General features: G+C 38.5%; 38 protein-coding genes, 1 long non-coding RNA gene, 3 other non-coding genes and 1 pseudogene across 68 annotated transcripts in view; 18 read left to right on the forward strand and 25 right to left on the reverse strand.

Moving 5' to 3' along the window:
* Nucleotides 1-4,404: 4,404 nt before the first annotated feature.
* On the reverse strand, nt 4,405-9,752 carry LOC135610663 (GTPase activating protein 1-like). The gene is made up of 3 exons (XM_065105452.1): nt 9,534-9,752; nt 7,297-7,392; nt 4,405-4,868 (listed from the first exon to the last, which is right to left on the reverse strand). Exons 1-3 carry the CDS (start codon nt 9,672-9,674, stop codon nt 4,554-4,556), a joined length of 552 nt encoding a protein of 183 aa, XP_064961524.1. The 5' UTR covers nt 9,675-9,752; the 3' UTR covers nt 4,405-4,553.
* A 565-nt stretch (nt 9,753-10,317) lies between these two features.
* On the reverse strand, nt 10,318-34,831 carry LOC135585759 (transmembrane E3 ubiquitin-protein ligase FLY1-like). Of its 2 annotated transcripts, none has more exons than XM_065105448.1 (14): nt 34,414-34,831; nt 33,812-33,884; nt 31,208-31,335; nt 28,995-29,110; nt 24,765-24,825; nt 22,600-22,663; nt 22,440-22,517; nt 19,753-19,910; nt 19,603-19,662; nt 19,380-19,473; nt 16,887-17,054; nt 15,212-15,540; nt 11,076-11,189; nt 10,318-10,977 (listed from the first exon to the last, which is right to left on the reverse strand). In XM_065105448.1, exons 1-14 carry the CDS (start codon nt 34,552-34,554, stop codon nt 10,876-10,878), a joined length of 1,686 nt encoding a protein of 561 aa, XP_064961520.1. In that variant the 5' UTR covers nt 34,555-34,831; the 3' UTR covers nt 10,318-10,875. The 2 variants fall into 2 exon arrangements, with proteins under 2 accessions (XP_064961520.1, XP_064961522.1); XM_065105450.1 differs by having other exon boundaries at nt 33,812-33,881; nt 34,414-34,793.
* Nucleotides 34,832-34,984: 153 nt separating this feature from the next.
* Nucleotides 34,985-38,995, forward strand: LOC135610662 (probable sodium/metabolite cotransporter BASS1, chloroplastic). Its single transcript, XM_065105451.1, has 8 exons — nt 34,985-35,589; nt 35,665-35,753; nt 37,576-37,669; nt 37,755-37,788; nt 37,871-37,925; nt 38,015-38,098; nt 38,175-38,462; nt 38,542-38,995. The coding sequence occupies exons 1-8, from the start codon at nt 35,133-35,135 to the stop codon at nt 38,695-38,697; spliced, it is 1,257 nt and encodes a 418-aa protein (XP_064961523.1). The 5' UTR covers nt 34,985-35,132; the 3' UTR covers nt 38,698-38,995.
* Nucleotides 38,996-39,857: 862 nt separating this feature from the next.
* On the reverse strand, nt 39,858-40,933 carry LOC135610664 (squamosa promoter-binding-like protein 3). Its single transcript, XM_065105453.1, has 2 exons — nt 40,476-40,933; nt 39,858-40,274 (listed from the first exon to the last, which is right to left on the reverse strand). The coding sequence occupies exons 1-2, from the start codon at nt 40,832-40,834 to the stop codon at nt 40,073-40,075; spliced, it is 561 nt and encodes a 186-aa protein (XP_064961525.1). The 5' UTR covers nt 40,835-40,933; the 3' UTR covers nt 39,858-40,072.
* A 7,957-nt stretch (nt 40,934-48,890) lies between these two features.
* On the reverse strand, nt 48,891-52,987 carry LOC103978660 (pentatricopeptide repeat-containing protein At3g53360, mitochondrial-like). Of its 2 annotated transcripts, XM_065105454.1 has the most exons (3): nt 50,346-52,987; nt 50,136-50,218; nt 48,893-49,518 (listed from the first exon to the last, which is right to left on the reverse strand). In XM_065105454.1, exon 1 carries the CDS (start codon nt 52,956-52,958, stop codon nt 50,640-50,642), a length of 2,319 nt encoding a protein of 772 aa, XP_064961526.1. In that variant the 5' UTR covers nt 52,959-52,987; the 3' UTR covers nt 48,893-49,518; nt 50,136-50,218; nt 50,346-50,639. The 2 variants fall into 2 exon arrangements, with proteins under 2 accessions (XP_064961527.1, XP_064961526.1); XM_065105455.1 differs by lacking the exon at nt 50,136-50,218 and having other exon boundaries at nt 48,891-49,518.
* Nucleotides 52,988-53,225: 238 nt separating this feature from the next.
* Nucleotides 53,226-53,960, reverse strand: LOC103978655 (uncharacterized). Its single transcript, XR_010485697.1, has 2 exons — nt 53,638-53,960; nt 53,226-53,548 (listed from the first exon to the last, which is right to left on the reverse strand). It is a non-coding gene; the product is annotated as an uncharacterized LOC103978655 (long non-coding RNA).
* A 4,002-nt stretch (nt 53,961-57,962) lies between these two features.
* On the forward strand, nt 57,963-67,376 carry LOC135608780 (uncharacterized). The gene is made up of 7 exons (XM_065101820.1): nt 57,963-59,151; nt 63,270-63,354; nt 65,058-65,455; nt 66,156-66,286; nt 66,378-66,614; nt 66,705-66,954; nt 67,041-67,376. Exons 1-7 carry the CDS (start codon nt 58,047-58,049, stop codon nt 67,259-67,261), a joined length of 2,427 nt encoding a protein of 808 aa, XP_064957892.1. The 5' UTR covers nt 57,963-58,046; the 3' UTR covers nt 67,262-67,376.
* On the reverse strand, nt 62,135-64,287 carry LOC103978648 (GDSL esterase/lipase At5g55050). Its single transcript, XM_065105456.1, has 5 exons — nt 63,898-64,287; nt 63,259-63,389; nt 62,950-63,186; nt 62,621-62,870; nt 62,135-62,534 (listed from the first exon to the last, which is right to left on the reverse strand). The coding sequence occupies exons 1-5, from the start codon at nt 64,145-64,147 to the stop codon at nt 62,314-62,316; spliced, it is 1,089 nt and encodes a 362-aa protein (XP_064961528.1). The 5' UTR covers nt 64,148-64,287; the 3' UTR covers nt 62,135-62,313.
* Nucleotides 67,377-67,696: 320 nt separating the features above from the next.
* LOC135608781 (protein S40-6-like) lies at nt 67,697-68,194 on the reverse strand. Its single transcript, XM_065101821.1, has one exon. It carries the CDS (start codon nt 68,192-68,194, stop codon nt 67,697-67,699), a length of 498 nt encoding a protein of 165 aa, XP_064957893.1.
* A 5,036-nt stretch (nt 68,195-73,230) lies between these two features.
* Nucleotides 73,231-74,843, forward strand: LOC103978619 (probable xyloglucan endotransglucosylase/hydrolase protein 8). Its single transcript, XM_009394470.3, has 4 exons — nt 73,231-73,753; nt 73,836-73,936; nt 74,010-74,212; nt 74,291-74,843. The coding sequence occupies exons 1-4, from the start codon at nt 73,561-73,563 to the stop codon at nt 74,679-74,681; spliced, it is 888 nt and encodes a 295-aa protein (XP_009392745.2). The 5' UTR covers nt 73,231-73,560; the 3' UTR covers nt 74,682-74,843.
* A 2,838-nt stretch (nt 74,844-77,681) lies between these two features.
* LOC135585626 (peroxidase 56-like) lies at nt 77,682-82,762 on the forward strand. Of its 4 annotated transcripts, XM_065105457.1 has the most exons (6): nt 77,701-79,829; nt 80,225-80,393; nt 80,844-81,642; nt 81,722-81,910; nt 81,976-82,171; nt 82,261-82,762. In XM_065105457.1, exons 3-6 carry the CDS (start codon nt 81,355-81,357, stop codon nt 82,665-82,667), a joined length of 1,080 nt encoding a protein of 359 aa, XP_064961529.1. In that variant the 5' UTR covers nt 77,701-79,829; nt 80,225-80,393; nt 80,844-81,354; the 3' UTR covers nt 82,668-82,762. The 4 variants fall into 4 exon arrangements, 1 of the variants encoding a protein (XP_064961529.1); XR_010486278.1 differs by lacking the exons at nt 81,722-81,910; nt 81,976-82,171; nt 82,261-82,762 and having other exon boundaries at nt 77,682-79,829; nt 80,844-80,910; nt 81,160-81,331; XR_001977029.2 differs by lacking the exons at nt 81,722-81,910; nt 81,976-82,171; nt 82,261-82,762 and having other exon boundaries at nt 77,682-79,829; nt 80,844-81,331.
* A 551-nt stretch (nt 82,763-83,313) lies between these two features.
* On the reverse strand, nt 83,314-85,236 carry LOC135610666 (peroxidase 57-like). Its single transcript, XM_065105458.1, has 3 exons — nt 84,542-85,236; nt 84,107-84,455; nt 83,314-83,923 (listed from the first exon to the last, which is right to left on the reverse strand). The coding sequence occupies exons 1-3, from the start codon at nt 84,737-84,739 to the stop codon at nt 83,481-83,483; spliced, it is 990 nt and encodes a 329-aa protein (XP_064961530.1). The 5' UTR covers nt 84,740-85,236; the 3' UTR covers nt 83,314-83,480.
* A 719-nt stretch (nt 85,237-85,955) lies between these two features.
* LOC103978592 (uncharacterized) lies at nt 85,956-93,183 on the reverse strand. Its single transcript, XM_009394437.3, has 9 exons — nt 92,607-93,183; nt 92,151-92,198; nt 91,931-91,990; nt 89,209-89,295; nt 89,025-89,129; nt 88,612-88,725; nt 87,373-87,473; nt 86,527-86,638; nt 85,956-86,247 (listed from the first exon to the last, which is right to left on the reverse strand). The coding sequence occupies exons 1-9, from the start codon at nt 93,162-93,164 to the stop codon at nt 86,125-86,127; spliced, it is 1,308 nt and encodes a 435-aa protein (XP_009392712.2). The 5' UTR covers nt 93,165-93,183; the 3' UTR covers nt 85,956-86,124.
* Nucleotides 93,184-93,970: 787 nt separating this feature from the next.
* LOC103978584 (uncharacterized) lies at nt 93,971-95,921 on the reverse strand. The gene is made up of 2 exons (XM_009394428.3): nt 95,548-95,921; nt 93,971-94,194 (listed from the first exon to the last, which is right to left on the reverse strand). Exon 1 carries the CDS (start codon nt 95,852-95,854, stop codon nt 95,555-95,557), a length of 300 nt encoding a protein of 99 aa, XP_009392703.2. The 5' UTR covers nt 95,855-95,921; the 3' UTR covers nt 93,971-94,194; nt 95,548-95,554.
* Nucleotides 95,922-96,260: 339 nt separating this feature from the next.
* On the reverse strand, nt 96,261-100,549 carry LOC135582527 (uncharacterized). Its single transcript, XM_065105462.1, has 2 exons — nt 100,296-100,549; nt 96,261-96,945 (listed from the first exon to the last, which is right to left on the reverse strand). The coding sequence occupies exons 1-2, from the start codon at nt 100,487-100,489 to the stop codon at nt 96,579-96,581; spliced, it is 561 nt and encodes a 186-aa protein (XP_064961534.1). The 5' UTR covers nt 100,490-100,549; the 3' UTR covers nt 96,261-96,578.
* A 1,702-nt stretch (nt 100,550-102,251) lies between these two features.
* Nucleotides 102,252-104,710, forward strand: LOC135610667 (uncharacterized). 2 transcript variants are annotated; one of them, XM_065105461.1, is made up of 3 exons: nt 102,252-102,446; nt 102,627-103,343; nt 103,855-104,710. In XM_065105461.1, exons 2-3 carry the CDS (start codon nt 102,647-102,649, stop codon nt 104,496-104,498), a joined length of 1,341 nt encoding a protein of 446 aa, XP_064961533.1. In that variant the 5' UTR covers nt 102,252-102,446; nt 102,627-102,646; the 3' UTR covers nt 104,499-104,710. The 2 variants fall into 2 exon arrangements, with proteins under 2 accessions (XP_064961533.1, XP_064961532.1); XM_065105460.1 differs by having other exon boundaries at nt 102,253-102,549.
* A 1,932-nt stretch (nt 104,711-106,642) lies between these two features.
* Nucleotides 106,643-109,758, forward strand: LOC103978539 (BTB/POZ domain-containing protein At3g22104-like). Of its 2 annotated transcripts, XM_018824573.2 has the most exons (4): nt 106,643-106,889; nt 107,147-107,234; nt 107,845-108,936; nt 109,024-109,592. In XM_018824573.2, the coding sequence occupies exons 2-4, from the start codon at nt 107,178-107,180 to the stop codon at nt 109,447-109,449; spliced, it is 1,575 nt and encodes a 524-aa protein (XP_018680118.2). In that variant the 5' UTR covers nt 106,643-106,889; nt 107,147-107,177; the 3' UTR covers nt 109,450-109,592. The 2 variants fall into 2 exon arrangements, with proteins under 2 accessions (XP_018680118.2, XP_064958343.1); XM_065102271.1 differs by having other exon boundaries at nt 106,643-107,234; nt 109,024-109,758.
* A 4,312-nt stretch (nt 109,759-114,070) lies between these two features.
* On the reverse strand, nt 114,071-114,816 carry LOC103978530 (uncharacterized). The gene has a single exon (XM_009394359.3). It carries the CDS (start codon nt 114,741-114,743, stop codon nt 114,225-114,227), a length of 519 nt encoding a protein of 172 aa, XP_009392634.2. The 5' UTR covers nt 114,744-114,816; the 3' UTR covers nt 114,071-114,224.
* A 2,368-nt stretch (nt 114,817-117,184) lies between these two features.
* LOC135608782 (uncharacterized) lies at nt 117,185-130,997 on the reverse strand. Its single transcript, XM_065101822.1, has 16 exons — nt 129,168-130,997; nt 128,549-128,656; nt 128,254-128,471; nt 127,967-128,177; nt 127,654-127,891; nt 127,427-127,577; nt 127,035-127,339; nt 122,828-122,972; nt 121,500-121,530; nt 119,767-120,942; nt 119,373-119,501; nt 119,033-119,178; nt 118,700-118,910; nt 118,016-118,253; nt 117,784-117,934; nt 117,185-117,721 (listed from the first exon to the last, which is right to left on the reverse strand). The coding sequence occupies exons 1-16, from the start codon at nt 130,468-130,470 to the stop codon at nt 117,434-117,436; spliced, it is 5,049 nt and encodes a 1,682-aa protein (XP_064957894.1). The 5' UTR covers nt 130,471-130,997; the 3' UTR covers nt 117,185-117,433.
* A 200-nt stretch (nt 130,998-131,197) lies between these two features.
* Nucleotides 131,198-135,948, reverse strand: LOC135610669 (frataxin, mitochondrial-like). Its single transcript, XM_065105467.1, has 6 exons — nt 135,810-135,948; nt 135,095-135,454; nt 134,467-134,539; nt 134,313-134,360; nt 134,127-134,221; nt 131,198-131,574 (listed from the first exon to the last, which is right to left on the reverse strand). The coding sequence occupies exons 2-6, from the start codon at nt 135,334-135,336 to the stop codon at nt 131,445-131,447; spliced, it is 588 nt and encodes a 195-aa protein (XP_064961539.1). The 5' UTR covers nt 135,337-135,454; nt 135,810-135,948; the 3' UTR covers nt 131,198-131,444.
* Nucleotides 135,853-141,095, forward strand: LOC135610668 (uncharacterized). 4 transcript variants are annotated; one of them, XM_065105465.1, is made up of 5 exons: nt 135,853-135,991; nt 137,002-137,437; nt 137,536-138,927; nt 139,111-139,257; nt 140,141-141,095. In XM_065105465.1, exons 3-5 carry the CDS (start codon nt 137,547-137,549, stop codon nt 140,809-140,811), a joined length of 2,199 nt encoding a protein of 732 aa, XP_064961537.1. In that variant the 5' UTR covers nt 135,853-135,991; nt 137,002-137,437; nt 137,536-137,546; the 3' UTR covers nt 140,812-141,095. The 4 variants fall into 4 exon arrangements, with proteins under 4 accessions (XP_064961537.1, XP_064961538.1, XP_064961536.1 ...); XM_065105466.1 differs by having other exon boundaries at nt 135,871-136,007; XM_065105464.1 differs by having other exon boundaries at nt 135,917-136,056; nt 137,523-138,927.
* A 4,037-nt stretch (nt 141,096-145,132) lies between these two features.
* Nucleotides 145,133-145,969, reverse strand: LOC135610672 (universal stress protein PHOS32-like; annotated as a pseudogene).
* A 331-nt stretch (nt 145,970-146,300) lies between these two features.
* LOC135610671 (E3 ubiquitin-protein ligase CSU1-like) lies at nt 146,301-149,513 on the forward strand. The gene is made up of 2 exons (XM_065105468.1): nt 146,301-146,645; nt 148,675-149,513. The coding sequence occupies exons 1-2, from the start codon at nt 146,407-146,409 to the stop codon at nt 149,351-149,353; spliced, it is 918 nt and encodes a 305-aa protein (XP_064961540.1). The 5' UTR covers nt 146,301-146,406; the 3' UTR covers nt 149,354-149,513.
* Nucleotides 149,514-150,597: 1,084 nt separating this feature from the next.
* On the reverse strand, nt 150,598-150,670 carry TRNAF-GAA (transfer RNA phenylalanine (anticodon GAA)). The gene has a single exon. It is a non-coding gene; the product is annotated as a tRNA-Phe (tRNA).
* Nucleotides 150,671-153,898: 3,228 nt separating this feature from the next.
* Nucleotides 153,899-153,971, reverse strand: TRNAF-GAA (transfer RNA phenylalanine (anticodon GAA)). The gene has a single exon. It is a non-coding gene; the product is annotated as a tRNA-Phe (tRNA).
* A 1,845-nt stretch (nt 153,972-155,816) lies between these two features.
* LOC135610673 (uncharacterized) lies at nt 155,817-158,275 on the forward strand. Its single transcript, XM_065105469.1, has one exon. The coding sequence runs from the start codon at nt 156,088-156,090 to the stop codon at nt 158,125-158,127; it is 2,040 nt and encodes a 679-aa protein (XP_064961541.1). The 5' UTR covers nt 155,817-156,087; the 3' UTR covers nt 158,128-158,275.
* LOC135610674 (probable disease resistance protein At4g19060) lies at nt 158,230-159,719 on the reverse strand. The gene has a single exon (XM_065105471.1). The coding sequence runs from the start codon at nt 159,607-159,609 to the stop codon at nt 158,398-158,400; it is 1,212 nt and encodes a 403-aa protein (XP_064961543.1). The 5' UTR covers nt 159,610-159,719; the 3' UTR covers nt 158,230-158,397.
* Nucleotides 159,720-160,000: 281 nt separating this feature from the next.
* Nucleotides 160,001-161,588, forward strand: LOC103980628 (uncharacterized). The gene is made up of 2 exons (XM_018826134.2): nt 160,001-160,911; nt 161,058-161,588. Exons 1-2 carry the CDS (start codon nt 160,048-160,050, stop codon nt 161,427-161,429), a joined length of 1,236 nt encoding a protein of 411 aa, XP_018681679.2. The 5' UTR covers nt 160,001-160,047; the 3' UTR covers nt 161,430-161,588.
* Nucleotides 161,588-161,660, forward strand: TRNAF-GAA (transfer RNA phenylalanine (anticodon GAA)). The gene has a single exon. It is a non-coding gene; the product is annotated as a tRNA-Phe (tRNA).
* Nucleotides 161,661-165,257: 3,597 nt separating this feature from the next.
* On the reverse strand, nt 165,258-168,387 carry LOC135610675 (cyclic nucleotide-gated ion channel 4-like). The gene is made up of 7 exons (XM_065105472.1): nt 167,642-168,387; nt 167,065-167,280; nt 166,637-166,950; nt 166,464-166,572; nt 166,153-166,389; nt 166,000-166,086; nt 165,258-165,905 (listed from the first exon to the last, which is right to left on the reverse strand). Exons 1-7 carry the CDS (start codon nt 168,116-168,118, stop codon nt 165,393-165,395), a joined length of 1,953 nt encoding a protein of 650 aa, XP_064961544.1. The 5' UTR covers nt 168,119-168,387; the 3' UTR covers nt 165,258-165,392.
* Nucleotides 168,388-170,333: 1,946 nt separating this feature from the next.
* Nucleotides 170,334-177,252, forward strand: LOC135610676 (probable 1-acyl-sn-glycerol-3-phosphate acyltransferase 5). Of its 2 annotated transcripts, XM_065105474.1 has the most exons (5): nt 170,341-170,507; nt 174,554-174,603; nt 174,705-175,283; nt 175,551-175,681; nt 176,735-177,252. In XM_065105474.1, exons 3-5 carry the CDS (start codon nt 174,712-174,714, stop codon nt 177,172-177,174), a joined length of 1,143 nt encoding a protein of 380 aa, XP_064961546.1. In that variant the 5' UTR covers nt 170,341-170,507; nt 174,554-174,603; nt 174,705-174,711; the 3' UTR covers nt 177,175-177,252. The 2 variants fall into 2 exon arrangements, with proteins under 2 accessions (XP_064961545.1, XP_064961546.1); XM_065105473.1 differs by having other exon boundaries at nt 170,334-170,507; nt 174,554-175,283.
* A 6,872-nt stretch (nt 177,253-184,124) lies between these two features.
* LOC135610677 (chlorophyll a-b binding protein 13, chloroplastic-like) lies at nt 184,125-185,314 on the forward strand. Its single transcript, XM_065105475.1, has 3 exons — nt 184,125-184,355; nt 184,435-184,596; nt 184,678-185,314. The coding sequence occupies exons 1-3, from the start codon at nt 184,218-184,220 to the stop codon at nt 185,185-185,187; spliced, it is 810 nt and encodes a 269-aa protein (XP_064961547.1). The 5' UTR covers nt 184,125-184,217; the 3' UTR covers nt 185,188-185,314.
* A 473-nt stretch (nt 185,315-185,787) lies between these two features.
* Nucleotides 185,788-194,157, forward strand: LOC135610678 (sphingosine kinase 1-like). Its single transcript, XM_065105476.1, has 10 exons — nt 185,788-186,255; nt 186,585-186,707; nt 186,804-186,904; nt 187,711-187,783; nt 189,993-190,079; nt 190,208-190,285; nt 190,413-190,483; nt 191,641-191,937; nt 192,332-192,454; nt 193,662-194,157. The coding sequence occupies exons 1-10, from the start codon at nt 185,916-185,918 to the stop codon at nt 193,860-193,862; spliced, it is 1,494 nt and encodes a 497-aa protein (XP_064961548.1). The 5' UTR covers nt 185,788-185,915; the 3' UTR covers nt 193,863-194,157.
* A 1,208-nt stretch (nt 194,158-195,365) lies between these two features.
* On the reverse strand, nt 195,366-196,402 carry LOC135608783 (uncharacterized). The gene is made up of 2 exons (XM_065101823.1): nt 195,793-196,402; nt 195,366-195,706 (listed from the first exon to the last, which is right to left on the reverse strand). Exons 1-2 carry the CDS (start codon nt 196,325-196,327, stop codon nt 195,366-195,368), a joined length of 876 nt encoding a protein of 291 aa, XP_064957895.1. The 5' UTR covers nt 196,328-196,402.
* A 999-nt stretch (nt 196,403-197,401) lies between these two features.
* On the reverse strand, nt 197,402-206,944 carry LOC135582570 (ADP-ribosylation factor GTPase-activating protein AGD5-like). Of its 3 annotated transcripts, none has more exons than XM_065105478.1 (12): nt 206,589-206,944; nt 206,150-206,206; nt 205,622-205,680; nt 203,371-203,461; nt 202,042-202,096; nt 201,822-201,912; nt 201,509-201,707; nt 200,498-200,729; nt 200,172-200,350; nt 198,806-199,063; nt 198,648-198,706; nt 197,402-197,916 (listed from the first exon to the last, which is right to left on the reverse strand). In XM_065105478.1, the coding sequence occupies exons 1-12, from the start codon at nt 206,637-206,639 to the stop codon at nt 197,757-197,759; spliced, it is 1,491 nt and encodes a 496-aa protein (XP_064961550.1). In that variant the 5' UTR covers nt 206,640-206,944; the 3' UTR covers nt 197,402-197,756. The 3 variants fall into 3 exon arrangements, with proteins under 3 accessions (XP_064961550.1, XP_064961549.1, XP_064961551.1); XM_065105477.1 differs by having other exon boundaries at nt 198,648-198,709; nt 206,589-206,943; XM_065105479.1 differs by lacking the exon at nt 206,150-206,206 and having other exon boundaries at nt 198,648-198,709; nt 206,589-206,939.
* Nucleotides 206,945-208,727: 1,783 nt separating this feature from the next.
* On the forward strand, nt 208,728-209,312 carry LOC103980618 (RING-H2 finger protein ATL8-like). Its single transcript, XM_009397069.2, has one exon. The coding sequence runs from the start codon at nt 208,728-208,730 to the stop codon at nt 209,310-209,312; it is 585 nt and encodes a 194-aa protein (XP_009395344.2).
* Nucleotides 209,313-228,722: 19,410 nt separating this feature from the next.
* On the forward strand, nt 228,723-229,124 carry LOC135608784 (RING-H2 finger protein ATL56-like). Its single transcript, XM_065101824.1, has one exon. It carries the CDS (start codon nt 228,723-228,725, stop codon nt 229,122-229,124), a length of 402 nt encoding a protein of 133 aa, XP_064957896.1.
* A 506-nt stretch (nt 229,125-229,630) lies between these two features.
* On the reverse strand, nt 229,631-230,158 carry LOC135608785 (RING-H2 finger protein ATL56-like). Its single transcript, XM_065101825.1, has one exon. The coding sequence runs from the start codon at nt 230,156-230,158 to the stop codon at nt 229,631-229,633; it is 528 nt and encodes a 175-aa protein (XP_064957897.1).
* A 3,819-nt stretch (nt 230,159-233,977) lies between these two features.
* On the reverse strand, nt 233,978-234,505 carry LOC135608786 (RING-H2 finger protein ATL56-like). Its single transcript, XM_065101827.1, has one exon. The coding sequence runs from the start codon at nt 234,503-234,505 to the stop codon at nt 233,978-233,980; it is 528 nt and encodes a 175-aa protein (XP_064957899.1).
* An 8,210-nt stretch (nt 234,506-242,715) lies between these two features.
* LOC135608787 (probable E3 ubiquitin-protein ligase ATL44) lies at nt 242,716-243,246 on the reverse strand. The gene has a single exon (XM_065101828.1). It carries the CDS (start codon nt 243,244-243,246, stop codon nt 242,716-242,718), a length of 531 nt encoding a protein of 176 aa, XP_064957900.1.
* A 2,822-nt stretch (nt 243,247-246,068) lies between these two features.
* Nucleotides 246,069-252,379, forward strand: LOC103978389 (uncharacterized). Of its 2 annotated transcripts, none has more exons than XM_009394171.3 (4): nt 246,069-246,202; nt 247,647-247,881; nt 248,504-248,562; nt 252,062-252,379. In XM_009394171.3, exons 2-3 carry the CDS (start codon nt 247,666-247,668, stop codon nt 248,558-248,560), a joined length of 273 nt encoding a protein of 90 aa, XP_009392446.1. In that variant the 5' UTR covers nt 246,069-246,202; nt 247,647-247,665; the 3' UTR covers nt 248,561-248,562; nt 252,062-252,379. The 2 variants fall into 2 exon arrangements, with proteins under 2 accessions (XP_009392446.1, XP_009392454.1); XM_009394179.3 differs by having other exon boundaries at nt 246,110-246,235.
* A 2,637-nt stretch (nt 252,380-255,016) lies between these two features.
* Nucleotides 255,017-262,429, forward strand: LOC135610679 (protein ULTRAPETALA 1-like). The gene is made up of 3 exons (XM_065105480.1): nt 255,017-255,940; nt 257,703-258,027; nt 261,915-262,429. The coding sequence occupies exons 1-3, from the start codon at nt 255,733-255,735 to the stop codon at nt 262,087-262,089; spliced, it is 708 nt and encodes a 235-aa protein (XP_064961552.1). The 5' UTR covers nt 255,017-255,732; the 3' UTR covers nt 262,090-262,429.
* Nucleotides 262,430-265,769: 3,340 nt separating this feature from the next.
* LOC135610680 (katanin p80 WD40 repeat-containing subunit B1 homolog KTN80.2-like) overlaps nt 265,770-280,392 on the reverse strand; it is a 16,325-nt gene continuing 1,702 nt past the window's right edge. For 3 of the 13 annotated variants that reach the window (XM_065105484.1, XM_065105482.1, XM_065105492.1), the window contains 15 exons: nt 279,138-279,364; nt 278,936-279,038; nt 277,948-278,018; nt 275,978-276,052; nt 275,751-275,894; nt 275,482-275,668; nt 274,664-275,362; nt 272,657-272,713; nt 272,481-272,560; nt 270,849-270,974; nt 269,011-269,085; nt 268,767-268,879; nt 268,548-268,664; nt 268,389-268,457; nt 265,770-266,161 (listed from right to left, as the gene is read on the reverse strand). In XM_065105484.1, the coding sequence (XP_064961556.1) occupies nt 266,101-266,161; nt 268,389-268,457; nt 268,548-268,664; nt 268,767-268,879; nt 269,011-269,085; nt 270,849-270,974; nt 272,481-272,560; nt 272,657-272,713; nt 274,664-275,362; nt 275,482-275,668; nt 275,751-275,894; nt 275,978-276,052; nt 277,948-278,018; nt 278,936-279,038; nt 279,138-279,364 (2,204 nt within the window). In that variant the 3' untranslated portion in view covers nt 265,770-266,100. Of the gene's footprint in view, nt 266,162-268,388; nt 268,458-268,546; nt 268,665-268,766; nt 269,086-269,961; nt 269,992-270,848; nt 270,975-271,340; nt 271,483-272,480; nt 272,561-272,656; nt 272,714-274,663; nt 275,363-275,481; nt 275,669-275,750; nt 275,895-275,977; nt 276,053-277,947; nt 278,019-278,935; nt 279,039-279,137; nt 279,370-280,392 lie in introns of those variants that run through there. The other 10 variants (XM_065105486.1, XM_065105485.1, XM_065105489.1 and 7 more) reach the window with 8 other exon arrangements.

Here is a 280,392-nt window from a genome sequence, read left to right on the forward strand (position 1 = left end):
TCATGGCCACAACGTGTTTAGTGAGCTCATGTTCTATTTGTCGAAAATTCTATATGATCATTACATCAAAACCAAAGATGTAAGACTTGTGATGTCGCCAATGAGCTTGCTTTCTGTTCAATGAGAAATGCAGGGTGATAAGTGAGCATGTGCCTGTCTTGGGGATCCGTGCTGGTGAGACCACGTTGTGCGCAGTAAAATCTAATATCCTGTTTATAGATTCTCATTAGATTGCACATGGTTACGGTGTGGCTGTGTTACCACTTAGATGTCACGGGATTTGGATTTTGGACATAAGTGAGAGATCCGACGCGGCAACCTGCGGGCTCACTCTGTATTGGCACGTGGAAAGCGAGATAGGATAAGAATGATGGGAGGACAGCTTGGCGTTGATGGCTTTCACTGGGCCATCATCATGTCGTGAACTGCACCAGTTGTGCCCAAAGACAAATTGTACTTGCTGACAAGGATACGATTGACAAGTCGATAGAGTGAGTAAACATGCCAAGTCATCATGTCCGATAAAACATTGTGGTGATGGAGGCATCCGGGAAGAAGGTTCCCGAATTATGCTGACTATTCCTGCACAGAATCCAGCTAGTTCTGAACCACATTAACTAAACAAGCATTGTGTATCCAAAGGATATCTATCCATTGCCACATGGCACAAGTCTAGTCGTGTCAAACGTGAGGTCAAGATGACGTGTCTCTCCATGATCCAAGGCAGGACATGGATAAGCGTTCCTTAAGAGTCGTCATCAGCTGGCTTAACTTTAAATTGCATAGTTTCCATGGCAGAAAAGAAAGGTGGGAGATGGCAATCGATTCAACGCATTATATTTTTGAAGATTAAAAGAAGATCACAAAATTAGTTTCATATTACTGAGGTGTTCTCCAATTTGCTTCTACTTTAAACTAAAATATATTTTACTGATATCTCATCTTCAATATTGTCAATATCTAATAGCGATGAGCTTTAGTCAAATCGATTAGAATTAACAACTTTCTAGCTTTATGGATCAAATTTAGTATATATAATTTAATTATTTTATTTTTTAGCGATATGAGATTATCCTCTTTGAGTCTTTATCTCTATTTATCTCACACACATGAATATTGATGAGGGTAATAATGACGATAAGACTCGGGTGACGTCAGCTGCTCCGGATGATGACTCGCGCCCCTGTTGACCTGAAAGCACCTGGTCAACACGGACCGGAACGCCGACCGATGCACATTAATATCCTGCTCAGGCGCACTAACTTGATCGTCGGAGGGGTTGGGCCGAGCTCCCCCGACCCGACCTGTGTGCAAGCGCGAAGACGAAGGCCTCCCACTAAACGTCGAGACGAGGAGCTCCCTCCCGGAGGGAACAGCAACCCTGTCGCGATCGGACCACCGCAGTTGGCCACCTCAGCAATCTCAAGGGTCGTCCCAGGGAGATCCCCAATCATTCGGACCCGAACCCAACCACGTCGATTCCGAGACCACGACTTAAGGTTGTTTACACGAATAAATATGAACATCTAAAATAAATTATCTTAGGGTGTGTTTGAGAGCACAATTGAAATATGCATTTAGGACTAAATACATATCTGAAATATGATAAATTGATGTTTAATATTTTTTTTTAATCGTCGAAATTTAGATGTAGCATTAACATTTTGCATTCAACATTTGTGGGATACTAATGAATTTTTTTTCCAAAAATACTCAATAACATTATATAAAATTATAAAGTTATCACTATATATATATATATATATATATTCTGATTTCTGTCTTCATGCCTCCTTTTCTCACAAGTCTTTTTATAAGATGAAATTTTTATTTATTTATTTTTTAAAAAAATTATATTTATTATATATCTTTTAATATTATTTATTTATTATTATATCTTGGCTATACAAATTTTTTTTTGTAAGATTACATATTTCTATTTATTTACTTACCAATTTAAATAAAAATATTTAATTTTGAATAAATATTTAAAATATATAATTTGTCTATTACTTATCAAACATTCAAAATATTTCATAGCTAAGCATCCATTCAAATCCCTTTCTGCAAGAGGTGGAAGCAATTGCTACTTTGGTTGCACCCAAAGACATGCAGTGAGAATGTGTCAGTATCCCATGAAGAAGAAGCAGCAGCAGAAATCCTACACCATCTCGTAGAGAATTTATTATGCATTGCGTGCTTCCAAGAACGCATGGAATTCCTCTCTGGCCTTCTGCATTCGCGGACTGATGGTGCAATAAGAGGATGGCGACGCCGGATACGAAGCCGGCGACGTAGAGAACTTGACATGGCGATTCGACAGCTCGTGCGACTTCCGCGGGGCCAACTTCGACGTGCTCCTCTTCAGCGACCCCTTCCGGTCGCTCTCGAACACGAAGGCCGCCTTGACCGGCGAATTCGCCCCGTTCCGGCTGCTCCTGATCAGCTCCAATGGTAGGTCGAAGTAGGACTGCACGTCGTCGCCGTCGCCGTCGCCATCCAGTATGGCGGATGAAGACCACGACTCGCACTCGAACTTCTCGAGAGAGGCTGCTCTCGAGGCAGTGCCTGTCGATTCTTGTCCGTCTTGGTTGGCCTCCGTTGCAACTTGTGATCCGCTGACATGCGGCAATGCATGCTTCTTCTTGTGGGATAAAGCGAGCAAGAACAAGCACCCACACCGGAACCTCTCGCCGTGGCCGACATCGTCGACAACGAGATCTCCATCGTCACGCTGCCGCTGGATCGCGCAAGGTCGCCCCACGCAGTTGCTCAGGGAGACTGTGTGCGAGGGTGAGGCGTGTGTGTTTGGGCGAGTCTTGCAGCTCGTGGTCGAACATGGAAGGCTGCAGCTGAGACACTCGGGAGATTTGGGCATCGAGAGAGACTCCTGTGGCTCGTTCGTCTTTGCAAGCTGGCACGGTGGGTTTCACGGACAAAATGGGTGAGAAGAAGATGGGGTGGTTGAATGCATTTGAAGGTGTAGAATATGATTATTATGGAGAGAGCGTTGCAAGCACGAAGCACAGGTAGTGTTCTACATGTTCTTCCTCGCTCCTCCGCCAACGTAATGATGTATCACGAGCACTACAAAACACCATGACTGGCCTGCAACGATGAACGAACACAAAAAGAGAAGCAATAAAGAAACATGCGAATGCTGCTCGAGCGAGATAAGATAGATACACTTTTCCTATGACAAGTATTTTAGGTCATTGGATCATCTGCTGTCAAAATAATATCCAGAAAACTAGCAGCAAATCTAGTAGTGAGTGGGAGACACCAAATAATTATTGGTGAATATGTTACGTTTTATATAACATTTGTCTGAAATTGATGAGGATAGTAATTATGATAAGACTCGGCTAACGTCAGCTGACGCCTCACGCCTCGATCGGCGCGACTGTACTCGGTCAACTGAACCAGAACACCAGCCTAGCGCATTAACGCCTACTCAGGCTCGGTTCTTCACGCCACGTCAACGCCCATGTCAGACGCTACCAGCCTGCCTCCTGCAGGCGAGCACATCAAACAACAGTAAGCTTCCCTATAAATACCCTCGCATTCTGAACGGAGAGGAGGGAGGGGACAAAACACTTCTTCATCTGAAACCCCCTCCACATCATCTAACTTGATCGTCGGAGGGGTCGGGCCGAGCACCCCGACCCGACCTTTGTGCAGGTGCGAAGCCGAGGATCCCCGCCGGACGCGCAGACGATGAGTTCCTGCCCGGAGGAAACGACGACCCCGTCCCGATCGGACCATCGCACCGGACCGACCCCGCGGGCTCGAGGGATGCCCCGGAGAGATCCCCGTCGTCCGGACCCGAACCGAGCCACGTCGGCCCCGAGGCCACGGCTCCCAAGTTGGTTACACCAACAGAAATATTTTCTTATTCTTCGTTAAGAATAAGCCAGCAATATTACTCCTTTAACACGCAGAAAAATAAAGACAAAAGATACCCCAAATAATTTCCCAAAATTTAAGGGTAAGACTATACTGATGTTTCAATAATGTCCAACCCTAGCATTAGATCCATAAAAAGAGAAAAGCCAACTTATAAATGTCTCACAGGTAGATGATGAAAGAATTAAATCACATCAAACACATAGGATGATGAAAGAACTAAATCACATCAAACATACAGGATGAAAAGATATCTCAGAACCAAATCCCATCAAATCAAATATGCCATATTTTCTTTTTCATCGAAGAAAGTAACATTTTTAAGTTGATCTGAAAAATAATCTTTCCCTGATATTCCTTTTTCTCACTGTTGAATAGATGCTGATACAATAACTTATTACACATATAAAAATATCTCAAATTTATTTTATTAATGAATCAACTAAATTGCTCTTACAGGAAGAAACAAGTAAAAGATTAGATCAGTGGTGTTAAAAGTGAGAAGAAAGCCTGAAGCATATTTATTGGGGATGCAACTCATATACATACATCATGAAGCATGCTACATAATATATATTGTGTACTACATAAAGGAAGCAAGCGTGAGGGCAGACATGGTGATGATGCTTCATGCAACAAGTATGCAATTATTGGTGCATAAAAGATTTATTCCCATAGCTTGAACCACCCGAATTTTTCACCCATGTCAGCTGCAGTTCGACTTCGCCGCACTCCACATTTCTGAGCCTGAGAATAATATCCTGCACCAGCTTGCCACCCATCCATTTGATATGGCTCTCACCCACCAAGCAATTTTGCCTGCCTGGCTTCACACTCGTTATAATGCTGCTGTCTGGAACACCTGACAAATCCATCTTGGCAGCCTCCAGAAGTGGCAGGATGTCAAGCTCAGCCTCGCCCATTTGATCATCTCGACTGAATGTGTCCTTGTCATAAACTTCCTGCGCAATGCATCACGTAAGTAATATGGAAATTTAAGCAATGGTATCGATTTGTGCATTACTGGATAAGTTAACTATGGTTTTTCGCTACTGGCAAAATAGCATTCTGGAGTGCTAACCAGGTAAAAATTCAGCACCATGCATAAGCAAAAAGAGAAACATCAGGATACTTCTAAAAGGTAATATATAGTAGTACTAGGCTGATTGGTTTTAATTTCAGACTTGTTGGAGTTCATTCGATGGCAGTTGTAGTTTGAGGGGCATAAGGTCCTTTCCCACGGTGTCCGTAAACAAGATGAACCAATAATCACATGATATGACGCATGTAAATTTTGGTTAGGGCTGTACAAGTTCAAATTGATCTAGAATTAAGAAAATAAATGCCAGTTATTGGATCTGATGTCAAGATTTGGTTCGTGGGTATGAGTTCCCTATTCCGGTCAGTGATTTCTGCGGGAGTTCTTTGAGTGTTTTTTTTCTCTACTATCTAATATGCAACAACAACAATAAAACTGCAAGTCCCCGCTATTTGGGGTCTCTACCATCTAATATGACTATTTAACGTATAGAATCCTATGGATTAACTAAGGCATGAAAGAATGTTTCAGTGAAATATTAGTGGCTTCATATGGATGCACTTTTTACATTTCTTCTTTACCTGTGTACTTTCAATCTGTCTCTCGATGAATTATTATTATGATACCAGAGAAATAAATAAATAACATAAACAACATTTCAGAACCAGATGACTTTTGTCTGAACAGTCATACATGCTGATAGTGACAAGTTACTGCAACATAAAGAGTGAACCAAAAATCTTAACGCATCTAACCAATATTTTGAAACGCAATCTCTCTGCTTTGAGAAAAAGAATACTAATGTTGAGACTCAAATGAACTCGTTTACCAAACATCAAGAATGTGAAGAGGTTCTTGGAGTAAAAAGATGCAAAAAAATGCAGGATTTAGAAACTATTATCTTTTCTTTTTTATGTTAGAAGCAACATAAGATCCTGCATCATAGGCCACAAGCCTCAAGACCAAGAGTATAGTACAAGACTCGTTAGAGCTAACTGAAGCCCCAAAGTTGATAGGACATCAGCCACCATAATGGTTGGAGAATGTCCATGGCAGGCAAGATGGACACCTAGGATCCAACCTCTAACCTCTCATTAAAGAGAGAGATACTCTACCAATCTAGAAAAGGGAAAACAACAATTTAGAAGATTTTTTAATACTTAATAAAAAACATAGCACACTAATATAATGATTGGAGATTCATTTCACCAAACTAAAGCTGTTTCAAAAAGTTTAGCAAAAAAAGATCGCAGAAAAAACACCATCTAACATAAAATATACTAATTCAGTTGGTTATAAATGCAACATTCAAAAAGCAAAGGATCCGTTCTCCATGATGTTGCAATCATAAGCATGACGATTAAACAATGCTATCTAACGTTTATTGTCACACAACCATGATGACTCAAGTTAATTTGGAATGATCATAAACACATGTACAGATGCAACATAATTGATTACTGAAAACCTGAAACTAAAAGTTCAGACTTGGGTCAGGTTCAAGTCAGTGATTGAAAAATATTAATCTGCTGCAAATTTTTTTACATCTAATTTGATTTCTCTATCTTTTCTCAGTTATTTATTTCAGATTCACAAGTCCAAGAGTTGGATCTTTGATTAGTTTATGAGATCCATATGCCCTGAATAAAGACATATGCCAATAGACAGTGTGAAATAGGCAACAACATAGATGCACCTACATATGCCAATAGATGGCATTAAGTGCCAGAAACTTGTTCTAATTAGATTAACCACATGCGAGGCAACAAAATATATATGTGATAAGAGGCCAAGAATTAGTAAGAATCACTAAAGAAACATAATTGAAGTGCACAAACTATTGACTTGTACATTTGCGAGGCTTTCAAAACACTTATCATAGAATACAGAATTGCAGATATTACAAATTCAAGTAAAACTTAAAGAAGATAAAACAAATGCAGCTAATTAAGCAACAATCCTTAAAAAAAGTAGCCTTGACTCGTTATTTGTAAATACTGAAAATCCTACTGACAGTAGGAACCAAGTCTCATGAATCTCACTGGCATTTGGGGTCTTACAGTACAAACCAGTTACAGGACTCATAGCAGACACTAGACTCACCTTTGGTGTCATTCATAGACATGCTCTATCTGTATTGTTACCTCTCTATGTTGACTTCAGCTTAGATTATCAGACACTAATATAAGAATCAATTACATGTTGCGTACAAGTCTAACTTGTATGTCTAGAAAAAAAAGAGATTATTCTACATTCATTCCTTGTTTAAGACAAGAAAAATATCTAAATACTATGAGATCTTATTGGGTGTGGATACTTACATTATTAAAATAAGGAAGGATAAAACTTACAAGCTTAATTGGTTGAATATGATCTGAAACAGAAAGAGTCAACTCCTCATTCCACTCTGGATTGACATTCTTCTTCTTCACACCAGTCTTCACTTTCTGACATGAAAGAATTACAAAACATAACACTTAAATACTAAATTTTTGTCACTAATGTGAGATCAGAATATGAAGGGTTTAATAAAAGATCTAAAATAGAAACCTCAACAAAGATGTGATGAGATGCTAGATGAATTTCTGTTTCTAAGGAACTTCATATAGATACTCGTGAAAATGTATACATTACTGTCTCTATTGTGAACTGGATGAACTTCAAAAAAAAATTATTTTGACCTCTGTTTTGCCTCAAAAGAGACTTGATCCTGCCAATTTTGCCACTTGAAAATTTTGAAATTGTAAGAAGATTACACAACAACAACAACAAAGCTGTAACTCCTAACTATTTGGGGTCAGCTAAAATTGTAAGAAGATTCATTGCACCAAATGAATCAGTCCAATAATTGAAACTAAATAACTTCAAATTGGTTGGAGAGAAGCTGTCTAATTTTCCTTCATAATAAATGAGTCTCTAGAAAGGTACCCATCTGTCTAATTAATCCCATCTGCTTTCTTTAGTAACCCCTTTATTTTCTTATTCTCTGAATTTGCCTTGATATTATACCACTCTAATGGCCTGCCCTGAAACAGAATTTTGCACCTAGCTCATTAGGAAATGACGTGTCATCTTGTTAAAGAAGAAACAATTAGTTTTGCTCATTCAATCCAGTTAGTGTGCCAGACAACCATGACCATGCAAGTATCAGATGCAATTTTGCACTACGACAAGTTGGTCAATCATTCTGTTTGAGTGTACAATAACATGATATTTATAGTATCTTAAATTTGGCAACATAATTTTAATTCACATAAACGTACAAAACAAAGACATAATGTAATCTGAAGAACTGTACAGAAATCATGATATCATATTATGTAGAAATGATGGTAAAGGACCTGTTATATTATCAAAGGACTTTATTGTTTTTCCTGATTGAGCACATAATAAGCTTAACTAATAAACATAGCACTCAATAGGGCCTATATCTGATTCTAATAAATCACAAATATGGCTCATTAAGTCCACGTTCAGTTAAGATAATTAAAAAACTGAAATTATAAAGCCAAAGTTGGTAACATAAAACAGAACTTCATGAGTCTTCAGCAACTGAAAGACACTGGGACACAGAAACGAAAGCCTAATTCACTTAACATCAGGTATGTTAGGTCAATCCAAATGTTAAACAAATTACTATGTGAAGATTTAGGATATATAAAAAATCACAAAGTTTTTGCTCAGAAGCGCTCCTATGTTTACTTGACAAAAATGCTTTCGGAGATGTCACATCAATAGTGGTGATTATATAAACTAGAAATAGAACAGAAAAATTCCAGGTCAGGAACAGGAAGAATGCTACAGAGAGAAGCCTCTCATCCACCAAAATGATGTGTAATTCAATATTAAAAAAGATGATGATCCGAAAAGAAAAAAGTGAACAACAAAATTGAAACTCTCTCATGAACATTACAGTTCCTTTCAAAGCGTTGCTGTGTGCCATGAAGGATATTCTAGCTAATTAGTGGTCATGCAGCAGAAAGGGCAATAATTTTTGGACACTAAGGTGAATACACAAGGGAAGAGGAACAGTAGAAGGTAAGAGAAAAGAAGACAAAGGAAGAAAAGGGAAAAGAAGTCAAGATTAGGTGAAAAGAAATAACATGTTATTTTCCCTTCAATTTTTTTAATCAATAGGATAGAAGAGAAAGGATCCTCTGTTCTCCCCTATTATCTTCACTTCTCTCTCAAGATAAAATTACTCTCTCCCACTTCTGTCGTTTAATTATCGTATCCAAACAAGAGAATTCGGGTCCCTCATCTCCGATTCGGTTCTCTTCTCTCCGCTTCTCTACATCCAAACAGCCCACAAGTAAATCAAAATCATAACTAAAAAGGTCTATCTTTCTTCACCTCTAGATACTAATAAACAAATTTGACACGTTGAATTAATCGGATTTCATGAGTACACGTTGACAACCAATCCATTTCTTCCTTTGATCCCCAACAGATGCTCGATCTTTTCGTCTCTTTTTCTTTCCATGATCGATCTCCAACTCCCACATATGCCATATTCTATTGATCCTCAAGAAACACGAACAACCGATCGCGATGTTATCAAAGGAGGAGGAAAAAGGAAGACGACGACCTGGGAGCCCATGCGAAGGACGACGTAAGGATCGCTGCCCCTGGCGTCGCGATAGGCGAGGTTGACCCCTCGTAGCACGCGCACCTTGAGAAGCCCCAGTAGATGCTCCACTCTTTCGGCTTTCCTCCTCCTCGGATCCATCTCTCCAACCACGGAGGGATGGAGCGATCGGAGAGACGGAGCGACCTCTTACCGCGTCCACCCAACAGTGCCACATCAATCGTATATATACACGAAGACGGATCGAGTAACTCCATCGCCAATTTATATACGTCTCTTTTATTGAAAATTTCAAAAATACCCTTATGAGAACAAGTCATGGATCGATCGACCCAAGGGTTGGTTTGATCCGATCTAGATCTTGGTCCAGTTCAATTTGATTTGGATCGGATCCTTCGAAGCGGGTCAGGTTGGATTTCAATCAATATCCTTCCCTGTCCCACCATGATGGTGACTTGTCTAACCTGTGCTCCTTTTATGGAACGACATCCTTTAATCTATTCGGTCCACTTAAATCGGGTTCGGATCCTTCGTAACTAGAACCAATATTAATTTAATTAAAATACTCAAATCGGATCCTATTCGGCTAACCGATTTGATATGAGAGAAAAGCGACTTGTGTCTCGACCCCAACACCAAACAATGAGAAAAGTCGAGTGACATAAGACATAGTGTTAAGAACTATCAACCTCACTCGACAAGAAAGACTATTTCCCTGAATTGATACTTAAAAGAGGAAATAATGCTTATGCATTTGAACCAGAATTTTGGACTTTGATGTAAATGGCCTTCGAAAAGTTGTAAATTTACTGAATTTTAAAAGGGAGTCAGAGCAATGTTGTATATAATTGAACAATATCATGATGACAAGGGAAAAAAGATGTCATACAATTATCTTTGACACCATGGTGAAAGATCTGTACATTTCAGGGGGCTAACCATAATCTTGATCTTCCAAGTCTTCAACAGTAAACTTTAGAAAATAAATGCACATATAATTTAGCTCTCTCTCTGTCTCTCTGTCTGTCTCTCTCTGCTCTATAGTTGGACTACACACTGCTACATTTCTTAATTTTTTTTTCCTTTTTCCAATGGAAATAATGGCTCTGTTTTCCACATTCTTATTGTTACATACAGGAGGAAGGCCTCATTTGCCAACTGGTCCACAGGATGATGTCATGCAAGATCTGAGAGTTACTCATGGAACCTGAAATAAAAACTTGGTCAGGTAAGAAAACCATTTACAGTGGAGCTTTTGCCACATCTACAACCATAAATCATAAGTTCCTTGCAACTTGAGCAATGTATTTGGTCCTGACTATGACACGGAACAGCGCGAGTTCTATGCTGGGGGCAGAGAGCGCCTGCAAGTTGGGCATTCCATCTTTATATCCATCCATCTCTGTAAGCATCCAGAGTGGAAGCAATGATCACAAGGTGTCACCTGCAGGACCATGTCATAATTAGTTTTTATAAAAAAACAAATCCATAGATTTTATATCTTGTACAAAAGTAAAACTCAGGCTAGAAATTCATTATTACCATATAGCCATTCGAATGCTGTGTGAAGTCAATGGCAGTCATGCAAATGACACAATCTGTCTCTTGAGACGCATTCTCAAATTTTCTATAATAGCAATATTTTTCAGGGAGGATCTGTCAATAACCAAACAACCGTAAGAACTTAAAATGATTAACTAGTAGTAATAACCTGTCAGCCAAAAGCAAACTGTTCGCATAAAAGGTAATAAGTGCACAAATCTGTGCTACCAGTGCTGCATGAATATTAAACAAAGTAATTTCTAACATTCCTAAGCTAAATAGACTAATTATACTTAAGTATGATGCATCTGATGATTTATTCCTAATATAAAAGGCCAACATCTGCAAGAAAAATACCAGAAAACTAGGACATGTTTTTTAGTACTGGGATCAAGCATGCCATATATACACTTGTCTTTATCTTAAATAAAAAGGTCTTCGGACACTCATCTAAGGTCTTAAACCTTTAAATGTGGTTTTCTCCAGAATTTTTTGTTTTCTTGAAGAAGATAATAGCCCTTCTATCTGATTGACAAAACTCCTTTCAAGAAAAGGTCTTAAAACCTTTAGACCATATGCAGAGGGTAAACAAAAGAAAATTTACTACTTAGCTGATATCAAAATGATTAAAGGGAATAAAAAATTACAGAACATATCTATATAAAAAGACAGTGATTAAATCAATCCAGAAAAGATATAATCTTTAGGAAGAGGTGAAAAATGAGAAAATATGCTACTTTAATTGTGTTCAAGTCCACCTGCTAAACATCAAGAAGATATTCATAATTGTATTAGATTATCAAAAGCCAATACAGAATCACAGATTGCCATTAACCAAAGTGTTACACAGCAATAACATTAATATGAAAAAGGGAAGACTTTGTAGACAGGTGTAAATGATATATTGCACAATGGTGCATACCACAATGCCGGGAGCAAATACAAGTGACAGACATGTCCGCTCGTCTACAAAGTCTGGTGTGATCATTACACCCATCTCAGGTGTAAAGTAACTTCTCTTACAACTATTGGACATCTTGTGGGCATTAAAATTTAAACATGTGAATTTATCCAATTCAAAGTTCCAAAATTAAACATCGTCATGTATAACACAATCTCTTTGTTTTTCATCTTTTGCATTTCTCATTTGTAACACAAACTTTCTTAAAGTTACGGTTTTCAAGATTAATGAACACACGGTGTCTATTTGCAGTGTAAATGATATGATAGGTACGTCCGGATTTGCTGGATAATATTTGTTTATCAATGGTTATGCATGAGGTTCAAAAACTATGCCCTTGAAGATCCTAAATTATTGTTTATGCTAATTCACTGGCTACCACATTTTTTAACTATTCAAACATTTCTTGAAACCTTCAGCAAAAAGAATGCATTATTGCTACTTTCTAGCACGATAACTGTCATCACCATGTGCCCATTCTGCTGCAGTGACAGCACAAGCATGCAGTGGCGCATAGAGGATAAATTGTGGTGGTGAGTAGAGCAGTTGGTAGGGAGAAATTAAAAAGACAAAAGAGCTTTCACCATGATTTATCCTGGCAGTAGCTAAATGGGGAAAAATGAGTGCTGCATCTCATTGCCAACTTAGACAATGAAACAAAAAACTGTATTGAACAATTATGAACTGGTGAGTGGAGTCATGGCACAGGTTCATGTTAGCTTAAGACACTGTAGTCAACAAGGAGTAGAATGGTGCAATCTGTAGACCTAATCATTCACAAACTCTAAAGGGTTATTAGCCATTAACACCTTGGACATACTTAAGTACCCATTTACTTTCTGAAATTGTACAAAGAAAACTGTTATACATATATCTTTGAATGTTTGAAACAATTTTAATCTCAGGTAAAAGTTTTTGTCCAAATAGTTTTTTGTCTATGGTTACATGAATGCTTTTCTTAGATGTCTTAGATGCTATTATCTAACAAGTGACTTACTCTCTGCAAGTTGAAGGTAGGTCATGCTGGATCTCCTCCAGTATACTACACGATGGAAGGCTTTTTGTTTATTAATCCCTTCAATCTTCTTTCTGTTGTATATATATCTATTCTTGTCATACATAAGATTGCCCTTGATTCTTTTTTCATCTTGCATGCTAGTCCAACACATTTTTATAACTTGAATCAGTTAATTTTAAGGAACGAAAGTCTGGAATTAGTCCAACTGAAGTCCAAGTGTCCACCAGTTCCCGGCTAATCCTAGAATTTTGGAGCTAGGTTTTTGCTTCTTCCCTTAATTTCCTCTGCTGCAAATCTCCTGATATTTCATCAGAAAGGTACAGTTGCTAGCTTGCAACTCCCTCTCCACCTCATCAGCAAGCACCCAAAGCCATTCAAATTTTCCTTGATTCTTGTCCAAGTTGTCCTTTGACTGATATGACAGATGGGAGGAAGTGTATAGTCACTAAACTAATGGGAATATTTCCACTACAGGTACAAAATTAGAGATTTAAAAAAGGGACCTACACTTCCCCACTTGTCATTTATGTTATTCCATTTAGTAACATTCTACAGCTATGAGTTCCTCCATTTCATAGCTTTGAATGATCATAAAGTGGCATCTTAAAATCAGAGAAAAAAGCTTATTGGTATCACAATCATAGAAATATTCTACCTTCAAGATTCTACTTTGGAATAAATCATGATCAACTTTTTATAAACACTTCAAGAACAAGTTTTCAAAGATACAAAACGAGAATTGATCATCTGACCTAGCATCTAACCATAAGGCATTATATTAATTGTCATGCTGAATTCATTTAAATTTCAATCTTTTATCTTGTTGCTCTGCATGGATTGTTTCACATGGTCAAACTTACTCTCTTTAGAAGCATTAGTTATCCAACAAACAAATTTTAAAGCAACAATTTCAGTGAGGCCTCTCTATGATTGCCCGAAAGAAAGGTTGCGTTTCCAAAAAAAATAAGGAAATGGAACAAAGACATCACTAAGAAAATGATCTACTGATTTCTTTAGTATTGTGTCGTTTAATTCAATCCTTCTGCTCTTGTTACAAGCATGTCTTCTTTATTTTTGCTTCATTGTTCTTGTTGTGGAACGGATTGCAATTTGCTTGTCTTTGATCATATCAAATATTGACCAAGTTCTGAACTTCAATTTTTATGCTATACTGCATAGCCATAATTTCTTCTAGTGCTAAAAATACAAAGGACTTTTCTTCAACAAATTTGCATGTATTTAGTGTACAATCAAATTGTACCCTACATTATTCACAAGTGCACCACTGACAATAGAATAATTCTTGAGCAGGAAAAAAGAAAGGAAAAACTAAAGAGACTACGAAAGTTTTAGAGAATAAGCCATGACGACACAAAGCATCATGATGGTGCCTATTCTCTTTTTTAAACATTGACCTTTGGAAAGAGGGATGCGCTAGAAGAAAAATGGTAACACTTAGTAACTAGAATTGAGCAAAAAGGTTGGAAAGGGTCATAACAAGAAGAGTGTCCCAATATTTTCTGCTAGCAGTGAACTAATGCTGTTTCTAGCAAATTTGCAAAATAATTTACTGATATTAACCAAAAGGACAGATGTGCACAAGTTAACAAGAACTTAGGGATTGAAGTAAATAACAAGAATATATGTACTTATGCAAAAAGGAATATTTGAGAAACCGATACAGAAACTACACAACTACAGGCAGCGTGGTCCAACACTCGACAAAACACGAGATAAAAGTTAATCATGTTAACTTTCCATCAACTGTGATGAATAGGAGAATTTCTTGTACTTACAGAAATAGAAAACTGAAACTAAGAAGAATTCAACATAAAAAGCAGATTAAATGTTAATGTAATATCTTCATTTACATCTATCTGTGAGGTGTAAGAGACACAAGTCATCTATCCTCTTGACATTTTGATGTTTCAAACCCTTTTTCATGTACTTAACTGCTTACTATATCCAAAAGTTAATAACATAGTTCCTGTCTCAAAACCTAATTATTTTCCTTTAGATGAAGTATTTGCCAATAGTGATGAAGTTTACTGAGCATTCATATTAACAATTATTTGAAAAAACTATCATGCAAGAACAAAAAGAATCATGTTTTGTCTTGTCTTCTTGTGACTATAATGAAAGATAGAGAACTCAAACCTGTCGAGGAATGAAGCATCGGGATCCAAGATAATGCTGCAGTAGTAGAACTGATGCTTGCAAACCCATAAATACTCCCAAATATATGCACCAATATTCATCAACCTCAATACGCAGAAAGTTGCTTGGGCAACCAAACATGTACAATGGTATAGCAAGGCGAGTGAGAGTCATCCCGACTATATAATGTGGGTGCAGGGGTTTTCTTGTATCCCGAATAACATTAGTTACTATTTGTGGTATCCAAAATGAATACATAATGAGGAGAATAGGACGCAAGAAATTGTGCATTTGGTACAGTACCAGAATGCCTCCTAAAAGAATGCCATCTGCCAAGTAGCAAAATTTGGTTAGGCAAGTACGAGAATAAAATACACCTGAATATTAAGTTCATAGTAAATATCTGCAAGAGTAGAACTTCTATGAGAAAATTCAGTAATACACATCAGATAAATCCACATCAATAAATTTAGTACCGAGACTAAAATTGAAATATTAGAAGAAAGAAGGCCCTTAATCTCTTAAGTTTATGTATCCACATAACTGTCATTATTTTGTGCAAAAGAAAAAAAACTGGGAAAAGCTGCTTACTTAAGTAATATCACAAATTTAACTAAGGCACTAATAGAAAAAAAAACTTGAATATCTTATATGAGATAGTCATCAGACACATTATAATCAATACATCAAATTATTATGACCATACATCAGCCTGATAAATTTATCAAATTATTCAGTACCACATTGAATCCAAGATAAGGGGCGAGCCTTGGTACAATGGTAGGTTTGCCTTTTTATGGCCTGGGTAATCAGGATTTAAGTCATGAGAATAGTCTCTTTAATTGTAAGGGTGAGGCTACATGTGTTGACCCTCCACAGACCCCACATTGGTAAGACTGTAAGAGTCTGGTGCACTAGGCTCATCCCCTTATTTTTACACAAGATCCAAGAGTAAAATGCTTTACGTCACCATGGGCCATTCAGGAGGGGCAATGTGACACTTGCATATCATGGTATATAGGGAATTCCAGATTGCAAGCACAAAACTGACAAACCTGAATATGTTCTTTTAATAATTCTTTGTCAGATAGGTTTTCAAAATTTACAAAATTATGTATATTGGTTATCAGTTTTTTCCAGACAATATTAACATCAATCTTGGTTGTCTTGTGTGATATTCAACATATGTGTTTGCTTATCGCCGCATCAATGGAAGAAATCCATAGAAAATGGAAAATAGGATAACTTTTACCTAGGAGAAGAGAAGGAAAGTCTTCTCCATGGAATACAAAATTTTCAATTTTCTGAGACATTTCGAAAGGAAAAAAATCCAGTCCCACAGATAATTATTAGAACCGAAAGTAGAAGAATGATAGTTTTACTTGGTTTCAATGTGGTACTGGGTCAATAACACAGGAAAGTCTCCAGAGAGCACAGCAGACTACAAACAAGTTACTTTTCTTCTTCAGCTCTTTGAAAGGGAAAAAGAAATACCTAAAACGTCTCAATATTAAACAGCATAATGTTATGATTCAATCATAGTGAATATGAGAGAAGAAATGAATAGAGGCACATTGTTATGCAAGCATCTGCATGAGCACAATCAAGGAAAATCTGAATGTATATTTCAATTGCTAATAACCATCGACAAAAAAAGTGCATACTGAGAACTTACAGAAACGGCTATAAAGAACAGATAGCTCACGCCTCATAGTTTCCCAGTTTTCACCATTATGCATAGGTCTACTTGCCTTCCATATAGCAAGAAGATATCTCATCTCGAAAATCGAAAAAACAACAAACTTGAAGAAAGCTGCTGTCGCAAAAGCATTGAATAGGGACTCTGCAACAAAAAAGCATCCCAAATTCCAAATAAGACTACGACATTCAGTGGTTCGATAATGTAGTCATAGATTCACAAAGATCCTTCAGTTTATTTTATTTGTTCAAAAAATAAATGAAAACGGTAACAACAGAAATTATCAACATATAAATGTCAAAATAATTAACAATGTTTGATTGCGCCATCGAGTGACAACTCAAGATATAGAGAGTATTGACTAGTTAATATCAGTCCTAAAGAAACAGAAATGCAACATAAATTCATGGAGGGATCGTGAAAACTTCATCCGTGAGTCATGTATTTCCTAATGCTAGATGTATGACAGATTGCTGCCTGGCATTATACCATACAACAGAGCTCAAGTAGAGAGAGGGCATGAAAACATAAGTAGAACTATTGTGCTCAAGCAAATAAGCAAATTATCAAAATAATACAATCATCCTTGTTTGGTTGCCATCTTTCCATCTACTTGACCCTTATAATCTCTTTTGTAGTCTAGGCCTTTGAGAACTTCTTGTGTGTCTCAATTCAGTTCTAACTAATACTTGATTCTTGTATGAACAATAGTTATAACCAAGGTATCAAACACCACCAGTACCAGTTGGTATGGTCTGGAGTTTATCAGTCCAACAGTCAATTAGGACATGAGCAAAGCAATTTCGTCCGGTTCAGTCTGATATGGCCTGTACTGCTCAGTAAGGTTTACCGAGCGTAAATAGCTTCGTGTAGGCCAATACCGAGTGGCAAGCCTCCCACCAGTACATTTAATTTTTTCTAAATTTTTACTAGTTGTATTGACAGGCCAGCTGTATCTTTTTTCCTTTTTCCCAGATCCCCCCATCATGCTATCTCGTTCTCTTTTTCTCATGCATTCTCTCCATCCCCCTCCTCCAATTGCCACCTCTTCCTCTTTCTCACCATGTCGCCACAAACATCTCCACCCTGCCGCATCACCACTGTCTCCTCTTCCTCTTCCACCCCTTGTTCCACCAATTCTCCTCTTTTCCTCTTTTGCCTTCTCCTCCACTGATTATCCGCTTCCTTCTCCTCCTGAATGTTGGTACATCAGGCTGTATCGAAACCATCTCCTCTTCCTCTTCCATCCCTTGTTCCACCAATTCTCCTCTTTTCCTCTTTTGCCTTCTCCTCCACTGATTATCAGCTTCCTTCTCCTCCTCTCTCCTCCTGAATGTTGGTACATCAGGCTGTATCGAAACCATACCAGTCAGGCCACCAACTGGTATGGACACCCAAATGAGACTTTAAGCCTTTGGACGTGACAAAGCAAACCATCTAAAATTTTCACTATGATTTATACTCCATACCTGTAATAAGTATAAACTTTAATACAAAAATGTCCTGTAAAACATACTAAAGAATCTTATTATTAATGTTGCAGAACAAATTTTATATCTGACAGGCCCCTCTGAATGACACACAGGTTGCTGTAAAGTTGATTCTTCTACTACTTTCATTGAATACAGTCCCTTGAGGTTTAAAGCATGGACAAAATCTACCAGACAGCACATCATTATAACCATCATAACTGATACATTTCAAGCAGTAACAGGAGTTAGTTATTTGCAAGTGGTCTTACATAAAATAAGAAGAAACTAACATAAAGACTTTAGAGTAAGCATTTATAATGCACAAACTAAGGTCATAAGCTGGCTGTTATCTACTTCAAGAAAACAACAAGGCCATAAACAAAATTTGATTGCAAATGATTCCAGATGATAACCACATTGCAAAGGATCTGTTGAGCAATGAGAAGCATAAAAAAAGGAAATGGTAGAGATGATATTTTAAGGCAACATCTGGAAAAATTAGGAAAGCAAAGGTGGATGTGTAACAACATAATCACCAGATACATGAATCAAACAAAGAAGATATACAATTGACAAAGATCAATCAGCAGGTACAAATTGCAAACAATACCGTAGGAGGTTAAGAATCAGGCAGAGCTGCATAAGTTACATGTTTAGAGGTAATAGGATTGAGTCTGCTAACAAAAATGATGCCATACCCTTTAGGGAAATAATGAAGATTAACATAGTTTACCATAAAATTTCAAATAATTTGATGACGAAAATGATATTGCATCATATGATACAGCTTTGCATCAAGGATACATAATAAATATTATGACAAATTGTGCTCATGAAACACTAACTTAAGAAAATTTGCCTTTAAACTTCACATCATGGCATTCCTAAAAGTTGCTCCAAGCACAGGGCAAGAGAATTTTCCAACAGCAGAATATTCCCTTGTTCATCCAGAAATACAAAGCTGAAGGCAAGAATAGAAACTACATATAAGACATACCTACTAATATTCCAGCAGTTAAATTCAGAAGGCACAGATATGCATCCATAACAGCTTGTTGTCCAATCATTATAATAGAAACTTTAGCAGCACCCTTTGGGAAAAAAAACATCTACTCAGAAGAAATATTAAAAGAAATACAAGCATATTTTGATTTACTTCCTAAATCTAGAGATGATATAAGACTTCTCTGTAAATAGAACAAAACAAAACAAAAACTCACAGATTGAGTATTGCTATGCTCCATTTGTCTAATCAGCAGAAGAACTTGGAGAAATGATATCTGGTGTATTAATACATTAAGGATTCCAAGAAAAGTATAATGAAATAAAAGATGGATAAGAATATGAGTTATTATTTAATAATAGGATACAAAAGTAACCATCAATGTATAGTTAACTGCTTTGTTGTAGTAGACCTCAATATTCACAGAAGTTGCATTTAACAAAATGGAGGAGAAGCACTCTCCATCACCATCTGTAGCTGGACCCTCCATTAACCCCTCTAGATGGTAAAGATCATGATTCCCATCTAATAGCAAAAAGTTTGCTTATAAGTGATAGCTGGTATGCCTCTTTAGCAAATTATTCGAAAACAAGAAGATAGACCAAGATCATATACAGGTAAAGTACTGGTAACTTTCATAAAAAGAAATAAAAAAGCATATCCATATGCTTCAGAAAGACAAATGAAATATAGTTTTTAACTATTATAAATTTGTTAAGATAAGAACTCCTTGTTCGCAAAATTTAATACTCCAAACAAGCTTTTCAAACAGTACATGGAAGCAAACCAATCAGCTAGTCTGGTGGCATGTGAATTGTGATCAGGTCCCTTTCCCACAGATTGAGGGTTCAAACTAATCCTTGATATGGTATCTTATGGGCATGTTGCTCCTTCATCCTGAGTGACAATCAACCACCCACAGGTGGGATCTGATTTGCCCAAGCAAACACTTACGTGCCACCTACATCAACTATGAAGCCTTCTTGTGTCACCAACATAATCTGAATATGCAAAAAACCTATTTCTGTTAGTCGAACCAGTCATCCAAGTCATGGGGGAGCAACCTTACAATGGACACATGGTTCGTCGTGCCGACCTACATCGAGCAGTACGTATCGGTCTGATAGGAGATCGGCATGTGGACCACCTTGTACTAAGCGGTCCATAACAAGGGACCCTATATCGTCCAATACGGGGTCTATATAGGTCGGAATGGTTGAAATCCGATCATTACTGACCTATACCAATCGATAACGATCGGATTTCGACCGATACCGATCAATGGCTGGGATTTGTTGAATTCAAACGGTCCATTTAGCCATTTGAACCAGATCTAAGGGTTTTTAAAACCCTTTTTACCCCTTCATTCTCTTCCCTTTCACTCTCTCTAACTCATTTACTCTCTCAATCTCGTAGTTATCTCATTCTCTCATTTGCACTCTCGTGAACTCCACAAGGCTACAATTTGTAGATTGGATCAAGCTAGGGAGGCTACTTAGAGAGGATTAATACCTAAGTTAGAGGAAGAGCTCTCTATTCAAAGGTATGTAGACAATTTCGCAATCGCATTTAGCAACCCACTCGGTTCAGAGACATGGCAACGATGTGAACAATAGTGCCTCGACCGATGATGGCGACGACGTCGGAGAGTCGATGGCCTTGTCTACACAATTTGAGGGTGGTGCATGGACTGATAAGTAGTGTTTTACGCATGCCACCCAAGATTCAGATCATGAAACTCGACGTGATAGTTGGTCATTATTCTCCAAGCAACAGTACGGTGATCGATCTTATGATATAGAGCAGCAGATCAATGACGAAAATAGAAGTTCCAACATTCTCCCACTAATATACGCTACAATCATACTTGTCTCAGGAGCCACCTTAGATGTATGTGGTTCACAACGATCAAACTATGACCATCACCATATTAATGCACCAATAGCATAAGATGTATCAGTATATTATGTCGTGGGATCAATTTCGAGATTGGGTCCGACAAACATATCAAATTGATATATGAATACATAGGATCGAGAACCTCGATCCATCGCTCGTGGAGTCCCGTTGTTCTTTTTTGTGATAGAACTAAGTATATCCATTGATCAATTACTTGATTCATTTGGATCTTAAAGTTTAAGTTATTTAACAAATAATCTAACAACTTAAATCATTTCTTTGTACATAATTCAATATCAACGAAAGGACGATTTGAAACATACCACAAAGTATCTCCTCAAAGTTAGGAAAAGACATGTGCCTCTTCCTAATTCAGATTGTTTTTGATAAAATTATACTAAATTTATATTTATTTTCAAGTTAAAAATCCTAATCTAACTTTTTCCTTAAAAAAAAAAATTTAGAGCTATTTTCGATCAATTTTTCATGTCGTTAGTATGCCTTGTCATACTGACACATGGTACATCGATATGGAGCGGTACGTACCATATCGCTAGCCAGTCGGTACACCGGTATGGACCGATAAGGCGATCCTTGCAAGTATAAGAGTCACTAAATGATTATTAGAAAACATAGAGACCAAAACAAGAGTGTATAAAGAAATGTTAGTTTATTGAGGTAAATGTTGGGAAGACAATTGTGTTCTTAACCCATCCTAGAGCTTTTCAAATGTTCTTCGATAGGCATCCTTTGTCTTGAAATTGGAGAGCTAACAATTTAAGGGCATGTTTAGTCTCAAGAGAACAGAATGACCTGTCCTTGAGATACAGTAAAATAATTCACTAGCTGGTGGATCACCACCAACATTATTGTTTTAAAAAATAGGTAGCAGAGATATGAAAACGATTATTTCCTGCAATAGATACATATTTTCACTCATCAAACATGATATACTGGAAAATTTAAGCGATACAGCATATCAAACATAGCTGAAGAGGAACAAGCAACCAATAACAACATTTGTCCGTAGACTCCATACTATCAATAATTCAAGCATGATAGTTTTTCATTTGCACAAAAACCTCACACCTTAGAAGTAACAAACTTGAAACAATATCATGAATAGTAATAGAAGATATCATTGAATTAAGATACCATTTTGGTTAGACGAGATACGTGAAACCTGGGCAGCTATCTCTACGTGACAGTGCTTCTCCATGTCATAAGTGAGAGCTGATAAGATAAGATAACAGTGTGACAAAGATTTTTCAATCCAAAAACTGAAGCAGATTAGAAAAACTAAAAGTAATCTTACATTTATTTCTTCGGATTTTATCTAGAGTAGATTCTTGAAAAACTTGTGAAGAGAAGACTCCAAGCTGTCAGGGAAAGCCACAATATAAAACTAAGCTAATCACCATGAACTGAAGAGTAACTATGCTTATATCTATATTGGAGAATGAGAATTTGAGTATACAATTTTATGTTGACCAAGTGACAATCAAATATGGTGACACAATTCCATTTTCCAGATTTCTAGCTAAAAAGTGGGTTTCATTCAAATTGTAGAGTCTTTATGCAAATGTGTATCAGGAGTAGAGTGTCATTTTGTAAACAGAAACTGATGATGCAAAAAACCATTTCTCAGATGAGAAAAAGGAGAATGATTAATGAAAACAAAATTCATGCAACACAGAGTTCAGTAAAAGCAATAACTCATAACACTAACGCTCAAGTGCACAATTTCCTTCTATTAACTGTCACTGTATCAGATAAGAAAGGGATCACATAACCAAAATATATAAAAGAAAACCCAATTTCTCAGTTCCGGTATATTAAGCTCCTTTGAAAAATATAGCAAGATGAACCCTATGATTTAACTTAAAAATATAGCGAGTTTGTCTTGACAAAAGTTCTCCAGAACATCAGCAACAGCTTAGCAAGGGACATTAATGGAGCTAGTTTCACAAAGCATCATGGTTCTTGATATCCAAAAGGTTTTTACATTTTTAACCTCTGTTCTAAAAATATCTCGTCTTGGCTTATGAAGCTAAATTGTGCCTACAGTAATGTAAATATAAAAATTCCAGAATCTGTATCAGTGTACCACCTCGGATTTCCTTCAAAAGTCACAAAAGATCAATAATTTACTTGCAGCCTTGAGCTTGCTTGCTGACTGACTTTATTTTATTCATCACTTCATTTGAGTTTCAAAACGTGAGCCTGCTGAAACTTTAAAATTTAAATATCAACCAAGACTACCCAATTAAGATGGTTCAGTTATGTTATATGATAGTGGTGGAAGCCAGGCAATCCACAACATAGTCCTCAGTCAAGCGATATGTAGCACCTGATACAGATGTTAAATAATGTATTCTAATGGAGTTTTAGGATGTTGATGTGATTAAGGCTGTGATTGTTTGTCAATATAAATGCTTCCATCAGATGCTACAAATCCTAGAAAAGTCCCAACAAATATTGTTCAGTAGTCCACTGAGCTCATTCTCTTTTTAGACAATCACATTTGGGGACCTTCAACCAGTTCTCTGTCAAACAAGGGCATGGGACAGAAATTAGAGTTTTACGGAATTAATCATACATCAAGATTGTACGCTACAGGCTGGTAATTGAGTATCCATAAGAATCCAATTTGGAAAAATCAAGTGGTCGTTATCATTGAAGTATTTTACTCAAACAGTCAGACAATTGTCCGCCACTAAAGAGCCAATAGAAGGGTGTAACTGATGTCTAACTATTGAAATAAAAGGGAAATTGCCTGGAAGTATAGAAGTCTCGTCAGAAGACTGAAACAACTCCTGATTATTCTAAATTGGTTTAGTGATAAGTAGCTGTATATCTATTTCTTCTCCTCCTTTTTCCCTTATAGTTGTCATCCTAAGTAACATGCATATGTATGACTGATAAAAAGGATGATATTCAAGGCAGTTATATTTGAGAAATACCCAGCTTCTGTTCTTATTCTACTCCAACATTTAAATTTCTCTTTAAATCTCAGTCTCATAGGTTCCAGTCCATTCAGCCCTAAAATATATGAAATGAATAATGGTCAGCAAGTGTAACCATCAAATCAACGAGGTTATGCCAAGTTGATAATGTAATTATTTAAGTACATAACAGGAAATTTTCACTATATATGTGAACCACAAATGTCAATGAAGCAAAGCCGTTAAGAAGCATTAGGCAATTGCATCTCACATGTCATGATCATTGAACTGAATATGGATTGTTCAGTTGAACATCATACACTATATCTAGCTCAACATAATGTAGATAGCACCAGATTAGTGCTTCCATGTAAGTTAAAATTTAGTGATTGATCATAAACCTATTACCCAAAACACAGTTTGACAGTAGATAAGATTCGAGCCACATAAAGTCCCTCAAAGCATACAATACAGAACTCAATAGACTCTAAAAGAAGCAGAATAAGGTCAACTATATACGTTGCTAATTGCTTACCAGATTATATGGATTGGAGAAGAAGTAATCTTCCTCTTGAATTGATTCATCATTTGCAACACTACAGGACACGAAGTTAAACTGTATTAGTTTTTGTACAAGAGTGACTGAAAAACCCTCTACGGCATAATACAGATATATGTTAGCTTTTTTCCAGTTTACACACAACAATGGGAATACAAGGTAAAACATAATCAGAGTATGGCAATATTTAGATAGTATTGCCAACTTATTCTGGTAAGGATTATAATTTAAAAAGGATGAAGAAAATTCAAAATAAGATACCACACAACAGATCAGGCAGCAAATATGGTGAGTTGGTGACAAAATCTAAATCAAATAAGATGTTGTATTCAGTATTAGAAGCAAAACTAAAAATTATTCACATATTTCTGAAGCCCAAGGGAGAAAATTTTCAACATTTATCTGCTCAATAGAATCCAATTGTGTGTACTGAAAGAAGAGAAGGGGAATGTATTTGCTGCTTTGGACATGAATAAAATAAATAGGCAACAACCAAAAGGCACACACCAGCTGTTTGGTTGGTGTCACCATCCACATTTGACAATCAAACACAAGGATTGAAATATCATATCGTACCGTACCAGAGTTTCGACGCTCGCTCAGTATAGTACGATACTGTACACCGAGCGGTATACCGCTCGGTATATATATATATATATATATATATATATATATAAGATTATATATTTATATATAAATATTTATATATAAATATTCTTATAAAAAGAGACGTTGACGTTGCGTCGCCTTATATATATATATATATATATATATATATATATATATATATATATATATATATATATATATATATATATATATATATATATATATATTCTGTTCCGTCCGGTAACGGACGGTCCGTGTACCGGTTAGCTGACCGACCAGTACGTACTACCCATATCGGGTGGTATTATTCGAAATTGCATACCTTGATCAAACATCCTTCATGTACTCTATTAATGTTCCCAAAAGGTAAAGTGATTTATATGGGTCAACATAGAGCTAAAGGGAAAAAAAGTGTACCTTGATACTCAATTATACTCTCCTGAACTCCCCTATGCAGAGTATCTCAGTCTCCCTCTTAGACTTACCCACCTCGCACATTTTAATTTGCTTCCTACCATATAATCCAGAGATTTTGACTTGAATTAAGAACAAATCCCTTTCTTTTACAAAAAGGAATGCTGATCAATGCAGTTTTAACTGGTCTCCCATTGCACGTCCTATTGATGTCTCATTGACCAAAATGGCTAATTAAATAATGAAGAATATGATGTCAGCATTACCATGTATGATGAAGGGGGATGGAGCTTGCTTGGTTAGCTCGTTTAGTGTCAAACACCGTGTGGATGGTGGAGTCATTAATTTGAAGGATTTTAATCAAGCCATGCTCAACAAGGTCATTGGAGAGTTATTTCAGCAGATATACCTTTTACATGATGCTTACCTTTCTTCAAGTATTTATGAAGAATTCCCCATGAAACAGAAAAAAGAAAAAAAGAAAAAAGAAACGACCACCTATCTGCAGAGAAATTTTGTTAAGTGGGGGAGTGTTGATAGTCATCAGAATACATGACTGATGAGATGAAAATGTCAGATTCAGGAAAGATTCATTGCTTACCAATGTCCACTAGATGCTACTTCGCCTCACCTGTTTAACAATGTAAAAAACCTCAAGAGTCTCTATCTTTCTTCTGGGTAGTGGAGTTAATAACCTATTGAAATCTGCTAGCAAAGATTGGCCCCATGTACTATTCAGCACCTCGATTTGTCGATTATTTTTAATAAAGATAGACTTGTTAACCTCCAAGCAATGAAAAACTCATAATCAAGAAGATGGGCTTCAAGTAAATCTTTCTACTTTCTATGTTTTTAAAATTTGACAATCTTGAATGTGTTATCTGCAGGTACTTTAATTTGACACAACATCCAGGCATTCCTAAAGCAAAGTTGTTCATGTGGCTAGCTTCAGAAAAAAGACAATAGAGAAATTCTTTAAAGGGTGGATTTCAGATGATTCTTAAAAATCTCTGCAGCAGTCAGATCATAACAATTGAATTCTTTCTAGTTTCTACTACGAAGAATTTTGCTAGGCACGCCTGGTGCCATGTTTCCTCTAATTGAAAGGTTCTCCGAACTTAATCCCAAAGGTATGGTTAATTGGAGAAATCTTTTACTGAAGATAAAGGTAATCTAGTATTGAGATGGATTATTCATTTTAACATGGAGCTTATGGAAAGAAAGAAACAGATGTTCATTTGGTGTCTCCGATATGCTGATAAGCACTATTAGAAGATTTTTTCCTCTTGAAATCAGGATTAATTAGCCCATCATTAAGGACTTCATAAACCCTTTTCTTTTTCCCCTTCCTAGTTAGAGAGATTAAGTGTTGTTTCCCTTTTTCTTCCATTCTTCCCTTTTCTTTTCTTCCTTATTGTTTCTTTTTCTCTACTCCACCCTTTATTTGTGTTTCACTCTCTTGATAAAATAAGACCACAGATTTATGTCTTTTCCTCAGTAAACATTCTAATATACTTTACTTTCAACAATGATTTTATATTTTCTTGCCAACCCCAAAAGTAGATTAGCTCCTAACTCATTACAATGCCTACTATTAAAGAATAATATAAGATACTTAGATACTATTTACAACTCAGTAGTGATAGATCCTAATTCTCCCATAGCATGCACATGATAAGCACAGTGGTAACAGCAGAATTACCATCTTTTACTGTCATGAGTTATCTAGGACAAAACAATCAAGAAACAAGTGCTGGACAGAATGACAAAACAAAAAAAATCAACTCAAGTCAGTGTCTGACAGAAGGTATGTGGTTTATATAAAACATCTTTTTAACGAAGATTATAAAAGTATTGCAACAACAATTCCAATAAAAATAAGAGATGCACTATCATCTTCAGATTAAAAATCAGAAACATATATTTGACAATTCCAGCAGCAATGACCTTGCAGCAAATAAAAGTTCCCATAAAAATAAGAGATGCACTATCATCTTCAGATTAAAAATCAGAAACATATATTTGGCAATTCCAGCAGCAATTGATGCAGATTTCAACTCTTCAGCAATGAACAGATGGAAAACTTGTGAATTAACAAAATTATACATGAATAAGCAATGGTTTAAAACTTTAGATAGGTGCCCGGGCGCTCGCCTAGGTGCTCGGCTGAGGCGAGGCCCGAGCGCCTCAAGGCTTGCTCAGGCAAGCGCCGGGTTAGAGCAAAGCATCTGAACCAAACTTGATAATCTGGTTCCGTTGAACAGCAGCTTAGTTGGTTCAATTGAACCAATTAAGCTAAATAGTTTTACTAAAGCTGCGCAACCCCCCGCCCCTCCCCCTCCCCCTCCCTACGCGACCTCAACCCATAAACCAACCCTACTTCATGCGCAGTCGTTGCCTCCATCGCCGAGCACAGGATCAATGCTTCCTCTGCCGTCGACGAACACGTCCGAAGGTCTAGCTTTCGTAGCAGTTCCCTCCGCCGCCGTCGATGCTTCCGTGTTCAGCTCCTTCCACCGTCAAGAGAGAGGACTGCAGCTTCCTCCGCTACCATTATTGTCCGAAAGTTCCTCCATCACCGCCGTCCTCTCCTTCCCCACTTTCCACCATCGGTGACTCTTTCTCCCATCTAACTACTGTTAACAGTGGATTAAATAAGTTAACAGTAGATTGTTAATCCTTAACTGATATTAAAATTAATGTTAAAGTGTTAACTATTGTTACCATGTAATAGTCCCTATTTAGCATTACTAATCACTATTTATTTAGAACTATTAATCACTATTTATTTTGAGTCTTTTGACTTTTTTGTTATTAGAAGATGGATAATATAACTTGGTAGATCTTTTCAATTTATCATATTTTTATTTGTATAATCATATTTATTAATTGTGTTATATATTTTTTATATTTTAATATTTCATAGTGTCTCGCTTCGCTCAAGTGAGCACCTGGCGCCTTGGGCATTTTTGGACCTTGGCGCCTTTTGACGCCTAGTATTTTTTAAAACATTGTGAACAAGAGAAACAAAAAATTAAATAGAAACAACCATAATCAATATCCATAATCCTATATAGCATGTACCAATCATAAATAAACCAAACGATTTTATAGCAATATAAATATGTAAAGCAAATAACATGGCCAGATAAAAAATAAAAGACAGAAGTTAGGGACTTTTACCTGTTTGCTACCATCCGAAGCTTTTGAAAAGGCCAAATATATACACCTTCAAGTCTCATCTGAGCAACTCCATGATCATGCTCATTGTCAAATACATCATGGAATGTAACTGCTCCCTGTCAAGAGGTAAGATGTCAATATTTTTTGAGAAGATAAGATGTCAAATTAGAACATTAAGATAGCAAATAGGAAAAAAATTCAATAGGAAGAACTATCATATAGACAAAAATAGTACTAAATGATACAATTTGCTCTTGTTTCATGGACATTTGCTACTAAGAATTATAAAAAGCTATTGCACATTTAAATCAAAAACTGACATTTTACACTAAGAATATTAAGGTTATCTCAAAATAGAACATTTTACTTTATTTCATAATGTAAATATAAGCTTCTACAAAATGAAGCCATAAAAATTTCTAAGAGAATAATTTCTCCCAATTTCAGAAATGTGAGTATATCAATGAATGATACAACTATTGCAAAGTTTGGGATTAAACAATAGCTTACTAGTTCCGTCCCCCTTTTCATAAACTATTGGAGCCGACATAAAATTAAAGACTACCATTACTACGATGTGTATTACAAAGATAATGATATCCTGAAATGACCATACAAAAAGGCAACAGTGGTCATCAGCTTCTCTAATGTGCAGCAAACAAGATTTGATTCTTCAGCCAAAAAGTGATGGTTTTTGCTAAAGATGAAATATTACTAGAGTTTCAAGTTTCAACAGTCTTTTCTTTTCTTTTTCCCCTTTCTTCAAACTATCTAATTAGTTTCAACTAATTCAGTGTCTTCCAGTGGAAGAAGTCATCCCAGCCTAAACTTGTAAATTGAATGTTGACAAGCACTACTCTAAAATTTCGATAAATTTTGAACCAGAATTAACAACTTTTGCAAATATATATAAAAATTAGAAACAGTCAAGCCTGTTTGAATGGACAAATGTTTAACTATAAAGGTTTTTACGCGTAAAACCTAAATAGTTAAGCTATTTAGTGCATTATTTTCTAAACTCAAAAATTAAGCAAGACATTATAAAAATTAAGTTGTCAGGAGCAGGGGTTGCTGTACCGCCTGAAATGGTACAGTTTCTATTCAAAAAGCCAATAGGTAAAACATGAAAGCCTATCAACATGGCTTATGTCATGATTACGATAGGTTTATATTAAAAGCATATCATTTGCTAGATCATATAGGAAAGGAAGCTCAATGATTAAATCTAAAAGTAAATGTGGCTGAGGAATGCATAATATATTTATTTCCAAAGAGCAGTGGAAGTCATCAAGCGCCCAGGCGAGGTAAGGCCCAAGTGCCTGCCTATTGGGCTGGGTGGGCGAGTTCACTTAGGCACGACCAAGGCGCTCGCTTGGGCCCAAGTGCTGGGCAGGCCGGGAGCCCGCCTGGTTCAACTTAGGCAGGTCGAGCCTGAGCCAGATCAAAACAATAATATCTAGTTTGATTGAACCAGTTATCTGACCAAGAAATCCCTCTTTTCCATGCGCGAGTCGTGCTCTAACGCAGGAATCCCTCTTTCACACTGAGTTTCTGCATGGCGACTAGAGTTCTTCCCATCGACGAATGATGGCAACGATGACATCATCTTCCCCTCCCTCCTAACCTTTGCCCCGTTCACCACAATCCCCCATCTCCCCCCCCACCCCCCAGGCCTCGTAGACCCCCCTTCCTCAGTCGCTCTTCCCCATTCCCCGTTCACCACTGCCTTCTTTGCTGTTTGTCTTTCTTTTACAGCTATGTTTCAATTTTTAGATAAATCAAAATTGATTATTTTTGTCTAAGTTTGTAAGACAAGTTGCCTGCTTTGCCGTTTGTCTAAGTTTGTGAGAACAACAACTACCTTCAGATTAAGTTACCTGGGAGCTCTCTAGTGGGGCTTGAGCAACCCTATTTATAATAATTAACAGCAACTGTTTATTTTTATTAATCATGATATATAATTTTTAAATTATAATATTCGAGAGGGCCTCACTATACTCAGGCTAGCACCTAGGCAACCAACTCGGGCATTTTGTACCGTGGTGTCTTTTGGTGTCTAGCGCTTTTTACTACACTGCCAAATAACAGAGCAGAGTAGGATGTTAATATTATACATCAATGATCAAACAACAAAATAATTTCATAAAATTTCTAAAACTTGATACTGAACATTTATATAATGACGAATAAATTAGAAGGATCTTCACCCATACCTGAATGTAATGGACACCATGTATTCTTGTTGGACTACTCACCAACTCCACAACTGATACACCACTAGACTTACCAAAATCTAGAAACCTAGTGGAACCATTTGTAGCATCTAAAAAGCTCCACCTTCCTACAAACCAAAAATCAGCACATAACTTCAGGTACCTTTCTCATCAGAAAAACATATTTAGTAAATGAATTTCTTCCTTCATTGGTTTAATTAGAAACAACACATGCTAAAAGGGTATCTTCAATTTAACTTCATACAAAATGGTCACTTTTGTGCACTTTCTACTCATCTAAGATTCAAGAAATAAGCTTTAGCATATGATGGGGGTTTAGGAAATACTGACATAATATTGCAACAATACCATCTGAAATAGAATACATGTAAATTACACAACTATATATAGCTTCAAGTTCTTCTTCCATGAAACAAACATGGAAAGATTAGGTCAACAATCAGAGTATATACGTTCACATTGCTGTATATCTAAACTTCTTGAATAATAGGAGGAAATGATTATTTTTAACTTTTGGTGTAAACATTCAAATTCAAATGTAGAAAATACTGCAAGTTTGATTCTAGAACTTAAAAAATCTCACCTAATCCCATGATGTTGAACCCACTCCAATCCTCATTTCTCCCTCTTTATTTCTTCTCCTTTGCAAGATTCATTGAAGGACAACAATGGTCACAGGAGAGTCCATTATAGAATGTCATGGAAAGGGAATGAGTCATTGATAAGTGCTGGAGATAGCCAACGACGATCAAAGAGTGCCATCTTGACTGTATCTCTTGGACTTGGAAAGCAAGCGAGGTAGGATTCCTCAAAGAAACCAGCCAATTATTCACATTCTTCTTCCCTTTAACATGATTGTACAATTCTCCTAATTGGAAATAGTTCATGTTTGACATTGATGTGTCTCAGTTATAAGAGTTGGGGTCATATTGGGTATAGTTCATTTTCCACCACTTTCTTCTTCTCGATCTACAATTAATTCATGACACCACCATCCAATTTTGTGCCCACCCAGAGGATCTACAGGTTAAGTTATATGCAGGAAACAAAGGATACAATTGACTGTCTTATAATTAGGAGGTACCACATCTCCACTAGATTTCCAAATCTGAGAGATGACAATCTAGATGATGCCCACCAGTCATTGTCAGCAGTCCCCAGAGCTTATTAACAATCTCACTCTCAATCATCGGCATACATCAACAACCTTCTCAATTCTCATGATCTCTATTGTCCATCAACAACTACCACATGCAACAACATCTCACAATATACTTGTAGGAAGATTTACAGGTTTCGATCCTAGATTAACTCAATTACGAACTTCCTATATAATAATAACTCCACTACTAATCAAGCATGGTCAGCTAAGAAATAAACCATTGAGCATATTAACCTATTTGGTCAATTAAATAGAGTAATAGCAGGCGTATGACAATGGGTCTTCAACTCAAAGTTCAAACCTTGAACAAATAGACAGAATTCAATTATTACTAAAACAAATGTTCAACAACATATTCTAAAGCTCAAGATTGGTTGATATTGGTAATTTATTGGTTCAATCTACCAAATGGTAGATTTAAAAGAAAATTGAAACAATACAGAAGACATCATCTAAGTCACTTCTACAAATAAATGTCAAACTTCACAACATATTATGCTAATAATTTCACTAAGTTCCTTGACTAAACCATATAGTAGCTTAAGGGCATTTAACCAACTCCACGAATGTGTCGGTTTTTCAATGGAACTAAGATTTGAGATTCATGGGTTTCCCATGTAGTTCACGAAAAGAATTTTGTAACCTGGTTAAACATCATACTAAATGATAAAGCATGAAAAGTATTTGCCTTTTAGTACAAAAAAGCAAGGATGATTGTTAAACTTCAAAGGAACATTATAAAAGCAAGGTTTAGTTTCATTATCTTTCTTTTTCTTTTATATTTTATTCATGGGAGAGGAGAAGTGAAAATGTTGCCGGTGGTGTCCTCTTGCTGCATAAGGACATCTTCCAGCACCCTTTCCAAATATTTATAAAAAAAATTAAGTTTACATAAATTATTTAAACCATATTCTTTCTAGCAGGAATGCTGACCTTCGATGTATAAGTCAGTAACTTTTTTATCAACTCATATCTTCAAGCTAATTACATTTGTATAGAATGCATAAACCTTCTCACAGGAACTATTATAGTGTCCTAATTAAAGATATTGTGACGTCGAGTTAAAATAGTAGTTCTGGTATTTAACAGGATCCACAATTATTGGGCATTTGATCATGCCACACCACAGTGACTCAGAATAAAATGGTATTAACAAAAAATAAAAGAAAGAATGAAATGGAGAGATCAAATATCTAGATAATAACATATTTTTGCTATTAAAATAATCCCAAGAAGTCAACTAAACAGATAAATTTACAAGAAACAAAAACAAAAAGGAACACAAGAAAATGTATGCTAACTTGAAATAATCCCAAGAAGTCAACTAAACTGAGAAGGAAAAAACTTGAAATGACAAATAATTTCCTGCTTGATTTTACGAATTACTAATTTAACTGGGAAAAAAAATGGTAGGAACAAACCTCTATAAGTCCCAGTAATATTCCAGGCAGAATACGAAATCAAATCATTTTCATCTCTCCTAAGGAAAAGCTGCTGTATGGAGAAACCATTAATGTCAAAAAAAAAAAAAACACCAAACAACTGATAATTGTATTAAGAAAGGTAACAACGACACCAAGTTGTAGCACCTAAAAGCAATTATGAAGTATAACTCCAGAAATAATGCACAATTTTGAAAAAGGAAAAATCAGCATGGACATAGAAGTAATCTCACTCCTCTAGTACAACCAAATAAAAGAAATAGAACAGGTTTCTGGCACAGTAATCCCATTCCTCTAAAGGACCAACATCATTGAGTAATCCATCTAGGGTTGGATATTCCAAAAAAAGTTCTACATCACGAAAAAACCTAAACCAAGAACCAGTTTTTCAACCAAGTCCCAAGAAACAACTTAAGATAATTAGGTAGAACCAGCGGTCGCTAAAGATTGACAACATTGCCACGTAGCTACAAGTGTCCTGTGATCTGAAAGATCATCACCTAGGGTTCTCCCACAGATACAATCCAACTATAATTTCAAGTTCAAGAAATAAAAAGTCAGGAGAGAGCAAAAACACAAACCTCTTCACCCCAAGAATCGGCGGCAGACGAAACCCTCTCCTTGAGAGGCCTCAGAGCCACGAAGGGTCTCACAAACCCAAGAAGCAGCAAGAACACCGCAGTACCCCAGAGAAGCCCCTTTCGCCCTCCCCTCCTCACCATGGCAGCCGCCGCACCAGACTAGCCAAAATAACTTGATCCCCAAGGTAGTCAAGATCAAAAAACACAGATGATACCTCCTAGATTACACCTCAAAACAGTCCGATCGAAGACGAAGTGGCGTCAAACCGGGTTCCAGAAGAGCACAAGTCATCGTCGTCAAAGCGTTATAGCTGAAACCACACGAGATGGCAATCTACCTGTGGCGAAAAGGATGGCCACCATGCGGGGCTCGTGGTTGCGGGGGTCAAAAGAGAGAAGCAGCGTGGAAAAGTATACTAAGACGACTATATATTGGGAATTAAGTGCGGAAACGTTTATGCATTCGCATGTTAGAGAATCTACGGTCCAAATGAGTTGTAAGCTCGAACTTATAGTATGAGTTGTTGGTCATTCACATGGATGAGTTGTTTGTTCCATGAAGCCCAAGTCTCGGCCCAAAACTGATCACCACCGACCCAATCCATGAATAGCCGCCCGGTGATGAACTCTTGCCCGGGCTGTATCAGTCCCCAACCTCCTCCGCCTCGATACCAAGACCACCCGGAAAACTGCATCCTAGGGCGGGAGGGGAGACGACAATGACGATCCTCCGCTCGCCGCCGTGTTCGCCGTCTGCCGCCCTCTCTCCTCCCCAATGCCGAACGGTCCGGCCCTTCTATACCAATCCAACCGTCCTACTCTCCCGCCGCCGCATCGCCCTCTTCACACGCCCATGCGGCAGTGGCCCGCGGAGACCCGACGATGTCGACGAACGCGGCTTCGAGAGATGCAGGAGAAGGTCAACGATGGCGGCGGCGGCGGCGAAGCGGCTGTTGGCTCCCGCCCGTGCCGCGAGCAATCCTCTCGCGGACAGCGGCGCCGATGGAGAAAGCGAGCGTAGCCTGCGAGAGGTCATCGTACGAGCTGGAGAAGTGCTGTCGTTGGCTTTCCCTTTGTGGGTGGGGTCTGCGTGCGTCCTTGCCCTCTGGAAGCCGTCATCGTTCCTCTGGGCGCACAAGAACTGGCAGATCCTCGGCCTCACCCTCACCATGCTCGGTCTCTCTCTGTTCATCATTTTGTAGTTCGAGGGAGATGGTGGATTAATTTTTTTTGTTGGTTGGGTTCGTGCAGGTATGGGCATGACGCTGACGCTCCAAGATCTGAGAGGTGCGCTACTGATGCCCAAGGAGTTGGCTGCGGGTTTCGTCCTCCAATACACGGTCTCCATTGCTACCCCTCTCTTCTTAGCTATCCTTAGCTAGTTTATTTCGCTTTGTTGGTCTTTGGTAGTACGATCGAATTTAGATCAGTTCCTTTCTTCTAATTTCTGCAGCTCCTCCTTTCTACTGCTGTATGTTAATTTGTTGGTCTTTGACAATATTTTTCTGCTAGTTTTGCCCCCAGAAGCTACCACTTTCTAGCTAAGTGCAGTTTGGATTCGTTGCCTGCCACAAACAGACTCCCCTTCGATGCAATTGCGCTTAATTTATGCATTAATTACACATTACAATTTTGTTTGTTGGATGAACTTTGAGATAATTAATAAACCTATATTAGATCTCGTGTGGATATATTTCTGTTAGGCTTTTCAGATATTTCCTTGTTTCACAAAGGATGTCACAATCGATCTTGTTACCTTACTTTTAGTTGTAAGCATGGAATTCATTGGACCAAATAACTAACTTGAGGATGAAATTAGCTATACCACTTAACAGACCTTCTAAATCAGTTCTTTATTTTTCATCTAAAACTTTGTTATTCTCTGTTATTAAATCTGAACAGAAATTATTATGGCAGCGAAGAACAGCTTCCTAATTAGTGAAGCTCCTTTCTACATAATATATGGAGCAGCAACATAGAGTTATAAATTATTTTTCAAATTCGACAATCTTTAGAAAACTTGTTTCCAAATTCCAAGTATTAATTATGGGCGATTTGACCATAGAGGTGCATAGCATATGCAGAGAGATTCTAGATTAGTAGCTGTCAAAAAGCCTGGTAAAAGCATTAGCCTCTGGCTCTTGCCTTGTTTCTGTGGAGTTATGATCTATCTAAGGACGGTAACAAAAAGGTCCTGCTTTGTGAAGTAAACAAGTAACTTGAAGAGTGAAATGTAGTCTGTCCAACATTAAATGTGTTGTATTCCTCTGATAAGTAATTGAAGATTTAGTCAGGCCTGACCATTTGTAACCTAAACCTTTGTTCTCTGTTGTCAACTTATATATAAAAGTTACAAATAGAAGACTGTCCAGATCTGGCTGGGTTGTGAAAAATGTCTTTTTTCGTTTATATTGCATGCTATATTTGGTGGATCTTTGCTATCAATAAAGAAACATTTGTATGATTTTCTCAAATATTTACTCTGTGGTATTTAAGCCTAAATTCAGATACTTGTAAGTTGAATTTATACACAAAGGCTGGATAATTCCAATCACAGAATTATGTTTTGAATGTCAAATGACATTCTACTGAAATAGTTGATGATGATATCTAGCTGACATCCTTGTTTTTCACATAGTATGTAAAATTTTCTTCTGATCAATGCTAGATTCAACCATAAGATACTGAGACTACATATAGACAGGTTCTGCACAGTCATAATTCATGTATAATGTCCCACAATACATAACCATCTCTGTCATGCAAGTCACATGATCCTGTGTCCCTTGTTTGTTCCAATTTTTTCTAGTTGTACTTGTTTCACAAATACTATTAAGTATTAAGATTATTCTATAATGCATGTGGTCAACATTCTTTTGCTAGTGCATTTTTTTTGTCCTGGATGTAGCACTTCTGGATGGTCATTTATATATGCATGATAACACCCTCTGTAATACTCTCTATAATGGAATATGGCTTTCGATACATGTAAATTATGATTGTCAAGTCTTATGTGGATAGATTCTTCTATCTTTCAGGTTTTTTATAACTCAGAAGTCCATGATTCAGTTCTATTCTCCTATGCCCAAACTTAATACTTTGCTTTCGTTTATTTAGAAGTTATCAGAAACAAACCTAGTTATCTTGTGTGATTTGCTGTAGGTGATGCCTTTGTCAGGGTTTTTTGTCAGCAAGCTGTTAGATTTGCCTTCTCATTATGCTGCTGGTTTGATATTGGTTGCTTGCTGCCCTGGAGGTGTGCCTACACGTTCTCCACTTCCTTATCTGTAATCTGTTTCTGTTCAATTGTTAAAGCTAAGTATGGACCACTGTTTCTGCAGGCACAGCAAGTAACATCGTTACTTATCTTGCAAGGTAGATAACTAGGGAATGGAACCCCATCGCGCATCTTCATTAGTGTAAAGAAAGTTGCTTAAATGATTTTGTTGTGCTCCAGGGGAAACGTTGCCCTCTCAGTGTTGATGACGGCGGCAAGCACCTTTACTGCCATGGTAATGAAACCTTCTCCATTTCACCCTTGTTTTTTAATGCTTAATGGCTTCCATCTCGTAGTTGACCTCCTAAGGTTTGTTGATTGCAGATAATGACACCTTTTCTTACGTCCAAACTTGCTGGACAATTTGTTGCAGTTGATCCAGTTGGGCTCTTCTTGTCTACTGTCCAGGTACATCTGCAGTCATTTCTTTAACTTGCTCGACACGTTCCGACCGTTTGAATCACTTTACACCTTGTCGTTACAGGTTGTTCTTGCCCCTGTACTACTGGGTGCTCTTCTGAACCAGTATTGCAACAGTCTGGTCGAGTTTGTTTCCCCCTTGATGCCATTAGTTGCTGTTGGAAGTGTTGCACTGCTTTGTGGTAGTGCAATCGCCCACAATGCCTCTGCTATCCTTTCATCTGGATTGCAAGTGGTGATATCCGTTTGTTGTCTTCATGGCTCGGGCTTTTTCTTCGGTTATGTATTATCAAGGATGCTGGGAATCGATGTGTCTTCTTCCCGCACCATCTCCATCGAGGTTGGGATGCAGGTAATCTGGTTAACGCTTATGATTAGCCTCAGCATCCTTTTCACAGCAACAAGTTTGACATCCCTTTTTCAACATGTAGAATTCAGTGCTTGGAGTAGTGCTTGCTGGTCAGCATTTTGCCAATCCCTTGACTTCAGTTCCTTGTGCCGTTTCTAGCATCTGCCAGTCAGTCTATGGCAGTATATTAGCTGGAATCTGGCGTCGGATGACTCCCACGACCCAAGCGAAGGATTAACTTTTCTATGCCCAAAAAAACATTAGGAAGTCATGCATGTTGTACCAACTTATGTTGTCGCCCTAGAAGTCAAGCATGCCCAAAGGAAAATTCTTTTCCGTGATGTCTATTTAGTCATAGTGAAAAAACATTAAGAACTTTTGCATGTTGTCTGAACTGGAATCATTTTTCTCTTAGCAGCTTTTTGATGTGGTCTTGTACCAAAAGAAACTTCTTTTTTGTGAAAGACCATTAAGTCTTAGTAACGTTGATGTAATGTGCTCCTCTAATTTCCCTGAGCAAAGTTGACTTTAATGCCCGCTTTGACTTTTTTTTCTTTTTGCAGCTTTCCTAATTGCTGTTTGAGGTTCTAAAACACTTATCGGTTTAAATCTGGTTTTTATTATTTTTTTATAGAAAAAATAAATTAAATGGGTTTTGACATTTTAGTGGTCGTTAGGCTTCTTGCATTTCTAGGGCTGCATGTGTTCTATGTGATCCCAGGGGAAGTGTAAAAGAGGACCAACCATCCCAAGAGTTACTATGGGCATAGTATTGAAGAAGAAAATAAGTTTAATTTACTTCATTTAAAGCTATTAAATGCTTGCTGTTTGCCTTTTGCTCCACTTGCAAAAAAATTGTGTCAGAAAATTTAAGACCATTTAACATCATTTGTCCATTTATTAACTTTAATGTGTAATTTATACAATTATTTTGCTGTTTGAATTAATATAAAAACCATTGGTAAATAGTTAAATATATTTTTTATTTTTTATTTAATAAAAAAAGAAATAATTTATTTGTTGAGGGAGAAGAATTAATTGTACCGTGAAAATTCAAATCAAATTAAATATTGTACTCATCCAAACAATAATAATAATAATAATAAATAATCAACGAAAAGGGTAACTGCTTATCCTGAATTCTCTGATAGAACAGTAGCGTGAATGACTACTACTAACAAATCATATCTATTATTCAATGGCAGACAAACCCTATATATATATATTAAGGCAGAAGAATAAAGTACAAATTTGATTTTTTTTTACTGATTAAATTGAAATATAATTCCAGTATCTGCAAATAAACTGCACAATGGTCACATGACATGGAAGCTTAAGATCGCAGTACAAATAAGCAGTAATAATAAATACCCTTCACAGAGCTCCAAGAACAAGTGCTAAGAAAAAGAGTATCGAAGCAAGCCATATGTGGCAATCTGCATTTACATTTACCCCTCAAACCATAACACTAACAACGCACGGCTTGAATACACGTCTTTGACATAATACATGGTAGAGAAAGTTTGACATTACTCGGTGCGGAAGGAAGGAAGGAAGGAAGGCATGGCGTGACAGAAGAGAGAGAGCATGTTTCGATGGGGATGGCAACCATCTCATCTGATCTGGAAGTGCTTGTACGTGGGCTTCCCGGGGAGGCTTATCTGCATCCTCCCGTCTTGATCTGCCTGCCTGCACCGGTTCGAGCCTTCGCCGGCCTGCGCGTCGGAGGAGCTCTTCCGGCGCCGCTCGTTGTGGCCGGCCAGGCGGCGGCGGCAGCTCCGCTTGGAGTCGTCGAACTCGGCTAGCTCGTGGAACCTGCACGGAGCATGTCAGCGGACGAGGAGCAAGAAACTGAGAGGCAGAACAAAGCCTTCCGCGAAGACTCGAGAGTCGTTAACTCGTCGATCCGAACAAGCACAAGCGGATTCCACTCGTTGCTCGTCTGAAGTGAGTCTCCTTCCCCCTTCGAATCGTCGACTAGGAGTACTGTGCGTCTGATGTCGTGTATTCTTTTACCTGCTGCATTGCTGGCAGAACCTCTGGCGGAAGCCGGCGACCATGACGACGGCGGCCTTGGAGTGGGCCTCGCAGACCTTGTGCCGGCGGTGGTAGCGCTTCGCCTCGGTGAGGTCAGCGGTGCAATTCTCGGCCTGACAGCAGGGTTGCGGTGCTCCTCCTCCGCCGCCGCCGCTCACTCCTCTGCGAGCAGCTGAGGAGGAGGAGGAGGGCGGCCTTCGCTTCTTGTCCGCCTCCGCCGCGGCTTCCTCCTGCTCCTCCTCGTCCTCGTCGTTGCCCGTGGCGACCGCCGTGTCCTTCCTCGTCTTCTCCTTCGTGCTCTTCCTTGAGGGCTCGGTCGACGGCCTCCGGTGCTCCATGAGAGCAAGAGGTAGAGGGAGGAGGAGGAGGGAGAATTAGTGGGATTGTTGAGAGGGGAAGAAGAGATGGAGAGGAAGAAAAAGGCAAAAAAGGAGAGAAGAAAAGGTAGTCGGAGGGTTGTGAGGACCACAAAAACCCAACCTTTATTTTGTGGGATATTTACATACTCAATTTTCACATTTTAGAATAATTATTGGTGGGTCCTATCTAATATATGTTAATATATATATATATATATATAATATTTTACGTTCATAAAATAATTGAAGGTGAAACAAACATAAATATTCAATAATAATAATATTATTTTTTTTAAATGTTTGAAGGAAAAAATTAATCCTATCTTCATCACTTATTTTAATAAAAATTAGATTTTAGTATATGGTAATATATCAACAAAACTATCCTCTAAATTTTTCATAAAATAGAAAAAAAGAATTACTTTATCTTCTAAATCAAAAACAAATGCTATTTGATATTTTAATTAGAATTAAATAGGTAATATGTGTGTAAAGTATAATATAAATAAAGAAAAAGTAATTATTATATAAAATAGAAACATAAAAAAGGAAAATCCATATCTTTGCAAAATTATTTACCATATTTTACACCACACCATCTAACCTATTGGTAATATAATTGATTAATCTACCCTTTTTCGAGGATTAAATTTCCACCTTTAGCACAACAATTTGCAATACAACGAAGGAAAAATATACTTCTTGCTTGGGTATTTTTTGGTCCATAGAAACCGATGGATGGAGTGAATGTGAATAGGGTGAGAGTTAGGAAGACGTGAGAAAGGATATCAAGAGAGAGAGAGAGAGAGAGAGAGAAGAGTGATGGAGAGGTGAAGAATAAGTGATAAAGATAGCGAGAGGGGTTGGCCCATTTGCAAGAGGCAACACAAAAGCATCTTTCCTTGGGGAGGGATTGTCACTTTAATGAAGAGAATATAAGTCTATATAAGTTGGGAATTTTCTTTCCTATTGGGCTTGTCAATTGAGGACTTTTGATTCTTCCTCAATGGCTAAGTATCAAATTTGATGAGTAATATTGATGATAATATTATAAACTCAATTATGTTTATGTTGCCCATTTACTTTAGAGTTAAGTATCAAATGTGACTCATTATATTATGATTTGATTGTTTATATTGAGATAAGGCTAATTAAACTTATTTGATATTTTATAATGAAGATAAGACTAAAAGGTACAATTGTTCTTCAAATGGGTTGTGCAATGTACCCATCTTCTTTTTCTTTCTTTTTTGTTGTCTTACCTCAATTGTACATATGTCTCTTTTTTTTATTAGTAATATTTTTAATTATAACTATATAATTGTTTCATCTAATAACTTTTATTTGCATCTACTGCAAAAATTATATATTTATAATTCTGATCTTGATTCGGTTCATATCGAAATCGAACGAGTTTAAAATCAAAATCGAATTTGATCATTGATCGATCGACTATTTTAAATCGAAATGAAATACAATCAATAAATCGGGGTGTGATGATTCGATAAAAAAATTAATATATAAATAAATTTCATGATGTAGTGGTTAACAAATCAAATGAATGGGTTTGAATCTTGGTATAGTAATTTAATTTTTGTATCAATCAAAATATATAATTCGAATACAAATTTAGTAGTATCAAAACCATTAATTCTAGAATTGAAGGTATGATTTGGAGGCTACTCAAATATCTACGAGATGTGCTTTATGATAAAATTATGTTGAAAATCTAAGATATATATATAAGTTAGTGAGAAATATATCAAATTGGATATGCATAATATAAGGATAAGGCTATTCATTTATGTCTTCAAGTGGAACATGAACTCGTCATGTGCGTCTACAAGACATTATCGATTCGATCGTGTTTATTTTAATAAATTTTTTTATTTTATTTTCTTTAATTTGAACCTTTGGTTTTTTAGATGCTCTTCGATCGGTTAGTGATCTCGTAATTTCACTGTCATACATTTGTCACATCCAACAATTTAGCAATGGAAGATTAGAATATATGATGCCTAATGAAGTCAAATTGGACCACTCTCCTTCCTACCCTAAACTTTTGATGCTTGTTTGCTATCTCAGGATAAAAAAAAAATTGATGATGATGATGACGATGATGATTATTATTATTATTATTATTTATTTTATGAGATTAATAAAAATAATTATTAACGTTATTATTAGATCATCGCGTCTCTCTCAAGTTAAGTTTTTATGATCATAAGTATCATCTATAAAACTAGCATCCAAAGTATATTTGATATTGTCGATGAGTTTTTTCTATTTAGAATCGTAAAATATAATAAAAAAATTATTTTTCTCTTTAGTTTAGGCTACATGGATGAGTTTGGCTGACTAATAATGATCCAAAATATTATTCATATTAATTATTATTATTATTATTAGTATTAGGATGAGAAGGAGAAGGTATGGGTGGGGCTGAGGAAAAGGGTGGAAATAATGGGGGGGGGGGGGGGGGGGGGGGGCGGTGAGTGGCACCGCCGGGGACCACCGGGTCGGACGCGACCGTGATGAATCGTTAACTCCACCGCCGAGCGCACGCGTCGCGGGGCCCGTCGTCCCCTCGAAACGTCTCTTTACCCTGTCTCCGCCGCTCTCCTCCTCCTCTAAGCCACCCACGACAGCAGGACCGCGACAGCTGCACCGCACGCGATCCGATCATGTGCGGAGGGCGTCGATGGCGTACGAGGACCGACTCCGCGCCGCTTCTCTCTCTCTCTCTGTCTCTCTCTCTCTCGCGCGCACACACAGAGTCCGTTGTTGAAGCTGAGCTGCACGCTCTTCAGGATTTGTCCCACTTCCTTGTCCCTGGTCAGTGAATGGAGTTTGGCAGCTTATCCGGCGTGACGGGTTGGCGTCGGGCACACAGGAACCGTGTGGGCCTCGACGACGTACCGCCCATGAGAAGCGGACGAGGGCGATGCGTATTACTCTGCGGGGACGACGGCTACGTCTCATGCAGGACGACGATATCATCTTTTCGTTACCGACTCGTGTCATTCATTCATTCATTCATAGTGTTGCCAATGGTTTATGTGATGATGAAGTGAAGTCGGGTCGGTCTTCTCCAAAAAAAGCTTTTTAGCTGCAATCTATTTCCAGTAATGTGCTCTCCATTTATTTTCCTTCGATTATACCATACATAATTTGATGATTTTGTTATCACTAATGCTTAAAATCTCATCTCATAATTTTTTTTATATAAATATTTCCTTTTTATTTTATGTAAATCCTTAATCTCACTTATCAAATAAGAAATTGGATCATAAAATATTTAATCCATACATGATATCATAATAAAAATAGATACAAATTTGTGACTGTTATTTAGTATTTTTGGTATCATAACTGTTGGTGAACAGATGTGTCGTGACCGATGAGTCAGCACGACTTGATCCACGGGTCGATGTCGGTTGAGTTAGATGTCGAGATAGACCGGACCCTCGCGGTCGGGTGTTGATCGATAACTATCGGTTGTGATATGTCTTTGACCCAAAATATACTTTATCAATAATTATCGATAATAAAATTTTGGAATCAAATCTCATCTTCAATAACTCGCATAATTAGCCAACATGGAGTTACTGAAGAGTTCATCGAGTGCATCCAACTCTGTGGGTCCATGGAGTTGGCCAACATGTCCTGAGAGATGTAGTACCTTCGTTTCATGAACCCATATAGTGAGTGCCGTGTAGAGAGGGAATTGCTTTCGAGTGATGTGTTCGATTGTGAACCTTAAACTTTGCTTTCAACTTTATTAGTAAGTAGATTGAGATTTATCCTCGTATTATGTAGAGTTTGAGATTTTTAAGTGCTCTTATTACTTACTACAAATGAGAGAGGTCATTCCATATGTTCCTTGGGAAGAAGAAGAAGAAGTATCCTGTCGCATGATGCTCCGATTACAAGCTGCAAACCCAATCCAGTCCTCCATCTTGGAATTTTTTTAATGTATTTTATTATTATTATTATTATAACTTTTGATGCTTATATAGTCAATAATATACCATATTTCTCTTTTGGAAAAAATGAATAAAAAATAAAATAAAATAAATAATATTGATTAATCACTCGGTGTTAATTAATCCATACGATTTAGCGCTTAATTATGTTCTCAATGGATGATGGAAGGATAATATTGTATTGTTCTTAACCATTTCTCCGACAAAGACACATGTAGAGAATTGAAGAGGATGAATTGGAAGATCATACGACGTATACGAATAAGATCGTTGGATGGAGTCCAAATGAATAGTTGCTAGTACGAGGGCAGACAACGTAACATGAAGATGAAGGCCGATGCTTTTGTGATCAGTCGGCGAGGGACCGAGGAATTGATGGATCAACCCAATGTGTTGGTGAAGATGATCTTAGGACCACTCTCCTCGTATCTCTCTCTCTCTCTCTCTTTCTTTAAAAGTACCACAATCCTCCTCCAGAACCATCTCCTACGAATTGTAATGATTCATCTATCTATCGGAAGCTGATAGATCCAACAACTACATTATTATAAGTGACACCATCCTTCTTAATCTATCGTCTCTTCGACATGTATTGTAATATTGAAAGTTGAAGACTTACATAAGTCGATTATGGGTACCGATAAGTGATACCAAAGTTGACTTAATATTAAATATTAGAATTCAGATAATTTTTTTGTCGAGTAGAACATGAACTTATCATTGCTAGAATTTGATTCTGAGTCACGTTAATAGTTGTTTGTAAGCATGAGAAAGGCGATCGAGACTCGATAATTCAATTCGAGCGGAGTTTAAGATGGATTACCTTTTTTTTTCATGCACCAAAAAAAAGAATAAAATTTTCTCTATTTTAACCAAAGTGAATTTTATTTTGAAGAGAAAATAGTGTATGCAACCGATCATTCTCACATTTGGTTTTTCTTTGGACAGAAGAGTCTTCAACTTCTTTCGCTTTCAGGAGAGCAAGTAGAATTCATTCTCTACTTGGACTGTGAGCGCCATTATGATGGATTACCTAATTACTTTGATCACATGAATCATTAGTCGTTCGGCTACTGTGGTTTGCGATGAAGACATTACATTTTAGTCATTTGTAGTGTGCTTCATCCTATTTGGGATCAAAAGCATGTTGTTTTAAGTGTCATATGTCATTGTGAGATCACAATCTCTCTCTCTAAGAGCTAAGAGAAGGGAAGAAGGCACTGTCGAGTGGTCCATGAAACGTACAAAAGTGAGAGGGATTGGTGTTTGTGTGTGTGTGTGTGTGAGAGAGAGAGAGAGAGAGAGAGAGAGAGAGTAATGGTGGCATTTGATACATTTATCAAATCGATTAATGTGACCATAAATTTAGTAGATCATGAAGTTCTTCCGATTTGATTTTTAGTTTTGTTCTGTTATCATTGATTGGATCCATTCATTGTGATATCTTCCCGAATTACAAAGCCAAATATTTGAACATCATGAATATAATGATATTTGACTGAATTTATTAATTCTGTAGTTGGTGGTGAAAAGTTAGGTATAGACACTTAATTTTGGTTTAATGATTTAGGATCAATTAATTATTTAGTTAATCATTCTATCGAATCGAGTCGTAACAAATTATATTAAAGTCAACTTAGTATCTATCGATCGAGATTTGAACAAAAAATCCATTCATTAACGAGACTAGCGACAATATTAAGCTACTTTGTATTTGAGGTTTGATTATAGGCCTTATCGGTATTTGACGAAAATATCTAGAAAAATTATAATCTCGTATAAAAAGCGAGAAAAATTAATAATTTTATCAGTAGTTTAAATTTAAATATTTTTAATTAATGATTTGAGCTTAATAAATTGACGAACCAATCATATGATTGAGTTGGGTTTGATCATGATATATAATTAATGATTTTCTTAGAATGATGAGACATTTAAGAATTATTTCAATATTTTATCATATGAAGGTGTCATTTCTTATTAGCAGTAGATATTAAAAGGCTGTTTGATTGATTGATTGAGAAGTAGGGGAATGAAAGGGTTTATAAGCTTTTAGCATCATCCATTCTTGCCCTCGGAGGTACATTTTGGGGTTCACCGGAAAGAGCAAGACCATGCGAACTCAATCAAAATAGATAATTCTACGATAGCCTTAGTGCTTTCGCACTAATGATAATAAAATATTGACTTATTAATATCAAAATCATCAAATTTGAAGATAGATGACTAATCAAACTTACTTTGTCTTTTTTAAGATATCAAGAACAATGTTGATAAATGATAAAGAAAGATGAAAAATCCAATAGATATACTATAATTATATTCATCTTAAGTGTTTTGAATTAATGGTTCAAGATTTATCGAGAAAATGATGAGTGGGTAAAGAACTAAAAGACACCAAATTCACATCACGCACACAAAGATCCACCAATAGATACCATTAACAAAAGACAACTTCCATAGATCTTTGGCTGCTGCGAAGAACTAATCCCTAATCCAAACTTATTTAAAGTTGAAGACGAAGTACATATATATATCATTGGCATTATTGGCACTGGCATCACTGGCAGCAATGCCTCCTTAGCAAATTTTGAAGCACAAGCACACGAGGAGGGGGACGCACTTCCCCAGCTGCCATCCTTCACTTAAGCACGCTTCATTGCACTTGCTGTTCTTCACGCAGAATCCACGAAATGACCTGCTGAAACGGACGCACGTCTTAGCTTCAACTTGTGCCACCTCTTCTGCCAAAGCCACAAACACAAGGAGGATGGAAGTCAGTTCATGTGCATCCTCGATTCACTTTGGGATCGATTCAAGCGGAGTCATTATTTCGATATTCCATCTTGTTGATCTTTGTCATGCATTGGTTTTCTTCAACAAAGTTCTTGGCCTATATATATGCCTATATACATGAATTGATGCTGCAAATTAAACTAAGAGTTGGTGTCAAAGGGATGGATATATATCTATATATATATATATTGGTACGATCATCACAGAACAAAACAAATAATTACTAGGCTTACGAACCTCAACATCTTTGAATCTATGAACATAAGCAAATATTATAGCCGTACAAATGTTAAGTTTGAGTCAATCAATGTTATGTGCATCGATTTGTGCTTGTGTTTGTGTTTGTGACGGAATCAGAGAGAGAGAGAGAGAGAGAGAGAGAGAGAGAGAGAGACCAGAGGCCATAATGAGTAACACTAGCAAGAAAGAGCATATGATTGCCTTCTTACACTCCATCTTTGACCAGAAAAATTCTTTGCTAAATCTTATGGTAGAGACCATGAGAAGAATATGTTTTTATAGTGATGGAAGAGAGAGAGAGAGAGAGAGGTAATATGTGGGGGTGTCTAAGGTAACATTGGATTGGATGAGAGAACTGAATGTGTGTAAATGAAGGTTAATTGAATGTTGTTCAAATGTGAGAATAATACCAAAAAGAAAGGCTTAAACCCCTCAAATGCTGAGGTCTCATTAATTGCACATTGTAGGAAGAGAAAAATGTGTGTACATTCATGTGGTATCTCTATAGGAGGTGCTATATTTTCATTTTGTCTTCATATATAAAAGAAAGAATAGAAGAAATTATTCTTACTGAGTCCAGGTTCCCCTGGACTCTCAATCATGTAATGCAGTCATTTAATGATATTGGGATTTTTTTTTTGACATTTGTCTATTTGATCCAATTTTTTAGATACAGTAGTAGGTTGAGATTTGATTTTGGGTACCAAAAGATTTGGGTTTAAATGACTAGAAAATTGGATCTAGGTTTCGATTTGATGATATTATAATTGTTTTTTTCTTAAGGTACCCACATCTATTCAATTTGCATATATTATGTTCTTATATCTTCTATGTGAGTTTGATACATGCTAGTAGACTAAAATCCATGACTATTTTACCCATTATAAAGTTTATATTCACCATTTTTTTATCTTCAGAAAAATTTATCACCAAGGCCGAAAGGATATCAGACACAACGACACCAGAGATTCACACAATGAGGCTTTGAATCTTAACCTATTAAAAAAATTTTCAAATGTATATCGTCAGGTAAACGAACATTACATGACTCCTGTATAAAGGGGAGGGTTGAGATAAAGAAGTCCAAGTCCAAGATATTGCATAACCTGGCTATAATCTTGAAAAGGTGTGATATATACATTCATTTTAACTCTACAATGTAAATAACCAGACCACATTAAGAACCCACACATCATTCTTAAAATATACTTGTATATCACACCCGGAATTAGCAAAATAGAAGAGTCAGATGAACAGGTGCCACCAACACGGTCGCTCCCCCCCTCTTGATGCGCTTGTTCTTCCTACATCTTCTGCCGACCGGAATGTTCCAGGGAAACACCGTGAGTTTAATGGCATTTGCTTCCTTGTGGAAGGGCGCAGCTGCCAGAGGCTGCAGTCCTTGTACTAGCAGAACATAGTACCCAATGAGTCGCACTGAGGGTATCTGAGAGCTTCTTGATCTTGTGTTAATGGCCTTTCCATAATTCTAACAGCAGTGGAAGTTCTGGTGCTCTTGGATCATATTTTGCATGTTGGTGCTGGTACTGTAAGTTTTGCTGTGCTTCTGTTGATGACGCAGCTGCTCGAGGTAGTGATGGTGGTATTGTCTTCAGGAATCAGAATGCTCTTGTGCATTCGCTACAAGAAAGAGAATGAAACAAAAGTCTTAGGATTTGAGGGCTAGATATGTGTATAATAGGCCCTCAAGAAAGGTTTTCTGACATGAGCTAGCAAACAGAATAAGCAAGTATTTATTGGTGTTGATAGCTAGAAATTAAGATGAAGATACAGGCAGAGACTAGTGAGTTACAGATGCAACATGTGCTTGTGTGGAAGAAATGGCACCAATCTAAGGCCATTGATTGATTTATTTTTACCGAGTAAAATTAAGCCCCTCTGTAAGCTTGCTTCTTTCCATGACATCATGAGTCTAAGAAACAGGCAACAAATGATGGATGGCATAAGGTTTACCATACAAGATATCAGCATGGCAGCATTATCTTCATGAGTCTTGAAATTGAACTACTTCATGGTACACTACAGCGGACACTTCCATCTCAATATGTCAGTGCCAATAGCAGCAAAGTCTAGTATTTCTCTATTATTCTGAATATAAGAGTAAGATATTGACAGTTCCGAAGCAATAGCACATGGATGATTAGGTTAAACTCCTTGTGCTTCTCTACTATAATATATCATGTAGATCACATTGTCTATATGATCGGTCAATAAGGAAGCTGGAAGATTAATCATACCAGATGCAAATGGATCTGTTGCAAGAACCATATAAGCCTCCAGGTGGTTAGATAATAGATTAATCTTTCATTCTGAACAGATCCTACAAGAAAATGAACATAAATTAAAATGAGGAATATTTGCCAGTGCGTGTAATTGGGAGCTATCACTTTCCATTTGACCAATTACTAGAATTAAATAAAAGAGTGCTCACAGATTTAGAAAATTACCATGGAGTGGTTCGGCACTGAAACTTCCTGGCCTTCATGACAAATCAGGGAGAATGCTATTACTGTATCTGGAATGAAAATTTGCAGCATCATTCATCAAGTTCAAGAGATTCTAAGACCCAACCGAGGAACTTGAGATTGTACTGGTTGCTAAATCTGGTTTCAGCTTCATAAAATACCATGTTCTCAAGTACACCAGTTATCTCAACAAATATGATTCCACATCATGATGTGGTTATCACCACATTTATATGTTTTGGCGGCAGGTTCTGTCTTTTGGATGCTTAAATTTATTTATGCAAGCGACAGTTTGGGATCATAGCTAGCATCCAGCATCTCTAATTCCAAAAGTTCTAGCATTTCATATATACCTCTAGATTCATGGTGTGACCTATCTTCCACTGTGAAGACATGCACATTTCCCTTTACCTTGATCCAGCTCTTTCCAGGTGACTTTTTCACACTGTTACTTTTCATCATCTTTCTTAGTCTTGCAAAATCATCCCAATGGCCAGAGGAAGCATAGATGTTGCATAATAAAACATAAGCTGCAGAATTTTGAGGATCAATATCTAGTATATTTTCTGCTGCTCTCCTTCCAATTTCCACATTATTGTGCATCCTGCATGCGGCTAGGATAGACTTCCACATCACAATATCAGGTTCAAAAGGCATTTGATCGATAAAATTTTCAGCCTCATTTAATCTACCAGCACGAGCTAGTAAATCAATCACACATGAACAGTGCTCTCTTGTAGGGACAACTCCGTGTTCAGCTTCCATCATTTGGTAGTAATATAGCCCTTTATCTACCAATCCAACATGACCACAAGCTGTAAGAACCCCAACATATGTAACATGATTTGGCTTAATGCCCGAACTTTGCATGCACATGAACAGCTCAAGAGATTCTTTTGCATACCCCAGTTGAGCATATCCAAGAATCAAGCTGCTCCATGGGAATACATCATATTTATCATCCATCAACTCAAATAACTTTCTTGCATCCCCTAGGTTACCACATTTTGCATAAGTGTCAATTACACCATTGCGGACCATTATGTCAACCTCCAGTCCAACTTTCATGGCATAGGCATGAACCTGATTCCCCATCTCCAAGTAGGCCAAGTCACCACAAGCACTGAGTATAGCATTTAAAGTGATCTGATCAAACCTGTAGTCCAGATTCTGCATGAGTTTTATGAACGTAAAGACTTCTTCAGGTTGGTGGTGCTGCAAGCATGCAGAAAGAACTGTGTTCCAAGAAACAATATCTCGATCCCTCGTGTCTTCGAAGAAATCGAGTGCAACGGACAGATCTGAGCATTTAGTGTACATCATAAGAAGAGCGTTAGAAACAGCAATATTTGTCTTCCAACCCATTTTCACTGAATAAGAATGGACCAGTTGCCCCTTTTGAAAAGAATCACAGCCAGTACAAGCACAAAGCAAGCAGCGGATGGTGATGTCATCAGGCTGCACACCTGAATCTCTCATCTCAGAGAACAATAACGTCACTTCATTAGATAGACCAAGAGAAGAGAAACCACACAATATTGAATTCCACGAAACTAGATCAGGCATTTCTATTTCACTGAAGGCCTTCTTCGCACAATCTAGCATTCCACACCTAGCATACATGTCACTTAGTGAACACCCAGCAAATTCATTACTTTGGAGCCCAAACTTGGCACAAAGACCATGCATTTGCTCTCCATACTCTATTATACCTATATCGCCACAAGCACTGAATCCACTACCGAAATGGAACTCGTTGGGGCAGTGAACACCTGAACTGATCATCTCCTTGAAAAGGTGCAGAGCTTCCAGTTCATGACCCTGCTTAGAAAAGCCGGCAATCATTGAGCCCCATGAAATCACATCTTTCTCTGCAATCCTCTCAAACACAATAGCAGCATCGTCAATCCTATCCAACCTTGCATACATCGTGACGAGTGCGTTCTGTACAATACGATCTGCCCCGCTCTCCGACTTCAACGCATGGCAATGCAGTTGCTTTCCCAGTTCGACGTCGCCCAAGCCGGAGCCTGCCCTGACGACGCTGCCCAGCGCGAACTGATCTGGGTGCAACCCCGAGCGGAGCACCCCAAGATACAACTCGACGGCTTCAAGGTCCCTGCCGTTCTGCGAGCAGCCGGAGATCATCGAAGTCCAAGAGACGAGGTTCCTGTCGGGCATTGCGTCGAACAGGCGGCGGGCGTCATCAGGCGAGCCGCATTTGCCATAAGCGTTGAGAATGTGGTTGTGGAGGACGACGTCGGGAGGGGCGGGGGAGGCGGCGAGGTGAACGTGGAGGAGACGGGCGTCGGGAAGGGATCGAAGGTGGGAGCAGGCGAGGAAGAGGTGGGCGTAGGTGGAGGGGTATAGGTGGAGGTGGGGAGAGGGGGGTGGGAGAGAGTGGAAGGTGCGGAGTGCTTCTCGGTAGCGCTTCTGCTTGCAGAGGCTGCTGATGAGGTCGTTGATCTGCTGCTGCTGCTGCTGGGATTTGAGGGTTGGGATGGAGAGAGACGGTGGCAGAGAACGGAGAGAAGAAGACGCCGTGGAGGAAGTTGAGAACAGCAGCCGTTGGCAGTGTTTGAATCCGGCCGTCATTGTTTACAGCTCTTTTTGCGATGTGCATATGTTTGTTATAATGATACCAAAAATGGGGGGGTCAAATTAGCCTCCTTTTGCCCTCTCTCGAAATATCCGAATTTATTAATATATTATTATTATATAAATAATATATCTCAAATTTAAATTAACATCTAAGCATCATATATATATACATATATATATATATATATAATTATTTATTTATTTAATGTTATTTCTTTTTTCTAAGAAAAGATTTCTTATCAGACTGCATTGCTGCAAACATTGGCAATATATACATATATTTATGCATTGTTCAAAGGAAAAGGAATAAATTCATGAAACAAAGTTCAATACAAACTTGATGCTGGTTTCATATATGTATGTATGTATGGATATATTTGCGACTGCAAGTGTTTCAGAGTAGAGTAGTTGTCTTCCTCATGCCTCGGCTTTTCTTTATCTTCAGGTTTGGTGGTTCGACCATGCCTTCTTCCTTCTCTTCCTCGGTGCCCGCTTCTTGTTCTGAGGTCGCAGATTGAAGCTCCTTAGTTATCATCCCCGGAACGATGAAATTAGTAACCCAGTAGATGAACAACAGCAGGGCACTGCAAAAGTGTGCAGATCGAGATCTGCTAAGGTCACGCATGGCCGAAGGTGTTGGCAATCGCTGTGATGTGGAACAAACACTGGTTACCTGATCGGAACGAGGACCGACAAGTCACCTGCTGCTGCTGGGGAGGTGGCAGCTGCATTGAGACTGTTGCTGAGAGCTTGCTGAGTGGGAGATACCGCAAGGAAGAGAAGGTTATGTCTGTGTTTTGGTGACTTTGTTAGAAGGAGAAGCTGTGCACTTCTTCTTCTTGGTTTGGCGGAGTGGTGACTGAGGAAAGAATGGGGTGGAAGAGAAGGGGATGATGGGCAACCAATTGACTCCATGGCTTTGGAACTGCAGGGGGTTTGCTCTGTTTTTGGTGCAACCAGTTACAGTACTGTGGATAACGTTTGCTAGCTTTGAGTGGCTGGCAGAGTGTCCTATCAGCAGAGTAAGGATTTGGGTTGCGCTGCCACTGTGCCGCCATTACAATTGACTGTGACTAACTTGAGATTATAAATAAATATTGTTATTAATCTGAAAGCAAATTTAGGAGTTTTACTATCAGGCATTAATGGCTTAGAGGTGATAAAGTTGCTCATTTCTTACCTAAAAGATAAAAGATTCCAATCATGGAAATAATCAATCTATATTTAAAGATAAGATTGCGTAAGATTTTGCTTTGATGTCACAGTTTAAACCAGAGAAGAAGGGAAGGCATGATGTGATTTATATCGAGAACAATTAATACAGCAGAAGAATAAATTGCAGGTTGTGACCCAAAACGCTTGCAGCTCGAGATCATCATGAGGTGCAGTCTCGAAAGTCTTTTTCCTCTATCCGTCACCACCGTGGCGGCAGATGCAATTGGCAAGAAGAGACCGGTCGCAGTTGAGCTCGAATTAATGCCCCGGCCACCCTCCACCACATGCAACGCCTATTTAAACCCAGCCCGTGCTGCAGGTTCCGCATCACTACCAATCCCACGTCGACTGTGCTGAAGATGGCCAAGCTCTTCCTCCTCCTCCTCTTCGGCGCCCTCGTCTGCTCCGCCGGTGCCAGGAAACTCGCTAGCAAAGCGCCTTTGGAGGAGAAGAGCTGGTTCCACAAAGGTCGTGGCCATGGGGGTGGCTCCGGCGGAGGAGGTGGATACGGTGGCGGAGGTGGTTATGGTGGTGGAGCTGGGTATGGTGGCGGCGCCGGGCACGGAGGTGGATATGGTGGTGGAGCTGGGTATGGTGGCGGCGGTGGGTATGGTGGGGGTGGAGGAGGAGGCTATGGAGGTGGAGGTGGTGGTGGACAAGGCGGAGGCTACGGAGGAGGAGCTGGCGCTGGCGGTGGGTATGGAGGCGGTTCGGGTTTTGGCGGAGGATATGGAGGTGGCGCTGGAGGCGGTTACGGTGGCGGTGGTGGGTCAGGAGGCGGCTACGGTGGAGGAGCTGGTGGCGGTGGACACCCATGAAGGATTCCGACGATGAACTGCGTTGTGTGTCACTTTCATTGTATCGTAGTACGTATGCTTGTCGAGAATAAGTTGCGCAGCATCAGCATGCATAACTTCAACCGATGATGGCTTGCCCTAATTATATTTTGTGCACGATGTAATATTTGGTTTGACATATACCAATATTGTTGCTAGATCAAATCATAAGTTATGCGACAGATTATCTCAAATATATATTATATTTGAACGAGGAACAATCATACTTTATTACTCATTACATATAATAATTTTTATTAATAAAATCATATAAATTCATTAAAAAAATTAAAAATATGTATGTCTGATAAAATTCTTATTATTTTCTCCGATAATAAATCATTAGTTTAACTGAATATATATATATATATATATATATATAAAGATTTTTTGGGCGAGAATAATCAAAATGAGATTTATTTTTTCTAAAGATAAAATTATATTAACTAAACTACAGAAATACAAAAATAGCTCTATAGATCAAAGTGCACAAAACTGATAAGTTATGTGACAGATTATCTCAAATATATATATTATATTTGAACGGGGAACAATCAGAATCTATTAATCATTACATTAATAAAATTATATAAATTCATATAAAAAAAATTAAAATATTCATGTCTAATAAAATACTTGTTGTTATTTTCTCCAATAACAAATCACTAGTTTAACGGAATATATTGTTAAGATCAAGAACGACACGGGGGTGAATTAGTATAGTAGAAAAAAAAACAAGAAAATTAATCGATTTAAAAAAAAACTTCATACTAAAACCTTAGTTCCATTAAAATGGTATTAAAAAATTATTTTGAATCAAATAAGTTTATAAGAGACTAAGCTCTGGTAGTACTATTACTTGACAGTAATAACTACCGACGATACCACCACTCAGTCTAGGCGATACCACCGCCTAGACCACCTGGGAGGCTAAGCCTCAAGCGATTCCATCGCCCACCTTGGACGGTGCCACCACTTGATAAGGTTCAACAATCTATTTTGGCCCTGAATTCGACCCAAACCAATCCAATTATGGGCCTAGTTGACTCTTAACAAGGTTAATAAGATTATCTCATAATCATAATTTTAAATATGTATTAACTATTATTTTTAAGGTATCCACTAAACAAAATAAGTCCAGTAAATCTAGGTTTCTTCCAACGAGTTTTTGGCGATCTTTTGACAGACTTTCGATGATCTCTCGGCAATCTCCTAATGGACTCCTAGCAAGCTTTTGGACTTCACAACAATCTTCTTAGCGAGTTCTGACAAGCTTCTTCTCGGTCAATTCCGACAACATTTTTGACGAACCTCTGGACTCCCGATGAACTCTCGAACTTCCAACGAAATCTCGACTTCGGCACTTCGTTTTGCTTTATACCTTGATCACTATCGTAGTTAATGCTATATACTTTTCCTCAACATCCCCCCCCCCCCCCCCCCCCCCCGACACACAGAGACACACACACACACACACATATATATATATATATATATATATATATATAGTATTTTTGGGTGAGAATAGTCAAAATGAGATTTATTTACCCTCCTATCCAAAAAACTAGATTTTTCTAATCATTCTAATATATGTTGTTAGCTAATTAGTAGTCTCATTTCATTCTTTAGTCAATTAGCAGTCTCATTTTCTTCTCTTTTCAAAAATGAGATTTTATCTTTTTTTATATAATTAGGTTTTTATTTTTAATAATCTCTCTCTCTCTCTCTCTCTCTCTCTATCTATCTATCTATCTATCTATCTATCTATCTATCTATCTTTCCTTTTAGCATTTACTTTGTTAATTGTTCTTAATAGATATTTATTTTTTTGTTCTAACAGTCTCACTATGATAGAGAAACACAAAAACTTTATTATTCCAGCATAAAGTAAATATTTGGATCCTTGTCCAAAAGTTTCAGCTTTTGAGATTTTTTATCACCTAATTCAATCTTTAAGATGATATTAGAACATGCCATGAATCTGAATATGACTTTATCTATTTCAAAAAAATTAATTAAAATTATTTATATAATACTGATTGTTCATTTGGGTTGGCTTCATACACTCGCATTTTGTCCACATGTGAAATCTAAATTAGCTTTGTAAAAGAGAAAATGTCAAAAGTAGAATCCCTTTAAACTTTTGATATCTTTTTGTCACTCAATTCCATCTTTAAGAGGACCCATTGATGCACAATGCATTAACTGCAAGTCCTCTTTTGTGTAGCATGGCATGTGAATATACATTATGGAAATATTCCTAATACATTAGTGAATTAAAATTAATGTGAGAGTTGGAAGTTGTTCCATGATATTTATATTGTTTGAAGTTCACCTTATAGTCTTTACTTTCCTTCTTATATCAATAGTGGGGGGTTCATGGTAGATAATTTTCTTTAAGATTAGTTTTTTGATTTGTGATGATTGATCATTCAATCAAAACTTCACCATGGCCTAAATATACTTTAGGCCATTCCTCAGGAAACAAATCTACCTCATCACATATTTGAGCCACTTGCAATTGCTAATAAACATGCATCACTTCTGTTGACTATTGTTGGTCATAGATGGATAGCATTTCAGCACACATTATTCTTCAAGTGATCATTTGATCTCCAGTCACTTGCAAATTTTTCGTGCTCAAAGTAGTACAATGTTCATCTCAATGAAATCAAATATGCATGAGGATTACTACATATTTGATGCGTCAACGTGGAAGTAATACCCGTAAAAGCTTGAATTTAATGCGAGTGATCGTCTCTGAGCTGTCGGGGGGACTCCAAGTTTGACTCTCAGCCACCGGAGAAGGGTTTAAGCATCAATGCTTCGACTACCTTCTCAACTGTTCAAACGCGGCTACGATATGGCACCATTAAATGCCTCCATTAACACTAACTGCAAGTGGTGCAATGGGGGCGATGGACTCTCTATCTTATCTTGTCGTGCTTGGTTTGCCTATATAAGGAAGACGATGGCCTTGACATTGAGACATCGAGCTTTGGTTTGCGTCTCTTGTGGAAGGGAGTGAGCCATGGCTGCCTCCAACAAACGTAGTTTGCATGTTGTGCTTCTTCTTCTGCTTCTTGGCGTTGTCGGTGAGCTGAGTTCGACTGTTGTTGCTGATTTCGTTGGTCCTGCGGGGTTCGGACGTGGCTGCCGCTTCGGTGGGTGTCGTGGTGGTGGACTAGGCGGCGGCGGTGGGTTCGGCGGAGGAGGAGGTGGCGGCGAGGGTCATGGTGGAGGATTTGGAGCCGGAGGTGGTGCTGGTGGCGGCGCTGGTGGTGGTGTTGGAGGTGGTGGAGGATTCGGGGGTGGAGGTGGCGGGGGTGTAGGCGGTGGAAGTGGATCCGGGGGAGGGTTTGGAGCCGGCGGAGGCGTAGGAGGTGGTTCTGCAGGAGGTGTCGGAGGTGGTGGAGGATTTGGCGGAGGTGGAGGCGGCGGTGGCGGTCTTGGAGGTGGAAGTGGTCATGGTGGAGGGTTCGGGGCTGGTGGTGGTGTAGGCGGCGGTTCCGCTGGTGGAGTTGGAGGCGGTGGAGGTTTCGGTGGTGGCGGCGGAGGCGGAGGCGGCATTGGTGGTGGAAGCGGTCACGGAGGAGGGTTCGGCGCAGGAGGCGGAGTCGGCAGCGGTGGTGCAGGTGGCGTGGGAGGAGGCGGAGGCTTCGGCGGTGGAGGTGGAGAAGGCGGTGGCGGTCTTGGAGGTGGAAGCGGTCATGGTGGCGGGTTCGGGGCTGGTGGTGGTGTAGGCGGCGGTTCCGCTGGTGGAGTTGGAGGCGGTGGAGGTTTCGGTGGTGGCGGCGGGGGCGGCACTGGTGGTGGAAGCGGTCATGGCGGTGGGTTCGGCGCAGGAGGCGGAGTCGGCAGCGGTGGTGCAGGTGGCGTGGGAGGAGGCGGAGGCTTCGGCGGTGGAGGTGGAGGTGGTGGTGGACTCGGCGGTGGGTCTGGCCATGGAGGAGGGTTCGGAGCCGGTGGTGGCGTAGGCGGCGGCGCAGCTGGTGGAGGAGGCCTTGGAGGTGGCGGAGGCGGTGGTGGAGGCCTTGGGGGAGGGCACGGGGCTGGTGGCGGTTTTGGGATAGGTGTGGGAGTGGGAGTTGGCATTGGAGTCGGCGGCGGAGCTGGAAGTGGCACTGGCGGCGGCGGTCGACATTAAGTTATGTGCCCCATATATATGTGTGTTGCATGACCATGTGTATCATTCGTTCACAGTTTACGTTCCCCTATGTCACGAGTCAGTGTTTGCGACGTTGAATGGTTAAGCTATTTCACGTCGCTAAGCACTTTGTGTTGTGTCTTCCACTATTTATCTAAAATGTAATCTTTTTCTTAATAAGGAAATGTAGGAGTTGTGTCACAGCCAATGAAATCTATTAAATAAAACAACAAGAGATACTTATTTCTCCTCATCTAAACCCGAAATAATATAGGATTATATCATGTGCTGGAGTTGAGATGGACTATGTTTGACTTCAACATCAATACATGAGCAAGATCTGATCTTTATATCGATCTGTGACTGATACACAATAGTTAAGACCCTGGAGTCTTGTAAACGGTCATATCTAGCAAAGATTCATCTTACGATATCATACATACTATATCACTGTCGTGGCACGATCTTGCTTCGTTAATGCTTGAACTTGGCTGCATCATGGAAGACGCGCGGGCTTCCATCAACCTCGACCGCCGCCGCCGCCGCTACCACCTCCCTCAGCCCCACCTGATGACCCATCTCCGCCTCCTCCACCCCCTCCGCTGCTACCGCCGGCACTTGCGTACCCTCCACCGCGTGCCACCACCCCTCCGGCGGTCCCGACTCCGCTGCCACCTCCCGATGCTCCACCGCCGCTCCCCCCACCGCCTCCGAGTCCACCTCCGCCGCTCACGCTGACGTGGCCATGTTCAACGCTGATACCAACCCCGGCTCCTCCACCACCACCGGCATGGACACTACCATTGCGAGCACTCACCGCACCAGCTCCGCCGACCCCTATCGCGACGTCCACCCCACCTTTTCCGACGTGGATCCCGGCTCCGACGCCGGCACCACCCCCGGCGCTAGCTCCACCACCATGAGTGGTACCGACGCCGCCGCCCACTCCGGCGCCAATCGCCACGTCTGTTCCCGACCCGTTATGGCTTATGCCGATCCCGAACCCTCTACCGCCGCCGCCGCCGCTGCCGGCCTTCAGGGAAAAGAGCTGACTTTCTGCATGGGCTTCGTCCTTATCATTCAGTCGTCGTGCATCTGGTGTTGAATGGAGGTGTAAGATGCACAGGAGGACCAGGACGAGAGACCACGGCAAAGCCATGGAATCCGTACGCAGTCTGATGCTGTGGTGGTCTATTTCCGTTCGAGTGGCCTCCCTTTATAGAAAGGGGAACGGGATCGATCGCTTTACGTCTTCATGGCCATGAAGGCGCTTGTGGGAACGACTCCAAAGTAAAGGATGGAAAGAAAGGTGCTTCCACACCCAAAAAAGAGCCATGGCGATGACGTAAGAGTTGTAGTGGGTTTGGAAGCAGGGCTTTAAGGATTCGGAGCCCGCCTTTGGCACACTGGAAGTCAATTCCTATCTAACCTCGAAGGGACTTTAGTGGCTGAAAGGATTGGCATGAGAAGGAAACGTCTCCGGGGAGGTGCAAAGCGAACCGCGTTGATGGAGACACCGGCATATTCGTCCGTGGATTTGTGGCCACCGCAAACGAAGAGAAGCAATTATTTGGCTAAAATCGGTTCCAATATGAGTCCGAATTAGGTGAGAGTCAAACATGTATTGCGGATTGGGATAAACGCAACTGTACAGAGTGAGAAGGGGGGAATGAAAAGGTGAAACTTATAACAGAGTTTAGAGGATTTCCTTCAACAACAGAGTACATAGATCAATTATACGAGGAAATCTTTTTACTTGAGATAAATTCTCAGTTATCAAAACTAATCATTGCACCGAAATCTTCAAGCATAAAACGGGCAGCGTATTATGTTAAACACGCCAATGGGGTAAGTTTCAAATATATAGAGTTAAAATTTAGAAGGACAATTTATAAAATAACGTCTCTGTTATTATTATTATTTTATTGGATGGCACTCTCACTATTTATTTTTATTACGGCTTTTTTATTTAAATACCAATTGTATCCCAATTTTTTAAAAAAATTAAATCGATTTAAACCTAAATGACTAATAAATCAATTGGATCAACCGTCCTTCCCTTTCTGCTCCATCTTCGCTTCCACCTTTTCGTCTTCCTTTTTTCTATTGATTTTCTCCTCTTTTCTCTCTGGTGGCTTCCTATTCTCATTATAACTTCATCGTCCCTTCCTCATATTAAGCACATGGCCCATGTATTTAGTCCATAGTGGGTTTTAATAACCTACAGCCTATTTTAGTCATAACTCTTCTCTTTTAACCTAGACAAGGTAAAAAGAGTGCAACGATGACTGTGGGTGTGGTTGAAAAAAAGAAATCACTATAGCGACAGTTAAGAGTAGAGGAACAAAAGGAAAAGAAAAAAAAAAGGATACGATGGTAATGTAGAGACTGTTCTCAATTATCTAGGTGTTCGATCAGATTTATAGCGAATTCTTACTGTGATCATGGAAGGAGAGTTTGGATATTATGCATTGTGATATAATCCTTATTATTCTTTTGTGATTGTCACTCAAGTTTTGGGCAAGAGATTTGAAGATTTGTGCGTTCATTAATTTTATAATTGATTTATTTTTTTGGTTTGCCTGTGATTTTTTTCCTTTTGAGTTGGATGAGTTTTTCATGTAAATCTTGATGTTTTGTGTGATTGTAAAGATAAAATGGGAGAAGGAGGAGGCCAAGATGGAGTGTAAGATGAAGTAAGAATAGATAGAGGGGAGGAGGAGATGATGAAAAGGGGCAAGAGAGTTAGTTTGAGAAAAATCAAGGGTGTAATCTATGACTTAATTAAATCAAATCAGATAGTCAAGATTTAGTTGACTTCTTAAAAAACTGAGTCAAATTTAATCAAAAAATAATCCCTTAGTGAAAACCAAATTTGCATTTGAAGTATTTGTGTTCTTACCAAATAATCCAAATCTCTCAGTCACTTTGGAATAAAGACACCAAATAATGAGACCAGTGGAGACTCATACTCTGCAAAGTTGGAAGAATCTCTATAAAAGTTGCGAGATGCCTCAACATGTGTCCTCCATCCAACTTCACAACTCTCTTGCCCTCTCTCTGTAACTTATACGGCACCATATCTTACTCAGATTACAATTGGATTTCTTCATCATATATCTCTCCATGACCATACAAGTGTATGTTTAGCTCACATGGCAACAAGCTGTCTTATGTTCATAGGATACACATACGGCACAGATCCATCAAAAGCGGTGCTTGTTAGTCTCTCAGCAGTGGCCTCTGTTGGGTGAAAGAGATCCCAGAAGATGTGATCCTTCCTGTTGGAGCAGTAGCTTGAGATTGGCAGGCAAGCGATCTTAGCATTCAGATCACCCAGCCCACAGCAGGCGGCCTTCACTTCGACAAATCCTTCAACACAAGCAGCACAAAGGGTCAGTCCTACTTCGAAGTCGCATCCATGCAACACGAACAGATCGGTTTATGCGAGTTCATACCGTAAGCATCTGGATTGTTGATGTACTCGAGCAGTGCGGTGTAGGTGTCGAAGTAGGAGTAGCTCATATCGCTGAGTTCTTCTGACATTTCCTGCAGCAGGGAAGAAGCACCCTTGTTGTACTGAACCGAGAGGTAATTGGCTTCGACACTGCACTCCCTGGTCTTGTTCTGATGCCTTTGCGCTGGGCAGCAACCGATCGGTCCCGTTCCGATGAACACAAACTTGCGTGCACCGAGATTGTATATCCTCTGATGTGAAGAAAGGAGGAACATGAGTGACTCGTAATAGGAAAAATCATATGCAAGAAGCTTTGTGAACGCTGCTTACCTTTAATTGTCCTCGCAGCGATGAGATTAGCGAGTCAACGAACTGCTGTGGAGGGTTCTTGAGCTTGTTGGCGGAGCTGGACTTGACGTAGTTGAGTATGTCGTTGCTTCCGATGACCAAGGCAAAGACGGAGTTGGACAGATGAGCTTGTGTTTGAGCACTGCCTAGCTGCTGAACTAAGGCTGCGTATACTGAAGAATAGTAGTCTATTTGCTTGTTGAATGAGATGCATTGGTCCTGTCACACACACACAGTTCATGTTGGCCATTGGAAGCAAAACCATTTCATGTTCATGGATTCATCTCTTACTTTGTTGGTAGAATCCAGGACTCCACCACCACCCGAGGCGAAGTTGACACCGCCGAGGAACTCATCGGTGCTGTTAGAGCTCGAGGGTATAGAAAGGTAAGCAGGAGAGGTCGGTCGTCCCAGTTTCTCAGCTGCCGCATTACAAGTACAGATTAGAATCGTAGCATTGCTATGCACTAAGATAAGCTTCAAACTTGGAAGCTAAATCGAAACTTAATTCCTACGGTGAACAGGAAAGCCTCCCTAATTAGCGTAAGTGCAATAAAAGTCCATATCATTCCTTGTCTATAGGACAGATGGAGAACACCTGGACGCATTATTTCCTCTTCTTTGGTATACTATCAATCATAACTCATTCCTCATTTACTTGACGTTGACCTTTCAAACATCAACTTGACTCACTAAGTTGCAATATTCATCTTATTATTGTCTTCAAGGAATTCAATTCGGTTTAGAGTGTCAGCATGGATCAGTTTCCCATCCCTTCTGTATGCAGCTTGGATTTCCAGTGTAGGATGGAACTCAAAACTCATGCCTTGGTCACCTTACACACGATCCTAATTCGAGAGTAAATACGTCGAACAGCTGAAGAAGCAACATAAACCACCGAAACAGTGGAGTGGAAGTGGGGTGTGGTACCGAGGAAGTCGGCGGAGTTCTTGCCGTTGCTGAACCGCCCGGTGGCCTTGTGGCCGGGGAAGTCGACGCCGTTGTGCGGGAAGTCGGCCTTCAGAAGGGACAGCCCCAAGTGGTTGTTGTTGCCGACGTCGGCGAGGGAGTCGCCGAAGACATACACCGCCGAGACCTCGGTCTGCGCTTGACAGCCACCGTACCAGCAGCACAGAATCACAACGAGGGTCACCAGCGTAGAGGAAGACGAAGAAGCCATGGTATGTGGGAGGATCCTGATCAATTGAATGATCCCTGCAGGAGGTGGCTGTGGCGTGGCTTTAAAGACCTGGCAGAGCAGAGGGTGCGTACGTACATCCCTTTGGAGCGGGGAGGAAGTGGTATTGAACGCGGAAAGGACCGGTCCCTTCCATGTTCTTGCCCAGCCATCATGGTGTCACTTCCTTTCACACTGAAACGGTGGAAGGATGACGAAGGTGATAGGAGAACCAAGTCGCTTTCTGCACGGAATGAGAGACAGCAAGATTAGTTTACGGTGATGAGACTTTTTGGCATGTGGAAAAGATACCACTGGACTCAGTTTCACTGTATACAACCTGTTGGACAAAGTAATATAATTGTCTTCGGTACTGTGATGATCTATTGGAAATCGTGTCAGATATCCGGAAATAAATGATTGCACTTCACGTCATACATAGTAAATTAAACCTGTGGGGACTAATTTGCCTGAGAGGAGCTCCACGAAGAGAGCAGAGCGAGAAATGTGAAAGGGAAGAGGGATTTGATGGTCGGGAAGATTAGAGGGAGACTTATGAGAGGGAAAGGAAAGGGATGCCATTAATTAATACATCCCTTTCATGGCAGCTCACCTGCATGAGAGGTTTGGAAATGGCTTCCACACCTGACCAAGAATAGATTCTGAATGGGTATCACTTTCACAGTTGTGCTCTGCACAACTGTTAAGGAGTTGTTCTTCTACGAGCATTGATTGCATATACACACATGGTGGGCTATCATCACACATTTCTATACGATTGGTATGTGTTAGCACAATCTATACAAAATCTCACCACTCTGCATCATTCTCTTTCTCTCTCTTTGGTTGTCCATCACCTTCTTCCCTCTTCCATTTCTCATTCAAAGTATGAAAGGAAGTGAAGTCATGGCAGCCGGAGAGCAAGACTTGGAAGAGTGACACCCCTTGTCGCGTTTAATGCCACTTTCCCCACTGCAAAGACGTACGTACACCTCTCCCGAGTCCTTAAAGCCACACCACCGCCCCCTCCACGACTCATTCAATCCCCCCAACAGAGTATGGTTCCCACTTGTTCCTCTGCACTGGCGTCCATCGCCGTGCTTCTTTGCTACTGGTACGGCCGCTGCTGTCAAGGAGAGGCCGCGGTCTCGGCGGTGTATGTCTTCGGCGACTCCCTCGCCGACGTCGGCAACAACAACCACTTGGAGCTGTCCCTTCTGAAGGCCGACTTCCCGCACAACGGCGTCGACTTCCCCGGCCACAAGGCCACCGGGCGGTTCAGCAACGGCAAGAACTCCGCCGATTTCCTCGGTACTACACCTCACTTCCTCTCCACTGTTTGAGCTGTTTGTGCTGTTTCTTCAGGTGTTCGACAAATTCCCTCTTAAATCAGGATCAGTTGTATCAGGTGACTAAGCTGTATATTTATGCGTCCAATTGATTGGGGTGGGGTAGAGGGAACCTACTAATATCTAGTTTTGCCGGCCTGCAAATAACATGCCTCCTTCGACCAAAGCATGAGCTTGAGTTCTTTCCTGCAATGGACGTCGAAGCTGCATGCAGGCCATGCAGAAAGCAGAAAGGATGGGAAGCTGATCCATTCAAGACACTCCAAATAGAAGAAGAGCTTCTCAGAATGGCTTAACATAAAACCTGGAAGGCAACAATATGCTAAGACGAATAGTGCAATCTGGTGAAACATGTTTATGTTTCAGAGGTCAACATCAAGTAAGATGAAGTGAGCTGTAAATGATTGATAGTATGTTCGATACATGTCGGTCGAAGAATAGAAAATAATGCATCAAAAGTCAAAGTCTAGAGAGGCAGGTTTTCTCTGTGGAGGTTCCGATGACAAGGGTTGATGTGGCCAAAGATTCAGGTCATTTATGGATTGTTGTGATCGAGTTCAGAGTATCAACAGAGAGGATTTGGTACTCTGTTTTTACGAGAGTTAGCTGTTGTTATAATCCAAAGTAATAGCATGAATCTGATTTGTGTTCCAATGTGGCAGCTGAGAGTCTGGGATTGCCGACCTCTCCTCCGTACCTTGATATCACTTCAAGCTCTAACAACACCGATGTGTTCCTCGGCGGTGTCAACTTCGCCTCGGGTGGTGGTGGAGTCCTGGATTCTACCAACAAAGTAAGAGATGAATCGACTCGAGGAAGGTTGAATCCATGAACATGAAATGGTTTGCTTCTAATGGCCAACATGAACTGTGTGTGTGTGACAGGACCAATGCATCTCATTCAACAAGCAAATCGACTACTATTCCTCAGTATACACGGCCTTAGTTCAGCAGCTAGGCAGTGCCCAAGCACATGCTCATCTCTCCACCTCCATCTTTGCCTTTGTCATCGGAAGCAACGACATACTCAACTACGTCAAGTCCGGCTCCGCCAACAAGCTCAAGAACCCTCCACAGCAGTTCGTTGATTCGCTGATCTCATCGCTGCGAGGACAACTAAAGGTAAGCAGCGTTCGCAAAGCATCCAGTTAGCTTCTTGCATATGATTTTTCCTATTACGAGTCACTCGTATTCCTCCTTTCTAAACATCAGAGGATGTACAATCTCGGTGCACGCAAGTTTGTGTTCATCGGCACGGGACCGATCGGTTGCTGCCCAGCACAAAGGCATCAGAACAAGACCAAGGAGTGCAGTGTGGAAGCCAATTACCTCTCGGTTCAGTACAACAAGGGTGCTTCTTCCCTGCTGCAGGAAATGTCAGCAGAACTCAGCGATATGAGCTACTCCTTTTTCGACACCAACACCGCACTGCTCGAGTCCATCAACAATCCAGATGCTCATGGTATGAACTCACACAAACCGATCTGTTCGTGCTCCACGGATGCGACTTCGAAGTAGGACTGACCCTTTCTGCTACCTGTGTTGAAGGATTTGTCGAAGTGAAGGCTGCCTGCTGTGGGCTGGGTGATCTGAATGCTAAGATCGCTTGCCTTCCAATCTCAAGCTACTGCTCCAACAGGAACGACCATATCTTCTGGGATTTTTACCACCCAACAGAGGCCACTGCTGAGATGCTAACAAGCACTGCTTTTGATGGATCGGTGCCCTATGTGTATCCTATGAACATAAGACAGCTTGTCGCCATCTGAGCTTAAGGGTTTGTTTCCTAGCGTTTAGACTGTGGAGCCTCAAGTACATGGAGGCAATGTACGAAGAGCAAACTTACAGTATACTTCCTTCTTTGAATACCTCCTCCTATATGTATCGTTGAAATATATTAATATACATGATCTGTTTATGTCACGATCATCAATAACTAATGATAGCACTGATGCTAGTATGAAGTATATATTATTTCGAACAAGGATGACATGACCACTATTTGACTTCACCAACAATGGCTAAGGATTATTGATTGAGCAACGAGCTCAGTGCCAAGCAAGTGATGTTGTTGAACTCCACACAGACCAAATCATTAGGACAGAATGCTACAGAATCAAATGATGTGTTTTTAGTTTGCCGTGAGAATAACACTGCGCACGAGAAGAAGCGATGCAGATTGCCGGGGGGAGGTGGTTCCGATTTCAACCGAAGAATCCGGTCCGACTCCAGACCGCGTCCCGAACCCTGCTCATGTCCCGTCCCTTGAGCGTCCGGCCCACACCTTCGAGCACCGACGTCGCCACGCTCCTCCCCTTCTCCCTCGCCAAGTACTCGTGCGGCGGCACCCACCCACCCTCTTCCTCCTCCTCCTCCCGGCCGAGCCACCCCACGGGTCCCTCCGGCTCGACCCGGAGGAAGCTGGGCCAGACCGGCACCTCCATCGGCGCCGAGGCCGCCACGGTCCGCCGGGGAGCGCACCCGTCCTCGAGGGCGAGAGAGAGCCCACCCCCGGGCCGATCGACCCAGGGGCGAGCCGCCCGTGGGGCCATCTCGGTTCGTCGCCAGCCGGTGTCGTCATGGCCGCCGCCGTCGGTCGAGGACCAGAAGACATCATACTCGGCGAGGTCCGGAAGGTCCGTGCCGGCCCCGTGGACCGGCGGCGCCTCCACGCTGCCGAGGAGGCGTTCCGCCCTCTCCATCGCGTGTGATTCCTCCCGCACCGCTGGCCGGAAGAGCCAGCCTCTCTTTATACTGCGAGTGGGGCGTCCACGTAGGACCCTGCTCCCCGGGGCTTGTGGGGCCCCGCCCCACGTGGGTACGCACTGGACCTCATACGGTAGGCGGTGTGGGATCGACAACTGGACGTTGGTACGGGTCCCACATGGAAGATCTCAATCATGCAAGGCATCCTTAATTATCATCGCCATCATTATTATCATGTGGTCGGCTTAATTACAAGCTGGATTCAGATTAAACGCCATGCAGAGGGCGACTGTGGTGTCGATCGATGAGAGACCACATCGCTTGGTAGGGCGGCAGAGTAGGCGCTGTCCTCTTTGAACTCAACAAAAGAAGCTTTGCCACCATCCAAATCTCCGACGCTGCGTCCTTCAATAATGGACCACCATCGGCAGGGCTGGACGCAGCTTTCACTGCGTTACTTACCACCGAGACGAGGGACCCACGACGGCCGACCGACCCGTGACGAGGGAGATGCGAGGGGGGTTAGGTTGGTTCTGGAATCGGAATCTTAGCTGCCGCCGGACAGGGAGTGTGGATAGTTTAAGGGGATGGTAGCAAAGAGGGGGGCTTTAGTTAAATGGGTTGAGTGCAGGAGAGTATGGGTACGATGGAATCATGGTGATATGGGTGTCAGTATTATATGTAGAAGCTGCATGTGTATGTGTGCTGGTGTGCTCCATTTGGTGGCCACATTTTATTTTATGAGTGTTGCACACCTCATGCGCATGAGAGACGGCAGCCGATTACGGTGCAGTTTGTGATGATGTTTCTGAACTCCGCAAGTGGTTCTGTTTTGCTTCTTTATTTATTTATTTATAGTGGAAAATATGGATCATAGTAAAGCGAGATCCGTTAATTATACAAATACTTCATGTAATTAGTTATTATTAGTATTTCGATTCTTATATTTTTAAAAATATATAGAGATTCTTATATTTTTGAAGAGTGAAATATTTAATTTCGTTTCTCTTGAAATATCACATGATTCTGTCTCATTTCGATTTATCATTGAGTTTGTATGATATTTTCGTCAGTAAAATAGATAACGTGAGGAGAAACTAAGTTAAATATTTTACCTTTGTAAGAATAAGAATCTCAATATAAATTTTAAAAGTACAAATACTAAAGATAGCTAATTATAAAAAATAATCTATGATTAGTCTCGTGAGAGATAGAGTTTAATCATCTATTTTGTAATAATTATTAGATAATATAAAAAATCACTAGATTATACATGTTTTACATTGTTAGAGGGTTTATTTTTTCTACTTACGAGTATAGATTGGGGGTAAATCTTATGTCATCATTTTTTATTTATGTTTAGTCTCTAGATTTTGTTTTTGGGATTAAGGTCTCTCCCAACAAGGTGGTACCAAGCCTAAAATAGTATGAGGCGGATAGAGTATCAATAAGGTATCTTATGTTGTTATTGTTTATTTTCTCAAATCTTTGTGGAAAAGGATGGATGCAAGATACAATTTTATTCTATGCAAAGGAAGATGCATGATTTTTTTATTTCTTAAAATTTAGAAAAAATATTAAAAGGATGAGCAAACAAATCAAAAATGAAAAATGACGAAGATCAACATAAAGCACATAAAAAACTGACAATGAGATTATTAGAGTTGACAAGTATTTTATTTCTAGAAGATAAGGAATCAATTTCTTAATGAAGAAAAAAAAATCTTATACATTATGATTTTGTTATTCACACACATGAATCTTTATACATTGGTGGGAAATAACGCAAGACAAGACTTTTAGTATTTTTAAAAATTCTCTATAAAAGATCTAAAGGGGTCGAAAGAATACGTGAAATAAGATTTATGTAAGATGATATATAAGACGATTTATGATTGAGACGAGGCTAATTCAAAGGGATATAATTTGATTACATATGATGAAGAATTTGATTTTCTTTGTAATCATACGCAAAGAACGTAAAATCACATAAATATTGAATCAACTTTTCTAGCTTAAATTTTATTGTTGATATTTAGATTTTTCTTTTCGCATCGAGATAGATATTCTCTCTCTATATTTTTTTTTTAATTTTAATTCAAATTAATATGAAAACTATAACTTTTATTTTTTTTACGAATGATAAATGACGAAGATAGGATTAAGCTGAAAACCATGCCATAAAATCAAAATATTAAGCTCATTAAACTATAGTTCAATAACTATGTATATAGTCTGACTCTCTTAAATGTTTTTATAATATAAAATTAATCCCTAATTGATTTTTATCTCCCATTGATGAAACCTCTTTTTTTCCAAGACAACCTTTTTAAAATGCTTGCATCAAAAGCATTGGTACCATCATCTAATGTAATTTTCAATTGTTACAATTTACAGTAGGGCACAAAGTCCTAAAATGTTTAGGATCGGGCTAATACCCACATCTTAAGGAAGCCCAACCCAATGCTCGTTTTAGGTTTTCAACATGTCATGGATAGGTAGCAAATAGTGGGATACACAACATCACCAAATTATTTTGTCTAAGCTTGTTTTTGGTTTGCAATATCAACATTTATCATTGTTGATATTTTGCTTGGAGAATCTTTCATATTTGTTTCTTTAACGCTATCAGACATGATAAATGCAACTCTTTGATAAGCATGTTAATAATATTTTTGGGATTAGCGGTAGAAAACTCATCCACAATTATTAGAAAAAATAATAATTTGATTTGATAAGTTTGATATTAAGAGAAAAAGAAGAATGAAGTTGAGTTCACAAAGTTGATGGTTAGGCTTTGTGCCATTAACCTATTTAAAGTTTTTTTTATAAAATATTTAGATTAGTTAATGTGATATTACATGAGCAATAGGTGCCGAGTACATGTAAGAGAGTCATATATATAATCTAATATAATTTTTTTTAGAAAAAAATATTCACATGATTAAGTCTCAGAGAGATATATCACCATTGAAATATTTGATGTCATGGATAGTAGCATGATTGGATCGTCGAAACAATTCATTGTTGGTGATTAATGAGATGATATTAATTTTTATATTTGAGAAAATATCTTTAGCGATTTGGCAACTCTAATGATATTAATTTTCGTAAGATAATAATTAAGGACCTTAACATTTTTTTCTCTCGGTCGATGAACGAGCACTATAGTAGTCCTAAGAAAACCAAGACAATTCAATTAACATGAAGTGGTAGTTGGACAATGCATACATTGTTAACCTAAGTTGACTCTACACATGTCATGGTGGGGAATCCTCTCTCCCTTAGTGGGAGGAGTCCTTTATGGTTCATCACTCTCCCTCCCATGTAATGTACGGACATCATTATTATACTCCACAATGTCTCTTATTCAAATCAATTTTTTGATTTGTAAATTAGTTGACTTGCAAACACATTGTAATAATAGATGAGTAATATAATGGGTTTTAATCAAACCTTCTGATAGGGTGAATATTATCTTAGGATAATCATCACATCTACATCGGATCTCAATTTAATATATCTAATATTTCTATATTATATTATGGACTACACACTACAAATAGGAGCCTCTCCCAATTGAATTGAATATTTATTACATATTACATTTGATCCGATTCAAACATTGAAGGAGGTATCATTAGGTATGCCTCTTATATAGGTTAAAAAATAAATAAATAAAGAAAAAAATCTCTTGATCAAGATGGAATATCTAAGACAAAAAAAAAAATCCAATTTAGGAGGAAGCCACCTCCGATCAAGTCACATTTGATTAGGTCAAGTCAACTTTGATACATCGGGCTAATAAGAATTTGATGATAAACCTTATATACACACACATAAATGACATTGTCAACATGCTGACTCTCTAAGGCTTGACGACCGCACATAGTCATTATGTGTCAAATGGTTCGAGTAGTACACTAACACTATATGGTTACATGTGATTGACATCGTGTATTTCTAGTCTAAATTGAGCAAATCAAAAAGTATCTCGAATTCGATACATATAATCGACATTATCTCAATCGACCCTAAAAAGATATATGATTACATCATGATTGTTAATAATCTTCAAAGTAATGATGTCACATATAAAAAGAGGTTTTTAAGTGTATTCCACACATAAACTTTTTCCAAAAGAATTGTTCGACTGGTCCGAATCCCAAATCGACTTGACCATCATAATGATAGTTGATGAGAATATCCTCAACTTAGTTTTGTAATTTCGTCGTTCCAACAGGGTTTTCCCTCTCTTCTTCCCCACATGGCCTATCGTGTTATAGCGTCGATCGCACCTTTCTCAAGTTATTCTTATCTACTTATCAAGATGTGACAAAGGGGCATAATCGATCGATCGAGCAAAAGCAAAGAAGAGCGAGAGACAAGAGGCCTTCGTTAATGATTGCGATGTATGAGGAGAACTCGATGACCAATGTGGTGGAGGCAACCATGCAAAGCGATGAATGACGATGAGAGATATTTACCATAGTATAAAAATATAAGCACAATACAGGTAAAATGAAAGCTCGGACATCTTCTGAAAAAATAAAAAAATAGTGTTTTTTAAGGCAAATCATCCTTATTTTTGTTACTTTTCTAAGGTCATTAAAAAAGTACGATCAAGCTATTATGCCTTTGTACCGAAAGCTGAAACTTCCCCGTTGATGCGCTCATAAAGCGAGCAGAAAGTACAGTCGGAGAAGACGATGCACAATGACTCTTCTCTTTTTTTCCTTTTACCGGAATCAGATCTACGTTTCTCGTGTCCTCCTCTAACGCCGACAAGTAAAAGCACCCCATAAGGTGAGCTCCAAATCCATGGCACCAAACAACATGCAATAGTTCGCTACACTCCATACCATGGGGCCATTTGAGATGCCTTCACTTTTACCTCTCTCTCTCACTCTCTCTCTCTCTCTCTCTCTCTGAACAACAGCAAACCTGTGCCGCTGTGAGACCCAATGGAAGCTCCCCATTGTTTAACAGCCAATCATTTCCACACCTCTCTCTTGTCTGCATCATTTCACATGGGACATGCAGTCCCTCCACTGGCAGCTGTCTGCATTCGCCCCTCGTCTCATGAATCCAGCATGAGGCAGCCTGGATTTCCCCAACCTGTCTCTCCTCCACCACAGGGAAATAAAGCAGCTCTTCTTCTCATGTTGCTTGTCCATGTTCTTGTTGGGGTAATAGGAATGCAAGTGGCTTTTTCTTCACTTTCTGTGGTGGATGATAACATAATAGTTTCGAGTCCAGATCTGGCGTCTGACGACGCATTATAGATTTGTGCTCTCTTTGGACCAGTGAGCTCTGAGACCTACTGCTTCACCTCTCTTTCTCTTCTTGCTGGTGAGCGGGGATGGGTCTATGGCTTCCCTCGGTGGTCCTTCTTCTCTGCTCCGCCGGCTTCTTGGCTCTTTCCTCTGCAGCTCCGGCGAACACCTCGGCCTCTTTCTCGTTCAAGGAGAACTTCGACATAATGTTCGCGGAGGATCACTTCAGGACATCCCCTGATGGCCAAATCTGGTACCTCTATCTGGACAAGAAGACAGGTAAAACGTGTTCTTCTCCTCGAGTATTCTCCGATCTGAGACAGCCATGTCTTAGCTATCCGCATTGTGAAACCTGGTACAGGTTGCGGGTTCCAGACGCGGCAGAGGTACCGATTTGGGTGGTTCAGCATGAAGCTGAAGCTCGTCGGGGGCGACTCCGCCGGGGTCGTGACAGCATACTACGTGAGTGACGGTAGGGAGAACAGCTCGGGATTGTCGGGAGAAGGGGACTAACTCGGGTGTTTCGTGAGTGCAGATGTGCTCCGACCTGGACGCAGCGCCGGATAGGGACGAGCTGGACTTCGAGTTCTTGGGGAACAGAACAGGGCAGCCATACACCATACAGACCAACGTCTACAAGAGCGGAATCGGCGGACGGGAGATGCGGCACACGCTGTGGTTCGATCCCACACAGGACTTCCACACCTACTCCATCCTCTGGAACACCCACCGCATCGTGTAAGCTTCCGACACCGCGTCTGAAAGCAGAGGAAGTATCGGATGGAGTTCATGTTGCTGTGTTTGATCCGATGACAGGTTCTACGTGGATAGGGTGGCGATCAGAGTGTACAAGAACAATGGGAAGCCCAACAACTTCTTCCCGAGTGGGAAGCCGATGTACATGTTCTCGAGCATATGGAACGCCGACGACTGGGCGACGAGGGGAGGCCTGGAGAAGACGGACTGGAAGAAGGCGCCGTTCGTGTCGTCGTACAAGGACTTCCACGCCGACGGGTGCCAGTGGAAGGACCCATTCCCGGCCTGCGTCTCCACCACCACCGAGCACTGGTGGGACCAGTACGAGGCGTGGAGCCTCACCGACAGCCAGCAGGAGGACTTCAGCTGGGTGGGGAGGAACCTGGTGATCTACGACTACTGCAAGGACACCGAGAGGTACCCCAAATTGCCGGCGGAGTGCCTCCTGTAGAGGAAGGAAGACCGGCTGTCCGTAGCATATATGCTTTGGGTGCACCAAAGGAAGTCTGCAAAGTGAAATTTTTTGGTCAGAATTATTATTTTGGTTGCTGGAATGTGACTACATTATTATGAATATTTAGAGCATAAATGGATTTATCATGTCTCTTTTATTGATCTGAATTGAATTATTAGATGGATATGTCATCACTATGATCAATCAATTATGGTTAGTAATAGGTGCCGAATAATTGTGACAAAAGAGAAAATTATCATTCAACCAATTACCTTCACCCATTTGACCTCTATTATTTAGTCACGATGGTCTTCCTTCGATACTCAAGTTAGTTAGTAAAAAATTTTAAAAGATAATCCTAAAAAAGTTTTGTATAGTAAAATAAAAAAAAAACTCAAATAAGCTTTGAAAATATTATGATATGTATCATAAACACATGATAGATTTAGATCCAATATGATTTTCATGTCCCACCAATCATAAGTTTAGTATTAGGAATACGAAGGATTCGATAAATGATTCTATATAAACTACTTCTCGACATATCCGACAAAGATTTTTTTACTAATAGAGATTCAAAGAATTTGAGAGTAGGAATGAGATAGTCTTCTCGGATAGATCATATCGAATCTTACAATTATAATATGATAGCTCATATTGGCATCAAAATGCAGATGAATAAACATTGCTATAGATGATGTGTCATCCGAGTTGCTCCTATGTCACTCTCCCTTATCGTCTTTCTAATCAACTATCAATAAAAAAAATTATGTTTAAAATTTTGAATTGGCGAGGTAATTTAATTTTTCTCTCCATTTAATACGAAATTGTAATCCAAATTTTTCTCTTGAGCTCGAGGTAGATGGATTCACGCCAAGTTGACGGTCCGCACGTGAGAGCACATGAGCTCGATTCACATGTAACGAATAATGTATACTCTTACTTCCCTTTTAATTAATTTATTCCATGTGATCTGATCCTTCTGAACTAATGTTTGTCTCATTTAATTTATAATTGCATGTCGTGCACTTTATCTCTTCTTCTCATGTAACTTAGGGCTAATTATTATATTGATATTTCTATATTTACTAAAGTGAAAATTTCAGATTAATTTATGATAACACCATTGATTTTACCAGCAAAAATATGAAAACAAATAGTAAATAGATAATTTTAACGTTAGTTGATAATGACAGATGACGTCGGTGGTGGTGGATGGTGATGGATCACGGATGTTGTTGTGGATAAGGAGAGCGATAGTGAGAGATGAGAGCTATTGGGAAACTTAGGGTAGTATCATATATATGGCAAAAGAACAAAAAATAAAAATCTTAGATTTATCATAAAAAAATAGTTTCTTGTCGTCGTGCGAAGATTGATGCGTAAAAACTTGTAAAATCGAAAACTGTACTTATATGAAAAATGTGTTACCTAGGGAGATCGTATATCCAATAATTCAAGGATTCACTGGATATCCAATAAGATAGGGGCTTCAACGAATATCTCATATCCGAACCTTGACTCGTCGCAACACCTACCATATATGTGTTGCCCTCTAGGCTCAATATCAAGCTAGCCATGAGTTATACTTGTCAGAACTCCTTCTGACTTAGTGAATTATTATCTCTATAATAATTCACTCGACTCATCAACTACGAACATATTAAGCCACTATGTCGTAGTCCCCAAACGATACAAGAGAATCCATTTGACATATCTATCCTCAGTTACTGTGTATTTATAGTACATCATCCATCTAATATCCCAAAGGCCGTATACCAAGTATGGTGTTGTCAGGCCTATACAAAATCTACTTAAATCTCGCTTTAATCGAATTCTTTCGGAGAACTCTTTCTCTCTCAATCCGAATAACCTTGGCCTGGGATTTGCTTGAGCAAGAACACATAGAATATTTTTTTAAAGATATTGAGAGTGGATTATCCTCTATCGACACTCAATTGCCCTTGTAAGGTTAGCTGTCACTTCCGACGGCCGGTTATACTAGATTTAAAACTTCCAGACCTATAAGTTTGGTATCAAAGAGATGAGTACTTATACAGGACATCCTTGGTGTCTCAAGTCTAAGGACCATATACACCATTAGGATGACATAATCGTTGTCTGACAATGAGGTACCATCAACCATCCAGTATTCCGTGAGTGGATCAATCAGTGAACCCATTCTCCAATAAGCACCTGCACTGTATCTCTAGTGTCCCTTACACAAGCAACTATGAGACCAACCGCTTTCATCATATGGATAGGCCTACAGCATACTAGTCTATCCGGGTATCTCGACGTTCCTCTCGAGTAACATACGACTGAAATTATTTAGGGTCTATGTTTAAAGACGAATCAATTTCATTATCATGATCTCATCACGATTTGATTCATTTTGCATAAATCCATATACATCACAATATACAACATACAATATAAAGTGAGAAAATATCAATAATAATAATAAGCAAAAAGATTACGTAGCATGTCACGTATATTATTCACTCACGTAATTGGCTTACAGGGTACCTATGACTGGTGAGAGCCACTTTGCATCTACGTTGGCTCGACTAGTTACCAAACGACATTCATCTCTTGTCGTCGTTCTCCATATCCACAGTAGTCACCTGTGACCCCAGCGACACCGTCCTCCGCCACCATTGATGTCGTCCACTACCGCCACTAATTAAAACATTAAAATTATTTTTTTATCTTTTATTTCATACTTTCGTTGATAAAATCGATGACGTTAAGATAAATAAATCTAAATATTTTATTTTTATAATTATATAAATATTAATATAATTTTTTAAAATATACGGACCGAAACGTCAAAGATAACTAACTATATAATTAGCTTTTAATTTAACTTATCAGTCTTCAATCAGCCAACTTACAATTTTACTATTTATCATAATTATCACTTACGACTTTATTATTATTATAATATATACAACCTATCGAGATTTCATAATATAACGGATCGAAGTAATTCAACAATAATACCAACAAAGAGGCAAGAAAAACAGTTCGAAAAAAAAAAATCTTCAAAAAGGAGGGGTGAGTTCTAAAGAAATCTGAAGCTAAGGGAAGACAAATGGTTTCGATTTGTTCGCCTTTGTCTCCCAATCTTGTGGCAAATTCCATCTCGGTCGAAGCTCCTCGGAGTAGAGGCCGATTGCTTACGTCCAGAGAATATGGTGTTCTTCTCCAATTTTGCATCGACTCCAAGTCACTGGAACGCGGGAAGATGCTGCATTCTCGTATTCGGAAAGACGGGTTCGAGAGAAACCGAGATTTGCTACCGAGGCTCATTAAGCTTTACTCCGTCTGCGGCCGGATTGACGACGCGAAGAAGCTGTTCGATAGAATGTCGAAGAGAAATTCCGACGTGTTCTTGTGGACCTCGATGATTTGTGCGTATGCCAAGAATGGAAGTATGATGAGATGTTTTGAGCTTTTCGTGCAAATGCTCGAGCGTAGGGTGCGACCTGATTCGTACACATTTTCGGGATTGATGAAGGCTTCTGCTGAATTTGGCTTCCTCGAATTGACTCTGCAATTGCATTCGATGGTAGTTAGGTGTGGCTGTGGTGGGTGTTTGTCCGTAGCGAATTCACTCATTCATGCTTACGGGTCCTTTGGAGTTGTTCACGAAGCACGCAAGTTGTTTGATAGAATGGTTGTTCGAGATGTTGCTTCTTGGTCTGCCATGATCCAGGCATGTTCTTCCATGGGAAGCTATGCTGACTCGATGGCATTGTTCTCGAGAATGCAGCTTGGGGACAGCCTCAAACCGAATGAGCTTACTGTTGTTGCACTGTTGCCTGCGTGTGGTTTCTTTTCTTCCTTGAGAAAAGGGAAAGCTGTTCATGCTTATGTCATTAGGAATGGATATGAATCTAATCTGATCGTTGGCTCTGCTCTGGTAACAATGTACTCCCGGTGTGGGGATCCTGATGTTGCTTATTCGATCTTTACTAGCTTTTACCAAAAGAATCTTGTCTTATGGACTTCAATGATTGAAGGTTTTGCATTAAATGGAAAGTATGATATTGCTCTGAATTTGTTCAAGAAAATGCAAGACCAAGGGTTTCACCCAAATTATGTAACTTTAGTTGTGATCCTGTCTGCATGCAGCCATGCTGGCTTCGTTGATGAAGGTTTGCAAATATTTGAGACCATGCAGGAGAAGTTTGGTGTGAAGGCTGGGGTTGAACATTATGCATGTGTGGTGGATATGTTGGGGAGGGGAGGAAGACTAGATGATGCTGAAAAGTTCATAGAGAATATGGGCACGAGATCAAGTGGGAGTATGCTTGGATCATTGCTTGGAGCATGTCAGGTTCATCGTAATGTGGAGATTGGTGAGAGAATGGCCTACAGGCTTTTTGAACTTGAGCCTCATAATGCTGCTAACTATGTAATCCTTTCCAATGTATATGCTGCGGTTGGACAATGGCACAATGTTGGAAGAGTGAGACAAATGATGATCACCAAAGGGTTATTGAAAGATTCTGGATGTAGTTGGATTGAGCTTAAAGACACAGTTTATGTGTTTGGGGCGCATGATAGATCACATTGGGAGTCTGACAAGATCTACAAAGTGCTGGAGGAATTAAGTGAGGAGATAGGCAGGGTAGGATACATGCCAGCCACAGAACATGTGTTGCTTGATGTGGAAGAGAATGAAAAGAATAAGTTGCTCTGTAGCCATAGCGAGAGACTTGCAATTGCTTTTGGGTTGCTGAAAGTGCCTCCGGAAATGCCAATAAGGATTGCCAAGAACCTTCGAGTATGTGACGATTGCCATGAAGCAATCAAGCTTATTTCGAGGGTCACTTCAAGGAAATTTGTTGTCAGGGACACAAATCGTTTTCATCACTTTTATAGGGGATCTTGTTCTTGTGGAGATTACTGGTAACACGTTGACAAGGGAAAGATCAAGAACTACAATAGGTGCTTTTGTTCTCTTCAATAATCAGTTATAAGACTCTGTTGAGGTCTATATGTATCATAGAGAAGACCACGGAGCAGCAATAGCAGTTTAATCTTTGTCTAACTGCAAGCAACTGGGAGCATGAGTTCGAGACGATGATAAATTTGAACTGTTCAGCATAAGTCTTTCTGTGACGCGATGATTTGGTGAGTTGATCTTGAGTTTTGACATCCACCCCAAGTGTGGTAATAACCACAACTAGCCTTTATTGCACTTCAACATCAACAGATAACAAGATACATTCTACTGTCCTTGTTATCTGACACTGTGGCTGTATCAATCCATCTGATCACATCTGTTCATGCAAAAAAGAGCAGTTAAGGATTTCATGAGCATCTGATTTCCTCTTGTTCAACTTTTTCTCAGAATACTGACTGAGGGCGAAGTCCAACAGCTAATGTATTTGATTAATATTGCAAAAATAGTTGAAAGTTTGACTATAATATGAATAATCATTTTTCATACTCGTACAATTTTGATATGCCTGTAAATAACCCTATGCCTTCACAGAACCTGAATCAGTTTCTATGTTTTTATGTAGCAGGTGGGCCGAACGATACTTGTTCATCGTTGGATGCTGTCTAGATTGCCATCATTTAAATCAGCACTAAATTCTTTCGCCAGTAGTATCAGCTCCAGTATAAATTTTTCTAGAGGTGGAATGGGAGCTTTAAAGATCAGACATGGTTTAGAAGTGAAAATGGAGAAAAGTATGCTTCTATTTCCCTCTTTTGTTCTTAGTTTTGCATTTCAAGAGCTGAGCAGCTGCATCACCTCTGAAACTGCTGCCACAAATATTAATTTTTGTGACATAGAATTGCATTTACCATTATTTTAGACAGGGAAAAGATTATACCAAAACAAGTTACATGCATCCATTGATTTTACATTGGAGCACAACCTGAGCAGAATAAACAAAACTTTGTCTCAGATGACAGTCAAACTTGCCACAGATTGTGGCAGGCAATCAGCAAGGCAAACCTACCTGCCATGAAAACAACAGATGAACATGACAAACACAACAAATATTATTAATAAGCTTGTATGTTGAAAAATGTGGTATCCATGCTTCATCATCAAGCATTCAAATTCAAATTCTACTATACCAAGTAGCCATTATTTTAGCCTCATCTCCACTGTTCCTTTTGTTGTGAATGCAGGCCTCCTTGCAACATTAGATTTGGGTCAGAATCCAAAGACTCCGCCAGCACATAGGCACCATGTCCAGTACGTGCCCTCCACTTGCAACATTAGATTTGGTGTATTTATGATTATATTTAATATTTTTAATTAAGTATGTTGCTCAATTGAGGGTCCCACCTGTCCAGATTATGCCAAATCTGGAAATGTTAGGAAGCTTAAAATAGCCAACTTCAATACATTATCACTTGACCTTTTATCCTTGTCTATATGTGACTAATGTTTACTTTATCTGTATTACATCTTATATATATTTATATTTATGAATTAAAATAGCCAAAGGTGGATTTCTTTGCTATCTCGACTGCTATCTAAATCTCCAAAAGACATGCCGCATATGCAGCAGTGAGTTGCTGCAGCAAGTCATGTCATGTCGGTGGCCGTTAGACCTTTGGCAAGAAGTAGTGAGAGAGTGAGAGACAGAGAGAGAGAGAGAGAGAGAGAAGAAATCAGTAGATCACCAGCCTTGCCATGACCACCTCAGTCGAGCATCAGTATAAAGAGATGACTGTTGATACAGCTTCTTCTGCACCACCCAAGATGGCTGGGAATCCTGTTGCAGGCTTCTTATTTCAAGTAGCAATGTTGAGCTCCCTTCTATGCTCAAGCAATGGCCATGGCCTCAAGATGGGGTTCTACAAGCAGTCCTGCCCTCAAGCCGAGACGATCGTTCGCACAACAGTGGACAGCTTCTTCTCCCTCGACCCGACTGTGTCCGCTCCACTCCTCAGGCTGCACTTCCATGATTGTTTCGTGAGGGTAACACTCTAGTCACTGCCATCCTCCCTCTGTTATCATCGTTCGTACACAGATGAACAGATCGATCCATGTGAAACAGGGATGCGATGGATCGGTGCTGCTGAACTCCACCAGGAAGAACTTGGCGGAGAAGGACGCGAAGCCAAACCTAACACTCGATGGCTTCTACGTGATCGATGCGGCCAAAGCAGCATTAGAGGAATCATGCCCTGCCACGGTCTCCTGTGCAGATATCCTCGCCCTTGCAGCCAGAGATGCAGTGTCCTTGGTAGCTTCTTCGCCTTCCTGCCTTGCGATCGAACGCCAAGCACACTGAACCGCTGTTGCGCTCAGGCTGCAGGTCTCGGGAAGGGGATCGCCATGACGAATCAAAGCCTTTATCAGGTCGAGACCGGACGAAGAGACGGGTTTGTATCGAGAGCCTCCGAGGCAGAAGCTCATCTGCCATCTTCTTATGCCAATATCTCTGCGCTCAAGGCAAATTTTGGTTCCAAGAGACTCACCGCCCGAGACCTGGCAGTCTTATCAGGCATCGTATTGCAATCTGATCCGTTACACGCAAGAACAAGAACTGAGATCTTGGTTTTGATCGTTGAACAGCTTAATCTCTTCGTGCAGGAGCTCATGCCATAGGGAACTCGCATTGCTTCTCGTTCGACAAGAGGCTGAAGCGCTACCATGGAAAAGGAGGGATCGACCCGAGCTTGGATCCACACTATGCCATCAAGCTGATAAGCAAATGCAGGCCGGGCAACGGCACGACCACCGAGATGGTGCCTGGAAGCTCGACGACGTTCGACACCAAGTACTACGAGCTGGTGGCCAAGAGAAGGGGGCTGTTCCACTCCGACGCTTCTCTGCTCCATGACAAGGTGACCAGAGACTACGTCTTCTCCAGGCTCAAGTCACCTGAGTCCAGTTTCTTTGCTGATTTCGGATCAGCCATGGTGAAGATGGGGAAGGTTGGAGTGCTCACAGACAAAGCAGGGGAGATCAGGAAGAACTGTGCTCTGGTCAACCGCTAGTAGGAGCTTTGAAATTGTTGCGGTTGTGTTGCGTCTTTCTTGCATTCAGGATTTTGTTGCTCTGTGGAGGTTAATATATGCTATTTGGTGTCAAAGTTCAGATTGAAGGAAGTAACATTTGATAGATAGGTGACAAGAAATTTAATGGTTTCTTGATCTCATAGACATTATTGCTCAGTACAGCTAAACAAATGACTCTCTCTCTCTCTCTCTCGTTGATCATCTTCACCCCCACCTTCTATTCTCTTCTTTCTCGCGGGCGCGAGTGCAAAACAAGCATTGGAACCATAAGGTAGAGGGAGGGGCGAGGAATTTTGAGGGGATACTCCACGACGATGCCACGAGGATAAACGTGACGATGAGAATGATGATGACGAGATGATGAGGCCTTCACGGACAAGGCAAAGGTGATGAGCACAATGATAAATGGTCATGTGGAGACAACGAGGACACCTTTTTGAGTGGTGTGAGAGCAATAGGATCTTGTGATGAGGTGAAGATTACGAGTGATGACAAGAAGCGAAGACTGTCGAGGAAGGATGAAGACCAAGGATGAGTTTATTTTTTAAAAAATAAAAGATATTATATGAAATAACAAAAAAGTACAAGAAAAAAATAAAAACTTGAGGGTTTTTTTTTTGTGCCATGCCAGAAATTCTTGCAACTCAAGTCAAAAGACTTGGATGCAGCTCTTTATTTGCAACATTGCAGGAAGTACAAGATGCTGATGAATGAAGATATTAGTCAGTCCGTGGATTGGAGACTGAAACGTCTGCAATTGGTATACTGTACTCTTTCATCTTAAGCTTCTGTTCATGTCTTACCATTTACCTTTCGACAGTTCAACCTAATCTCTCCTTCTCCGCCTGTCAACACTCCCACGGATCCGAGTTTGATCATCGACTTGGAGAACTGATGAATGAATCGCTTTGGGTTGCTCACGAACCGCGCGGCCAACCTGCTGGTGACGTCGGTGAAAGCCAAGTCTTGGTCTAACTGCAGCACTGCCTTCCCGTTGAGCAAGCCGTGGTAGAAGGAGGTGTCGAGGACGAAGGGCGGCGATGTGGTTGCTTGGTTCAAGAAGATCTTTGGGTCCTTGGTGACGTTGCTGGGTAGCACGACTTCGGGCGGGCATTGCTGCTTGAGGGTGGCGAGCATGGCGGGATCGATTCTGGGGTCAGATAAGCCCGTGGCCTGGAAGTTGTAGAGTCGGTCGATCACGAACCCGCAGTGGCAGAATCCAACACCATGAGCACCTGAATTCAGAACATGAATGTAATACTCTTAGATAATATCTCTGGACGGTGATTTGGATTCAATGAAATTAAAAGACCCATGTTTTCGGATCGCTGCATCGTGATAATTAGTATAAGAACTGATCTAATAACGTAGTGAGATCCACCAAATCTAAGAATCGTGAGAGGTGAGGTTAAACTGACCTAATAACGTAGTGAGATCCACCAAATCTAGACTGATGTTTCGGAAAGCAGCTTCGGCGGCTTGGATGGAGAAGTAGGGACTCGGCAAACGGACGTCGGAAGCCATAGAGACAGCGCCATCCCTCCTCCCGGTGGGAAGAGCGTAGGCTGCTCCGCCCGACAACGCCACACCATCTCTAGCAGCGAGCGCCAGCACGTCAGCGCACGACACCACTCGGCTGCACACCTTCTCTAGTTCGGCCTTGGCGTCGTCGATCACGTCGAAGGTCCTCAGTGTCAGGTTGGGAGCCGCTGTCTTCTCGGCCACGTTGTCGGTGGTGCTGTCGAGGAGAACAGAGGCATCGCATCCCTGCGAGAGCAGATCGATGGGTTGGTATAGCGAGCAGTCACTCCTACTCGATCGACGAGCAACCGGAGAAACCTACAGCGACGTACTCTAACGAAGCAATCATGGAAATGGAGGCGGAGGAGGCCTGCAGGAACAGATGGGTCCTGCAGGAAGTGCTTCTGGACCACTTGCTTAACGATGATCTCTGCTCTGGGGCAAGAATTCCTGTAGTAGTGGACTTGCAGGGAGACGACGATGGTTGGAGCATGAGCTAAAAGGAGGAGAACCAAGGAGAGCGCTGCCATGGTTCTGCTCTCTGCTGCTGTGCTGCCTGCTGTCCTCCATGGCAGCTTATAAGAGAGCACGAGAGCTTAATTCTGTGAGAGTAATCTGGAGTTCATTGACTCCCAAGTGGATTGCTTCCTACAGCTTGTTTCTTGGGATCCTCCTGCCAGTTCAGTGAGATGAATGAGTGCACATGGACGCAGTTGCTGCTTCACTCTTTTCCTGGACCTGACATTAATATTTGTTCTTCTTCCAGTCCATGTTCGATTTGATGAGCTACAATGTCAGGTTCTCATTAGATTGATCATCTAATTCTCTACTCAAAGCAGCAGTATGGAGAAGTTTACAGGACACAGAAATCAATCACAGTACTCAAATAGTCAACGCTGTAAATGGTATTTATTGACATGAATCAAAACAAATAACAAGTATCCAATGAGAAATCTATTTCTTAGCAGCGAGATGTTGAGCAAATGCTTTAGGGTTCAGAGCAGCTGCTCCTCTAAGAAAGGCAGAGGAGAGGAGACTTTTTAGTCTCCATTGTGCTAATCCTTCGCTGTCAAGTTCATGAAACCGAGCAGGGAGGGCTATGATGGCAGAAATGCACTGCACACAGATATCAAATAGCAAGCTATTGGATCGAGTTGGGGAGTGTTGGTGGTGGCTAAGTTTGATACAACCAAAGCATTATTTATTGCGCACCTTTCTTAAACTGTGGCTTTTAGTGGTTGACCGAGAAGTCTCGAGATTGCAGTAAGAAGAAAGATGTTTAGCTTAATTAAGCCTAAATTGGCTTCTTTTAGTTTTGTTTAAGTTGACCAATGGCCACTGTGTCTACATGTATTGAGTAGCACTGCTTCTAGAACCCTCCAGAATGATTTCATTGGGTGTTTTGTTTAGGGTCCACAAATAACATGGAGATAGATGCATTGTGTAGGGGATTAGTCTAATATCAACAAGGACTTTATTAGCTCTTAAAAGGATGATTAGCCTACCTAAGTCAGCCCTCCATTACTACCAAGAATACCATGGACATATAAAATTGATATTTCTAGACAATTAGGGTTTGCATAACAAAATTGAATGTCAAGACGAGAAAACATACACTGATCCTTTCGAAATCTAGCGATGAAAGCCTAGTACACCGGTAATCTTAGATTTATAACACAGCTTAAGCAAGAATCAATTGTAACACAACTTCAGCAAGCTGATTCTAGATATCTCCATGCAAGGATCTATAACAAGGTAAAGAATCGATTATAATAAAATCCTAGTATCATTGCCAAAGCTTAGCAAATTACCATTTTTTCTTGCTGTTTGGAACGTATGTATCACATGATTTGTCAGCCCTCTTAAAGTGCATTTCTTTCATCTAAAACTCTAAATGATTGACCCTTCCACACATTCACCTCCTGCCCAGAAGGTAGACAGCAGTAGCAACCCCAGTCAGCGCGACGCCAACAGATGCTAAAATTTTTGTTCTTGATGGACCGACACTTTGTGTAGGAACCTCCAGCAGACGCTTTATCTGCAATGTTAAAGATCAGCGGTAATTCAAGAACGTAAGTACATGGAGAATATGTGTATAAAGCAGAAGCACAATTTACTAAAGTGAAACATATCTGCAAACTAAGAAGAGAATACAATTTCAGCTCTCACAATTGAGACAGTTTGCCAAACAGCAATTATTCAATCTGGGACTATCCAAGGATTCCGACAACAGATTACCTGGGAACTTTGGTGATAGACCACTTCGAAATCATCTAAACGTCAGATCCACAAAGAGTAAAAAGATCGGAAAAGATACCTCTATGGGCTGTTCCCAGTTCTTCTTTATTCCAGATAAATGCCCTTTGCCAACAACTGCAACAACTGAAGAATGTTCTCTTGCAACCTTCAATAATGTCGATGACATGTACCTGCACATACAAGTCCAGGACAACAAAAGAATGACATTATATCCAAAGCATGGAACTGAAAATGGAACCTTGGCTTTAAGATGAATGCTCAAGGAACTCAACTAAAGGTCAACCACAGACGATCTACACTACTTTAGTGAAACAACAATTTTAAGGCTTCCAGTTTGACTAGTGTATTAGAGCGAATGGCTTGTTTGAAATTGACTGTGGTAGTTTAGATGTGATCAAGATAAGAAACACTAAATATTCATATTGTAACTAGGTTAAAATTTTGGGCACCAAACTAAGATAATAGAATTTTCAAGATTTGAAAATGGAGTGTGCGAAGATAGTTGAACATAGGATAGTTTCCTAAATGATAAGCAGAAATAGAAACTGAGTCCAATTTTCAGCACCAAACAATTCTGTCTACCATTGTCTGCCAATACTCCTGAATCTTTTAGTTAAAATATAAAGTGCATGAGTATTTTCAGCAAAAAAATTGGATAGCCAATGCACAAGGATTGTGCCAATGTAGGGCATAGAAAGGGTCAATATATGTAGTCTTGGACTTACAAGCAAAGATGTTTTTATTACCCGAGTCCAGTCATCTAGATTGCAAGAAATAATTGCACAATGAGACCAAGCTCACCCTCTAGCATGAATATTTTCCACTCACAATTCTATAGAAGATACAACCATGAACATATAATAAACAATAAATATATGAAATCAAAGCATAAATTAATACTAACATATCACGCTCATGAAGAAGCGTCTCCATCAGAGTAGGGAATGCCTTGCTCATCTCTTGAATGAAGAGGGTCAACATATCAACATCATCCATTTCCTTCAACTAAAAGAGAAGAATATAATTAAAATCTAAGTTACATTATGATATTATTTTAAACATAAGTTAGACAATGAATTAGTACACACTATTTAAAACACCGATATATCATAACTCAAGCATTATAATTGTTCTAAATAATCAGACACAATACCAAGTTTATGTTAATTATTAGCAATATATGTATGATGAAACAAAAACCACCAAATACAAAGGGCAAAACAAAACCAGGTAAAAGTCATTCTTCACCATTAGGGCATATCAGTAAACAATGATTTAATAATAAAAAAGGAGTTAAATATCAAGTTCATTTATATAAAAATCTTAGGTATAGGAATGAGAAAATAAATATAAATGACAAGATATAATGCTACTGCTCCAGGCATAGATAATGTGTCTGCCTAAGTCAAGTTGGAAGGGACTAAATTCACAATTATCAAATAACAGGTCAGATTTGGGCCTAAATACCAAGACTGATGCAAGACTAACTTAAACAAATGATGGATCCAATTCTTTATTTCCATTCTGTTGACTATACAATCCTGCTACAAATAATAACAACAAGAATTTCATAACTATTCTCCACCAGTGAAGGCAACAAATGTTAATTTGTAACCAAAAAAGAAATTTAATTCTACAACCAACTGTCAAAATGGAAAAAAATATATCTTGATTTGTCTAAAAAAAAAATATGGTACTACCTGATCTGAAGTACATGGTCAGGTCAGAGGAACAATTATCTATAGAACAAATGTAAGCTTGTAAGCATGTCTAGCAAAGGCTATTACATAACAGCCTTTCTTAGGATCAAAATATTTCTGGGGCTTAACAATTTCTTAGGCATTGATTGATCCCTATGGAATGTGCAAGGCGCAATCACTATCCAGATACAGTACTCATTTTAGTTCACCAAACATAGGTAACAGCAACTGTATTTCTCTTTCTTTTTAAGTGTCTATTATAATTTACAACAGCATATTATAAGTATGAAAATAAACAAAAGAGAAGCTGAAAACAAGGATGATGGAACCCTTGTTCATGTTACAAGAATTACTACAACATATGTGCAAAGCAGTTGTAGCATGTAAGTCTATGACCAAAAGAAGGCCAAAAGAAAGTACCTACAGAAAACAGGACAGCTTACCATCTTATTCAGATCATCAGAACTAGGTAAAAAGATTGTTTGGAAGAGTATATAGTACAAGAATTTTGCTCTATGCCACAGTGTCATCTTCCCCCATGTTCTTCGTAAAGTAATCTGCAAAAATCAAGAATACATCAGCAAAATGCACAAAGAAAATGCTGGTTAGCTAAATAGGTTCTGGGAATTATTCATCTAAAATGGACAAATCCTTAAACCCAAAGATAGCAATAGATTACTTACACATAGGACTGCTATCAGAATGAAATGCAACCATAGCAAAGAGTACACGCAACAAACTTTACAACAACAAGCTAATTGTCCAAGAATATCAAATGAAGCAATGGACCATAGAAGGTTACAAAAAACAACAATTTCATAAGTCATGTGAAGACACAAATAAATGGGTCTCATACCTGAACAGGACGGTCACCCAGTATCACTTTGCCTCCATAACTCATTGCTTCTTCAAATGCTACTCGAAATTCAGAGCCAGGGAACACTTCAAGCTTGTGAGCAACCTAACATATGATACAAAACCCTAATAACAGCTAATAACTGATATTACAAATAGCAATAAAAAAAAGTGTGAAAACATGCCTTGGCAAGAAACCAGCTATAGAGAATCCCAAAGGTATTCATCTTCTTTTTCTTCCACATGTCAATCATTTCACTCACAGTGGGAACCTGAGAAAACAAGTAAAAAACTAGAACAGTTTGACAAAATTGACATTTTGATATATAATATATAAATTAGCAAAATGATCTGATGGAAATTTAACCAAACTTATGTGAACATTGAAGAATGTCCAACTAAAAGTAAAAGTATATATTCCAACGTTTTAATCTTTCAGAAAATTTTTATCCTTATTAATAGTTACATGTTAATCCTTTTAATAAGACTAATAATAAAAGGAAATATCCTAGGTACAGTGCTAGTTTGTCAGACAAGAGGTTGCAGGTTCAAACTTGTTATTGCCTGTACTTTCCAATTTTTAGTCTTGAATCAAATTGGTCTTTGCTGGAAGCTACTTCGCCAATTTCCATTAATTGCAACCCATATTTTGTAATTGATGTATGGTTCTTCCATGCTCGAAGGATGGTAATGAAGACATCAACTATAGAAGGGAATATGGAGAACCAATACCCCCTTCTTACAATCTTGATTACGTTCTTGTAGTAGTGTTACAACACCTAACATTAGATAACTCTATTGCACCTCCATTCAACCTAGATAAAGCTAAAAAAAATTATGCCAAACAATGTCAAAGAAGATTAAAAGAAGGATTTTGGAAGTCATTAGTCCAAGAGAATTATTCATGAGAACCATTTTGGACATCTACAACTGATGAAGCGTCATGGTAAATTGAAAAAAAAAATGTGCAAAAAGAAAAGGTAAAATGAAAGGCAACACTAATTTTGAAATTAGCATTTAGGATTTTCAGATGTCTTAAGATCAAGAATTAGAAACAAAAGTGCCATGCTACACATCATAACTTACATAAAGATACAAATGATGGCTTTGTCCATTAGACCATGGCAAATAATAACTTTACCAATCTGAATTAATAGATTTTAACAAATATCGAGTTCATATGGTTCATGAACCAGCATTACCAAAGTTATTGATAGATCTTAACCATTCATGACCATTTATCCAAAACAATACTTAATTTGCCAATGCAGCTTAACAAAGAACAGCAGAAAATAACAGAAAGGCACCTTATAGAGTCCACAATCTCCAGTGCTTAGCAGAGAAGATGTGCTACTGATATATATGTGGCACATCTTATTTTGAAATGGTCTCACCAAACTTTGGGCTGCTGTCACCTCCATACTTGTCCTTATTTAAAGAAGCAAAAGTATGCAGGAGAATGCAGCATAAAGTTTGGTGACACAGTGTTCCTGAACTTATTTCTCTCAACTCTTAGGTTATGATATTGTTGATCAAGTAATTGTTAGACATGCCATTGTTTTTAAAAACATCAAATCGAGCTTGAATAGTTGGAAGAACAACCCCAATAAGATCCAGAAGTAGCATATACTCCACATTGTCTCAACTTATAACGGAAAATCCTTTGATTTTAGAAATGGCATACCAATGTGAATTTTTCGTCAAGTCCTTCAGACTTAGTTGGCATTCAGACTACTTGGAGGAAGATGGTATTCACCAAAGCTCGATCTTATTAGCGATCTCCACAATCATGGTGTTCTGCCCAAGTCATTTGAGCTTAGTTGGCATTCAGATTTCTTGGAGGAAAGATGGTAACAACCAAAAGCTGATCTTGTTTGGAAGTAATCTACTCATGCTTGCTGCTGGTGTAAGGGAGAGCAGATTGTTTGCACTGACAATTCAGAGAAATGTGGTAAGAGCGTGAAAATCCTAATAACTGAGAGAAACTGCATATATTACTCTTATTTTTTTCTCTTCTTCCTAACCCCCATGTCTCTACTACTGCTCTTACAATTTCTCATTTTTAGTCCTAGATCCTCTTTTCTTCTTGTACCTATGATCCCGATCATCCTACTTCTAGAAAAATAAAAGCACAAAATTTAGCATAAGGAGCCAACGTAATGATGAAAAGCTTTAACACCAATAGAAATTGGCTAAACTATAAATAATATGCCTTGCTATACCAGCCAATCCAAATTGGGATAAGCCTGAATCAACAGCAAGTAACAAAATCAGCCAGTCATGGTAGAAAACCATCCAGTTTCCAGGACTTCTAAGATGATTTTTAGCCAGTATCTCCAACTCATTTCACAAAAATCTGATATCCAATAATACTGAGCCAATTGATCCTGCCCAATTCCAATCTCAATCCTAATTCTATCTCCAATAGGAATTCTAGTTGCACTATTCTGAACCTTGGTGTTACCAATGTGTTGTCTATAGAAGTTTACCATTCAAACATGATACTCTTTCTGAAAAGGATATGACTTATCCTTCGATGTACAATTTTCAATGAGGAATCTACTATCTATACATGGATAAGTGATATTGGATACCTTCGGCTTAAAACTTGAGCTTTGGTTATATACAACACAATTTTATTACTGTTTTAATATTTTAATACAAGACAATTAAACAGATATTACCAACCACACTACTACGAATTTAAGCATTACACATGCTTATTAAAAATCCACTAAAAAATGAAATGCATTTAACTTGTGCCGGCGGTTATGTCTCCTTAGTTACATAGGTTCTAGTAACTCCAACAATACCCATGCAATGTCTTCCAAAAGTTTGTACTAGTGAATGTAATTACTAAAAATTAATTATGATGTGCAAAATTGAAGTTGATTGATATATATCAACCTGAAGATTCTGAGGAGTCAAAATGGCAACCCTGCTTGAGCACAGCTCCAGAAAAACAACCTACATTGAATACCAAAGAGACATATACATGAGTTCAACAGCAATAAATTTTCAGCACACCACCAATCTATCAACAATGCCACTTTTCTAACGCAGGCTGCTAACCTGCTATACGACCAATTGATCAATCAAGTGATTGTTGAGATTCAAGAGGAAGCACCTGAGGTTTCAAGTAACTGATGATGGCCTGAACTTCTTTGCAAGACTCCTACAAAGACATATATAAGATTAGACATGAGCTTCTAACAGCACATAAATCAATGCCTTGAAACGTCAAGCAATGCTCAATATAGAACAGAAACATGGGGAGAAACGGAATGAATGGTACAAACTTGGAAGCAAGCACATAAACTCAAAATTTCTTTCTTTAATCAGGTAAACAAAGAAGTCAGATTATCGCTAACCTTCTTAATACCTACTAAATTTATATGAAAATCAATATAACAGTCAGCACATACGAGCTAATAAAAACTCAAAATTGAAAGCTCTAATTTATTTATGACTAAGATCCTGAAAACAAAACAAAGGGGAGACATTAATCAGAATTATCTCGAAAAATGTCATTTTGTTTCCACAAAGAAATGCGATTTATAGAGTAATTACTAGATCAGATCACCTGAGATACATGGGCCGTCCCGACAAGGTACACATCACAGGATCCCCCCTCAGCCGACGACTCGCACTGCAAGAACAGCACGCCCTTCGCCAGATCCTCCGGCAAAACCTTCTTCCCCTCCGCTGCCCCTTCTCCCGCAGACCCCTCGCCGCCTCCTGATCCTCCACCACTCGAAGCCTCGGAAAGGATGCCAGAATCGAGTACGGTTTGCGCCGCAAGGTTAGGGTTAGGAGCCGGCTCGTCGGCGGCGGGTTCCGAAACGTGGACGTAGTCTTCTGCGGAAGAGGTCTCTGACACAACCGAGGAATCATCGGCGGGCTCCATCGGAGGCGGCAGAGAGCGGCGCCGGGAACGGGAAGGGGAGGAGAAAGGGTAAAGAAGCTTCGCAGAGGGGAGATGGGAAGGGTTATGGAAACCTATATATACACGGACGGCTGGGAAGAGGCGAGGGAGGGAGGAGAAGCACCGGACGGAGACTCGGCGGCACCGTTGGATCGGTGGGGGAAAAGGGCGCGACTGGGCCGAGTTGAGGACGCGAGTCCGCGGCCAGCGTATCATTACCCGATGATACGCTGACGCCTATCCCAAACCTTTTACGTCTTTAGAGCAAAAGCCGGTCCGGACCGGACGAGACGAATTACCTCCCGACCGGTTTCGAACTATGGAGAATTAGGTTCAGCCGGCTCCTGACCCACCATCTTTAGAGCAAGAGGCGGTCCGGTCCGGTCCGACCGGTTTGAACTGTGATTCCATGCTTTATATGAACTCTACCTCGTCATTGTCTTCGCCCTCAAGAGATTCTACTGAAGTCACCGGATTGTAGGGATGCCATTGCGTGATCCATCAAAGATTACAATACATATTTTTCAATATTAGGATCCATACTTAACATTTCTACTTGGTTTTGGGTCAAGTATCGGATTGATTTGAGATTCCAGTTAATAGTCTCATTTCCAAATCTTTAAACCCATTGGCAATTATCTTGATTTTTTTCCATATAAGAGAAGCTACTTAGTGTTTGGAGGTGATGAGAGAAAAGAAGGAAGATCCAATCTTACCTCTTGTTCACTTTGATGCATTAAATGAAAAAAAATATAAAAAATTTGAGGAAGATAAAGATTTTAATTGTAATAACCCATCTCTTTTATGTCAAAATATTTATGATTCGAGAAAATATTATCACTTACATGATTGACTTATAGGACATCCATGACTTACATTTTTGTCTCAATACAGCTTTTTGGGTCATCTTCCTTGAAGAGTTTGACATATTACACCAACAGATCAGTTGTGATCTTTATTTGAATGCTAGATTAGTGATAGAAGCACGAAACTACTAGAGTGGCGATACGGCCTAAAGAACATAAAACAAAACAACCATGTAATACTATTTGTATAATACAAATGAATGACAACAGTTCTTTAAACCTTACCCAGCTGAAAATAGTCTTGATAGCTAATGGTTACATACTAAAATATAAGGTTCGCCAGCAAAATCAGAAACTCCAATACGTCACTTTGATGTTTCAAAAAGTCTGTAATGCTCACAAACATAGTGGTATCATCTGGTGGACTTCCAAGATTGCACCTGTCACCCAAAAAGCACATATATGGGAAATCATTATCAACAATACAACTAATGAAGTTCGTTTCATATGCATGTGAAACTACAAGCTCAATTCCAGATAATACCCTACAGATATTTCCTGATAATGTTGACATAATTTCATCTCCAAAAACACACAACAGCCTGCCTTATAAAATACTTAACAACTAAAATATGTTCAATCAAATAGAACCACAATGGCGCAGGAATTGCTCTACCTAAATTGAAGCTACTATCTGTTTCTTCTCTAGAAAACCAGCAAGCAAACAATACCACAATCTAGACATCATTACAAACCAAATAAATTTCAATGTGATTCCGAAATTTACCAAACCAACATAATTCAATATGTTAACTCAATTATTTATCAAATGTCACCAAATCAACAAACTTTGGCAACATATATGGGAAATCACCAAAGAGAATTATCAACAATACAACTAATGAAGTTCAATTTATATGCATGTGAAACTATAAGCTCAATTCCAGACAATACCCTACAGAAATTTCCTGATAATGTTGACATAATTTCATCTCCAAAAACACACAACAGCCTGCCTTATAAAATACTTAACAACTAAAATATGTTCAATCAAATAGAACCGCAGTGGTGCAGGAATTGCTCTACCTAAACCGATAGTTCCCGTAAGACAAGCTACTATCTGTTTCTTCTCTAGAAAACCAATAAGCAAACAATACCACAATCTAGATATCATTACAAACCAAATAAATTTCAATGTGATTCCGAAATTTACCAAACCAACATAATTCAATATGTTAACTCAATTATTTATCAAATGTCACCAAATCAACAAACTTTCGCAACATTTGTCATGGTATCTTATTAATCGAATGGCTTCTTCATTGAAAAGAAACAATGAGAAAGGGAAGGGGGTCTCCTTGCAGAATTGAGCTATGTCAGACCGTTGTGGAGCCACGTCCACGAGACTCGGGCATCGAACCTCTTAAGGAGGAGACGATGATTCATTTACTAACCAAGACACTGTTTCTAATTATCATTTGTAGGCTGGATTTTGGCACTTATCAGTTCTTATGAGGTAAGGAGATTAGCCTAATAAGAATAGAGTTGTTTTTAGATTGGATGCATAAAGTAGACATCAAATTCACTGAAAAAACAACAATCATTAAAGAAGGAAATGTATACCCATAATAAAGATTTTAAGAGCAGAAAACCACAAGTCCACAACGTCCAAAGGCTCACGAGAATCAAGACATCAAATTTGATAAAGCAAAGAGCTGTAGCAACCAAAAATCCAAGCTTTTCTACGCGACATAAAACGATACATTAATGAGGAGGTTGTTTCCCGGAAATACCAATCAGCTAGAAGACTATGCGGAACTGCGGGGCATCGGACCCGGCGGCCGGGATGATCTCCCACCGGCACGGCTCGAGCTCGTCCGAGACGGGGCAGAATCCGGCGAGCGTCATCCTATCGCCCGAAGCCGCCACCGAGCCGAACTCGAAAACCGTGACGTCCGCAGGCCTCCGTACCTCCACCGCCCCGTGCATCCCGGGGACCTCCTGGACCACCGCCCCGGGCTTCTTCTCGTAGTCGCCCTTCGCTGCCGACGAACGAGGGGGCTGCGCTCCCTTGCCCTTCCACCAGGACAGCAACCCCATAATACCTCTCGTGCGAGGAGGAATTCGATGTGATTAGGGTTTTATGGGAATCGTCGAATTGCTTGGGTCGGAGGAACGACCGATACTTATGTCGTAAAGGGAAACGGGCGCTCGGTATGGGAATCGTCCTCGAACCACCTATACGGGAAACGAGCCTCTAAGAAATGGGTTGAACGAGCCGTGCTTTTTCCAACCGCAAGTCATGCATAAAAAGCTTATGAAAATAGACAAATACATCATCCACTTTGCTCAATAATTAGCCAAATTACTGCCATAAGAATCAATATGCTTAACTTTTAAGGCAGACATCCTTCTGTTAGATTGGTCAAGCAACTTAATATATGGAGAAAAGAAAGATGAAACATGTCGTACAAGTCTGTATGAACCTTCATTCAGCTAAAACGCATGATGGCAAACCTGCCAATGTGGTGGTGTAAAATGTTCATATATGCAATCAGCTGCATAATAACAGCAAAGTACAAATTGGAAGAACATGGTTGATCCTGGCACAAAAAACATTACAACGTTCCTTTCTAGGGACTCTGTTCCTGACAGGACCTACATAAAGCATTCATCAGAATAACTGAAAGCTCCTATTTGTTCAACAAATAGAAAGAGCAAACAATATTGATTAATTGATTCTCTAGAAATTCTCATGCTCATCTTGCCTTGCATCTTCAGTAGTTCCTTCCCAAATTTCTGGAGCATGTGGTGTCTGACCACCCTAGGCTCCACCACCTTCCATCTGCCTCTGCTTCGCCATAGCTTTGCGAGCTTCTCTTTGAAACTCTTTCTTGGCAGCTGCTATCTCTTCAAACCCCTTTTCAATCTTGGCCTCCTCTTCAGGAGAGAAGAAACCCACTTCCATTTTTCCAAGCTGTTCGTACATTTTCTCAATCCTGGCTTTCCAGACCAAGCCTAACTCTGTCCCCATTTTATGGTAGGGTGTCTTCAGAAGATACTCGTCGATCCCACCAGCTTTGTCAATGCATCGGAGAGCATGAGTGGTGACTTTCACTCGAATGTGTCGATCATGGATGTAGCTGAAAAGCCGCTTCTCCTGCACATTTGGCTTCCATGTCCTTCTAGACCTGTACCACAACATTTTTACATCAGATCTAAGCTCCTATGACTTAGGAACACATTCTGTACAGATGACATAATTCTAATTCTTATATCAGTGACATGAAGTAATGGTCCATCATATTAATGTTTATTGGAACCCTATCCAACTCAAAGATAACAACAATACAAATTGCAAATGACCTGAGACAATCAAGTCAAGAAAGAAATGAAGCATCTTTCACCTTCATCTTCTGGAAATGTGGCTCACTAGGGGGTTTATGTTCTTTGCCTGATTAAAGATTTCCCATTTATCTTCTGTTCATTTTGCTGTTGAAACATGGTTAGCGGAAATCAAAGTGTTGTCCAAACAAAAGAGTCCCTGTTGATTTGTATTAAGCTTTGTCATCACTCAGCGTATGCATGTGTTGTTGTCATTTATGCTTCATGTCACATGTGGACTCCACTTTCAAGGGATGCTGAAGCTAAATTAAGACTGAGAAGTACACCAGGGTTAAGTAAACTGAAAAAAAAAACAGGGAGAGATTGGATCATGCCAAGAATGACCAGTACACACTCTCCCAGCAAAGTTTTAAGCTATTCTCATTTTAAATTTCATAGCCATTAAAAGCCATTCAAGATTATCTCTCAAAATAAAGGAAGACAATGGTAAAGCCAGTTAGGACACTTGAACAACAGCAGCTCTTTCATAGATTTTCTTTATATCTCAAAACTGGAGCTCGTGCTTGGATAGCTGTCCTACCAGACAAGATAGATAAATCTACTATAATTCAGTCATTTTCGATTTATTTTTTGCTAAGCATTCCACAACCTACCATATTCCATTTAGGTAAAGAAGCACTAAGAAAAGCATTAAATACACTAGACCGGAACTGATCCATCCTTCTAAATTTCCATAGAAAGATGTATGAGGTTATACTTCAGCTTCATATTTCCATAGTTAAATCAGAAAGAAAATTTACAGAGTTGAAACTCATGCTAAGAAAACGGTGGTGTAAACATCATTGCATATTTGACATAATTATATTTAAAATGGATCAAGAATAATCCAATTAACTACTAAAGATGCTTTGATTGCTCATCCTTTTTTCTAATGATCATTGAAAGATAGTAACATTTCATCAGAGAACAAAACTACAAATAGATGCATAAAGCAGAAATGGACAGAATGGAAAACGACAGTCCAAGATCCCACCAAGTAGAATACAACATTCAGAACAATCCCAACCAAAGACCACCCTTTCATAGGCAACAATTTGGTAGTAAGCCTAATTACGACTCATGATGACTGTGATCACCAATATAAACACTTCTAGACCAATAAATCCTAGACAGTGATTACAAAAAAAAAAGGGCTATCACTCCCAGATTTCAAGCAAATGTGTTAACTCTATCATTGGAATTTCCAACTTTCATAACCACATAAGATAATATATTATAGTTTCTTATATGTTTAAAGAATTCAGGTAAATGTAAATCTGAAACTCAAGATTAAAACACAAAAATGAAAATAACAATAACCCAAGTATCCTAGCTGTTTTGAGTAAGTTACTTCCATTTCCACCATTGATTTGTTATGGAAAAATACCTATTAATATAAAGCAAGGTCTTGTATTATCTGCACAGAAGTTGGGATCAGATAGGAGCAATACAATTGAGAAAATGGGATTGGTTAGATTGGGTGTGGAAATTGAGATCACCAAGAAAAATGATTTTAAAAACTAAACAAATATAAACAAAATCATTACAAAAACGAACGAATTTAAGGAAAAAAATGCTAATTCTTTTACTTTCATATACCATAAGGTGAAAACAATATACAGGATAGTAACAAAAAATAATGGACTCATATCATAGAAAGATATTGTTAGAGTAAATATACATGATGAGTAATGGACCCCATTGTGGCTATTTCATGACCTTCTTTTATCCATCTCTATTATCTTAAAAGGCCAAAAGCTACTCTGTCCTCGCCTTCCATCTCCCCTTGTTTATCTAAAACAATAGTTGACAAGCAACTCTGCAGCAGCAACTGCAGTGAATGTGATAGTGGCTGCTGGATGGTCGATGTGACAGAAAAACAATCTCTCATACAATTCACATATAAAGTCAGGTGTCACCTTTTCTCTATGTTTTTTTTCCTTTCCCTTCCCATGTCTGTCACCTCCTCCTCTCCTTTTTTTCTTATTTTGTGGTTGACAAATACGCTATAACAGCCAAAACCAACTGGGTCTGATAAAATTTGATTGATTCTGGCTATTACTAACCAAATTTATAATAAGGCTGAAGCAAAATCAGATTGGCCACACAATTTAGTTATAAAGTTTTGTATTCTATCTTAAGGACAATCAACTGTTATGCTTAAACGTTTCTCTCTACTTTAAAGCTATGAGCAATTGTCACATATTTTAAAATCTCAAGTGGCCAGATTTTGATTTGAATGACCAAGCAATAATGGGGGGAGTAATTACAGAGAAAAACATCTTCTAGGAAATATACCATGATCATCTGTCCAATGAAATTATATTTGAGGATCCCATTATCTTTAAATAAGAAGAAAATCTCATCTTCCAAACTGACCGGTAATAGAGCAATGAACAAGATATATGATCGACAATTATTAAAGAGAGAAAGAAAAAAAGATGTATACTTACCTAGTATTTCTCCATAATTTTTTATGGTCAACACAGTTTATAATAATGCTGGATGTAGAAAGTAACTACCTCGGCTTATTCATACCAATTGAGTTCAGAACTCTTGTCAAGAAACAATGACACGAAACAAAAGAATGTGGAACAGAAATCACATAATTTACATAACAAGCACTTCGGCCCGGACCTTATCTTGACCCAATTTTAACATAAAAAATGAGTTCATCCATGTGCTCAAGAACGTATTTCACATCTTAAGCCATTGTCAGTCAGGGAAAAGTGCAACAAAAGGTAAGAGATAACACCCTATGCACCCTATACAATTCGCGTTGGTTTCTGAGCATAATTACAAGAAGAAACTAATAAGATGTTAGAACAAAGTACAAAATTTCGAGTAGAGGTGAACTATTTGTTGAATCCTATTTCTAGTTGTATAAAATTATAACCTTTTCGAGAGAAAGGGGGAAAATGTTCTTCTCAGGTTCAGGTGAAGTTTAAGTACAACGTAGGGAATACAATGTTGTCTTTGTTTTCTTAGTGAAGAATACAGATCGTTCCATATCCCTGCCTCCGTAGTCCGATTCCACATTAAAAGAACAAAATTTCAACAGAGTTCCAACCAAATAGAGCAAAATGAAGAATCAAGAACATCGAAATATCGAAGAACCAGGAGAATAAAGGAGGCCGGATCGAGAAGGTTTACTTACTTGTTGCCGCCGTCCTCGCTGACCTTGTTCCCGAACTGGATGTGGCGGCCGGCGAAGATCCCGCGCTTGGCCCGCCCCATCACGAGCTTGTTGTTGGGGACGAGCTTCTTCACCGAATCCATCACGTCCGGAGGCACCGAGCCCCCTACCTTGCGCGCTATTTTGTTGTATATCTCCCTCGATCTGAAGGCCATCGCCGGTGTGAATCGCGGCGCTTGGACTGGCCGAAGAGGGATGCCGAGAAGAATATAGGGATTGCTTTGCCACCCTTGCGCTCGAGTTGTATCCTTTTGCGGGTTCAGGGTCGGATCTGGGTCCGCACCCCGCTAGTTCTTTAAGATTTGTGCCTAGTGTTTAGATCAACTCTACAACCATTGGATTGAATAAGCATGAATGGCTGTAAAACAATCATTTGTGTGGGGACTTCTCTCTCTCTACAAACTTAGAGAGATAAGTACATGATCAACTAAAATATAATATTAAATTTTTTTACTTAAATTATTAGGCTAATTATAGATTACTATATATAATTAGCTATATTTAACATTACAATTCTAAAAGTTACATTATGATTCTTATATTTATAAAAATAAAATATTTAATATTAATTCTCCTCACATCGTTGATTTTGCTAACAGAAATATTGTAGATAAATCAAAATGAGGTAAAGTCAGCACACAGTGATAAACACTACAGTATTTTTGTTAGCAAAATCAATTATATAAGAAGAATCGAGATTAAATATTATACTTTTATACGTATAGGAGATCTTAATATAATTTTTAAAAAAATATAGGGATCGAAATAGGTAACTAATTACAAGAAATATGTAATTAGTCCTAAATTATTCTATCCATTCATATAATTAATTATAGATTAACCATAAATTTATTTTCTATAATGTACTTTACTTGATAAACCTTCATTATAGGACAACTGTAACATAATCAACTATTTAGGTTGCTTAAACAAAACTTAAAATACAAGTCACTTTTTATCCCAAAAAATTAAAAACACTTAAATTTGTATTTTTTTTTTAATATTAAAAATTAATAAAAATTCTCTCAACTTCATTGATCAAAATTTACAGATCATATATTTGGTGATTTGTAATACAGTGTTAAGAAATTGGTACCAACAAAAAGCTCTACTCCCAAAAATTTCAACACTGAGTTAATTTTTTGGAATCATCAAAGTCAATTGAAATCAATGGCTATTTACTGTGTCTTGTCCAACTCAAATTTGACTTTGATCCCCCTATCATTAACAAGCCAGTCAAGTTTCCATAGTTCCTATCTCCCAATAGAGCTAACTTTATGACCATTTAAGGCTAATCTATTAACTTAATAATATTAAGATCATATGACCTAAAACATCTCATCATGCATATATATGCATAATGTTAAATAGAGTCTTTGAACTTTTACCATTGATTAATTAATATGATAAATTTATAATTATTATCTTAAAAATACTTAAATTAAGTTAAATGATTATACAATCATCAAATCATTATAAGGGGTAAAAAAAACTCTTGAACAATGCAGATGAGTCTCCAAATTTCATGGTTAGGTCATTTTGAGTGCACCAAAATTTGGAGATTACTACATTTGGTGCAGCTTGGATCAACCTGGGAGCTACTTGGGTCCATCAAACATATTATTTCTCCTTTGTGCACTCCCATGAGGCACAGAAAGGACAAAGCCACATTGATCACTCTGAGGTCGCTCACCTCAATGTGTCTGTGCCTCATTTAATGCTAATTAAATGTCTCATTTTTCTATGAGGTGTAGAGATGAGGAAAAATTATGGCTAATTGGCATTTGCCACGTGGCATGCCAAGAAAAGAAAAATCTTGCTTAGATTCACTCAACTAAATCTCCCCAAAGCTCGCATGAAGACTCGATAACCTTCCGCTGTTTTGCGCGCTTGTATGGCTGTGACTGCGGCAGTTCCTTTCTCTTGTACTCTCTCCTTTTGTCTCTTCTCTAGTGTGTGTGTGTGTGTGTGGTGTAGATCCATGTCGAATCGCCACTTGTGGATGCCAACAACGCACTCCAGTTGGGCCATCATCGCTCTAAGAGCCATAGATTCCATGAGTTCAATCCCTGTTTGTTAAAGCTGTTCTTGGTCTCCCTGCTGTAGAAGAAGGTACAGTTGTTGTTGCTTTCTTCTTCCGTTCTGAAGCTTTAGCATGGTTGTTGTGGTGTCGCAGAGATTTGAATGCTTCCTCACCAACCATGGGGTTTCCAAGGTAGACAAGAGAGGCTGGGTTTCTATTTTCTCTGAGATGGATAGCATTCATGAAGTGTTGTTATTGTTCCTCCTCAGATAGGAAGGGAAGCAGAGACATGACAGAGAGAAGCTGTGGAGCACCGAAGCAGAAGAAAGAAAGCAGGGCAGAGGAGAGGATGCCGACCGTCTGGTTTGCTCTCAAGAAGTCTCTCCACTGCAAGACCGAGCCATCAGATGTGCATGATCCAAAGGCCAGAGGGCATCTGGGCGCCATCTTGACGAGGAGGCCAGGGAGGTCTGGCTGCTCCCGATCCATTGCCAACCTCAAAGATGTCATCCATGGGAGCAAGAGACACCTCGAGAGGCCACCGAGCTGCAGCCCGAGGTCCATCGGGAGCAGTGAGTTCCTCAACCCGATCACCCATGAGGTGATCCTTAGCAACTCCAGGTGTGAGTTGAGGATCACCGGGTTTGGAGGCTGTCCTGATGGTGAGGCCTATGTGGGCACCCTCAGGCCGGGGACTCCCCTTCAAAGCAATCCTTCGCACAGGGGAGCCAACAACACACCTCCAAGGAAACCTCCCACCCTGTTGGGTGGCAGAGATGGCCATGGCATTGTGGGTTCATCTCTTTCTAGTTCTGTGCTTGGTAACGGAGGTGTTGCAGTCCACCATGCTGCTTCAACACCTAAATTTTCTCATGAAGCAGATTCACAAACAAAGAGACACTCTGCTGCTGTGACCTGCCACAAATGCGGGGAGCAATTCGGGAAGCAGGAAGCCTTGGAATCTCACCACCTATCCAAGCATGCAGGTGTGGAACACGGGTCTGAAACTCGAGCTATGTTCTACCTTTGCTGATTTAGATAATGCAGTTCATGATGGTTTCTTGGTCTACTAATCTTTGCAGGTTGATGCATCAGTACCTGGTTTTGCTTTCCTATCATTGTCAGCTCAGTTCTTTCATGTAGTAGAATTTTCATTATCAGTTCATGTTAGAGAGTCAAATTAGTCATCATTTGCAAGGGAAAAAGCTATGCATAAAGTTGCTTTGGAATCAAATGTGCTTCCACTTTTACTCATTGCAGGTGAATTCTGCAAATGGTTCCTCTTTTCAGGGACCAGTTAGCCATTTCAGACCTTCAATAAGTTATCTTTCTTTCTCCTGTGAAAGTAAACTGTCTTTGTGCGAAGAAATCAGAAACTAAGCATTCATTATCAACAAGTTTATATAGTCACCATAATAAGATCTGCTTTCAATGTGTTGATGTGCTTGCAGTTTCTTCAATGACTGAACTAATGTGTTGTGTCTTTCTTATCTGTAGTGACCGAACTTGTGGAAGGAGATTCCTCGAGAAAGATAGTTGAAATCATCTGCAGAGCAAGCTGGTTGAAACCCGAGAGCAGCTGCATCCGAATCGAGCGGGTCCTAAAGGTGCATAACATGCAGAAAACTCTCTCCCGATTCGAGGAGTACAGAGAACTAGTGAAGAACAAAGCGAGCAAACTCGCGAAGAAGCACCCTCGGTGCCTGGCCGACGGCAATGAGCTGCTGAGGTTCCATGGCACGACGATGGCATGTTCACTTGGCACGAATGGCTCCTCTAGCCTTTGCTCGTCGGAGAAGTGCAACGTTTGCCGGATCATCAGGCATGGCTTCTCTGCAAAGAAAGAAGTGAAGGGAGGCATCGGGGTGTTTACGACCTCTACTAGTGGTAGAGCATTCGAAACTATCGAAACATACGACGACGACGACGACGGCGATCCTTCCATCAAGAAAGCATTGCTGGTCTGCAGAGTGATTGCAGGGAGAGTGCACAAGCCTTTGGACAACTACCAGGAGCTCGCAGGCCACTCTGGGTTCGATTCAATGGCCGGGAAGGTGGGTCTGTATGCCAACATCGAGGAGCTCTACTTGCTGAACCCGAGAGCTCTGCTGCCATGCTTTGTGGTGATTTGTAGAACCTGAATGAGTCTGTCCCTTGTGACGTTCTGTCAGGGATTTGAGTCTCATCCCTTCTTCTCCAAAGTTTCAACTGATGGCACGCAGAATCGAATTCTGTCGGAGAATTGGAAATGAGAACGAGGGACTAATTGCTGTTTTCCGGAGTACATGAATTGGTTGTCAATCTTCATGTCAAACTCTTTCAATGCAATGATCCTACCAAAACATTGAGTCAATGCATTGATCATATGACAGCATTTCTTGACTGCTAACATGTCTTCTGCACATAAAATATGTGATTGCAGAAACTTCTCCGCGACAGGCGCTCATGATGTGCTAATAATTGCCTGACTATGTGTTCTTGGTCTGGAAGTCAAATGATCTCTAAACAAAAATGACACAGTTGTCTGCATAAGCTTTTCTGAGAAGACACAGTTCTGAGGGTTGGCTTATGGTTTATGATTCCATCTACCTATCACTTGCTATAGTATTAGAATGAGAAGGGGTGGAATGGACTTGGCAGAGGTAGTCAGAAAGGGCTCCTTTGTCCTCCTTCCACCTTTTGTTTTTTCTTTCACTTCAATGGTCTGTTTCCCTATGAATAAAAAGCCTTAGCACTATGGTGAGATTGTTCAACAATTTAATTCTCATATATCAGAATCATGAAAGTAATCTCTTCTCTCTGCATGCCATTCTTTGTTGCCCATATATGTCACTGCCAGGATTTGACTTTGGCTGTGGCAGATTCATGGGGTTGGCAAGTCTGCTCTCCTGTCAGTCAAGGTGTACCTGAAGAGCTTCCCAGTTGGAAAAGAACAAGCCAAGGAATCATGGCACCTGCATGTGTTATGTGTCTGATAGAAGTGGCAAGAGTGCTTGATGAAAGCTTCATTTTCTTGTGTATGGGACACATGGTCTGATATAGTCAACACATGCTTCCTCTCATCTCCATGTTGGCAATGCATCATTGTTGACAGAGATGTCAATAGATTTAGACAATGTGGTGGCAATGTAATGTTTAAATTTATTAGGTCCAATCCTTTTCACAAGAATAGAACATAGCTTATATAAATATTATCCAAGGAGAAAGAAAAAAGACAGCTAACTAAAAGAAGAAATGAAGATTTTAAAGAGAAAAAGAAGGAACATATTTGTTCTACACTGATTGTAGAATCTTCTCTGCATCATGTGCTCATAATGTGCTAATAATTATTGACTAGTCTTCTTGGTCTTCAAGTCAAATGATTCAATTGTTTGCATAAACTTTCTGCTAAAACTAAGTGAGAGTTGGCCTCTGGCTTATGATTCCATCTACCTTTCTCTTATTGTATAAGATTGATATGCTTATTTGTATCTGTCCTAAATTTGATTAATGAATATGTTAATGACTTAATTGGATTGGATATTTTACAGTGCCAATCCAATCTGCTGCCATCCCTTTTTGCTGCTCTAATCATTGATAGTTTTGGAGGCTAGATCAACAGCAGCTAAAGAAAAAAATCCTGTAGTGTTCTATGTTATCTTTTCCATTCTTACAGAAGATGTAGTGCTTGTCAATTTGTAGCAGTTGTGCTCTCAAAAGATGGGTCCTAAAACTTTCATGAAATTTTGGGAAGTTGATACATCAATATGAGTTGACAGCTTTCTTTAAAGTGTGATAGGGTTGGTGCTGTGGTTAGTAAATGAGCATCATACAAACACTAGCCATTTACATCTTGATCTTTACATATCATTGCATTTACTTTTGACCAGACTATTCTTAGGCCAATGCCCCAATAGTCCTATCTCTGAAAACACTACCAATGTAGAGAACTGTTAGTAGGGAAATGTCAGTCACTGTCTTCCACCCACCTCTACAAAAGCTTTACTCAGGTTGGGGTTAAATCATGGCCAGCCTAAGCTTGGTTTGGACATCATTTCAACCAAATAGATCAAGCTTTTGGATATCTACATCTACTCAAAATGAAGGCCCATTTAGGGTCCTCTCAATGAAATCACATGAGACACATAATGCCTGAATCTGATGATCTCATTCATGGAAGATGGTGCCAATCTGGGACCATAAGGTCTCAAAAGATATTGGCTGCAGCATTAGGTACCAACTTGCATATGGTGATGATAGTACACAGTCCCCAGTCTCCTCCTCTCCTGTGCCTGCCACTGTTTCCTCATCCATCTCTGATAGTATTATACCAATCGGAAAATGGGGCTAATCTGGCCACACATAGTTCACATGTGGAAACCTTGGCACTCCAAGCTGCAAGAAAAGATGTTTCTTGAGGTGTCGTTTGTGTGCAGGAAGCAGTAGCTAAGGGACTTGCAGTGGGGGGAGAGAGAGAGAGAGAGAGAGGCAGCAAGGAAACAGTGGCATCTTGAGCACAAAGCTTTGGGCATGAACACCAGCTGCTGCTGCTGGTTTGTCTCTTTATCAAACACTCTATCCTCCCACCCCTCTTTTCCATCCTCTTCCTCTCCATTGACCAGCTAGAGTAGCTCTGCTTCTCTGTCTTCTTATTCAGCTCAACACATGGTGGTTTCATGTGTTCCTTTCTGCCTTCCACTTCTTTTCTCATCTTCATCATCACAGTCCTTTCTTGTCATACTTTTCCTTTAATCAGACTTTCTTGTCATGCTGGTTTGCTCACAAGCATCCCAAACCCTTCTTCTTGAAGCCTGTTGGTGATCCCGCTGTAAGCAGTGGCAATGACTTGTGATCTCGAAGTGGACGTCAATGGAGAAGAGATCTTCCTGGTTGACAAGGTAAGCCTTCTTCTTTCCCAGTTCATAACCACGGATGATTGATGTTCAAGCAGCACATTTTGTCCTGACCTTTTATTCAATCATTCAAGTATTTGTCGTGGCTTTTCGAACTGTTTTCACTGTTTCATCTAATCAAATTCCCTCCTCTTGTCTCTCTTCTATCACTGCCAAATTCACAAGCCAATCATCTTCTTCCTCCTCTCTCTTTATGGAGTCTTCATGCTGGTATTTAATGCTTTCATGCATTTGTATCTTAACTCATCTTCACCTCTATGTCATGAGGAAAAGGTTTTGTCTTTATTGTAGGAGAAGTAGTTTGCCTTTAAGAGGGAATGATTCTGCTCTCTTATGTCGTCTCTTCATTGTATCCATTTAATGCTTTCTGTTACACCTCACCTTCTGTGCCTCTTTAAACAATGGACCTATTGAAGGACTCTGCATTCTCCATTAGAGCTGCCTGTGCTCTATGAATTTAATGCTTGTGCATTTAATCTCAGAAGCTTCTGTTCTTACGGGGAATGATCCTGACATTGTTTCCTTCTTTGTTCCATGGCCACCTTCTTCCACAAGATCAGTATACATGGTTTAATTCACAGCATTGTTTTCACAGGAAGTGCTTTCATCCTTCTCCGGCAAACTAAGGGAGTTGACCAGCAAAACATTGGCCACTTCAGCTACAAGAAACCTCAGAGTGACCCTCCATGGCTTGCCCGGCGGGGCAGAGGCATTTGAGTTGATGACAAGGTTTTGCTACAACAATGGCAGAACTCAGATGAGCCCCAGCAACATCTGTCTTCTGCACTGCATCGCCCACTTCATGGAGATGACCGGCGACCTGCTAAGTCTGACTAAGAAATCTCTCCAGGGAATCCCTTACTGGTCATGGCCTGAGATCATGAGCTGCCTGAAACGGTGCCAAGATCTCATTCCGGTCGCGTCTTCCTCAGGGATGTTGGATAAAGTGATCTGCTCTCTGGTTGGGAGAATCACGGCGGTGAGTGACGCCAGTCCCTCAGGCTCCTCCCCTGAAACCTCAGCCTTCCGGTTCTCCTGCGACACCGGAAGCACTACAAGCGCAAAGAACAGCAGCAACCACCGAGGAACTTGGTGGTTCGATGAACTCGTAGTACTGAATCCCGACATGATCGAGGAGATCATAAGGAAGATGGCTGTTGAGAAGGCGAATCATGTTGCCATCGGTAGGTTCCTCATGCATTACCTCAAGAATGTTGGCGTGCGCAGTGCCGCAGCTGACAAGAAGAAGGTTGCTGAAGTCATCATCGACCTGCTCTACTCCCTCGACGGCAGCTCTGTGTCCTCCAAGATCTTGTTTGGTCTTCTCCGAGTCTCATCTCCACTGAAGCTTAGCAAATGCTGCCAAACCAAGTTGGAGAGCATGATAGGAAACCAGTTCGATCAAGCAACACTGGACAATCTGCTAATTCCAGCCCCGGCAGGGATGAACAGCCTCTACGATGTGAATCTAATCCTAAGGTTCCTGAGATCTTTCCACAGAAGCGGGGGTAGAGATTCCGCAAACCGATCGAAGCAAGCTGGAAGCTTAATGGATTCATACTTGGCTGAAGTAGCACCAGATTCCTCTTTGAAGCCTCTGAAGTTTTTGGCACTGATCACAGCTCTGCCAGATGAAGCAAGAGATTGCCACGATGCGATCTACCGAGCCATCGACTTGTACCTCGAGGTACAGGTCGTCAATTTGACTCCCAAGAATATGCAATGTTTCATGCTTCATTGCTTCATCTCTTTTTTCTGTTCATCGTGTAATCAGGTTCATACTCAGATATCAGACGAGGAAAAGATGAAGATATGTAGTGCCATAAACTACGAGAAGCTGTCATCAGAGTCCTGCAAACACATCGCAAGGAACACCAAGTTCCCATCGAGAACAGCAGTCCGAGCTCTCATCTCTCAGCAAACCAAGCTCAGGAGTCTGCTCAAAGGGACCGACCAGTTGAGGAAGCCTGGACATGATCCAGACCGTGATGATGATGATGAGCAGATCACTCTTTACGCGAAGAAGCTCGATTTGACCAGAGAGCATGAGAAGCTGAAATCCCAGTTGCAAGGAATGCAATGGAAGGTGATGGAGCTGGAAAAGATGTGCCGGAAGATGCAAAGGCAGATGTCAAAGGCCATGAAGACTAGAATAGCAGGTTCGAGTGGTTCAAGATCACTTCCCAGGCTTTGCTCATGAGTTCACACAGATTCATATCCACCCTACATTACTTTCTGTACATGCTGCCGCAGGGAGAGGGTTCCATTAGGATCTGAGATATCTGCTTTTGTTCTTTCCAGCTGGGAAGAAAAGCTGGTGGAGCAGTGCCTTTTACAGATGAAAATGAGAGGATGGATCTCCTTTGAGCTTTGAGATGTCTACTTGTACATTTCATCACTATTGTCCATATTACTTGCAGCTTTGATGGAGTCTCATTGAAAGATTTGTCTGACATCTGTGTAAATTTATTGAGAAAAGCAGCAGAGAACAACTCCAAATTATACTTTATGGGAAGATGGAGGATTCATAGGATCATAACACCATCCAATTGCCATCAAATTAAAAGCACAACAAGATTAACTTGGCTTTGAGATCAATATAAAGACAGGTGATTGAAGTGTTATCATGTAAATATACTTGTAATGGACATATTTTATGGATAAAGAGTTGCATTATTTTATCATCACCTAATCATAAAAGAAAACAATCTTACAATGAATCATATCTATATAATTGAATGGCATCATTGCTTAATTCATTGTTAATTTAATGGTGTACGGGACACTTCTGTATAGTATTTGATGTATAATATAAGGCATCTGTTCATGCTTAGGGGGAAATGATCTAAATAAGAAACTCAAGAGTTGGGAACTGATGATTATAATAAGAGGAACAACATGGATGAGTTGTGGTCTTAGCTTGGGAATCTACATGAGCAATAAAAATAGGGGAGAGCATTTTGTTTTGATCAAAAACATCTTCCAATGCTTATGGTAGTCTATTCAAATAACAAAAGAATCTGGAGCTGTTCTTCTCCTTTTGATTTGTTTTAGTGCTTAGAATCACCTAATGAAGAAATAGGAAGGTTGTAACATGTGGTTTTGATGAAGTCAAGTTCATCATTAAATGTTTTCATGAAAGACATGTGAAAGAAGCAGCTTTGATTATGTTGAAGTGCATTAATCTAAGAATGCTGCATGCATGACACTCATTTCATTTCTTCTCTTCTTTGTTCAAACTTATTTGCAGAACTGCTATTAAATCAAGCTACAATATTGCAAGCAAATCTATGCAACCTCTCTCTCTCTGTCTCTCTCTGTTTTGGGTGAAATGAGAGTGCAATGCACTTTTGCTTTGATAAGATGGCTACTCTTCTTCTGCAGTAGTGAGTCATATCATATGTTACGACTCTGAGTCTTGTGTTATTAAATTCGACATAGTAAACGACATTAATTGTGAAGCCATTAATGACCCAAAGCAGATCTCACTTCACACAGCTCTAGAGAGAGAGAGAGAGGACATGGATGTGTTACAACAAGACAAGAAGACAGGCAGCATGTTCATTCTGCCTGTGGAGAAGGTTTGTGTAATAAGTAGCACTCCACCGATGAGCAGAAAACAATTAATGTTTCATGCACTCAATGCAACAATCTCTTAAATGATCATGACAAGGAAGAAGGATTTCAGAGAGAGCACATGCCATTGTGTGGTCCTCTTCTTCTTCTTCTTCTTCTTTCTTCACTCTAACTTCACTTCCACTAATCTACCACACTTCAGTTGTAAATTGAATCAGGCACACAAGTTCTTTGTTCTTGGATCCTTTGTCAGTCTCAGTTGCATTCAAAGTTGGCACCCATTCAAGCTTTGTAAGAAACAGTAAATTTATATATGAAGATATTTATGTGTGAAGAGAAATTAAAAAAATAAAAAATAATTTTAAATTAATAAATATCAAATGAGTCAGATGATATATATATTTGAGTCTAACCCATAATCTAATGGCTGAAATTTTTGAGTTAGATTGATATTTGACTCAATATACATTAATCTTGACTAGTTTGATCCATTCATCATTAATGAATTTCTAATAACTTAGGATGATTTGAAAGAGAATTAGCATAATTAATTTTATAAATATCTTCTAATAAAACATAACATTTTAATATCAAAATTATGCCCATCATATCATCTATTTAGTTTTATTAAAAAGTAAATTACAATAACTTAAAAGAATCAAAGCAAAATGCTAATTAGATAAAACAAAGTCAGACTATATCACAAATGGATATTTTATTATCTTAATTCTCTTTCCTCTGAATAGGTCTTGATTCTCTTAATGCAACATTTCTTGTCTTTGTTTGCTCATTTCACTATTTAGAAAATAAGTAGAGAATACCATAGCACACTTTCTCCTCAAAAGTAAAGTTCAAGTTGGAAGAATGGACAAAAAGTAGGCAAAATCTTTCTCTATTAAATTCATTATAAGCAAGCTTTTTTAAAGAGACACTGAGCTTAAAAAAGATGGATTTTAGGTTCAAGTTTCATACAACAAATGTAGCAGACACCTCCCTCCACTAGCAAAAGGGCATGAAGCAATTGTACTAGATTGCAAGAAGAAGACAATCAAGCTGGAACACCATTCCCATCCATCACTCACTCATGATCTAAGCTTCAGAAACTTAAAGGTGGAGGAACCATCACTGTACATTCCATTTCCACTATATTTGATTCTTAGACCCACAACATGGTGAGACACTTGTGATATGGATTCTCTTTTTCATTTGTGTTGGGCTCAGTGTTTAGTTTGACTCAACTTCTAAAAGTAATGGGAGTTGGTAGCTTTGAAGTGAGATCTGTCTCATTCTCTTATACTATCACCTTTATGATGTGCTGCTCCTTTCAGCAAAAACTCATTGACAGATTAGGAGGAGAAACAGAAGTATGAATCTGTAGCTCATTTTGATAAGATATAAATTCTAAGTATATATGTGAATAAATACTTAATCGATAAGAGTAAGTTTACTGCATCAGATCACTGAGGGATTCTGAACCAGCATGCATGTTTGAAGAACAAGGAAGCTTAAACTCATGCTAAGTAGACTCAGCATCCTCTTAAGAGCACAACATGCAGGACAAACTGATTTCTCACAGCATACTCACTTGATACACCAGCAACATAGTCTTTTGTTTGTGCCATTAACTTTAATCTCCCAAGATAATTTTTGTTGAGGCATTAATTATACCCTTTGACCTTGAAATGGCTGCTTTCAGAAAACCAAGAATATAGATGGAGGAGTGTCAGTGAGGAACCCTAATTTTGAAGAACAGGTACTCAGCTATATAGGAAGAAATATAGTTTAGAGAGGGATAGAATTGGGTGATTCCAAAGCTTCAATTGAGAGCATGCTGTACATGTACTTAAAGAAGAAGAAGAACTATTTTACTATGGCTTATTAATATAGTGTAGTCAATGGATAGAAAACTCAGCAGCTCATGCTGTGCTGTGAAAACAGGAGGAATCAAAACTCTTGTCACATAAACCAACCACAGTAAAACACATGAGTTATGGGCAAAGCTGCCTCGACATTCTAACACACATAGATTACGTACGTGCTCAACACAACATTGTCCTCGTGCTTCTCACCATAGTACTCACATGAGCTCTTCTTCTTCTTCCTGTGTTAGACATGATCTTTCTTCTCGGTGTCAATGCAAGACAGGTTGGTGCAATTTTCTCCACCTCCGTTCACTGTGCTCAAGACAGTGGAGATGATTAATGGGGGAGAGGTTGTTTTACAAGAATGATAGAGGATGAAATAATGAAATGTTATGACTTCATGATAATATTGACTCCGGTAAAATATGAATGTATAAATTTATAGTAATATACTCATCGAGTCTTTACTGACGAAGAATTAAACCTTAGCATGATTTATGGCGAAAACTCGAAATCGGGTTGAAGATGGTTTGACCATAGTGACATGCGATAAAAATAAACATTGATATCCTATTTAATCCTAATATAATGTAATCCTTTGTGAGTTTGTGGATGAGAATACTCACATGTAATGAATTCTAAATACATCTTATTCAAACAAACACATCAACATTTTGATGATTGATTTCATACCAAACGAATCATTTGGATAGATTGTGATGCTAACACTTGAATTATTATGTCCATCCTTGGCTCAATTGGATTCGAGTAGCTCAGCAAACAAATCTTGCAAGTGATTCATGCAATAGATGAGTCAAGTTTAATCGAAGTCCAAGTTTTGTTATGGTTGATGGGCCAATTCACTCATTTCACAAGCTCTGACTTGGTCAGCTTTGGCATAATTTTCATGTTTGATCCAAATCCATGGTCAACATGATAATGTTCGAGATTAGATGAATGTGGTTCTTGACTGTATTAAGCTAGATCTAAACTTGTTGATCAAAAGAAGTATTAGCTACCTCTCTAAACTTTGTTGATGATAACAGTGACATCATGATTTAGTCCCAATCCAATTGTTGTGTGCCTTTCGAGCAACATCACAAAACTCTATTATTATTTACGACTTAGTCCGCTAGAAGTGACAGCCCATCAAACAAGTCATCATTTGCAAACAGCTAATAGTCATAAGGCTGGAGATTAGTCAAACATGACTGAGGTGTCACACACCACCGCCACCATAATTCATCTTCTCTCATACACAGGCTCTCATGCATTTGCATTGATCAAGAATTATGGAGATCAGAGAAGGAAACACAGCTAAGGTGGTTCTAATTATTGTCTATGCTGCTGGAATCCTTCCCCACCTGCTAAGGAACTCTGTGATGCAAACACAAGAACACACCACCTCTTCAGTAAGATTTATGTAGTAAGACTACAGTGCATGTCAAACAGTGACAGGCGAGAAGCAGATTCGGAGAGATACAGTGGCAGATTGATATGCGTCGTAACGACAAAAAGGAAGCGCTGGCTGTGACAGTCAGGAAGAGTCCACCAAGATCCAATCTTCGCGAGGCTCCTCATCCTCTCCGAAGATTGCCACCGCCGCTGGCTGGCAGTCGGGCGGGTCCTCGAAGGCCGACACGGAGAGATGCTTCTGCGCCAGACCGATGTCGAAGAGGATGACGCCGGAGGAGGGATCGGCGATGAGGATGCCCTTCACGGGGAACCATAGGAAGAGCTCCTCATGCGACCACCCGACCACCCCGCTGAGCGCGCCGTAGCTGAGGTTGCCCCTCACCACGCGGTCGAAGTAGGCGAGGCCGTCGTCGTAGCGGGCGTAGCACGTGCGGTGGAATCGGACCTCGAGGAGGCCGGAGGAGGGGTCCAGGTCGAAGGACTCGATGGCCCTGGGGATGATGCCGGCGGGAAGTCCGTAGCTGCGTAGGAGGTCGCGGAAGGATCGGCCGCTGCCGACGATGACTCCGCCGCCGCTGGAGGCGGCAGGGAGGGCGTAGACGAGGGTCAAGAGAGCTAGAAAAGGCAACACCTTAGCCATTGCAGAGACGGGAGACGGGGTGGGTTGGGGCTTAAGAAGGGGTTTGAAAACAGCGTATGTGAGAGGAAGAGAAGCATATCAATTGAGGGGATGAAGTTTGACTTTTTTGACCGAGTCTGATGATTTCAATTTTATGTTATTCCATTTATAACAGTGGTGTAAGTTTCTTCAATTAACGATAATAATGGTAATAATAACAATAATTGGAAAGCTTTTATTTGTTTTATCCTTATTTCATTTCTAATATTATTTCCAAGAAGAATACAAATTTACTAATTAAAAGTTAATTTAATTAAATATAAATGTGTTAAAATTCTATTGGTATAAATGTGTTTAAAATACAAGTTTAGTTTCCTGAAATAAATATTACCCAATATATATATATATATATATATATATATATATATATATATTACTTGTATATCATTGAAAAACAAAGACTTATACATTTTTTTTTGTTTTTGTAATTAAAAAAATAAATTACTAATATTTGATATTTATTTATACTTAAAATATTATTTTTAAAATAAGAAGTTGGATTATACATTTTATAATTTGAAAATAATTTTAAATTTTCTTTCCATGTTATCTTTTTTTTGGGTTATTAATTTGATTCGATTTAATTTGTTGTTTTGGTTCTTAATGCATTGAACCATGCTAGAATGTGAAAAGAGGAGAGGAAAATAAAGGTGTGATAATGTTCAAATATTGAAAGAAAAATAATACTAATGGGAAAAATAAAGGTGTGCTAATGTTAAAATATTGAAAGAAAGAAAAAAAGTGTTGGGAAGTCTAATCGATAAGTTTGCTTCTTCTTCTTCTCCCTCCTCCTCGTCGACAAACCCAATCATGGAGCTTCAGAGAGACACAGACTTCGGCACAAAAGGACACTGCACACTGTTCTTAGTCTGCTTTCACATGACAGGGTGCTGTTCGAGTGAACTGCTACTCCCCCATAAAATTCCAAGCTCAAATGTGGGATGGATTTGCACGAGGATGTCTTGTAAGATTGAAGGTACTATTTGGGCTGCTAGTTTCTGTACCAGATCAGAGGGATTGAGGGAGACAGTGAAGAAGCTTCCCTTTCCACCAACTTGGCATTGGATGGAGAAGCTGTGAAAGGAGGAGTTTGATGAAAGAAAGCAGGGGAGGGGAGGCGTGGAAGAGTCGAGACTGGGAATCTAATGAAGCTTTCAAGCTTTTTGACATGCAAACATAGAAGGAGACAGCTGAGAGAAGTTTGTGTCTTCTCCCTTTTGTCTCACCAGCCGAGGGGGAATCCATGGAGCTGTGTGGGGAGTACTGGTTTTGCCTGTACATGTTTAAAATATTTTATGTATCTCAAACCTTTTGTGGAGGAGTAAAATGAGAGGAAATATATTGAGCCTTGATGAACATTTTATTTTATTTTTAGATGTAGGCATAAAATATTGAACCACATTAATTTTACATTATTATTTTTATATATTTTTTTATTATTCATCTCTGAATTTTTTTTAAATTTTAATATATTTACTCCCTCCAACTACTTTCGACATACGAGTATCATTCATATACATATTTCGAATCTAACATATGAACACATATTTAAATGTGTGATCGTAGATAAATTTTAAATATTCATCTCTAATATCATTTTATTTTTTTCTCAATATTTAAAGTTTTAATTTATATTAGTGAGGTTATACTATACAACCCTAACTAATTAAAGTTTATACTACAAAAACACCTACTGGTTAGATAATAGCAACTTGCACAAGAGCTAATGCCATCATCACCTTCCTCCATTGAGTTTTATAGAATAAATCCTTTGGGTATCTATGTTTTCATAGTTTAGCAAGTATCTTTTGTATATTACATACTATTCATCCTTACCCACAACATGGAATTTCCTGAGGACCCAAAGCATTTCATTTATGTTCTCAAAAGCAATTATTTGCTATGGAGAATAGGAATTTGGCCCTACTAAACACTTTAAACCCACCATGTGAAATAAAATATTTGGTTCTGAGCTCCATGCACTAAAGTTGAAGATCTCCATGTCTGAGGGCAAGGACCAAACCTTCTTTTTGGTTTCAAGCTTCCTCAATGATTGGGACCTCAATGTCTAGCATTATTGGATGCATATAGGACATGCATGCATAATATGATATCTAGCTAGTGGTGTATATATGACATTGCCCTAAGATTACCATTATTAATTTACCCTCTAATAAGTCTAATAATTGAATGCACTTAGCTCCTCATGCATCACTTTTCTTGGACCACCAACAGTATTTATTCCATGTGTCTGGGGATGAGAACACATTGGATTTGCTTGAGCACCAAACAATGGAACTCACACCACCTGAAATGATCAGCTACTTGCATGCATTCATGTCTGTATAAATATCATTTGTTTGAGCCTAACATTGCCATAAACTGCATGTCAAACCAGTAAGTACATAAATTTCATGTCACTGCAGGTTTATGAAGGTTTCTCCATACACAGACAGACTTAGAGAGAGAGAGAGAGAGAGAGAGAGGGAGAGAAGTTATCTTGCTGTGAACATACCAATCTGAGACACACTTATCATACCAATCTGAGACAGTAATACTGTTGAGTAAGAAATAGCTCACATTCTTCCTGACTACAACACTATCATATCTATTACAGATATCAAACTACTTACTTAGAGAAGAACATCATTTCATCTACCTTCTTCTATTTTTGTTATTCTGATAACATTGATGGAAGTCCAATCTTTTTGGAAAGCACTTGCTGTGTAGAAAGCAGGGCGGCTGGGTTGAGGCAGCATCACATCCTCACTGCTTAGCATCAAAAACACATCCTCCATTGTTGGCCTGTCATCACTTCCTTCTTGTACACACAAAAGTCCCACTTGGATGAATCGTGTCACTTTAGAAGTGGAATAGGAATCTTCCAAGGCGTCATCAACCAGCTCCAAGCATCTGCCTTCCTTCCATAGCCTCCATGCCTGCAAATTGTTTGATGTCAGAAGTCACTCTCGTAATGGAACTGAGGAGGTTCATCTCTTACATGTTGCAGAAGATTTTTACAAGGCTCCGATGGACTGATAGTTCTAATCCTCTTTCCACTTAAGATTTCCAACACCATGACACCAAAGCTGAAAACATCAGACTTTTCCGAGAATATACCTTCCATCGCGTACTCTGGTGACATGTATCCACTGCATATCATGTTGAAATTGTAGCTTATTTGCCTGAAATGAAGAAGTATTTATGTATCCATTTGACTGGGGAAGACTTACTATGTCCCGACTACTCTGGTAGTGTTTTCTTCGATTTGATCCACGTTGAAGATTCTTGCCGTGCCAAAGTCTGAGATTTTGGGGTTCATCTCATTGTCAAGCAGAATATTACTTGTCTTTAGATCTCTGTGTATAATTTTCAACCTTGAATCATGGTGAAGATAAACAAGTCCCCGAGCAATTCCTGTAATAATTTCAAGGCGCTTTTGCCAATCCAACAGTCCTCCCCTAGTTTTGTCTGCTCAAATAATTCATCCTTTGTCAGTTTGACAGGTTATATAGTTACTAGCATCATGTCATGTTGCTTTTCGACAAAGATCAGTACATATAATGTAATCTTTTAGATGAACGATAATGTCTAGCAAAATCCTAGACCAAAGATGGGAACATGATATTTTCTTTAGTAATAGACAAATGACATCTGAATAAAACCTGATATCCAGAATCTGTAGAGCAGAAAACTCAAACAGCTGTGCAGTCATGGATTGAGATAAGCATAAAACTTGCTTGTTTCATCAACAAAATTGCGGCTGAGCTTTAATCATTAATATTAAGTCTTAGATGTATACTCAAAATGAGAACTTTACTTATCTTTGTATCGGTCACTGATTCCATTAATACTATAGTAAACTCTGCAGTAAGCTTGAAACATAAGCCCAAAGCAAAAAGGTATTAAGGCCATACCGAAAATGAAAGCATCCAAGCTCTTGTTATTCAAGTACTCATAGACCAGGATCCGTTCATCCTCCTCGGTGCAACAGCCAATCAGACGAACAAGATTTTTGTGTTGAAGTTTGGCAATTAGCATAACCTCTGTTTTGAACTCATGCAGGCCCTGCACAGAATCTTTTGACAACCTTTTGACAGCAATTTCCACTCCATCTTCCAACTGGCCCTGAGAGTTTCAATGATTCATGTTGATTTAAGACTGCTCTGGTAAAAGGAATATAATTGTTTTTTTGTATAATGACTACATGTATGTTGAATCAGATATTATCTAGTAGCTGATCAAATTACCTTGTAAACAGGGCCAAATCCGCCTTCTCCGATTATGTTTTCATTGGAAAAGTCATTTGTGGCTGTTCTAATGGTAAGAATGTCGAACAGCGGTAACTCCAGCTCATCTTCTTCATCTCTTTTGGATTGGAAGCTCTTTCTTTTGCCTGATGCATGATAAAGATTTAAGAAAATGATCACACATTCCATTTCATTCCAAAATGGCTTGAACTTGAAAAGCTATTCACAGAGACAGAAAAAAATAATCCAGGACTCGGTGACTGATACAATACTGCCTCAAGTTCTTCATTTTGTGGACATATATCTAGGCACACTATATTACCAGAATATACAGACATACCTTGTGTTCTTCTTCTGCACTTCAACCACAAAACTAGACACAGACAGACTAACAGAAGAATGCCAATTGGTAAGGTAATGGACACAATCTTCATGGTCTTCTTTTTGCCCGAGTCACCATTTAGAGATTCTACAAAGGAAGAGTAGGTGTCATGGTTAAAATCTTCTTTGATCAGATAGTGTTCCTGCAATACAAAAAGTATCTACCCGCACATTCTGCTGAAGAATCAAAACTTCATGAATAATGTTTAATGATAATGAGTTCTTGTGGCTTAAAGATTAAAATCCAGTGTGTTATGTTCATGGAATGATTGCCCTGTCATTCTCCAAGCACTCAATTACCAGGTGGTGGATTCTTCTCATGTTAGTAATAGAATCATAAGAAAGAATGTTACCCAATTCAGAAGCTGCAAGCCGAACGTGCAGCACATCTTCCCCATCAGCAAATATTCTAACGTCGATGAGATCTCCAAACCATGTCACACACTTGCTTTGTTCGAACACAGCATACGCAGTGCAAGAACAGTTGTTCCGGCACCAGTCGCTGCACTCATCAAGCGTCCGATTCGTAGCGCTGGCGTTGAGCGTATCGGGCAGCTTCACATTCTGCACTTGACGAAACCCATCCGTCGAACAGTTTAAGGGCGTTCCCCTCACGCAGCCATCAGAGTACTGCCTCAGGCTCCATTCCGCGGGCGACTTGGGAACGAACCCCTCCAAACAAATGCAACTAGAAGAGTAGAGCATGGTGCAGATGCCGTTGACTCCGCATGAGGCGTACTGGTCGCATTGGCCATCGGGGACCTCCCAGAAGAGGCTCCAGTCGCTGCTCCCCTCCGTCCACATGAAGCGCTGAAACTTCCCGTTGTGATCCAAAGTGGCTCGCCCAAGAACGGTAGCATTGAGGACTTGGAAGGCGTAGTACAGCCCAGACTGGTTGTCAGTGTACTGGAAGTTGAACAAGCCGTTCGGCGACATGTTCGGCCGGCCGCTGAATCCCTTCCCTGTCCACGGCCCGCTGCGGTACATCTCCGTACTCCCCTTCCACAAGACGAGCTGTGCGACTCCTCGAGTCTCCATCTTGTAAGTGTACTCCCCCGGAGAAGGATCGGAGTCACTCTTCCACGACGTCAGGTACATGTCGAGGTTTCTGCTGTAGTCGAATCCTATGTTCATGCCGGCCAGGATCGTGTCAGTGGGATGATCGAAGCTCTGCCATAGTATGTTGTTGGAGGCTCCTCCGGTCAACACGAGATTGCCGGAGTCCAAGAGCTGCAGAACAGGACCGATGGCGTTCGACGTGTTGGTAGACCACAGAACGACACCAGTGCCGCTGAGTAGTGATAGATTTCCATCATCCGTCAGATTGAGGGCGCCATGTTCGTCCTCCAGAGGGGCGTCCCTGTTGGCGATCCAGACCACGGTCTTCTCTTCGATGTTCTTGAACCGTATCCCCAGGAAGCGCTTCTTTGCGTCACCGGAATCGAAGAAGCCGAGCTCGAAGATTCCTCCGGCCGAGACTAAGCTGCGGCCATCCACAATGGGACTGCTGCCGGGAGTCACTCTATCCCCTGCACGTAGAAACTCGCATCAGTTGCATGCATTAACTACTCCCACTTCTCGGAGGATGCAGATTAATGCAGCAGGAGAAAACAAAATTGAAAGTGATGACAAAAGATAACAATTGGATTTCAAGTCTCCTATCAATCAAATCAATAGAATCTAAGATCTGTGATCTCAGTATCTAAGGTCGCATATGATTAGATTATATTCCAGATTAGATGGAATCACTTTCACTTATAGTTCTAAGCTAGAGTAATTAAGCCTACTACAGTTAACCTATTCTTCAGTTCAAACACTGCAGGATCAGATGAAATGATAATTAAGATAGTATGGCAAACAAATAGGAAGTCAGCAGCTTCTCCTTGTCATCACTTTTGCAGAGAGAACCCTCTTGGCCGAAGCAAAGAAAGAAAGAGAAGGGAAGAGGGGAAAGGTGGGGAAGAAGAGGAAGAGAACCAACTTGGAAGCACAAGCAGCAAAATCTGTGCACTGAAAGAAGGGGAAGGAAGTCAAGATCTCAGAGCCCCCCCAACACAAGAATTAGAAGAAGAGAAGGTGTGTGTACCTGTTTGACCATGAACAGGAACTGCTGCTCCCTGCAGGAGAAAGAACACAAGGAAAGGCATCAGAATGATCTCCATCGCCTTCACTCTTTGCCACCCAGTAGTAAAAGCTGGATGGGGTACTTATAGCAGCAGCCTGTTGCTTGCAGTCAAGAGTCATCTTGACATCTCCTGTATAAATTAGTCATCCCCTCTCAGTGGGTGTGTGTCATCTTTTTCATGAAAGACTAATAATTTGCATGAAAATTTTCAGACATTCTATAAGTTTCTCATGGTTGACTTTATATCGAATGGAACCCACATATTCTTTTTTATTTAGGAGAAAATAATACCCTTATATTTTTTTTACTTAAGTGACATACATAATCATATTATTCAAAAAAATCTCTAATTTTGATAATTAATTATCATAACTTTTTAAAAATAAAAATAATACTAATCATCGTTTAGTATCATTTTTATTAATTATTTAAGTAAGATATCGTTAGAAAGATATACGAGTCTAATTTCTAATTAAATAAAATTATTTATAATTTTTTTTTCTTTTTCATGGAATTTTTGACGGTAAGTAATTCACAATCACCTCTCTTCATCAATCAAAATATAGAGGAATCACTGTTGGTGGTGATCAACAAACACCATTTGGGACCCATACATATTATCTCCAGCATTAAAGTCAAAGTGACAGCCAAAAGCAGTGTGACAAACATTATATTTATCACCAGTGGTGGACACAACCTAACACGAATCGAGTGGTTGGCATGATCAAGATTTGAGCCAAAGCAGAAGAATCTAATTCCAAATCGTACTTTAAAAGATAAATATACACACAAATTATTCTCTGTGAAACTTGCATGGATAGTCTCATGCTGGTTAGGGCCAGACTAGTTCAACATGAGGAGCACTTTCAAAGAAGATTCTTCTGCACCTCAGAAAGTAGGAGTAAACGCAAGTAAACTACAGAGAAGCTGCAGAACACGGCATGGCAATCTTCCCTTTCTCAGATGCCTGCATGTCTGCCCGGTCTTTTTATATTTGATCTTATATAGCTGCAAGTTGAAAGACCAGACTTCCTTGACGCAGAAGAAAGTGACATTTTGTGTCCCAAGTCTTCTTGTTATGGTGGAGTACTTAATCCATGGCTTTTCTTGTTCTGTAGCAGCGAGATATCTCTGTCAAGAACAAGTTGAGAGCTCTAATGAGGGAAGGCCGTGGACTTAGACTCCTCAAGCAGGTCAATTGTTTCAACAGTCTGGAGTGACATAAACTAAATGTTCAACGTTTCAACTGCTACTGTGGAATGTCCGACAGGACGGGCTCGGCTTTGCACCTTCCGGCAAATGCAGAAGCTCTCCTCCGTTTCTGGTGGACGAGGAAGTCTTTGATTACTGCCCCGTAGGTAGACATTGGCCTTCGCAGAGTCACGCCTCGTGTTTCCCGGAGTTTGACTCCAGAGGCAATAGTAACGAGGAATACTGTACAGCAATATAAAGAATGACTCGTTGAAGGTTCTTCGGTTCGAACGTAATCCGAGTAAAAAAAGTAAATTATTTACGAAGAAATTTTAGAGAGAGAAAGTTTTGAAAATTAATATTTAATTTTTTATAAATATTTTATTTTTTTAGGTTTGGTGAGAAGTAGGATGTGAGAAATATTTTGGATGATCGTTATGATTTTTCTGTAGATACAAGAAGAGGGTTGAGAGAAGAATAGTTCTTTCGATCTTTTATTGTCTCTTTTTTTTTTTATTTTGCTCGTCGTCTAGATATCATGTTGGAAAAATCAAATATAATAAAAATTAAGAATTTATAGAAAGAGATGATAAACGAAGTTCATGTAAATTTATTATAAATAGATGAACTTAAGACTTTAACTCCAATTATGATAGGGAATCATCTAAAACTTCTAAACAAAAGTCTTATTTAATTATAAAGTTTGATTTAATATTCAAACATCTTCCCCTAAATTAAATTTTAAAAAATATTATAAAAAACCTTGAAGCTTGATATGATATCCTTTGAATCTTGAGTCATCTATATATAGTGTCTTGATCAATTATAAATCTATGATTTATTTAGAATTAATCTTGTTAGAAATCAATTTGATCGACGTATAAATTTTTTTTAATTCATAAAGAAATATAATTTTTTTTAATCATAGAATATTCATTAATCATTATAGCTTCATCTTGAGTGATGATAATTTTTATATTAGCATTAGCAATATTTTCTTCACAACCTTTTGGATGTATAAATTTTTCTTTACATAGAGAGGTACAAATACTTTTTTGTTTCGAATGAAAATAAAATTTATCTACTCCAAGAAAATCTATTTCTCTCGATAGGACTTTTTTTTTCATTTTAATTTGATAAAAGATCTTCAATTTCTTTTGATTTTACATCATATACTTCTTATTTATATATACTTCTTTCATAAATATCTTCTAAGATCCATGAAACAATGCTTTTATCTAATATTGAGTAAGAAATAAGTTTTCATGCTCTTTAATTTTCTTTTCTGTTAAAATATAATATATATTTTTTTGTTCTTCAAAGAGAACTCAAAAATCTCTATCGTATATCATATGTTTAAAATTATGATAATTCCTTTTAAGCTTTCCGACTCGAGAAAAATTTTCATCATAATTTTTTTTTTATTTCTACTAATCTTTTCTATCAAATCTAGATAATAACGAGCTCCAAAGTAACTCATAAAAGTCATCATTCATACCTTCAATCTTTTTTATTATGATGATGATGAAACTTTTAAATTTATCGATCTTTTTTTATTAACTAGTTATGGTATTTTCTCCTATTGAACATCTTTCTTCTATCTACTATAATCTAATCTATCAATTGGTTTCTTGATTTTGATATCTCATCTTATTTGATGGTTGTTTCTATATCTTGAAATTTCTCTCTCATCAAAATTTCTCTCTTTAGGTTTTCTCTTTGTTTCTTTCTTTAACATTATTATTTTTCTCTCAAATAGTCATATCTCTCTCTCTCTCTCTCTCATTAGCAACGGACGCATGTCCCCCCCCCCGTCATTAGCAAAAGGTGAATCGAAGCTAGAAACCATTATTGCAGCTTGAGTTGGGTGTATGATACTTCATATGAATGAATGTAATAAGATTAGATCAAGTAGAAGGCACTCTTGTTGGAACCTCGTTGAGCGGCGCACGGCATAGTGCCGGTCGGCAGTCGAACCATCCATTGTTTACCGCGGCTCGATCCGTAAGAATGGACCGGGATTGAACTAAACCCAAGCGCTCGCGCGTCAGCCGGTCCAACTGCTATCGGGCTTAACTCCTCTCTCTCTCTCTCTCTCTGGATGACTTCTGCGAACTCGATCATCGGAAGCATCTCGTTGGACCAAACGGAGCGAGATACAAACTTGCATTCGATTGGATCGGCTTTATATAACACAACAGAGATATCACATCCACAATAAATATACTCTCATATTATAATTTATTAATATGTTAATATTTATGGAGCTAGTATCGAGAATAAAAGATTATTAGATTATGTGATCTTATATAATTAGATAAGATATATTATAGACTTGATCAATTCATCGTGACGGAGGCACAAGTCAAATGTGCTCGAGACACGTAAATTAGGAAATCCCAACCCACGTGAGGAGAAATATGTTATAAATGTGTCGAAAACGAGTAAGTTAGAAAAATATGGCTCATGTGAAAGAAATCTGTCATGATAGAAGCGCAAGGCGACTCGAGATACATAAATAAAAAAACCTAATTCACGTAAAGAGATATTTATTATGACAGAGACAGGAGGTTAAATATGCTTGAGACTTATAAGTCGGGAAAACTCGTCTTACATGAAAAGAAATCTGTCACGATAGAAGCACAAAACAAAATGTGCTTTAGGTGTGTAAGTTGATTATATTTTAATTTTGATTATCGATTAATAGAAGAAAAAAAGTCTGATAGAATTCTCTAGAAGATGGACCTTGATAAGTCAAAATTTTCTAATTTACTTATATTGATCCTTTGCCTTCATTTATAAAAAGATAAAATAAGATAAAATTATATATATATATATATATATATATATATATTCTCATTTCTCTTTGATAGAAAGAGAGTTATCTAATTAAAAAAATAAATTTATTTATAGATAGAAAGTTATATAATCACGTTAATCTTATATAAACTTTATGATATATATTTTTGATAATTAATCTATGAATAATTTTTTGATTTTTCCCCCTCCGACGTGGAATGAGTTCTCACTACACAAGCTTAGCAGAATATAATATTCTGTTGATCTTTTACTCGTCTTTTGCTAAAAGAAAACCAGCAGAAACTTGCATTTCGATTTTGTCAACGTTTCATACATCCTTCACGGCATGAATTCTAATCTGATCATGTGTCGATCACGTTCACATCATACTGTCAATGTCATTCATGTTTTCCGTGCTTTGACTAAGATCTCAGTAGTGCTCCTGTAAGAATCACAAATCAAAGGCCGATAAGCTTGTCCAAAGTAGGAGAAGGACATCAAAGTTGACCCATAGACCAATGGTGAGTAACTTTCCATGCATCGGTTACTAGTCAAAGACAGTGATGGGATTAAAGATCATGTGTTGGTGGGTTGGCTGTTCTCCTTTTGGGTTCAATTAATATGTATCATGCACTGCCATTTGTTTGTTTTTATTCTTCTATTTCATACACTGAACAAAACGAGTTTCTCACATGTAGTGGATTATTTTGTATCCATCTTTTTTTAGATGTATTGTTCTTCATGTGTCAAACCCATGACAAATTGCATTGGAACAGTTTGTTGTAGGCTCATGACATTTAATTGTCATTGCTTTGCTGAACTGATGTTTGTATTTCTTTTTATAAGAGAAAAAGAAGAATATAAATCGATCGAAAAGTGCATTACGGTATGTATATTTATTTGAAGATGATAGAAATGGAATTTTGGTAATGAGGAATCACAAAGCTGTTTCTGATATTGTTTCTAATGAGTCTCATCACAATTGCTCTTTGAAAAGAAACATTGCTGCCTTTGTAGTAATTATTGGTCTTAAAATGGGAAGGAAAAAAAAAAAAGAAGAGAATTTCTACATGTTATCTTCATTTTCTGTATAAAAATGCAAATATAAACTTAAAGAGCAATTTTTCTTTAAAATTGCTTATTGGTTCTTTTTTTCTTTTTTACCTCAAAGTTGAAAGACATAATTGTCAAAGTAAACATATCTTTTAGAGTCAATGGTCAATGAATTGGTTTGGCACCTAATGTTTCTTTCATATAGAGAAAACATCTCAATCATATTGGATTGTATACAGACCATGTGGAATGCAACACCAACAATCCTTCTTTGTAGTTGCATGAACAATGATACTCAATTCTTAACCTATAGCATTCCAAGAAATTTTATACTTTCGATAGATATAGAACATGAAAGACCACAAATTTTCTTCCAGTATAAGACAAGTGGAAAAAAAAAAAAGGCACCAATCTGATGTTTTGAACTGATCCTAATCACAAGCATCAGATGACTATCTTCCTGTGAGCATAGTGATCGAATCATTTACTGACATGGCCTTTAGATCTATCGTCGATGAGTCAGTTTCACTGAAGCTTCTATCCGTCGTGAAAGTAGGCTGCCTAGGAAGAGCAGGAACGGAAGTCTCACTCTCCAACATCACAACAACTGAAGCCATACTTGGTCGATCGATTGGGCGATCCTGCACGCATAAAAGCCCGACAGTGATGCATCGGACTAGCTGTTTACTGGTACACGACTGGGTCACGACTGGATCGACAAACTCCATCATCCTGTCTTCATTCCATAGCTTCCAAGCCTGTATCGGAATGCAAATGTTCAGAATTTTAAGAGATTGATTGATCATGTAACAAAGGAAACAAGATTAATTTCTTAGTTTACTTACTAATGCTATGAGATTGATTCCCAGCTCTGGATGATGGTATGTGCTGTTCCTTTTTCCGCTAAGAATTTCGAGTAATAGAACTCCAAAGCTGTAGACATCAGACTTCACCGAGAAAAGTCCTTGCATTGCATACTCAGGAGCCATATACCCACTGCAGTTTGTAGTTTCCATCGATAAGATATTTGATCGAAGCAAAGCTATCTATCCAGGTTAATTTAAGTACTTACAATGTCCCAACCACTCGCTGCGTGTTCGTCTCGTTGTCATCATTTCCAAAAATCCTTGCCATGCCAAAGTCTGAAATTTTAGGATTCATCTCTTCGTCGAGCAAAATGTTGCTAGCCTTGAGGTCGCGATGAATTATTCGAAGCCTTGAATCCCTGTGAAGATACAGTAGCCCCCTAGCGATCCCTTCGATAATGTTGTACCGAGTAGTCCAGTCGAGGAGGTTTTTCTTTGTCTGATCTGTGCCAATCTTGAGTGTGATCATGCTGCAAAGAGATCAAACATACCAATCGATGGAGATTGCGGAACACTAACCATAAAGGAAGGCATCCAAGCTTTTGTTGGGCATGTACTCATAGATCAATATCCTCTCCTGCTCATGAATGCAACATCCTAAAAGCCTAACAAGATTTCTGTGTTGTAGCTTTGATATCAGCACCATCTCATTCTTAAATTCCTCAATTCCCTGTCCTGAACTCCTAGAAAGCCTCTTCACTGCAATTTCTTGGCCTTCAGGCAGCAAACCCTGCGCCCATGCATAAATCACAATCACATTAACATTAATCTTTAGAGGCATGTAACTTAAAACTTGTGGAAGATACCTTGTAAACAGGACCGAAGCCACCTTCACCGACCAAATTTGAGTCCGAAAATGATTTGGTAGCACTTTGTACAAAATCAAAACTCCACAGTTGTAATTCCGACAAACTTTCATCGTTACTTTCATAATTAACTCGAACTGACCCCGAACGATCTCTACTTCCACCTCCGGCAGAAAACATTGATAGTCCTTCTTCGTTAATTGGCCGTCGAAATAGATCTGCGTAAACAATTTAATGACATCAGATTGACATTAACACTGAGATATGAGGCAAAACAAGTTATTATAATGCATACTTCTTATTCTCCTCCTGCACTTCCACAATAGAAAGATTAAACCCAGTGAGAGGATCACTGCTAGAACAACTGTAACTATGAGGACTGCCGTGTTCTTCTTGTTGTCATCTGCAACAATTGGTTAGAAATGATTAGCAAGTTTGCAGCAAAATTAGTAAAAATTTCATGACTTGGTGAGCAAGAAATCAACAACACTACTTTTAGCAGGGAAATAAGTGTCAGTCCAAAGGACGAAATCTAATTTTCCCCAAAAAACACCTGAATGACCTTTTTTTCGGCTAGAAATTGTTTATTTAAGGTCAACTTGGGATCATAATGCTAAATAGTCCTTGCTGATGCAACAGACTATATCTCAAGCAATTAGGAAGCAAGGAGTGAGATCTGCTGTCTTCATGATCATTTAAATACACTTTCAATCCTATATTGGTTTGAATGGTTCGATTGATGATTTGTTTTCAATTGCATCATGGCATACTCTGTTGTGATGGAAAAAAACCCCAACATGTTCTCTACACGTAACAATGGTATCTCTATTCCTAAACGAATGAAGTGTTTGTATAAATGCCTCCATGGGAAGGGTCACTGAAAGAGTAGGAGAAGCTCAGAAGTGTTCACTCACCCAATTCAGAGCTGGCGAGCCGAAGAAACAAGTCGTTGCCGCCGATCGAGAACACCTGAATGTCCAACAAATCCACACCCCAAATCAAACACCCGATCCCTGTCACCACTGCGTACGCTGTACATGAGCAATTCCTCAAGCACCGATCTTGGCACTCACTCGAATCTGCTCCCACGTCGGTGTTCCAATCTGATATATCTGGCAGCTTCACCCCTTGCAAAGTCTGGAATCCATCTCCTCCGCCATCTCCACTGCTGTTATTCATCCTGCAACCCAAAGCTGTCCTCCTCACGCACCCACTCGACCAATTGCCACCGTCCCACTCCTCGCTCGACGCCGGCACGAACCCATGCAAGCAGCTACATATCGGCGTGGCGCTGTCGGTGCACGCTGCGTTCTTGCCGCACTGGTTGTAGACCTCGCAAGGGGTGATAGGCTGCGCCCAGAACTGATACCAGTCGTTAGTGTCGTTCTTCCAGATCATGTGCCTCTCGATGCCGTACCAGGTTAGCACGTACCGGTGCGAGCTGTTGAAGGCGTCGTAATAGAAGTACATCTTCTGTTCTTGCACGAAATTGTTGAGCTTGAAGCCGTAGATGTACTGCGCCACCATGCCCTGTATGCCGATGAACACCTGCCCGTTCCACCTCCCCGACCGCCACCGCGGCTTCGTCCCTTCCCACATGAAGATCTGCGTCGACTCCCTAGGATCCATGCTCAGGGAGAAATTGCCCGGGGCGGGGTCGTCCTCGCTCGCCCACGACGTGATCTTCTGGCTCACCTTCGTCCTCAGGTCGAGCCCCACCTTCATGCCCGGCATGTACGTGTCGGTCGGGTAGTCAAAGCTCTGCCACGCGACGCTCCCCGAGTTGTTGAGCACCAGATTCCCGTCGTCCGTGAGCTTTAGCACGGAGTCATTGGACGCCGTCAAGGCGTTCGACGACCACAGGATGCTGTTGCCGCCGTCCAGAATAACAAGATGCCCGTCCGCGGCGATGGCCAGAACGCCGGTGGTGTCCTTCACCGGGTTTTGCCTGTTGGCGACCCACAAGACTGTGTTCGTGGAGAAGTTGTGGTACCAAATTCCCACGTAGCGGTTGGAGGACTTCCCGGGGCTAAAGAATCCCAGCTCGAAGATCCCGCCGGCCGAGATCAATGACTCGCCGTCGCGCAACGGCTGGTCTGGCACGATGGTGTCGCTTGCATGAGACAGGAAACACAGCACTGAGAGAACAGAGAGAAGCAGAGCACATCGGAGACCGGGAAGCTTGACGCAGCAGGCAACAGCCATGGGTACGAGCATAAGATCGCTACTTCCTATTGCTCCTCCTCCTCCATCTCACTGAGAACTAGCATCTGTAGCTTCCTGATGAGCGCAATTATTCCGTCCCCAGGACCAGAAAGAAAGCCTTTTTCCCCATAGGAAGGATTAGAGAAAGTCTTATCAAGTAGCCAAAGGGTGTCCCTCACTACTGTAGCAAAAAGTACCATAAGCCTCGAGCCTTCGAGGTTTCACAGGGAAGATGAGGTTGTGGGCAACTTGGTCATTCACTTCTTCGTCCAAGAAAAGTAGCAGCAAAGCCACATGGTGAAGAAAAAGGTAATAGTAGTAGGCAAAGATGGTGACTGGGTGGGCACAAGTCAGTAAAGAAGATTCTGAGGTGGAAGAAGAAAGAGGGTTCGGTGGAGATAGATAGGTAACAATGGAAGGGGCAAAATCCAAATAAAATGAGATCATTAATGCATTGTTTAATCGTGGTTGACGTTGACAAATGGGACGACAGGCCCTGATGAAATCACAGAGTTGATTCTCGGTGGCAACTGATGAAGAAGAATGGACTAAATAGAAGACAACTACCATGAATCAAGCTTTCTCCTTGGTAAAAGGACAACTACCGACAAAGACGGAAGCTAAAAGGAACCAATTAAATAGGAGGATTGATAGAAAGGAAAACTCTTGGGACCGATTCAATGGTGATAAGGACAACCAAACGTTGATGCAAGTAATAATTAATGTATTCTACAGTTGATGATCGGAGAAACCTGATGTATCTGCTAGATTTCCATCGTAGAGGACAAAATAGGATGCAGGTTTTGTAATGAAGGAATGGGGACGGCAAGAAATACAAAAGAGAGGGTCGTGTTCTTACTGGAAGATCAATTCCACGTACAGCGGATTATTCCTATGTGGCTTAGAAGGTTGGACTTGTTTGAGATGCATCCGCTGACTGATATCGATCAGTGGAAGGAAATGTCACGATACAATCCATTCGGTGGTCAACGAAGACTGATAGGTTGCCCACAGAGTTGCCCAACTTCTTCTTCCAGAAGCTGGAACAAGTTGGCCATGGTCCTCCTGTACACCCAAGTCTTTGACATCGCATCCCAATCAAACCTGGAAGGACCACTGCAACACAAGAACAACAGTTTTGAGTCTTCAACAACAGGATTCTGGAGAACGATGGCCGGTGAACAATAAGCACAGAAATCATAAGTATCAAATATCGTCAACGCAAACATGGCTACATGCGTGTGAAAGTTCTATTAAAATCACTACCCTACATTATGCGGATACCGCAACCAAAATTGATGTTAAGTCTCAACCCCTACAATTGTTGATGTTTACAGTACAACACCATTCTCAAATAATACACATATTGGTCATTTTCAAATATGGCACCAAATGCAGATGGCTATATAGATTCATCAATTTGGAACATTTTGCAGACTTGAGATAACAGTTGAACTAAAGAAGATCACACACACTTTATATTTCAAAGTATTGACTCTCTCTTGTCGCAACCACAAGACCTTGTCTCCTACCCAAACAGCCACCATATATCAAAAAGAAACAACCAGAAAGTCCCTCGGCGCCTACAGTACTTTGGTTGTTTCCATAGCTGGTCCAGGGTTGAGCCCTACATTTCAACGGTGGACTCGGAAAGCCACCTTACAGATGATGTTGCAAATTTCCTCCCACGTCATCTTTGTGGAGAATTTTCAAAATGGATGTAAATAGGAAAACAACTGTTAATAAACGTATATTAATCCAATGGGCAAAAGAATCACTTGATGGTTTGATTACTATTAACCTATGTGGGATAGGTAGAAATCCATCAATTTGGTTGACAGAGTCAAATGGAAGTGGCTGGGATATGAATTTTACAGCAAAAGTTGGTGGTAAATAATGATAATGTAGGAACCAGGGTTCCTAAATAGCACAGAATATAAGGGCCTTTTGACTACCAACAAAGATTGAGCTGTAGCAAGCTAATATAATCTATGATATACATCTTTCAGTCAGATTAGGTTGTTGCAGCAAGCTAACATAGATCTAAAAAAATTAAGGAAAAATAAATCAGTTGTTCTACCCTTTGGACCAAGTACAATTTTACCTACCTTTTATGGGACCCACTACAACTCAGCATGTCAGTAGATCCCTATCGGACTATCACTGTTTGCTTTCCTGCACTCTAGTGGGCACAATGAGGGTGGACAGAACAGAAACTGTAGGACTCCAGAGGTAAGGGGCTACCAATGACTTTCAAATAAGCTTCCCAGTTCTGCTCGACCTACATGTGTGACATGCCATACAGAGGACATATCTGCTCATAGAGTTCTTTGCCTTTGCATCCTCCAGTTGATGTACCAAAAGAATACAGAACATGAAATAATATCACAAATGCTCCATCTAAAACATCAATATCCAAGTTGTCTAGAATTTTCTCAACCAGTGTAAGAGGAATCTCCCATATGTGTGGCAGACTATAAGAACCCTCTGTTACACAAAATCCATATAGTGAGATGCATCATTCCCTAATTCCAGATTTGTATAGCTGCAATCACAAGGACATCCTGTCCTTTCCCATGATTATGTTAAGCCATCTTAAGTCTTTCTCTGGCTCACATTGCAATTCCTGGGAAAGTTCACATCTTTTTTAATGATTCCCTCCTATCAGCTGCAGTTCACCAAGATGAGCAATAAAATCCGATGCAACTCACATACCCACAACAAGTCACACTATCATGAATAGTACAGCCAAAGACCAAAGTTATTCGAGTTATGCCCCATAGAAAAGGTTCCCTTTTGGGTAAAAATGAAGTCCATGGCATCCATATCATACTTCACTTTTTTGTTGTGAAATCCTTGGGTCTATATATTATCGTCAGCATGCGCTACTCTAACTTGAACAAACACAAGCTGGTTCCAAAAATATAAAGAGAAGGAAAAAGAAAGTACAAATTTGAAGATAAAAGCGCCATCAGCAACTTACGAGAAAACAAGACAGTGATACACTCGACACCAACACCATAAAATGCATATGATATTTCTGTTGAAGAAAACACAGTAAAAGCCTCTCTCTCTCTCTCTCTCTCTCTCTCTCTCTCTCTCTCTCTCTCTCTCTCTCTCTCTCTCCGTAAAAGTATCCACTAATGGGAATTCTCATTTATACAAGCCATCAAAGGTTCGTATTCCCACTAAGGTATGAGATTGCCCAAATCAGTGCCTCATCTAACAATATCACATCTACTCCAGGACATCCATGTACAAATAGTTCCTACGTGATCTCCACTTGAAAAACTAGTTGTCGGATGAAGACTCTTAGTCACCAAGCTCTACACAGTTGTTTTATCAGAATTTAGTTGGTAAGCCCATGTCAAGTACATAGTTTATGGAAGTTTAAGGCCCTTGTTGGTTCTGGTCGATTTTGTTAAATAAATAATGCCTAAAACAGGTAGATCATAGACTTACAAGCAATTCAAATACATTCTAAACCTAAAAAGTAAGAATGTAGCTAAATAATGAGTTGAAAATTTGTCGAAGTTAGAAACTAGATTACGACTGAACCCACACAACTTAATAATCTCAGTCCCAAATTATGTACAATGCTTGAAAATTTAAAACAATAACATGCAATGTTTTACATATAGAAGCATCAAAGTTTACACGGCCAGTACCTTACTGGAGAAGATAACCAAATTTGCCTGTTTGGAGTTTGCTTGTTTATGACGTACGTGCCCAAGCTCCCCAGCTTCAATGTCAAAACATGATTCTGCTCAAAATGAAATGCACCTGATCAACTTAGTCAAGCACAAGAAGATGAAAGATAAGGGAACAACTAAAAGTCTTCTGTCTCATCACACCCCATAGTCCACTTCGTAATCATCAATTTGGATAGCATCTCCATATTCCTGCCAGCACAAAGATGAAGACTATCAATATCTTGTTTGAAAGTTCTGCAGGCTTTTGAAAATAATAAATCATATGCTGGACTCACAGATGAAGTGTGAAAGCTACCTCAAATTTTTCCAGCAGGTCATGGATCGTCTCATCTGCCAGCCTATGGAACTCCTCTTCCGGCAAAAGAGATCTTTAACAGAACGAGAAGAATTACTCCAGAAATGCGAATAAAATGAGACCACATTGTGGAAAAAAGATTTTAGTACCAGATGTAAACAGAAGTACATTTGTATAGAAGAACATAAATGTGTATTGTACTCGATCTTGAACTATCATAAACCTTCCTATACCGACGAATCGAGAATCAAACTGCTTTCAAATTGAGCAAAGTTCCACAAGAACACTCAACCGAAAAATCATAAAAATGACAAAAAAGAATTGTTCGCATCAAAATCAAGGAAAAGAATAAAAGAGATCGACAAAGAAATCATATATATTGCACAATCAAAGAAAAATATTTAAGAACTCACTTTCAGGTTAGTCAGAACTGTAGACGAGCACTCAATTCAAGAAAGAAAATCATCAAGAAAGCTATTGTTCACATAAAAATCAATGAAAAAGCTACATTTCATTATGAATTAGACGCTGGAAATCAAATCACTGGCAATTTTTCCCTGATCGTGAAACCCTAATCAGAGCCTTCCGCTCTCTTTCTAAAGAAAATGGATCGGGGGCAACCACGCACGGGTAATCTATGGCGGCCGGACCCTTCCCTTCGTCGAGCGATGACGGGCGAGCGGAGAAGAAAACCCTAAAAACACATTGGAAATCGGGAGGTGACCAAGCTCCCGCCGATGGAGAGAAGATTCGATCGCCGATAACGCCAGCGGATTCTGCGGAAGCTTCGTGAAGAGGCGAGATCGGCTGAGCTCTTCTCCGCATCCGTAAGCGTCGGAGGAAGAGCCTCGGAGCGAAGCGCGACGCCATGGCGGTGGGTGCGGGCAGCCGCTGCAAAGAGGTGGTGCTCTTGGTGTCGTAACTTCAGTCGGGGCGGGACGGGACGGATCCCCTACAACAACACAGTTCGACGGAATCCTCCAAATTCCTGCATCATAACCGTTCATTTAATTTCATATGATCTTTAATTTTTTATTGTTATATATATGATAAATTTAGGCTCAAAATCACAAAATAAAATCCAGTTGGAATTCGATAAGATTACGTCTTCATTATCCCTTTTTCCAATTAATTTATGAAATATTACTCTTTATTTGTATATGATTAGAATCCCTAAACTGAGAATGAGTCCAATCTAAATGACCACATCACAATTCACATTAAATTCCAAAAAAAAGATTATTTTATTGTAGATCCATCGATCAACGTCAAAGATTGCATGAGATTGTAAGCTAAGGAAAAGGGGGAGAAGATAGGATTGAGGAGGTTGGCGATTTCTCTACCTGGAATCCCTCTGTGGTTAGGGTTTATCCAGAAACGTTCCCCGTTGGGTTTCTCCTAAATATAGCCCCCGGTCTCCTCCCTCTATCTGAGTTCCTTCTTAATCTGGGCTTTCTGTAGGTGAAAAATAGACTGCTTTACTTTGTTCTAGGAGGAATCGGTGATGCTATCTGGCGGAGACTAGGTTTGCTATCTTTCAGGTTTTTGATCGGTGCATCTGTTTCGTCCAGGAAAGATTACTTTGCGATGGTGATTTCCATGTAAAAGCTTTTTGTTTTTGTGTGTGTGTGAGAAAAGATTCGTTTTTTAGGAGATTTGGGTATTGGATTGTTCTGAAAGATACTCTGGGTTGGCTCGGTGTGGTAGAATTGGATGATAAGAGATCGAATTGTTTCCTTTTCTGACCTCGTTGTCATATATGGATTGTTTTTTGTTTGAAACGCTTTTTGTTTCGTTGATTGATTGGTTGACTTCTGCCGCTTCCTGGTAGTAAGTTTTGATCATAAACAGGTTGTGTTTTGCTGTTTTGGTAAAGAAGCAACATTCGTTTGTTTCTTGTTCTTTTAGGAAATAAAAAAGTCAAGAACCAAAATTAAAACTTGTTTGTTAAATCCCAAGCACAAGGGTATAGTCTTGAGGAGCCAACATAAATTTGCTAGTTAAATGTATTAGTAAGATAAACAAAACTAGCAATAGAATACACCTCAAATTGTTGATTTCTTTTTAGGATGATTTTGGAGAATCTGCCTAAATCGTATGTGAAGAAGCTCACTAACACACGGCATTTTCGACCTTTTGTTTTCCTTGAATCATTCAATACAGTAGTGGAACTATAATCCTTGAATATTTATATTGCTACAAGAACAGCTATTTGGGATCCGTAAATTTAATATTTATTATCGCTAATATTTGATATATTTGTTTTCTTTCTTATGTAAGTAATTTTTGTCTTCAGCTTCATATTTAGTTTCTTAAAGGTTTCTTACTCTTTGATCTTTTCATTCCATATGCATATTCGATACATTCTAAGAAACAGATCCTTGAAGGACACCGTTTTACCTTTATTAGTGAAATCATCGATATGTCAAGTAATTGCAATACTAAATTCAGAATTTTTAGTTTTGTCATTCTAGTCATCTCTTGTGTTTTGTCAAATCCTTTTTCCAATCTCATAGTCTGTAATACATGTTGCAGGATTTCTCCTAGTGTCTCTCTCAAACTAGTTGCTTCATAGAGCTTTCTTACACTGGCCACTATAGGAAAGTCATACCCTTCTCGCACCTCTAATTGGGTGTGGGGTTCTGCATTGAATTCATTGCTGGAATCAAAGACGTCCGGTATTTGGAGACTGTGCCGTGTGCTTGAAGGTCTTTCTCTTGATTACGGCTAATGTCAGCATGGGCTAAGACTCATATTGGATGGTAGACTAGTTCCCTCCTATCAGTTAGTCATTTATAGATACTTGGGTATGCAATCTTGGTTTTCCTGTGATATCTGGGTGGAATAATCTCTTCAGTGACATGTTGGATATTATCACTTTTCTCAAGTAGTGTGAAAATCTTTGCTTCTTTGATAACTGAAATTGTCAGGTTTTTCCTGTTTCTTGACTCCTCACAAGCATAAATCAAAGGTACACAAAGATCATTGTTTTTTTATCTCTCTGAGTCACATATCTTTAATTCTTTTATGCTGAAAAATTACTCCTTTGTTTGGAGAATGTTCAACAAGCTGGTGGAACAATGAAGTTCAATCATCTGGTAGAGTCTGAAGATCAAGAAATAAAGCTTGCAGTGGTGCCTAGAAGTTCCAATGTCAAGACAGATGAAGATAATAGTTTAGAATCCCAAATCAATCAAGTAACAGACCAATCTTTACAGGGAGGTTGTTCTGAGAGCAGTCAGGATATTCATCTCTGGGAAGATTTTGTTCAGATGGCAAAGCTTAGAAAAAATAAATCTCTTGGAAATATATTGGACAAAGAAAGAAGTGGCTCCTATGGAAATATCATCGAGGAAGATGAACTAAGTCAGGGATTTTCCAGTACCTGCCAATTAGACATGAATACATTGGACAATATTGATGGTATTAGTCTATATGAAGATCACATGGACCATGGAAGTAAGTCGCAAAACCAGAATCACAAAAATAATATGTTTGAATTTCATAATGTTTCATTGGCTGAACCAGTTCATCGTGAATCCCTCTTTTCCATTGGCATTGTCGAGTCCGATGAAAAGCATCATGACAATGATGATGACCATGTTTACTCTGGACATGCAAGATCGTGTTTTCTAGATAGCCATGGAGTGCCAAATACAAGCATCAATGATGATTCTCTGAAGCTTGATTTTATTGGGTCTCATTCCATATCTTTTGAAAATATGTTCTCTATCAATGATGGAAGGGTTCAGTTTCTAAATGGTGATAGAGCAGCTGATTCTAGGGTGTCTTTGAACCAGCACAAAGCTGCACCAGATGCAGAATATATGTCACACGAATCTGATATAGATGACCAGGGTTCAACCTGCCATTCAGAATTAAGAGGGCATCTTTCTAATAACAGTTGCCGGTGTAATGGTCTATCAGATCCAGAGAATGATTGTAAATATTTCATTCCAAAGTCCGTTAGTGACAATCAGTTGGTTGACAGCAAGGACTCACTTTGCAATGCAGATTCATCGGTTGATGGGAGTGATCACAATAGCAATCCTGGTCATGGAATCGAGTTGGAACAACTTGGGAACAATGGTGCTGTGACTTGTAAACTTAATGAAAGTTCCATCCAGAATAAGGATGAATCAACTCCTGAAGGACATAATATCGGGCGAGTTGCAGCTTGGATCAACCAACTTGATGTCCAAAATTGTGACACTGTGGAAGAACTCGGGAAAAGTTCTAATCCTGCACATAAGAAGGAACAACCTAAGGTTGCTGGTAGGATTGAAAGCAAAAAAGTTGATGCTAGAAGTAGTATTGGAATGATAGTAGCTTATGATTACCTTTCAACCTTGAGTCCTATGTCTTCAACTGCACAGATGGCAAATCTTGGATTGGTTGCAATTCCAATCCTTAGTGCATTTGTTGGTTTAAAGATGCTAAATTTATCAGGCAACGCCATAGGTATGTGTAAGGTTTATCATACAAGCTTCATAAGTTCTCACCATTGTTTCTCCTTTTTCAAATGCTTCTTTTATTCTTTGCTTTACATCAATATGTATCTTATGCTTACTTGGTACTTGTGTTATAAAAAAATAGGTAATGTATGAAACCTAATTCTGCATTTTCTGGAACACTTTTCTTCAGTTCGGATAACTTCTGGAGCATTTCCGAAAGGTCTTCACATGTTAAATCTGTCGAAGAATAAAATATCAGTCATCGAAGGCCTCAGAGAACTTACACGACTCCGTGTACTTGATCTGAGTTACAACAGAATAAGTAGGATTGGCCATGGTATGCAACTAGTCTCCATGTTCTTTTGTGTTCGATATAGTATGTATGTTTTGTATTCTTTTCTTTTTTCCATTCTCTTTACTGTGATCATGATTATATTACATAGCACATTTCTAAACCCTAAATCCTAAACCATGTTAGATCCCAATATATTGGTCAAATATGAATCTAGTTTCTCTTCAGCAGGGATCTTGGCAGTTTCTATGTGGATCTAACCTAGATTTATGCATCTCATCTCTTGGTCATACGTACATATAAATTGGCTAGATTTGTGTAGAAGTTGGTTGGATTTGAATAAAAATTCTTTGAATCCATGATGATTCGACCTAGCTGCAGCTAGATTTAACAAGAAATTAATTTATTGAAATAAATTGACATGTAGATATATACATACATATATACATATATATATATGTATATATATATGTGTATGTATATATATATACATATATATATATATATACATACATACATACATATATATATATATATATACATATATATATATATATATATATATACATATATATATATATATATATATATATATATATATATATATATATATATTAGGTAGTACATCTTGGAACTTCTTGCATCAACTGGAATGGTTCCTGAAATTTGATGATCGATCAAATAGTTTTGTTATCGAAGCCTTCTAACCTGCTATAGACATTGTTAGAAATGTGTGATCTAGATGTTCAAAACAAACAAACAAGCTTCTTTCTTTCATGTTCAAAATATTATCCATGTGGTAATTTATCCCAGATTTAAGCTGCTAAATTTTCCTATGTTGCATCATTGGTCAGAAAAAGAACAAAAGAAGCTAAGCAAGTCAAAGAATTATTATTATTATTAACCGTCTCATTTTAATCCCTTGTAGGTTTGGCTTCTTGTTTGATGCTGAAAGAGCTATATTTAGGTGGGAACAAGATAAGTGAAATAGAAGGCCTGCATCGCCTCCTCAAATTGAGTGTTCTTGACATATGCTCCAATCGAATATCTAATTCAAAAGGACTTAAGCAACTGGCAGCTAATTATGCTTCCCTGCAAGCAGTAAATATCAAGAGCAATCCTGCTGAAAAAAATGTCGGGAATGAAGAGCTTAAGAAATATCTGTCGAGTCTTCTGCCTCGTCTTGCTTATTACAACAAGCAGGTCATTCGAGCAAACGGTTCAAAAGAAGTCTTAGACCGTCCTCGACGATCTTTCTCATCCCATCAGTTCGACCGCAGTTTCAGGTCGGAAGGTAAAGATTCTCATCGCGGAATTCGTGGTACAGGCCTAAGCAAGTCATCCTATAGCCATGGTAAGTCTGGCAATGGTCTGAACACTTCAATTAAATCATCCAAGAGAAGCCATAGGCCCCTAAAATCTCTGTGGCCCAAGCCAACCAATGATCTCCCAGATGCTGGCAGGAATATGCTGCTAGGTCTGCAGCCTAGTAGTTTTTTACGACGAACCCAAAGCGAGGGAGCATTCGGAGAATCTTATGAGTTACAATCCTATAGATTAGATCCTCTGGTTCCAGTACCTGATATGGAAGCCATTTGATACTCTCTACCAAATAAAAAGAGTTGCAACCATGATTGAGTTTACTTGTAGCAACGATATTGGGCCAGTCATTCTGAACTGAGATGTTAGTTTGAGTAACTGTTTTTTCTTTTGGAAGTTTTATTTGATCTATTTTTATTAGATTGGTAGCATTTGGCACGATGGATTCTTGATTGACGAATGTATAGAACTCAACGCATGGTGGATTTGTGTCAGTGGATTTGTGTCAACGAATGTATAGAACTCAATGTATAGAACTGAATGCGTGGTGGATTTGTTGGTGATTCTTGATTCTTGAATGACAAACTTCTTTTGGAAGTTTGTTTATGTCAGTGATATTATTTGCCATGAATGCTGTCATGCTTATTGTTTGTTTTGGCTTAGCATTCATATAAGCACTCAACGCGTGGTGGATTTGTGTTTCAACTATGAACTGTCCAGGAAGCAACCTAAGAGTGGATTTGTTTTATGTTCATCAGTAGCTTTATCTTTGTTGTGGTCTCCATTGTCAGTAACAATGGAACATGGAATATTCCCCCCCTCTTGCAATCGTCCCTTTGCAAGTGTTTGATTCAATTAGATTGGGGCAAATAACAACATCATATGCAAATTCCATATAAGTCTAAAGATTACAGAAAGGTGTCATTTTATTTAACTTGTGTATCAAAAAGGATAGTAAAGAAACTCATGAGAGCACAAGGTAGAACAATCAAGCCTTTTTAAGATCAATAATACTATTAGGAAACACGATTCTGGCAGCGGCCACAAACTCCCTTCCATCCTTAGCTTATCGCATAAGTGCCTCCCTCCCTTTGATACCTTCATAGAAATGAGATAGGAACACATGGAGTAAGTTACAAACAAAGAAATTAGATTTCGTCTAATACGAGAAAAGATTATGGTGACTATGAGATAATAAGGTCGACGCTGCTATCGAGTACCAAAATAGAGAATGATCGATAATGCCGTCCCCGAAAAATCTTGAATCAACATGTCAAGTTCTTGAAAAAGTTTTGCAGGTAACTGATAATTTTGAACAGAACTAAATAGTTTATCTTTCAAACAGATGGGAGGAAAAGAAGTTAAATGTTGATTAAGATTCACGAAACTAATATAAAGTGTCCGGTTAAGGTATTAATATTTATTGAACTAGAATAAATAACTTGCTGGACTTGATAATCCTAACCTGGATCCAAGAGGAACATGCCAAAAGTAGCCATACTCCTGTCAAGTATCTGCAGGACCATAGAATTAAACAGGTCAATCCTTTTCACAAATATGGAAAAACAGTTGAAATTGGATGTGCAAGCTTGTTGAAACTTAGGCCGGGCAGTTAGAATACTAGGACTCTGAGATAAACATATATTAAACACTTTCATTCTAATAGGAGTCAAAAGACTCAAAAAGAGCAATGCCCGGCCTAAGGCACCCTTTTTTCAGATTTTTCCCTGATTGAGCTACTCCTCATACAACATTTTTGCTTCATGTTGTACATCTTGCACAAGAGATTTACATGATGTGCACAAGGCAAAAGTTCTATTAAGGGTGACCTTATATTAAGTGGGAAAAATGGGGGCTTTACAGGAAAGGAATCAATATATGAATCATCCTCTTCTGTCCAATGTTCAGTCAGTACCTAAAGGACTCAGTATGTAATGCAAATGCTAGTCAGTTCTACTAACGTAACCTTTCAAACCACAATTTTGTTCTTATTTCACCTAAAATAAAGAAAGCCTAACAACACAATATACAATAACTAGTTTTTTTTTTTTTTTTGCTTACAGTAACTGGTTAGATCAGCTCTATAGATAGAGCTGCTTCTTTCATTTAATCAGCTATTATCATTCAGGCATTATACCTAGTAATGCAAGTACACTAGGTTTGTTGTTGCCATTTAAAATCTATAGATGAAGTCTGAGCAGTTTACTATTTGCTTCACAAAAGAAAAAAAAATTGAATTACCAAACTAGAGTTAAGTACAACATTACCAAACATTAGACATAGCAGCACAAATGTTATTTCTTATGTAATATACAATCAAAATCAAGATCAAAAGTTCCTGAACAAAAGAATGCATGAAATTTAGGAATTAAGCCATGCATATCTTGAGATGCGACATCAATAATTCTGGATACAAAACTTAATAGAAAATGATAGCATGTGCTTGTTCTAAATTCTTGTACAATCTTTCTCTCAAAATCTTGTGCAGGCTTCTATACCTGTTTCATTTTTTATATTTATGAATCAAACCATTAAATATGTTCATAAGTCTCTTTAGAGAAACATTTGACCCTTAAAAACAAAAATAAGTATTTGTGGGATTTTTCTAAAATGGTATTGCATTAATTTGTCAGCACTAAAGCAAAACAAATTAGCATAGGTGAAGCTGTCCACCTTCCTTTGCAGTTAGATAGTTTGATGGGTATATACAACAACACAAGAGGCTAAAATAATCAAAAGAGGGGGAACAAGTCATAAAACTCACCAAATAACAACCAATAAAATACAATATTATCATTAGAAGAGAAACAGAATCAGTAAATAGCCAAGCACAGGAATTCCAGTGGCCATCTTTCTGGAATAACAGGTGATCAGACTACGCATATGCAAAACTTGGAACAACACAAAACAGTTGGCAAAGTAATTGTCACCCAATACGTATATCCTTATATGCTTCCATCTCACTCTGAATTAGTAAATCATTTAAAGTTTTACACAATACCAAATGGTCACTTTTGGCCTTATTAATGTAATTAGTAACTCATTATAGGTATTTGGGTAAGTTAGAGAAGTCTTATCTACTAAAAACTTGACTAACAAATTTGAATACTTTAAACGTTTAACTTCAATGAGTATTACAAATTCATAAGGCTATGATTACAAAATTGAAGGTGGAGTTTAATAGGTAGGCACTCGATATAGCATGATCCTAATAAAAGAAAAATTACATCAAAATTTTTAATGTTTAGAAAAATATACAGTAGAGAGCTCAAACTAAAAAGAAGTTGCACCTGCAAGATATGGTAGTTGCCTACAACAGCGAGTCCCATCAACAGTGAAGATAACAAAAGATGATGTGAATGATTTTAGGATATAAAAGATTGTGAAAGAAAAACATCTTGCTAAAAGAAAATTGAGGTTATATAGAGCTTTCTCAAGAATCAAATAGTCATATTGGTTCAATTCCAGCTACACATGGTGCGATGTTTGTTTATTAAAATCAGATATTGAACAATTGAACCATGAACTAGTTCATCTGTGTAGTTAAAGTACAACAACAATAACAAAGTCATAAGTTCTAACTATTTGGGGTCGTCTAAATAGATCTTTTGTCGTTATTGAGATGCGTAAAAAGTCATTTGTTTAATTAAGTTTAGAGTTCTTAATTTTTTATTTATAGTTTCTATTAAGATCTTTTTAGGTCTTCTTCTATCTCTTCTTGCACCACTAACATTACTCATTTCACTTAATTATTGCATTCAGAGGTATCCTAAACACATGTTCGGATCATCTTAAATGATTCTTTCTTATCTTATCCTCTACCGAAACGAAACGATACCTAGTTGTTTACGAATAAAACTATTTCTTTTCCTATCTCTCCTAATAAAAGATAAGAATAAGTGATATCCATTTAGCTATAGTGTATTTTTTAAATTGAAAACTTTGGTAGATTTCCTAATGAATCCACAAAGTAAGGAAAGGGTGACAAAGTTAGTAGGTATTTATTGACTTCTTTAATTGAAGATGGATTGCTTAAAGTACAAGTTTGCTTAGTTAACAAAAAATACAGATATAGAAAGATTAATGATTGAAGAAGAAACCTCTTGGAAATTAAGGACCGACTGCTCTATAAATATCCCGTATATCTAAAAGTTTTGATGTGGTGTGGAAAAAACAGACTTTTAGAAAAGTGAAACTTTCTATAATATATCTAGAGAAAATTTTAAGATTCATGTGAAAGGGTGTATAAAGGGCTTTAGACTTGAATGTAAGTTAACTCAAGATAGGATTTTTTTTTCATTGTATTTTATTAATTTCATATAGTGAAAATTTCAGGATTTTATACACAGTTATAGGTCAAAATATCAAATCATGCAACTCTTGTGTTACTATATTTGAGTTTATATTTTATTTTGTTGATTGTCTAATTTTTTTTGCAGCAACGTCTTTGCCCCCCACAAAGAACCAACACTTGAAGATTAACTATCTTTTCATCCACCTTGAATTCAATGTAGGAAACTACAGTCATACGCAGAGTGACAAAATTTTAACAAGAAAAACCCAAATCCATCCAAATGTAAACAAAAAAGTTCGAACACGATTCCATTTCTTTCATGATCTACTACACAAAATCCAGATCAAAGAACATATCCATCGAAAAGCCTAACCTTTATGCTCAATGGAAGTATCATGGTACTCATCATCAACTTCTAGCTCGAGGTGTAGTTTCACCTGCTTCTCTTCCGTCCCTCTGGCGGGCGCTGCATCATCATCAACAGGGGAGCCGACCGCTGTTTCTGCATTGCCATTCCCTTCATCAGGACAGCGCACCACCACCACAGGGCAAGCACAATGGTGAACGCAATAGTCACTGACGCTTCCAAGTCTTCCCTTGTCAGTCCTCCGTGCATCCCCAAACCCCCTGCTCCCCATGATAACGGCACTAGGCCCGAGCCTCTCCACCTCCAAGCAAAGCCTCTCCTTCATGTCGTGGTCCTTCACGATGTGGATTTTTAAGGGGATCTGAGAATCCACGAGGGGCTGCGCAAGGTCCTGGAGTGGTCAATGGCGTCCCAGTCGGCGCCGTATAGAACGTACGTGGGGCGGACGCGGAGGAGGATGACAGCGTCACCGGGGCGGAGGTAGTTCTAGACGTCCCACTTCACGGCGTAGGCGCTCTCGTCGCTGAGGTCGACCGCGATCGCGATCCGACGGTGGGAGCCTGCGGAGGGACTAGATTCGGCGGCGGATGAGAAGAAGAAGCGAGGTGACGAGGGCTGGATCGCTGCCTGAGTGACCGCGGCCGCCACCGTGGGAGGGGCCTGGCTGTCGGACTCCGGCAGTGTCTGCTGAGGGCTCATCGCCCAACAAAGCTGGGTTTTTTCTAGTGTTTTCGACACCTTGTTCGATCTATCGACAAGGAAGAGGGAAGAGAGCCGATGTGGGGAATGGATGGGTATGGGGCGGGGGAGGAGCAGAGGGCGGTTCAAATGAGCTGATGTGGAACGACAACAGAAACGGGAAGAAAAGTATTTTTTTTAAGTTTATTTTTAATTATTTTTATTTTTATCTCCTCTTTTTTCCCCACGATTACCTCCTATTTGGATCCGACCTTATTTGGATTCTTACTTCGATGAGTTGGATCCGATCCTAATTGGATTCATATTTGGATCCGATCCTAATTGGATTCATATTTGGATCCGATCTTAATCCAACCCGATAACACCCGTTATATATATACCTTCCGAAGTCGGAGCGTCACCGTCGTTCGATTTCGGTCGAAGGCAGGAAGAGATAGCTTTGGTCGCCTGCTCCGATCTAGGGTTAGGGTTAAGGGAATTTTTGGGTCGATTTGAGGTTGGAGAGGAATCGGAGATGCCGCAGCGTCACTCGAAGAACAACAACGACCTCGCCTTCTTCACCTACGAGGAGAAGCGCAAGCTAGGGTACGGCACGCAGCGGGAGCGGCTCGGCAGGGACTCCATCAAGCCCTTCGACGCCTGCTGCCTCTGCCTCAAGCCCCTTGTTGACCCCCTATGCTGCCAGAAGGGCCACGTCTTCTGCAAGGAGTGCATCCTCGAGTGCCTCCTCGCTCAGAAGAAAGACATTAAACGGTGGAATCTACTTTCTGTATCTCACTTTCCAAATATGTCTTTTGATTTGCCTATGATTCTTTGATTGATTTGGTGCGCGGTAGTTTAACTCGACTGACCAGGAAATTCCTTTTCTATGTGGTTGATGATAATTTCAATAGCAGTGGGTCTAATTTGAGAACTTGGTAGTTGATTGTATGATAATTATATGCGATACATGCTCTTGATGTAGGTTGGTGATCTTATAATTGGATTTGAGTGCGGTGTTCTTGGAAGACATCAAGCATCTCTTTCTCATTGTTTGGTATGTTTTGGTAGTGCTATATGTACTTGGATCGGAAATCGGAATCTCTGGAACCACTAGATCATTTGAGTAGTAGTTATACTTCATGACCTTTGGCGTTATAAGGCTAATTTCATGACAGTAGCATGTGGACCAGGTGTGAGGTCAAGGATTGTGCCGAATATACATCTCAAAGATAGAAGATAGGAATGTTGCCTATGAACCACGAAAAATTTATATCAAGGTTTCCTTTCATGTTTTTAATACACAAATAGGGTTATATAACTAACAGCTATTTGCTTTCATTGAGATGATGCTACTTGTTTTTATATTTTTTGGAAGATGGTAGTATATCAAGTGCCTGATTGGTTTTGTATTGTTGATGAATTTGATTTATTTCAGCCTCCTACATTTCAGTCCAAATATTGGAAGTTGAAATAAGTGTTGTTTGTTGCAAGGAGCTTATTTTAGCAATCAGGTGTGCGCTTTTATGGTTCTAAGATCTCAAAGAATAAATTTAGAAAAGGGAAATTAAATTTATTGAATTCTGGGTCATATATTAATAGCTTGTAATTCCGGAAATTCCTAAATGGATAGAAGTTGAGTTTTGATTTACTATAAGTTGACCTGTATTATATCTTTGGATACTTATTAAGAAGCAAGGCTTCCATAGATTTTTCCCCCATCTAGTATCCAGCTTATCTCTTTGCCACTTTCAAGATGTAAGTCATGTTCTAGACAGTATCTTTGAGATTTACGTGTCTGTGTTTAGTCAATTGGCTCCTTTGGATTCTCGAAGCTTGATATCAATTCTCAACATTGCAAACATGTTCCACAGTGAGAAACTTGATGTTGAACTTGTGGATGCTTAGTTTTAACTTGTTTACCTTTTTCTTTTAATTGCAACCTTGCTCGGTGGGATCTTGACGAACTTTCTTTTAAGCAGCACCATTAGATGGGTGGTTATTATGTTTCAAGTAATATGAATGACCGTATCAAGTATGCTGATGCATGACTGTAGACATTAAAAATTGCATGTCTCTTGATCACTTTCTGATTGGATTATAGATCTTAAGCCTCTATCTATCAGAGTCTAGTAACACATGCAAAATTCAGAATTTTCAATTAATGAATGAGCTTTAAGTGAGGTATCATACATCTTGTAAGTTTGTGTTAGAGTGCAATTTGAACAACTATTATTTGCTACATATTCTCTCTAGCAGTATTGAAAGGAGAAGTGAAAACTTTGTATTTTGCGAATATGATGAAGCAATTTCTATTATTTAGAAGTGTGATATTTTGACTATATCACTGCCCAATGAGTATCATTACATGGTATGATCCTTTTACTAGTGAAATTTTTGCTGATAGCAATCTTTAATTCAGAGTTCTGGTTTAGTTCCTGAAGTGGTATCATTTTTTTTAGTTTATCTTCCTGTCAACTAAGTTTGTCCGTCTTGAACTACTTATTTATGCACAACCAAAATCACCATATTTTCCATATTTGTTTGTGTGTATCCAAAAAGCTGCTTAACTTCTTTGTTATGTTTTGAGTTTTCTCTTTAGATGATGGCATAAAAAGAAGCCTCGATGTTTAGGATGTTTGCTGTTGAAGTCACTACTGCTTTATGTTTACTAGTCATGTATTGGTTTAGTGTTTCCAGGTTTCCATTTGCAATTGTGCATTTTTGCACATGCTTGAAACTGAGGTTTTCTCATTTTGTTTAGTGGCCCAACAGTGTTGACATTTTATCTTAACATGGACAGGAAGCTAGCTGCACATGCTGCTCAACAGAAGCAAGAGAAAGAGGAAGAAGAGGAGAAGCTAATGTCGCAAAAGGCTCGAGAACTTGATGCTTTTGACCAGCAAAACCATGGGGCTGTCCCTCAGTACAGTGACAGGAGTCAGGTACGTGACAAGAATGGTTTCCATGGAGCAAACAGTGTGAAGGTAACTTCGTACGAAGAAGAGGCTCTTCGCAACATGAAGGCCTTTTGGCTTCCATCTGCGACCCCTGATGCTCCAGTCAAGGTGGCGGCTCCATCGATCGATACAATCTGTCCAGAAGGCAAGGAGAAGCTCAAGCTGAAATCTCTATTCCCAATCTGCTTCACTGAAGAGAGCAATGAACAGAAGAACAAATCCAAGGCTCTAGAAATCAGTTACATATGCCCGAGCTGCAAGGTCACACTCACAAACACCCTTTCCCTCGTGGCCATGAGCACATGTGGTCATGTATTCTGCAAGAAGTGCTCCGATAAGTTCTTAGCTGCTGATAAAGTTTGTCTAGTCTGCAACAAGGGATGCAAGGAGAGGAACCTGGTTTGCTTGGCGAAAGGAGGGACAGGATTCGCCGGACATGGGAATCACTTGGAGGCAACAGAGTTTAAGCATTTGGGCAGCGGTACCGGGTTGGGATTGTGGAAGCCAGCCACGAAATCTTGAAGATGAGAAAGAATTTGCATCCAAGTTATTTAGAAGCTTTTGCTTGTTGGTGTTACTTGTATTGAGTTACACAAAAAGTGTATGGCAATGTATGTGACAGAGCTTAGAGTGCTAATGACTTGCAAATATGCTTTAATGATGAACTCGTTTTCTGGGTTGATTCTGAGAGTTTGCTCATATATAGTAGACTAAAGAAATTATTGTCAATTTTGTCAAGAAAGAATATACATATGAAGTCGGTCAAGCAGGAAAGAGACTAATCATGTGGATCATACCTTCTCCGAAGGTTCCCGTTCTCTTCTTGTGACCTCACTGCCGATTCCCTCCTCTTCTTCTTCTATGGGTGGAGTGATAGCGCAGATGGTCGACGGCTATGGGTGTGTTGTCTCAGACAGTGAAAAGAGGTAGAGATGTAAGAAGAGAGATGTTGGAGAGGATGCTAACGGCACTAGGAATGTAATGTAATCCAAGATTTTTCTCTCTTAACATATTATAAAAAATAATATATTATTTTTATTTAATCTATTTTTTTTTTGTTTATATAGTATGATTAAGGAAATGATTAAAGTTAATTTTCTTAATCATGTGATCAAGTTAAAAATAATTTACTAATTAATTAAATTATTAATTAATTAATTTCTAAGTGATATGATTTTTAGAAAGTAAATTGTTCAAACTTTATTTTTGTATGTGAACTATAAGAAATAAATATTATATTTCTATTTTAATGTGTGAAAGTAAATTAAAAATAAAAATAAAATTGGCTTTGTTATAATTTTTAATACATAATAATATTTTAATTTTAAATTTTTATGTTGATAATTGCTTTATGCTATTATAATGATTATTTGACTTATATAATGTTCTCTAAACTTAAGTGAGTTTCAAGAAAAACTTTGGATTTTATTAGAATTTTTTTATTTTCTTGAAATAAAAGAGAAAAAATTTTCAAATAAATAAATGTCAAAAATATTATGTTCAGTTATCATAGTGGGTCAAATGACTATGAATTTAATTGAAATATAAATATGACTTTACAAATAAGTATCCCACGTCAAATTGAGAAAAGAAGATATTTTAGGCTACACTAAATGGATCAAAATTATATTTTAGAATATCTTTTGATTAAATTATTAGTAAAATAGAATATAAGAGTTGATTAAAAGAAAATATTATATATATTTTATTAAATTATTGATAAAATAGAATAGAAGAATTAATCAAAATAAAATAATTTATAAACATGCGGTGAGCGTGGATCGAACACGCGACCTTCAGATCTTCAGTCTGACGCTCTCCCAACTGAGCTATCCCCGCTTGTTTTTATTTTTTGATGTTTTATTATTATAAAGAGTGTAGCCTTGACGGTGTCCGCCCGAATCAATATCTAGACGGATTGGACATATGGCACAGATCCGCCTAACGTGCAACCAGCAGTTGAATTGGTCCAATGTTTCCATTTCTGTCCATGTCTTGGCCTCACATTGACCGTAGCAGTTCCATCATTCCTCCGTAGATTCCTGGTCTCTTCCTGAGACCTCGATGCCACTTTCCTCTTCTACTTCTCTGCTTCATCAGAACTCGTAGTCTCGAATTCGAGTAGTTCCGAGAGCTCGCACACAGGAATGGCGGTGGCGATGGTGCAGTTCCTCATGGAGAAGTTTGTGGATGCGCTCGAAGAAGAAGACAATTCGGCGGTTCCCTTCCATGCTCTGTTCCAGGGCATAAAGGAGGATCTTAAAGTGACAATGAGGCACCGCCGACCTCCTCCGCGACTCGCTGTACGACCTCAATGACATATTGATCGAGTGCTGAACTCTCTCCAAGAATCACACGGACCTCAAGCAACGGAAGCGCGTAAGACTCTCTTCCATGTCGAGTCTATGGTTTCTGTACAAAGCGAAGAAGAGGCTGCAGGCGATCAAGCACAGCATCCAACCCAGAAGCCATGGAGCGATGGATCAGAATTACAGTAGTGGTTCGTTAAGTGGCGACATGGAGTTGGATAGGTGGACTTCGCGTTGTGTGGACAAATCGAAGGTTCATGGTCTCGCCGATCAGCTGGGTGGAGTGCTAGCGCAGATGGTCGACGGGTGTGTTGTCTCAGATAGTGAAAAGAGTTGGAGATGTAAGAAGAGAGATGTTGGAGAGGATGCTGACGGCACTAGGAATGTAATCCAAGATTTCTCTTAACATATTATCAAGAAATAATATATTATTTTTATTTAAACTATTATTTTTCTTTTGTTTATATAGTATGATTAAGGAAATGATTAAAGTTAATTTTCTTAATCATGTGATCAAGTTAAAAAAAATTTAATTATTAATTTAATTATTAATTAATTAATTTTCTAAGTGATATGATTTTTACTAAGTAAATAGTTCAAACTTTTGTTTTGTATGTGAACTATAAGAAATAAATATTATATTTCTATTTTTATGTGTGAAAGTATATTAAAAATAAAATTTAAATTGCCTTTATTATAATTTTACAATACAAAATAATATTTTAATTTTAAAATTTTATGATGATAATTGCTTTATGTTGTTATAATGATTATTTGACTTATATAATGTTTTCTAAACTTAAGTGAATTTTAAGATTGATTTAATTATTAAAATTTTTATTTCGATATAACATAATAATTTTAATTTAATTAATTAGATATATCTATATTTCAAGAATTATGTATGAATTTTTATAATTTAATTAGTTTTAAATTTAACATCATGATTTTAAATTTTTTAATTCATCAATTTGAATTACTCTTTAATAATTTAAAATATTACAAATCTAATTTGATAAGAAGAGTTTAATTAGGGTCAGACTTGAGTCAAGTTGATCTAGTAGACCGAGTCGAATTAACCCCTATAGCCAAGTACGACCCAATTTATGTGGCTAAGAATGACCTAACCTGTATAGTCATGTATGACCTAACCTATATGACTATATAATATTTCAGCCCATGTAGCCATATATGACCCAGCCCATATAGTCAAGTGTGAGCCAACTAATATGAGAAGGTATGACACGATATATATGACCAAGCATGGTCCAACCGATGTAGTCCTCCATCGACTTGGCAAAGTTGGTGCCGAGGTCGGGGGGCTTGACCATGGAGTTTTGCAAGTTGTCCTGATATCGACTCCACTACACCTTCTCGTGTAATTACAATATAATCATAAGCATGCAAATACGATAATAAACGAGAAAAAATAAAAACTCGTATTCCTCAATAATAATAATGATGATGATCACATCACACACATACATTATACACGGTGCATGATCATCCGTTCATATCATACATCATCACACACACACACACACACACACATATATATATATATATATATATATATATATATATATATATATCATTATATATAACTACTAGATAAATAATAATAGTTAATTAAACCTTTTAATTAACTAATATCTTTCTAAAATTCAAAATATGCAGGGAATTTTTTTGATTTATGAAGGGTAATTATGTAATTTAAATAAAAGAACATACCTAAAAAATTTTAAAACTAAGAGGGGTAAAATTAATTTTTATCCAAAAAACCCTAATTTCCCCTGGTTGCGATCGTCGCCACCTCATAGGTGACTGCCCCTGCCATATGAGAACTTAAAAGCATCATTCAAAATATCACTTGACGAAAGAAATATTATATAATCCTTTTTAGAAAACTTTATTTAAGAGATTGTTTGCTAGTAGATGTCTAAAATATAGTATTAACTGCATGATCTTGAATCACAAGGTGCCAAACCTAGCAAAAAGCCTTTAGGAATACAGCCAAAAGGCTTTTTATAGTGAGATTTTTTATCGTTATGCTTGGAGACATGCATTAATATATAAAACAGTTATATTTTTTTTTATTTTTAGTAATATCATTTCGTGGTGTGGATGTGGTTATAATACCTAAGAAGTGACATTGTGTTAGTTATATGGTCTTGACGTATTAATAACATAACATATCATTGGGGTGTCGATCACATCATTAGGGTACCAATCATGTGTATCAATCATATCATTATCCTTCTATCACAATATAATTTTTATATAACTATGTGGTTTTACTAAAGGAATGAATGATTACAAAAATGTGTTGTGGAGGATGGAAAATATAGCTTTTTTTCACCTTTTGTGTGTATATCAAAATTTTAGTAAAAACTTAGTATTTTATTAGAATTTTCTTTTATTTTCTTGAAATAAAAGATAAAAGATAAAAAAATTTAAAATAAATCAATGTCAAAAATATTATTTTGAGTGATCGTAGTGGGTAAAATGACTATGAATTTAATTGAAATATGAATCTGACTTTACAAATAAGTATCCCATGTCAAATAGAGAAAAAAAGATATTTTAACCTATACTAAATGGATCAAAATTTTATTTTCGAATATATTTTAATTAAATTATTAGTAAAATATAATATAAGAGTTGATTAAAAGGAAAAAAAAGAAAATATTATTTTTTTTATTAAATTATTCGTAAAATAGAATAGAAGAGTTAATTAAAATAAAATATTTTATAAATATGCGGTGAGCGTGGATCGAACACGCGACCTTCAGATCTTCAGTCTGACGCTCTCCCAACTGAGCTATCCCCGCTTGCTTTTATTTTTTAATGCTTCGTGCTATAAAAGGTGTAACCTAAGAGACAGCAGGTTGTAGAAGATACTAATGGCACTCGGGAGTCGAGGACGAGGCCATCACATCCATCTCAGAAGCCGGTGCAGGAAGCGGTGGCCTCGCGGAGTTGATGTTCGCGCTCCACCTCCAATTGATGAACAAAAGATACCTCATCGTGTTCGACGACGAGTGGTACGAAGGCTTAATGAGCTCGGGTTTGAAGAAATAATAGAAGATAAAAACAAATATTGAAGAAGCTTTATTGAAGTAAATAAACTTTAGCTTAATACATTAACATGTTCCATCTCCTATTTATATAGATTAGGAGAAAGGATTTCCCTCAACAGAATAGAGGATCTTCTATCATTGGGGAAAATCTTATCTTCTATCATGCCCCCGCAAGATGGTGCTCCTGACAAGGATACCAATCTTGGATCGATGCAAAGAATGGTTTACAAGCGAGAGGCTTCATGAGTAAGATAAGTGTAGATCGTTGCTGCATTTATGGAGATAAGGCTTGTATGTAGGAAGGTACTATGGTTCCCTGTGGGAACAGTAATGGGTGCATCAGAGGTAGATGATGATGACATATGGAAGTTATGAGCAGGGAGAAAGAAGTGTTGGTATAGATCAATGTCACCTGAGGTGGTGGCAAATAAGATCTGTGTTGAAAGAATAAGGTCTTCGTTGAAGGAAAAGACCTAAGCAAGATGGTGTAAAGCTGTAGATTTCTATGCAGCAGCAGTTCTATAGGAAGGACTCTGGGCAGTGATGCAGCTAGTGGCGTGATCAGCTTTGTGCAAGACAGCTGCAGATCTGTGTGCAATAGATCAGCAGTGAGGAATCTTGGCAACGAGGCAGCAACGTGGAAAGTTACCGAAGGCTGCTTGTCTCTGCGAAGGCAGAGCAGGATGCTGGCTGCTGGGAGGCCTACACCCAGAAGGTCCTCTCAGAAGCAGTGAGGATAATGTTGCCGGAGTCGAGGACAGCGGTGGCAGAGGCGTTGGAGGAAGAAGGCCAGGAGCTGGTCGATGGACCAGCGCGCGGAAGCAGAGCAGATCTGGAGTAGAGGGTTAGTGACGGGGCGCTGGCGGCGATGAAAGGTGGGAAGTGAGAGGTGGATGACTGCGGTGGTTTGATGATGATGCAGCAACAGCTTCCATGGCTTGCCGTGAAGCTGATGGGTGAGGTTGAAAGACTCAAGGAGGAGAACGCCGCTCTGATACCATGATAGAAATAATAGAAGATAAAAACAAATATTGAAGAAGCTTTATTGAAGTAAATAAACTTTAGCTTAATACATTAACATGTTCCATCTCCTATTTATATAGATTAGGAGAAAGGATTTCCCTCAACAGAATAGAGGATCTTCTATCATTGGGGAAAATCTTATCTTCTATCAGAGAAGCCATCGCTCGACCATAAGCTTGTCTTGCGGTCCATGTCTTCCCTAGTCCAGAAATCCCGTGAACGACCACCGTCCCAACGTCGGGATTTGTTATCTCTTCCATCAAATGCTGAATGCTGCGCTCCCCCGTGGCCATTGCTCCGTCCAGAGCTCCGACAATGCAAGTGTACACCCTTGATTGAGCTGGTGTTCCTTTGTTGAAGAATATGGCTGTACCGGGACAAATGGAACTCAAAGCATTTGCTCTAAGAGAGACTCCTTAGGTGTGATCTGAAGAATGTTTCACTTGGTGTTTCAGAAAAACTGAAGTGCACGATACAAGATTGAAGGTTTCCGAGAAGCAGGGGGGACAACGCCGAGAAGGCACCGAGAACCTGCATGTTTGGTAGGTCAAAATCGAGGTGCTGATAATGATGACCAAAAAGACCGTCCCTCGTCTGACCTGTCCCGATCATTTTCCTGGAAATTGCACGCGTTTAGTCTTCGGAGGCACCTCTTTCCGATCCATTTCCACGCTCCTACAGTTCGTGATGACCGACACGCACGAAACTGGAAACTGTCTCACATTCCAGAGACCTTCCTTGATCCACACATACTTCATCATTCTTCCTAGTTCAGTTGCAGGACACACTGACACTAGATCGATGCCAGTGCAGGTTATCTGAGAGGGCTAAACAAGAGAGATCGATGCAGGTCTTCCCCTACAGGTGGAGGCTAATATGGAATGACTGGGATCTCCGGTCATTTATCTTGATCAGCTTGAGCTTGCAGATCATCCTCATCTTCTCCGGGAGCCTCAGGAAGCGCGTCGTCTCCAGCTGGATCAGCCTCATTCTCTGGTCCGCCTACCTGCTCGCCGACTGGGTCGCCACCTTCGCCCTCGGCATCCTCTCCAATACCCAAACCGACTCTGGCTGCACCTCTTCCTCTCACACCCAGAACGACGACCTCCTCGCTTTCTGGTCGCCTTTCCTTCTCCTGCACCTCGGCGGTCCTGATACCATCACGGCTTTCTCCCTCGAGGATAATGAGCTGTGGCTGAGGCACTTGCTGGGACTCGTGTTTCAGGTTGCTGTAGCTTTCTACGTCTTCGTTGGTTCCTTGCCGCAAACCAGGCTCAAGTCCCCAGCGGCCATGATGTTTCTCGCCGGGATTCTCAAGTACGGCGAGAGGTCATGGTCCCTCATGTGTGCGAGCATGGACTGCTTGCGAAACTCCATGGTCACGCCCCCCGACCCCGGCCCCAACTACGCCAAGTTCATGGAGGACTATGCGGCGATGTCCGCCGCCGGACTAAGAACGGAGATTGAGATGAAGAAAGAGCCAGAATCGAGACCGCGGTCATTGGATACATTGGTGGAGGAGATCCGCACAGTCACGATGGTGACGAAAGCTCATCAGTTCTTCCACACTTTCAAGCGCCTTATCGTCGACCTCATCCTCAGCTTCCACGATCGAAACGAGAGCCAGTCCTTCTTTCTCAAGCGCTCTCCCATCCAGGCTTTCAAGGTGATCGAGATCGAGCTCTCCTTCGTGTACGAGATGCTTTACACCAAGTCCACCGTCCTTCATACTGTTGCTGGCCCTGTCCTTCGTTTCACCAGTTTCTTCTTCATTCTCACTGCTCTTCTGCTTTTCTTGTTCACCGAAAAGCACGGATACAAGGAGATCGACATTATAATTACTTACACGCTCTTAGCAGGAGCTCTTGCTCTCGAGATCTATTCTGTTGGTCTGTTGATATTCTCGGATTGGGCCTCTCTCAGGCTGAAAGATCTCGGATATCCCCGACTTTCCAACATGGTCTCTGCCATAAACTCTTTCTTCCGGCCACCCAACAAGCCCAGATGGTCTAATTCCATGGCGCAGCATAATCTCATTAGCTTCTGCCTCCAACACCGTCCATCCCCATTTAACAGATTCCTCCACTTCCTCACGGTAAAAGAAGCATGGGACAGGTACTGGCATACCAGCTATTGCCCTGTTACCGACGAACTGAAAGAATTCGTCTTCGAGGACCTCAAGAACAAATCCATCGGCGCAGATGATTCCAAAGGCTACAAGCGTTTCAGCACCTGCAGAGGTAGATGGGCTCTGCAGCAGAAGGGGCATCTGAAGGAACTTGGCTGGAGCGTGGAGGTGGAATTCGACGAAAGCATTCTGTTGTGGCACATTGCCACTGATCTCTGCTTTTACTCCGACGACACCAACCAGTCGACGGATACGCTTTCTTACCGAAGGATCAGCAAGCGTGCGTCGGACTACATGCTGTACCTTCTCGTCGTGCGGCCTTTCATGCTGACCGCTGGGATTGGACAGATCAGGTACGGGGACACCTGCGCGGAGGCCAAGAACTTCTTCTCGCGTGGTGTGGAGACGCCAGATCTGGAACAAGCCTGCGAGATGCTTCTTTGCGTGGAGACCAAAGTCCCGCCTGTGCAGGTGAAAGGGGACCGAAGCAAATCGGTGTTGTTCGATGCCTGTATGCTAGCAAAAGACTTGCTGGAGGTGGAGGAGCAAAGAAGATGGAAGTTAGTGAGTGCAGTATGGGTGGAGATGCTATGTTACGCCGCAAGCAATTGCAGAGGGTACTTCCACGCGAAGCAGCTCAGCGCCGGTGGAGAGCTGCTCACGATGGTGTGGTTTCTAATGGCCCATTTAGGAATAGGGGAGCAGTATCGGATCGAAGAAGGGCATGCAAGGGCCAAATTGACGATAGAGAAGTAATTACGCTCTCCCACTACAGCTCTATTCTATCATTGAGTAAAATCTATCAACATGTAGTCGATTGGATTGATGCATGTAATCCACCGAGATGATATGTTGGAGTTATCTGAAAATATAGTCAAATATGATATTTGATTTGCATGGTTTATTTGTGGGTGTTTCAGGAAAACAAATGCATGAATGTTACAAGAAAAAGAACAAAAAAATCTATCCCTGACAGATACAAGAATCTATTGTCATCTGTTTATTGCCACCGATTTCACAGAGATCTCAGGGATGAAGCTCGTTCTCAGGCTCCGAATTCTCTGCTGGTGAGAGAGATCTACGCAAGATCTCCCCTATAGTCTTTGCGGCTAATGGCAGGCCACCACATCTATCCACGATCTCTGTCTTCATGCTTCCCAGAGTAGGGTGATCGCCCGCAAGCCCGCCCTTCGTCACTGAATCCATGAATATATTCCAACAACATTCCCCGTCTTTATCGGGCTCGATCCGACACATGTTCTCTTTCCCGACCATCTTCACAGCCACCTCCTCCAATCTGCTCGTGACGATGACCGACCCGCCGCAGTCCTTCGGCAACACACGGTCAAGACGAAGATGACCGGCCCATTCACCTTCGTCCGGCAAACCCGAGCTCATTAAGCCTTCGTACCACTCGTCGATGTTCCAGACGTCGTCGAACACGATGAGGTATCTTTTGTTCATCAATTGGAGGTGGAGCGCGAACATCAACTCCGCGAGGCCACCGCTTCCTGCACCGGCTTCTGAGATGGATGTGATGGCCTCCTCCTCGACTCCCAGAGCCATTAGCATCCTCTCCAACATCTCTCTTCGGACATCTCTGCCTCTTTTCGCTGTCTGAGACATGCACACCCATAGCCGCGGAAAGAAGCGCCTTCTCACCGGCGGACTGTTGAAGACCATCTGCGCTAGCACTGTTTTGCCAACTCCACCCATCCCCACAACCCCGATTCCTTTGAATCCGCCGCTATCCTCTTCCAACAGCATTCTCTCTATCGCGTTGAGCTGATCGTCGAGACCATAAACCTTCGATTTGTCCACAGAACGCGAAGTCCACCTATCGAACTCCATGTCGCCGCTTAACGAACCACTACTGTAATTCTGATCCACCGCTCCATGGTTTCTGGGTTGGATACTGTGCTTGATCGCCTGCAGCCTCTTCCTCGCTTTGTACAGAAACCATAGACTCGACATGGAAGAGAGTCTTACGCGCTTCCGTTGCTTGAGGTCCGTGTGCTTCTTGGAGAGCGTTCGGCACTCGATCAGTATGTCATGGAGGTCGTACAGCGAGTCGCGGAGGAGGTCGGCGGTGCCCAGCGGCACGGAGGACCTCATTGTCACTTTAAGATCCTCCTTTATGCCCTGGAACAGAGCATGGAAGGGAACCGCCGAACTGTCTTCTTCTTCGAGCGCATCCACAAACTTCTCCATGAGGAACTGCACCATCGCCACCGCCATTCCCGTGTGCGATCTCTCGGAACTGCTCGAATTCGAGACTTCGAGTTCTGATGAAGCAGAGAAGTGGAAGAGGAAAGTGGCATTGAGGTCCCAGGAAGAGACCAGGAATCTACGGAGCGATGATGGCACTGCTACGGTCAATGTGAGGCCAAGACATGGACAGAAATGGCAACATTGGACCAATTCAACTGCTGTTGCACGTTAGGCGGATCTGTGCCATATGTCCAATCCGTCTAAATATTGATTCGGCAGGACTTCGTCAACCTCACTGCAGCAGAAAATTCAAGGAAGCAGCATCTCTCCCCCCAGTCTCTTGTCGTCTTCTGTCTCTCTTCACGCCGACACATCTAAACGCGTGGGGAGTCCAAGCTTTTGGACTGCCGAGTCAACTCAAGGCCACACTCTTTCTTGTACACTTGAGAGAGCTGAGAGAGAGAGATGGAGATCTTCCCTTACAGGTGGAGGCAAGCATGGAATGACTGGGATCTCCGGTCATTCATTTTGATGAGCTTGACCTTGCAGATGATCCTCATCTTCTCCGGGAGCCACCGGAACCACGTTGTCTCCAGGTGGATCACCTTCATCCTCTGGTCGGCCTACTTGCTCGCCGACTGGGTCGCCACCTTCGCTCTTGGCATCTTCTCAAATAACCACACTGGCTCTGACTGCGCCTCTTCCTCTCACAGCACCCTGAACGAAGACCGCCTCGCTTTCTGGTCGCTTTTCCTTCTCTTGCACCTCGGCGGCCCTGATACCATCACGGCCTTCTCCCTTGAGGATAACGAGCTGTGGATGAGGCACTTGATGGGGCTCGTGTTTCAGGTTGCCGTGGCTTTCTACGTCTTTGTTGGTTCCTTGCCAGAGACAAGGCTCACGGCCCCTGCGGCCATGATGTTTCTCGCCGAGATTCTCAAGTCGGGCGAGAAGTCGTGGTCTCTTATGTCTGCGAGCATGGACAGCCTGCGGAACTCCATGGTCGAGCCCCCCGACCCCGGCACCAACTTTGCCAAGTCGATGAAGGACTACGCCTCGGTGACCGCTGCAGGAACCAGAGCGACGATTGACGTGCAGAAAGAGCCAGAATGGAGACCGTGGAAACCGAACACCTCCGAGGACCCGATTTCGCCGGTTATGATGGTGACCAAAGCTCATCAGTACTTCCACACTTTCAAGCGCCTCATGGTCGACCTCATCATCCTCAGCCTTCACGATCGGAACGATAGCCAGTCGTTCTTCCTCAAGCGCTCTCCCATCCAAGCTTCTGCCTCACACTGTTGCAGGGCCATGGCTTCGTTTCACCAGGTTCTTCTCCATTCCTACTGCTTTTCTGCTCTTCTTGTTCACCCAAAAGCACGGATACGAAGAGATCGACATTATAATTACTTGCACGCTCTTGGTCAGAGCTCTTGTTCTTGAAATCTATTCTGTTGCTCTGTTGGCCTTCTCAGATCGGGCCTTCACAGCCCCGCATTTCCAGCTTCGTCTCCGCTACAAACTCTTTCTTGCGGCCACCGAACAAGCCGAGATGGTCTCATTCTATGGCGCAGTATAATCTCATCAGCTTCTGCCTCAAGGACCATCCATCCCCATGTAACAGATTCCTCCGCTTCCTCACGGTAAAAGAAAGACACATCTTTAGGGACCTTAAGAACAAATCCATCAGCGAAGAGGAGTCCAAAGACTCCAAGCGTTTCAGTGCCTTCAGTGGCGAATGGGCACTCGAGCAGCAGAAACATATGAAGAAATTTGGCTGGAACGTCAAGGTGGAATTCGACCAAAGCATTCTGTTGTGGCACACTGCCACTGATCTCTGCTACTAATCCCACGGCACCAAACAGCCAGCGGATAAGGCTTCTTCTTCCCGAGGAATCAGCAAGAGTCTGTCGGATTACATGCTTAACTAGTCGTTGTACGGTGAGAAGCAAGCAAGCTGGAAAATAATGCTTTATAATAATAAAGCGTCAGAAAATAAAACATAGCGGGGATAGCTCAGTTGGGAGAGCGTCAGACTGAAGATCTGAAGGTCGCGTGTTCGATCCACGCTCACCGCATTTTATAAAATATTTGATTTTAATCAACTTTTCTATTCTATTTTACTAATAATTTAATCAAAAGATACTCTAAAATGAATTTTTGATTCATTTAGTAGGTTAAAATATCTTCTTTTCTCAGTTTAATGTGGGATACTTATTTTTAAAGTTATATTAAATTTATAGTCACTTGACCCGCTACGATCACTCAACATAATATTTTTTACATTGATTTATTTGAAAAAAAAATTATCTTTTATTTTAAGAAAATAAAAGAAATTATAATAAAATCCAAAGTTTTTACTAAATTTTTGACATACACACAAAAGGTGAATAAAAGCTATACTTTCCATCCTCCACTAGTCCTTCATTCCTTTTAGTAAAATTATATAATTATATAAAAATTATACTGTGATACAAGGATAATGATATGATTGAAACACGTGTCAATACCCTAACGATATAGCCAATACCTCAATACTATGTCATGTCATTAATACCTCGAGACCATATAACTATCACAATGTCACTTCTTAAGTATTATAATCACATCCACACCAATACATGATCTCTAGATTCTATATGAAATAATATCACTCAAGACATATATATATATATATATATATATATATATATATATATATAACTATTTTATTTATTAATACATGTCTTCAAGCATAACGATAAAATTTTACTATAAAAAGTCTTTTAGTTATATTCCTGAAGCTATCTGAGACTCAAGTTCTAATATATTCAATTCTAAAAAACTCAAGACCTATCTTAACTTGAGCATCGAATGAATTTTCTTGGGGATGCCTCCCATGCAGTTTTGCTAGGTTTGGCATCTTGTGATGCTAAATTTTATACCTCTGCTAGCAAACAATCTCTTAAATAAAGTTTTTCTAAAAAGGATTATATGATATTTCTTTGGTCCCAAGTGATATTTTGAATGATGCTTTTAAGTTCTCACACATCAAAATTGTGCTGAATTGTACCGTAAAAGGTTGTGATCTCTTTGATTATAACGTTCTGTATTTGTATATACTAAAGATGGTGATTCCTAATTAACATTATTATTCTCAAATCATGGATTGATTGATGATCATAATATATTAGAAATATAATCATCATCAGTTATTTGTATCTTGATTTGCTTCTATCAATGATCCTTCCACTATCATGCCCTTTTAAGTTTGAGCTTCCATGGCTATCAATGAAATTAAAATACCGAGCAAGTGACTTCGTGAGAAAGTTTGAGAGTTAACTAGATATATGTATATGAGATACAACTAGCAGATAAGGCTTCTTCTTCTCGAAGAATCAGCAAAAGTCTATCGGATAATATGTTGTACCTTGTGATTATATGACCATTTGTGCTGACAGCAGGGATTGGGTAGATCCGACACGGGGACGAACACCTGTGCCGAGGCAATGAGGTTTCTGCCAGAGCCGATGAGGCAGGAGCTTGCAGGATGGTTCATGGGGTGGAAATCGGCTCCCCACCTGTAGACATGAAGGGAGATAGAAGCAAGTCAGTAGTGTTCGACGCCTGTAAGCTAGCGAAGGATTTGTTGGAGCTGGAGGAGGAAGTGAGCTAGAAGTATCCGAAAGCCAAAAATTGTAGAGAAAATATACTTTACAAAAACAAAGTGATAAAAAAAAAATGAGCGGGGATAACTTAGTTGGGAGAGCGTCAGAAGATTTGAAGGTCATTGCATGTTTATAAAATATTTTTTTTAATTAACTCTTATATTCTATTTTACCAATAATTTAATAAAAATATATAATATTTTCCTTTAATCAACTCTTATATTCTATTTTACTAATAATTTAATCAAAAAATATTCTAAAATAAAATTTTGATCCATATAGGTTAAAATATCTTCTTTTCTCTGTTTGATGTGGGATATTTATTTATAAAGTCAGATTCATATTTTAATTAAATTCATAGTCACTTGACCCACTAAATATAATTTTTTTACATTAATTTATTTAAAAAAATTATCTTTTATTTCAAGAAAATAAAAGAAAATTCTAATAAAATCTAAAGTTTTTACTAAATTTTTGATATACACACAATAGGTGAAAAAAAGGCTATATTTTTCATCCTCTACAACACATTTTGTAGTCGTTTATTCCTTTTCTTGTAGGCACAATTCACTACCTTTAATAAAATTATATAATTATATAAAAATTATAGTGTGATAGAAGGATAATGATATGATTGACACACGTAACCGATATCCTAACGATGTAACTGACACCCCAATGCTATATCATGTTATTAATACCTCGAGACCATATAACTAATATAATATCACTTTTTAAATATTATAACTACATCTACACTAATACATGATCTTTAGATTCTATACAAAATGATATCACTCAAGATTAAAAAGTACACGTAGTTATTTTATATATTAATACATGTCTCCAAGCATAATAAAAAGAAATCTCACTATAAAAAGCCTCTTGGCTATATTCTTAAAGGCTCTCTAAGACTCAAGTTCTAATATATTCAATTCTAAAGCACTTAAGACCTCTCCTAACTTTAACTTAAGCATGGAATGAATTTTCTCGGGCATGTTGCCCATGCAGTTTTGCTTGGCGCCTCGTGATTCAAGAGCACTAATATGATCAGCAATTGATGTGAGATTTTAGATCTCTACTAGCAAACATTCTCTTAAACGAAGTTTTTCAATAAGGATTATATAATCTTTCTTTGGACCTTAAGTGATATTTTGAATGATGCTTTAAAGTTCTTACACATCAAGATTGTGCTGAATTGTACTATAAAAGGCTGTGATCTTATTTATTGTAATGTTTTGTATTTGTATATACTTAAAGAGGGTGATTCCCAATTAGCATGATTATTCTTGAATCATGGATTGATTGATGATCATAATATATTAGAAATATAATTTTTATCCATCATTTGTTTCTTTATTTGCTTCTATCAATGATCCTTCCACTATCATGTCCTTGTAAGTTTGAGCTTCTACCATGGGTGTCAATGAAATTAGAATACTTGACGAGAAAGTGGTTTCGTGAGGAAGTTTGATATATGGACATAGGATATATGCAATTAGAATTTAGTAATATAATATGTATTAATATAAAAATCGATGATAATATGTTTTATGTGAGAATGAAACATAGTTTAGATTGGTTATAGTAACATAGGAGCTTCAACTAATAGATAATGTAGATTGATGTGAAAGTTCTATCATTAGCATTACTTGTCCAATCAATATTAACAAAGCCACAAAGGAGAATGAATGTTTTTGAGGGAGAAATGTATGATTTAGGAGCTTTAACTGATAGATAATATAGATTGATGTGAAAGTTCTATCGTTAGCATTACTTATCCAATCAATATTAACAAAGACACGAAGGAGAATGAATGTTTTTGAAGGAGAAATGCACGATTTAAAGTGTTTTTGGGGTGTCGATACAATTCAATGCAAATCAACGATGAATATGGATAACGAATAAGTATCGGAAAGAATATATTATTGACTAATCAAAATCAAGATTCTACTATAATGTTTATTCTTGTATATATTTCTACATCTCCAATTTTTTCTCATAAAGGTAGCAAAAAAGATTATACAGAGAAGCAAATTATCATATTTATTAAATACTACTTGTTTTTTTTGTAATTTTAATAAGGTAATATAAAATACGTTTAAATATGATTTACAATAATATTAACATAACATGTTCCCAAATTACACGATCGCCTATCCCTCACAAGAAGTTATCTTGATCCGGCTTGGGCGACGTCAACAGCGCAGTATAGAGCCGAAGCTTCTCCTCCCCCAGCGAGGAGCACCGCGACAGAGGCCTTCGTGGTCGTATGAAGGAGAGCGACGTGAGGGTCTTCCGGTGCTTGTACCTCCGCCACGCAAGCTGCACCGCCACCGCCGCCCACGTCCGCCATCCGGGCGAGTAGTACCGTGCGCTCCTCTTCACCTTCTCGTTGGTGAACGTGTACCTGAAGTGCTGCGTCACGTACTTCACGTCGCCAGCTTCCAGCCCGAACGCCTCTGTCGGCTCCAGGGTTACCAGCGTCGAGGAAGACGGCGGCAGTCGCTCCACGAACGGCCTCCGCAGGCACCATGACAGGAGCTCGTCGCCACTGAAGTTTCCAGGCCCCAGCATGCAGCAGCTCCTGATGCCATCTCGCAGGGCTTGACTGCTCTGCAAGTGCCCTCTCACTACGAACAGCATTCTCCGGACCGGATCACCTTCTCTGGCAATCTGATGACCACAACGGGAGAGCAGCAAATGATCGAGGAAGACATGGTAATGAAGAATAAGAGAGACACTTAGTCAGGTATGTTCATGTGCTCACCACTTCCCCTTTAGGGAAGATGAGAGACTTCAGCCTATCACAGATGTTCTCGAGCACCAGTTCATCCATGTGTTGGAACAAAGGGACCTGCATCGATCGCACTTCGATCACCTCTCTGCCATCTCCAAATCTTCAACTTCTGATAAGCATTACCTGCCGAACGAGATCAAGGCAGAGGTGATACTTGATGTCCCTCCTCAGCCCGTCCGGGAAATTTCGGATCATCTCGCACTCATCCACTCCTCTCGTCGCTGCCCACCTCTGCCGCTCGTACTGCCGCACTCTCTGCCTGATCCCCTGCGTCAAGTTCCTCCTCTTCATCCACCACTCCACGCTCCGGATCCGCAGGTGCATCGCCTGCTTCTTCGACGTAGTCGCGTGTAGAAATACCTGCAATCAATCAATCATGTACCGTCTCAAATCACCAATACAACAAGATTTGTTTGTTCATATAGTCTTCATACCTTGATGTTTCCTATGAGCATGGTGACCAGAATGAGACCGCTCGTGATTATGATGATGTTGAAGACAATTTCTAGCCACTCCGTGGTGCTCTCCAAGTTGCCAAAAGTGCTGAAAGAAGAGACGCCTTCAGGCATCAACGGAGTGATCCCTAAGGAGAAAAGAAGAGACTGACCTCAGAGTCATTAGGCCCCAAAAGATGGGGAGGAGTATCTTCTCCAGCCGGTTAGTGTTAGTAACCAGAGAAACGGTCCACTTGTAGGCTCCGTACTGGAAATAGTCACTGCTATCGAGGCATCTAGTCTTTGCTTCCAAGTTCTTGGCCCAATCCAACCTGGCTTCGTCCCTTGTTCTTGTTGCCGCACCATAGTAGATGGGATCCATGCAAGCCATTGTTTTTGGACCACATCCTTTTACCCGGCTGCATTGCACTCTCAGGCATTTCTCTGCCCTCTGTATTCCCAGCAGGTACCAACACGCACCCACGGCCTATCATAACAACACCAAAGTGATCGTTTAATATGATCACAACGATCTGCAGATGTTTGCATTCGTTTTGAGGATTTCACAGGTTAATATCAGAGGTAAGGGAAGGATACCGACATGTGATGCGACGAAGTAGACCATCAAGTTTAGAGCAATTCCCCACCAAATAGTCCCAAACACATATCCTGAGAAGTTCTGCATGCGACGCAGGATGCAGACGGAGTGGTAGATCTTTGGAAGGTACTCGAAGAGGAACGTTATCAGGAAGACGGTCATCACTGTTGTCGTTGCTCCTCGCCGTAGCAGCGCCGGAGCTCCCACCCATGTGACGATCTGCATCATTGTTTTTGGCTATTAGTTACACATCTTGCAAGACTATGATTTCTACCGAGTTTAGCTCCCATTAATCGATATCTTTACCTAAAAACCATGAATTTTGGGTCAAACAGGAAAACTTCATCGACCATCTCTTGCATCACTGACATGTAGTTATTGCTAACTCTGTAAATTGTTTCCGCATCCTAAACTTTTGTGTGTTAACTTAGATCTGATTTAGCATCCTTGTGTGGTAAATCCAGCAAGTTCTCATGTGAGATGTTCTTGCCGTACGATTAATCATTGTAGTAGAAACGATGCAGCTAATTTATCTTAATGCCATACGATAGACAAAGAGGCAGTGTCCAGGAAGTATCACCTGCATCACAGGGAGAACAACAAAGATATCCAAGAAGAAGCCCCTCTTAGATTTCACGTAGATCGGCGTGAATTTTCCCCCCCCACCTCTCTCGCCTTCCTCTTCCCCCTCGGATCGCTTAGCGCCGTAGGCCATCTTAAGCTGCAACCATATGTTCCAGACGTGCATGGCGTCGATCATGCACCGCAAGGCCGTCACGGTGACGGCGAACCATCCGTCGACGAAGATGCACTTCAAGGCGCCGCTCACCGATAACGTGTAGAAGAAGAGGGGATCCACGATCAGTCCCAGAGCACAGGCGAGGAGGTAGATACGGTTCCACTCCCGGACCCATTTAGTGCAGGGGTCCAAAGCCCAACCATGCAGCCATCTTCCCCTGTGAGAGTCACAAGCTCCGGTGGATTCACTTGGCTTGTTCTGGCTTCCATTCTCCTCAGTTTCCTCGTGGGAGCGACTGCTTGACTCTTCACTCGACATGCGGATTTAGAGCTCCTACTAGATAGGAGACTGTGTGAAGACCGACTAAGAGGAGGAGGGAAACTGAAGAAGGGGGCGAGGAGCTCTGTGCACAACAAAATGCTATTGAATCGGCCTACCGCAGTTGTCCTTGTGAGGCAGAGGCTGACTCACTCTCAGAACAGAGTCAACGAGATCATACGGATTTTTCCTTCATGAAACCATATAATTTGGGATTGTTATCTTGGTGGATTCTCACTGAGATGCATATATATATATCACGTGAGTCTCTCCTGTACCATAGGCCCAAATCATCTGACTCAAAATGTGCTTGTTGTCGATCTGTAGCAGACGGCTGCTTCATAGTGAAAATGGCCAGTAAAAAGATATTTGTTTCAATCAAACAAGATATTAGAGTTCCTAATAAGAACAGTACTACACGGAGGTGATAAAGATGAACTTTGCTACTCTCAGGATCTGTGCCATCATCAACGTGATGGTCATCAATGGGAGACAATCATTGAGCATCGGCTGTCCCTCCTAGCCATCGTTTCCAGAAACGAAGAGCAAAACCAAAACCAAGATAAGGACGTGGCATTCATATTATTTGTATTCTCTGAGAGAGAGAGAGAGAGACAGATAGGACGTACGTGGTCTGCGGCCAAGGAAGACAGTTTCCGAGCAGCTTCCTCCCTTTTGTTTGCTTGCACATCAGATCGATGATTGCTCACGGCCTCTCGTTTCTTCACAACATGGCGAAGTTGGCGATGGCCGAATCGATGCGGTACGGCACGATCCACTGTGGGGAGCTTTTGGCGGATACGGTGTCTCGCGTCTGTTTCCGGTGGTGTGGCCGGACATCCATGTGTGTCTCGGTCGCGAGCGCAGCTTCCTTCCTTTTGTTTGCTTGCACATCAGATCGATCGTCGCTCACCACCGCCTCTCGTTTCTTCACAAGATGGCGAAAGTTGGCGATGGCCAAATCGATGCTGTACGGCACAATCCACTGTGGGGCGTTTTTGCGGATACGGTGTCTCGCGTCTGTTTCCGGCGGTGTGGCCGGACATCCATGTGTGTCTCCGTCGTGAGCGCGAGCGCGCGATATATATATATATATATATATATACGCCATTGTTATGAGGAACTCGATGATTGATCTTTATATATACTAAACTCTGTGCTCAATTGGCTTTAAATTTGGATTAGGTATAAAAGAAACATGAAGCAGATGTTTATGATTCTATATAAAAGAATAATATAGAAGATGACATATACGAAACAATAAGATACAAGTATTATTCATCAGCATATCTGTCATCTCAATTTCATTCATAAAGCCATACGTCATATACAGTCACAGAGATAATGACCTACACTTCCGTTGGAACCTGATATCAAATTCTCAATTATAAATGCTTTTGGCATTAAAATATCCCCCAGTTTATGTGGTGTGTGCGGATCTATAGGTTGCACAAGCAACTCATTGCATTAGTTTCATGAAAGAAGTCAAACGTCTAATATTTCACTGGTCAAACTATACTTCTTAACTGCAGCTATATATTGGCATCTAATCTTTTATTAAAGGTATGCATAATTCCATAAAATCATAGCAATTATATTCTAAATCCATATATATTTAAATCCAATTAATGGGTAATAACAATTTGATCAACCTCGGCTTCCCTGGGAAGACAAACTTGTCCACCGTCAGATTTTGAGATTTCACGCATCTTGACGTCCTCTGTCGGCTTAGCCCCCTTGGAGAATCACACCATGTGCGTGAGCTACTACTACCCTCATGTGGAGGGACCCACACTCGTGGGCCCACCATACATCATCTTTGCGCTAGAGTCGGAAGGATCCCCTCCAACTCCTCATCTCTCTGAGATCCGACTACACACCGACAGAGCGGTGATGGGAGAGTAGATAGCAGAATTGGAGGAGAAGCAGAATGCGTTAGACTTGGAGAGAATCCTCGCTCCTCTATCTCATCAGTTCCCTAATAATAAAACTAAACCATAAAGAACAAAAAGTACTTCTGTTACTCACTGTAGCGGAACCCACCACGCTTACCCCGAAACGTGCCTGGCGTGGCACCCGCAAAACCGGGATCTTGAATGGGCCCCGCTACTTGTCACGCCGGTTGATCAAGGCGGGTGAACGCACCTCCGACGAAAAAAGTACGGATGCAAATAAAATATAAACCGAAAGGTAAAACCCACCTCGCAAAAACACCCCCGGAGTGTCGCGGCGGCCGCCTCTTTTGGGGTCCATACGGATCACAAAATTCTTTGATCTATTGATCGCCTAATACTTTCTCCAATTGACTCCATTCCGTTCCTTCCCTCGGGCGCCGATTCTCCTCCTTCCACCGGATCCTACTGTGTCATCGGCTCCGCATCCTCTCGAGGTTCTCCGTATTCTGATCTGATTAGATCTGCATGCTTCTGGTCTTGATTTCCTTTTACTCGCTTATATTTTTTTTCGCCCTAGTTTCGGTCGGATTTTGATGCTGATGATTGCCTTTTCTTCTGATTAAGGGATGTAGTGATTAGTGTCTGGTTGGTCTAGATTTCTACTTGACTTGTAGGGCTTAAAGTCGATCTATCTATGTTCAGAAAGACGTGGGCAGAGTGGTTCAGACCTTTCATAGTATGTTGATCAACAATATAAGGTAGGTTTGAGGAGTGATGTTTATTATGTAGCCTTGGCTGCTGCGAGGATATGATGCGTACCCAGTACATCGATTCCAACTCTGTTGGATGCTATTTGCGCAATTCATGATCCTGGTAACGTTTTAAGTTTGCTACTAGGAGTGGGAAGAAAGGAATATCTTCGGTGAAAGGATATACAGAATGTAACATCAAAAGGTTTTTGAAAGGATTTCAGGATTAAAACGTTTATTTCATAAGTTGTCACGTTGTCCAATATATAAAACCCCCAAAAAGAATATCAAGGATGATCATATCCTACGCCACTGATAAGTATCGAAGATTTTGCTTGAATTCGTCTCATGGTCAGGGGCCCCTGGTAGAGATCCTTAACTTTAAATGTTTGGTCATGATGACACCAGTGGTCTTTAGCTATGTGAAATAATTGGTAAATTTTGTTTACTACGGGAATTGGAGACTGAAGCCAATCCCAGATGCATGATTGCCCATTCTGTTTGCACAAACTATGACTATGGTGATGGTGCTGTCTGTGGCAACAAGTGCACAACCATTTTTGAAAAAAATGCTTTTTTTTTTTTGTGATCTTGTATATAAAATTAGTGTAATCGCCAGAAAATTTTCCCCTTACTATAAATCAAATTACTATAATTAATGTGTCACTTTATTTGAATTATTCATTTCCTTGTTTGTGTAATATGATTAATGAATTAATTAAAATTGATTTCTTTAATCGTGTGGACAAGTTATGAATTTAATCATTGATTAAATAATTTAAAAATTATTAATTTATTTATTTCCTAATCAATGACATGAACTTTAAGGAAATAAATGTTCGGTGATTTCCTTGAAGAAGCTTCCCTTTTGCTTTTTTCCCAAAAGGTGCCCCTTGGTTTAGTTTTTCTTAAATGGTGGTGTCCTCTGTTTCGAAAAATACCAAAAATATCTTTCAAGCCAAACTCGGAGACACCTTAGGGACCATTGGTTCAGAGGGTACACCGATTAAAAACACTATAAAGTTTACTTCAAAACATTGTAAAGCCTACTTGAAAACACTATATATATCCAAATGCACACCTAACATCAATCAAACCAATTACAAGCCTAAAAATTTGATATTGTAATGGTTAATCGGCAATCACAACCAAAAAGGCATAATATAATATCACTTATAGTGTTTTTTCGTACCTTTATAGGGTTTTCAATACCTCAGAAAAAGACTGTAACACTATTGAAAAACATTATAAGTGATTTGAATAGAATAAAAACACACTAGAAACCATTTCATATACCAAACTAAGATTCAAATAGATATTTATAATAATTTAGGAACAACAACACAAAAATAAGGATAAAAAATTAGCATGTTACAATGTTTTGACCACCTTAAGAAAAACTCTGTAAAACTTATTTGAAAACATTATAAATCACCCAAATAGACTTGCAGCCTCAACCAAGCCAATTACAAGCCTAAAATTTAGTATCGTAATGGTCTACGAGTAATAATAACTAAAGAGATATAATATGATTTCACTTATAATGTTTTTCAATAGCTTTATAATGTCTTCAACACCGCAAAAAAAAACTAATGTTATTGGAAAATATTGTAAGTGAGCCAATTGGAATCAAAACACACTATGACCATTTGATATACTATAGTAGGATTCAAATAGGTATTCCTAATAATTTAGGAACAATATCTCCCAAATGAGGACTACAAATTGGCCTGTTACAGCGTTTTGGCCACCACAAGAAAAACACTGTATCTAGTCCATCCACTTGGATTAGTGCACCTTATGAACCAGTAGATTGTAGCAAGAACAGTAAAATTTGTGCCGGTAAGAAGTATTTTCGGTATTATTCATAATAGATGCACCATTTGGGAACAGTAAAAACATGGGTCACCTTTGGGAAAAAAATAAAAAAGGTAGCTTTTTTTTAACAAAATTGTCTATAAATGTTTCAAATTCTATTTTTGTGTGTGAAAATAAATTAAATATGAACATTTAATTACTTCTTACCTTTTGGGGAGGGTTTATCTTCTTGTATATAAACATTCCCCTCTTTTTCATTCCTCTTTGAGATTGGCAGCGGAAAGATTAAGGATAGGATTCCCGAGAAGAGGTAGGTCCTCCACTCTTCTCTTGCAAGTTTTGATTTATATTTTGAAATTTTTGCGTTAAAATTATTATAATTTTTATGATTCACAATAATATTTAAATTTCGAAATTTTATAATTAATAAGTGATGATCATGAAATTTTGATGTTAAATTAATTATTTAATTTCATATTGATGATGCTTGACTTATAATGGTCTTTTAAGCTTAAATCATAAGTTGATGAATTTTAAGATTAATTTATTTACTGAAATTCTTATTGTTGGATTAAAATAATAGTTCTAATTCATTTAATTAGACATATCTCTATTTCAAGGAATTATATGTGAATTTCTACTATTTGATTTGGGATCGTTAATTTGTTATATTGTTTAATTCATAAAAAATATATTTTTAAATTTAATTATTTAGAAGTTTGCTTTGATGACTTAATTTAGAAAGTTTTAATGAAGTTCTTATTTTGATGATTCATTCATGCTTAATTGTTATTCTATAACATTTTAAAATGTTTTTGATAAGAAAATAGAAAATTAAAATCTAATAAGAGGGGTCAAACTTGGGTTTGACCTAAGTCAGGTTGATTAGCCAGACTAGGCCACCCAGTACATGTGGCAAGGGGTGGCCTAGCCTGTGTGGCCAAGCGCAACCCAGTTTGTGAGCTAGGCATGGGCCAATTCGTGAGCCAAGCACATCCCAACCCATGTGCCAATCACGTCCTTGCCTGCGAGCCAATTGCAGCCCAACCCACTCTGTCACCCTTTGCTTAGCTCGTTGCACCTCAGCCTAACCTGCTGCTTGGGACAGGCATGTGCGATGCACGTGACCAGTCCAGGGCTCATGTGGGCCGGTCCAGTCTGGGTCAACATTGTGCAACCTGGCCCAATTTCCTCTCTCATTTATTGGTTTGAGTTCATTAATTGATTTAACCAGATCGATTTGAGTAGTTCAGGTTGGTTCACGGTGATTCTGGATCGAGTTGCAGTTTTTTATAATAGTTTTGAGGCTTGAGTGGAGGAAACTTCTTTGTCACTTGTGGCGCTGCTGTGAAGGACAAATCTTTTTCCAGTTGAAAATATTTAGCATTGTAAAGATAAGAATATTGAAATAAAAAATCTTTTTGTAAATTATGGATTTGTTATATCTGGGTCAATTAAGGTAATAACGCAATTACCCATAAGAGTCACATGGTTCATGGAGATAACTGAATCACTTATTTAAATAAGCATTTTTTGTTTGATAGTTTGTGGGATATATATTTTTTCTACAGTAACTGGTGATGCATGCTTATTGGTCTAAATGTACTGTATATTTCAAAAATCTCAATTAGTGAGCAAAGTCCTTGTTAATACTTCAAGCATTGCCAATCAGAATTTGCAGTTGTATATACAATTAATTTTAGAAAAAACTTGCATACAAATTAGTTATAGTGTTAGAGATTCTCCATCAGAATGTGATTTAAATATGTGTTACTTTCGAGAGATTTTCACATGAATCATTTAGTTCATGTTTGAATAATACATTTTTTTGTTTTGCTGCATTAAAAACTATTATATATGATGAATTGCTTGCTAGTTTTGATATTGGCGACTAAGGATTCTTGCTCTCTATGTAAATTTTAGTGTCCATGGCACGACTGGTGTACTCATATCGCTTTCAACTAATTCTGCAGGTTTCCATTTGCATCTTGGTTTAGTCTACATACCACTTCATTGATATAAGGTGATGACTAAGCCACGTAGCAGATCCATCAATGGGTTTTGCAAGATGTCAAGTATTAATGGTTGTACTTCCATGGAATCTGAGTGTTTGAATGGAAACAGGAAAGAGATGGATGTCCATGAGCCTTTCACATTGAAAGACCAACCGAGACACCGTCAACTGACACCTTTGAGGGCTTTCAGGGGTGTAGCATGTTTAGTAATATTACTTTCGACTGCTTTTATGATGATTGTTTATTGGGCCCCTGTGACCACTCTTTTATTGCGTCTTGTCAGTGTACATTACAGCAGGAAGGCAACTTCCTTTCTCTTTGCTACATGGTTATCTCTGTGGCCCTTTTTGTTTGAGAAGATTAATAAGACCAAGGTGGTTTTCTCTGGTGAAACCGTGCCTACGGAAGAGCGAGTTTTGCTCTTTGCTAACCACAGAACTGAAGTTGACTGGATGTATTTGTGGGATCTTGCATTGAGGAAGGGTCACTTGGGATACTTAAAGTATATCCTTAAGAGCAGCTTGATGAAACTGCCTATATTTGGTTGGGGGTTTCATGTTTTGGAGTTTATTGCAGTGGAAAGAAAGTGGGAAATTGATGAATTAATCATGGGAAAGAAGCTATCAAGTTTTAAAGATTCCAGAGATCCTCTGTGGCTTGTTGTTTTCCCTGAGGGCACTGACTATACGTAATGTTTCTCTATCTTTATCGTGCCACCCCTTTGGAATTTTGAAAAAATCAAGAAACATCGCTTCTATTGATCTTAAAGTATCATGTGACTTAGTAATTAGACAGTCTTATGATTTTCTGTGAATTGCTGTACCTTGTGGGCTGTTTTAACAACAATAAGTTACCATGAAATATAACATTGCTAGTTTTAAAATTCCATTTCTAGTATTAGACATGTGAAGGGATTTTGAATCTAACAGTAACAATGCCTCTGTTTGTATGCCAGTGAAAAGAAGTGTATAAAAAGCCAACAGTTTGCATCTGAAAATGGTTTGCCAATTCTGAAAAATCTGCTTATTCCGAAGACAAAGGGATTCTTTGCGTGTTTGGAAGCTTTAAGCAATTCCTTAGATGCGGGTAGGTTTGCCTTTGGGTTTCCTATATTCTGGGCAGATTGTACTAGTATTTCTTAAGTTCACTACAATTACATTGGAAGCATTTAAATTTATTTTATTATGTCTCATTGTACTGTGATCCATTGTTAAAATTCTGAATATACATTGATCTATACCATGGATCAAGTTCTGACCGATGAGGTGTTGCCTGTTCTAAGCTTCAATTTTTGAAACCCATCTTTGAGGTTTGACAGAGCAGAACTATGATTTAGTAAATAAAGATTTACTTAATGAAAGCAACCCTAATAAAGTTTTTTTTGCATTTATTTATTCGTTATTACTTTTTTAGGGAAAAACCTGCAGACAAATATAATTTCATAAGTATATAAATGATGCAGTAGTCAGTAGGAAAAAAGTAAAATGATCGAATAGTGAAAGGAAAGGGAAAATAAAGAAAAGAAAATGTGTTTACAAAGGGTGTAGTGAGCCTATGATTTTCAGGCAGTGCACCATACCAAATAAAATTGCCCACTCTGCATCTTGGTTAGCTGTTTTACTGATATATACAGCCAATATTGACCAGTATGGAAGTTATCTCAAACATCGTGTGCTGCATCCTCAAGCTATCATTCTATGCAATTTTTATTCTTTGCACCATTGATAAGCATAGTTGCCTTATTTGCTAATTTTGGTATATCCATTCTGTGTTGGCATTGGCGAAAGTGGATCCAATTTCTCAGCCTCTCTGCCAGAAATAAATTGGAACTGGCATGAATTGAAATGATTTGTTGGACTCAACTGGGGTCTATCCAACAGGAGTATGCCATTTTTAGTCAATTATCCAATCCTTAAACTAGTTGCTATTTATTTCTGCAATCTATTTGTTTTGGTAATGTTTTTTTTTCTGTGGGCCTTTCACCCGTTGGATTTCTTAAAAGAAGGCAAAGAAAAAAATTTGTGACTGATAGAGGGAGTTAGTTGATCGGCTTATTGCAACCTCACTTTCTATGTTTTTTACTTGTTTCTTCTCTGTGTTTTCATTCATTCATGATATCTCATATTGATTTTTGTACAGTTTATGATGTCACCATTGGCTACAAACATCACTGCCCGACTTTTATTGATAATGTTTTTGGTGTGGATCCTTCTGAAGTCCATATTCATGTCCAACGGGTCCTCCTCCGTGAGATACCAACATCTGAAACTGATGCAGCTAAGTGGTTGATAGAGAGATTCAGGCTCAAGGACCAACTCCTATCTGATTTTACTGCTCTTGGATATTTTCCTAATCAAGGAACTGAAGGAGATATTTCTACATTGATGTGCCTAGTAAAATGCTTCGTGGTTATAGTTTTAACAAGCATCTTCATGTACTGGACAATTTTCTCGTCTGTTTGGTTCAAAATTTACGTAGCATTCAGCTGTGCTTATCTTTCATTCACGACATACTTCAGCATACTCCCATCGCCACTATCTGCTAAGGCATTGTTCTGTGGAAAGAGCAAAACCTTGTAATTTGTATCATGTTACTCTTTTACTTATCTTGTTCCATTAAAAATATTAATATCATTATTCTAGGCTGCTGAATTTCTAGATCTTTTTGTCAGTGTTTTTATCATCATTTGCTGCACATTTTTTCTTGAAAATAAGTCTCTTTGATTCTTTTGATAGCTTAATGATGCTGTAGAATTTTCTTAAGATTCTTGCATTGTCTGTGTTCTTGACAGATTAGTGAATCCATGATTTAGAATTTCAGTTTCTTGAATGCCATTATTTTTTATATAGAATAATCATGTACTATGAGATAAAGTCCATCAAGATACTAGTGATTATTTATGTTGTCTGCATCCTCAAGTTTTCTGTGGAGCATTTCCTTAGACTATTAGGATTGACAGAGTCAGGGTCTTCTGTGTTGCAATATATTGGATGAATGGAATGAAAGGAAGGCAGAATTTTCTTCTATCGACAAAGATATTTGTTAGAAAATCTTACTGCACAAAGACTTGAACACAGACTGAATTGGGAATACAGTTAGGTAACTCAACCAGGTTCGCCTCTACTCTCATGGGACACTTCACAAGTATCAAGAAGAGTCATTTAAACTCAACCGGCATCTATGGTGAAAGATGAGCAAAGATCTCAGAGAATAGTTTTAAAAGGTTTGTTGTTAGCATTGTCCTCAACTGTAAGTTGAGAAGTGTTATTGCCTCTTTTACTATTCTGTTGGTTGTAGCTGATTTGAGGATATCTAACTTGCATGAAAACCTTGCAGTTCTTTTCAATTCAGAACGAACAAGAAGGTGCAGCAAGAGACTGTGTGCAAGATTTGCTACAACAGTTAGCACGAAACCAGCTCACTTTTTATTCAAAATGCTTATCTTCTAATGAAAGCTGGAAAGGTTATCCCATATGCTTTTACTTACAGAGCAACAATGAGAATGAGTGACTTTTTTCGATGCTGTCATCTGTCTTTGCCGGCAGCCAATGTGAGTTTATCCTGTACTTGTGTCAACTCACTTCATCAACTAGCCATAAAATATTTTATATCGAGGAAGAATTTACCATCTGTTGTTGCTCCAGTTGTGATGGATTATGCTGTCAGTGTGGAGAGCTGATCTACTGCCAATGTGATTCGTATATCTTTGTAGGGTCTAGCTCATCAGTACTAGAGCAATGGCATCGATCACTAACAAGATCATCAAAAGTATGGTCATGGACATGGTGAGTGTTACAACTATGATGAGTCTTCTGTTGACAAAACTGCGGATGATAGTTAGCAGCATCAAGGTCATACTGGATATGAAGGTCACTGCCAGAAGCAACTTGCCGATCACGAGGACAACATGACTCTGCCTTTTCTGGTTATGCTCCATGTAAATGCCGAACATGGATGCAACGATTCCTGCAATGCTCACGGCAATCTTGAATGCGACCTTGATTTTTGTTTCCGAGGCATCTTTTTGCTGCAGAGGGGAAGCTAATTGAGTGTGTGGTGCTGATGCTTCATCAAGGTGATCCACCCTTTGCTCACGAGTTATTATTTGTTGTTCACGCTATTTAGCAGGAAAACTGGTAGTTAGAACATACATCTTAAGACTTCAATTACATAAGGTATAGGTCTAACTCTTGCAGAGCCATCCTATGATTTCAAACAGAGCTCCGATATAAATTTCGTCACACATTGATTATAGGTTCGCATTTGATTGGTATAATAAGTTACCACAATTTGTTTGTTCCACAATTAGTTCCCTGTGTAATTAATATTTTTTTGTGCATATGTGTGTGTATATACTTCGATTGGAAGTTTTTGGGAGTTTCTTGGGACCGTCTATTTACTTATGTTTGTGGGTAGTTATATATTCAACCTCAAAATTAGGGTCAACAAAACCTATATGTGTGTGTGGGGGGGGGCTTCCTAATTTTCGCAAGGATAAATATGTGAAAACTCTAATATTTATCCACAAATATGGAATGAAATAAAGTTCATTTCATATTCTCATAATAAGAAGAATTTAACACATTGCCCAGTGAATAATAATAGTAATAATAAACAAATAACGGGAATGAAAAAACTAAATAATAAAAACATAATAGTCTCTTATTTATATACCTGCGTCAGATGAAGTTCCACCACGAGCCTTGCTTCAATACCCTCGCCTCTCATGGTGCTTCCCACTTCGATATCTTCGTCTGTCTCTAGTGGTGGTGTTTCCTACATAATGAGACTTTTACATATTTGATACTATTGTATATGTTAATTATATATTTGCTATTATGAGAGAGAGAGAGAGAGAGAGAGAGAGGTTTATCCACAAGAGATGAAGTCGTTGGCCATAGATATTTGCCTAAATAAGTAGGTTCTTGAGCGGATCCCATGTTGCTGCTCTCTGATTAGAAATATAAATACTTAAGCTTAAGAAGCTTTTGGCCCAACTGCATTTCATCCCAAATATAATCTCTTTAGTGGGGATATTTACCTAAATAAGTAGGTTCTTGAGCGGATCTCATGTTGGCTTCAAAACGTCGATCTTTGATAAAATATATAAATGCTCGAGCTTGAGAAGCTTCAGGCCCAGTATATTCCTAAAACTCATTAGGATAAACGCCTTGGCCCAACTGTATTTCATCCCAAAAATAATTTATCCACAGGAGATGAAGTCCTTGGCCAATGGATCCCACGTTAGCTCCAAGAAATTGGTCTCTAATTAGAAATATAAATAAGCTTTTGGCCCAACTGTATTTCATCCCAAAAATAATCTCTTTAGTCAATGATATTTACCTAAATCAATAGGTTTTTAAGCGGATCTCATGTTAGCTCCAAAACGTCGATCTTTGATAAGATATATAAATGCTGAGAAGCTTCAGGCCCAGAAGATCCGTAAAACTCATTAGGATAAACGGTATTTATCCACAGGAGATGAAGTCCTTGGCCAGCTGCATTTCATAGTTTCCCAAAAATAATCTTTTTAGTCGGGGAACACATTAGATATTTACCTAAATCAATAGGTTCTTGAACGGATCTCATGTTAGCTCCAAAACGTTGGTTTTTGAATAGAAATATAAATGTTCGAGCTTGAGAAGCTTCTGGCCTAGTAGGTCAGTAAAACTCACTAGGATAAACGGTATTATTAAACCAGATAAATTTGGCCAACTGCATTTCATAGTTTCCCAAAAATAATCTCTTTAGTCGGGGATATTTACCTAAATCAATAGGTTCTTGTGCGGATCCCATGTTAGCTCTAAAACGTTGATCTCTAACTAGATATATAAATGCTCGAGTTTGAGAAGCTTGTGGCCCAGTAGATCCGTAAAACTGTAAGCGGTATTATTAAACCAAACAAGAACATCTGTTTTGATGGTCGCAGAGTTTCGTAGCTCCTCACACAGCAGACGGATCTGATAACAAAGCTAGTTTGGAGAAGACTTATAAACGAGGCTCACTCACTGTATAATAATATAGCCCACCTCGTCTTATGCTTCGTGCACTGAGAATTTTCTATAACATTTCGTTCCATTTATGCCTCACCATTAGGCATTTGATTCTAAACTTGCAAGATTCGCCCACCACGATTACTGTACAATTTTCATCTGTCTTTTCTATTTGTTCCCCCACATCAAATGTGAAATTAAAATATGTTTTCGAGATCGTTTTCTCGTATACTTGAGTCTCGAACTTGGAACGTCATAATTACTCCGTCTTCCTTGGTGCAATTCTAATCTCATTTTTTGATGATTGATTTGATGTGATAATTCATCCATCAATCAATTCGATGATTGATCATCGACGAGTCTGGATAATCCGTTATAAACCGACTTTAAGTCTCCATCACCGTCTCCATCACCGAAATCTCTCACATCATCATAAAATTACTTGAACTTGGGAATCACAATAATTAAGCCCCCCGGAAATAGAAAACCCTCAGTAATTGCTTGATGGTGTCGACGACGACTCATACATTAGAGAACGCATCTGTACCACATCTGATCAGATCAATTCCATTGTTACGGCCTATTCCCCGTGTTCTCCAAGTTCGCTTTGAATGTTCGCCGCAACGAAACTGGTCCACGAAGACCCAATAAACTCCAGAATCGTTGTCGTTGACTCCTTCTGTACTGGATTTCCCGGATACAAGAACAGGAATTCTGGTTGAGAAAAGCTCTTCCTGTAGCGTTTCCCTCGTCCATCAATTACTTGCACACCATGTTAACCGGAATAAGTGCATCGACAACATCTGAATTCTGCGATTTCTCTTGGAATTTGGTCAACTAGCTCGAGCTGCCTTTGTGATCTACTGCATTCGAGGAGCTTATGGCTGCCCTCACCTCCAAAATCCACTGCGTTGATGCTTGATCCGATGATAGAGAAATGGCTTCTGATTCGGTCGATCAAAGAATCACTTCTGTCGATCGCTGGGAGAAGAAAACCTATAGGCTATAGTGTTTGAAGCACAATGAGTTACAAGGACTAAACACGTGCGTACCTCAGCGACCGGAAGCATGCAACGAACGATGGCTTGCAGCGCCTTAAGGACGAAGCAGGATTCAGCGATGCAAACGAACAACGTGAGAATCCCGCTTGCTCCGAGCATTGTCATCTCAGTAGTACTGAGAAGAACACACTGCAACTGCAAGTGAATGGTGCACGGTAACAGATGGCGAATGACATTTACTTATAGAGGAAGAGCGTTCGGATTTTGTTCGACGACGAAGCTTCCGAGAGAATGCAGCAGCTATGGAGCTGATGGGAGTTTCGGTCCAACAGGAAATTTAGTAGAGCTTTCGATCCATTTCTGCATCAGTTTCCTTCAAATTTCGGTGAAATTGTGAGCTCTGGAAATGCTGATAGAAGTCCATCGACTGCACGTCAGTCAGGCTTTTCCTTCCTCTAAACATAATCCAGTCTTTTACTCAGTAGTTTCCTGAGATCAATTGACAAAGAAGAGTTGCTGCCACCGAATTCCACAATTTGTCCGCAATTATGTATGAGTTAGACCCAAGTGGATGCTCAGTTTCAGACTCACCTGCGGTGCAGCAGCACTCAGAGATAAGAACGCTCTCAAAGAACACACCAATGGAGTTCGGTCAAGCTAAACTGGGAAGAACAGGATGTCAAATACCGAGTGTACTTGCAGAGAAATCCTTCGGGTGTTCACGTCACAGGGAAATCGGAAACCGTGTCGAAGCAGCTTCCTCCTAAATGCAGTTTTCGAGCTTTCTATGGATCAATTTCCGCACAGATTTCCGCATCGGAGTTGCTGAGAAGCAGAGGTGATGACTGAATGCTCGGGTTCTACGTCGTCTTCGCATCTCGTTTCCTGATCGAAACCCATCGACAATGGCGACATCAAGCTTTTCTTTCATCTCAAATCAGGCTTTTTCTCGGTAGCTTCTCCTCATCAATCGACGAGAGAGAGAATTTTCTTAAAAGAATTGCACCAAAGCCAAAAGGGAAGCTTCGTGAAAGTTCATACTGCCTCTCCATGTGTTTGCAAGTTCGTATCGGTACTTTACTTTGTCTATAAGATTAAGATTGACTTATAAGGGTCTGATTAATATACTATATTAACTTCAGTTTAAATATTTTGATAAGTAATTTGAATCAAATGAAGTTATTTGTCGGTTAACGCTCGATACATTTTATGTGAATAGACCGTAAGTTTCATAAATTATAGCTATCAATAAAAAAATACAAAGTAACAAAATGATCATTAAAATAGAAAATCTAAACTAAGATCCATGCCAATCATTTCAAAAGCATAATCTTAGTAATTTGTATTAACAATCGAATTGCCATAATATATTAACAGTGTTGTATCAGACAGAAATATAAAAATGAAGAACCAAAAACAACTTTCAAATACAAGAAATATGATAGATTTATATATATTATATCCAATATAAAGTCATCTTATCTCTTCCAATACCTTTTCATTGACAATGGATTAATCATTTCGGTGTTTTCTCAGTAATTTCTAAGTATATCCTTATGATCATAAAGTGTCATAAAATGTTCAATCAATAACAATCTGACGATGTCATCTCCTATTAAACATATTCATAGAAATATAACAAAGAATTCTAACCAAACACATGGAATATTTAAAAAATAAAATTAGATAAAACACTTAACAAAATAAATCTAAGGACTTAATAGCATCTTAGTAAGTTTGGGTTAAAGACATATCACTCTTGTAATTAGTTATTTTTAACATCAATATCCATATATTTTTAAAAATTATATTAAGATTCTTATACTCATGTAAATAAAATATTTAATCTCGTTTTTTCTCACGTTGTCTATTTTACTAATGAAAATACTATAGGGTCTATCATCGAACACATGTTGTCTTACTTCGGTTCATCACCGAGTATGTGCTATATTTTCATTAATAGAATTGATGGTGTAAAGAGAAATAATATTAAATATTTTACTTTCGTAACTATAGGATCCCAATATAACTTTTAAAAATATAAAGATCGTTATATTAAAAATAATTAATTAAGATAATATATAATTAACCCGTAAAATCTCCAATCTAACAATTATGGTATGCATGAATGTATTAAGAAGTAATTGATGAAGTGCTTGTTTTGTTTTATTATTTAGTATATAATTTGACACAGTCACATAGTTGTAATATATATATATATATATATATATATATATATATATATATATATATTTATATATATATTTCATAAAAGAATCAAGAAGATTCTAATTTACAAGACAACTAACATTACAGCCCAAAAGATCAAACCAGGATAAGAGGAGGATGAATAATCCATGATTGGTTATGCAGGCTGAGAGAAGATAGCAGTCAGATAAAATGAGATGAGGTGGACATGCTTCAGATCCTTTTGAGACCTCTCATTGGCCCAAACTAGATCCGGAAATCTCCACCTTACACTTCTGTCCAGAGCCTCTCCTTCCGTCCTCTCTCTCTCTCTCTCCCTCCTCTGCTTACATACCTTCCTCGGCATCCATTCCTCTCCATCCACCTCTCACCACCAGAAACTGAGACACAGTTCAAGACACCCACACCACAGCCGCAGAGATGGCAGCAACCCTGACTGCAGCTTCTTCTCGCGCCACCACAGTGGTCGCTCCGTCCCCATTCCTCGGCCAAACCCGGGCGTCGAGCGCCAACCCTCTCAGAGATGCTGTTCCCATGGGCAAAGGAAGGATCACCATGGTATGCCGCCGTGTAGCTCTTCCCTCTCTCCGTTTGAATCTAATCCAAGTAGCGCATCTGATGGTGTCATCCATGGCAGGGAAACGAGCTGTGGTATGGACCAGACCGCGTCAAGTACTTGGGCCCCTTCTCGGCGCAGACACCGTCGTACCTCAAGGGAGAGTTCCCCGGTGACTACGGCTGGGATACCGCCGGCCTTTCCGCCGACCCCGAAGCCTTTGCCAGGAACAGAGCTCTCGAGGTAACCACCTACGCCTCTGCTTCGATAGCGGCGGCGATGAACTCCGATCGTAAACCGAGAGCGTTGTTTTGTTGGTGTCAGGTGATCCATGGGAGGTGGGCAATGCTGGGGGCGTTCGGCTGCATCACCCCGGAGGTGCTGGAGAAGTGGGTGAAGGTGGACTTCAAGGAGCCGGTGTGGTTCAAGGCAGGCGCGCAGATCTTCTCCGACGGCGGGCTGGACTACCTCGGCAACCCCAACCTGGTGCACGCCCAGAGCATACTGGCCGTGCTGGGTTGCCAGGTCGTCCTCATGGGCCTGGTCGAGGGCTTCCGCATCAACGGGCTTCCCGGAGTTGGGGAGGGCAACGATCTGTACCCCGGTGGCACCTACTTCGATCCCCTGGGCCTCGCCGACGACCCCGCCACGTTCGCGGAGCTGAAGGTGAAGGAGATCAAGAACGGGAGGCTGGCGATGTTCTCCATGTTTGGGTTCTTCGTGCAGGCCATCGTGACAGGGAAGGGGCCTCTGGAGAACCTCTTGGATCATCTCGACAACCCCGTCGCTAACAATGCTTGGGTTTACGCCACCAAGTTCGTGCCAGGCTCTTAATTCCCCCTCACCATCTCTTGCTTCACTGTGTCCATGATTTGGGGAAGAACATGATTGCTGCGCGTGTTCGTTCTTGCTGTATCTACGATGTGCTCCTTAATCCTAATTTAAGCTGCTGGTATAAACATTCTCGTGATGCAAATCATTATTCTAACCATAATTATGAACGCAATGGCTCCAAAATTCCCTTCCGGCGTTGACATTTTCAGGATAAGAACATGATTATTTAGTTGTATTATAGTTTGATTTGAAGGAGATGAATTGAGATCGAAAAAGTCACGGGCGTTGACTTGCAAAACGCTCATCAACGACATCGATTTGTTTCGTGTGTTGGCCCCTTTCTACATTTTTGTTTTTTGTTTTAAAAACATTATGAAAACAAGTTCAGACCTCAACGAGTGGACCGAAACGTTTCCGCAACGAACCCCAATCGTCTCCTTCGAGAAAGGAAACCACGTTGGCTTGTTTACCATCCACGTGGTTCACCAATCAGCTCCCCTCAAGTGGGACCCTTTATGGGCTCCAATCATATGGCAGGTAATGGCTTGCAAGAAAATATCTGGTAGGAAAAGGATCGCTCCGCAAGAATATTTCCTGGAGTGTTGTCAGTTGGCTCGCGCCTTGAAGCGATTACCTATTTTCTATTTGATGGTAGACTCGCTCTGTCGCCTGTCTCTCTCTCTCTCTCTCTCTCGCTCGCTCGGTCGCCTTCTGTCTGTTTGGCGAAGATGGCAGATGAGGAGACGGCGATGGAAGTCCCGTGGGAGTGGATACGGGTGAACGGGGCGGTGGCTGAGGCGAGCCTGGCAGCGGACGGGACGCTGCGGTGGGGATCCAGGGGAGGCGAAAGGTGCCTGAGCTTGGAGTCGGAAGTGCTAGGGCTGGAGACCATTGGCCTCCGGATTACGATCAAGGCTTTCCTGGAGGCATCTGAGCACGGCTTCTGCTGCTTAGAGCGGTCCTCCGTGAAGAGGAGGAGGGTGAGGAGGGATTATACGTTGGAGATGCCGAACGAAGCTGCGGCGCGGCGGTGGAGCGCCAAATTGAGGGATTACATGGACTCCCTTGGTAAGTAAGTACTCTATAGGTCGCTATCATTGTGTATAAAGACCAAGATTTTGGTCAAATTACTGTCGCAATTATTTCCAAAAGAATACTAGTTTTATATCAACCCATTTGTCATTATGACTCCACATTCAAGACACACATAATCTTATTTATTGTTTTTTTTCATTATGTAAATGCCTTTTGGAAGTCAATTGAGCTATGTTGTCTGTTATCTCTTTTGCTTGTGAGTTGTGATTATATTCTAAGAAGCAAGGGAATCAGAGCATTCTGAATTTTTTTTCTCGTGATTAATAATATCTAAATTGTCAAATTCATCTCTTGCCTTGTAGGCCGGCCAAAGAATTTGTTTATCATTGTAAACCCATTTTCTGGAAAGAAATGTGCAAGAACGGTTTTCAAAAAAGAGATCAAGCCACTTCTTGCAGCTGCTGACATCGATTGTACCATAATTGGTGAGCATGTGACTCCTTTCTAATTGTTCTGAACTAAATATGATTCCTCGGTTTGATGGTACTAAGAAGTTGATTTGTCATATTCTACCTCTTCAGAAACTAAGCATCGGAATCATGCTCAAGAAATCACAAAATCGTTGGATCTTCTAAATTATGATGGTATTGTGTGTGTCAGCGGTGATGGTGTTCTTGTGGAGGTTAGTAACTCATCTTGACACTTGCATGCACACAAAAGAGTCTGGTTAAAGGTGGACAGGAATTAGGAGTCTTATCTAAATCAAGACTTGTGTAATGGACAGGAAAATCAAGACTCACATGGCTTTTTATCTGGATTTTGTTAGTATTTAACTTCTTATTTTAGTATGGAACACTAATGTGTCATAAGTGGGTACCAATTATTACCAAAGAGTATTCAACATGCATTCATATATTTCTCGAGATTACCATAAAGTAACATAAAGAAAGATACATATCCTTGATAGACATTTTGGGACAACATCTCCATCTACATGTATCTGTTTACCTTTTATTCTATGGAGTCCACTACCTTTATTAATGTCCAGGCATCTATGATTTCTTGTGTTATATACCAAATCTTGATTAGCTGGAAAGCAAAGAAATATTTTGCCTCTTTTCTCTCATTATGCTATTCATTAGGTTGGTTTTAGGTGTCCTCAGATCCATGGGTTCTTTAGTTTTCACCGGAAACAATTTATACAAGTAGCATATTTATAGACATATCCTTTAGCTTGAACTAAATCTTCCGTGGCTTAATTGTCAAACTTGATAAAACATGCACATCCCGAAAATCTTGGTATATTCCCTTTTCAAATTTCCTTAATAGTCGACAATGTTATATCCACATTTGATACTAGTTATTCTAGAATTTCTACATGCATGCTCGTACATAACCCCTGGGTTTGCCTATATTGTGATACTGATTAGTTGATATATTTTTTTCTCTTGAATTCTTTACTTCTTTTTTCATTCTCCTCATGGGTAGGTAGTTAATGGTTTGCTGAATAGAGAAGACTGGGCTACCGCAATTAAGGTACCTCTTGGGGTAATTCCAGCAGGTGTGTCTATTTTGACATTTGTTCTGTCTTTGATATTTGTGTCTTTTGATATAAGTCAACATTTTGTTTTTTCATTGATTAGCATCTTCGACATATATAGTGATTATAATAACACAACCTAGTAAAAGTGCATATCATTAAAGTGCATATGTCATCCAAGCAACGCTTGTTTTCCTTTGACTAGTTGAAGGCTTATTCCTAGCAACATGCTGAACTCGCTGCACACTTCAACCTCCTACGAACGTATCCTTCTCATGCCGAAGAGAAAGTTTCATTGCTTCGTGGCATCGAGTTTCGATCGCCTTGGGATGGCCACGAACAATCCATTGTCCACATACAAGCCCTTGTATGAGTACCGAATTCTTCGAGTTAATAATTCCCCTCACCTCTGTGAGCTTTACACAACTCTTTCGATCGCTGAGCAACCCATCCCACCTTTCACGATCTCATCCTTTACCAAGTACCCCGTTTGCCTTGAGCACCGTCAAATTTGGTTGCCAACGTCAAGCCATAGCTCGAACTCAGCATTCCTAACCTTTGTGCGCTACACATTCTTCCCAGCTTGCTTGTCCTCGTAGTACCCCTCGCGCGAAGAGTTGACCATTCATCTGAATGTTAATCTCATATACTCGCTCCTTTGAGCGACTCTTTTCCCTACATCTCCATGCCCATCTCCCCCAAACGATCGCGCGTGCTCATAGCCCTTGGCACAACTCCACTAGGTCCCTCACGTTTGCATGTCAAGTGTTTCTAAGTATGCTTGTCTCACTCTGATACCATATGTCACAGACTTAGCTGGTTTTGCTTAAGTCGTGCGACACCCTTGCGTGTCCGTCCGCAAAGGTCAGCCTCCCCGGAACCTCCTATGGTCCCTTAGGACCTACAAAAGAGAAAATGGGTTAGAGAAAACATTTCACTTGGGATTCACAAGCAACTATCTTAGCAAACACTTCATAGTCAATTCAAATTACAAATATAGACTTCACAAGCTTAGAACGGTCATATAACAAAGGGTCCAAAATGGTCCACTACGGATCGAAATCCCCACAAGTGCCCACATGACACAACCTTTGTTTGCAAGTCTAAGACGGCCACCAAAACCAATCAAAATGGGGCTACTAAGCCTACTATTAGCCTTTAACATACTGTGCAAAACATGAATAAAACCGAAAGATACGGACATACATGAGTATCACATCAAACACCCCATTTACAATTTTATCTGTGATAGCTTGTTTTCCTTTGACTAGCTAAAAGCTTATACCTTTTGATTTGTTGTTCATCTAAGGGACTTGCTTTTAGTGATAGCGAAACTAATGTTATCAAATGGGTTGTATTGATTCTCATCTTGCACGCCAACCCAGTCAGTACAGTGTCTACCTGAAGTTGACCAGATTGAAAATTGGTTTTAATTTTTTGCAATGTGGTTCTGGACTCAAAATGGCACAATGATATACATTTGACAGCCATTTCAGCCAGTATAGCTGAATACCTAATTTGGCCTGGATCTGATCAGTTGTCACAACCTCACAAGACCTTGTTCTTAATGTTTATTTTAAAACAGATAGTGAATTTCATGAGATGCATGATGTTTTCATCATAGGTTTCTCATGGATAGGGCATGGCCCTAGCAGATGAATGGAGATCAGTTTCTCACACATAAGTTCTCTATTGGTGCAATAGTGAATCTTGTGATGAACTTCTCCAATCCTTGAGAATTCTTTGTTTTCTCATGTGTGTCTGTAGGTTATATAATATGTGTTGCATATGCATCAGAATTATAGAGCACAATGCTGGTTGTTGTTTATGATACTTTTGTCTTCTCGAGTAACATGGTCAAAATAAGAGTTACCTGTGCAAGATGAATGAAGAAGCAAGGATTTCCTATTCAAACATTTCTGGTTGCAAAATCTCTGGTAACATATGGTGTGCAATAGTTAGGGACATAAACTTTGCTCCATTTTACATGTACTAAAGAGAAATTTTCTTGTGTTTTTTTACGTCTGTCATATTTTTTTTCTCATTATTTCTTGGTTGTGATTGAACTTCACCTTCTGTCTGTAGTTGACTTGCCTGTTGACTCATCTACTAATCTACATCATATCCTGAAAAGATTTTTGTTCAATCACTCATAATCACAGTGCATAAATTGATTATATGTTGTAGTCATGACACATGATGGTTATGTTGGTTTTTTCCTTGCCTTTAGGTACAGGAAATGGCATGGTGAAATCACTTTTGGATCCGGCTGGCGATTTGTGCTCTATTCCAAATGCTACATTTGCAGTTATAAGAGGTAATCTTTTGTTTGGCAACCCTGTTTCGGTTTTCACAGGATCTGTACCTTGAAGAAGGTTGGTGCAGTTGCTAACTCTATTGATATTATAATACACTACTCCAATAGCCAATCTTTGCTATGTACAGGTCACAAGCACTCTCTGGATGTTGCTATTGTCTTACAAGGAGAGAAAAAGTTTTTCAGTGTCTTGTTGCTTATCTGGGGTATGGAAAAATAAAGCCCTTTTTTGTCTGAAAACATACAATTTAAGTCTGTAAATTTTAACAGAATTATTTTATCTGGGTGGAAATTCCTATGCGTACAACTGAAAGTCATCCAATGTACCTGCAGGCTTGGTAGCTGATGTTGATATCGAATCTGAGAAGTATAGGTGGATGGGAAGTCCTCGCTTTGATATATATGTATGTCAGTCATAGTTTAGTTTCCTCAATATCTTTTACATTCCTCTTCAAAGCTTTCAAGTATAATTGTGATAAAGCAAGTTGCAATTGAGTGTTTCATATAGAAATTATGTGAACTGTGCATCTAATAAGTATGTATTGGCTTATATAGCATCATTTGTTAGTGGAAGCCTAAACCCCATTTTCGCTTCGAGATATATTAAGCTATCATATTTTAAACAATTTCTAGAAGCTCTATCCTTCTTTCTTGATCATTGCTGCATTCTAGTTAAGGTTCAACTACATCTTACAGTATTCACGGTTTTAAGGGAGGAAACTAATCTTTGGAGGAGAGCTGTCAAGCAGTTGAACACCACTGAGGCACAGAATTTCTTTCTAAGAATGCTACCACAGTAACATTCCTCGATCAAAAACCTTCATTTTTATCTCTATTACTGATAGCATTCCTGGTCTGATGGTTCATTTTTTAACACCATTATCATGTGGTCTTTGCCTGTGATTATCTACGTAAGCAGATATAGAAGGATTTGCATCCAGCTCTTTGCCTGTGGTTATGCACTCCTAGTAGTATGAAGTGAGAGCACCTTTTATTTTGTTATAGGCATTGATAGGAATGTTTAGGCTGGAAATAGTGTTGAGATTCAGCCTGAAGCACTAGACAAATTTGAATATTAAATTAAAGAAACAAAAAAAGAGAGATAGATTGAAAGATGACCTGTGCTATCTTCATTCACTCATGAACCAAGAAATTACTTTCTACCTTCATGTTACTTTTTCAAACTACTAGCTTTTACGCAGCATGGGCATTATGGATGAAGAATAAGTATTCAAAAGGACCAGTAGGATTGTTGAAGATGTATTTTGGGGCTTCTATGATCTATTTGAATATTGGTAAATTGAGTGGCAGTTTAGTTCAAGGGTTGTAAAAAGATGTGTGGACAGAGACCTTATCAGATATCCTTTTGCTGCCTCTGTATCAGACATCTTCATGTGTCTTCCTAGAACCTGCATTAGCAGGATCTGTGTAGATTCAGCCTCCAGCTTGTTGGTGAACCCACTCACCCCACCTCCTCCCCCTTCAAATTGGTATAGTTGATAAGCATGCATTATTTACCCAGAATTATGCTTTATGCTATTATTAATTGTGTTGTTTACAGGCTCTTCTCCGCATAATGAAATTGCGAAAATACCACGGGCATGTCCACTTTGTTCCAGCACCTGGTTATGAAGCATATGGTGAACCAGTAAAGCAAGTTGATAACTTCAAGGGTCACATTCTACCATCTAAACAAGACCAAGGAAGTGCCACTACGGTCAAGTCATGTGGATACCAGGGACCAGAGATTTCCTTGGAGGGATTGGAATGGAGGTCCATTGGTGGTCCTTTTGTTTCACTTTGGGTCAACAATGTGCCCTTTTCGGCAGAAAATTATATCCCGGCACCTAAAGCCAAGGTAGCATTTTGCTTGTGGTCATAAGTTTCTTTCTTCACACATCACATTTCTGTTAAAAAACATGATACATTCAGGAGTGTGAGTGTTGGTTTTGCCTGTTTTATTGACATGAGAAGAGACTCATTGACTAGTTTGATGAGAATTCAAGCAAGCAGAGATATCTGCATGTTGATATATTCATCTTAAACATTTAATGGAACTATAGACAAGAGGTCAGATAATTATTTATACCTTTGAGGAAGAAGATGGCTGAAATAGTTCTTTCTTCAAGTTTTAATATCCTTGGAGAAGTTGTTTTTGTCTGTAATTTGTTAATTAGTATTACTCCTTGGTACATATTTCACTTCGGTAATATACATTTCACATCAGAAGGTGATTCTTTATGTTGATGCAGTTTTCAGATGGCTGCTTGGATGTAATCATAGTCAGGAATTGTCCAAGATCAGCCCTTCTAGGAATGATGTTGAAAATGAGTGATGGAAGCTACGTGAAATCATCTTATGTGATGTATTTGAAGGTGCGCCATGTGTTTCTGACCTTTTAAGTAGCTATCTCGTTCTTGGGTAGTTGTTTGTCTTCTTTTATAATACACTGAAGTTTTGCACATGAGGCAACAGTTATCCATAAAAAGAAAGATTTTGAGGCTATGATCGACTTCAAAGTTATATTAATGAAGAGAATTAGGAAGAAACATAATATAAGCTTGCACTTCCTGGCAATATATTTCAGAGTTTTAGTAGTATTATTTATTTGGCTTTAAGGTATTTAGACTTAAGCATCATTAGAGATGATTATGATTTATGATAATAAACCAATGAGTAGTCCTGATGGAGAAAGTATTTGCTAGTGAGCTGTGCTAGTTACCAGCTAGCGATCGAAGTGAAATGTCATTTTATTTTGTAAACAGCCTAAACTAGGCCAGACCTTACTTTGTTAAGCTTTATTTAGAAAGAGAAAGATGGAGAAAACAGCAAGATAGGATGTGAAGCTGGAACTACATTGTAAATATGTCCTTCAGGATCAAGTGTATAGCTGGAGACACTTTATAAGGATTTTTGCTAAGAAAGATGTACTTCATAAAACTAAAATATGTTTAAACTGCATATTCTCAAGCTTAAACTTTAAACTATTTCTCTAACAGTTGTATCGGAAGTGAGCAAAGCTTAAAAAGTTGGTCGAGTTATCCAAAATATTTAAAAGCTTTAGAAAATTGAACATCTTAAAAAATGGATAATAGTTTAAAGAGGAGTTGTAACACTCCCACTGAAGATGGATTAACCTGTGAGTTGCTCCTACTAGGAAAAGGACCAATAGTTGGTCACTTGCCCATTCCACCATCATACCAGTACAATAAATGCAATAGGAGACATGTTCTACTAGATAATGTATTTACTTTTGATTTGGTCTAGATTTTCCTAATTGAAACACCTATATGTTTCTCTTTTCTTCGGACAAAGAACACACTTATCCATAAAAATACTTGTCACCATCTCCTGTCCATTTATCCTCTCATATGATCCCAATACAACCACTTCATTCTTTCTTCCTGGTCAATTATATATACTTTTGTAGAGCATTTCTCCTGGATCTCTGCTTTGTATGTTTGAATGTCTGGTATCTTATTTGTTATAAGCCTACCATCTGTTTGCATATATAAGCCTCTCTGTATACGCATACAAGAGCTTGGTTTATTTTGTTCACTTTGTTGATCTTTGATTTTTCAGGTCAAGGCATTCCGATTAGAGCCCGGTAAGCGTGTTGGGCATCCCACCAAAGGTGGCATCATCGACTCAGATGGTGAGGTTATAGCTAGGGGAGATGAATCTGCTGTAAACAGTGAACATAAGTATTTGATGGATTATGGTCCTCCCATTCAGATGATAGTGGACCAAGGTTTAGCTACCATATTCTCTCCCATGCCCTAAACCTAGAAGGTGGAAGAATATCCAAATTGCTGATGCCAAATAAATGGGACATTATATATATTTTTTTCCATACCTCATTTTTTTTTTCTTAAAGGGAAAAAGAGGGGGGTTGGAATGAGAAAAGGTTATATTGCTTTATTATCAAACACTGCATTATAGCTTGCATGCATGAACATCAAATGAGAGAAGGTCCAATACAGCTTTTCCATTTTTGTGCAGTAATACTTTTTGTTACTGATCTTTAACTAACCTTCTGTTCATGAAGATATATTACATTTGGTTGTTGTGTGCTTTACTGCTCCTAAGATGCTTCTCAACATATAATTGGCATCACATGTTTGTAAGATCTTGATTTCGAAACATGCTTTTTTGATCTTTATTGGCATCTACGAGACGATGGAATGTTTCTGATGACTAGTTATACTGTAGATAATATTCCCCTGTGGAACACAATGGAATCGATTATTGACGCTGCAGGTGATGTCGACCGATGCTCGCATGGATAAATCATCGGCAAACTCGGCATTTTAGAATCAATTATTGTTGTTTTCTCACTTGTTTGAGGTTAATTATATATTATATAGTTATAACCTTTTAGTATTTACTTAAAAAATTTATATTGAAATCTTTATAATTATGAAAGAAAAACATATAATTTCATTTAATATGTATGAATGAGACGAAAATGATAGATAAAAAGATAATTTTAATAGTGGTGACAAATGATGACACTGTGAGTAGTTGTTGTGGTGGTAATTAGCGAGAACGATACGGTGGTCGACCTTGTCGACGTCACTCCGAATATCGATGATAAGGAGGAAGAGAAAACAAAACGGTGATGAATATGCATCGGGACCGGAGGAGGAAGATAAGAGAGGTGAGTCCTCTACATCAACATCGCATTGCTTCCTCTTCCTTCTTCAACACCGACCCAAATGCAGAGCAACACCGAAAAAGAAAAAATAGAGAGGTGAGGCATCTACGTCGATGTCGCACCGCTTTACTTTACATGTCTCCTCTTTCTCCTCTCTTTTCGTTGTTGGTGATGTAGATGTCTCACCTATCTCCTCTTCCTCCTCTGACATTGCTCTACATCTATATCGACTTTGGAGGAGGAAGATGAAGTAGAGAAGTACAACATTGACGCGGATGCCTCACCCTCCTCAGACTCTTCTAGCATCGACGCAGATGTCTTATCGGTTTGTCTCATCTTTTTTCTCGTTGTTGTCTTCATCATGTACATATTGTCACATGTTATATCTTCCGTCGGTAACACGAACGCATTAAGATAAATAGAATTAAATGTGGTGCAAGATTTTGAGTTACAGGGAATTGCAACATAGATGCAATTTAATGATAATGCAGTATCTTCATAGCTGATCCAAAATTTAAATAGAGGACTTTGGATCAACACCATCCCTCGGCCCAATTAATCCTTTCAGTATCATCAGAAAAGGGACATGCTTGTAGTAGTAATTCCTTGCCCAAGGTTGGTCTCCTCCTCTAATGGTTGCCGCGGTTGATCATCTCCATCTGGTGCTTCAGCGACTCCTGCCGCTGCATCCTCATCTCCTGGTTGAACTTCCTGATGAACGCCTCCACCCGCCGGTTCAGCTCCTCCTGCCCCTTCGACGCCTCCCTCCTCGGCCTCACCCTCGACGCCGCCCCCGCCGCCTCGATCAACGTCTCCGACTTCCGCATCGCCGCTGCAGGCTCCTCCCGGCAAACGCCGCTGCGAGTGTCCCACGTGTCGGACTTCTTGACCGGGCGCGCCCGCCGCTCCGTGATCGTCCGCCACGTGCTCTCGAGAGTCTCATTCCGCCGCTCCAACCCGAGCGCCTTCCCTGAAATCACAGTTTTGTCCCTGCTTGGTTCAAGTAAAGTTTGTGAGCTTAGCAGGAGGGTGGGGCGAGAGAGAGTGAAACTCCACCGTCGGCGCTGGGCTCGGCGGCCTTCGGGTGGCCGAACCGGGTGGAAAGCAGCGGTTTCGCCTCCGCGGCGACCGAAGACTCCGTTGGCATCTCCGCCAGAGACCCTCTCCTCCTCTTAGGCGACCAACTCGACGTCGATATTATGAACTCCTCCTCCACCTTCGCGCGGCCGGACAACTCCCTCCGCGGCTCGTCCTCCGCAAGCTTCATCTCATACTCCGGCGCCTGGACCTCCGCGAGATTCATCACCGGGAGTGTCGAGGGGTCGGCGGCGGGGTGCTTCTGGAAGCGGGAGGAGGCGGCGATGGTGATGATGATGCCGTTGATGACGAGGTAGATGTAGGGCGGCCGGAGCCAAGCCAGGGCGGAGGCGTACGCCCTGGGGACCTCGGCGGCCAGGAACCAGACGACGGTAGGGCCCACAAGGCGGAGCGCCAGGACCATCGTCACCACCCCTGCGAAGGCAAGCACCGTCTCGAGCGCCATCGACACCCAGGATCCGCCATCGCGACTGCTCGTATCGCGTGAGCCCATCGCCACCGTCCTTTGCGTCGGTAAGCGATCGTAACCGTTCCTTTCTCTTTATCAGGGTCGTTTCACCCTCGCTCGTATCAGGCAGTGGAGCAGAGGTGGTTCATTTATAACAAGAATGCTTTGAGATGGGAGGTGATGAACAATAATGATGGAACTTGGACCGTTCGATGAGGTGCAGTCTTTGGTCCCAGAGACATCTCCATCCTTGGCTCAACGAAGATAATGGATTGGACGGTCCGGATTTACTGTTACCCCAGATCACACGGAATGATGAGGTGGTGGTGGACAGGCAGAGCGCGAGGAGGTGCATGCGTGGCCACTAGGCGGGCCCCATATCCACGTAAGTTTTACGCTACTCAAAGAAGTCGAACTTGAAGCGTCGGGAACTCTCTTGAAGTTGGTGGCCAACTTCATAGTGCTTCGGCACACGTCCACAAAACGGTAGCCATGCAAGCGATTTATGGTCACACCTATGAGTGCCATCTCTTCTTCTCTGTGTGCCATCTCCAACACAAAATATATTCATATTCAATGATATAAAAAAGATCAAGTATATATTTTATGAGTATTAATACATGAAATATATTGAGATAAGGATAGTGGCGGTGCAATCGTCTGACCAATGGAACCAACCATCCTAAAGATCTCAAAAGAACTAAAATATAGGGCTTAGCTTTCTTTACAATGATGTCTTGTAAAGCCACAAAACATGTCTTATCTTTTAGTATTCCATGATCACAACTTAAACCTAACAAGAGTTTGATGGGTAGAGACAACTCAAATCAGGTTAGGTGCTTTAGTGTTATGGACTTTGTAGTGATTTGAGATTAAATCACACTTTCAACATTTACTAAAGATTAGAGTTGAAAATTGAAAATCTTAACTAATAAAATTTTAAAAATCTTAACTAGTTTAATTCGTAAAGATTTTGACCGTTGATAGTAATATTTTTAGATCAAATCTCATCTTTATCACTTAAACTTAAAAAAACAAAATTTACACCAAGTTAGTTGGCTTATGAGAAAAATGAGATTGGCCAAAGATGTTCTAAACTATAATTTTTTCTACAAGCACTGAAATCATGTAAGCATTGACATAATGGAAAACTAAATACTTCATTTACAGGGACTGCAGTTGTAGACACTATTTACTGAGGTATTTACCCTATATATGATGCAAATCACCGAGTCGATCCACATGATCACTGATGTTTGCCATAAAAAAAATACAGATGATAAGTACTCAAATCAGGCTCTTTAACTCGTATTTAAGGTTTTATCAAGTGTACCATCAAGTGGATCTCTCAGGAGAGGAGTTCACATTTATTTCGAATTACTACAAGGAACAGAACCAGCAAATCGGATCAATCACTGTAGAATAGCATGAGGTGTGTATAACTTGCTTCCTTTAAGAGCATGAAAAAGCCAGTTTAGTGTTTGGAGAGCATTCCCTTCGTCAGCGACGAGAAATCATAGTCGTTGCCTGATCGGCTGAGAGTGACAGAAGTTGATGCAAGCGAAGCAAAGCTCTTACTCATTCCGCCTTTGGTTAGTCCATTGATTGGTGCAGCTGATCCCATATTCCATGTTCTGGACCAGATGTTTTATCAGATTACACTAATCATGCCTGAGCAAAGTAAAATCAGCAAAATATAATATTTTCACTATAAGAGAATTGCCATCAAAGAAATTTGTCAACTTCATGAAACTTGGTATGTATCTTATATGCCAGCCAGGCTTTCTGGATACTGATCAAAATCCTATTCCTTATCTGGTCCTCAACCAGAACATGGAACATTTTGGATCACGGTACAGATATAAGGTGTGTCACTTGGTTTATCTTTCAAAATAACACCTCTACAACAGAACCAATGCTTTCTGTACCTCTCCTGTAATACAGTTTGTGATACATATCAGAAACATCTTTCGTTTCATTATTCATTGTTTTGAGTCAAAACCTACCCATATTTGGTTTTTTTTTTATAATTCTAATTATATAGAATTCATTGAAAAACCATAAACCAGCTTTCTTTTTTCTTTTTTTGGTCTGACCGATCTGCACCAGCAGGACCTATTCCAACCGATATGCTAGCATGCCATGTATTGGTAATAGATATGTACCAGTTCTGTACCAGTCCGACTAGGGACCAGTATGGGTCTAGTATCAGTACTTGAAACATTGGATACAAGCTTCACATTGGAACCTAAATAGTGCTATAAGCATCAATATTATAAAACACATCAACTGCGACAAAAGCCTAAACAAGAAACAAAAGAATGTGATTTCTGCATGAAATAACTAATTATATGCAGAAGTGTACCCAGATGTTGGGGAAGCTTTGTAGATCCCTGAAGGATGTCCCAGCCAATTGTTTCCTACCTGCTGCCAAAAAGAGAAAAAAAGAAGAGATTAGTATAGCTTATAGAACTGGAAATTGTCAAATAAAATAAGAATCATAGACAACTGTAATAAACTAACCTGACCGGAGATGTTCGCACCCTTATGACTAGCTGGTGGCATAATTCCTGGACCTTGGTAACCAAGATTTGGCCAGTTTTGATATGGGAGACTCACATTAAGTGCAAGATAACCATTAAGAACTGTCTGATTATTAGTTCTTCCAGGCAATGTTGAATTAATACCAACAGGTTTACTTGCAGCTGTTTGAAAGGACTGCTGCTGGGAAACAGAAGCAAGTTGCTGCTGATGAATTGAATAGGGTGACGCCATATTGGGCTGCAAAAGTCATCAACATAATTTAGATTAAAGGCTTGCATATATGCAAGAAGAAAACCAACATACAACTAATACTGATGATAATACTGCACAGGGTTCCCACTTACCACCAACGCAGGGTCTCGGAAGGCCAGACAAACACAGCCTTAACCCTCCTCCCCCACCTGACGCAAACCCATAACACTCAGGTAGCAATCAAGCAATCTTACCATGGACGTCACACAGAAATGAACCCTTATAAATAGTTACATTGGAAACACATGATACAAATTTTCTAACACTCACAAAATTTATGTGAAGTATCAAAGGTCTTAGTTTGGCAATTAACAGGTAGTTTGTGGATTTTGCAAAAATTACATGACTAAAATCAGATGCGGGTCTGAACAAAGAACACACTGTTGCTTCATGGTTGATCAGATTGTTGATAATTTAGAATTAATCATGGTTCCTAATTCGACCTTGTGAAGCATGGGTCAAGTACAGGACAATGTTACAAGATATGCACACAGCTAATCTCTAGAAAACACTACACAGCATGGATCTTGCAACTAAGACATGCTAATCGATTCATATATTGGTTTAATTAATTTGATATGTAAAGGACAATATATGATTATTTAACTATGTAACTTCTAGTACAATCATTCACACAAACAATCATTTAAAAGAACATGTCAAATACAGATGACAAAAAATAAGGAGAATTTTCCTGAAAAGGATTAAGATTACTTACGACATAGTAAGTTAAAATATAAACAAATTGCCAGAATTTAACATGTTTAGAATATATATACATATATGTAACAGTAGGTGATACATGTCCTTATATGTTAAAAAATTCTGACATGTAAGATATACAAATGTAGTGAAAAATGTGTTGCAATATGTTTTAGATATCTGAACATGTCTGGAAGAATCCAACAGGTGTTGTTGACATGAGACAGACATGGAAAGTAGTTTTAAGCACTTGTACTTCATAGATTCTGTCAAATGTGAAAACAGCCTACATGATAAACATAGGAAATGAGTAAAAGCTATTTGGGACAAATACTACAAAGTTGCAATTCATCTCATTTTTTTGCTAAAATTAAACTGGAGACACCATAACCTTTTCAAAAACAGGCGTAATATCATTCTTCATGTTCCCCTGGGTTTTCACGGAAGCTGAAGATACTGTTACAGGTGGCAAATCTTTATATAAGTCTTCAATTCCTGATGCAAGCCGTCTCTTATTTTCAACTGGTTTTGTGCTACACTTTTGCTTGATAGCAGTTGTCTCTCCTGCGGCTGCAACAATTACTGTTTAACCAACTAAAATAATTTTGGAATGATAAAGGCACTTCATAATAACACTAGTAAAAAATAACAATATAAAATGATTAACAACAGGTGAATTTCATAAGAAACATGCTACTGGTCCTTATCATAACTTACAATGAAAACCTGCCCATGAATTATCATCCTTGGAAGATGAATCTGAGCCACTTTCACTAGGAATCTCCACTGAAAGATTATTTAAAAGATCAGTCAAATAGTCAGCTTTTGGAGGTGGTGCAGGCAGAGTATCAATTTTAGGTGTTGCAGTATCAACTCTAGCAGGAGTTGTATCCAGAGGTTGAACATTAGACTGGGCCATAGGTTGCTCTTCTTTTGGTATAGAGTAAACCTGGTTCGTCATATATCCATGACACAATACATACTTGAGAAATAGCATTGCACAAAGATAATCCAGATAAAAAGAATAAAGGAAAATCTTGATATCTGAAAAGATTAATAAGCTGCATCAAAGAAGATGTGAGAACCATGTATAAAACTTAAATTAATAGCAACATGAAGGACGAAGACATTGTAATTCTAAAGCATGCTCAAGGAACATATTCTACAATTGAAGAAGGGCATGATCAAATAATTTATGTATGATATTTTCCCTCTAAAGGATCTACTAAATTTGACTTTCTTTTAAATCATTGGCAACTTTCTGGCAATATATTGCTTTTCCTAGCGAGTTTCCTGATATTGACCTTGTGCCCTTGCTAAGACATTTTATCCATAATCTGGCTGCACCTTTACAAGCTAATATCCTGTCCATCTAATAATGATTAAAATCATTGCATGTTACTAGCCAAAATTCAGAACTGCCATATGTATAACAACTTAAATAGATGATTCTTGATGACAGAACACAACTTAAAGTTAGATTGCTGGTATCTAATTTAGCCAACCAAGCATGTTATTACTACATGATATCAGAAATGGAAATACAAGATAAATAGACAGAAAAACAGACTTATGCTGGTCCAACTTAAGTAAACAATGTAGCTCCACATAAAATTATTTCGGCATATAACAAACATGACACTATATGCTCAAGAAAGAAAATCATAAGCAAATGAGAAAAATTGCATCAGAGTATAATTTTAAAAGAAATAGGACTAAATTGCTTACCTGACTTGGTAAATTAGAACGAACATTTTTCATTGAAAGATGTGGTTTTGAGCTATGTTCCACTTTGACAGTGCCTGAATCATTGGTAATTCCATGTCCAGCTCCATTCACATGCCTTTGCAAAGATTCAGAAGCCTTCTCAGGTCTTGAAGGTGATCTACGTGCTCCATTCCTAGGTATCCATCTCTTATCTTCATATCTAGCAGTCAATATCATTTTTTACATTTTATGTTTTCCAAAACGATAGTTTCTTTCTTGGAATCAAGAATTAAAGAAATTGTTAGCTCAAAATGATATGAAAGGACAAGCATACTTTGCACGAACGAAGTTTTCAATTCCAACTCTATTATAATTTGGAGGTAGTTCTGCCTCCCAATAGCTATTTGATTTTTCATTGCCCATCGCTGGAAAAAATAAAAACCAACATAAAAAATAAAAAGCAATGCATCTGTATTTTGCAGGGGATGTCAGGGAAATGGTTTCAGATAATGCACATCTACAAGATGGAGGAAAGCTCCACTCTAGGAACTTACTTTGGATAAATGCAATCTGCTCTGGAAGCCACGTGTCCAAGGTAGCAGACCTGACCTGTAATCAACATGAAATAATTAATTCCAGCGACTGTATAGGCACAAAACTAGAAGTTCCTAATAGTTGACAGAGTGTAATATAGATCTCTAGTGCAGAATTAGCTCTCCATTCTGCAAGCGATGTAAGAAGTCTTTGAATTTGAATGGTACAAATTCTAGTTAACATGATGAAACTAAGTGCATTTCCACTTCATTTTTAGTTTTGCACTTGGTGAGAAAGCTACCATATTCTTCAATAAAATATAGGGAAAAAGTTGATGCACCATGGCATAGACAAAATTGATTCAAAAGCAGGGTAAACAATAATACAAACTACAAACTACAAAGTATATTAGTAGTACAGAAATCTCGGTAAAGAATGTGTCTTCATAATCCATCTAAAAATAAAAGTATATGTCTGACATGGTAAGTACTTGGAAGTTAGAATAACCCCTCAAAAAGCGTCACTAATCACGAAATAAAAACTTAAAGAGAGCAAAATGAATAAATTAAAAATGTGATTAAATAAGTATAATGCGTGTAACTACGGAGATATGGCCCATGGATGGTGGTAGCCAATTTGGAAAGTCATCACCACTCCTAAATCCCACATCATGTGTGGGTGTTCAATGTGACCTAAGCAGAATGTCAGATACTTAGGGGAGATTTACCATGCTGCAGTCCGGATCATATGTAAGATAAGATAGGTCAACTTTTAGTACCTTGAGTTTAAACATTTTGAACCATGTAATTAGCTTTGTATAATACATGTTGCACAAGTAGGTCTATCAAGTTTGGGTGATAACAACTGATATAAAAGCATACCTAGGACTATGATAGTGTGAAAAATTGGGTCCCAAATAGAAAGGCTATCTATGAATGGTACACAGGTTACATCATGAGGTCGTATCACCACTATGATGTTTTGTATATCGAATGTCACTTATCAAACCCTTTTGGCAATCTGTTAAGCCCAGACAAGGATATCGATCTTTTAGGTGAGGAAGGTTATAATTTAATCCCACATTATATGCCAATGATAAATCAGGTAGTCATATAATAATAAATCAACCTATTGACAGCAAATTAAGCTAAAAATTTGTTATCACTGGGGCGAAGGCCTGATCTACCTAAGTTATTGGACTAGTAGATTATATGGTTGGATTGTTTCAGAGAGTCGAGGTCAAATCATTGTTGATAATGCAAAATACTGCCAAAGCATCTATAGAAAGTCATTGTGGTAATTTGAAGCAGCTTAAAGAATCACTGCTACAATTAAAATTCACATGTGACCTTTGATATGTGTACTCCCAAACTTCTGTGGATTCCCGAACATTGCATGCATATAAAGATTCCCAAATTCACACTAGCCCATCGTGGACCTCTGCAAGATTATGACACAAATCAGGTTGCATAAACATATATGATATATCTAAACTAAAAAACTGGATGAATAACAAAGATATAAGGCATGATAAAGAAAAAATTGCATAGGAGTCTTATATACAATTGCTTTGAGTGAAAATGCACAGTTATGGAAATGACTGTCAGAACCTAAACAGATCTTTAAGTGCCAAAACAGGATAAATAATTTTCGTTCACAAAATTAAGCAATATTGTTAAGGAATGCTTTAGCAAATTACAAATATTATATTTAATAAAAGGATCCACATAAAAGCTTCTAAGTAATGGGCAAGAAGAAAATGCATGTATTTAGAAAGAATTTGAGTGCGTTGAGAATCTTTGCCTAAGAAAACTTAGAATCTTCATTTTACGTACATTGCTCCAAGATACGAACTTTATATTGTGCACAGAAAAGTTCATGGAGATGGCACATAATGCATGAAAGAAAAAAGTTTTATTCTTTCTGAAGTTCCTGCAACAACTATTCCCAAAGAAATCTGGATCAGAGAATTTCCATCTCAATTATTACCTACCACATAGAGTCGTAGCATGGAGTATTTACACATGCCAGCTTATGATCGAATGAAAGACACACCTAAGATAGAGCTTATAAGAGGAAATGCAAATCCCAGGTCACCAACTGAAATAGCTCTTTCTCAGAAATAAAATGATGCATGTTAATTCACAGGTGAAGCCACCATTAAACTTTAAAAGTATAATTTTCTTGGAATATGATCACAAATTAAAAGTTCGTTCTCTATCTAACATCAAATTGTCCAAAAAATTGTTGACCTTTCTTTTGCAGAAGTTATATCAACTTAGATCAATTTCAGATAACGGATGGATCTCATTAAGTTGAAAAGCCAAGGTATCAAATAATGTCCATACTGACCTAGGCCAAGAATTACCAGTCTAACAGCCAACCTAGACATAAACCAAGTGATTTCATCCAGTTTCATCTGGCACCTGGGAATGTCCTGTTCAGTGAACTCACTATACCAGACTTATCGGGTGGTAAATAGTTAGACCAGTATCTACACTCATTTTTATTTTCTTTCTTATAACAAATGTATTGATAGTTGTGTTGTTTTTCCCTTTTGGTTTCATTTCCTTCATCCTCACACACTCTCTCCCTCTCACTCTATTTCTCCCTCTCCCCTCCACCACCCCCTCCTCTTCCCCTCCATGCTGTCATAGCTGCCTTCTCCATCCTGTCATGTTGCCACCATCTCCTTCTTGTGCTGCTCACCATTTCCTCCTCCAAATATGCCTAGTCCTCCTCCACCAGTCCTCTTTTCTTCTCTAACTATTCTGCCAATCCTCCTCTTCTCCTTCTCCCATCTTCTCTCCAATTCAGAAGTACTGACCGGTATAGAGTTACAGAGTGTCAGTAATTTGGCCCATATAGGAACCATATTGGTCCAAGTGTCGATTGATATCGGCACCAGATGAGATTTTAAACATTGGAAAGGAAAACCTCAAACATAGCATAATAGAGGATACTCTTTAAATGAGATATCATGGCTTATTTTATACAACAACTGTAATCATAAAGTAAGAACAATCAAAGATGTAATCTTAAGTAGGTTGCATGGACAACGGACATGTGCTTGTATACATACATCAATACGTACATAAATAGGGTATGACGTGAAAGGAAAAGTTGAAAAGTAAAAAATATCCTCTAAAAAAAATTAATTTATTTATTATATTCATTGACTCACCTCAGTCATTTCACTTGCAAGAGCCCTATGCACTATGCAACCTTTTAGATATAACATCTTAATACTCTTGATTAGCTAGTGTTTGTGATATGTCAATTAACAGGAATAATGAAAGATATTTTATTCCATAGATCTTAGAAGGTAACTAAAAGAATATATAATTACAGTCAAGATTCTTAATCACACTAATGGACAATGGTGACAAAGGATAAGAATGTGTAGGTTGTTATCTTCTAACTCTATAGAACAAACAAAAGTGTAGTGCTCATATTACAATTAAATAATATAATCATATTTTATCCCCCTTGCAAGACATATCCCAGATGAATCACTCAAAATTGCTTCGGAGTCCAACTCAAAATAACGAGTTCTCAGCAGCTAAATAGTGGCAATCACATAGTAACGAGCTTTCTTACTTGGCTTTGCAGTCAGCACATTCTCTGTTCTCTTGCAACTTAAGAAGACCCTCCAATATCTGAAATATACAAAAGCAGAAAAAATTTGCCTTGTGAGATGCAACTCGAATTACCATTTGATCAGTCATATAAAGAAACAGATGATGGCTCTAAAGCAGCAACCTCACTGGATTTGTCTGCTTGATATATTAAGAGGCCAAACGTACTTGCATAAGTAAGAAGATAAAATATTTTCCATTTGATCATGGTCTAAAAAAGAAGACTGAAATAGCACTTCACTGGAATTGTCCAAAGTCATATATTAAGGGGTAAAAAGTACTCACAGTAACAGGAAGCTATAATATGAAACATGAAAGTGGAAGCTTGAAAAGGTATTTTATAGAAAACATCAAATAGAGGCATTCAGATCTTCATGCAGTAGACACTTTGTTCTGTAAACCAAATAATACCTCAATCGAGCAAAAAACAGTATGGATAATAGATAATACTAAAGTATGCTTTGCAGCATGTGAGAGTTGAGGTTCTTACACCCTTATTCACGTAACCTCCCATCGAGCCATCTTTCTTTGTGCAACCCCTAGTTCCCTTACACCAATCAATGGTAACTTCCAAATCAATCAACTATTTTCACCTCAATTTATAATTGATGGAGAACAAAGTAAGAGTTGAGAAGCAAAAAAAGAACACCATCAAATACTACAACACGTTCAGAGATATAATCTACACAGAAGGACGCATCAGCCCTATCTAAGGAAGAACCTAGGGCTTATTCAACGACAAGATTCGAACACCAAATCAGAATCACTTGAGACCCCACACCGAGTGCCCGCCGATTTCCAAAAGAACCGCATGGAAACGTAGGCAAACCAAAGGGGAAAAAATCTCTGACCTATGAAACTTCGAAAGGAGCGAAAAGATCGCATTTTTGGCGGCGGACTGAACAGAAAAAAGATGGGAAAGAGGAGACCTTTCTGTGCCTGGCGTTGAGCTCCTTGGAAACACAGGCCTTCCCGTTCATGCTGATGTCCTCCGTGCGGATCTACCCGGAATTCGAAGTCGATTCGAGCAAGGGTGGAGCAAATAGATACCTCGATGACAATCCCAGGTCAGAACACGTTTCCTCCGCGTCTCTCCTTGCCACAAAGAGCCTTGCCTCGATCGTCTTCCTGCCTCTTTCCGCCTTTGTTTGTGTGATTGAATCCTTCTTCTACATTGCAATTGGCAGGGGAAGGTGGCTTTTCACACGTAAAGAATTGCACTACGACAGTAACACGACTGCAGAGAAGTCAAAGTCCGCCGTGGTTGGGAACGACTCTGATAACACGCAGGAGAAGGAATTCATAGTCAAATCCATACTAATAAATGCCATCAGATGTGGAAACGGCGGTGGCGACTGTTCCCAATGGATGTCGATGCTTTTACACGACACTATCGATGTTCGTCCTGACTCTGCTGGCTGTTCTTTTAGTGCGTGTTTGCAGGCAATTTTTGGTGTTTAGTGCAAACTAATCTTTCTATTTTGACATGTTGGATGGATCTGACATGAGGATGGACAAAAAAATCTTGATACAAGTGATTGTGATATATGAACAAAATTTATCATTATGGTATATAAATAATTATATACTGATGATGATGATGATGGTCAAATATCTTATCGTCGTGTGATTAATATATCTTCATCGATATGATCGAATAGTCTCGTAGGTTTTTCAAATAATAGTCCTATAGAACTATTAACTATAATTTTTTTTATAAAGGAAATGGTGAGGATGGATTCAAATTTAAGACTTTACGATAAATAGTCAAAGTCATTACCAATACATTTATGCTCGTAAATTCGACACTTAAATATTGAAGGGGATTATCAGATTCGTCTCGACATAATCTTATAGCATCTTAGCTCAAATTTTCTATGGAACGACACTATCTTATTTTGAGATAAACACAAAGAAAAACCTTAATTAGCTCTATACTATCATCCATATCAAACTAATATAATTTAGTTCAATAGGACTCAAAACATATAAGACGAATAAAATAAAGAGTAGAGAGAGAAAGAAGGATAAGAAATGGAAGGAAGAGATTAAAAAAGCAAGTGTGTTTCTTTTTTTTTTCTTATACTATTTGTGTTAATTATCATTTTTAATTCACCTGTAAATTCATTAATACAATAAAAAACATATATGTTATGAATCTGGGTATTAATAACATTAGTTTTTCTATTTTAAATGATTTTGTGGATCTTAAGTTGAATTTGGATAGATTTTCACTTAAACCATATAAAAACATGTAATAATTCTTGACATACTCTTCCTTTTTGCCATCCTAAATGATAAGTGAGCTGCTCTTAGCTAAAAATCAGTTATGGGCAGCATAAATTGCTTCATTAGAATTGGTAATTGTGTTTTTTAAGAAACCCTTAATTATTTAATTACAAGAAAACAAGCTTGTTTGAAGCAACATGTTTGAACATAAAATTCATATTTGAAAGATCTATAATTGGAGGAAAAAATTCCTTTAGATTTTAAATATTTAATTATTATATAAATATCTTATTTTATTTTTTTATATATCTCAAGAAAGATTCATATATAATCGATCCTAAATAATTGAGATTTATAATTTTATTTTTATTATATATATATATATAAACTTATTTATTTTATAGTTTTATATTTATGAAAATCTCCCCACGCGTAAAATAATATGACTGTGAATGTAATATGTCAAATTAGTGATGTCATTATTTCTATGTCGGTAGTGTGTCATGCCTCCCTTCGTGAGTTAATTACATGAGATAATTAATTATTCTTAGTATTTTAATTTTTATACTTTCAAAAATTATATTGAGATTCAAAGTGAAACATTTAATCTCGTTGCTCCAATCAAATCATACTCTCTATTAATTTTTAATCATGTGAAATTAATTTTTTAATTTTGTATAGGAATCTTAATGTTTTACTTCCATAATTATAGGAGTCCTAACGTAACTAAAAATAATTAATTATAAAGGTAATGTTTAATTAGCCCTCCCTTTCTTCTTCTATTTAATGAACTCGATCGGCGCTGAATCGTCTCCTCCATAGCTCGTTACCGCTCCCTCATGGCGAGACCACTCGACGCCTCGTCGCCTTTGGCTGCTCCGGGCGTTGCATGGCTCACCTTTGCGATCCAACTCCATCTCTTCCTCCTTGTTGTCCTCTTCGTTTGCTGCTACTTGATGGTGGCCATTGTCTTGTACATCGCCATCGGAGCTGCACTCGGATGGTGTAAAAGACGAGCTAAGAGGTCTGCAGCCATGGCTTTCGCTGCCACGATCCCGCGTGCCGTCTACGTCGTCCCTTCTTCTTCTTCTTCTCCTGCTCCGCCGCCGTCGACTTCTGTTTCCGCCGTGGTTCCCCAGACCGTCATGGAGAGCTGCATCATCTGCATGGAGGAGTTCGTGAGTGGCGAGGAGCTGTGGGTGCTGCCGCGATGCAAGCACTGGTTCCATGGGGAGTGCATCAGACGATGGTTGCTGGTACCATCAATGACCTGCCCCATCTGTAGGATGCTTATGATCGGGGTGGAAGTTCGTCCTGGCAGAAGTCTTTTCAGCAACACCATCAACACGCCCTTTCTCGTTCCAATGTGTCTAATCTTATCGGTCATCACCTCCCTGATTGTGATCATAGCTGTACATACATGATAAGGATTTGTGTTTATAGTTCTCGAGTGTCCAACCTTATACATGATAAAGGTTTTTAATGTCTTTAGTTACAGGAAAATTAACCTAAGTTTGTTTAAAGAAACAAGTTTTGAAATACTTATTTACATCATAAAGATTTATGATTGAAGAAAACATTCCATAGATTTTACCTATTACTTATTACAAGATTAAAGATATGTATCTTGGGATTTTGGTGTGGCTAATTCTTAATCTTGCACCATACAAACACTTCATATTCAATCTCATATTGGTTTTCTTTTTCTCTTCTGTTATATATATATATATATATATATATATATATATATATATATATATATATATATATATATATATATATATATATATATATATATATATATTCGGATTCGGATCTCGCACATCATATCGGACTTCATGCTACTGCTTTCCTTCTATATAATGAATTCGATCGATCCTCCTCAGACCAAGAATCGTCTACTCCCGCACTCTCATGGCGAGGCTACTCCACGCCCCCTGCGCTGCTCCAGCCACCACAGGACCCTCCCTTAATGCGTAATTCGACGTCTTATTGGTCATTTCCTCCTTCGTTATCAGCTTCATGATCAGGGCCATTATCATATTCGGCCTAAGAGTTACATACATACGGTGATCAAGAGAGGAGATCAATGTGGCAAGATTATGGTAAGTATAATTTTTTGACATGATATCAAAACACATTTGAACATAGAATATTAGATATTGAATATCAAAGAATAACGAGTAACATTCATTAAAAAAAAAAAAGAAACTGAAAATACCACAATCAATAAGGTAATTGACAAAAAAGATTGCAATAAAAATGATGAGCAATAAAGAACAAGTGAAAAGACAAAGAAAATTAATCATAATTTTCAAGATTATGGATTTTATAAATTTTCTATATGAGACATAAAGATGACAAAAAATACTCATCAATTAATTATACTGTTGGAACTGGCAAGTTTTCTTTTTTGGGAAATCCTTTTTTATCTTTCATTATGGGAAAACTCAACAATTTTGTTTGAAGGAAAATTTTTAGAATTTATATTTGAAATATTCACGATTGTAGAAAAGATTGTCTTTCATTTTATGGATTACTTATTATATAATTATTATATGTTTCTCACCATTTTCATATGTGGAAAAGGAGAAAGTAACTTTTACATACTCTAGAAGTTGGACAAGAGGTTTTGAGTTTGGATTTTAGTTGACTCAAATAAAGAATTTATATATATATATATATATATATATATATATATATATATATTATAATATAGTTTTTGTCCCGATTAGGAAATCTTTAGATGTGACAATTTCCAAAAATAAAGAAATGGATTTTTCTCTCTTCCGCCCCTTCTTGTAGTAGTACTTACGTACTTCCTTGTTTCTTCTATTTAATGAACATGAGATCGGCCTTCCTCAAACCCAAAAACATCTCCATCATGGTTGTGCTCGTCTTTCTCGTTCCTCTCAGCTTCATTTCCTGGTTCGTGATCATGGTTATTATCTTGTTCTTCCTCATCAAATCTATGTTCCCAAGCCGTGAAAGACGAAGAAAGAGGCCTGTGGATATGACTTTCCTCAGTAAAATCCCGCGTGTCGTCTACGTCGTTCCTTCTTCTCAGTTGCCGTCGTCGCCTTTTGTTTCTGCCGTCGCTACTGCGGTCGACCCAGAAAGCTGCCCCATTTGCAGGGAGGAGTTCGTGAATGGCGAGGAGCTGTGGGTGCTACCACGATGCGAGCATTTGTTCCATGGGGTCTGCATTAAAAGATGGTTGCTTTTGCCATCGAGGACTTGCCCCATCTGTAGGAGGTTTGTCGTACCAAATTTTAGTGAGATAGAGAGAGACATGAATGTCGACTAAGTAGAAGCATAGGTGCAAGACAACACAAATTTCTTTCTTTTGCTAAGTGTTATCATTACCATTGACACTCCTCCAATGACTCTTTAAATTTTAAGATCACCAAAGAATTGTTGAATACAAACATGAAATCTTTATTGAATTATGTTCAATAAATGAATCTTTATTGAATTATCATTACCACTCCTCCTGGGACTTGTTTAAGTTCATAGATAGTACTTGTTAACTCGCATACATGAATAATAAAACTAAAGAGTCATCGAATATAAATCTCTTATTTAAGAAATCGAATAGGAAATGTTGAGCTACTAATTCTTCTAGTCGAGTTATTAGTGTGAATACTTTTTCATGTTTAATCGTATATTGTTGCTTTTATCGCTTTATAACCAATTAGACCTTTTATTTCTCCTTCTTCTTTTTTTATCCTATAGTCTTTAGGAAGTGTAATGTGCTCCCAAGTATTATTTTTTTAGCTGCATCGTATATTTTCGAAGGTTAGTATGCAATGTATTTTCTTTGAGGATTGTAGAAAGAGGAAAAAGAAAAAGATGAGAAAAGGAAGGACTTTCTTTAGATAATGCAGAAGAGGAGAGAAAGAGAAGAAGGAAGAGAAAAAACAGAAACCATAAGAGATTTTACTGAAATTCTATTTTGACATCAAGAGTTTTAGATTCAATCCAAGTAAATAATGTCAAGTATTTTTTTTTCTTAAGCTTTCCTATGGATTAGAAATGTATATAAAATAATAATTTAGTTCATTTTAATATTTTAGTTTAATATAAGTGTAGATGGTTTTATAATTTTGATATATATATATAGTTAATACAGAAAAGAAAGGGTGAGAGATGTTAGAGTAAAAAAAAGGTGAAAGGAAAGTGGAAAATAAAGTTAAAAATGCTAATTACTTAAAATTAAAGAAACAAATGTAAACAATATTACAGATGTTCGGATATGTCAAATATTACTCCTCATGGGATACACATTTATATTATTTGAATGATTCAGGAAAAATTAAAGTTTCCAAAATAAATATTAATATCACAAATATAAAATCAATGGTGAATATCTAATAACTCTCTCTATCTTGTTTCAAAATAATAATGCACATACTTGCAACTAATGCATATATTTACCATTTGGAAAAACATATAATAGACATGGTTTCAAAGCATTTTATTATTTAAAAAGTATTGCAAAAGAATATATACCTTTGCAATCAGTCAAGATTATATGATTTGACATTGTTAAATGAATTACTGACTTTCAAAAGTATTTATTTTCTAGTTGTACTCGTTAAAAGAAAATAAAATTATCTAATTATCGTGGGTTCTAATTGTAATATAGTTCTGTCAGATTTGAAGTTACATATAAATAATTATTCAAAGTTAGTAAGATATGAGTCTTGGTATTTATAGTGCCGTGGTTTATTGATATATTTATTTCCTAATTCTATACACACGAGAAGTAACTCATATATGCAATTTTGATATTGTGAACCCTCGAGGAAGTTATTAATTTTATTAAAGAAGTTATATGAGTCAATTGATTATGAGCTTGAATTTAGATTACGAATATTACTAAAATATATTGTCTCTAATTCTTTTGGAACTTCTCGTTATTTTAAAATTTATAATTGTTACTAAAAATTGAATATTAGGACTGTTAATATTAATATTGTTGCTATAAACTCAACCATATTGTTCATATTGCTCGTATTCGTCGTATGAGATTGTTAAAATTGATAATTTTTTTTAAAATACTTAATACTTTTAATTCTAGGAAAGTTTGCTATGTGAGATATAAAGATGAAAAATTCTATTTTTGAAATCCTTAATATCTCTAATTACAAGCAAATTTGACAAGTTTGAAGTTTTAAAATAGAATTTATAATTTAAAGGTTTATGATGGAAGAAAAGATTCCTTAGATTTAAGGATACCTTATTATATGATTGTCCTATTTATCTTAGACTTTTGACATATGTAAAAAGAGAAAGTACATTTTGCATACTCTTAGGATTTTTTTGTGTAGATAGAGAGAGTTTTGGAAGAATTCTTAAAGACTTGTGAGAGAAGATGGATTAGAAGTTTTGAGCTAAATCTTAGTTAACTATAATGGCTTTTTTCTTTTATTTGTTACATACATACAAATGAGGAATTTGGTAATGTCTTGATGGACATAAATAATATTAAACCAAGTAAATTCTATTGACTCCCTTGATTTTTCTTTTCCTTTTCTCTTTGACCATAATCTCACACAATAGAGTGATCATATTTCATTGGGCATATTTATCAAAATCACAAAAAAATATATTATTTTACATGTTATGATTACTACTAAAAAAATACTATTAAAAAATAAATTAATAAAAAAATAAAGTTGGACATTTTAGAAACATTTTTGTAATTAGCATATCAAATTACAAGATGTTTTGATGTGCTATTTCCTAAGATACAAATTTCTATTCTCTCTCTCTCTCTCTCTCTCTCTCTCTCTCCTTCTATTTAATGAATCATAGCTCTCTCCCGCTCCTCACATTGAAGGCCTTCATTGCACCATCGTCCTTTAGGATGCAATTCAGTCACTGCCTCTTTGCTTTCGCCGCCATTTCCCTTTTCATGATCATGATCACTATTTCGTTCCCCGTCCTCAGAGCTTTGTTATGGTGCTATGAAGTACGACAAACGAGATATATGGTTAGATTCATTGATGCAATCCCGCGTGTAGTCTACATCGTCCCTTCTTCTTCTTCATCGTTGTCGTCTCCTGTGTCTGTCGTCCCTCCCAAGCCTGACCTGGAGAGATGCAGCATTTGCATGGAGGAGTTCGTGAATGGCGAGGTGCTATCGGCACTGCCGCGATGCAAGCATTTGTACCATGGGATGTGCATCGAACGATGGTTGCTTACACGATCGAGGACCTGCCCCGTATGTAGGAAGCTTGTGATATGAAATGGGAAGGGATGGAGAGAGATGGAGCTGCGACAATAAGAGTAGAGACAACGCAAACATCTTTTCTTTTGCTTTATATCCTCACTGCAACTCGAATTATTGTCTACAAAAAATAAGAGACCAACGTAAATCATTTCATATGGATATTCAGAAAAATTATTTTGAAGAACATATGACTTTCGTACTCGTGTGGCTTATTTAGGTTCATCATAAATTCTTCTTTAAACTTATATACATTGTCTTCGTGTTCATAGATAATAAAACCCGAGGGTTTATTGACATAAAATTTTACTTCAAGAAATCCATCGATGTGAATACTTGTTCAAATTTGATGTCATATTAGTGCAGGTATCCTTTTGTAACAAATCGGACCTTCTATTTTTTTTTATTTTGGAGATACAATTTAAAATCGATAATCTTACGGTGTTTCGTTAGCGTAGTGTTCTTTCATGAAATATTATTATTAATCGCATGTATTTTTTTCTTCGTAACTTTTCGCTATTTTTCTTTGATACAAACTTCTCTAAAGGTTAATGGATCATAAAACTACATTCTAGTATGTCGAAACTTGTCGTAAAGATGGGAAGTGAAAGAGAGAAATGGTAAAAAATTCCTTCACTTGTCGATCACAATTTTATTTTGATCAATTGTTCTATTTCATCGAAGGTTTAATTTGCAACAAAAGATTTGTAAGTATTGTTCTCTGTGATGTATTGGTAGGAACGTTAGTATGGCTTGCAAGCATTTGGTCCACTGTTTTATTGGTGGAATCACACTCAAGTTCAGATCAGAGGGAAGCACTTTTCTTCTTTCTTATCTACCTAAAACACCCAACATATGAAATCATAAAGCACATTTGATGATGTTTTCTATGGAATCCCTTGATTTTTCTTCCTTTTTTTTTTTTTTTTTGGATCAAAGCACCATATTCTCCAATCATGTTTGTGAAATCCCAATTCAACAAAAAAAAAAGTATAGTTCATCAAATTTCCACATAAAATATTATAAGCTGATAAGGGACCATTTGGTCGATCGATCATTGGCTTATAATCCGTAGGCTCGTGAGGAATTATTTACTTTGGGTGATGGGAATAGTCGCACGATTTTATCATTTCGAAGCATATGAGCTCTAAAAAATATTTTTGAATGTAAGAGAGACCTGACGGACTTATGAGCCCTCGGTTCCTATACTCCTCAATCAATGTGGGTCTAAATGATCTTATCAGTACTTTTTAGGGCTAATAGCTAAGGTGCACGACTTGAGAGTGAGTTTGCTCGGCCAAGGTGCAAGCCTCGAGCTCTCCTTCTAATGCCAATATGATAAAGGACCATTTAGTCGGTCGACCATTGGTGCGGCAGGCTTACAAGGAATTGTCAGCTTTGGGCGATGGGTATACCCGCACGATTTTGTCCTTTCAGAATATGTGAACTCTAAAAGGCGCCTCTAAAGGTAAGAAAGACATGATGAACTTATGAACCATTGGTTCTCATACTCCTTAATGATTGTAAAACTAAATGACCTTATCATAAACCTATTATGATCACAAGGCTTTGTGTAGATAAGAGTAAAACAAGTTTAATATTATCAAATCAACAAAAAAAAATATAAATCTAGGTATTCTAATATATATATATATATATATATATATATATATATATATATATATATATATATATATATATATATATATATATATATATATATATATATATATATATATATCCTTTTACAATTTTGTAAGTACCCTATCAAATTAGGAAATCTTTCAATGCAGCGCTTTCCTAAGATTCAGATTGATCTCTCGCACTCCCCTCTCGTCCCGACTGCAGACAACCTCTCTTCTCCTATTTAGCGAGCTCGATGGGTCAGCCTCGAACCAAGAATCGACTCTCTCTCTCTCTCTCTCTCTATCTCACGGGAAGTGGACTCTGCACATCCTTTGTGAAGAAGATGGATTATTTCCACATAATTACTTTCTGCCTTTCCGGCTTCACAATCATGGCCGCTATGTTGGTACTTCTCCTCCGTGCTATGTTCGGGTGCTATGGAAAACGACGACAAAGGTCCTTGGCTGCAACTTTTCTTGGTAAAATCCCGCGTGTAGTCTATAACGTCCCTTCTTCTCCTTCGCCGTCGTCGCCTACTGTTTCTGTCGTGGATCCCCAGCCTGACCGAGAGAGCTGCACCATCTGCATGGAGGAGTTCGTGAGCTGCGAGGAGCTATGCATGCTGCCGCAGTGCAATCATTTGTTCCATGGGGTGTGCATCGAAGGATGGTTGCTCTCACCATCGTTGACCTGCCCCGTTTGCAGAAAGTTTGTGATACCAAAATCTGAGGGGAACGAGAGAGAGATGGAGTCAGTCTAAGAATAGGAGTAAGAAGAAAAAAAGAATGTCTTTCTTTGGCTAAGTGTCAACTCAAACTCAATTCAATGTTTATATATTATAATCATGAAAGGATTATTACCTGCATGACAAATATTTTTCATGTATACAGTATGTTCATGTGAAGATGTTGAGAAACCATCTTGGATAAAAATATATGAATTTAAGAGTATATTCTATTTTTTCATGTTTGTGGGGGGTTAATTATATATTACGTCTTGTAATTAGTTATTCTTAGTATTTTAGTCTCTACACTTTCAAAAATTATATTGAATTCTTATACTTACGAAAGTAAAACATTAAGATCCCTCTATAAGGTTAAAAAGATAATTCCATAAGATTAAATTTATTAGAGTAACGAGGGTACTCAGACGATTGATATTTCATCACAACATCACCTATTAAAAATCGATACAAATTTTTTCAAATATACAAATTCTTAGTATTTTAGTCTCTACACTTTCAAAAATTATATTGAATTCTTATACTTACGAAAGTAAAACATTAAGATCCCTCTATAAGGTTAAAAAGATAATTCCATAAGATTAAATTTATTAGAGTAACGAGGGTACTCAGACGATTGATATTTCATCACATCGCCTATTAAAAATCGATACAAATTTTTTCAAATATACAATCGCTTAACCTTCGATGCTTATTTGATTTACACAACAAAGTACACAGAAAAAGCATAAAAATTGATTATGCAAAAAAAAAAATCAAAAAAAAAATTTATGAAATCTCAAGGAGGTGCATTGAACACCTTGATCACAATACTATGTGGCAATCCATTGCATGTTCAAGATGGTCATGATGTCTATGTTCGTTGCAACATCAAGTCTGCTATGATATCTCCTTTCGCTGCAACTTTAAGTCAACTACATCATCGAGATGGCCAAGATTTCTGCGTTAGCTACAATGTCAAGTCAACTCTGGTTTATCCATCAGCTACAACCTCAAATGTATACGATGTCCCCGTTTGATGCAACATCACGTAGGTTGTGACATCTCTGACTATTGTATTTTCAAGTTGGTCATGACATCTCATGCCTCGTGCTTTGCATGTCTCCGACGTCTGACACTAAAAATGTAGATAGTTAATGTTAGCATGCGTCGATGCTCTCACGAGTTCCTAATTTCTAACACCCCTTACGTAAATGCTAAACGCACTTGTGCATCCACTATACTAGATTGTCTTACGATGACAGTTCAAGTTTACACATTCTGATGATCTTATGTACCTCTTACCTTTAATGAGTCTTATATGATTAGTTCAAGTTAGTATATCCTGATGCACCAATATATCTTGAGCAATTGAAGTCTACATATCTTGAATGTCATCGCATGTCTGTTGCATCCGAGATTCCTTATATAGATGGTTCAAGTCGACATGCCATGATGCACTTGCATATCAATTATAACTTATATAGGCACCTTGCATCCAATCTTCCTTACGTGGAAAATTCATGTTAATAGCTTTAATGCCCTTGCACATCTCTCTCATCCAACACTTACTCTACCGACAGTTCAAGTACACTTACACTAACACTCTCGTATATCCCTTAAGTCTAACACATGCTACATGGGTAGTTTATATCAGTGTGTACTGATGCACTCGGATGTCTTCTATATCCAATACTTTTTGTTGAGATGGTTCAAGTCGACACATACTGATGCTATCATGCATCTCCGATAGTTCAAATTGGCATAATATCATGCCCTAGCATCATACATTTGGCACACTCTACATAGGTAGTTAAAACCTACCAAATGCCCTCATATGTTTCCTAAATATGATAATCATTACATGAGTATTTCAAGTTGGCACACCTCAACTTCCTCGCATGTCTCTTACATCCAATACTTTATACTCCTCATATTTCAAGTTAGCACATCTCAACTTCCTCATGAGAACACATTGTGACCCCTTGTATGTTTCCTATATTTGACACTCCCTATCTATGTGGATGTATCTGTTGTCGTGCTTTGATACCTTTGTACGTCTCTTACACTTCCTATATGGATATATCGAGTCAGCACTCCTGATACCTTGTGTCTTTCTCTATCAAATGCTCTATATATAGGCATATCTTATCAGCATGCTGTAATACCTTCGTGAATCTCCTGCTCCATCGCCCCCCTTGTGCGTAGCTCAAGATAGCACGTGCGAATCTATTCTAAGTTAAACCTCATCTCACGCACATATTTTCATGAGAGTTCACAGCCAAGATATGTACTAGAAAATGCACGTACATTGAGAGATTTAACATAATTTCTTTCGACAAAGGGTAGCAAAATGATAAAATGATATTACTTGATTTAAAACAAGTCAATATTTTCCTTTCAACTTTTTCAAAACAAAGATCACGGTCTTAATATATAGGCCTCTAGTTTTGTAATTTTATAGAAGAGATAAAATAAACCAATCATAATGATAGGAAAAAAATTGAAATGATAATGATATTAAATTTGTTAGTAAATATGAACTTTATGTCCATTTTAGTCTTTATGATTTTGGTCATAAACCTTTAAGCCTTATGAGTTACTTGTGTTTAAAATAATTACTATATTTTTAAAAATATTATATATAAGCATTTTTTTATCAAATCTGAGTTAAAAAGCGTTAGAGTCTGATTAAAGGTTTATTTTAACTGGTTTTGGTTATAAACCTCTTAAGCCCTTATGGTTTACTCATGTCTAAAATAACCCCTAAATTTATAAAAATATGACATATAAGCTCCTCCCATCTGAGTTAATAAGTGTTAGAATTTGCTTATGTGATATACTAATTCATAATAACTCATTAATATAATAATAAGTATAATTTAAGTTAAAAAAAAAAACTTAGACCTCCATCAATGGCAAGAGGAGGCGTCGTCATAGAAGCAACCACTAGTAGCAACATCGAGCCACTACTACCTTGCGAGACGTCATGCACATGTGACCTCTCCTGCACTGACAATGAGCTCAAAAGTTTTTGACGCCCTACTAGGCAACAACGACTCGATGCTACTATTGATGATCGCTTACATGACGAAGCCTCCTCCCGCTATTGATGGATATCTTAGTTTTTTTTAAAAAATAAATTATATGTGTTATTATATTAATTATTTATTATAACTCATCATGCCACGTAAGCAGACTCTAACATCTGTTAACTTAGATTTAACGAGAGGGACTTATATGCTATGTTTTTTAAAATATAAAGGCTATTTTAAACACTAGTAAATCATAAGGGATTAAGAGATCCATGGCCAAAATCATATTGACTAAAATGGATATTAACTCTAAATTACATATATCATTATATTAATAATTTATTATAAATCAGCATGATACGTAAACAGACTCTAATGCCTGTTAACTCAGAGTTGACAAGAGAAACTTATATGTTATGTTTTTGAAAATATATGGATTGCTTTAAACATAAGTACACCATAAGGGCTTAAGAAATCTATGGCAAAAACCACATAGGCTAAAATGAACCTTAACCTTAATAAATTTCATTTGAAATATGAAGACAATATAAATTTGAATGGTTTACATGGCATGAAGGTTACAAAAGAAAATTGATAGCAAATTCTTCTTTAAAATAAATTAGTGTGATTGGTTCATTTCTAATTACTTGTAGTATTAGTTGCTAATTATGATATAATATTTAACTATGAACTAATTCATACATATGTAGTTGTGCATTTTTGAGTCCAACCAATTTTATAAATTTGCTAATGAGAAAAAAGGTGAATAAAATACTCCTCGATGGAGATAGTTAGAGTTGAATTTTTTTTTAATCCTTAATCTCTTTAATCACAAGAAAATTTGTCAAGGTTATTTAAAAGGAAAATTTTTAATATAAAAAATTATATTTGAAAGATTTACTATCGAGAAAAATATTCCTTAGAATTCGATATTTATACTTATCGTATAATCATCCTATGTATCTTAAGATTTTAGTATGTGAAAAAGGTGAAAGTATCTTTTACATAGTTCTAAAATTTTTTTTAATAGATATTAGTGAGATTTCCTTAAGACTAGTGAGAGAAGGTGGACAACAAGTTTTGAACTTAGAATTTAGTCATCTCTATTAATTATATATAGATAAATGAGGAATTTGGACTTCTCTTTATGGCCATAGACTTTATTTTTTTTTTGGTTTCTTGACTCCCTTGATTTTATAATGGGTAAAGCCAACTCCTAAGAGACATCCACCATCCATATTTATCATGATTAAAGTATATTGTCTCTCATTCTTTTGGAACTCCTCCTCATTTGTAGGTTATGATTATTATTATTAGAAAATTGAATATTTTGAATATTAATATTATTGTTATTATTATAAATCCGATCATATTAGTCAAATGAAAATTTTCTACCTTAATATAAGTTGCTGAAATATGTAATGATTAATCCATTTTTATCTATTTAAGATTATGTAGGTAACAAGTCAAATTAGGAAACCCTCTTGTTATTTGTTATTTCCTAGTAGAATTCGGATTCGGATTCGGATTCGAATACATCAATCCTCTTCTTCGTCTGCTATTTAATGAATTCATTTCCTTTGTACAATACACATTCTTTAATTTTCATTTGGTGATAATGGGATTTTTCTTGAACCTCCTCATAATTATATTCGAGTGCTGCGGTCTACGTCTACAAGATAGGTCTGCAGATGCAGCTTCCCTTGATGGAATCCCGGAGTGTGCCACCGACGCTTATTCTCCGTTGCCGTCGTCGCCTTCTTCCGCCGTCGTCATTCCCGAGCGTCGCGGTACGTGCCGCACCATTAACATGGAGGAATTCACGTTGCCGCAATGCACGTCAAACGATGGTTACTCGCACCATCAATGACCTGCCGCATCTGTGTGAGTTAAGCCTGTGAACAGTGTGGCAGCCATGCACCCACAGCAACAACACCCATCTATTTCACTTTCTTGTCACAATGTGGTCGACGTTTGCGCTTTCTTTTAGTGTTCGTTACCTCCGTGATTTTGATCATATCTGTAGATATGTGATAAGGAATTGTGTTTACAGTTCGTGTGTTCTAAATTGTGTTCAGATAATTTGATGTATGTCACATCAGGCTTTTTTTAAGATAATTTCTTCTAACAAATTATCGGAACTCGTGGTAGAGACGATAACAAGAAGAAGGATAGTACTAAAGTTTCCACCGATGGCAATTTTATTGTAATCATCTTGTCTTTCTTGGTTTAATTAGGGTTTCGACTATTGTTTGTATTGAAGTGGTTACAAAAGATATTATAGTCCATTAAGATTAGGGATGTTAATGGGGCTGCTAGTGTGGGCTTCTCGTCCTCATCCCGTCTCATCTCTCATCGTTTATCTTCGTTTTATTTTTTATTTAAATAGAATGACGGCTGTGGTAGAGAACCCGTGAGTTCTCGATATTTTCATAATTTATTTATTTTTTTAAAAAATAAATCTACTATCAAATCTAATTAATAATATTAAAATTTATATAAAATAATATATATATATATATATATATATATATATAAATAGAATCAAAATTATCATAATTCATAAAAAAGATAAGGAGAATATGAAGGAGGATCGGAGAAAGACACATGGGAGGTACACGAGGGATGCGACAGTGGACGAGGTGAGACCACGAGGTTGGTGAGGATGACTAAAATAAGGGGGCAAGGGTGTTGCGATGAAGAAAGAAGCCATGTAGATAAAGGAAGGAGGAGAAAGTGTGCGATGTAAAGAGAAAAGAATACCGATAAATTATTATCGTTGTTCATTGTTTGTTATTTGTAGTCATCAATCATCGAAGGAAGAGTCGTTTGCCAATGAAGAGAGGAGGAGGACTGATGGAGATAAATCGTCACTATGATGCCGCCTATGATTAGGGATTGAGTGCGCATTGCATGGGGCCACCATAAAGAGTTGTTACCATTGAATGAGGAAATATTTCATTTGATTCGAGTGAACCAAATGGTTTTCAATTGAATCATATGGTTTTCAATTGAATCATAACTATTATAATCAAGGTTCATCTACTCTAAATTGAATAACGAAAACCTAACCCATCTAGTGTTTAGCATCTTAGTTCACATGTTAACAGGTCAGGTATAAGTATGGGCATAAGATTGAGTGCTTTATCCATCCCCGTCTCATTTTTGTGCATGTAATAGAAAATGCCTCCATCTCCACCCCTATCCTTATTTATTTTTCTCATCCTCTCCCCATTAGGGGTGAATTTTCACAAGTATATATATATATATATATATATATATATATATATAATTCTTTAAGAAATTTAATGAATATAATAAAAAATGTCAAAGTTGCTCTAAGGTAAAATATGGTGTAATGGAGAGCAACTTAGTTTGTCTTTTATTTAAATAAATTTAATTAATTTAGAGATATTTTTACGTATATAGATCCACAAGGTAAAGAAAGAAACAATTATAGGGGAAAAAAGGGGAAGAAATCAGGTTTAATCGAAGATGAAAAATCCTGACTCAAGATTTTTGTTTTAAGAAGAAGATTATTTATTAAATTAAATCAGAAATATTATTATTTTAAAAAGGAATATATATCACATATTTATATGATTATGATTTTTTATTTTTATATTTTTTTAATTCCTTCATCTAGTCCTATAAAAAAGACTAGAACATTACACTACATCACCATAGAGTGGATGGATATTTGAAGTATATTTTCATAATATATGTGCAAGACTATAGTTATATTTTATTTTATGATTTCATCGTCTATGTGCGAGATGAACAAAGTTACTCTACCTTAGAAGTTCGCTATTTAAGCTAGTTCTATAATTATCCAATTTTATTTTATTTTTTGTTATATCTCAATTATCATCTTTTCTAACTCTTTTTCGAGTTTCCTACCAAAGATATCTCATCGAAAATTCTCATGCGTTCCTGGACAATATTCTCTTACATCTATATTATGTGATTACAATAAATCAAGAAGATCACATTCTTCAAATTACATTTAGTTTCACAATCTCAAATAAGACATAAAATAAATCAATCATAATGAGAAAAAAATTAAAATTTTCATTAAATAAAATTATACACTTGTAAGAGACTTCAGTTACCTGTAATAATAGTTTTCATTTTCAATATGAAGACAACATAAATTTGAATGGTTTAAAAGGTATAGAGGAAGGAAAAATGATTGTGAAATTGGGAGAGGAAGGTTTTTGTTTCTTCTTTTTTTTTTTTCTTTTTGGCTCAAAATCAACTAGTGTGATTGGTTCAGTTCCAATTACATATTGAATTAGCTGTTTATTACAATATGATATTTAACTACTAGATAATTGAAATATATGTAGTTGATGTGTATTTTTGAGTCTAATGAATCTTATAAATTTCCAATGCGAGAGACACAGAGATGACAAAAATACTTTTTAATTATGAACAAATTTGACCAGTTCATTTAAATGAACAAAATTTAAAATATAATTTATAATTTAAAGATTTATGATGGAAGACAAGAAGGCTTATATTTTAAGGATTGCTTATCATATAATTATGCAATGTATCTTTGGCTTTTGGTAGGTTTAAAAGGAGAAAGTACCTTTTACATACTCCAAAAATTATTTTAGTAGATAATAGAGAGATTAGGAAAATTTGTTTAAGACTTTGGAGAGAAGATGGACATAAACTTTTGAGCATAGATTTTAGTTACCTCAAAAGAGATAACTTAATGGGATAAAGGCTCTACGTCGTGATGTATTCGTTCGTCTATGGATAGTATTAATTATTATGAATTAAAAGGATTAAGTCTGTTGAGCTTAAATCACTGACTCAAAATATTTAAACTTAAGCTAACAGTAGTATACTCATTGAAACTTTTAATTTTAGTCTCAATCTATTTTTCGACATGAGATTAAATCATTATATTATGATTATTCAAACATTATTGTGCAGTTGATAGGTTTCATGTTTAGATCCATATGAGAATATCATTATATCTATATTAATATAATAGAAACAAATTAATTATATATATATATATAAATATAAAAAGTTGGACATTATAAGAACACTTTAATCATTGAAATATTTTGATAGTAGCATTTGGAATTAGGAAATCTTTCAATACCGCCCATTCTACTACATTCGGATCGGTATTCGTCTCTCCCGCTGCTCCTCCGACTACGTGCGGCCGCTCCTCTGCCGTCAAATGAACTCCAAGGATCTTACTCAGTCCAAGAATCATCTCCCTCGCTGTCTCATGGCAACACCACTCCAAGACTCTTCGCCCTTGGCCGCTGCATCATCCTCTTTCATGGTGCTATTCTCCAACGCCCTCATTTTCTGCATCCTCTCCATTGTCTACTACGCGATCTTGGTCAGTATCATGTTCTTCGTCAGAGCCGTGTTGCGGTACTGCGAAAGACAACGAAAGAGGTTTGTGGTTGCAGCTTTCCTTACCAAAATCCCACGTGCCCTCTACGCCGTCCCTTCGTCTTCTCCTTCGCCGCCTGTTTCCGTGGTCGTTCCCGAGCCTGACATGGAGAGCTGCGTCATCTGCATGGACGAGTTCGTGAGCGGCGAGGAGCTGTGGGTGCTGCCCCGATGCAAGCATTTGTTCCATGGCGTGTGCATCGAGAGATGGTTGCTCGCACCATCGATGACATGCCCCGTCTGCAGGAAGCATGTGATCCATGGAAAAGCCATTGCTCCCAGAAGCCACAACATCGACATCGATACGGATGAACTTCACTTTCTTGTCTCAACGTCAGTGTGATTATATCTGCACGTACGCATAATATGGAATTGTGCTTACAATTCTTGAGAAAGTATGTTAATTATGTTTGATGTATATATGTGAGATAAAAGAGATGAATTGAGAGAATAGTTTTATACAGCTAAAGATTAAAGAGTCTTGTAATATATATTGTGTCTGATCGATAACAAAAAGCTTAAGCTTTAGACTGAATTGACATCTGACCTGATATATGTTCATCAATATTTAATTTCTGATAATATGATAATAGAAAAAGAAAGAGATAGAGAGAGAGAGATAGATTATAAGTAATTGTAATGAATAATAACTGTTTTTCATATGACTATGAAATGTAGAAGGCACCATATTTTTTTAGGGTTCTTCAGTATGGTATGAGAAAGTTTTATTCGAAGATTAGATCTTGGTTATTAGAGAAGATAATATTTTACGAATTCAATTTCGATTACCACTTCAGTTTAGGTTCAATGATCCGACTAATACAATCGAATATGTTTCAACATACTATGTGTTAGAACGTCGAAATGTACTTTCGGAGGATCGAGAGGAGACGAGATAGAAAAAAATAAAATATTATTTGTTATAAATTTATGTTAAAAAATTTACTGATTTGCACGAATGTAATTGTTTAATTATAAAATTTTAAAATATTTAAAATATTTAAATATTTAATTATAAAATTATATTGATACAACTATATCTGAAGGAAAAAAAATATATATATTTCAAAATTTTATTACGGAGAAAATTATTCCTTAGATTTGAAGGATCACTTATTATATAATTATTTATGTATCTTTGGATTTTGGTAAGTATAAAAAGTGAAAGTACCTTTTATATACTCCTAAAATCCTTTTTATTGGATATAGAAATGGAGAATTTTTTTAGTCGTGTGAACTTAGAATTTATGTAATACAAAATATTTTTTTTTCTTCTATTTACTGTATATAGATAAAAGTGTTTTCTATTGACTTCCTCAATCTTATAATGGGCAAAGCAGACTCCTAAGAAAAGTCCACCATCCATATTTAAAGATTAAAATATATTTATCTCTAATTCTTTTGGAAATTCTCCTTATTTTTTATAGGTTATGATTATTATCAATAAATAAATAAACATTATGACTATTAATATTATTATCATTGTTATGATGGACTGCGTGTTATCTCCTTCTTCCATTTAATGAACTTGCTCCACCTCCTCCATGGGCGAGCCTCCTTAGAGGTGTATTCCCGTGCGATGGACCGCGAGATAGGGCCATGGTTGCAACTTCCCGATACGCCGCATGCCCTCCTCTGCCATCGTCATGGCCTTCTAAAGCCGTCATCGTTCCCGAGCATCACGGCGAGAGATGCGTCATCTGCATGGCGGACTTCGTGAGTGGGGAGAAGCTGTGGGAGCTGTCGCAATGTAAGCGTTGGTTCCATGGGAAGTGCATTAGGGAATGGATGCTTGAACCATCAAACACCTGCCCCATCTGTAGACTGACATCTTCCGCTGAACGCCGCAAGAAGAAGAAGAACAAGAACTGATAGCATCGAAATATTAGCATTTTTTCTCCGAAATATGTGGCATGCATGATCCAATTAAGCCCTATGAAGCAGTCAGGACAGAAGCCAATGCAAACTTGAGAAACTACATCGATGAAGCTGCTTCTTAATTTGTTCTTTTGGAACTCCTTAATGAAGAAATTGGATGGTGTAATGGTTGTTGTTAGAATGGGTCAACCAAAAGGTTTTTAATTGCAAAGGAAACATAATACAAAACAATCATAATGAGAAAAACAAAAAATGTTTGAAAAGGTAATGATGTTAAATTTGTCATTAACATTAAACAAAAATATATGCATTTAACAGACGATAGCTACAAATAATTATAAATTCCATTTGCATAAATTATGATAAAAAAAAATTAGTTGAATGTTTTAGCAAGTTTTGAAGGAAAAAATGGTAATAAAATTAGGAGAGGAAGGTTTTTTTTCTTCAAAATCAATTAATGCGATAGGTTCGATTCCAATTAAAACCTTTATTAGTTGTTTGTAGCTAATTTATACGTATGTAATTGTTGTGCATTTTGAGGACAATTGAGTTTTATAAAATTTCTATGTGAGATTTGACAAAGATGACAAAAATACTCCTTTTTATTAAAAAAAATATATTTTTAAAAATATAATTACATAAAAAAATTGATACAAGTATAATTAAAGGACACAAAATTGAATTTGGAAGATTTATTATTGAGGAAGTTATTCGTTATATTTGAAGTATTACTTATTATATAATTATCCTATGTTGTATCTTAGGGTTTTGGTAATGTATAAAATGCATATGTTCCTTTTACATACTCCTAGATTTGTTTTATTGGATATAGAAATGTTATGGAGAATTATTATTAAGACATGTGAGAGGCACAAATTTTGGCCTTAGAATTTATCTTACGTAAAAGAATTTTTTTCCTTCTATTTGCTATATATATATATATATATATATATATATAGAGGAATTCCAACAAATAACACTAAATCAACAAAATTCTTGTAGGGCACTATTTTTTTATTTTGTATTTCTCGATTGACTCTCTCGATCTTATAATGGAGGCTAATTACAGATTACTAGACCTCTATAGTATTTCAGTCTCTAAACTTAAAAAATTCATATTGAAATATCTATAGTTAGACTTCTTTAATATCCTGATCCCTAGACTTAAAAATTTTATATTGAAATCCTTATAATTACGAAAATGAAACACTTAACCTCATTTATCTTAACGTCAAGTTTACTAATAAATGATTTAACACACGATAAGATGTGCATAAATGAGATAAAAATGATGGATAAAAAAGTAATTTAAATAGTGGTAACTATTATAGCAATAGTCAGCAAGAACGATGTGATAGTTAGCTTTACCAATGTCACAAATGATACAAAAATGATAGACAAAAAGATAATTTTAACTTGAACTATATCTTCCATCATTAAGAGTGATGGTATTATGGTATTCAAGGTAAAATGTTTTACTTTCATAATTATAGAGATTTTAATGTAAAATTTTTAAGTCTAAGGACCGAAATGCTAAAAAGATCTAATTATATAGATTTCAATATAAATTTTTTTAGTGTAAGGATCGAAATACTAAAGAGATCTAACTACAATAGGTAATATGTAATTATCCAGATAAAACCAACTACAGAAGTCACCATCTATATTTACCGTGATTAAAATATATTACCTTTGATTCTTTCCAAACTCCACATTTTACATGCTATGATTATTATCAAATATTAAATATTATGACTATTTAAATTATTATCATTGTTATGATTGCAATTTTGTCAAAATTAGAAAACCTTCCCATTTTTTCCGACTAGAATTTAGACTCCGTCCCTCCCACTCCATGCCTATTTAATGAACTTGCTCCTCCTCTAGCGGCCTTCATTTCTCTTCTGCGATCATGTCTAGTTTCTGGAACCTCCTCAGAGCTGTGTTGCTGTGCAGAGAACCAGATAGGTCCGACGTTGTAGCTTCCCTGTACGTCATCAAAGTCGTTGCTTACCCTCCTTTGTCGCCGCCGTCATCTTCTAATGTCATCGCCACTCCCGAGCATCACCACCGTGAGGGCTGCGTCATCTGCTTGGAGGACTTCGTGGGTGGGGAGAAGCTGTGGGAGCTCCCCCGATGCAAGCATAGGTTCCATGAGAAGTGCATCAGAGAATGGTTGCTTAAACCATCAAACACCTGCCCCATCTGTAGGACGCCTCTGGAGAGACAGCGGCCTCTGTCGCTGAAAGGCAGAAGAAGATCAAGAATCGACAACTTTCGACTCCCGGAAGAGGGCTTTTTCCGACTTTTCTAACCAAAAGTCAAACTGCTCTGATACCAAATTCAACGTGCAAATGTAATTAGAATTTTTCGATCCTCAGTGACGTGAGACTGTCTTCTTAGCTCATCTCGCTCTCTCTCTCTCTCTCTCTTTTATCTCATATACATGAATATTATTTTTAAGATGATGATCTTGTTGTATTAATTGGGGAGTCTTTCTAGAATTGAATTTTTGGAACAACTATATCAAAATAATAAATGTAATTAAAAGACTAATAAACTTTACCAATCAAAGAAGACATTTTAAAGAATATATAATCGCCTGAGAAAAAGGAGTGGAATATACAGAGTGAAGAACATAAAGTATTTGACATTATATGGTGCTTTCTGTATGCGAGACGGAATGTACAGCAACATCTTCATACAAAGATAACTTTGAGCTGCGAGATACATTAAACAATCTTGGTTGGGAATAAGATCAGAAAATTCATCGATATATTTTTATCTGCACTTCACCGCCGTGACCGAGGTTACCAAACATCAAAACGTTCCGACCAATAACGGGGTTTCGATGTCGCCGTCGCCGTCGTCGTCGTCGGCATCGTCGTCGTCGGTTTGGATCACATGGACCCGACAGATGGGGCAAGTCAACGGTGGCTTGAACAACCATTGCTTGATGCAGGCCTCATGGAACACGTGCTTGCATGCCGGCATCACCCACAGCTGCTCGCCACCCGCGTACTCCTCCATGCAAATCACGCAGTGATGCAGGTGATGCTCGGGAACGTCTTCGGAAGTCGACGGCAGTAGAGAAGGAGAAGACGGCACGACGTAGATGCCATGTGGGATTTTATCGAGGAAACTCGTAACCATGGACCTCAATTGTAGTGCGTCACAGTAACGGACGAGAGCCAAGAGGAGGAACATCACAGCGACCATGATCAAGACGCCGGTACTGATGGAGCAGAAGAATAAGAAGGCGTGAAATACTAGCATAAAAAAGGATGATGGTTCATCAGCGTCCGGCGCACTAGACGGCGAAGGGGCCTGAACTGGTGGTTCTGCCATGAGAGAGCTGGAGAGATCTACTCGCTAGAGAGACAATTCTCGATCTGAGAAAGATTTCGGTCGAGTTCATTAAATAGCAAAGCAAGGACGACGCGCCGGCCGGTGAACACTGTGAGGGACGAATCCAAAGCGATCATAAGTAGCAAAGGGCGGCATCTAAAAGTTTCTTTATTTGATACGTTCTTTACAAAATTGTAAATGGATAAAAGTCTTCTTTAAAATTTTTCATTATATATATATAATTAATTTTTTAAAATCATATTTGAGGTTAATTATATATTATTCTGTATAATTAGCTATTTTTAGCATCTCGATTCCTATACTTTTAAAAGTTACATTACAATTCGTATACTTATAAAAGTAAAATAGTTAATCTCGTTTCTCCTCTCGACTCTATTGACAAAGATACCATAAGATTTACTACTAAGCACATATTGACTTTGTATAACTTCGATTTATCATTGAGTACTATGATATTTCCATTAGTAGAGTTGACAGCACGAGAAAAAATAAGATTAAATATTTTGATTTTATAAATATAGGGATCTTAATATAACTTTTGAAAGTATAGAAATCGAGATGCTAAAGATAGTTAATTATTAGAGGTAATCTATAATTAGTTTTTATATTTGGGATCTAAATACAAAACCCATCAACTACCCAAGTTTGACCCATATCACTAATATGATCGAGTTTATAAAAATAGTAATAATATTGATAATTGATGAATGTTTTTTTAATAATAATCATAATGTATAAAATAAGAAGTTCTAAAGAATTAGAGACAAAATATTATGGCAAAAGAAAAAGAAAATTTACTGATTCCAACAATTGACGAGTATATTTGCCATATTTGGGTCTCACAAAGCAAATTTATATAATTCGTTAGCCTCCACATGTGTATAAATTAGCTAATGGTTGAATATTATATTACAATGAACAAATAATATTATGTGTAATTGGAATCATGTTAAATATCAAATTATGATGATGAAACCAATTGATAAGTGTTTATGATTTGATCTACGTTTTTTAGTGACGCGGGATGTTTCGATCAGGATGAGACAATTAAAGCAGGAAGAATCATGTTGGGCCGGATAGAACATGTCAGAAGATTGAACGTCGAACCGGATGATCGACCGATATATCGATAGAAGGCTTCAAGCCATGGATTCGGGCATCGGGTTAAGAAGAGCAGAAATTGTGTCAAGGATATCGGAGTTATGGAGTCAACTGGTCGATTGGGCAATAGGCCGCAAGAGAGGACGATGTGCCAAAGAATCGGACGAAGCGTCGATGGACCAATGACATGCCGGACAACATGATTCAAGCTTAATAATAATTATCTAGATCGAAGTATGTTTTTACACATGTAGGATTAACTACGATAACAAGACATAAAGTAAAATGAAGTCCTGGAGTCAAGAATGCGATTTCATTGAGAGTTCAAGAGTTCGTCGGAAGTCCAAACGTTAATCGGAAGTTCTACAGGAACCAGCCGAGAAGTCTCAGAGCTTGTTAAAGAAGCTCGTCGGAACTCGCTAAGAAGATTGTCGTGAAGTCCAGGAGCTTGTCGGGAGTCCATTGGAATATCACCGAGAGATCGTCGGAAGTTTGTCGGATGCCTGCTGGAAGAAACCAAGACTTACGGATTTGTTTAACTTAAGTATGTCTTAGATTTCGTAGTTAGCATGTAATTGGGATTTGATTTAGGTTAACCCAATTATGAGCCAATTGGGCCCATGTAAGGACTATGTTGGGCCCAATGAAAGGCCCAAACAATGACCCAAGAAGTTGCACCGTCGTGGCACAGTCTTCGAGACTGTGTCAAGTGGTGGTATCGCCCTTGACAGGGTGTCAGGTGGTGGTACCGTCAGTCTAGGTGGTGGTACCACCCGATGGCCCAGTGCCAGGTGGTGGTACCGTCAAACTGAGCGGTGGTACCACCCAGTGCAGTGTCGACTGACACTAGCGGTGGTACCACCCAGCACAAGTGGTGGTACCGCCCGGACCTACGAAACCCGAAATGAGATGTTTTTAGGCTTTAAGTTTAAATCAACTTGAAGCCTACACAAGCACAGAGAGATTAAAAGTGAAGAAATGTTGGTGCAATCACTTGAGTAATCCCCTCCTCTGGTCTAAGTTTAGAATTCTATTTAGGAGTGCGTATGCTTAAAAAGGTTATCTCCTAAACCTGTGAAAAGGAGAAGAGTGGTGTAAGAAGGAGGTTGATATTCGCCTATTAAAGGAAGATCGATAGTGGATGTCGGTGGCCTCGACGGAAGAGGAATCAGTGAAGTGGATGTAGGTCACGACGACCGAACCACTCTAAAATCTGGTTTGCATTTCGTCTTGAGCAATTTACTTTACTGTAAACCTCTTAACTTGCTTTACATCCACTACGCATCTTACGTATGCTTTCAAGCTATCTTTACAAACATGTGTTTCAAGTTAAGTTTCCGAAATCGGTTTTCAACGTACGAGAGATTTTCCAGAACCGACGTATTTTACCGTTGTACTATTTCACCCCTCCTCTTAGTACCGACTCTTTTCCTAACAAATCGAACCAATCATGCTAATTGATTTGAAAGAAAAAAAAACACCCTCTTCTCATGTTTTTACCATGTATTTTGGAAAAGGGAAGAGAATAATTTTGATTTATTTTAAATTGCAACTATTTGGGGATCAAGCTCGGAACTATCAAAGTACTTACCTAAGCTAGCTGACACATTCCAAGACCACAATTTTCTCCCCATAAGCAAACATTCAATGAGAGAGAATGAGATCATTTTCTTTTATTATTATAATTTAAAATAAAATTTATTATTATAGGCAGCTATCATCTCTTTTATAGTTTTGTTTAGTGATAAATTTTATATCATTACCATTTCAGAGTTAATATCATTATTGTATCATAGGATGGGATTCGAACAAAAATCCGCTAAGAGAATTTTCCCTAACATAATTTTGATGCTTCCCGATTATATTTTTAGCTTTTTTATGAATAAAGTCTATTATATTTTACTTTGATTTAATATTGAGGTATAAATATTTAAATAATTCAATGAGGATAGGACACCTTTGATTAAAAGTGATGCTCAACAATAAAAATAAGAGAAGAAAAAGAGAATGAAAGGAGGATAAGTTCCACAAAATGATCATCAAACTAGTCTTCGATGTCATAATTTTATAAATGATGTGAATCTAATTTTATAAATCTTATCATATCAATTCAAGGATCAAGATTTTGATTCGATTTAACTTGTTCACCAAGTTCAAATTTATCTTACTTTAATCGAATCGAATCGAAAACTATTTGCAATTCGATTCCATCTTAATGATTCGGTTTGAATTATCTTAAGCTACTGCCCTCCATAACCTGTTAACATGGTTCTTCATCACATATCTACTGACATATATATACGATCACATTGCGAACACAACACTAGAATATAGCTCGGAGGTGGAGTTATTGGTGGTCTTGTTGTTGTTTGGGTGGCTTCCGGGAGCACCAGCTTCTCCGTGGATCATATGTTTCCTACATCCTACATCGAGAATGGACAAAGTAGATGCATAGCATCTTGGAATGTATGCCATGCAAGTACATTCAGGATTCAAACCCATGGCTAAGCTACTCATTTAATTCTGTCAAAACCAACCAAAGACAAACCTCCAATACATCATCAAGTGTGATTTGAATTGTGAATACATTAAACTATCTTAACGAAATATAAAAGCTAGATGAGGCTAATAAGAAGAACATCCATCCATATATTTTGTATCTGCAGACTTGATCACCATGACCGATGTCACCAAACATCACTGTGTTCCGACCAATAACGGGGTTTCGATGTTGTCGTCGTCGTCGCCGCCGCCGCCAGAAGTGGTGGCTTCTACATGGATCACATGGTCCCTACAGATGGGACAAGTCAATGCTGGCTCAAGCAACCATTGCTTGATGCAGGCCTCGTGGAACACGTGCTTGCATGCCGGCATGACCCACAGCTGCTCGCCGCCCGCGTACTCTTCCATGCATATAACGCAGTGATGCAGCTGATGCTCGGGAACGTCATCGGAAGTCGACGGCAGTCGAGAAGTAGAAGACGGCACGACGTAGATGCCATGTGGGATTTTATTAAGGAAACTCGCAACCTTGGACCTCCATTCTCGTGTTTCGTAGCAATCGCAAATAGACACGACGAGGAACATCACGGCGGCCACGAACAAGAAGCTGGAAATGGGGAAGACGTAGGCTAGGAATAACTGAAATGCTAGCATCATAAAGGACGGGTCACCGGCGTCTGGCACACTAGAGGGCGAAGGGGCCTGAGTTGGTGGTTCTGCCATGGGAGAGCTGGAGAGATCTACTTACTGAAGAGACAGTTCTCGATCTGAGAAAGATTTCGGTCGAGTTCATTAAATAGCAAAGAGAGGACACCGCGCGGGCCGGTGAACAGTGTGAGGGACGAATCCAAAGCGATCTAAAAGTTTCTTTGTCTGATACGTTCTTTACAAGATTGTAAATGGATAAAAGTCTTCTATAAATTTCCTTCATTATATATATAAACTAATTTCTTTTGAATAATAGTCATAATGTATAAAATAAGAAGTTCTAAAAGAATTAGAGACAATATATTATGAAAAAAAAGGAAAATTTTACTGATTCCAACAATCTTCATTGAGGAGTATATTTGCCATATTTGGGTCTCACAAAGCAGCTAATGGTTGAATATTAGATGACAATGAACAAATAATTTAGTGTGTAATTGGAATCGAACCAATCATGCAAATTGATTTGGAAGAAAAAAATAACATCCTCTTGAAGGGAAGAGAATAATATTGATTTATTTTAAATTGTAACGATTCAATTTTAAAATTTTTTTTTAATGGTAAACGACGAAGGGGTATCGAGCTCAGAACCTTACGATGAACTATTAAAGTACTTACACCTAACCTAGTTGGCGCGTTCGAAGACCACTATTTTCTCCCGATAAACAATCACCTAATTAAACCTTCAATGAGTGAAACAATATCATTTTATTTTATTATTATAATTATAAATATAATTTATTATTATAGGAAGCTATCATCTCTTTTATAGTTTTGTTTAATGATAAATTTTATATCATTACCATTTCAGATTTAATATCCTTACATAATTAACATAATTTTGAGAGCTCTTGGACTTCATGATGATCTTCTTAGCGAGTTTCGATGAGCTTCTCTAGCAAGCTCTAAGACTTCTCGGCTAGTTCCGTCAGAACTTCCGACAAACGTCCGGACTTCCGACGAACTCTCGAACTCCCAATGAAATCGCGTCCTTATCCATTTGATTTGTCCTTTGGACCAATAATTCTATACTAAAAAAATTACTTTTTTTTATCACCATTTTAAATAAAAAATAACTTGAATGAAAGAGAACAAGGTGATTAAAATATTTTATATATATAAAGGATAAGTGACGAACGTAGAATTTAAACTAAGGATAGTAGCAAGTTGAAACTTCATCCATATATTTTGTATCTTGCAGACTTGATCACCATGACCGAGGTCATCAATCATCATTGTGTTCCGACCAATAACGGGGTTTCGATGTTGTTGTCGTCGTCGTCGTCGCCGTCGTTTCCGGAAGTGGTGGCTTGTGCATGGATCACATGGTCCCTACAGATGGGGCAAGTCAATGCTGGCTTAAGCAACCATTGCTGGATGCAGGCCTCATGGAACGCATGCTTGCATGCCGGCATCACCCACAGCCGCTCGCCGCCCGCGTACTCTTCCATGCAAATAACGCAGTGATCCAGCCGGTGCTCGGGAACGTCATCGGAAGTCGACGGCAGTCGAGAAGGAGAAGACGGCACGACGTAGATGCCATGCGGGATTTTATTGAGGAAACTCGCAGCCATGGACCTCCATCGTCGTGTTTCAAAGCAATGGCACAAAGCCATGAGGAGGAACACCACGGCGACCAAGAGCAAGAAGCCGGAACCGGTGGCCAAGTGGATCAGGAGGATGCGAAGCACTATCAGCATCAGGGATGGTTCTTCAGCGTCTGGCGCACTGGACGGCGAAGGGACCTGACTCGGTGGCTCTGCCATGAGAGACGATTCTCGATCTGAGAAACATTTCGGTCGAGTTCATTAAATAGCAAAGAGAGGACACCGCGCGGGGCGGTGAACAGTGCGAGCGACGAATCCAAAGCGATCATAAGTAGGAAAGGACGGCATCTAAAAGTTTCTTTATCTGATACGTTCTTTACAAGATTGTAAATGGATAAAAGTCTTCTTTAAATTTCCCTCTCTATATATATACACAAACTAATTTCTTTTCATTATATTTGGGATGTAAATGCGAAACCAGTCAACTACGCAAGTTTGACCCCGATCACCAATATGATCGAGTTTATAACGATGGTAATAATATTGACAATTGCATAATTTTCCTTTTTAATAATAATCACAACGTATAAAATATGCAGTTCCAAAAGAATTAGAAACCATATCTAATGGAAAGAAAAGGAAAAACTTACCCATCCAAACCATCTTCATTGAAGAATATATTTGTCATTGTGTCTAACAATGACAAATTGGTCAGTTTCTATATATGTACAAATTAGCTAATTTTGTTTAAATATTATATTATAATGAACAACTAATATAGTGTATCATTGGAATCGAACCATGCTAATTGATTTAGACATTATCTTCCCATTTAATTATCATTTTTCCTTTGTATAACTATATATACCTTGTAAATTTTCTACAAAACAATATACATTGTTAGGGGTAAAATTACATAGGGGACACCTTGATGTCATGTGGCTGTCGATGCTAAGTATCCGAGACCTTTGTTACATATTTAGTTGGTTTTGTTTAAGTCGTGCGGCACCCTTGCATGTTCGTCCGTAAAAGTCAGCCTCCTCGAAACCTCTCATGATCCCTTAGGACCTACAAAAGAGAAAACGGGTTAGAGAAAGCGCCTCACTCGGGATCCACAAGTAAACGTTCTAGGAAACACATCATAGACAATGCAAATTACAAACAGACTTTACAAGCTCTGAACAGTTGTACAACAAAGAATCAAAATGGTCCACTATAGACCGAATATCTCTCACAAGTGTCCACATGACACAATATTTATTTATAAGTCTAAGAAGGCTGCCAAACTCAACTAAAATGAGGTTGTTAAGCCTTCAACTGTTCCTCTACATGTTGTGCAAAGCATGAATAAATAGAAAGACACGAATATAAATAAATATTACATCGAACATCCTGTTTAGAACTTTATCCGTGACATTCTCCCCCACTTATTCCTTCGACGTCCTCGTCGAAGCCTTTATCGACACTGCAACTCCTCGCCTTTGCTGAGTCTTTAATATTCTGCTCCAGCTGCAATACGCCTCTTGGCTCCTAGTTGCTCTCCACTGTTGTTTTTAAGTAGTCGAACCTTTGATCTACCATGTTGCTTCAACTCGCCAATGACTGACTCTAGTGTCGGGTTAGCTGAGTTGTGTTGATCCCTGTTGGTTCCTGCAGATCCTTCAGATGAAGGAAAAGATCATCCTTACTATGCGCCAATCTCTCAAATGCCTTATGCTGCTTGAACTAGGTGGATGCTTGTTGGAGCTTTAACGAGTATTATCTCGTAAACTTATGAAGTTTTGGGTCCTTCCTCTACAAAATTTGCCTATTGACTCTTCTTTCACTTAGTTGTCACTTCCAAGTAGATTCGCATCACTTCCACTTTCGATTGGTATTTTGTTGGGAAATGAAGCAGATAATCTGCTCTCAGTAGCACTAATCAATATTGGTGAAGATTTGACAACTATTATCTTCTAATATCTTCGAATGGTATTTGAACCTGTGCAGAGCTCCTTTGCTGGATAGATAAGAGAATTAGGGTACTCGGTTTCGCTTATTCTCTTAAGGGTTGAGACGACCATGGTTACTTGACTTCACCCACATCCTCAAGGGTTATACTCTATGCATCGAGCTAGTTATTGACCTTTGCCTACTCTTTGCTCACACTTCTGAAGCACTCGAAGTGTTTGCACTCCTTGCATTGAGTTAGCTACTGTGATTCACCTTCTCAATGCCATCAAATTTCTGGAATGCCAAAAGTTTTCACCCCAACTTGGAGTAATTCTCTAATAGATTTGGTCACCTCTGGGATTGTACCGTCGTCTCCATCAACCCTGTCACCTACTCCACTAAGTAGAAAAGGTATAGCTCCGTGTACTGCCTGCTTTGCTCCTTGGTCGTGCACTCTTGCATGACCCAAAGTCCTTCACTTTCGGCTATCTTGATGAGAAGCTTGTTGACACTGGTCTTACAAAGTTCCTTGGCCTCTGCCCTTCAGCCTTATCTCGGTACTTGGAGTTTGCCTCTGCATGCTCTACCTCCTCAGCCTATTTCACGACCAAGCGCTCTCCCTTCATGAGAGCAAGGGGTCAATGATTTTCATGGAAGTCCCGCCTCTATGGTACCATGGCACTGCCATGCCCATGGCCCTACTATCTGTTGCCTATCATCTGCATCCCTTTTCTTCACGATTAGTAGATATGTCTTTATGGCACTCCTCCGAGTCCACCTCCATTCTAACTTATGCTTGATTTTGGGTAGCTAAGTCTCTCTAGACTCATCGTCGCTTTCTCGGCCCTTTCAACCCCCTGCTTCAACATCTCGATATTCTCCAAGCAGCTTCCTTTGGTCGATGGAAAGACAGATAGACTGCAACTCCAATGCATGGCCTCTGCCATCATGTTGTAAGGTTTGCACCTCTTCTATTCTCCTTAGCTTTCTTGGTAGTAACGTTCACTTACTCGATCTTGTCATCTGACTTGTCGAGCTCCCTTAAGCGAATATAGGCTCTGGAGAAGTCCAACTCTCCAACTTCTTCGATCATACCTCTGTATGATCAAGTCTCTCTCATGGGACTCACTGGTACTTGCATTCAAACTTTTTCCTCGGTGGTACACAGCCCTCATATACTGATGGCCAAGGCTTTCATCCGATACAAAATTCGATGCACGCACGAAAGACCCACCTCTACGGTACCATGACCTTCATTCTTTGAATCCATAGCCCTTCTTGTCATTGTGTTGTTCACTGAAGTGGAGCTCCTAATAGCTCCCGATCATACCTCTGTATGATCTAGTCTCTCATGAGACCAGATCCGTGTGTATTGCATTTCCACGAACTGTTCCACCACGATCTGTTGCACCATGTCGCCTCCTAGTAACATCTCCATTGCATTCTGATCATTGTGGGATGAACTCGAATTGTGATCCCTCCATGTGTGGCCTTTGCTAATGGGTCTCTTCTACCTTCGATTTTGTTCGCTCTTTTGGCAATCGACATTCATTTACTTACTCTTGGGTCACACCTAAATGAAGCACTGCTCTAAGATAGTCTGTTACCAATAGCTCCTGAAGTCCACCGACTTCGCTGAAAATGATGTACCGTTGTCTGGATCCTGGGCCTCTGCCCCTACCAGCCCAATCTCCACTATGCATTGCTTCCTTCATGGCAACTTGAATGGCAACACTATAGCATATTCTTCAAGAGTACCTGCCTCTGCATCCTCTTGCCTCGTGCCAAGGCCTTCTGAACCTGACTTCGTCTCTACAAGTTGAGTCGCCTTAGTTCCTCTATCAAATACTTTTCCGAGATAAGGTGCATGTGCCCAAAAGCTCCCTTCATCTTTGGAACTATGCAAGATGAGTTCGCTCCATTAGAATGAAGGACCCATGGAATAACATGATCCTATTCTTGCCTTTGCAAGAGTTTATATACTTGACCTCTGTCTAAAGAAAGCTCTATGTCTCCGCTCTATGTTCCAACTTCTATGTCGGCTCCATTCATACAGCTTGGGTACTTCACCAAGTTACACCCAAGTTGGTCCGCTCATTGTTTTTGTATTGAGTTGATAGTGGCCCTCGCGCCCACCATTCCACGGGTCAACTCTCCATTGAGTCTGATCTCCATATCGACTCCAAATGTACCTTTATTTGTATTGTTTTAGGTCGCTCCCCCACTTGATATCGTAATGCATCCACCAATGCATTCTTTCAAGCGAGATCATGCGATGACTCCTCGCCGTTCACTCGGTCCATTGAGCTTCGTGGAGTTGTTATTTTTGAGGTACTCCTCCTTAACATGTGCGGTCTGTTGTACATAATTCTTCCTTTGGAGAGTCGGGTCTTATCCCTCCTAGATATCTATCCCATTGGAGCAATATCTCTCTTCATTTCGGAGACCACCATCCCCTTGGACTACTCCGATTTGCTAAACAAACTGCGTATTGTTCTGTCTCATGCAAACGCACTTGCTAGATTGCGACTCTACGTCAATACAGCCCCCGCTGCACCACTCAAGGCCTAGCAACATGTTGACCTCGCTACACACTTCAGTCTCTTATGGATGTATCCTTCACATGCCGAAGAGAAAGTTTCAATGCTCAATGGCATCGAGTTTCAGTCGCCTTGGGATGGCCATGAACATTCCATTATATGCATACAAGCCCTTGCATGAGTACCGAATTCTTCGAGTTAGCAATTACCCTCACCTCTATGAGCTTTGCACAACTCTTTCGGTCACTGAGCAACTCATTTCACCATGTATGGTCTCATCCTTTACCAAGCGTCTCGCTTATCTTGAGCACCATCAAGTATAGTTGTTTGAACCGTAGCTCAAACTCAACCATCCCAACCTTTGTGCGCTCCGCATTCTTCCCAGCTTGCTTATCCTCATGGTGCCTCTTGCGTGAAGGGTTGGCTATTCCTCTGAATGCCACTCTCATATGCCCGCTCCTCTGAGCGACTCATTTTCCCTACATCTCCATGCTCGTTTTCCCCCAAACGGTCGCGCGTGCTAGCTGCTCTCAACACAGCCCCGCTAGGTCCCCTACGTTTACATGCCAAGTGTTTCTATGAGTGCTTGTCCTACTCTGATACCATATATTATGGGCTTAACTAGTTTTGCCTAAGTCATGCGGTACCCTTGCGTGTTCGTCTGCAAAGGTCAGCCTCCCCGAAACCTCCCATGGTCCCTTAGGACCTACAAAAGAGAAAACAGGTTAAAGAAAGTACCTCACTCGGGATCTACAAGCAAACATTCCAGGAAGCACTTCATAGACAATACAAATTATAAACAGACTTTACAAGCTCTGAACAATTACACAACAAAGGGTCAAAATGGTCCACTACAGACCGACTATCTCTCACAAGTGTTCACATGACACAACATTTATTTACAAGCCTAATAAGGCTATCAAACCCAACTAACAACTAAAATGGGGCTGTTAAGCCTTCGACTGTTCATCTACATACTATGCAAAGTATGAACAAACAGAAAGACACAAACATACACAAGTATTACATCGAACATCCTGTTTAGAACTTTGTCCGTGACACCTTGGCGCCAAATGACCAAGTTTAGTAAGTTGATTGTTGATTCCTTGTCGTTCGATCGATACTATATGGCCGAGAGTTACCCCATCTTGTGTTTGATGTAGCACAATGACATTTGTGCCTGAGATCGTTGCATCACATTCTTCATTATTAAAGCACACCATGAAGATGATTGATGTCATGTGACTGTCGATATCTTAGTGCTAGATGATTGACACCTCGATGTCAAGTGTCCGACACCTTGGCGCCAAATGACAAGATTTGGTAAGTTGATTATTGATTCCTTGTCGTTCGATCGATACCATATGACCGAGAGTTACCCCATCTTGGGTTTGATGTAGCACAATGACATTTGTGCCTGGGATTATTGCATCACATTCTTCATTATTAACACACACCATGAAGATGATTGATGTCATGTGACTGTCGATATCTCAGTGCTAGATGATTGACACCTCGATATCAAACGTCCGACACCTTGGCGCCAAATGATAAGATTTGGTAAGTTGATTGTTGATTCCTTGTCGTTCGATCGATACCATATGGCTGAGAGTTACCCTATCTTGGGTTTGATGTAGCACAATGACATTTGTGCCCGAGATCGTTGCATCACATTCTTCATGATTAACGCACACAATGAAGACCACTATAAAAGGCTCCTTATGTATATTTCAAAGACATATCTCTCTAACTTTAAGTTCGATTTAATCATTGAACCACTTGCTAACTTAAGCATCGAAAAGCTATTGTTGGAGACGTCCTAACGTAGTTTTGTATTTATCTGCTCAAATTTCATACTAGTTCAGGAAAGCTTGGCTCGAGCTTGACTCAGAGAAAAAGAGTTTCTTGAATCTGAATTAGCTTCCACGTTAGACAATCAAAATCTGACTTTCTTATCTTCCTTAGCTTCCTCTTCATAAGAAGGGACAACGTCGATGGCGTGCGGTCTTAATGTTGCTTATTAGGAAGAAAGATTAAACTACAGAAAGAGAAAAAAAAAAGAAAAAAAAACCAATATTCTGAAACCCTACAACTTGACTGCAACAAATTAGAACAGAATAAACTCCATCGATATATATTTATTTACAGCAGCTGTACACAAATTTCCACATCACGTATTTGGAGACTTGACCACAATGACGAAGGTGAATTATCTCATAAAAAATAGATACGTGTCGTCGTAGTTATTGCTGTTGTTGCGGCTTCCGGCACCACTGGTTTCTCCCTGCGTCACCAGCTTCCTACAGACGGGGCAGGTCGCTGATCGTACGAGCAGCCATGGTTTGATGCACACCCCATGGAACAAATGCTTGCACCGGGGCAGCATCCACAGCTCCTCCCCATTCACGAACTCTTCCAGGCAGATGACGCAGCTCTGCACGTCTGGCTCGGGAACGATGATGGAAACAGAAGTCGTCGACGACGAAGAAGAAGAAGAAGATGAGACTACGTAGGGGGACCGCGGGATCCTTGCCAACATGGTCGCCACCGCGGACCATTTTCTTTTTCTCTCACGGTGCTTCATCGTTGCTTTGTAGAAGAAGAAGATGATGGACACGATCACGAAGCCGGCAATGAAGAAGAAGTAGGAGACGAGGAAGTCGGAGAATAGCACCGTAAACAAGGATGGTGCGATGTCTGATTCATCATCGGACGAAAATGGCTCGAATGGTGTCACCATGGTAGAGATGGAAAGAGCTACGAAGGAGACGATTCTTGGTCAACCCATCCAGTTCGTTAAATATCCCGCGAGGTGTGAGAGAAATGAATTCCGATCCGAATCTAAGTAGGAAAGAGTGGCAACGAAAGGTTTCCTAATTTGATATGCTACTTACAAAACTTGCAATAAATGGATAAAAGTGTTCTTAAAATTTCGAGCTATATGTATATAAATCTGAAACCTCTCAACCATGCAATTAGACACCACGACATACTCATCCTCGTACCCACCGCATTCTCCATTTAGACAAGGTAGAGGCAAAGACATGAATCTCCATCGGGGGAAGGAATCGATAGGTTCTATATATATATATATATATATATATCAGATTCAAGACATAGGATAATTATATACTAAGTAATTCTTAAAAAATAAGAAATCTTTTCTTGGATCATAAATCTAAACAAACTTGTCAAATTTTTCTAGAACTAAATATATCACGTATTTTTGGGAACAAAATTATGAAATTCAATAATCTTTTTTACTGAGTATTTTTACCATCTTTTTAGGGCGAGTTTTTAAGAAAAACTCCATGTTTGGATTTTTCACATAAAGTACCCCCTTATTTTTAATATTCTTGTAGATTAGTCCTTACTTTTTCAAATACCTAGAATGTCCTCCTACTAAAAAAATATATTTTTCCATGAAAAATCAGCTAACCATATCGATCCAATATTGGAAAGAGATTTGATAACTTATAATTTGTTTTTAGCTCGAGTGAAATTATCTAATCTGGTGAACCCCTGCGCTTATAAGATATATGGATTATTCGACTACTCCAGTAATATAAAATTAAGCATATTTATTGGTAAAAATCTTTTGGGCCCTACTTACATCATATATATCATAATTTATATTAGGAGAGCCAAGGTCTCTTGGACCGGGGGAGACAAGTAATTAGGTGTGTCATAATGGCTTAAGAGAAATTATTTATTCTATAAGCAATCATAAACGATAGTAAATAACTTGATACATAAAATACAATCATCGAGGAAATGAGCAAAGTCAAGTAACCATTGTATTCTCAACTTTGAAGAGAATAAGTGAAACCGAGTATCATAGTTTTCTTATTTATCCAATAGAGGAGCTCTAGATTGTTCAAAAATCATTCAAATAAACTTAATGAAAGATAACAATTATCAATTCTTCACCCATGGTGATTGATTTCATCGAGAGTAGATTGTCTATTTTATTTTTTAATAAAATATTAATAAAAATAGAAGTGATGCAAACTTAGTTGGAAATGATAACTAAGTAGAAGATGAATCGATGGACAAATTTTGTAGAGGAAAGACCTTAAATATTTCAAAGACTACGAGATAATACTCACTAAAGTTCAAATAGACATTCACCCAATTTAAACGGTGTTAGACGTTTAAGAGATTAGCGTACAATAAGGAATATTTTTTCCTTTATATGAGAGATATATAGGAACTAACAAAGATTAACATAACTTAATCGACTCTACACTTGAGTCAAAGTTATTAACGAGTTAAAACAACATTGGTGGATCAAAGTTTAACTACGCAACAATAGTAATGGAGAGTAACTAGGAGACAAGAGGCTCATTTTAACTAGAGCAAAAGATTAAAAATTTAGTAACGACGAGGAGATGCAATATCCGTAAAGGTTTCAATAAGGACGTGAAATAAATAAGTAGGGAAGAATATCACAATAAATCTATACAAAAAGTGTTTAATGCAATATTTATATATGTTTATGTCTTTCGATATACTTTGCACAGCATGCAGAAGGCTTATAGTAGGCTTGATAGCCCCATTTTAGTTGGTTTTTATGATCATTTTAATCTTGTAAATATAAATTGTGTATAGTCATCATGTAGAGACAAAACTATCCGAAAATATGTCATACAAGTAACAATTTTAGGAGTTTTCTAACTTCGCAAAATGGTGCAAAGTATTGGCTAATATAGTATCCTAGAGCTACCCAAGTAAAACATGGTTGAATAAACCTTTGGGGTATTATCCAGGATTGGTACACTACCTTATTCTATAGTAATTTTATGTAGGGTAGGACTTTTGGTCATGATAGACCACCTTGAACCCATTTTTGTGCGACCATTTAGAACTTGTAAAGTCTATTTTATAATCTGTATTGTTTATCAAATATTTACTGAAATGTCTACTAGTGGGATGTCAAGCTAAATGTTTCATCTAACTTGTTTTCTCTTTTGTAAATCCTTAAAAGATCATAAAAAAGTTTCGATGAGATTAACCCTTTATGAACGGATACTCAAGGATGTTATAAGATTTAGGCAAAACCAACTAAATTTTATACATAAAGCTTATTATTTAAAGCCCCCTTCTTACTATTTATAATTCTTCTAATTCTACTTTTGTCCTTATTAGTGCACTTTATTTTTATCATCAGCGCTCCTCATCGATTAAAAAAACAATTGAAACATGACATATTTTGAGTTAATATAATTGACCTAAGGTGATATCTTTTAAGCAATTACAAAATATACATAATCCTAAAAATATTAAATTATTATAATAAATATATAAAAAAAATTAGCTCTTCTTCTATCTTTAATTAATTAATTTATATATTTCTCATTGTGCATCACCTACAACTATCAAGAGGAGGAGAGAGGAAGCGAACAAAAGATGGTTCACATAAGGAGTCAAAATTTTCTTTATTAAAATTTAATTATAAATTAAGGATATATATCTATTTATAAAAAATAATTAAAAATAATTAAAAATTTTAATATGAGATTCTAAATAACAAGAACGGGTGGTGAATAGTAATATGCTTACGGCGCCCATTTAACCTTTTCGATCCATAGACTGGAGTGATCCATTGAATCATTAGCCTCTGTGTCCGGACTCGTCTTACTGGGGGAGACGTCGAGGCCGGAGGCTACACGAGAGACCCAGAGAGCGACGCAGGGGTTAGATTCCCTTGCCTTGCGCTCGTCGTTATCGTTCGTAGTTTCTGTTCTGGCTCATCTCTTTTTTCTCTTTTCTGTTTGATTAGGGTTTTCATGTGTCGGATTTCCGGTTGTATCTGAAGTAGGAACGAATCGTTCGTAGTACTTCCGACTTTATACCTTCACTTGATTGATGTTTTTGTGTTTGAATGGTAGAAACGTTTGGTGAAGCATCGAAATAATGAGTCAGTTGGTTTTCTTGGTGAAATCATGATAGGATTAGAAAGTTTTTCCTTCTTTCTTGGCTGATTAGAATTTTAGTTAGATGATACAGTTAAAATCAAGGATGTTTCGGAGGCTTGTCTCGCTCGAAACTGTTGTCTATCAATTCCTATTATTTTTCCGTATAGAAGGTCAAGAACGATAACAATATGGGGGAATTACCCGTTATAGGAAAAGGGAGGGCGAAGATTGGGGCAGTGTTTGAGTAGATTTAGGAATTGTTGACCTTTGATATCTAATAGTATTGCATCTGTAATAAGAGGAGGTCACGGCTAACTCATTGGCTGGCTTTATAAGTTATTTCCCTTCTGTTTATGTATTTATTTGTTTGTGAATATATATATTTAATGTGTTGGAGGGCAGCAGAACTTTGGTATTGGAAAGGAGTTTAATTAATACATGGTTCATGGGAGAGGAGAAATCCATGAAAGCCTTAATTTGTTATCCTTCATTTTCTTCTTTTATAAATATCATGGAACCGTTGTTTTGGCTTCGAAGTTATGAGGAAAGCACCAAATTGTTTGTCTGCTCTTTCGCAAATGCAGTCGACAAGGTTGATTGCATCTTGAGATTCCCTCTATTTATTCATTTATTGTTGTTAACCCCTTTGGAGATAAACAATCTATCTTTTTTTCGCAAGTGGTAAGTGGTGAAGACGGGATATGATCCCTTGGTATCAGCGTCAAGGTTTTTACCAATTTAGCTAATTGACACCTTTTTAAGAATTTGTAGGATGATGATTCGAACCTCAACTTAAGGTGAGTCAGGTTCATCACCAACAATGATTTAGTTGTAAAAATTTATTGAATGAGAATTGAATACCTCAACCTAGAATAGGTAATCAGATACACCACCACTAGACTAGTTGTTAAGATGTAATTATTGTAGGATGGGGATTTGAACCCTCGATCTAAGATTAGTGCGTCAGGTACACCACCATCAGACTAATTATTTGGGTCATAAAATTTATATGATGATAATTCGAACCCTCAACCTAAAATAAATGAGTCAAGCACATCATCATCGGAAAAATTATTTTTGTGTAATTTAATAAGTGAGTCAAGTACATCACTATAAGCTCTTATTTATATAAGATTCTTTACATGCTTAATTTGCTTGTAGTATTACTCTTTTTGGCTGTGTTTCAATGGTCAAGTTGTTAATTATATTTGTGTCCATGCAGATTCCTTGAATAGGGCCAGATGGAACATCTCAAGGCTTCAAACAACCTTAATCACAGCAAAGATGGCATCAGTAACTCTTATGGGGCAAGCATAAAGGGTGGAACAGGATGTGAGGAGAAGAGAGCTGCAGTTCAGACAGAGATTGCTAGAGTTAACCAACTTCCGTCTAATAGCAGCTATGCAGTACATCGCATGCGAGTGCTGAACAAACTTCTGCATCTTTTGTCCGTTCAGGTTACAAGATAAACTCTATTTTTTGAAATTTTATTATTTGTATATTTTTTAGAGTAAAATTATTTAGATTGACTATTATTATGTATTCTCATATTTGACTTTTAGATGTGTATTATATGTCATATTGCTGAAGTAGATAAAGTAGTCATCTTATTGCATAATCTTGTGAGTATTGGTTTGGGATATTGGAACTTTTAAGAGCAGTAACTAAAATCGTAATATCTCCAAACTGTTAACAGACCCCTTAATATTAGAATTTTAACCAGAACGCTATGGAATTCATTTATGAAGAAAATTTTAAAGATAAGTTTCGATGTGTTTCATACCTGAAACCAGAATTAATAAGATGAAGAAAGATGCTAGGCAAACTTTATATGAGTTTTGGTTATTTTGCCAACAAGATAAATTTCATAGAGCTTTGGCTTTCTGTTACATCAGCCACCAATATGCAATGATGAATGTGCTGCTCGTAGGAGGTTGCCCATCCATGTCTAATGATGGCTGATTAGAATTCTACTGTTGTTCACTGTGCAAAATTAGAAGTTACGTATTTGTAGAGTTTGGACTTAATTTTATAGCATCTCCTTCCTATATTTCCCATTGTGCTCTCTCTTCTTTGCAGAGGAGTGTCTCTCAGGATGAGGAATTGGAGCTTCTTTTTGCAAGCCTTTCTCTGTGAAGGTGGGTAAATGCAGTATAGCTATAAATATTTAAGTCTTAGTTGTATTATTTGATTTTAATTATTATGCTACTGAAGTGAGCTGGAAGCTATTAGCTTGAAATTAGTTTGATTGATGCCTTCTTAATACTGCAGATGTGACCAATTTTTTCAACTTTGTCATCCCTTAATGTCTTAGGTGCATTTGGCATCCATTTCTAGAAGTGAAAAAAAAAATCAGTATATATACATTTTTTCTGCTAGTTTTGAAGTATGCTTGCTAGTCACCACTGAGATATCACTTCAAAAATCTGAAATCAAAAAGACATTTCACGAGCACAAAACTAAAAGCAAATTTTACATCTTCAATACGAGTTTAGTTACGGCTTTTATTTTTAATTTGAGAAAAATGCTCTTCTATGAATCTTCTAGTGGAGAATTATTTTTTTATTATATAAAGATAAGAATGCAGGATATCTTGAATAAAATTTTTTTAGCAAAGCAATAAAAACAAAGTAATAGAGTATTACATCATTTCATTTTTTTCAAAGGATTTTTTTAACAAAGGAGAAAATTATATTAATTCCAAAGCAGAGCATATTGATTCTCAGGAGCTTTAGTGTTTGTGTTTCTAGGTATGTGGGTCCACTTGAGGACCTTTACAAGATTAGCTATGAACAGAATGTCATTGTAAACATTCCTTAAAACATTAGGGCATATTGTTGCCATTAGTTAGCATGTTTACCATTGTGAGTGAGTCCAATTTGACCCAGATATTGGTCAAATTTTCTTCTTGGATCTTCGGGAACACATGCTTCAGGGTTCAGCATTGCATTCTGCTTGCAGTGGGTCATGCGATTTGTGACTTTAGCATCCTCCACAAAAGATTTGGCCACTGACATAAGATAAATCCAGCATCTGCATTCATATCACTTTTAGTAAAAGATCCATCACAGTATATTATGTACGAAGCACCAGGAGGACTAGTGGGAGGGCGGAGGGAAGCAGACTTGTGTTGCTAGAGACCCTCAAATCTGTTAGGGGGCATAGAACTCTCATTGGTTAAAGCAATGGCCTTAAACCAAATAGAGCGACATTGGATTTGGTTTTTGTGATAGAGGTTGTCATTCCTATTGTTATAGAGAAGCCAAAGGCTATGGCAATGAGGGTTCTTAAGGAGTTAGCAGAGGCTTTTTCAAGTTCTTCTATCTTTTAACTAATCACCATCACTCCATAAATCAAAGAGATGAAAATTGTATGACAGTTTTGTTTTGATAAGGTTCAATATCTGTTTGCCAAAGGGCATCGAAAGAAAATATGCACAAGTGTATCTTGATCAGCCTTATAGATCAGTCAAGGGCCTATATAATTGTTTATTGTTGGAAAAATTTGATGTCCATTGGGGAAGTGGAAAGTCTTTTTCATTGGAGTTTCCAGAGTAAAGTTTTGATTCTTGGAAGAAGAGGATGCTCCTTTATCGCCCTCCAACCATCCCACCCAGTGCACATGGGAAGGATTTTTGTTGGGCAAATTGTCCAATCAATGTAGGTTGGGGTGCTCCTGAATCCAAGAATCATAGTAGAATATCCTACTAATAAAATTTCTGAAAATAAGTGACTCATTTAATCATGAGAAGTACCACTGCCTGATTCTTAGGATGCTTTTCCAATTGCTAAGTATTGCTAGCACCATTCTCTAATGGCTGGAATGGAACAAACTATTTACTTCATATTCGGGGATGAGATTACTTCTCACCTGATTAATACATTGGCTGAACAACTTCTCCAACAAGAGATAAAAACTATCGCCTTCACACCTGATCGCTCAATTTATAAAAATATCTAGAATAGTCCTTCCTATATCAATCAAATAATTTGTTTGATAACTAAACTTTCTAATGTTTTCAACTTTCCATATGTGATATGTCATCTCATATCTTTCGAGATAAGGCTTCTTATTCCTCTGCTTTCATCCTACTCTTTCATCTGTTGCCAGGAACACCATATGTCTATGCAATATGATTCTGCTCACTGCACCTTTTTGTCTCTTAAGTTACGTAAGCTTACCATGTTTGTTTCATTTCATCCTTCCTATTTTTCATTTCTTTTCTCAACAAAGCTTGGCAAAAGATAGTTTGGAGAAATTCCTTTCACCAATTTTTCCCTCGGACATTCTCTCACTATATTATGAGAAAATGTATTGTCTCCATAACTATGGATGTCAAGGTCATCAAGTAACAGTATATAATTATCTACCCCACCACCATGTACCCCGAAATGTTTGGATTCTTGAAGGCTAGGTTTCTAATTCCCATGAAAATATGTTTTATAATTTATCCATGCAGCATTTCATTGTAGCATTTGTTAGAATGGACATAGTAACTGATTATTTGAATTATAACTTATCATATAGTAGTGGATGGTGGGCTAATTACACATTACCTCATGTAGTTAGCTACATTTAACATCTCGATCTCTACACTTTAAAAAGTTACATTGATATTCCTATAATTATGAAAGTGAAACATCTAGGTCTATGTACCATAACGACATCGTTTTTACTAATGAAAATACAAAAACAAAGGGAAAAAAGGTAATTTTAACATTCTAGTTGGTGATGGTAGATGGTATTGGTGGTTACGGACGGCGGTGCCGCTAGAGGCTATGAGTGACTGTTGTGGATGAGGAGAGTGGTGGCAAGATTCTCATTCATAACAGCCACTCGTGCCCCAAATGGCACAGTCGTCCGCCACCATCGACACCGTTCACCACCATTAACTGGAACGTTAAAATAATCTTTGTATCTTTTGTTTTCGTGTTTTTATTAGTAAAACCAACGACATTAAGGTAAATGAGCCTAGATGTTTCACTTTTATAATTATAGGAATGTCAGTGTAACTTTTTAAAATGTAGAAATCTGAATTCTAAATGTAGGTAACTACAGGTGATAATCTATAATTAGCTTGTGGATGGTCTAAACAAGGCAGTACCTGACAAGTTTCATTATAATGCATGTTTTAGAAAGCCTGCCACCTATATTCGTTGTATCTAGGATCACATTTCATGAGATGTACTGGATGAAATAAATTAGTAATTAGGTCATAATATTTTTCTTTTTCTTCTTTGGAGTAAGTTATTCATTTTTGCTGAAGCCATTATGTATTACATTATTATCTTCTATGACAATTTTACTTAGGTCATTGACCAAGATCTTGAAAATTGCTAAATATTGGATACCTACAAGTTGAAAAATGATTGAAGATCACTTGTTCTTTTTTTTTTTTGGCTTATGTTTATCAAACATTTTTTGTTATTTGTTATCTTCAAAAATGATTTTCTTTTATAATTTTCATTCTAGAAGTGTAAGAAACATATATATCAGTGAATCTGCTCCAACAAATTCACAGCCATTGTCAACTATCATCTTGTGCTTTGCGATCCTCAATCTCAATCTTATGAAGTCAGACTGCTTCATGCAAAAAATTTCATCATCTTATGCATAATTATTAATTATTTGTTGCAGCCGGAGAGATGATACATCCTCTATTGTCGTGCAATAAGAGGTTCGTTGTGGTAGTGGAAGTCATCACTGGTTTAGGTCACATGTGATGCTCGCCATTGGGATATGCTCCAAGACTTCTCTCTCTCTCATATATTGACAGTTTTGCTGCGTACCTTTTAGGCTGCCTATAATGATTAACTAGCACACTATTTCTGTCATCTCTTTCTAGTGGAATTGTAATGATGTAAGCATTACTCTTCTTGTGCTATGCCCAACTCCTAGTGTTAAAACACTGTTCCAGTAAAATCTCTAAGGTGACCTTGACCAGTAGCTTTTTAAGATCTCGAAGTGCTATTTTTTATCCGATACATTATGAGCCAGATATATTTTCTGAGAAATGTCTATAAAAATGGACCGATCATTACTTTGGAATTTCTTGTGAAGTAATTTTTACATCATTGTTTTAGCGAAGTTACATGGTTGACTATTCGTGATGTTTTCATGGCTTCTAATGTAGGAAAAAGAATTGGATTTCCGTTTATCTTGGTTAATTATTTTTGCCCATGAAACATTTTTGGTCACCAGTCGTCGACTCATGGGTCCAGTCTCTAAATAACTAGTCATCACTCCCCAAGAAGAGCATATTTGGGGGTCCTCAGCCTATAGTAATGCTATGTCCAAAGCCTTTGTTGATGAATGGCTCCATGTACTTTGGTCATTATTTTATTCATGCCACTTGGTGCATTGAACTACATCAGCGGCATGAGGAGCTCTTCTTGTCTTGACTATGGATGGTGTGGCACAGCTGCGCATGAGGGCTGGCTGCCATTGTTAGACTGCTATGAAGTCAGAATCAGATGGCTCTTTCTACTTTCAAGTCTCCTAGCAGACAACACTCCTGCCTTTCTCATCGACTCAATCACGTGTTAGGGAAAGAATGCATTCCCATGCTGTAATTGATCTCATGCAGCCTTTGTTTGGAAAGTGCCAAAGACTCAAAAGACTAAGTCTTGCTCCTTATTTTTTATCTTGAAGATCGGGAGAGCCAGAGCCAGCTAAATCAGTGGGTATGTTCTCATCTCTCATGTTCAAGCTTGTCATAAGTCACATTTAATTTATTTTCTATTTCTCGAAAATGTTTTTTGCAATCAACATCAAGAATGTGCACCCCCCTTTGCTTATTAGAAATGGTATAGGGAGGATCACTGTTATACAGTCCTACTCATATAGATAAATAAGTTGTTTTCAAGTCATGTAAAGCAATCCTATGGTTGTCACTAACATTCACACTCGATGGTTAACTTTTAATTATTAGGACAGCTGAGAAAATGTCTTGAGCATATGTTAATTGATATGTCCTCAATGGCTATCCCATGAGAACAACTTGCAATCCAACTGAAGCCACATGAACAATTATTTAAGTTGGAATGTAGCAGAAGATATAATGAATGCCATGATGTAAGGAGGTTGTACCTGAAGCTAGCATGCACCTAACATTCAAGATTTATAATTCTTAAGGTCAATTGTCAATCAACGAGCCAAGACAATACTTTATGGTCACTGATGTGAAGTAGAATTGTCTGTCAGTCAAAAATATGTTATTTACAGTTTTAAGAACTGCTATTCAATTGGATTATGCTTTGTTTCATTATATTGTCCTCATTTTCTATTTCAACACTGCTGACTCACAATCACATTAGAACATTGGATTTTGGAAAAAGAAGGAGAAATTTATTGCTTCCTCCACATGGGTGAGTTAGGTTAGGTTGACCTACCTACAAGGTTCAATTATTCAGATCAAAACCATACTTAATATATGCAATTATTCTACCAATTGATGCACTTAAAAGAAGCATGATTGTCCATTCTTGGATGGTCATGTGAACTACTTTTTTGAGACAATCACATTGCATCAATGGTACATAGTATGGAAGCCAAACTGGAGAATCTTTCTTGGATGGTCATGTGAACTACTTTTTTTGAGGCAATCGCATTGCATCAATGGTACATAGTATGGAAGCCAAACTGGAGTATGGAGAAGACCCATTGCACTGACTGCATGCATGTGACATATTTTACCATACATTTGTTAGTAAAATGAACTCTTTGTCAGGCACTGCAGATTTACTGACTTGAACAGTGTCCTAAGGAGACCTGTTGCTATGCTTAATGATATCTGTAAGTGATTGGCAAGTGGTGCACTGTGGCCTGGGAAGTTCTGACCAATTGTCAACATGCAGTAAACAGTACCTTTCACTATTAGGGCATTGAAAAGTCAAATAATAGCTATATTAGCATGCCTGGTCAACCCATGCTATGTGGGCATGATGAGCATTTGGTTCGCACCGCACCCACAAATTTACTTTACTGCTTGCATGCTAATGATTTGGGAATATTCTCATGATGATTATTGTACTGAAATTAAGCAATGATACCTTTCCCTTCAAATCATATAGAAAGCTCCATTGCAAAGTGCTGCATTTTCTCTATCTTGTTCCAAACACAATCCATCTCCAGATAGTAGATAGGCTGAGAGAGATCAACATGCCCTCGATGAGAAGTGGCCACCACCAGAGGAAGGGTGAACAGGATGAATGGCATGGACCAGTGGAGGGGAGAGGAGAGGAGTAGCCGTCGCATGAGATGCTGCTGCTCCAATAGGCCATAGGGTGGTGCCTGAGAGGAATAAAGCCAACTACTTTTACTGTGGCCCAAAATCCAAGCTTGGTATTTGGAGAAAGGCACCAGCAACAGCAGGGGTCCATTCATGGAAATGGTAGGGAAAAAGATGAACACCCTTTCATTGAGCTCTTCCCTTTTGTTTTCTTGCGACTTCATCTCTCTCTCTCTCTCTCTCTCTCTCTCTCTTTTCTGCAAACCAAACGTACGCTTGTGAGTGAGTGAATGAAATCTTGTATATATACATATTCTTTCTCATGTCGTGTCATGCACGAGCCGCAGAGCGCTGGTGAATGCTGATGCCGATGCCAGCTCAAGATGAGAGTTGTTTGGGATTCCCGAAGTGTCCCTCCCTCCTCTCTGGTCTCCTTGTTATTAAACACGACTCTCTCCCTCTCTCTCCCTGTCTCGTCCAGAGTTCTTGCTCTCCGGGGAGGCCTTGAGGGAGGTGATGGGGGGACTTGGTTCTACGGACTGAGGAGCATGTCGCAGAGAGGGGAGGGAGGAGTTCGGGCCCCGAATGGGAACGCTAAGAGCCTATATTATGCGGAAAGGAGACCGCGGTGAGCCGTATCCCTTTTCCCATCGGGTTATCTGGTGAGGGGCGTGCGCTGTGCGGCTCCTTTCGATGGATCCTTGTAGGTTCTCGCTTCTTGCCGTGCGGCAGTAGCTGTCCGGCGCAGAAAGGTGGCGCCCTTGCCTCTCCTCGCCGCCTCTTTTTCTGTGAGCAACTCTCGACGAGATTTCCAGGTCCCTCGAGCGCCTCCTTTGACTTCTCGACGTTGCCTCCCCCCTTGGATCTTAGATCTTTGCCTCAGAACCCTCAAAGAAGTCTTCTTTTTGTTCTTTGGCTAGTTTTCTTGGTCTCCGGTTGCGTCTCGGTAATTCTTTTCGTTACCTTCTTCGTCTCAAAGCGCCCAAAGGCCGCTTCGGATTTCTTTCGGGGTTTTAGCGTCAAAAGAGGGATCTTTTGGTGAGGTTTCGGTGCGTCTTCTCGACCGAAGGAGTGACAGATGGCCGATGGTGAGGGACAAGATGCCACCTCTTTGTTCGCGGACGAGGAATTGTGCGAGATGAGTGGGTTGAAGAGGGGCACCGACTTCGTCGAGGTGATGTGCGGGTGCACGAGCCACCGGTACGGGGACGCCGTCGGGCGGCTTAGGGTTTTCGCCTCCGGTGATCTGGAGATCAGCTGCGATTGCACGCCGGGTTGTCATGAAGGTGAGTCGGGTCATTCGATTCGACGGCTCTCGAACGATTCCGAAGCTTTGTGAATGATGTCTCTCGGACTAAGATAATGAGCTAGATCTCATGATATTGTCTCTGGTCATGATGGGTTCTTTAGGAATAGCATCTCGTCTTCATGCACACATGTTGTTTGATTCTGGACTGTGCTTAATATCTCGCAAAAGGATCATCCATGTGCGCATCATTGACATGGTCTTTTTCTTTGCTCCATGCAACTTGTTTATTGTCTTGTTCGTGTACGCTTGTCCACATTTGCATGCAAGTGCGGTTTCTTTAAGACTTGGCACATTTCTTTTCCGCCTATTTCGGGTGTTCTGATTCAGTGTATGACCATTTCCGGATTCATAACCTTCACAATGTGATCACTTTGCCCTGTGCTTGTCGGTTCAAACTTTCGTTTGTTTAGTTAGCTGGAACATAAATGATCAGATCACTGTTAACATATGCTGCGTGGTCTTTATTCTTCGGTTGCATTATCTTCTGCTGAAGCTTAAGTGGAAGTCCCTTTGTAGCATTGAGCTAATGTTCTTCACTGCTGTTCTTCTTGGAATAGTGACTGAATTGTTCCGGTCTTACTGCTATAATTTTGGCCTTGGTTTGACAAGAAGATTGAATGAATGATGGGTGCTTAGCTCTGCTCTTTTTAAAATCTGTTGGTGACTATAATATCAGATATTTTAGTGGGAACAGTAAAATTTATGGGCCGGCTTCCTTTTCTTATATTGATGATGCCAGCAGTTTGTTTGTGCCATTGGTATTATCTCTAATTCAGACATGCCATATGATGTGAACAGAATATATTCTACAGGAATTATCTATAGTTGTAGTCCATTCTTGTACTAGCATGGTAACAAATATAGTTTTTCGATCTGAAATCATAAGTGAAATTGGGTTTGAATTTATCAAATTTATGTTTTTCCGGTCGTTCATGATTTTTCACTTGTCTTTGTTTTGTTGAAAGTTATTTTTTCGTACTACATCTTTTCGTGTTATGAAGAAATGAAGGACATTAAATCTGTGTGTAACTCAAATGCCTTTATTTTCTTCACAAAGAAAGGTGTATATATTATAATTGGAACAAAAATAGCCCCACTATATTTGGAACATCACAAAAGCCTCGCCTAGAGATCTCCATTTCTGCTTGTTTCATGCACAGAAGGGTTGCAGTTATAAAATATTGTAGTGAACAGGAAATATTATCTCATCACCCTTTACTTTTTTTTTTTCCAAATATTGCCCCATTTAGATGAGAAATCGAGTTCTGCACAATAACCGTGCTAGATGGAGGACTATCAATGTGATAAGGCTCTTGGAGAACTACAAGAAAAAGTGCCACTCCTATAAAAGACGATGTGATTCTTCCAATAAAATAATATTGTTGAAGAATGTATCACATAAGAATATGTCACAGCTCTTTGCATGTACTTTGTCAATTTATCAATTGATATATCCATTTTTTAACATGGAGAATACATACATATGATCGAGTAAGGAATCCCTGATTGGATGATGTATATATTAGAAACTATCTTTCTTTCAGTGAATATAGCCCTTTTTTATCCGTAAAATTTATCCTTTGCATAAAAAAGAAAAAAAAATCAAATGTGCAGAACTGAACTTTAGAATCTCAATTTGCTAATGCTGAATTGCACTTTTTATGATTTTTCTGTCCTCACTGTGACAAAATGATGTTACTGGTCACTTGCCTGTTGTCTGAATTTTTATAATTTGTCAGATAAGTTGACACCAGCTGCTTTTGAGAAGCACTCTGGGAGGGAGACTGCGAGGAAATGGAAAAGCAATGTATGGGTCATAGTCAAAGGAGACAAGGTTCCACTCTCAAAGACTGTTCTACTTAAATATTACAACCAGGTATCAAAAGCTGCTAATGGCTCTCATAAGGGCCCTAATGGAAGACCATGTCACCGTGATGAATTTGTCCACTGTAAAAGATGCAACAAAGAGCGTAGGTTTCGCTTGCGCACTAAAGAGGAATGCCGCAAGTATCATGATGCTGTGAGAAATCCAAATTGGAAATGTTCTGATTCGACATTTGAAAGGTAAGAGTTGGACTTTGGTTTTATTTGATTACTATATGTCTTTTGCCTTTGATTTATTGTTCTTTCTAAGGTGATAATACTGGAAGAATCAATTGAACTAGTCAAACCTAGTAAGCTTCCGAATGTTAAGTAGAGTATATATAAAACAAATTTCATAGTACTTGGCCTGTTCATCATGTAAATATGGCAGGCATTATAGACATTCTGCTGGATATCAATGTAGCTGCTTTTGCATATGCAACCATATTGCACATATGAATTTATATCTTTCAATTAAGTGATCTGAATCTTCCTTTGGTTTCATTATTTCTATATATATTTTTAGTCTCTTTTGAAAATTCATAATAACAATAAGACTGTGATCTCTATTCTTTAGATGACCTTAGTTTGACTAATTCTTTGGATCCAATGAACAAATTCTCTAAATAGAATTTATTCTAAATATTATTAATATTTTCTGAAGATACAGAGTGACAAGACTACACTGGTCTCCATTCTCTATGTTAGTTCTTTCTTCACTAATTTTATTTGTAAGTTCTTTTGCTCTATAAAAATTTTATTAGAGAGGCAGAGTAGTGGGATATCAGAGGACAACACTAAGGTATGCCATTGACAAAACCCTACTTTTATTTGATGTATTAGAGAATTCCTGGAAGTAATTCAGAATCTATTTGGTGGAAGTGACCTAGTTTTCTTATAGTATATGTTTGGAAAATTGATTGGCTATTGGATTTATACCGTACATGAAGTGTTCTAAAGGTTTCTTGTGATGGGATTTTGAGAGGTGGCCAATTGTAAGCCCTTCAGGCATGCTTGAGAAGTTAACTTATTTTTTTATTCAATAAATTTAGATTACCTTAGAGTAATTAGTTTTTTTCCCTCTTTTCTTCAAACTTGGGAGAGTAATATTCAGTAATTTGGTATTAGAGTGAGATAATCTTCCGTGATAACTTTTGCATTGATCTACAACATCTACAATGTATCAATGTCTCTTATCTATCTTCATTGCGAAGATGAATTTGCCTTACACATGGACAGGGAGTTCTTGTGGAATGATGGGACATTGAACCACCTTCATGAGGTTCCCACCTTAGTATTTTTAATTTTATCTATTTGTGGATTATTTTCTTTGTTATATTGTTGTTGTGAGAAAATGCCTCTAAAGATCAATTATAAGTTTTTTTGGTGCCTAAGAATCATAATATGGATATAGTATGTTATATAAGTTGTTTAGATATTAGGAATTATTTTGGAGAATATGAGAGAGATATCATTATATAGGATCATAGGGGTGGGGAGATTACCAAGGCTAATTAGTTCTAAATGTGTGAGTGTTTGTAATCCATTCAGCCATGTTTGAGAACTTGATTGGTGTTGTTATGCAATAAAAATAGATTAATTTGAAGTGATCAGTCTCTTTCTTTCCTCTTGTATTATCTCGAGAGACCATTTCTCTAATTAGAGAGAATCATGATAGGAAGGTGTTAGCACAGAATTTGGTTCTTTGATCTAGATGCATATTCTGAGCCAACCGAGGTGCCTTCCACATCTGTCACAGTTCGATCTCGATTGACACCACACTTGTCTAACCCTGAGGGTTCTGAACCCTACCGATCCGAAAAGATTGAACCTTGCCGACTCTGAAGAGGTCGAACCCTATAGAACTGTGTCGAGAGCGTTCTTGACAAATGCCCCTTCGATGCTTAAATTAGTCTTGGGTTTGAAGGAGTCGGCCAATGACTTGAATAGCATTGGGTAAAGTGCCTGGGAACATACCTCAAGAGCCCTTTTATAGTGGGCTCTATGGACCATTACTCACCTGATCGACGTCAATTACGAGGGGCAGTTGCTAAGGTGTCGGTCATGTGTCAACCACTCAGGCATGTGCTGACCACCTGTGCTGTCGAGGTATTGTCCACATGACATCGATATGTCATTCATCTGGCGTTGATGTGTTGTTGTCCACATGACGCTGAGGTAGCATCCACATAGCGTTGATGTGTTAGTCATACGATGCTGAGATGGCAGCCATGCGATGCTGATGTGGCAGTCACGTGACACTAAGGTGATGTCCATGTCATTTTACCCATAACAGAAGGTTAGATCCTATCATATGAAATCAAAGTTAGATTTCTTTCTCAGCAATTTTCTACAATGGCCTACACCAACATCTATGGCACCCATGAAAATTTGTGGTGACTAACAATTTCTTATTCAGCTCCCATACAATTGATTGACATAACCTACCGGCTACCTGTATGACTGGTAATGTATCTTATAGTTGGGTATCATGATAAAGTCCTTGATACATGCTCAAGGGTCGATACTAATTTTATTCATCATGTAGTAAATTTGGCTTAGTTAAATAATCAGCATCTATTGTCTCTCTTGTTCTACCTTGGAAGACATTTTTTCCATATCAAATTGGAGAAAACCTAGATAAGAAGGGGTCATATGTTATCACAATTTACTTAACAATAATTATGATTCTTAAATTGCTTCAAAGTTCAAACTAGATATCGATTTTTCTTTTTTGTCAGATTTGGATAACAGTTATAACTTTTTAACATTGAACATGATATTATCAAAGACTTGACTTATACCTATTAAACTAACCATTTATTCTATGAATTTTTGCAACAGAAACCAAAATGTATTTTGCTTTCTTGCCTAGTCTTTTGGTGTTCGGACTGCCACAAGCAGTTCCTACTTTTCATGTTGTTCTGCTACCTTTTATTTGATAACCAATGTACAGTTTGAAAAAAGAAATGATTTCCTAAAGGACCAAATGATGACTAAAGCATTTTCATGTATCACCATTGATTCCATGGCCAGCAACAAGCAATATGTAAGCCCCTTCTTTATTTGTTTCCTGTTTCTGTCTCTATTTTTTTATTTGACCTCTTTTTGCTACTAGCATGCTCATGTCAAACTTGTCAGCATGGCATCAGATGGCAAGTGTTATGTCAGGCATGGTTTGCCTTAACAGTCTGTACCGGTGTATTGACTAGTTGTCGGTATGGTATGTATTGAGTCATACCGAGTGTACCGACACATGGTACAATGGGGCATATCGATGTACCGCTTATACCGATTTCCTGTCGGATCGGTATGTATCGCCCATACCGAGCGGTATGCTTCGATATGGTGAACATTGCTGTCAGGTGCCAACTAACATGTAGATGCATGCCACGGAAAGTAAATCCTTGGTCATTCTCTTGTTTAGCTCTGCAGAAGTACTAATCTGTGGAGCTTGGATTGGTTCGTGGGCCTTGCTATTTTGATGTTGACTACCAATGAGATGCTCAATAAATGAAAAAAATTGTCCCTCAAAGAACTCAAAAGATGACATTCTCATACATTGCAATGGTTTATTACTAATCCTCGGTTGGACCAATAAATAATGATTGGAACTTAATAGTCCAATTCAGTATTTGATTCTCCTTCTAATGTAATATTGCATGTAAGTGCATGCTAGTAAGGCAATAATAGCTTAAGATTATAGAAGCTTTTCACTGTGCCATGCTTTATTAGGTACTTGGACTGACGAATTCTTCGGTGGACTTCTGGGGCACCTGGTCTTGAGTGTTTTTTTTCCTAGTGTGTGTAAATGAGCACTGATACTGGCAGAAGGAATGTATGATACTTGTCGGTTTTCAGCACAAAAAATGTGCTAATAAATTGCTATATTCAAAAAATTCTGAAATATCTGATTTGAATCCCAACTAAATGATATTATTAGGAAAACCACGGTTGTCTTTTTGTGATATGATAGCAGTACTAGTACATGTTTTTGTTTATGATCTTATTGACCTTTGTTTAGGTTCCTCAGCTTTCATAATCTATAATTTTTGACACCATATTATATATTTTATCCCACATATCAGAGTCACCTGCGATGATGAAGAGGAGCGAGCAAGTCGTAAAGCCTTGAGGGGATGCTCACGTTCTCCGTCCTGCAGAGGGTGTACAACATGCGTCTGTTTTGGATGCGAGACTTGCCGTTTCTCCGATTGCAGCTGTCAGACCTGCATTGATTTCACTCACAATTCAAAAAGCTAGCTTCATTCGACGGAGTATCATTTACCCTGCAACGATCACCACGACTAGCGCTATCAAGGCACCATCAGGAGACATTCTTGGTTCAATTATTGTCATGCAAAATTGAGTCCTCAGTCACATGGTTCAGTTTTTTCTTACTTTTGGCGACTGCATTCTCTCAGCCTTCAGGTGATGCTGAGAGATGTTTTGCCAATCTCACCATTGGCCTTTTCTTCTCCCTATTCTTCTTTAGAAAACATTGCTGATAGATGAAATGGGGAAAGCCATGGGTAGCCAAAATCATTTGGAGAACTGCAAAATGCATCTATTATAATCGTCTTTCCATTACATTTTTCTCAAAGGATCTTTGCTCCTCATCATATGTGCTCTCTGTTAGGCATGTCATTTATAACTTGCATGAGCATGTCTCCAATATGAGCCAATATCTTTGTGTTGTCATTTTTGGTACTGCTTCAGGGTTAAATAGTTGTAGAGGAAAATGTTATTTTATTTACTAAGATTGTTGAGCTCAGTGTTTCTTGGCCTCTAAATCACTTTTTTCACTGTATGAAAAAAGTCATCCAGTTGGAAAAAGAAGATTAAATTACTTCTTTTTTTTTACCTAGAAACAGATTATGTGCCTTTGCAAGATTGTTCTATTGGTTGTCAAACTCTTATGACTAGCACAGAATAGCCAGTGAAAACACATGCATAGTGGCTATTACAGTCCTGATTAGATTAAGAATTACGATTTTTACTTGGATGTAGGAAACAAATGGGAAATCTTTGGTGTGAATTCAAAAAAGCTTTTCTGGTAGCCCTAAGAGAGGAGAAATTAGAGTCAGATTATGAATTTTCAGCATAGTGGCTTCATGTTGCCCCGACCGAAAAGTTGGTCAACGCTGACACTTTGATCGGGCTTTATAGCCATGGTTGACTTTGAATGAGATTCACAAGTTAGAGTGAAGCCCTATAAGATGTTTATATCCAAATTAACAACACTTCTTATCGAGGTATGCAATACCGTATCGTACCAATATTTCGAGGTTGGTTCGGTACGGTATGGTATCGGCGTATCGAGCGGTACACCAAGGTATACCGAGCGGTACATCAGGGTGTACCAAATAGTTTTATATATTTTCTTTCTAACATTGTAGCATTGCTACAGTATGACACTATAGCACTGTAGCATGTTCCATGCGGTACTGGGCGGTCCGCGTACCGGTATGCCGTCGGACCGGTATGTACCGTCCATATCGGGCGGTACCATTCGGTATGGTATACCATGCTTCTTACACCCATCAGCTTCTGAATTGACCATTTGAATCTTCTTACATTTCCGATGTAAAACTAAAATGTCGGATTCGATAGAGACTATTACAAAATGCATATAAAGTTTAACCCTATCGATCCAATCGGATAATTTACTGAATCACTAATTCAAAATGATAACACTCAAATTAATGTTAGAACGTACATCAAGTATTTTACACAATATGTGCAATTTTAATCTAACACAGCATAAAACCACTAAAGAATAATAACAACAATAATTTACAACCACCATCAATATTGTGAAAATTACTAAGTATTTTACATTCAAGCATCGAAACATGTTTTGAGGATACCAAATAATTACATTATTGTGTTTCTTTATGAACAAACCTACAATTGGCAAGTGTTAGAGATAAACGTCATTGATTTTTGTATCAGTATGGCAAGGCCCTGATCCGTGTGCGAGGAGTCGTTTGGGGTAAGGCAACGTTTCTTCGATCTCGTCCCTACACAAAGATTGAGGTTGGGAGGGGTTTTCTGAACCGATCCTTCTAACGTTTAAGTTAGTATTTGGTTGCACATAACTCTTTTATCTCTCTCCCATTCTAAAGGCAAAGAAGTATTTTTATACTAACTTCAAAGGAGGAGAGAATATCTTATGAAGACCTTATAGAGAGAGCAGTTCGAGAACTGCCTTTTGATCTTCCTGGAATGTTCCTACAAATATTCCATAGGGGACTAGTTTGTAATCGACCCGAACTACCTTCTGGTCTTCTAGGAATATTCCTACGAATATTTCGTACAGGAGCTGATTCAGAATCGACTTGAAATGTCATCTAATCTTCCGAAATATTCCCACGATTATAAAGACCCTATAGAGGGGGCAATTCATAACCATCCCAAACTACCTTTTGATCTTCCTGGAATATTCTACAAATATTTTCTAGGGGATCCGATTCATAATTGTTCCAACCCGCGTAAGAAGAAATCTGCTATAACAAAAAATTGAGTTAGAAAGGTGCCCAAGATGCATGAGTCGGGCAAACTCGACCTGCGTAAGAAGAAATATGCTACAACGAAAAATCAAACTAAGAAAAGTACTTGAAGCGTATGAGGTACGAAAACTCGACCCACACTCGATAAAATTTGCTACAGAAGTGCAAGGTAAAAAACGCTCAAAGGACGTAAAGACCAATAAGACATACTCCAAACCCTAAAAACTTCGAAACACACCTTCGACGAGGAAGGACAAATGATAGGAAATATAAAATCAACTAGCCATCAATGTCATGCCAGGCCAACACCCTCTTGTCCATAAAGATCAAAGCTCAAAAGGTAGGTCGAGTCAGTTACTAAGTTGTCGAGCTACCAAGTTATTGGGTCGCCTCCTTAGCAAAATATTTGTGGAAATATTCTAGAAGTTCAGAAGACAACTCGGGTCGATTATGAATCGACTCCCATGTGAGATATTTACAGGAATATTTTAGGAAGATCAAAAGATAGTTCGGGACGATTAAGAACTGCCCCCTCTATGAGATCTTCATAAGCGTGAGAATATTTCTGAAGACTAGAAAGCAATTCAAGTCGGTTATAAAATGGCTCTCCTACAAAATATTCATAGCAATATTCATAGAAGACCAGAAGGCACTTCGGGTCGAGTACGAACTAGTCCCCAATAAAATATTCACATGACCATTCTAGAAAGATCAAAAGGCAATTCGGAACGATTACGAACTGCCCTCTCATCTTCAATGCCACATCACGCTGCTACATACATCAACAACATTTATCCCTAACAAAAAGTGATTTCACACAAAATCTAAAACCACCAAACAAATAATGGATGAGACATGAACACATACATCTGTTTATATATTTCCAAGCAACACTATAAATCTTTCTTTTAAAATAAGCACCTGCTATTTTATTCAACACTAAAATTGAAAGAGCCAATATGTACCAACATCAGTATGGAAATTACCAAGAAATTGTATTCAAGCATCAAAACATGTTTACAGGATATGAGTAATTACGCCGTTGTGTTTCTTTATGAACAAACCAGGAGTTGGCAAGTGATCGCAAACATATCTTGGATCACCAAACAAAGAATGGAAATAACCAAGAAATTGAAAGAACCAAGAACCAACATCAGTATCGAAATTACCAAGAAATTGTATTCGAGCACCGAAACATGTTTACAGGATACAATTAATTACATATTTTGTGTTTCTTTATGAACAAACCAGCAGTTGGCAAGTGATCACAAACAAATCTTGGATCACCATACAAAGAATGCATTAGCCATGAGCGCATATCTGTCAATATATTTCCAATCAACACAACATAAATCTTTCTCGCCCAGGTAGTGAACAAGGATTTTCAATAAGCATCTGTTGTTTGCATTCGATATGAGGAAGAATTTCCAGTATAAAAGACGGTATCATCCAATTTAACTAAATCTGCAGGGCATATCATGTACATAAGAACATTTATACATCAAAGCATGCCACTCATCAGAAAAGAGGCGGGCACCAAGAATAAGGCATTAGAACAACAAACAAATTATACAATGGGCTAGACTTCAATATAGTAATCCTGCACCCTCTCCCATTGTCAACTCGAAGCATCCATCAAGGAAAGCCAAATGGAGGCAAATCTTGTGGCGGCATTCCATACCAAAGTTGCTGAAGATACGGATCCCGATAATTACTTATAAGAAGGTATAGAGGAGCTTTAAAGGGAGAAAAAAGCTATTGATCATGAGTCACGTAAAATTATGTTCAATTCACCGGCATGTTTTGCTAGCAGCCCTCCTCTCCTGCACCAGGAACACATAACAATGTCAAAGAAAAAAATACTTCCATATTTAATGGTGAAAATGATATTACGGTCAGATGAGTGCTTGAAAATTTTAACCAATTTGACTCATGATATTTTAAATTAATGAGATATCTTCTCAAAGTTATATAAAGCTACTGATGGACAAAGACATGAAATATATAACAGTTATTTCAAGCATCATTAATATGAACTTTTTAGAATAGAGCAACACCAAACATACTGGTGGATCAAGAATGGCACCAGCAGGGGAACTGCATACCGATGAAGAAAAGATGAACAAAACAGAATATAGCTAAGTATTAACCCACCCAATTTCTAAATGTCCTCATACTTGGGCTTTGAACCACAACTGTCAATTTGAATCAGCACGAATCACTGGGTTGGTAAAACCGGTTGTTATATTTAAGCAATCATGGCATTTAACAAATGGAAGTTTACTATCCTTTTCAACTCATTGAAGCATCCATTCAAAGTTAAAAAAGGAACAAGCTACTCCAACACATATCACATAGTGAATAGACTTAAACTAAGCTAGTTTCCTGGCTTTCAAACCACTCTCAGTCATTGTGTTCCAATGAATTTAAATAGAAAAAATAGATTCTTGAGCACATGGCATAATTTATGAGGCAGCTTAAAGTAATCTCGTCCTTTTCCAACTTGACACGTGGACACCAGCATGGCACAAACGACAAAATCCATTAGGCCGAATTGGTCATGTCAGCAGTCATTTCGAATGGAAATATTCTTCAAACCATCCTTGATTCGAATAATATTTCTCTAACCACAAGATATTAGGGAACTTGGACTATAAATAGCAAGTTGTTTCCTCTCTCCTAAACCTGAACTTTGATACTGCTGCACTTCGGACTCCCCGCTGACATAGGCATCGGATGGACTGAGTCGAGAGCACATCAAGAGCATGTCTTCTACTATAGGCACATCGGGAGCTCAAGGACCTCGGCAAATTGGGAGCTCCACTTTGGCTTCATCTTTGGAGATCTTGAAGCATCGCTTCAAGAGGTCGGGGGCTCCACATAAGCACTTCGGTACTACTTTGGTGAATTAGCTCTAGTTCGGCTCCTTGGAACCTCGGGCTGGGTCAACCTACTTGCACTTCAGGAGCTCCACATAAGCTCTTTGGTACTACTTTGGTGGTTTAGCTCTAGTTCGGCTCCTTGGAACCTTGTGCTGGGTCAACCTACTTCCACATCAGGCTCGGACCTAATTGTGTCCCAGCACCGCACTCACCGGCCGACTGAGGACATCTACCAAATTAGTATGAAATTAGCTTCAAGCATGATCACCCTAGTTCGTGTTGGATGTCACTGATGATCAGCTTTCAAAGTCGGGAAAAGGCACAGCACAAAGCATGAATTTCTCAACAATTTCAAGGACTCTAGGATATAGATATGTGGAGGTGATCGACATCTTTCATCCAAAAGCCAAAATACACCAACATATGTCCATGATCAACACACAAGGATAAACATATGCTTTGCACATTAATGCACTATACATGGTCGACAGAGCAGAAAGATTGGGAACAGAGATAAAACTAAGAGGATAAGAGGATCTCACAGCTTCCTCCTACCCCAACAAAAGTCCCATCCTGATAAGAATACAAATCCTAGTTGGAGAAATACTTAACCCTAGAGGGGTGTCCTCATCTAACATCTTCCTCTCATTCCAAAGGTAATTTACACAGGAGGATAAACAGTCTACGCCAACTCAGCACTCCTCTACAGAGGCAGACTAGCAAGAATTAGATTTAAGAGAAACACTAAGAAGAGAATGCCCCCAAAGTTTCTTCTTAGATATGCTCCTTCCCTGACCAATATAATAGTATGAGAGAGCCCCATACCAACAGGGATCCTATTCTGATAAGATGAGAATAAGAACTCTAGTTGCATATGGACCCAGTGTCCCGATCCAACAGTTCATGGTTTGGAACTGGTATAGGAGAGCAACATCCTACTATACTAAGAAAAACATCACAATGTAACTAAGTAATTTAAGTTGGCTCAAGTCCACATGATTATTAACTATGGCATTACAGATTGAATTGCAAAAGACCAAAAGCTGAATCATGTTTATAATTTCACGATTCAACAGTCCACCAAAAGTTATAACTACTGGGACACTTGTGTCCATGGCCCCATACTGTTATAAAAATTTTTCTACTTATAATTAAAGGAGCTCCATACCTAATTAGTGGAGGAAGAACTTGTTTTATCTTTTCCAGATTGTTGAAACAGTGGGTGCAATGCTCCAGCCTGCTTTAGCCATAAGATCGTACATTATGGATACAACAAGAAACGACCATCTTAAACTCGACAAGGACCAATAAATCTAACAAAACTTACCTTTGTTCAGCCTGAAGATCAACTCCCACTGTTGAAGATGCAGATATTGTTGAACTTATAACTGGTTTAAAGATCTTAACAAGCTCCAACAGCAGACTCAGAGAAACAACAGTCTGTCTGAGAATAAATTACAAGAAAAAACCATCATTCCTCCCTTAGTAAGACCATGTGCATATATTTCCAATCATAAGCATGTACCCAATGCAAATGTATTTATACCTCTCAATCTTGCTGTTTAGTAAACCAACAAGAACTGGCAACAAGGTCGAAAACAGATCAAGGGTAAAAAGTCCAATTTTGTCCTTGAGAATGCTGATGACATCAACCTGAACCTGCACTTGCACTCAGATAGATGTCTATTGATAAAAGACAGATGTAAAAGGGAATACAGAAGTTTTCCAGCCAAGATGACTAGATATGACCTTAGTGGCCAACAAATAAATGGCCTGAAAGGAATACCTACAGAATAGTCAGGCAACTTTGCCACAGAACTAATTGCGCCTTTAATGCCATTTTGTTCCCAAAAATGCCGCACCATCTGCAAGTCCAAGTAATTTAAGTAGGCTGCTGCAAATAGCAGTGCTTGAAATTGACATATACGAAGTATTCTCGTCATTTGTCAATAAAATAATCAAATCATTTAAAGTGTGTCTCAGCAAAGAAACAATCAATAGCATTCCACATTAGTATAGGCACATCGTAACAAGGGCATTGCACTTTTCTGTAGAATCCTCATGTCATAATTAGTTTCTGAAAGAGCGAACAAAGCAAAAAAATTACACACACACACACACAGGCTTTCTGAAAAGAAAAGAATAATGGTCGACTCTTATGTTGGGTTTCTAACCTAGAAGGACATTATTTAAAGTCTCCTGACCAACATAATGGTTTACTACTCTTAGATGTATATAAAGCAAAAGAAGAAAGAGACATAGTGGATCAAACTTGATCAGACTTAATCATGTAGACAAGAGAGAAGCCAAAGAGAAGCTACATATACTTTTCTATTTCAAATCTCAGAATGAAGATGGTGCAATTATAATCATACCCCAGTTCCAATGACAGCCATAGTATAATTCAAAATCTTGATTGAGTTCCACACTTCTCTAACAAAAGGTGGCAAATCTCTTACTTTTGATTTATTAGTCACAGAAGGAAATATCAATAAATTTAGTTTCCCCAAAGTACTTCATGCTTTTGACGAACTTATCATGAGGCCTTTTCTTACTTGTCTAAGCTTTTAAGAAAATTGGTTACCTTGTGAAGATATCTGAGCAGATCATAAGTTTAAAAATTATCCCTTTTAGATTTACCTCTTATCATTTAATCTCTATCCAGTGTTTCCCCCACACAAACTTTGGGCAAGCTGTTAGTCATTGGTTTGTGCCTTTATCTTACATTTAGATCCATGTATCAAAGCCAGACTCATTCATCCAATTTGCACCTAAGAGAGTTCATGTATAAAGTTAGGCTCTTTCCTACTAGCTTATGCTTTAAAAATTAACTAGAAAACCTTGTTTTTAAGCAACTAAACAAGGAAAAAAGAAGCTATGTAACCCTAGAAGTATTTGATTTCTCATATTTGGAAAAAGAAAACTTATTTTCTGTGCCTTCTCACTGATGCTCAAAAAAATTTAGAGTATAATTTCTTCAATTAAAAATATAAAAAGACAATCAATGCACATGACACATGCCAATGTGGGGTCTGGATAGACTATTTCCTTAACTCAAACCCTGATCACCCATGTTGAAATGGAACCTCTTCGGTTAATAAGTTAAACATGTGCTGATTTTTTAGACAAAACCATTCATGTAGTTTCTCCATCAAGTATTGCTCTACAGCTGATATAGCTAATCCCAATATCAATGGGAAAAGACTGGGATGATGTTAATAATTGTAATAGAAATATGATAAGTTGATAACTGAAGGAAGGACTGACAAAAAAATATAATGTTTGAATTGTGGTACTTTGCAAAAACAATAGACATGGACATGTAAAGACTAGATTCCAGCTTTGAACAAGTTCCAGTGCACCAATAATAGATTTGTTTGAACCATGTAAATTGAAGAGATTATCTGCAGATACCAAAATTGATAACAAAATGATGCAGCATTTTGATTTTTTTATTAACATTACAGTTTACATCAAGGCCAGAAAAAGAATACACAGAAAAGAGAAGACTACATTCCTTTTGGATGATGAAATAAGCTTTCACAACATGAATGTCAATGAACAATGAATTTACAACAGCCAACAGTCTTGAAAATTATATGATCATTTTAAGGGGAATGGTTATTACCTGTAATTTAGTCAGGCGAGATTTCAAAGAATTTATGAATGCATCATGGTTTTGAATTAGTGTTTCGGGAATCAAATCATCCTCTGATGTTGTCAAGTCCCTTTCAGAGGTCGCCTCTGATTGTTTCTGTTCATCACAAAACAGCATGGAAAGAGTAAGTAAATGTTGTCAAATAAACTCAAGAGGCAGTCCAGCACAACCAGGTGAAGTGCTCAAGCTTCTGAGATGAAACACTTGTTTTTTCAACAATAGTTATCAATACATTGGAATGTGACATGTCATTGCTCAACCAAAACATACATGTTCGGGTTTGTATATCTCCACATAAATGACTATGCTCTCCATAGAATCAGAAAACAAAAAGATTATAATTATCAGGATTGACTCTGTGATCCACTGGGACTTAAACCATGACTAAACTGGAGGTTCTGAGAAAAATTTTCATATACATCCAGAAAAGTAAAGAAAATCAAGAAAACTAGGAATCCTTACTGAATGGTATAAGTCAATTGCACATGTGTTGCTTGTAGTCCAGAATATTAATGAATATGTAGCACAAAAACAAGCCCAAGCCTGGGGGTGGTATAAATCCATTTCACATATGTCGCATTTAATCCAGAATAATCATGAATACCTAGCATAAAAACAAAGCCCAAGCCTGTCATGTATAACACATTTTAGGTTAGGTTAACTTTCAAACAGTACAGCTCAAATTTGTAGTGAGTTAAGTTAGCAACAAAGGAGAGAGGAAAACCAAAGAGCATTTTGCATGAATTTGCAAGGACAAGATAGACCTGAGATCAACAAAAAGTGTGGCATCAATGCTACACGATGGGAAACCTTTTATCTAAAAGACCAAGAAATTGTTGGATACATGTAGTTAAATTTCATTGTTTTTCATGTTTGATTATTCTTATGGCTTAAAAAGACCTAAATCAAGGATCTTGTATTTGGGAAGCAGCCAGCAAGATCAAACTAGCCTTTCGTACCAAATCAGACAGGTTTTGTCCAAGTTCTCTTTAACAGATCTGAGAGCACAATGTTTTGTGTTGAGTGAGGGCTCAGGAGACTCCTCATGTCAGCTGACTCGGCTCCACTGCTGCCATCACTTTACACTGGATTGGAGGCTGGAGAAGAGGAGTGCCAACCTATTTCCATTGTTTTTTTTTTTTTTATAATTGGTGGTGGTTGGAACTTGGAAGGTGGTTCAGGATTGCCACAAGGACCCACATGCTGGCACGGCTATTTATTATGCTAACGAACAGCCATAATAGGGTTATGGGCAATTCTTGAAACCTTAACGAACAGCCATAATGAACAGGCTTTAGACCAATATTTTCTTCCATATAAATTTGTAAAGTCCACATGGTTAACATGAAGGAAGCAAAGAAAATTCTCTTAAGAGAACGACTGACATGCACCTCAAAAATTGAGCAATCTCTAATGTAGATAATCAGTTTGATAAGGTATGTCTCTACACAGGAAGATAACAGATTATATGAGATCCAGAATATATGACAACAGTATGTGCCAGTTGCTATATCAAGCAAATAACAAAACAAAGTGCAATATGAAAACATTACAGCATGGACTACATATTGTAAGCCATAAAAAGCAAGAAGAAAAACTAACTATTGCCATGTTGCTGCCACATCTTTCTCTTCTTTCCCAGCGTTCAACTAGAGTCCGCGTCTTTCCAAGTTGGACAGCAACTGCCAAAATGAACATAAAGATGATCAAATTTGCCGAGCAATCTCAGTAATCCTCAGATTATATTTGAGATATGAAGATTGTTCCACACTTGTTACCTCCTTTAACATATTTCACTGAGTTAGTTTCACTGCTTGAGCATGGCGACTCATTACCTGCAGAGAAAATATCATTGTCATCTATGAAAAGCAATTAAAGAAGATGGGATAGAGACACTTTTACAAAAAACAAAGCAATAAATGACACATTTGCAAACAAGACTTTTCCAGCAAAATCTCTCAATGCAAATTTTGTAATAGCAAGTCTTAGAATTTTCTCATTATAATACATGTCGGTGTAAGCGAAAAAATATACACTCGCCATAGTTAATATAAGCACAAAGGAGACCACACAACGTAACATGGTGTTACAACACAAACAACTAGTATAGACCATTGTACAACAATCTAACCAGCAACTATGGAGACACAGAAGGAACATAATGGTAACTGGGTGATGGTATTTATGCTAAGCTTCTGCAGTCTTTTCTTTAATTATTTGGAGGCATATTATCACAATAGTAACTTCAAGGCAGATAAAATTCATCAATCAATATAATTAGACAACTATATCTAAATACAAAAACTTTGTATTGATGAACAACACCTACAAGTGATCAATAATGTTACCTTAACTTTCTAAAATGAAAATATGGTATATGCAGTTGCACATGTAGATGCAATCAGAATGACTACCCAGGGTTCTCAATTTCAATGTGTACCACCCGGTACAGGCGGTACATATCAATCCGAGAGGATACCGGTACGCGGACCACCCTCTACTGGGCAATACCAGTTTTTGACCCCGTATCGGGTGATACAGGATCTGTACCAGGCGGTAATGGTCGAAATCTGATCGTTACTAAGGCATACAGGGCATACTAGGCGTATCGGTCGGTACGCCCCGGATTTTGACCATTATCGGGGTGTACCGGTTGGTACGCCTCAGATTTCGATCATTATTGAGGTGTACCAGTTGATACGCCCCTGTTTTTTTGGATCGTTACCTCTAGATATTTTTAGAGGTTTTTAAGCTCTCTTGGATGTACCATCGGTATGCCCTGGCATATCGTCGGTACATCTCGATACATACCATATTGAGTAGGGCTTGGTACACCGGTACGAACCAAAATTAAGAACCTTGTGACTACCTCACATAAGGTTAAGGGTCAAGGATGTATTAGTACTGTATATGCAAGAGATGCAACCACATGTGCAGTCTACATAAGTACAAAGACATAATCTGGTTTATATTTCACTTTGATTAAAGTTACTACAATTATTTGAGTGTTATAATAAATTGTTCCTAATAATTTAAGATTAATCACTAGACATTTTCCTGCTTCCTATAACATTATTTAAATTGTTTCTTAAATGAGTAAAAAATGCCATCTCACAAATACTTGCTTTGGCCACAGTTCTACATATTAATTCAATTATATATTCTCTGTATACTTCAATCTGAACAGCATATATACACTTAATTCAGTTATATGCTTAATTCCATAATATGTATACTGGTGCAGCAAATACACTTAACTCAATTAATTTTTATTTTGCATACTTTAATGTGAACAGCTTGTACCAGTTAATATTGGGCACCTTGTACTGGGCATACCATGTATCCCCTAGTCTGCATGTCAGTAGACCGGGGAAAACCGCCCATGCCAAACTGTACCAAGCGGTATTGCAAACCATAGATATAATATGTATGTACATATGTATGTATGTAATACACAAATGGCAAATGGAATTTACTTTTAACTAAGTCTATTTATGTTTCATGTCCAATTCAGGATAAATTTGTAACAGATCAAAAGTTCTAAACTGAACCGCTTTGAGTTTGACTTGTATAGTTTCTAATAAAAGTCCAAACCAGTAGGTACATACTATAGCCAAATCAAAATGACCAATATGCAACCCTTGCAACCCCAAGTTGATCTTGTTTGGGCCATTATAAACAAAACTAAAATCATATAATATCAGCATATAATAAGAAAAGATAAATAGGGAAAACCAGAAAGGAAAGACTTATCATCCTTATTAATTAGCCAAAGATAGATATACCATTGTCATTCTGTGATTGTACAGGCTGCTCTATTGACAATACTCTTTCAAACTTTTCTGCAATGTTTCTTGTCATAGTGTGTTCTCTGACATCATCTTCTGCAGCTTCATGACTTGCAGCGAGAATGGGGAACAAATTTGAATTAACATCTGAATCACTTCTTCTATCAGTCAAATCCATAGATGCATTCTCAATCAGTTGGTCCTTGCTATCACCAGAAGCAAATGATGATTTACGTTTATGAGTTATTTTGTTGGACCTTGAACCACGAGAAATTGCTTCAGAAGCAGCTGTTACCACTCTGAAACTGTCCTGGCCCAGGTTGTCTCTAGGTACAATAACAGGCATGTACAGACGTGTATGTGTTCCCACACTACTCTGTACCGTCGAAGCCTTCTTTGAAGTTACCAAACTAATTGCTTTTGTGGTATTTGAACTCAATGCAGTGTTCCTTGATGGCAAACTTCGTTCAGTTTTGTTTGAAGGATTAAGAGAACCTTGAATAGCTTTTACAGAACCAGATGTGGTAGAACTAGGGGTGGATGCTTTCGAAGACATCCTGGAACGAAATCTTTGTGGTACAGTGATGCAGCTATCAGAGCTTTTGTTCCTTGTAACTCCACTCAGGGTAATTGGTGCTACAGTTGATGTGTTACATGAATTAGTTCCATGACTGATACTTTGTCTACAGTCGTCAGCTGTGTTTCATATAGAATAATCCAAAAAAGGATGGAAAATTACAATCTCATGATTGAAAGTTCTTCCGAAAATGAAGGTCAAAGTGATAGAAATTATACAAGAAAGAAGTTACACTTACAAATCAAGCATGTGCCTCCTTCTGTCTCCTTGGTTTTAATTCCAATATCATGATACTCAGTGGTAGGTTTTATATTAGATACACCACTGCTCTCTTTCAGTTCCAGGGAAAAGTTCTCTACCTGAAAAGTAGGCTCTACAAGGCCACTTGCTTTTGGCACCACACCAAGAGCATAGGGAGCAATGAGCTGAGACACATAGGCAATCTACTTAGTAGGCTAATATACAATAGACTATCACACAAATGTGGAAATCAAGTTAGGTAGTTACCGATATATCTGCCACCCAAACTCCAACACGGCTTTCATAGTAGGAGCATCCCAAGAGTTTCCCTTCATATATACTGAGATCACCCAAAGTCGACCACCCCATATCAACAACATCATGACATCTTAAGGGCTCCCAAGAGAATACCTAGTAATTATACTTAGATAAATGAGCAATGGCAACTTTTCTGTCAGATATCAAGCACTATTATAATTTATAAAAGAATTTACTTTCAAGGTTGCTTCCAACCCACAAAATAGGGTTTTTCCATCAGGGTGAAAGATCATCGAGCACACCCCAGTAGCCTGAGAAAAGAAGAAGAATCACATAATGTAGAGATTTAAAAAATAGTTCCATTATAGACATCCATATTAAGTAATTTGAGATTCTTGATGACATATTTATATCTGAATCTCATTCGTGTGATATGTATAAGTATTCAAGTAAAACATAGAAGGCTGAGACATTCTATATGAAAAAAATCTATGCAAATTAACTATTAAGAAAATATTGGAGTTTCTTCACACTTGGAACATCCAATATATGAAAAATGTGCCAAGGGGCATACATTCTCCCTCTCCTCATTCATCTTCTTCCTCAAACCAAGGGACATTTTGGAAAACCAATTCAATCATGTCCTTCCTAAAGTGGCCAGAGGTTTCAAGTAGTGTGTGGTACAAGGGCCTGATGCCAAGCAGATCTCATTTGCAACAAAATCCACGCTCAAGCCACAACCCATATTGCATAGTAAACCACAATATTAACAACCTTACTTCTTGGAATGAGAATGACAAAATTAGGCACATTTTTGTCTTATGTGTTACTATGCTGGATTAGTCAGTCATGATCTTTGGTCTTCAATCTGACTTGATGAAAAGAAATAGATCACTTCCAATGGACTCATTTAGTCATTTTGAATGATTCCAATTTACCTCACAGCTAATAAAAAGTAGAACACTTTGATAGTTTCTCTCATACATTAAAAAGATTGTAGACAGCTTAATATAACTGGGTGATTTTTCACTGATAAGAGACTCTTATTCCTCTTAGTTACGCTTCTTTATTTCTTTCACTTTCATCCTTTAGTCAAGTTTAATATAACAAGAGATAAAGAGGTAAGAGTTTCTTGTTTGACTTGTGTGAAGAGTGTGGCTAATTATTCCACTTCCTCATAAATTGTGTGTGTTGTCAAACCATTTCCTTCCATACTCTATTGTCTAGATCTTTGGCCACTAGTCCTGTTGGCTCTCATTATCCCATTCCATCCTTCAAGAGTTATCTCTCTTAGTGCACTTTAAGTCTTTGCTATGCAGCATTGTTTCTCTTTTACTACCCAAGACTTCTTTTTTATCATCAATGATTAAGTTTCCAGAATTGAGAATAACAAGCACTCCTTAGACAGCAACATGGAACAAAATCTATATAACAAAGTTAACAACCCACTAGGAAAAGTAGATGATAGATTGCAATAGAAGATTTCTCTTTTTTCTCTCTCTCTTTGGCGTACTTGAAATAATATTTTACTATTAACTTGTGCTTTTCATATGTCAAATTGTTTTCCTACAATTGAAATATAATTTCACTAGATAAGATTAATTTGATCTCCATAATATTTTTTCTATTGCATCAGTTGGTTTTCACTACAAGCAAACCAAAGCCAAAACCTCACATTCTTCAGCTCTAGCACCTACATTGCCCTACAATCTACATTATATACTTGGTGAACAAATTAATTGTTGCAAGCCACCAACACATTAAGAGTATACAAAATGGTATTTGGGCTATCCTGAAATGCTCTTCCACACCAGTCTACTCTTAATCAAGGACTTAGGCAGCATGATGTTAATAGGCATGGGAAGTTGTATATCAGTGACAAATGTACTGATGATGCTGAGTAATAGAAGATGGTGTCAGAAATTTAATCTCTGGAGATTTCTCTTTTCTAGGGTAGGTTAACACTACATAGGGAGGGCAGTTAACAGATAATGGCAGCATATAAAATGACAAGTACCATTCAACTGATAAAACCATTTTAGAATAACACTGAATGATGAAAATGATAAACTAAAAATTATATCATAACATCTGGTGCAATTCTAATGGTTAAGATGATGAACTCTTAGATTAAGGATAAACAGAAAATGCAAGCATAGATGTAAGAACTTATATTTGATGTTCAAAGAGAAAACACTTAACATACCTCAGGCCCCACAGAACCTATCAGTTCAAATGTTTCAAGATCCCAGAATTTCACAGTTCGATCAGCTGAGCCTGGAATTGTTTCATATCAGCCCATCAAGAGAAACAATAGTACAGAGCATAGAACTACATATTACATATACGAAGAACTACCATGACTAGGAGCTAAGATACTAATGCATAAGATGAGCAGAAAGATATCATCTTAGTACAATATATTTAATAGAAAAAGTCAAATCAACCACAGAGAATCAACAAAATCATGCCTAAATCTGAAGCCTACAGGTTGTTTGGTCTTAAAAATGTAGGGCTGTAGCAATCACAATTAGAAAAGCATGTAAATTGGAACGTTCCATCATTCAGAATCACTGTAGCAAGTTTCAATTTGAGAGAAAATTAGAAAATTATCACATATCATTAGTTTAATACATTAGTGAACTCGCACTTCAAGAGAAAATATCACATCTAATTAGTTTTATATTTCAAGAATAGTGAATTAGACTTTACGCAAACACTGACAGAGGCTTATGTAGAAGGAAAAGTATTCGGTAACAGTTAAATGTTTGAGGTTTCATTTAATTCTCTTGGGTTCAAACATGTGACTAAAGTATATAATCATCATCAAAACCTTGCTTTCTGTCTTTGTCTAGACAAATTCTGTACATAGGGGCTATGAAAAGCTACCATATGTTCATATGAAAATAAAATGCAGATCTCCAACATATAGACGGGTTTTTTTTTTTTGAAGTACATATGCAACAACATTTATTGAAGTACAGATGCCATAGGTCCAGAATAATTAAAGGCATTATTTTTTAAAAAAGTGGGTCCTACACTTTCATGACTTCAGAAATCATAAGTTGGTTCCTAAAATAGCCTTATGGATGGAACAAAAATTGTTGATTAAGGGCAAGGTTTAGATACAATTTTATGTGACATAACCATGCAAATGAAGAAAAATAATCAAAAAATTGAAAATAAGAGCATACCTGTTGCAAGTAAAAATTCATGAGGATGAAAGTCTATACACCTGATTTGTCCATTATGAAACTTAAAATCATGCAGAAGCTTTCCTGCTGTTAAATCCCACAGCTGTTCAAAGAAGCATTAACATAAAACTGTGTTAGCTGTCATTTAGGGGAAAAGAAAACCTAGACATGATTATGCGGCACAATTATCCAACAACATTACCTTCACCATGTTATCTGCTCCTCCTGTAACAACCCAACGCCCATCTGGTGTAAATCTAATTTTTTGAATTCCCCCAGCATGGCCCTTGTAAGTATGAATGCATCCCTTCTTTCTAATATCCCATATTTTAAGATCAGTATCCAAAGAACCAGATGCAAAGAATTCACCAAATGGATGGAATTCAACTGAGGTACAATTGGATCTGTGCCCAGTAAGAGTCCGAACAACTACACTTTGACATGAACAGCCAAATCAGAAGCTGTTCAACAAAATTTCACAAACCATGATACTAATGTATCAAAAAAACAGTAAAGCATGATATTAATGTTTAAAAGATAGTTAAGCTCACATGTCGCAACAAAGGACTTGTCTTGGCACCAATGATGTCATTAACCAGTTATAGTTGGGGAGTATCAAACCATGATTAACATGAGCTATTTAAATAGGCATCTTTATGTTATCATAGTTGGTCTTTACGATTTAGTATCCTATGAGGTAAAAGGACAGTTTCAAGTGTTGGACTAACAATTGTTGTAGTTATAACTTACAAGTATTATAAACCTCAAGTTATACAACATGAGTTATGAACCTTTGGGTGAGTATTAAAACTAATGTGTTTGTGTTAATAAACTTCCAGGTAATCTCAAACTCTTTGGACATGACTTCTTTGAGTTCTGTGAACAACTTCTGGCTATTTATTGGAAGAGTACTTTTAGTTTAGGCTACATGTTCTTTAATATAAAGAAAGGAGATATTGTTGCACTGTACTGACCGGTATTTACCAGTCCAACCATTGACTGCTGTTGGAGACGCAGCATGTCGGTATACCCGCCTGGTATACCAATATCAAACCAAGATCTAAATCATTGGCTTTATACCTTTATCTATATGTGAGGTGAAAGAATGTGGCCCAGAAATCTCCATTGCAAAGAAAAGGTCGATATTGTACGTGTCGGTAATAAAATCTCCATTCAACTAGGCAAGAACACATATGACATTGAACAAGTAAGCATACAGACACCAGATACTGTTTTCTGTTCAAAAAATGGCAAAATTGTATTACAAAATAACAGGTAACAATTAAAACTACAAAAGCTCTCCATTGGCAGATTCACAAAGTTGAGAAATGTGTATGGCATAATTACACTATAGATTTGATGGGGCAAATGTTATTAGTTGCATGATTACACTATGGAGTTACATGTGTTAGATCTATTATTGCAAACCTGAAGTTAGTTGCCTGACAAAGGAAAGG

The sequence above is a fragment of the Musa acuminata genome, chromosome BXJ2-4 (assembly GCF_036884655.1).
Source record: "Musa acuminata AAA Group cultivar baxijiao chromosome BXJ2-4, Cavendish_Baxijiao_AAA, whole genome shotgun sequence".
NCBI classification, from domain to species: Eukaryota; Viridiplantae; Streptophyta; class Magnoliopsida; order Zingiberales; family Musaceae; genus Musa; species Musa acuminata.

Bases quoted from the DNA above. Each gene is read 5' to 3' on its own strand.
- LOC135610678 (XM_065105476.1), top strand. From the start codon at position 185,916: ATGGCAGATGAGGAGACGGCGATGGAAGTCCCGTGGGAGTGGATACGG. The intron at 190,080-190,207 runs GTAATCTTTTGT...TGCTATGTACAG, and splicing joins TACATTTGCAGTTATAAGAG to GTCACAAGCACTCTCTGGAT. The intron at 191,938-192,331 runs GTAGCATTTTGC...ATGTTGATGCAG, and splicing joins TCCCGGCACCTAAAGCCAAG to TTTTCAGATGGCTGCTTGGA.
- LOC135610676 (XM_065105473.1), top strand. From the start codon at position 174,607: ATGACTAAGCCACGTAGCAGATCCATCAATGGGTTTTGCAAGATGTCA. The intron at 175,284-175,550 runs GTAATGTTTCTC...TTTGTATGCCAG, and splicing joins CCTGAGGGCACTGACTATAC to TGAAAAGAAGTGTATAAAAA. The intron at 175,682-176,734 runs GTAGGTTTGCCT...ATTTTTGTACAG, and splicing joins AAGCAATTCCTTAGATGCGG to TTTATGATGTCACCATTGGC.
- LOC103978530 (XM_009394359.3), bottom strand. From the start codon at position 114,743: ATGGCTAAGGTGTTGCCTTTTCTAGCTCTCTTGACCCTCGTCTACGCC.
- LOC135608785 (XM_065101825.1), bottom strand. From the start codon at position 230,158: ATGGCAGAACCACCAGTTCAGGCCCCTTCGCCGTCTAGTGCGCCGGAC.
- LOC103978539 (XM_065102271.1), top strand. From the start codon at position 107,178: ATGACTTGTGATCTCGAAGTGGACGTCAATGGAGAAGAGATCTTCCTG. The intron at 107,235-107,844 runs GTAAGCCTTCTT...TTGTTTTCACAG, and splicing joins AGATCTTCCTGGTTGACAAG to GAAGTGCTTTCATCCTTCTC. The intron at 108,937-109,023 runs GTACAGGTCGTC...TCGTGTAATCAG, and splicing joins CCATCGACTTGTACCTCGAG to GTTCATACTCAGATATCAGA.
- LOC135610668 (XM_065105465.1), top strand. From the start codon at position 137,547: ATGAAGTTCAATCATCTGGTAGAGTCTGAAGATCAAGAAATAAAGCTT. The intron at 138,928-139,110 runs GTATGTGTAAGG...ACTTTTCTTCAG, and splicing joins TTTATCAGGCAACGCCATAG to TTCGGATAACTTCTGGAGCA. The intron at 139,258-140,140 runs GTATGCAACTAG...AATCCCTTGTAG, and splicing joins AATAAGTAGGATTGGCCATG to GTTTGGCTTCTTGTTTGATG.
- LOC135610677 (XM_065105475.1), top strand. From the start codon at position 184,218: ATGGCAGCAACCCTGACTGCAGCTTCTTCTCGCGCCACCACAGTGGTC. The intron at 184,356-184,434 runs GTATGCCGCCGT...CATCCATGGCAG, and splicing joins GCAAAGGAAGGATCACCATG to GGAAACGAGCTGTGGTATGG. The intron at 184,597-184,677 runs GTAACCACCTAC...TGTTGGTGTCAG, and splicing joins CCAGGAACAGAGCTCTCGAG to GTGATCCATGGGAGGTGGGC.
- LOC135608786 (XM_065101827.1), bottom strand. From the start codon at position 234,505: ATGGCAGAACCACCAACTCAGGCCCCTTCGCCCTCTAGTGTGCCAGAC.
- LOC135608784 (XM_065101824.1), top strand. From the start codon at position 228,723: ATGTCTAGTTTCTGGAACCTCCTCAGAGCTGTGTTGCTGTGCAGAGAA.
- LOC103978584 (XM_009394428.3), bottom strand. From the start codon at position 95,854: ATGGGGTTGCTGTCCTGGTGGAAGGGCAAGGGAGCGCAGCCCCCTCGT.
- LOC135610675 (XM_065105472.1), bottom strand. From the start codon at position 168,118: ATGTCGAGTGAAGAGTCAAGCAGTCGCTCCCACGAGGAAACTGAGGAG. The intron at 166,951-167,064 runs GTCGGTATCCTT...TTGTTATGATAG, and splicing joins TCTACTTCGTCGCATCACAT to GCCGTGGGTGCGTGTTGGTA. The intron at 166,573-166,636 runs GTCAGTCTCTTC...CTCTTCTTTCAG, and splicing joins TGGGGCCTAATGACTCTGAG to CACTTTTGGCAACTTGGAGA.
- LOC135608780 (XM_065101820.1), top strand. From the start codon at position 58,047: ATGGCTGCCTCCAACAAACGTAGTTTGCATGTTGTGCTTCTTCTTCTG. The intron at 63,355-65,057 runs GTAAGCAGGAGA...AAGTCATGGCAG, and splicing joins GAGCTCGAGGGTATAGAAAG to CCGGAGAGCAAGACTTGGAA. The intron at 66,287-66,377 runs GTAAGAGATGAA...TGTGTGTGACAG, and splicing joins TCCTGGATTCTACCAACAAA to GACCAATGCATCTCATTCAA.
- LOC135608783 (XM_065101823.1), bottom strand. From the start codon at position 196,327: ATGGGCTCACGCGATACGAGCAGTCGCGATGGCGGATCCTGGGTGTCG. The intron at 195,707-195,792 runs GTGGAGTTTCAC...CTGTGATTTCAG, and splicing joins CGCCGAGCCCAGCGCCGACG to GGAAGGCGCTCGGGTTGGAG.
- LOC135608782 (XM_065101822.1), bottom strand. From the start codon at position 130,470: ATGCTCGTACCCATGGCTGTTGCCTGCTGCGTCAAGCTTCCCGGTCTC. The intron at 128,178-128,253 runs GTATCTTCCACA...GCATGGGCGCAG, and splicing joins GCTTCGGTCCTGTTTACAAG to GGTTTGCTGCCTGAAGGCCA. The intron at 127,578-127,653 runs GTAAGTACTTAA...TACAAACTGCAG, and splicing joins CAGCGAGTGGTTGGGACATT to TGGGTATATGGCTCCTGAGT.
- LOC135610673 (XM_065105469.1), top strand. From the start codon at position 156,088: ATGCAGGTCTTCCCCTACAGGTGGAGGCTAATATGGAATGACTGGGAT.
- LOC135582527 (XM_065105462.1), bottom strand. From the start codon at position 100,489: ATGGCCTTCAGATCGAGGGAGATATACAACAAAATAGCGCGCAAGGTA. The intron at 96,946-100,295 runs GTAAGTAAACCT...GTTGTGGTACAG, and splicing joins AGCGAGGACGGCGGCAACAA to GTCTAGAAGGACATGGAAGC.
- LOC135610679 (XM_065105480.1), top strand. From the start codon at position 255,733: ATGGCCGATGGTGAGGGACAAGATGCCACCTCTTTGTTCGCGGACGAG. The intron at 255,941-257,702 runs GTGAGTCGGGTC...ATAATTTGTCAG, and splicing joins CACGCCGGGTTGTCATGAAG to ATAAGTTGACACCAGCTGCT. The intron at 258,028-261,914 runs GTAAGAGTTGGA...CCCACATATCAG, and splicing joins TCTGATTCGACATTTGAAAG to AGTCACCTGCGATGATGAAG.
- LOC135610664 (XM_065105453.1), bottom strand. From the start codon at position 40,834: ATGGAGCACCGGAGGCCGTCGACCGAGCCCTCAAGGAAGAGCACGAAG. The intron at 40,275-40,475 runs GTAAAAGAATAC...TGCTCCGTGCAG, and splicing joins TTCTGCCAGCAATGCAGCAG to GTTCCACGAGCTAGCCGAGT.
- LOC135610671 (XM_065105468.1), top strand. From the start codon at position 146,407: ATGCCGCAGCGTCACTCGAAGAACAACAACGACCTCGCCTTCTTCACC. The intron at 146,646-148,674 runs GTGGAATCTACT...TAACATGGACAG, and splicing joins CAGAAGAAAGACATTAAACG to GAAGCTAGCTGCACATGCTG.
- LOC135610666 (XM_065105458.1), bottom strand. From the start codon at position 84,739: ATGGCAGCGCTCTCCTTGGTTCTCCTCCTTTTAGCTCATGCTCCAACC. The intron at 84,456-84,541 runs GTACGTCGCTGT...CTGCTCTCGCAG, and splicing joins TCCATGATTGCTTCGTTAGA to GGATGCGATGCCTCTGTTCT. The intron at 83,924-84,106 runs GTCAGTTTAACC...TTCTGAATTCAG, and splicing joins GGATCTCACTACGTTATTAG to GTGCTCATGGTGTTGGATTC.
- LOC135608787 (XM_065101828.1), bottom strand. From the start codon at position 243,246: ATGGTGACACCATTCGAGCCATTTTCGTCCGATGATGAATCAGACATC.
- LOC103980618 (XM_009397069.2), top strand. From the start codon at position 208,728: ATGGCGAGACCACTCGACGCCTCGTCGCCTTTGGCTGCTCCGGGCGTT.
- LOC103978648 (XM_065105456.1), bottom strand. From the start codon at position 64,147: ATGGCTTCTTCGTCTTCCTCTACGCTGGTGACCCTCGTTGTGATTCTG. The intron at 63,390-63,897 runs GTACCACACCCC...GTAATGCGGCAG, and splicing joins GAACTCCGCCGACTTCCTCG to CTGAGAAACTGGGACGACCG. The intron at 63,187-63,258 runs GTAAGAGATGAA...TGTGTGTGACAG, and splicing joins TCCTGGATTCTACCAACAAA to GACCAATGCATCTCATTCAA.
- LOC103978619 (XM_009394470.3), top strand. From the start codon at position 73,561: ATGGGTCTATGGCTTCCCTCGGTGGTCCTTCTTCTCTGCTCCGCCGGC. The intron at 73,754-73,835 runs GTAAAACGTGTT...AACCTGGTACAG, and splicing joins CTATCTGGACAAGAAGACAG to GTTGCGGGTTCCAGACGCGG. The intron at 74,213-74,290 runs GTAAGCTTCCGA...ATCCGATGACAG, and splicing joins TGGAACACCCACCGCATCGT to GTTCTACGTGGATAGGGTGG.
- LOC103978389 (XM_009394171.3), top strand. From the start codon at position 247,666: ATGGAACATCTCAAGGCTTCAAACAACCTTAATCACAGCAAAGATGGC. The intron at 247,882-248,503 runs GTTACAAGATAA...TCTTCTTTGCAG, and splicing joins TGCATCTTTTGTCCGTTCAG to AGGAGTGTCTCTCAGGATGA.
- LOC103980628 (XM_018826134.2), top strand. From the start codon at position 160,048: ATGGAGATCTTCCCTTACAGGTGGAGGCAAGCATGGAATGACTGGGAT. The intron at 160,912-161,057 runs GTTCTTCTCCAT...TGGCCTTCTCAG, and splicing joins CCATGGCTTCGTTTCACCAG to ATCGGGCCTTCACAGCCCCG.
- LOC135585626 (XM_065105457.1), top strand. From the start codon at position 81,355: ATGACCACCTCAGTCGAGCATCAGTATAAAGAGATGACTGTTGATACA. The intron at 81,911-81,975 runs GTAGCTTCTTCG...TGTTGCGCTCAG, and splicing joins CCAGAGATGCAGTGTCCTTG to GCTGCAGGTCTCGGGAAGGG. The intron at 82,172-82,260 runs GCATCGTATTGC...CTCTTCGTGCAG, and splicing joins AGACCTGGCAGTCTTATCAG to GAGCTCATGCCATAGGGAAC.
- LOC103978592 (XM_009394437.3), bottom strand. From the start codon at position 93,164: ATGATACGCTGGCCGCGGACTCGCGTCCTCAACTCGGCCCAGTCGCGC. The intron at 89,130-89,208 runs GCATGTTTTCAC...ATCATATGTTAG, and splicing joins ATAGCTGGTTTCTTGCCAAG to GTTGCTCACAAGCTTGAAGT. The intron at 86,639-87,372 runs GTTAGTATTAAT...TTGTATGTGCAG, and splicing joins CTTCTTCATGAGCGTGATAT to GTACATGTCATCGACATTAT.
- LOC135610667 (XM_065105460.1), top strand. From the start codon at position 102,519: ATGCTTCCTCACCAACCATGGGGTTTCCAAG. The intron at 102,550-102,626 runs GTAGACAAGAGA...GTTCCTCCTCAG, and splicing joins CCAACCATGGGGTTTCCAAG to ATAGGAAGGGAAGCAGAGAC. The intron at 103,344-103,854 runs GTGTGGAACACG...TCTTATCTGTAG, and splicing joins CCACCTATCCAAGCATGCAG to TGACCGAACTTGTGGAAGGA.
- LOC135610674 (XM_065105471.1), bottom strand. From the start codon at position 159,609: ATGGCGGTGGCGATGGTGCAGTTCCTCATGGAGAAGTTTGTGGATGCG.
- LOC135610662 (XM_065105451.1), top strand. From the start codon at position 35,133: ATGACGATCCTCCGCTCGCCGCCGTGTTCGCCGTCTGCCGCCCTCTCT. The intron at 37,789-37,870 runs GTAGATAACTAG...GTTGTGCTCCAG, and splicing joins ATCGTTACTTATCTTGCAAG to GGGAAACGTTGCCCTCTCAG. The intron at 38,099-38,174 runs GTACATCTGCAG...TTGTCGTTACAG, and splicing joins TCTTCTTGTCTACTGTCCAG to GTTGTTCTTGCCCCTGTACT.
- LOC135610663 (XM_065105452.1), bottom strand. From the start codon at position 9,674: ATGGATCCGAGGAGGAGGAAAGCCGAAAGAGTGGAGCATCTACTGGGG. The intron at 7,393-9,533 runs GTCGTCGTCTTC...CTTTCATGTCAG, and splicing joins TCCTTCGCATGGGCTCCCAG to AAAGTGAAGACTGGTGTGAA. The intron at 4,869-7,296 runs GTAAGTTTTATC...TGCATTGCGCAG, and splicing joins ATATTCAACCAATTAAGCTT to GAAGTTTATGACAAGGACAC.
- LOC135610669 (XM_065105467.1), bottom strand. From the start codon at position 135,336: ATGGCGTCGCGCTTCGCTCCGAGGCTCTTCCTCCGACGCTTACGGATG. The intron at 134,540-135,094 runs GTGCGTGGTTGC...GTTCTGTTAAAG, and splicing joins CCGGCCGCCATAGATTACCC to ATCTCTTTTGCCGGAAGAGG. The intron at 134,222-134,312 runs GTGTGATGAGAC...CATTTTGAGCAG, and splicing joins ATTACGAAGTGGACTATGGG to AATCATGTTTTGACATTGAA.
- LOC135608781 (XM_065101821.1), bottom strand. From the start codon at position 68,194: ATGGAGAGGGCGGAACGCCTCCTCGGCAGCGTGGAGGCGCCGCCGGTC.
- LOC135582570 (XM_065105477.1), bottom strand. From the start codon at position 206,639: ATGAACGGGAAGGCCTGTGTTTCCAAGGAGCTCAACGCCAGGCACAGA. The intron at 206,207-206,588 runs GTCTCCTCTTTC...GATTGGTGTAAG, and splicing joins TCAACGCCAGGCACAGAAAG to GGAACTAGGGGTTGCACAAA. The intron at 205,681-206,149 runs GTAAGAACCTCA...TGTATATTTCAG, and splicing joins GAGGTTACGTGAATAAGGGT to ATATTGGAGGGTCTTCTTAA.
- LOC135585759 (XM_065105448.1), bottom strand. From the start codon at position 34,554: ATGGTGAGGAGGGGAGGGCGAAAGGGGCTTCTCTGGGGTACTGCGGTG. The intron at 24,826-28,994 runs GTAAAAGTCCCT...CGTGTCCTGTAG, and splicing joins CTTCGGATGGTAGCAAACAG to TGTTGCAAATGATGAATCAA. The intron at 11,190-15,211 runs GTTTGAGTTCTC...GGTTATTGACAG, and splicing joins GATGCTTCATTCCTCGACAG to ATCCTCCCTGAAAAATATTG.
- LOC103978660 (XM_065105455.1), bottom strand. From the start codon at position 52,958: ATGACGGCCGGATTCAAACACTGCCAACGGCTGCTGTTCTCAACTTCC.